The sequence below is a fragment of the Salmo salar genome, chromosome 02, assembly GCF_965601325.2.
Source record: "Salmo salar chromosome 02, fSalSal1, whole genome shotgun sequence".
In the NCBI taxonomy this organism is placed as follows: domain Eukaryota; kingdom Metazoa; phylum Chordata; class Actinopteri; order Salmoniformes; family Salmonidae; genus Salmo; species Salmo salar.
The window spans coordinates 22,319,569-22,607,208 of NC_138292.1; the positions used below are offsets into that span (position 1 = coordinate 22,319,569).

The 287,640-nt window shown below is 43.3% G+C and overlaps 14 protein-coding genes, 1 long non-coding RNA gene and 2 pseudogenes across 30 annotated transcripts; 7 read left to right on the forward strand and 10 right to left on the reverse strand.

Moving 5' to 3' along the window:
- Positions 1-4,033: 4,033 nt before the first annotated feature.
- On the reverse strand, positions 4,034-10,896 carry LOC106576853 (uncharacterized). Its single transcript, XR_001322018.3, has 3 exons — positions 9,728-10,896; positions 8,652-8,755; positions 4,034-4,269 (listed from the first exon to the last, which is right to left on the reverse strand). It is a non-coding gene; the product is annotated as an uncharacterized LOC106576853 (long non-coding RNA).
- Positions 10,829-32,893, forward strand: gtr3 (Solute carrier family 2, facilitated glucose transporter member 3). 3 transcript variants are annotated; one of them, NM_001173883.1, is given in 11 exon segments: positions 10,829-11,213; positions 11,737-11,911; positions 26,519-26,623; positions 27,149-27,309; positions 27,730-27,970; positions 28,231-28,393; positions 29,591-29,778; positions 31,339-31,443; positions 31,585-31,686; positions 31,834-32,037; positions 32,228-32,893. In NM_001173883.1, coding segments are annotated over 10 exon segments (1,527 nt in total). In that variant the 5' UTR covers positions 10,829-11,213; positions 11,737-11,887; the 3' UTR covers positions 32,462-32,893.
- A 6,907-nt stretch (positions 32,894-39,800) lies between these two features.
- On the forward strand, positions 39,801-113,052 carry ephb6 (eph receptor B6). Of its 3 annotated transcripts, none has more exons than XM_014154314.3 (19): positions 39,801-39,932; positions 54,100-54,164; positions 70,659-70,931; positions 74,670-74,839; positions 75,144-75,439; positions 100,008-100,163; positions 102,466-102,737; positions 103,253-103,334; positions 107,920-108,044; positions 108,144-108,306; positions 108,411-108,525; positions 108,694-108,749; positions 109,257-109,373; positions 109,530-109,777; positions 110,127-110,345; positions 110,533-110,682; positions 111,014-111,198; positions 111,377-111,532; positions 111,653-113,052. In XM_014154314.3, exons 1-19 carry the CDS (start codon positions 39,875-39,877, stop codon positions 111,756-111,758), a joined length of 3,012 nt encoding a protein of 1,003 aa, XP_014009789.2. In that variant the 5' UTR covers positions 39,801-39,874; the 3' UTR covers positions 111,759-113,052. The 3 variants fall into 3 exon arrangements, with proteins under 3 accessions (XP_014009789.2, XP_014009798.2, XP_045555973.1); XM_014154323.3 differs by having other exon boundaries at positions 111,023-111,198; XM_045700017.2 differs by lacking the exons at positions 39,801-39,932; positions 54,100-54,164 and adding an exon at positions 68,214-68,360.
- Positions 113,053-130,647: 17,595 nt separating this feature from the next.
- LOC106592665 (transient receptor potential cation channel subfamily V member 6) lies at positions 130,648-135,791 on the forward strand. The gene is made up of 15 exons (XM_045700046.2): positions 130,648-130,804; positions 131,058-131,278; positions 131,388-131,528; positions 131,614-131,712; positions 131,804-131,979; positions 132,204-132,356; positions 132,442-132,521; positions 132,621-132,756; positions 132,867-132,953; positions 133,061-133,137; positions 133,253-133,418; positions 133,537-133,603; positions 133,770-134,038; positions 135,072-135,178; positions 135,316-135,791. Exons 1-15 carry the CDS (start codon positions 130,674-130,676, stop codon positions 135,587-135,589), a joined length of 2,184 nt encoding a protein of 727 aa, XP_045556002.1. The 5' UTR covers positions 130,648-130,673; the 3' UTR covers positions 135,590-135,791.
- Positions 135,792-147,221: 11,430 nt separating this feature from the next.
- On the forward strand, positions 147,222-153,508 carry LOC106576839 (transient receptor potential cation channel subfamily V member 6). The gene is made up of 16 exons (XM_045700038.2): positions 147,222-147,353; positions 148,835-148,995; positions 149,419-149,639; positions 149,749-149,889; positions 149,975-150,073; positions 150,166-150,341; positions 150,433-150,585; positions 150,668-150,747; positions 150,847-150,982; positions 151,093-151,179; positions 151,287-151,363; positions 151,465-151,630; positions 151,749-151,815; positions 152,042-152,307; positions 152,513-152,619; positions 152,757-153,508. The coding sequence occupies exons 2-16, from the start codon at positions 148,865-148,867 to the stop codon at positions 152,974-152,976; spliced, it is 2,127 nt and encodes a 708-aa protein (XP_045555994.2). The 5' UTR covers positions 147,222-147,353; positions 148,835-148,864; the 3' UTR covers positions 152,977-153,508.
- A 1,967-nt stretch (positions 153,509-155,475) lies between these two features.
- On the reverse strand, positions 155,476-160,501 carry c209e (CD209 antigen-like protein E). The gene is made up of 6 exons (NM_001141449.1): positions 160,337-160,501; positions 157,582-157,686; positions 157,006-157,212; positions 156,635-156,786; positions 156,368-156,465; positions 155,476-156,253 (listed from the first exon to the last, which is right to left on the reverse strand). The coding sequence occupies exons 1-6, from the start codon at positions 160,440-160,442 to the stop codon at positions 156,127-156,129; spliced, it is 795 nt and encodes a 264-aa protein (NP_001134921.1). The 5' UTR covers positions 160,443-160,501; the 3' UTR covers positions 155,476-156,126.
- A 2,039-nt stretch (positions 160,502-162,540) lies between these two features.
- Positions 162,541-165,439, reverse strand: LOC106576832 (gamma-aminobutyric acid receptor-associated protein-like 1). Its single transcript, XM_014154285.3, has 5 exons — positions 165,165-165,439; positions 164,048-164,137; positions 163,632-163,710; positions 163,290-163,408; positions 162,541-163,017 (listed from the first exon to the last, which is right to left on the reverse strand). The coding sequence occupies exons 2-5, from the start codon at positions 164,135-164,137 to the stop codon at positions 162,952-162,954; spliced, it is 354 nt and encodes a 117-aa protein (XP_014009760.1). The 5' UTR covers positions 165,165-165,439; the 3' UTR covers positions 162,541-162,951.
- A 1,401-nt stretch (positions 165,440-166,840) lies between these two features.
- Positions 166,841-188,953, reverse strand: LOC106576827 (rho guanine nucleotide exchange factor 5). Of its 3 annotated transcripts, none has more exons than XM_045700065.2 (15): positions 188,593-188,953; positions 184,339-187,736; positions 173,627-173,675; positions 173,274-173,323; positions 171,072-171,472; positions 170,741-170,901; positions 170,443-170,595; positions 170,193-170,322; positions 169,973-170,047; positions 169,785-169,874; positions 169,498-169,640; positions 169,194-169,337; positions 168,993-169,063; positions 168,784-168,888; positions 166,841-168,594 (listed from the first exon to the last, which is right to left on the reverse strand). In XM_045700065.2, the coding sequence occupies exons 2-15, from the start codon at positions 187,712-187,714 to the stop codon at positions 168,452-168,454; spliced, it is 5,091 nt and encodes a 1,696-aa protein (XP_045556021.2). In that variant the 5' UTR covers positions 187,715-187,736; positions 188,593-188,953; the 3' UTR covers positions 166,841-168,451. The 3 variants fall into 3 exon arrangements, with proteins under 3 accessions (XP_045556021.2, XP_045556010.2, XP_014009746.2); XM_045700054.2 differs by having other exon boundaries at positions 183,550-187,736; XM_014154271.3 differs by lacking the exon at positions 184,339-187,736.
- Positions 188,954-196,539: 7,586 nt separating this feature from the next.
- Positions 196,540-198,910, reverse strand: LOC106577040 (general transcription factor II-I repeat domain-containing protein 2 pseudogene; annotated as a pseudogene).
- A 10,342-nt stretch (positions 198,911-209,252) lies between these two features.
- On the forward strand, positions 209,253-221,411 carry LOC106576801 (cation-dependent mannose-6-phosphate receptor). 4 transcript variants are annotated; one of them, XR_014380321.1, is made up of 9 exons: positions 209,278-209,621; positions 210,385-210,507; positions 215,302-215,480; positions 215,851-216,008; positions 216,205-216,314; positions 216,506-216,636; positions 217,030-217,156; positions 217,997-218,090; positions 218,910-221,411. XR_014380321.1 is itself a non-coding variant. In XM_082960852.1 (8 exons), exons 2-8 carry the CDS (start codon positions 210,496-210,498, stop codon positions 219,030-219,032), a joined length of 840 nt encoding a protein of 279 aa, XP_082816978.1. In that variant the 5' UTR covers positions 209,278-209,621; positions 210,385-210,495; the 3' UTR covers positions 219,033-221,411. The 4 variants fall into 4 exon arrangements, 3 of the variants coding, with proteins under 3 accessions (XP_082816979.1, XP_014009704.1, XP_082816978.1); XM_082960852.1 differs by lacking the exon at positions 217,997-218,090; XM_082960853.1 differs by lacking the exons at positions 209,278-209,621; positions 210,385-210,507; positions 217,997-218,090 and adding an exon at positions 209,253-209,271.
- LOC123728263 (uncharacterized) lies at positions 221,073-225,958 on the reverse strand. Its single transcript, XM_082960848.1, has 2 exons — positions 225,804-225,958; positions 221,073-225,182 (listed from the first exon to the last, which is right to left on the reverse strand). The coding sequence occupies exon 2, from the start codon at positions 225,101-225,103 to the stop codon at positions 223,334-223,336; it is 1,770 nt and encodes a 589-aa protein (XP_082816974.1). The 5' UTR covers positions 225,104-225,182; positions 225,804-225,958; the 3' UTR covers positions 221,073-223,333.
- A 4,745-nt stretch (positions 225,959-230,703) lies between these two features.
- LOC106576792 (polyhomeotic-like protein 1) lies at positions 230,704-240,050 on the forward strand. Of its 2 annotated transcripts, none has more exons than XM_014154205.3 (15): positions 230,704-230,883; positions 231,497-231,618; positions 232,034-232,147; positions 233,595-233,660; positions 233,785-233,928; positions 234,017-234,181; positions 234,319-234,400; positions 234,526-235,241; positions 235,326-235,467; positions 235,731-235,903; positions 236,045-236,111; positions 236,958-237,045; positions 237,133-237,304; positions 238,438-238,684; positions 239,091-240,050. In XM_014154205.3, the coding sequence occupies exons 2-15, from the start codon at positions 231,502-231,504 to the stop codon at positions 239,240-239,242; spliced, it is 2,445 nt and encodes an 814-aa protein (XP_014009680.1). In that variant the 5' UTR covers positions 230,704-230,883; positions 231,497-231,501; the 3' UTR covers positions 239,243-240,050. The 2 variants fall into 2 exon arrangements, with proteins under 2 accessions (XP_014009680.1, XP_014009690.1); XM_014154215.3 differs by having other exon boundaries at positions 230,705-230,855.
- Positions 240,051-241,238: 1,188 nt separating this feature from the next.
- LOC106576787 (tyrosine-protein kinase STYK1) lies at positions 241,239-253,121 on the reverse strand. Its single transcript, XM_014154192.3, has 10 exons — positions 252,360-253,121; positions 249,062-249,117; positions 248,717-248,902; positions 248,053-248,424; positions 247,346-247,527; positions 247,151-247,231; positions 245,830-246,038; positions 245,698-245,738; positions 245,428-245,524; positions 241,239-244,269 (listed from the first exon to the last, which is right to left on the reverse strand). Exons 1-10 carry the CDS (start codon positions 252,458-252,460, stop codon positions 244,077-244,079), a joined length of 1,518 nt encoding a protein of 505 aa, XP_014009667.3. The 5' UTR covers positions 252,461-253,121; the 3' UTR covers positions 241,239-244,076.
- Positions 253,122-253,216: 95 nt separating this feature from the next.
- On the reverse strand, positions 253,217-257,034 carry LOC106576751 (glutathione S-transferase kappa 1). 6 transcript variants are annotated; one of them, XM_014154137.1, is made up of 9 exons: positions 256,905-256,978; positions 256,495-256,512; positions 255,988-256,080; positions 255,822-255,903; positions 255,527-255,655; positions 254,884-255,029; positions 254,471-254,587; positions 254,226-254,319; positions 253,217-253,332 (listed from the first exon to the last, which is right to left on the reverse strand). In XM_014154137.1, exons 3-9 carry the CDS (start codon positions 256,057-256,059, stop codon positions 253,298-253,300), a joined length of 675 nt encoding a protein of 224 aa, XP_014009612.1. In that variant the 5' UTR covers positions 256,060-256,080; positions 256,495-256,512; positions 256,905-256,978; the 3' UTR covers positions 253,217-253,297. The 6 variants fall into 6 exon arrangements, with proteins under 6 accessions (XP_014009612.1, XP_014009599.1, XP_014009604.1 ...); XM_014154124.2 differs by lacking the exon at positions 256,495-256,512 and having other exon boundaries at positions 256,905-256,996; XM_014154129.3 differs by lacking the exons at positions 256,495-256,512; positions 256,905-256,978 and adding an exon at positions 256,703-256,723.
- An 8,234-nt stretch (positions 257,035-265,268) lies between these two features.
- On the reverse strand, positions 265,269-270,262 carry LOC106576972 (rap1 GTPase-activating protein 1). Its single transcript, XM_082960871.1, has 13 exons — positions 270,070-270,262; positions 269,674-269,947; positions 269,505-269,558; positions 269,220-269,303; positions 269,022-269,122; positions 268,713-268,842; positions 268,440-268,610; positions 268,256-268,327; positions 268,084-268,170; positions 267,674-267,829; positions 267,498-267,584; positions 267,354-267,379; positions 265,269-267,110 (listed from the first exon to the last, which is right to left on the reverse strand). Exons 2-13 carry the CDS (start codon positions 269,809-269,811, stop codon positions 267,011-267,013), a joined length of 1,206 nt encoding a protein of 401 aa, XP_082816997.1. The 5' UTR covers positions 269,812-269,947; positions 270,070-270,262; the 3' UTR covers positions 265,269-267,010.
- Positions 270,263-270,307: 45 nt separating this feature from the next.
- On the reverse strand, positions 270,308-272,196 carry LOC145860337 (rap1 GTPase-activating protein 2). The gene is made up of 5 exons (XM_082960863.1): positions 271,991-272,196; positions 271,807-271,839; positions 271,550-271,643; positions 270,704-270,739; positions 270,308-270,590 (listed from the first exon to the last, which is right to left on the reverse strand). Exons 1-5 carry the CDS (start codon positions 272,056-272,058, stop codon positions 270,519-270,521), a joined length of 303 nt encoding a protein of 100 aa, XP_082816989.1. The 5' UTR covers positions 272,059-272,196; the 3' UTR covers positions 270,308-270,518.
- Positions 272,197-274,952: 2,756 nt separating this feature from the next.
- LOC106576318 (uncharacterized) lies at positions 274,953-278,876 on the forward strand (annotated as a pseudogene).
- Positions 278,877-287,640: the final 8,764 nt, after the last annotated feature.

Here is a 287,640-nt window from a genome sequence, read left to right on the forward strand (position 1 = left end):
AACTGTAAGGAAAGGTGTCCAAATTAGGTGTTGGCTTTGGGGATGATCAGTGAGATATACCTGCTACGGGTGGGTGTTGTTATCGTGACCAGTGAACTGAGATAAGATGGAGCTTCACCTAGCATAGACTTATAGATGACCTGGAGCCAGTGGGTCTGGCGATGAATATGTAGCGAGGGTCAGCCGACTAGAGCATACAGGTTGCAGTGGTGGGTGGTATAAGGTGATTTGGTAACAAAATGGATGGCACTGTGATAGACTGCATCCAGTTTGCTGAGTAGAGTATTGGGAGCTATTTTGTAGATGACATCGCCGAAGTTGAGGATCGGTAGGATAGTCAGTTTTACTAGGGTAAGTGAGAGAAGGAGGCTTTGTTGCGAAATAGAAAGCCGATTCTAGATTTGATTTTGGATTGGAGATGTTTAATGTGAGTCTGGAAGGAGAGTTTACAGTCTAGCCAGACACCTAGGTATTTATAGTTATCCACATATTCTAGGTCAGAACCGTCCAGGGTGGTGATGCAAGTCGAGCGGGCGGGTGCGGGCAGCGAACAGTTGAAAAGCATGCATTGAGTTTTACTAGCGTTTAAGAGCAGTTGGAGGCCACGGAAGGAGTGTTGTATGGCATTGAAGCTCGTTTGGAGGTTAGTTGCACAGTGTCCAAGGAAGGGCCAGAAGTATACAGAATGGTGTCGTCTGCGTAGAGGTAGATCAGGGAATCACCTGCAGCAAGAGCGACATCATTGATATATACAGAGAAAAGAGTCGGCCGGAGAATTGAACCCTGTGGTACCTTCATAGAGACTGCCAGAGGTCCGGACAACAGGCCCTCCGATTTGACACACTGAACTCTGTCTGCAAAGCAGTTGGTGAACCAGGCGAGGCAGTCATTAGAGAAACCAAGGCTGTTGAGTCTGCCGATTAGAATACAGTGATTGACAGAGTTGAAAGCCTTGGCCAGGTCGATGAAGACGGCTGCACAGTACTGTCTTTTATCGATGGCGGTTATGATATCGTTTAGTACCTTGAGCGTGGCTGAGGTGCACCCGTGACTGGCTCGGAAACCGGATTGCACAGCGGAGAAGGTACGGTGGGATTCGAAATGGACAGCGATCTGTTTATTAACTTGGCTTTCGAAGACTTTAGAGAGTCAGAGCAGGATGGATATAGGTCTATAGCAGTTTGGGACTAGAGTGTCACCCCTTTTGAAGAGGGGGATGACCGCGGCAGCTTTCCAATCTTTGGGGATCTCGGACAATACTAAAGAGAGGTTGAACAGGTTGGTAATAGGGGTTGCAACAATGGCAGCGGATAGTTTTAGAAGGAGAGGGTCCAGATTGTCTAGCCCAGCTGATTTGTACGGGTCCAGGTTTTGCAGCTCTTTCAGAACATCTACTATCTGGATTTGGGTGAAGGAGAAGCTGGGGAGGCTCGGGTGAGTAGCTGCAGGGGGGGCGGAGCTGTTGGCCGGGGTTGGAGTAGCCAGGAGGAAGGCATGACCAGCCGTAGAGAAATGCTTATTGAAATTTTCGATTATCATGGATTTATCTGTCTGTAGCGTGGGCAATTTCTTTACGGATAGTCCTGAATGAATTCTGAATAATGATGAGTGAGAAAGTTACATAGGCATAATTATTATACCACCCAAAAAATGTAGGGTTAGCATGTCTTGGGGGTATGATATGTGTGCGTCTGTAACGCTCACTCATCATTATTCACGATTCATTCACGACTATCCATAGTCATAGTAGCATCCACATTAATGTAGAAGGGTTTAGAAACATATTCTATTCTTCTTTACAATAAAAGTGACTCCAAAATGTCACAATACGTTATTTAGCATTCATTTCTATTGGGCACAAAATAATCTGAAACACACCCAAACAAACAGCAAATGCATCCAACAAGTTTGTAGAGTCACAAGCTTGATATAATCATTGCGTGCTAGGAATATGGGACCAAACACTAAACCTTTGACTGCTTTAATACACATGCTCATACAGTACATTCGCACCCATTGACTTTTCCTCATTTTGTTACGTTACAGTCTTATTCTAAAATTGATTAAATCGTTTTTTCCCCCTCATCAATCGACACACAATACCCCATAATGACAAAGCAAAAACAAGTTTTTAGAAAATTTTGCAAACTTATTAAAAACACAAAACTGAAATGTCACATTTAAATGAGTATTCAGACCCTTTATTCAGTACTACGTTGAAGCACCATTGGCAGCGATTACAGCCTTGAGTCCTCTTGGGTATGACGCTACAAGCTTGGCACACCTGTATTTGGTAAGTTTCTCCCATTATTCTCTGCAGATCCTCTCAAACTCTGTCAGGTTGGATGGGGAGCGTCGCTGCACAGCTACAGTACATTCTGGTCTTTCCAGAGATGTTCGATCTGGTTCAAGTCCGGGATCTGGCTGGGCCACTCAAGGACATTCAAACACTTGTCCCGAAGACACTCCTGCGTTGTCTTGGCTGTGTGCTTAGGGTCGTTGTCCTGTTGAAAGGTGAACCTTTGTCCCCAGTTTGTGGTCCTGGGCGCTATGGAACAGGTTTTGATCAAGGATCTCTCTGTACTTTGCTCCGTTCATCTTTCCCTCAATCCTGACTAGTCTCCCAGTCCCTGCCACTGAAAAACATCCCCACAGCATGATTCTGCCGCCACCATTCTTCACCGTAGGGATGGTGCCAGGTTTCCTCCAGACGTGACATGGTCTTTCTTCTCAAGGTCTGAGAGTCCTTTAGGTGCCTTTTGGCAAACTCCAAGTGGGTTGTCATGTGTGTTTTACTGAGGAGTGGCTTCTGTCTGGCCACTCTACCATAAAGGCCTGATTGGTGGAGTGCTTCAGATATGGTTGTCCTTCTGGAAGGTTCTCCCATCTCCACAGAGGAACTCTGGAGCTCTGTCAGAGTGACCATCGGGTTCTTGGTCATCTCCCTGACCAAGGCTCTTCTCCCCCGATTGCTCAGTTTGGCCAGGAGGCCAGATCTAGGAAGATTCTTGGTGGTTACAAACTTCTTCCATTTAAGAATGATGGAGGCCACTGTGTTCTTGGGAACTTTCAATGCTGCAGAAAGTTTTTGGTACCCTTCCCCAGATCTGTGCCTCGACACAATCCTGTCTCGGAGCTCTACAAAAAATTCCTTCTACCTCATGGCTTAGGACCTTATATAGACAGGTGTGTGCCTTTCCAAATCATGTCCAATCAATTGAATTTACCACAGATGGACTCCAATATAGTTGTAGAAACATCTCAAGGGTGATCAAAGGAAACAGGAGGTACCTGAGCTCAATTTTGAGTCTCATAGCAAAGGGTCTGAATACTTATGTAAATAAGATATTTCTGTTTTATAATTGACATTTTTTAACATTTTTCGCTTTGTCATTATGGGGATTGTGTGTAAACTGATGAGGGGAAAAAAATATTTAATCCATTATAGAATAAGGCTGTAACGTAACAAAATGTGGAAAAAGTCAAGGGGTCTGAGTACTTTCCGAATGCATTTGTCCCAATACTTTTGGTCCCCTAAAATGGGGTGAATATGTGCAAAAGTTCTGTAATTTCTAAATGGTTCACCTAATATGAATGAAAATACCCTCAAATGAAAGCTGTATAATTTGAAATCCAAAAGTGCTGCAGTACGGAGTCAAAACAATAACAATTCTGTCACTGTCCCAATACTTTTGGAGCTCGATGTACTGCATATGAAGTCACTACTGAAGGACGTAATGTGGAACACCCCTAACTGTAACTGGTAAGACTCAAGTGTGTAAATGACAAAACAGACCAACACTAACGTCAGCCGTGCGCACTAGATCACCTGCTGGGTGTCGACGAACGGTGGCCATTCAACATTTAGAAACATTGGGATTTTTTTTTTTTATCACAATATTCTATGGTCTGAGGCTGTGTAACCGCTGTGCAAGGTCGACGTTAGTGTTGGTCTGTCGTGTCCTTAATAAGGAAGAAAGTAAGACGAGACAAGCCATCATCTTCAACAGTGCATTTATTGTCACTGGTCTAATTGAACATTGACTCCACAGTGCTTCTATCAGAACACACGCCGGGAGGAGAACCTGTGTGTTGGAATATAATAGCAAAACAACAAACAGCAGTGCTTAAATAAGAGTTAACGTGTAACTCATTTCACCAGGAGGCAAATGTAAACAGGGGGAATCCTTTGTTGTCTTGGTAAGAGAACTCAAGTCCCCACAGCTAAGGCAGGAAGTCCGCAGGATGGTCTGGGTTTGGGACATAATCCTGGAGAGAAGCACAACAGACATACAGTAAGTGGTGTTAGGGGATAGGAGGGCACCTTGCTGTGACTCAGCCCCTGGGCCTTCCACAGGACCTTCCACTCATACAGAGACAACCTACACCCCCCCCCCCCCCCCACACACACACACACACACACACACACACACACACACACACACACACACACACACACACACACACACACACACACACACACACACACACACACACACACACACACACATCTACACTGATTGAAGTGGATTTAACAAGTGACATCAATAAGGGATCATAGCTTTTACCTGTGTTCACCTGGTCTGTATATGTCATGGAAAGAGCAGGTGTTCTTAATGTTTCGTATACTTTAAAGTAGAGGTCGACAGATTACGAGTTTTCAACGCAGATACCGATACCGATTATTGGAGGACCAAAAAAAGTCGAAACCGATTAATCGGACAATTTTTATATATATATATATATATATATATATATATATATATATATATATATATATATATATATATTTGTAATAATGACATTTACAAAAATACTGAATGAACAATGAACACTTATTTTAAATTAATATAATACATCAATAAAATCTATTTAGTCTCAAATAAATAATGAAACATGTTCAATTTGGTTTAAATAATGCAAAAACAAAGTGTTGGAGAAGAAAGTAAAAGTGCAATATGTGCCATGTAAAAAAGCTAACATTTAAGTGCCTTGCTCAGAACATGAGAACATATGAAAGCTGGTGGTTCCTTTTAACATGAGTCTTCAATATTCCCAGGTAATAAGTTTTAGGTTGTAGTTATTATAGGACTATTTCTCTCTATACCATTTGTATTTCATATACCTTTGACTATTGGATGTTCTAATAGGTACTTTAGTATTGCCAGCCTAATCTTGGGAGTTGATAGGCTTGAAGTCATAAACAGCTTGAAACATTGCGAAGAGCTGCTGGCAAATGCAGTAAAGTGCTGTTTGAATGAATGCTTATGAGCCTGCTGCTGCCTACCACAGCTCAGTCAGACTGCTCTATCAAATCATAGACTTAATTATAATATAATAACACACAGAAATACGAGCCTTAGGTCATTAATATGGTCAAATAATTTTGAAAACAAAACGTTTCTTCTTTTAGTGAAATACGGAACCGTTCCATATTTTATCTAACGGGTGGCATCCATAAGTCTAAATATTGCTGTTACATTGCACAACCTTCAATGTTATGTCATAATTACGTGAAATTCTGCCAAATTAGTTCGCAACGAGCCAGGGGCCCAAACTGCTGCATATACTCTGACTCTGCGTGCAATGAACGCAAGAGAAGTGACACAATTTCCCCAGTTTAAAATTGCCTGCAAACCTGAATTTCTTTTAACTAAATATGCAGGTTTTAAAAAATATACTTCTGTGTATTGATGTTAAGAAAGGCATTGATGTTTATGGTTAGGTAACGATTGTGCTTTTTTCCGCAAATGCGCTTTTGTTAAATCATCCCCCGTTTGGCGAAGTTGACTGTCTTTGTTAGGAAGAAATAGTCTTCACACAGTTCGCAACGAGCCAGGCGGCCCAAACTGCTGCATATACCCTGACTCTGTTGCACAGAACACAAGAGAAGTGACACAATTTCCCTAGTTAAAAGAAATTCATGTTAGCCGGCAATATTAACTAAATATTCAGGTTTAAAAAAGATATACTTGTGTATTGATTTTAAGAAAGGCATTGATGTTTATGGTTAGGTACACATTGGTGCAACGACAGTGTTTTTTTGCGAATGCGGTTGTTAAATCACCTGTTTGGCAAAGTAGGCTATGATTCAATGATAAATTAACCTGCACCGCATCGATTATATGCAACGCATGACAAGCTAGATAAACTAGTAATATCATCAACTATGTGTAGTTAACTAGTGATTATGTTAAGATTGATTGTTTTTTATAAGATACGTTTAATGCTAGCAAGCACCTTACCTTGGCTCCTTGCTGCACTCGCATAACAGGTAGTCAGCCTGCCACTGTCTCCTCCTTTTAGTGAAATGTAATCGGCCATGATCGGTGTCCAAAAATGCCGATTACCGATTGTTATGAAAACTTGAAATTGCCCCTAATTAAATCGGCCGACCTCTACTTTAAAGTCCTACTTAAGGCATTTTTGGGGGGTATATGTACGTTACTAGTTATATTTTGGAAAAATAAATGTTTACGTTTACTTCACTACATTCGTAAATAAAACAATGGACTTTTTACTCCATACATTTTCCCTGACACCCAAAAGTACTCGTTACATTTTGAATGGTTAGCAGAACAGGAAAATGGTCCAATTCACACACTTATCAATTGAACAACCCTGGTCATCCCTACTGCCTCTGATCTCAACTTACTGTTGCGAGTTAGAGTAGTAGAATACACAACGTGCAATTTCGACATTTGTTTGTTCATCAGCCGTTTTCTCATTATGTCAGTCACTGATATTCAGTTAATAGCCCATGTCAGCTAACATTTTTTAGATCGTTAAGTTACAGTTGGGGCCAAAAGTTTTGAGAATTACACAAATATTAATTTTCACAAAGTTTGCTGCTTCAGTGTCTAGATATTTTTGTCAGATGTTACTATGGAATACTGAAGTATAATTACAAGCATTTCATACGTGTCAAAGGCTTTTATTGACAATTACATGAAGTTGATGCAAAGAGTCAATATTTGCAGTGTCGACCCTTCTTTTTCCAAGACCTCTGCAATCTGCCCTGGCATGCTGTCAATTAACTTCTGGGACACATCTTGACTGATGGCAGCCCATTCTTGCATAATCAATGCTTGGAGTTTGTCAGAATTTATGGGTTTTGTTTGTCCACCCGCCTCTTGAGGATTGACCACAAGTTCTCAATGGGATTAAGGTCTGGGGAGTTTCCTGGCCATGGACCCAAAATATCGATGTTTTGTTCCCCGAGCCACTTATTTATCACTGTTGCCTTATGGCAAGGTGCTCCATCATGCTGGAAAAGGAATTGTTCGTCACCAAACTGTTCCTGGATGGTTGGGAGAAGTTGCTCTCGGAGGATGTGTTGGTGCCATTCTTTATTCATGGCTGTGTTCTTAGGCAAAATTTTGAGTGAGCCCACTCCCTTAGCTGAGAAGCAACCCCACACATGAATGGTCTCAGGATGCTTTACTGTTGGCATGACACAGGACTGATGGTAGCGCTCACCTTGTCTTCTACGGACAAAGTTTTTTCCAGATGCCCCAAACAATTGGAAAGGGGTTCATCAGAGAAAATGACTTTACCCCAGTCCTCACCAGTCCAATCCCTGTACCTTTTGCAGAATATCAGTCTGTCCCTGATCTTTTTCCTGGAGAGAAGTGGCTTCTTTGCAAAGCAATGATGATGGCACGTGTTTCGCAGGTAATCATGGTTGACAGAGGAAGAACAATGATTCCAAGCACCACCCTCCTTTTGAAGCTTCCAGTCTGTTATTCGAACTCAATCAGCATGACAGAGTGATCTCCAGCCTTGTCCTCATCAACACTCACACCTGTGTTAACGAGAGAATCACTGACATGATGTCAGCTGGTCCTTTTGTGGCAGGGCTGAAATGCAGTGGAAATGTTTTTGGGGGATTCCGTTCATTTGCATGGCAAAGAGGGACTTTGCAATTAATTGAAATTCATCTGATCACTCTTCATAACATTCTGGAGTATATGCAAATTGCCATCATAGAAACTGAGGCAGCAGACTTTGTGAAAATTCATATTTGTGTCATTCTCCAAACTTTTGGCCCCGACTGTAGTTTAGCGGCCAGCTATCTAAACTTGTTAACAAGGTTGAATTACCACCCGGGGGGCCTCCATTGATTTTGTTAGTCTCACTCTGATATTAAATAAAAAAACTGCATGACATTTCTCTTCATCCTATGCAATTTTGTCTAGAATTTAGGTAATTAGCTGTAAAACCGCAAATGTTCCTCCCATAGCAAAATGAGTAGAATTGCAGGAAATGAGTTATAAAATTGCAAAACCTTTCTCTTTGCCCCATGGCAAAATCTGTAGATGTGCAGCAAACTTGCTTTAAAACCGAAATATGGGGGGGGGGGGGGGGGGGGGGGGGGAGACTATAGCATCGTGAGACCATCCTGAAATCTCCAGAGCTTCCACTTTTCTGCCTACAGTTTGAATCCACAAGTGAACCAGAATGGAAGCTCGTGAGTTCAGCATGGTCATGAGAGGGTACAATGACTATGAATTTGAGAGAGTAAACATTTCTCCTACGTCACTCTTCAGCATTATGTGGCAGGGCTACCTTTTATGTTTCCATTAGGACTAAGGAGTGCACCATTAAGTTGAAACAATATTATGTTACACAATATCAGATGCGTAACTTACTGTACTGCAATGCTTCAGAGACACCATTCCTCTTATCACAGCATTCCTTGTTGATGAATCACTAGATTTCCTCCATCTTGTCTTATTAGCCAATGATGTACTGCCTGAGAAAGAAAATTACTTTTCTGTTATTTTAGACCCTTCTTACTTTTTCTTGTTATTCCTACCTTTCTTTGGACTAAATGACCATTCCAATTGCTTCCAACTTGCAATCCCCGTAGTCCTATGTAAACCAATCAGCCTGGCAAGCATGTTCATATGTAGATATGTCAATTAATCATTGAGGCACTGAATTTTGAAAGGAGGCTGTCAGATACTTTCATTAGCACATGGAACCAGAAAAGTAACACTGCAGACTGTGGGACAACTGATTTGTCTTTATTCCTTTCATGTCACTGTCAAACATCACACATCTATAAGACAAAAAATGTTGTGAAACAAAGTAGTGCACCCAATCATTGATTGAAGAATGACTACAATTAAGGTCAGGTAGCATTCTTGACCTGATTCATATTGATACTGTAGACAAAAAAATGTGCTCATGAAACCAATTTAAAGGCAGCATCCTGACTGAGTCTCTGAGGTTGCTATTGAATCTGATCAGCCTGGTAGGAGTAGAGCTCACCCACTGGATCATATGCATCAGCCTATAAGGCACCTTGACCACTAATATGCCTGCAAGGAGAATTGCTCATGAAACAGCCTACAAGACAGCTTCCTGACTTATCAGCCTCTGAGGCTGCTATTGAATCTGATCAAGCTCTGAGGCAGAAAGCTAATCTGATCAGCCTGTCAGGAATGGCGCACTGTACATTTTTATATTATCCACAAAACACAATGTGTCCCTTATAATTATACACATATCAGTTATACAAGCTAACAACCAGCATAGATAACTATCTAGCTTGCTAGCTAGCTAACAAGACTACCTAGCTAAGTGAGCTTGCTAAGCAGCCCTACTAGCAAGCTAGCTAATAAACACAAAAAGATTGCTAATCTACAACAAACCAGTCTGATATATCAGTGATATATCAGTATAAAGTTGCCTTCATTTTGAAAGATGCTAGCTATATTACCTTTTTTCCTCTAGGCTTCAGCTTTCTGGCTCTGTTTGAATGTGGCTTTGATGACTCATTGTTCCCTGCATGCGATTGGTTCTGGTCTTGGGGGCGGCATGCAGCCTGTGAGACAGTGCTGCATGTCTTCTTCTTCGTCTTCTTCGGTGGGGTTTAACGGCGGTAGGCATCTAACATGTTGCATTAATGCCCCCAACTTGAGTATAGTATAAATCCATTATACTTTGTGATACCCCAAAGATATATACCAACATTTTTATAATAATACACCCTTCTGACTACCCAATCCCAATTCCACTACTTTGACCCTATCTGCTCCTGCACCATGCCAACGGTCTGGGAGGACAGGACACCACCTCTCAACACACTCTCTAACTCTTCAGAAGTCAAATCTCGTACACACAAGTACTGCAGCTGCCAACACAACATGTATTTTCTGTGACTGACATTCCATTTCTGAGGTACAGTTGATAACCATTGCTATGAACGCTAAGAAGCCCACCTTACGGAAGCATATATCACTCCTTGGCCTATTCCTCTGTGCTGGCACAGATCTACTACTCACAGGCATGTAACTTTTTTTTGGTCCACAAAATTTGTGCACTGGGCCTTTAATAGTCCTGTATTGGAGGATATATCCATCTGCAGCACCAGCGTGAGAAAAACTGGGCAAAACTCATCTATATCATAACCATGTCCATCAATGCAAGGCTCAGGTTCCGAGATCCTCACCATACCTCCCACCTCACTTAAATCTCCCTCATTCACTTCCATTTCAAATCAAATCAAATGTATTTATAAAGCCCTTCTTACATCAGCTAATGTCACAAAGTGCTGTACAGAAACCCAGCCTAAAACCCCAAACAGCAAGCAATGCAGGTGTAGAAGCACGGTGGCTAGGAAAAACTCCCTAGAAAGGCCAGAACCTAGGAAGAAACCATCTTTATCAAATTCCAATTCAGCCTCTGCTTTCCTCATTCTCTTCGACTTCTTCTTCCTCATTTTCCTCCTCCATTCCTCATTCGAAATCCCACCTTTCCGTGTCCCTGTCCTAGTGGCATCCCGATGTAACTCCATCTCATAATCATCCTGCTCAACTCGAAAACGTGTCTTCTACAGGCGCCGACATTTTGAGAGAATGAGCAGTGTTACAACTCCCAACCAGCCTACACTCTCCTCGAATGTTCTCTCAGACAGGATCAGACTGCCTGCTAGGTGCTGTTCAGGGCTTAAATGCCCCACGTGCGCAATAATTTGAAAAAACTACATGCGCTTTTACTTGTAGGAGCAAGCATGACCAGAGATGACCAGGCGCGTAGGATGTCGGCAAAGCTAGGGAACGTGCGGACAGACTTGTGCCACTATCGTATATAAATCGGCGACGAGAGAGGGAGGGGAGCAAGTGCTGAACATTCTTCTTAGCATACAGTTCAGTTCGGACTAAAGGGGGATACGATAACCTATTTGGCACCAAACAGGAATTACGGTAAAATAGCCTGTATCATTTTACAATTGTGAAGTTAGCCAACATTTGTATTTGTTCATTTAGAATGAGAAGGGATGTGTTTATAGACATAGATTTATTTATAGACTTTAGTAAATAGTAGTTAACAGGAGGATGCTCTGTCAGAATTAGCGGGGTATAGAATAGAATAGGATGAAACGTAATGTATGCATGAAAATAAAACCTGTATCATCACCACTTTCTAAAATACATCATAATGTCAATATCAATCTAGGGAAACGTTGATTTCTTTCTCATTTGAAAATTAGAGTTGAAACTGATGGTGAGATGAGGGAGGAAGGAAGAAGAAGAGGGAGGGTTTTTATCATCATGTCTTTTGCTGCTCAAACCAGATAGTCTACTGTACAGTAGAGGTTGAATTTGTGCATCCACAGGTAAAATATACTCTGCTGTCTATGCAGCTGCTAGGCTTGATGTGTTTCAGCTGTTTTAGTTCGTCACTTCTAATGTATTAAAATGCTTCTGTTTTTATTTTTCTCTACAGGTGGTTCCTCTGCAAACTGCTGTTTGGACTGCCTACATTGTTTACCTTGCAAATGAGAGCCTAGTTTTGGAAGGAGAAACTCAAACAAAGTATTTAACTTGGAGTTATTTGATCTTTCCTGAGGAAGTCAGACAGTGAAACATAATTCAAGATGGAGAATATGGAAGATGGGAAGGTAAGCAACACATTAGGTCTGTCATCTTCTCTTTTCTCACATCTTCTCACATCTACTATTCTCCAGTGCTTGACTTGAACTGAAATAGGTGCTGATACTATTTATATTTAGGTGCAGGAACTCCACAATACTTTTGAGCTAATATTCTATAAAAGGTGCAGGAACTCAAGCAGTATTAATTTTGAGGTGCTGGTACTCAGCTCTGGTGAGCTACTGCCCAAGTCGAGTACTGGTCTTCTCACAGAGTTACTGACCACATCATATGACTTTATTCATTTATTCATGTTGCTTCTTTTTGTTGTTGTTGCAATTAAAGTTTTTAATGTTTCCTTCCACAACATAACAATGCAATTGAATTACATCACCATTTGAACCACATTAGTTACTCCAACCATCACACCAGTTGTGCAACAGTATTTCTACTACTACTCTTCTCCTCCACCTCTTTGTACATTATACATGAATTTATCTCTGGTGACTATTTCATAAACAATCCTCATCCACCAGCACTGTTTCCTGAGGAAGAGTAGAGCATTGTGCTTTTCCCTCCCTGTCTTTGTCTCCCTACCTTTAATGAGTCAGTCAGAGAATGGTATTTATGAGAAGGAGATGGGTGAACACTACTTTTCCTCTCTGGCATGTAGAAGAACAGGGGCTGGGGTGGAAGGGAAGTGTGAGAGGAGAGAGGAAAGAGAGGAAGAGAGAGAGATGGGGATAGAGAAGGAGAAAGGGGATTGGCGGATGCTACAGATACAGGTGGCGTGTCTGAACTTGAGCGGGTCTGTTTTATTCTCTGGCTTGTACCTGCATGTAGGACTAGGAGAGACAGACAGAATGAGGGAAGAGAGAGTGATATGTAATAAGGGAGGTGGGTAAAGCAAATGATGTGTGAGGTGAGAGAAAGGAGTAGAAAGAGCCATATGATAGAGGGAGCAATAGCAATAGTGTAACCGATGTGAAATGGCTAGTTAGTTAGCGGTGGTGCGCGCTAATAGCGTTTCAATCGGTGACGTCACCCGCTCTGAGACTTGAAGTAGGGTTGCCCCTTGCGTTGCAAGAGCCGTGGCTTTTGTGGCGCGATGGGTAACGATGCTTCGTGGGTGTCAGTTGTTGATGTGTGCAAGGGTCCCTGGTTCGAGCCCAGGTTGGGGCGAAGAGAGGGACGGAACCTACACTGTTACATTGATGCTGTTGACCCGGATCGTTGGTTGCTGCGGAAAAGGAGGAGGTCAAAGGGGGGGTGAGTGTAACCGATGTGAAATGGCTAGTTAGTTAGCGGTGGTGCGCGCTAATAGCGTTTCAATCGGTGACGTCACCCGCTCTGAGACTTGAAGTAGGGTTGCCCCTTGCGTTGCAAGAGCCGCGGCTTTTGTGGCGCGATGGGTAACGATGCTTCGTGGGGTGTCAGTTGTTGATGTGTGCAAGGGTCCCTGGTTCGAGCCCAGGTTGGGGCGAAGAGAGGGACGGAACCTACACTGTTACAATAGCAATAGTAATAGTGTGACAGAGGGATAGAGTTATAAGCCCTTGTAAACAGTAGCTATGTGGAGATTATCCATTAGGCCTAGATTGGCCATCAGACCCCCCATGATGAACCCTGTGACCTCAGATCTCCATACATTGACTTAGCAACACGAGGCTTTCCTTATTCTCTATCACTTACAAAAAGTGCCCCTAACAACACTGCTAACCTAGTCATGATTACGCTCTTAAACCACTCTAAAATTACAGATGGATTGGATGCTTATTGTTACCAGATGCTTCTTCATATGGTTGTCTATCTACAACATGGCTTGTCTTTTGAAACAGGTTGCACACTGTTGATTGTCTTTCTCCTCTTTGTGGCTGTTAGGCAATGAGACTTTCCTACCAACCGTTGATGTGAAATGCTGAAACAGGAAAGGGCCTTCCCCAAACTGTTGCCACAAAGTTGGAAACACAGAATCATCTAGAAAGTCATTGTATGCTGTAGTATTAAGATTTCCCTTCTCTAGAACTAAGGGGCCTAGCTCGAACCATGAAAAACAGCCCCAGACCATTATTCCTCCTCCACCAAACTTTTACATTTGGCATTATGCATTCTGGCAGGTAGCATTCTCCTGGCATGCGCCAAACCCAGATTAATCCGTTGGACTGGCAGATGGTGAAGCATGATTCATCTCTCCAGAGAACGTGTTTCCACTGCTCCAGAGTCCAATGGCTGCGAGCTTTACACCACTCCAGCCGACACTTGGCATTGCGCATGGTGATCTTAAGCGTGTGCGGCTGCTCCGCCATGGAAACCCATTTCATGAAGCTCCCAACGATCAGTTATTGTGCTGACGTTGCTTCCAGAGGCAGTTTGGAACTTGGTAGTGAGTGTTGCAACCGAGGACAGACAATTTTTACACGCTAGGAGCTTCAGCACTCAGCGGTCCCGTTCTGTAAGCTTGTGTGGCCTACTACTTCACGGCTGAGCCCTTGTTGCTCCTAGACGTTTCCACTTCACAATAACAGCACTTACAGTTGATAGCTCTAGTAGGGCAGAAATTTGACAAACTGACTTTTGGAAAGGTGGCATCTTATGACGGTGCCACGTTGAATGTCACTGAGCTCTTCAAGGCCATTCTACTGCCAATGTTTGTCTATGGAGATTCCATGGCGGTGTGCTCGATTTTATACATCTGTCAGCAACGAGTGTGGCTAAAATAGCCAAATATACTAATTTGAAGGGGTGTCCACATACTTTGTATATGTAGTGTATATTGACTAACAGCACTGATGGGAATGAGAAATGTTACAAATAGGGAGGTTCAAGACCCTTTTAAGACATCACAGTAAAATGGAGGGATGTATTGCAAAAGGAAATAGCAAAACGGTATTATACTGGGAAAGAAGTGTTAGTCTGTGGACATTGGAGGGTTGGAGTTAAGATCAGAATGAATGGTGGATTGGCCACTGTGGGTGAAAATCCAGCACTTGCAGAAAGATGAAATGAGGAATAGAGAGACAGAGAATCAGATGGACAGATAATAGGATGAGAAACAGAAGGACTCCATTATACATCAGAAATCATATTTCCGGTCATGTGACAAACACACACGCATGCACACACACAGCAGGCAGGCACACATTGACATAAATGCACATGTTGATATATGATTTGTGTAAGACATGTTCTTGTCAACAAGCTTTACAGGCTTTTTAGTATAGTACAGTATCTATGGTATACAGACACTCAACCATGCTACTCACTGTTTATTATCGATGAGTCACTTTACCCCAACCTACATGTACAAATTACCTCGACTAACCTATATCCCCGCACATTGATTCGGTACCGGTACCCCCTGTATATAGCCTCCACATTGACTCGGTACCGGTACCCCCTGTATATAGCCTCCACATTTACTCGGTACCGGTACCCCATGTATATAGCCTCCACATTGACTCGGTACCGGTACCCCCTGTATATAGCCTTGTTATTGTTATTTTATTGTTGCGATTTTATTTTTTACTTTAGTTTATTTAGTAAATATTTTCTTAACTCTTTTTTTTCTTCTTAAAACTACATTGTTGGTTAAGGGCTTGTAAGTAAGCATTTCACCGTAAGGTCTACACCTGTTGTATTCAGCGCATGTGACAAATACATTTGATTAGACACACACATACTGTAGTATTCTGCACTGTCACACACTGTGCTCCTTACTCACTCAGCGACTCCCTTATTTAGTCATGTTATGAACTGTGACGGTATTCAGTACAGTAAATGATGTGCTCACACTTTCTTGCTATCTTACTCAACTATCATGACACAAGGCGAGACCCAGATGCAGACACAGGAGGCAGATGGTTGGAGTCTTACAATGTTTAATAATCCAAAGGGGTAGGCAAAATAATGGTCGTGGACAGGCAAAAAGGTCAAAACCAGATCAGAGTCCAGGAGGTACAGAGTGTCAAACAGGCTCATGGTCAAGGCAGGCAGAATGGTCAGGCAGGCAGGTACAAAGTCCAGAAACAGGCAAGGGTCAAAACCAGGAGGACTAGAAAAATGAGAATAGCAAAAAGCAGGAGAACAGGAAAACCTCTGGTTGACTTGTAAAAACATACAACACAAACTGGCACAGAGAGACAGGAAACACAGGGATAAATACACTGGGGAAAATCAGCGACACCTGGAGGGGGTGGAGACAATCACAAGGACAGGTGAAACAGATCAGGGTGTGACACTCAACATTAAAGCTGGAATCCTTAATGGTCAAACTGCCATGTCAGTTTGGGCTATTACAACAACAAAGAAATTACTGGAAACAACGAACACTGTATTTTTTTCCTCAGACATCATTGCAGCGATAGAACAGCAGATTAGGTACTTCAATTTTTTTACCACGTTGGGCCCTTTATATTTATTTTTATTTATTGAACCTTTATTTAACTAGAAAGTCAGTTAAGAACAAATTCTTATTTATGATGACGGCCTACCAAAAGGCATAAGGCCTCCTGCAGGGTACGGGGGCTGGGATTAAAAATAAAAATGTAGGACAAAACATACATCACGACAAGAGAGACACCACAACACTACATAAAGAGAGACCTAAGACAACAACACAGCATGGCAGCAACACATGACAACACAGCATGGTAGAAACACAACATGTCAACCACAAGGTAGCAACACAACATGGCAGCAGCACAACATGGTAGCAGCACAAGAGTCAAACACCCCCCAGCCTGTCCTCCAGCCCGTACCTCTATCAATAGTCAAAACACTCTCACCAGCCTGTCCTCCAGTCCGTACCTCTGGACACAGTCAAAACACACTCAACAGCCTGTCCTCCAGTCCGTACCTCAGGAGACAGTCAAAACACACTCACCAGCCTGTCCTCCAGTCCGTACCTCTGGAGACAGTCAAAACACACTCAACAGCCTGTCCTCCAGTCCGTACCTCAGGAGACAGTCAAAACACACTCACCAGCCTGTCCTCCAGCCCGTACCTCTGGAGACAGTCAAAACACATTCACCAGCCTGTCCTCCAACCTGTACCTCTGGCAACAGTCAAAACACTCACCAGCCTGTCCTCCGATCCGTTCCTCTGGCAATGTCAAAACACACTCACCAGCCTGTACTCCAGCCTGTAACTCTGGCAACATTCCAAACACACTCACCAGCCTGTCCTCCAGTCCGTACCTCTGGAGACAGTCCAAACACACTCACCAGCCTGTCCTCCAGCCCGTACCTCTGGAGACAGTCCAAACACACTCACCAGCCTGTCCTCCAGCCCGTACCTCTGGAGACAGTCAAAACTTGGTGACTTACACAACATCTGTTTTACACAAATCTATAAAGATTTACATAGTCTCATGGGGATTATTATTTTGAAGGGGACCCTGTTTTACCGTCTTTTCATATTTTACTTCACTTGTAGTAGGCCTATTCATTCAGTTTTCAGATTGTTTTAGATGACTGGGTATTGTAATGTCACAAGGCCAGAGTGTCCTTCCTAGAGAAATACAATATGCCTGATTAGTACTATCACAGAACATAACATAACACTTATATCAGTGTAACCTGGGTAATGAAGCCCTTGGAGAATTTTATTCTTATGGCACCGGCATCTGTGTTTTTAGTGTTAGCCCAGGTTACCTCCATATGTAGTCATTCTGTGTCAGTTGTTCTTTGATTTGAAATATGTTCCAGAACTAGGCCTCTTAATTATGCCTCCTACACATACAGTACCAGTCAAAAGTTTGGACACACCTACTCATTCAGTTTTTTTAATTTATTTGTATTATTTTGTACTATTTTATTTGTACTATTTGTACTATAATCATAATCAGTCACCTGGAATGAATTTAAATTAACAGCTGTGCCTTGGTAAAAGTTAATTTGTTGAATTTCTTTCCTTCTTAATGTGTTTGAGCCAATCAGTTGTGTTGTGACAAGGTAGGGGTGGTATACAGAGGATAGCCCTGTTTGGTAAAAGTCCATATTATGGTAAGAACAGCTCAAATAAGCAAAGAGAAACGACAGTCCATCATTACTTTAAGATATGAAGGTTAGTCAATCTGGAAAAAATGTCAACAACTTTTAAAGTTTCTTCAAGTGCAGTCACAAAAACCATCAAGCGCTATGATGAAACTGGCTCTCATGAGGACCGCCACAGGAAAGGAAGACCCAGAGTTACCTCTGCTGCAGTTCATTAGAGTTAACTGCACCTCAGATTGCAGCCCAAATAAATGCTTCACAGAGTTCAAGTAACAGACACATCTGAACATCAACTGTTCAAAATAGACTGCGTGAATCAGGCCTTCATGGTCGAATTGCTGCAAAGAAACCACTACTAAAGGACACCAATAAGAAGAAGAGACTTGTTTGGGCCAAGAAACATGAGCAATAGACATTAGACCGGTGGAAATCTGTCCTTGGGTCTGATGACTCCAAACTTTAGATTTTTGATTCCAACGGCTGTGTCTTTGTGAGACGCAGAGTAGGTGAACGAATGATCTCCGCATGTGTGGTTCCAACCGTGAAGTATGGAGGTGACACTGTCAGTGATCTATTTAGAATTCAAGGCAGACTTAACTAGCATGGCTACCACAGATTTCTGCAGCGATACGCATTCGCATCTGGTTTGCGCTTAGTGGGACAATGACCCAACACACCACCAGGCTGTGTAAGGGCTATTTGACCAAGAAGGAGAGTGATGGAGTGCTGCATCAGATGACCTGGCCTCCACAATCACCCGACCTCAACCCAGTTGAGATGGTTTGGGATGAGTAGGACCGTGCTCGGCAAACTCCTTTAAGACTGTTGGAAAAGCATTCCAGATGAAGCTGGTTGAGAAAATGTCAAGAGTGTGCAAAGCTGTCATCAAGGCAAAGGGTGGCTACTTTGAAGAATCTAAAATCTAAAATAGATTTTTTCATTTTTTTTTGGTTACTGCTTGATTCCATATGTGTTATTTCATAGTTTTGATGTCTTCACTATTATTCTACAATGTAGAAAATAGCAAAAATGCAAACTTTTATCCAAACTTTTGACTGGTACTGTATATTAGGACCGTTATGATTTTACATTCCTGTACACACGTAGCCTATATCTCATAACATTAAGACAAAGGAGATGATCGTAGACTACAGGAAAAGGAGGGCTGAGCATTCTCATCGACAGGGCTGTAGTTGAGCATGTTGAGAGCTTCAAGTTCCTTGGTGTCCACATCACCAACGAACTATCATGGGCCAAACACACCAAGACAGTCGTGAAGAGGGCACAATAACGCCTATTCTCCCTCAGGAGACTGAAAAGATTTGGCATGGGTCCTCAGATCCTCAAAAAGTTCTACAGCTGCACCATCAACAGCATTCTGACTGGTTGCATCACCGCCTGGTATGGCAACTTCTCGGCCTCAGACCGCAAGGCATTACAGTGGATAGTGCGTACGGCCCAGCACATCACTGGGGCTAAGCTTCCTTCCATCCAGAACCTCTATGCCAGGCGGTGTCAGAGGAAAGACCTAAAAATGGCCTAAGACTCCAGCCACCCTAGTCATAGACTGTTTTCTCTGCTACAGCAAGGCAAGTGGTACCAGAGCGCCAAGTCTAGGTCCAAAAGGCTTCTTAACAGCTTCTACCCCCAAGCCATAAGACTGCTGAACAGCTAATCAAATGGCTATCCGGACTATTTGTATTGACCTCTACCTACATGTACATACTACCTCAATTATTTCAACTAACCTGTGCCCTCACGTATTGACTCTGTACCGGTACCCTCTGTATAAAGCCGCTCTACTGTTATTTTATTGTTGCTCTTTAATTATTATTTCTTTTTTTATTTCTTTTTTTTATTTGTCTTTATTGTTTTATTTCTACATTTTTTACTTCAGTTTATTTGAGTAAATACTTTCTTAACACTTTATTGTTGGTTAAGGGCTTGTAAGTAAGCATTTCACTGTAAGGTTGTATTCGACACATGACAAATACAATTTGATTTGAATTGAGTTGATTACAAGACTGTTTTCCATCTTCAAAACAAATTGTTGTATTTGTACCCATTGTGTTAAACTATGACAATTCTAGTGCCTGACAGAAACAGTCTGGCCAGTCAAAGAACCAGAGTTACATATATCAGTACAAGAACAGACTGTTCAGTCCAGGAAAATACAACACAAAGCACTCTGTCTTGGTGACACTGCTTTCACACTGTGATATAAAGGGAACTGCCAAAATAAAGGAAACACCAACATAAAGTGTCTTAACAAGGCATTGGGTCACCTCAAGCCAGAACAGTTTCAATGAACCTTGGCATAGATTCTACAAGTGTCTGGAGGTGACACCATTCTTCCATGAAAAATTCCATAATTTGGTGTTTTGCTGATGGTGGAGATAAACTCAGGCACATCTCCAGAACCTCCCGTAAGTGTTCAAATGGAAGTGGGTTCTGTCATGCTGGAAGAGACCACTCCCATCAGGATAGAAATGATTCACCGTAGGTTGAAGGTGATCACTCAGAAAGGCTGGGTATTTATTGGTGTTTACCTTGCCCTCTATGGGATTGAGTGGACCTAAACCATGCCAGGAAAATGCACCTCCACAGCATAACAGAGCCACCAGCCCAGAACCCTCATTTACTCAAGTGTTTCCTTTATTTTGGCAGTTACCAGTATGCTCACTGTTCCCTCATATCAATCTATCAATGTCCTGTGCAGGTTCACTGAGCCTGTGTATGATAATGTTATTGATACTGCCATGCCGTGTTATTGTGTCATTTTGGTGAAATATGTAGATATTAAGTCTGGTGACGCGGTGGACAGAGACCATATGATGTAATACTGCTCTCCTGAGAGGACGCTCACTGTGTCTCCTGTAGCAGACATACAGACTTAACCAGGGGTTCTCAACTGATTTTGCCTCGGAACCCAAATTGAACCAGGTTGTCTCAATTGCGACCCATTATTTGCATCGCGAAAAAGAATCAGCAATATATAATCTAGAACTTTTTTTTATGCTATATTAAAGGTAAATGTAGCAATTATATGACAAGAGAACAATATTCCCACCTCTTTCATTGTCATTAATTACATTTTGCACAAATTCTTGATGAAGAATGTTAATAAACTCACCGGCTTGAGACCATAAAATCAACTAAAATAGTGCTGCTAGTCTATATATTGATAATACTGTGATTGAAGAAAAGTTAGGTTAGAAGATTAAATTATTTACAAATGTAAGTTCATTATAATTTCTACAGCCTTTCTATCTGGTTTAAGTTGTTTAAGTTCAGTCTGGAGAATTTCTTCATTTAAAAAAACCACCCGCAACCCACTCAGACACCCACAACCCAATCTCCCGTGACACAAATTTGGGTCAGTGTCACGTCCTGACCAGTAAAGGGGTTATTTGTTATTGTAGTTTGGTCAGGACGTGGCAGGGGGTGTTTGTTTAGAGTGTTTCGGGGTTTGTTGGGCTATGTTCTTATGTAAGAGGGGTGTTTGTTTTATGTGTTTCGGGGTTTGTGGTTAATGTTCTATGTTCTATGTTAGTATATTTCTATGTTCGTTCTAGTCTTTCTATTTCTATTTTTAGTTAATGGGGTTGACCTTCAATTGGAAGCAGCTGCTCCTCGTTGCTTCTAATTGAAGGTCCTTTTTAAGAGGGGTGTGTTTTCTATGGGTTTTTTGTGGGTAGTTGTTCCTTGTTTAGTGTTTATGCACCTGACAGGACTGTTTCGTTTTGTTCTTTTTTTGTATACGTATTTATTTTTCTCCTTCTTCAAAATAAAAAGAAGATAAGTATACATATTCCCACTGCATTTTGGTCAAACCCTTACGAAAATCGTGACAGTCAGGACCCACCAGTTGAGAATCACTGGACTAAACAACACCCATTGATTGGTTATAATGAAAGTCTGTTATGTGGAAGAGCTGGATATTTGACATCACTGCCTTATGCTGTGTTTATGTTGGAAATTGATATATTAGTATCTGGTTCAAAGACGTATAATGTTTTCAAAGTAGCAAAAAAATAAAACAGCAATTACACATTCCCTAAAAGGCTTTTTTATGTTCATTGGACAAATTCTAAAATCAAATTCTAAAATCTATGAAAATATCTTTACCTTTGAGATTAGTTTTTGTCTCTCTGAGTCAACAAAACAAAGTTATTATATTTTAATATGAAATACTGGTGTTATACGGTATGACAAGATTTTGTTAAAATACTGGATGAAAAACGTACCCAATTTAAACAGGTTACTACTCTGGCCCAGAAAATGGAATATGCATATAGATTTGAATAGAAAACACTCGGAAGTTTCTAAAACTGTTTGAATGGTGTCTGTGAGTATAACAGAACTCATATGGCAGGCAAAAAACCTGAGAAAAATTGAATCAGGAAGTGGGAGAATTTAGAAATGTAGTTTTTGTTTAGAATCCCTTGGAAAACTACAGTGACATAGGATTTACGTTACACCTCCTAACTCTTCCATTGGCTGTCAACAATCTTTAGGAACAGGTTTCAACCGTCATCTGTTACCGGGCAGATCATTTTGGCTCAGTCAATCATTGGCCAGTCTGAGGAGAGGTGTCTTATGATGCGCGTACACGTGAAGTCATCATTTTTATATTTTTCTTCTGGAATGAATAGCTATTGCCCGGTTGTAAAATTATCGCAATTTTACGTAAAAAAATACCCTAAAGGATTGATTGTAAACATCGTTTGACGTGTTTCTACAAACGGTAATGGAACTTTGAACATTTCGTCTATGGATATGCGTCCACGCCACATGGCATTGTAAAGTGTTCTGGATGGGTCAACAAAATGGATGTATTTGGACATAAATGATGGACTTTGCAGAACAAATGAAAATTTCTTGTGGAAGTGGGTGCCCATCCGAGTGCATTCCGCCGAAGATCAGCAAAGGTAAGTAAATATTTCGAACATATTGTTAGAGATTTGTCGACGCCGTGGTTGTAGGCTATCTGTATAGCTTAGCATTGAAGGCTAAGTTCTGTACTCAGAATATTGAACAATGTGCTTTTTCCGTAAAGTTATTTTGAAATCTGACAAAGTGGTTGCATAAAGGAGTAGATTATCTCTAATTCTTTAAATAATTGTTATAACATTTTTCAACGTTTATGAGTTCTTCGTTAAATTAAATGTGCCTATTCACCGGCAGTTATGGGGAGAAAACATTTTCTGAACGTCACGCGCCAATGTAAAAATGGGGTTTTTGGATATAAATATAAACTTGATCGAACCAAAAAATGCATGTATTGTCTAACATGATGTCCTAGGAGTGTCATCTGATGAAGATTGTCAAAGGTTAGTGCTTAATTTTAGCTGTATATCTGGTTTTGGGATGGCTATCGTGCTTGGAAAATGGCTTTTTTTTTTGTTGCTGAGATGCTATGCTAAAATAATCGAATGTTTTTCTTTCACCGTAAAGCCTTTTTGAAATAAGACAATGTGATTGGATTAATGAGTAGAGTATCTTTAAAATGCCATTAAATACTTGAATTTTAATTTTGAGATTATTTTGTTTTGAATATTGGTTTTGAATATCTCACTGGTTGTTGTCCAACCAATCCCGTTAGCAGGATTGTATCCTCTCCTCCATAGCCCTTCCATCCTTCTTCATCGTGCTCCTTACCCCGCTGCTTGGTCCTTTGTTGGTGGGTAGTTCTGTCAGGATTGTCGTAAGGATTTGACCAAAATGCAGCGGGAATATGTATACTCATCTTCTTTTTATTTTGAAGAAGGAGAAACAAATAAATACGTATACAAAAAAAAGAACAAAACGAAACAGTCCTGTCAGGTGCACAAACACTAAACAAGGAACAACTACCCACAAAAACCTATGAAAAAACACCCCTACTAAATAGGACCTTCAATTAGAGGCAACGAGGAACAGCTGCCTCTAATTGAAGGTCAACCCAATAAACTAAACATAGAAATAGAAAAACTAGAACAAACATAGAAATATTCTAACATAGAACATTAACCAAAAAAAACCGAAACACATAAAACAAACACCCCCTGCCACGTCCTGACCAAACTACAATAATAAATGACCCCTTTTACTGGTCAGGACATGACATTATCCTTACTTTTCATATTTAATATAGCTTTTTATAAAATAGTAACATTAAAAGTATTGTACTGATGGACATGCGTTTTTGGTACAAAGGTTACTAGAGGGTGAAAAGGTGAAATCATCAAATATTTCAGAGAGATTTACTCACCTCATCACATTGATAGAGGGTCTTCAATAGGTCTTCTTTGTGATGTCACACACTGTCACATGATTACCATCATGTGATATGCTTTAAAATGGCTTTTTACCTTTGTGATACTGAATGACATTGAATGATCGCAAAAGTCCAGACAAAAGTTATTCAAGTTTTTAAATATTTTTTACATACAGTATGTTGCCCATTATCCTATATATTGTTGCAACACTAACATAATTATGCCATGGGTGTTCATTTATATTTTTAGGATGAATTTCTAGATTTTAAAAACACTATTGTCATTCGAATTTTAACCCGGAAAGTTACACTGAAGGACATTTTGACGCAACTCCTTTAATTGAATAGTTTTCAACACAAATATTTATGGGTCAAAAGAAAGGTCAGAGTTGAGTGATTTAATATTATATTTATACATATTTATCTTTTTATGTTAAATAAATGGCATTGGGACACCAAATTTAAATGTCTCGTCTTTGGCCCATCTATGTGTAATAGTGTGTGTCATAAAGAGTAGCCTACCTTTGTGTAATAATAACTGATATACTGTCATGTCACTTTCCTACAGCCTACATTCTCTGTAAAGAGATGTGGTATTTCAGATGAGTAGGTTTTGGTCCTTTAAAAGAGACCACATCAAACAGGGTTCCTTTCCCTGGTCTGGCCCAGGGCTTTGCATAGCAGACGTTCATTATAACCAATCAGCTTTGTGCTGCTATGTTGCCCAGCTTTAAATTAAAAAAGTAAATAATAATATTTCACCTTTATTTAACCAGGTAGGCCAGTTGAGAACAAGTTCTCATTTACAACTGCGACCTGGCCAAGATAAAGCAAAGCAGTGTGACAAAAACAACAACACAGAGTTACACATAAACAAACGTACAGTCAATAACACAATAGAAAAATCTATGTACAGTGTGTGCAAATGTAGAAGAGTAGGGAGGTAAGGCAATAAATATGCCATAGAGTCGAAATAATTACAATTTAGCATTAACACTGGAGTGATAGATGTGCAGATGATGATGTGCATGTAGAGATACTGGGGTGCAAAAGAGCAAGAGGATAAATAACAATATGGGGATGAGGTAGTTGGGTGTGCTATTTACAGATTGGCTGTGTACAGGTACAGTGATTGGTAAGCTGCTCTGACAGCTGATGCTTAACGTTAGAGAGGGAGATATAAGTGATTTTTGCAATTCGTTCCAGTCATTGGGTGCAGAGAACTGGAAGGAAAGGCAGCCAAAGGAAGTATTGGCTTTGGGGATGACCAGTGAAATATACCTGCTGGAGTGCGTGCTATGGGTGGGTGTTGCTATGGTGACCAGTGAGCTGAGATAAGGCGGGGCTTTACCTAGCAAAAACGTATAGATGACCTGGAGCCAGTGGATTTGGCGACGATTATGTAGTGAGGGCCAGCCAATGAGAGCATACAGGTCGCAGTGGTGAGTAGTATATGGGGCTTTGGTGACAAAATAGATGGCACTGTGATAGACTACATCCAGTTTGTTGAGTAGAGTGTTGGAGGCTATTTTGTAAATGACATCGCAGAAGTCAAGAATCGGTAGGATAGTCAGTTTTACGAGGGTATGTTTGGCAGCATGAGTGAAGGAGGCTTTGTTGTGAAATAGGAAGCCGATTCTAGATGTCATTTTGGATTGGAGATGTCTGGAAGGACAACTGATTATCATTCACCAAAAAGCCACAGCTAAAAAGAAAAAATCTTCATCCCAGATGTATTCACTTGGTATTTATTTAAGTAGTAGTTAGTATTAGCATATTAACACATATTGGACTGGTATAACAGCCGAACCCAATACAATAGGCCTCAACAGTAGAATTAAGTAGCATAAATCCATAGTAGCATAGAGTCTCTATTCTTCTCACAGTTCATCCTCAAGACTCTGGGTCGATCAGGATTGCGAAAGATGCTTCCATTTCCACTGTTTTGTAACACCTAGGCTAGCGTGGCAGTGTAGACAGTGACAGCTTGTGAATGCTCAGAGAGAAAGCAGAAGAGAGGGAGAACAATCTCAAACAGAATGGTTCATTGTGTATTTTCTACTGTCACTGGGAACAACAAGAGCTTTGTAGGCCAAGACACTGGCTATGACACTGGCTATGATGACAATGACAGAATTATTGTACACTACATCTCCATCCATATGCATTAGACCAGTGGATATCTAATTTCCTGTTTCTCTCTCTCTCTCTCTCGCTCTCTCTCTCGCGCGTGCGCTATCCTTTTCTCTGTCACTTTCTTGTTCTTATCTGTTTCTCTCTCTCTTTCTATTATTTTTACACCCCTCTCCCTCCATCACCCGCTTTTCTCTCCCTGTTTTCCCTCTCCCTCTCTCTCTTCCTCCCTCTATCTCCTCCATCCCCAGAAGAAGAAGGGAGTGACCTGTTACCTCCTCTACTGCATCACTACAGCCGTCATCGGCTCCCTGCAGTTCGGATACAACACTGGAGTCATCAATGCCCCTGAGCAGGTGTGTGTGTGTGTGTGTGTGTGTGTGTGTGTGTGTGTGTGTGTGTGTGTGTGTGTGTGTGTGTGTGTGTGTGTGTGTGTGTGTGTGTGTGTGTGTGTGTGTGTGTGTGTGTGTGTGTGTGTGTGTGTGTGTGTGTGTGTGTGTGCGCGCGTGGTGCAATACGGGAGTGGTCATAATGGTCATCATTATTAATGTATTATTTATTCAAAAAGGATTGATACCTCCTTTTATAATCAACTTAGTGTTGTGTCACACACACGCACACACACACACACACACACACATACACACACTGAGTTGGATGGATGTGCTGTTGTTTTCAACTTTGTCTCCCCCTTGTGGGCAGTCAGTGGCAGTACTCATATGTATTGACTATAACAGTCAGGGCTGGAACAGGGCTGGAACAAATGCCTGCACCCTCTGTACATCTCCAGGACTAGGATTTTAGACCACTTGTCTAAATCCTCAGTGATATTCCCAACCTTTAACCTCTGAAGGTTCTAAGTCTGTCATCTCCACTCTCAGAAACTGCGACGGTTCTTCCAGAATGTGTCTATGGATCGTTATGGAGACCCCTTCTCCTCTGGGACTAACACCATGGTTTGGAGCTTCGCTGTGGCCATCTTCAGTGTGGGGGGTATGGTTGGGTCCTTGTCTGTGGGGGTCATGGTGGACAAGTTTGGGAGGTGAGTTAAGGACTAATGATACAAAGAAATGCAGATGTACAGTAAATGTGTGTGTGGAAGTGGTTTTGTATCTGTAATGACTTTGTAGTGTTTTATTTTATTTTATTCCCAGCACCACAATGAGAGGTGTGGGGCATGTAAATATTTGCTCTCAAAGATGAGCCAAGGGCCCTTAGTCGATTCGGTGCTGTAATGTTAATTGAGGCTGTAATTTTAATTGAGGTCTTACCTCCTAACCTGTCCTCATCTCACCTCACTTCATCACTGTTTATTTAGCAGGCTATTCATGGTCTCTGGCAGGGCACTGGACTAAATGGCTTCCTTCCATCTTTCTAACCACCACACATTTTTCCTCACACTTTCTTTCTTTTCTTTCCCCTTTTCCTATCCTCCTCTCTCTCTCTCTCTCCCTCTCCCCAGGCGTAAGTCCATGCTCCTGGCCAACGTGCTGGCCCTTCTGGGTGGAACTCTGATGGGTCTGTCCAGCCTGTGTAAGTCCTTTGAGATGGTCATCATTGGCAGGCTGGTCATTGGCGTGTTCTGTGGCCTGTGTACTGGACTGACGCCCATGTACGTGGGAGAGCTGGCCCCCACGCACCTCAGGGGGGCCTTCGGCACCCTCCACCAGCTGGGAGTGGTCATTGGCATCCTGGTGGCACAGGTACCACAGAGAGGACCAGGCACTGGTTCACTTTCATTTAGGTTATTTTAGTTCAAACTCTACTGAGTTTATTTTAATTAATTGAACTTAATGTTATTGAGGTCAACTGATTTAAATGCTGTTCATTTCACTGAATGTAATTGACCGATCTCCTTTTTCTGTACAATCAAGCCAGATAAATCTGTTTTAGTTTGAGCATTACTTTTCTACTACCTTAAGCTTTAACCCTGGCTATCCTGTTGTCCCTCTCTGCTCTGTAGGTCTTTGGTCTAGAGTTTCTGCTGGGGTCAGACTCCCTGTGGCCCCTCCTGCTGTCCCTGACGGCCATCCCTGCTGTGGTGCAGAGCATCATGTTGCCCTTCTGCCCAGAGAGCCCCCGCTACCTCCTCATCAGCCTCAACCAGGAGGAGGAGGCTCGCAAAGGTCAGGGAGAGGAGACATGTTACTAATCACATTACACACAGGAGATGCTACTGATCATGTTACACATAGGAGATGTTACTGATCATATTAGACATAGGCGATGTTACTGATCATATTAAACCTAGGAGATGTTACTGATCATATTAAATAAAGGAGATGCTACTGATCATATTACACATAGGAGATATTACTGATCATATTACACATAGAAGATGTTACTGATCATATTAAACCTAGGAGATGTTACTGATCATATTAAATAAAGGAGATGCTACTGATCATATTACACATAGGAGATATTACTGATCATATTACACATAGGCGATGTTACTGATCATATTAAACCTAGGAGATGTTACTGATCATATTAAATAAAGGAGATGCTACTGATCATATTAAATAAAGGAGATGTTACTGATCATATTAAATCAAGGAGATGCTACTGATCATATTAAATAAAGGAGATGCTACTGATCATATTACACATAGGAGATGTTACTGATCATATTACACACAGGAGATGCTACTGATCATATTAAATAAAGGAGATGCTACTGATCATATTAAATAAAGGAGATGCTACTGATCATATTACACATAGAAGATGTTACTGATCAAATTAAATAAAGGAGATGCTACTGATCATATTAAATAAAGGAGATGCTACTGATCATATTACACATAGGAGATGTTACTGATCATATTAAATAAAGGAGATGTTACTGATCATATTACACATAGGAGATGTTACTGATCATATTACACATAGGAGATGTTACTGATCATATTACACATAGGAGATGTTACTGATCATATTAAACCTAGGAGATGTTACTGATCATATTAAACCTAGGAGATGTTACTGATCATATTAAATAAAGGAGATGTTACTGATCATATTAAATAAAGGAGATGTTACTGATCATATTAAATAAAGGAGATGTTACTGATCATATTAAACCTAGGAGATGTTACTGATCATATTAAATAAAGGAGATGTTACTGATCATATTAAATAAAGGAGATATTACTGATCATATGGCACAGCACTCATTTTGGGGACTTTTTTATTTGACTGTTTACTTGGAAACTATGTGGTGTAAAAGTAATTACATGACAATTACTCTTTTGTTTATTTGGGATTCATTAGTATCAGAAAATACCTAGTATTTAAAAAATATCTCGCCCTCCCTCCAGCCCTGGTGCGTCTGCGTGGCTGTGAGGACGTAAGTGATGACATCCAGGAGATGAAGGAAGAAGGGATGAAGATGGCCATGGAGAAGAAGGTCACTATTCCAGAACTCTTCCGCTCGCCAGCCTACCGTCAGCCAATCATCATCGCCATCATCCTGCAGCTCTCCCAGCAGCTCTCTGGCATCAACGCGGTGAGTAGACTACAACTCCCACAATGCAACATAATTAGGGCTAGGAGTTCTTCCATACTACATAATCGAACTAAGTAAAACATCAGGGAAAAGCCTTTAAGTAGGACAGAGAGTTTTTCCTTCTCTTAATCCATGACCCCTGATCTAACAATACATGACAGGTGGAAGCAATATGGTGGAAACCTATCCAGCCCTTTTATAAATTAGTAATGAAGGAAATTAGATGAGGAAAGAGAAGCATAGCCACAGATTTCAAAAGAATAAGTTCACAATGAGCCTTTCCAGATAAAGTTATTGCGTATAGGCAAATGTAGTAGGACGTGTAATGTTGCAACTCTCACAGTTCAACGTTAGAATACTGAAACTAAATGATTCAGTGAAGAGATGCCAACATACAGAGACTGTCAAGGCACCACCTCCTCTTCAGCCCAGAGGCTGAGGAATGAAGCGTTTGATTAAGTGGAATGGCTGTAGCATAATAACATGATTGGCTAGCGAGATGATCACCCTAAGATCTAATGGAGATGGCGCAATGACCTTTAGACTGGGCCTAATTCAGATGGATGTTAGAGGGCCCTTTTACTGAACAATGTGTTTGTTTCATATGATTGTGTTTTAAATTTCGTGTTTTGTGTTTGCTTTTCATGTATTTTGTAATTGATGTGTATATAGATATGTATAGTGTAATGGTTGTTTATTGATGTGTATATAGATATGTATAGTGTAATGGTTGTTTATTGATGTGTATATAGATATGTATAGGTAAACTGTTGTTTATTGATGTGTATATAGATATGTATAGGTAAACTGTTGTTTATTAATGTGTGTATAGATATGTATAGTGAAACTGTTGTTTATTGATGTGTATATAGATATGTATAGGTAAACTGTTGTTTATTGATGTGTATATAGATATGTATAGGTAAACTGTTGTTTATTGATGTGTATATAGATATGTATAGGTAAACTGTTGTTTATTGATGTGTATATAGATATGTATAGGTAAACTGTTGTTTATTGATGTGTATATAGATATGTATAGGTAAACTGTTGTTTATTGATGTGTATATAGATATGTATAGTGAAACTGTTGTTTATTGATGTGTATATAGATATGTATAGGTAAACTGTTGTTTATTGATGTGTATATAGATATGTATAGGTAAACTGTTGTTTATTGATGTGTATATAGATATGTATAGGTAAACTGTTGTTTATTGATGTGTATATAGATATGTATAGTGAAACTGTTGTTTATTGATGTGTATATAGATATGTATAGGTAAACTGTTGTTTATTGATGTGTTCATGCAGGGCTCATCTGCTAAAGAGACAGTGGTCTCCGCATGACTCCCTTCTTAAATAAAAGTTACATAAAACAATTATAAATACAGCATCAATCAAACCCAGATGGCCACAGAACACACTGAAACAACAGCCCTCTCTCTGTCTGTAGGAGTAAACATGGGTCAACAACAACTAGATTTAACTAGATACATATCCTCATATTGGTTATGAATGTAATCAACAACCTCTTCCTCTCTCCTACTTCCTCCTCAGGTGTTCTACTATTCGACAGGTATATTTGACACTGCCGGGGTGACCCAGCCCATCTACGCCACTATAGGAGCTGGGGTGGTCAACACGCTATTCACAGTGGTGTCTGTAAGTATTTTAACACATATCTGGTCAAGTATAATAATACAGAAATAGTAAAGTTTGATAGTGCACTACCTTAGACCAGACTACAATATGAAATGTGATACCGTTGGACACATTCTAAGCACTTCCTTGTTTGATTCACAGCTCTTCCTGGTGGAGAGGGCGGGACGAAGGACCCTGCACCTCATCGGATTGGCTGGAATGGCTGTCAGTGCTCTGCTCATGACCATCTCTCTCTCATTGGTGGTGAGTTTCAATCTCGGCTGTCCATCATTTCAAATGTCAAGAACCCGACAATAACTATTCTTGTCACACCATAAAAATCCTTGACTGGATTTTATTCCACTGCTTAACATGTTTGATCCCTCCATTCCTTCCCTCCTCTCTGAGTAGAAGACCAACACGTCTCTGAGCTACCTGGCCATCGTGGCGGTGTTTGCCTTCGTGGCCAGTTTTGAGATGGGCCCAGGTCCTATCCCATGGTTCATAGTTGCTGAGTTGTTCTCCCAGGGGCCTCGGCCTGCAGCTATGGCCGTCGCAGGCTGCTCCAACTGGACCGCCAACTTCCTGGTCGGGCTGGGCTTCCCCAAACTGGAGGTTGGTTCTTCTTCCTCATCCTACCCCTCTCACTACAGACACCTATGTATATGTATCAAGATAAATCTGCAGGCCTCAAAGCTGAATGAATGCGATTGGCACCGTTATAAGACCAAAACGTCAGACAAACTTTACAGCTTAGATTGTGTTACTCTCTAACCTCCTCTCTCTCTCTCTCTCTCCTTTACAGGAGCTGTGTGGTCCTTACGTCTTCATCATCTTCATGATCTTCCTCATATTCTTCTTCGTCTTCACCTACTTCAAAGTCCCGGAGACCAAGGGGCGGACCTTTGACGACATTGCCAAAGGATTTGCCGGCACTGCAGGAGCCCAATCTCCTCCCCCAGAGGGTATGGTCACCCTGCCCGTTTCCCCGACGACGGAGAAAGTTCCAATGGTTGAGTTTCCGACGGAAGAGAAGTAAAAGAGGTGATCGTCAGCAAATCCGTAGATAGTGGAACAGGTAGAGATGCCCCTTGTGCATAGATACTGGTAATGTAGGGAGTTTAAGATCAAAACAAAACTTTTTGTCCATTTTAGGTTGAATTGGACTTTTAAAGTGCAGGACTAGGGATATGCACTGTATGGAGAGGAGCTTCCATATGAAATAGCAGCTTAGTGTCAGGGTGTGTGTATAGTGTGTGTTGGGAATAGGGTTGGGGATGATAATGCAGGCATCATGAGAGTTTGTGTCAAAGAGGATTTGTTTACTGTGTGTGAGGGTGCGCATGTGTGTGTGTGCCTTCAGTCATTTTCATTTAAACTGCCTAAAGTATTTATTACTGTAAGTTATTAATGATAATTTGTAATTAGCTTTTACCAATGTTCAGTAATAAACTTCCCATATTGTCCTTCACTTGGGTTAAAATGGGAATAGGATTTGGGTTGATGTGTACTGCGGTCAGTGGGTTTGGGAGGACAGTCCAGGAACATAAAAATCCTCTCTGCCTGGTGTATCCTAACCTAGCCTGTCTCTCTGCCTGGTGTATCCTAACCTAGCCTATCTGTCTCTCTGCCTGGTGTATCCTAACCTAGCCTATCTGTCTCTCTGCCTGGTGTATCCTAACTTAGCCTATCTGTCTCTCTGCCTGGTGTATCCTAACCTACCCTATCTGTCTCTCTGCCTGGTGTATCCTAACCTAGCCTATCTTCCTCTCTGCCTGGTGTATCCTAACCTAGCCTATCTGTCTCTCTGCCTGGTGTATCCTAACCTAGCCTATCTGTTTCTCTGCCTGGTGTATCCTAACCTAGACTATCTGTCTCTCTGCCTGGTGTATCCTAACCTAGCCTTTACGTCTCTGGAGCCTGACCTTGAACTGTCACAGAGACTCAACAGTACGGACGTGTCTCTCCCTGAACACTGAGTCAGCTAGAACACTGGCATGGCTCACACATATCTGTGGCTTCTGTCTGCCTCATCAGACGTCATACAGTATAGGCTTCTAATGCCTGGCTGGCCTATCATAGCTATGCTAATGAGGAGTTCAGAAGTAACATTTCTTCAAGTCTCCAAATAGTACATGAAACATAAATTCCGGGTTCAGCCAGTATGATAGTAGAATTCTTAGACAGCATGTTAACAGTTTCTTCAAGACAATTAGATTGAGAGAATGTGTGGAGGAACTTTGAAGAATCTCAGATGTACTCCAAATCATGTATCACATAGGGGTAGAGGCAATATATGGAGCAAAGCCATTCAACCACTGTGGAACAATGACATTCAGCCACTGTGGAACAATGACATTCTACCACTATGGAACAATGACATTCAACCACTGTGGAACAATGACATTCAGCCACTATGGAACAATGACATTCTACCACTATGGAACAATGACATTCAACCACTATGGAACAATGACATTCAACCACTGTGGAACAATGACATTCAACCACTATGGAACAATGACATTCAACCACTGTGGAACAATGACATTCAACCACTATGGAACAATGACATTCAACCACTATGGAACAATGACATTCAACCACTATGGAACAATGACATTCAACCACTATGGAACAATGACATTCAACCACTGTGGAACAATGACATTCTACCACTATGGAACAATGACATTCAACCACTATGGAACAATGAAATTCTACCACTATGGAACAATGACATTCTACCACGATGGAACAATGACATCCTACCACTATGGAACAATGACATTCAACCACTGTGGAACAATGACATTCTACCACTATGGAACAATGACATTCAACCACTATGGAACAATGACATTCAACCACTGTGGAACAATGACATTCAGCCACTGTGGAACAATGACATTCAGCCACTGTGGAACAATGACATTCAGCCACTATGGAACAATGACATTATACCACTATGGAACAATGACATTCTACCACTGTGGAACAATGACATTCAACCACTGTGGAACAATGACATTCAGCCACTGTGGAACAATGACATTCAGCCACTGTGGAACAATGACATTCAGCCACTATGGAACAATGACATTCAGCCACTATGGAACAATGACATTCTACCACTATGGAACAATGACATTCAACCACTGTGGAACAATAACATTCAACCACTGTGGAACAATGACATTCTACCACTATGGAACAATGACATTCAACCACTATGGAACAATGACATTCAACCACTATGGAACAATGACATTCAACCACTATGGAACAATGACATTCAACCACTGTGGAACAATGACATTCTACCACTATGGAACAATGACATTCTACCACTATGGAACAATGACATTCTACCACTATGGAACAATGACATTAAACCACTGTGGAACAATGACATTCAACCACTGTGGAACAATGACATTCAACCACTATGGAACAATGACATTCTACCACTATGGAACAATGACATTCTACCACTATGGAACAATGACATTCTACCACTATGGAACAATGACATTCAGCCACTATGGAACAATGACATTCAGCCACTATGGAACAATGACATTCAACCACTATGGAACAATGACATTCAACCACTGTGGAACAATGACATTCAGCCACTATGGAACAATGACATTCAACCACTATGGAACAATGACATTCTACCACTATGGAACAATGACATTCAACCACTATGGAACAATGACATTCAACCACTGTGGAACAATGACATTCAACCACTATGGAACAATGACATTCTACCACTATGGAACAATGACATTCAACCACTATGGAACAATGACATTCAACCACTATGGAACAATGACATTCAACCACTATGGAACAATGACATTCTACCACTATGGAACAATGACATTCAACCACTATGGAACAATGACATTCAACCACTGTGGAACAATGACATTAAACCACTGTGGAACAATGACATTCAACCACTATGGAACAATGACATTCAACCACTGTGGAACAATGACATTCAACCACTATGGAACAATGACATTCAACCACTATGGAACAATGACATTCTACCACTATGGAACAATGACATTCTACCACTATGGAACAATGACATTCAACCACTATGGAACAATGACATTCAACCACTATGGAACAATGACATTCAACCACTATGGAACAATGGCATTCAACCACTATGGAACAATGACATTCAACCACTATGGAACAATGACATTCTACCACTATGGAACAATGACATTCAACCACTGTGGAACAATGACATTCTACCACTATGGAACAATGACATTCTACCACTATGGAACAATGACATTCTACCACTATGGAACAATGACATTATACCACTATTGAGCAATGACATTCTACCACTATGGAACAATGACATTTTACCACTATGGAACAATGACATTCAACCACTACTAGTACTTGAAAGTCTACATTGACCTCAGTATGATGTATAGTGGCTACGCAGTTTTTGGAGTGAGATCTCACAATCTACTAAAGACAACCGCGCGTAACATGAGCTGTGATTGCTTTGTGTGTGAAGACTTCTATATATTCTATATATCATAGAATATAATTTATCATAGACTAGATCTAACCTTTATATTTTTAATCAGACCGTTTCTAAGACTGAATTTCTAGTCATTTTAACAACCTACCAAGTGTGAAGTATATGATCACAGTAGAAGACGATATATGATTTGTTAGGAACATAGATTTGTTAGGAACATCCTGAAAATAGTTGTTCCAACAAGATGTCTACCATTAAATGAGAGTATATACCAATACTAAAGTAATAGTATTTATTGTGACAACAACATGCTAAAAGTGTCTAAAAATCGTGAAACTTCAGTGGTGTAATACTGTATTGTGATTGTGGAGTCTTGTGTAGGTTTTGACCAGGTTAGTTGTTGTTATACATGGTTGAAAGTTATTTCTACTATATTGTAGCTAATATTCCATAATGGTGGCAAATATCTTCTCTGTGTCTCATACAGTATCTACTAATACATTTCTGTTGTATTATTACTCATGGGATGTTGTTACTCATTGATAACTGAGCACTTTTCTACCTTTTGGCCTAAAACAACATTTGACCTATCATCACTTTGGCAATCTGGCTTTTCTTGAATGTGGTGTGTACATATACAGTATGTTAATATGTGTCTGTGACAAAATACATTCCTGTTATGATAGCTTTCCTCATAGCTTTCATAACTAATTTCATAATGTTTCTGGCACTGCTGCTTGCACTCTGCACATACTACTGAATGTAGCTATCGTGATGTACTCTACCATTCGCTGCCATACATATTGTGCTAACATGATGTTAATGTGTATATTATGAATGCAGTGGTTCAATGGGCGCTCTTGTGTATTAATAAATTTTTTTAGTATGTAAGTGTTCCACTGTACAGGAGGATTTTATTTCTTTAAAAATGACCTTTATTGGCCCAATAATTAATCATTAAAACATTTTTTTCATTTTAACAACCTAGAAAGTTAAAGACAAGCCTCCTCGTCCACTGTACATAAAAAACCTGACGCCCCACACCCCTATAAAACCCCCAGTGCGACTGAGAGAGAGAGAGCTAAACAGATATAGATGAGTCAATGACTACTGTATAATTATTGTTCTATTATGTTCTAATAAAGAGCCCTATAAATATGTTTTTATTTTAAAGGGAATCTGTGAATTTTTGTGCCATTGAAAAATCAGAAGTCTGATATTCTCAGTAGGTTTTTTTCCGAGAACGTTTTGTGCTCTGTCTTTGTAATGTTCGTCATAAAACAACAACATTCGGCTTTGCTGTGTCTCCTCAAAGACATAAATGCACTTTCCTTGTATCTGTGTGTATATCAACCTCACTGTATGTATTCTGTGTGGTTTATTCTGTGGTTCTTCTGTGTTTATGTAACACTATATCTTGGTAACAAATGCTGCCTGGTGGAAACTACATTTCCCACGATACAACACAAAACCTCCTCTGCCTTGTAGAACTCACTGAACACTGTAACAACTTAATGATGTTTGACGTTTGATCTGGAAATAAAACCACTAGTGACCATACCAACTGGTTAGTGCTGATTCCTTGTACAGTCCAACACTCAACTCCCAGTTAGTGCAGCAAATGTGGTAAGTGCAGTGCACGTCACCAGTCCTCATTCAATTACTTGTCATTTTCTCCTGATACTCCTGATTCTCCTGATACAGTGTCTGCATGTTCTGGTTTAGTACACACATTTACAACAGTGCCAAGCCGTTGCATTATTTTTCAGTCTCCAGCTTTGATGCACCTATACTGACCTCGCCTTCTGGATGATAGCGGGGTGAACAGGCAGTGGCTCGGGTGGTTGATGTCCTTGATGATTTTCCAAGACACCTACAGCACCCGATGTCACAGGAAGGCCAAAAAAATCATCAAGGACATCAACCACCCGAGCCACTGCCTGTTCACCCCGCTATCATCCAGAAGGCGAGGTCAGTATAGGTGCATCAAAGCTGGAGACTGAAAAATAGCTTCTATCTCAAGGCCATCAGACTGTTAAACAGCCATCACTAGCACATTAGAGGCTGCTGCCTATAGGCATAAACTACAAATCACTGGCCACTTTAGGGAATGGAACACTAGTCACTTTAATAATGTTTACATATCTGGCATTACTCATCTCATATGTATATACTGTATTCTATACTATTCTACGGTATCTTAGTCACTTAATGTTTACATCTGGCATTTCTCATCTCATGTGTATATACTGTTTTCTATACTATTCTACGGTATCTCATTCACTTAATAATGCTTACATATCTTGCATTACTCATCTCATATGTATATACTGTATTCTATACTATTCTACGGTATCTCATTCACTTAATAATGCTTACATATCTTGCATTACTCATCTCATATGTATATACTGTATTCTATACTATTCTACGGTATCTCATTCACTTAATAATGCTTACATATCTTGCATTACTCATCTCATGTGTATATACTGTATTCTATACTATTCTACGGTATCTCATTCACTTAATAATGCTTACATATCTTGCATTACTCATCTCATATGTATAAACTGTATTCTATACTATTCTACGGTATCTTACTCCGTCCAGCTCTGACATCGCTCATCCATATGTATGCAGTCTTAATTCATTCCTACTTAGATTTGTGTGTATTGGGTATATGTTGTGTCATTTTTTAGATATTACTTGTTAGATATTACTACACTGTCGGAGCTAGAAGCACAAGCATTTTGCTACACCCGGAATAACATCTGCTAATCACGTTTGATTGATTTGATTTGAGCATCAACAGGCTGTAATAACCAGTCCTGACCAGCAGGCGTCAACAAGCTGTAGTAACCAGTCCTGACCAGCAGGCGTCAACAAGCTGCAGTAACCAGTCATGACCAGCAGGCGTCAACAAGCTGTAGTAACCAGTCATGACCAGCAGGAGTCAACAAGCTGCAGTAACCAGTCATGACCAGCAGGCGTCAACAAGCTGTAGTAACCAGTCATGACCAGCAGGCGTCAACAAGCTGTAGTAACCAGTCATGACCAGCAGGCATCACTAGTGGACAAAGGGCTTCTGCTGGCATGATCTCCACCTTGTCTTTGGGGAGATGCGTGTTTAGATACTGTCTGGGTAAGCAATCCTATGAGAGTGTGTGTGTGTGTGTGTGTGTGTGTGTGTGTGTGTGTGTGTGTGTGTGTGTGTGTGTGTGTGTGTGTGTGTGTGTGTGTGTGTGTGTGTGTGTGTGTGTGTGTGTGTGTGTGTGTGTGTGTGTGTGTGGTGTGTGTGGTGTGTCAGAGAGAGAGCCAGACAGAGAAAGACAGCGAGAGAGAAAGAGAGAGAGCATGTGTCTAAATTATGATGATTTTCATGAAAAGTATGACAAAAAAAACATTGGCACTCTCCCCCACCACAGCTCCAAGAAATGCATGTTGTTACAGAATTCAGATATGCTAGCCATGCCAGCCCCAGTGCCAGCCTGAATTAATGTGTGTTTACACAGAAGGATAACCTAGAGGAGAAGGATATCTGCAAACCAGCCAAACTCGTTTTTGGTTTTTTCCGCCACACTGTCGTTCTCGTTTCCACAGTTATGAACGTGGAGTGTTTACCTCATGCCTGGCACAATATTGGTGCTGCTGTCGTTTTTTCCTTCACTCTGAAAATGATTTGTTCTCCTTCCCCCATCCATCTCCCCATCGCTCTCTCTCTCTCTGAAATAGAGCAGACAGACTCCTCCTCTCAGTCCCCAGTTTGTTTAACAAACTCTCTCTGAAATAGAGCAGACAGACTCCTCCTCCCAGTCCCCCCCTCACTCTCGCTCTCCCTCTCTCTCACTCATTCTCTCTCTTTCTCTCTCTTTCATGCTCCCCCCTCCTCCCTCTCTGAGTTAGTGTCATTCTGTAGTGGAGATGTGGAGTGTCCTTCTTTCTCTCTCTCTGTTTCTCCAGCCTAATTCAGCTGAGGAAGGTAAGAAACTACTTTATCGCTCTATTCCTATATAAGACGCTGTGTGTGTTTGTATTAGTGTGATTGTGAGTGATGGGGAGTTTGCTTTTTGTGTGTTTTTCTGTGTTTGTACATTTGTGAGTGTGTGTGTTTGCGTGCAATGGATGTGGCTCTGTGTGTGAATGTATATGTGTATGTGTATGTGTGTTGTGCGCTTGTGTTTGTTCAAGAGTGATGGAGAGTTGGTTTGGCTCTGTATGTGTGTATGTATGTGTGTGTGAGAGTGTGTGCATGCGTGTGTGTGTCTCCATGTTATAGTGTGTCAGACAGGACTTAGTTGGCATGGGAAAGCCAGGTTCTCCATGGGGCCTGTCAAGCTCTCACAACAAAAGAATACAAATGTGGGGCATAATCAAAATGAATAATACGTTGCATAACCCTTCTCTCCCTCTGAACCCTGCCACCCCGCACTCATGATATCATGAATGTGACAGTTAAAGACCCCCTGTCTCCCTCCCTATTCAGCTCCACTACAGCCACAGTACTCCCTACCAGCACGCCTCCTCCTCCTCCACCACCTCTCCTCCCCTCCTCCTCTTCCTCCTCATCCTCCACCTCCATCTCTTCTCCCCTTGTCCTCGTCCACCCCTCCTCCCCTCCTTCTCCTTCACTCCTCTTCCCTCCACCACCTCTCCTCCTCATCCTCCTCCACCCCTCCTCCCCTCCTCATCCTCCTCCACCCCTCCTCCCCTCCTCCACCTCTCCTCCCCTCCTCCACCTCTCCTGTGTGTGTGTGTGTGTGTGTGTGTGTGTGTGTGTGTGTGTGTGTGTGTGTGTGTGTGTGTGTGTGTGTGTGTGTGTGTGTGTGTGTGTGTGTGTGTGTGTTTGTGTGTGTGTGTGTGCGTGCGTGTGCGTGCGTGCGTGTGTGTGTGTGCGTGTGTGTGTGTGTGGTGTGTACATGTGTGTGTGACTTAGTGTACACTCATTACACCTTTGTGCATTCTGTCTCCATCTCTTGGAGAGGCCTCTGCATATATTTCATCTGAAAAGCACTGGAAAGCTCCTGTTCTATTTGAAAGAAGAGCGATGATGGGTGATGTGCAGTGATTGATGTGTATGAGTGGTTATTCATGATGGCTCTGTCTATGTGTGTCAAAGCAGGGGAGGAAACTGCTCTATCTAGCTCCACAGATTTGAGCTGCAGCGTGTGTAACAGATGGTCTTTACTAAGATGAAATGTGGTGTGTGTGTGCCTGTGTGTGTGTGTGTGGGGGGGGGGGGGGGGGGGGGGGGGGGGTAGATTGTGTCACTGGCCTACAGATTCTGTTGATGTGCTGAATGATTGACAGAGCTCTTTCTCTAATGCTGTATTAAGGTGATAGCACAGAACCATCTAAAAACGACATAAAACCAGTTGGTTATGCCAAGAACTGATGGCAGTGGGAGGTTGTGATTGAATTGAAATTAATGTCTGACTGTCTGACAGACTGTCTCTATGTATGTGACCATGTGTTTAGTGTCTGTGGGATCTTGTATCTGCTTTTATATTTCTTGGCTGTGTGTGTTGTGAGTCAGTGTGCAAGTGTGAATACATGTTTTTTGTTCTGCATGCACCAATGAGTATATCTATGTCTGTATGTAAGGTTTTTCAGGGAGTTGTGGTTGTTGAATCTTGTGTTGTGTTTGTCCAGTGTATTCCCTGTCCAGAGGCTACTCTACACTGCTGTGGGTTGAACAACTCTGACGCTTTATGTCTCTGTGTGTGTTAGTGTGTGTTAGTGTGTGTGCGTGTGTGTCATGGCTTACTATGGTGGCTGAAAGGTGTTGGTGTGTACACTCCTATAGCCAGGTAGGAGCCAAAGATCACAACATCCCTAAGAGATTGACAAGGTGCCAATTGATGCGTATTAAACATGAAGAAAATAGATAAATCTCTCTTATACTCCTTTTTTTGAAGCGTACACCTCTGTGGCAACATGTTCGTCGTTTGAGGAAGAACGTCTAATAACTGGGTTATTACTCTAAGGAATCCTGTCTGTGTTTTTCCATCTATCACTCTCCTTTCAGTTTAGCTGTTCAACAGGTCTACGCGGGTCTCCTCTGAGTTAGGGAAGACTGCTTTCAGTTACTATGCCCCTCCGTCCTGGGATGACCTACAGTTCATTCTAAAATGTCATTATCTGGTCCCAAAAGGTGAATTTAGGGCTCTGATCAAAAATGTGACCAATGAAAACTGCCCTTGTTTTGATTGATTGTATGTATTTGTTTCTACTGCCCCGTTGATTGGAACGTGATTTATTTTAAATGTTGTAACTCATTTTGTAGTGATCATTCTTAGATGTGTTGCTCATGTTGCTTGAACTGTGGTTCTCAGAGCACCATTGGAAACGAGACCCTGGTCTCAATGGGTTTCCGCTGGGTTTCCGCTGGTTAAATGAAGGTTAATAAATCAAATAAAAAGCTGTTGACTTGTGTTGGGTTCAACACTAACCGGGATGCACCAACAGGAGACAGACCTGATCACCTCTGGCACTAGAAGACATGTCTGAATGGACTGACAGTGATAACCAATTTGTTTATTTTCAAAAATATCCCCTCTTAGGTAGGCTGTAACTTGCTAAACTTTTACGTCAGTGGGCTAAATCAGGGTTACACAGAGTTTTTCTTAGTAGTCTTAAACAAATCTACTTTGAAACAAAAGTTTGCACCTCACACATATGGTTATGGGCTTACAAAAAGAAGACACCTGTAACATGTCAGATATATATAGAGAGAGTTGAAATGTATAACATTTTGAGTTTGCATCCCAATATTACACTTTATATACATCACAGTAGACTGGACAAAAGCATTTGACATAGAAACATTGGGTTTTCAGCAGTTTCTTTTAAGTAAAGTTGATGAATTATGAAATTATGAAAAATATTAATAAACTTCCACCCATGAGGCCACTAGAGGGCGATTTGGTCATCTGACTGCAGGAAAGGGCTATAACATGATTAGCACTGATAACGTTGGCCAGTATCTATAGGATATGATAAATATTTTCAGTTCAGCCTGACTTTGAAAAGACCAGACTTTAGTGTTAAATACCTAACAGCAGACTAGGCATAATATGCATTTGTTTGTTGTTTATAACAGGCTATCAGGCTAAGGTGGGCCTCTCATCTAGCTGTGTGGGCTAGAGATAATAATTATGTCAGTCTCACCAGAAACTGCCCCTGTTTAATGTTGATCTAGCCATCATGGTTCTCTTTTATAAATCATTCATTGAGAGCATTCTGTCCTACTAATTGACTTGCTGGTTTGGGAATATCAAAGGTTCACAGAAAAATAGATTGGACAAAATAGTCAGGACTTGCAGAAAAATCATGGGGCAGCAACAGCAAGAACTGTCATCTCTCTACCTTGGCAGAGCCCTCCAGTACGCAAATAAAACAGCAGTTGACTCATCCCACCCAGTCCACCTCCTTCCCTCTGGCCACAGGTACAGATAACATTTTTACATCTTAGTCATTTAGCAGACACTATTATCCAGAGCAACTAGGGTTACGTGCCTTGCTTTTCTTCACCTAGTCGGCTCAGGGATTTGAACCAGCAACATTTCAGTTACCGGCCCAACACATTTAACCACTAGGCTACCTGCCACCAAGGGAAAAAAATTAAATAGGGCCAAGTACTCTTTCATTCTGAATGCAATTATGCAACTTATCAAAATGTTGGAGTAATTACACTTAGCACTTGCACTTTGACTAGGAAGTTGCACTTACCCTGCCTACTGGCTTGGAAATATCCTTTGCTATTTGTGGTTGTTTTTTCCTTTTAATTTAAACATTTTATATGTGATATGTTCTATGACTGCTGCAAAATGAATTGCCTCTCTGAGGACATTCAAGTTTTCTGAATCCGAATCTGAGGTCATTTGGGCCAGTGCTGGTAAAAGGTTCTGGCATTAATTGAGCAGATAATTGGCCTTATCTCTGGTGTGATAAGCTGTTCTTTCAGGGCATAAGAAATAAAAGAAAGTGTGATAAAACGGAGCGCGTGTCTCTCAGCGGGAGTCTTGGGAACGTGGAACCGCTTTAAAACAGCAACTCTCCCGCTAAAGTTCGCTATGTCCTTGCACATATGGAGGTTGAAATGGCTTCATGTGAGGCGAGAGGAGGACCCTACAATGACACAACAACACCCCTAGGTGAGCCAGGGCTTTGTTTTTGTTGGGGATTTTGGTGGGGGGGGCTTACATTGTATATTTTTCTCACATTTATTAGGCTTATTTCCCCTGTCTCCCCTTGCGTGATGTGAGGATTATCTCCGTGGTTGTGTCTGGTTTATCCATTGGCTGAGTCATGCGTCACTTCTGTGATTCAAGAGCCATGAACCCCGAGGCAACAGAGACCAAAGACCACTCACTGTCTGGCAGAGAAGAGTTAACTTATCTGTCGAGGGGAACAAAACGTTTTTAACTGAATAATAATTATTATTTGGGGGGGGGGGGGGGGGGGGGGGGTGCTTACATATGTCCTTTTACACAAGTGTGTAATGGAAATGTGTTTCTTCATATCCCAACTGCCCCTGAAACACCCGTGGGGAGTGGGGTCACGGCCAAGGTCACCATTGAACAGCGATCCTGGAGCAATTAGGGTTACAGTGACATACTTTTTTTTTCAACTTGTCAGCTCCGGTATTCAAAGCAGCAACCTTTCGGTTACCAGGCCCAACGCTCAACCTCGAGGCTACCTGGCGCCCAAATTAGCCCTCTACCAAGATAGCCTCATAATGAGCCAAACACGATGGTGGCAGAAAAGGGAGAGAAAGGGTGAGAGAGGGAGAGTAACAGTTTTTTCATGGAATGGTTAGGCCTAGGCCTGATTTTTGAGTAAGAGGAGGAACAAATGGTGAATGAAGTTAGCCCTGAAATCAAGCTAGCTGGATAACGTGCCAAATAGCCTAATAACATTAGTCTGAAACTGGAAAGAGAGACAGGGCCACAGAACGGCAAAATAACAGTTTATTCATTACTGAGTGGTTTAGGGATAGGCCTACTGCTACATTTCTGCCAAAAAGGAAAACATGGTTAATGGAGTTGCCCAATAGTGTGCCAAATGAGAGATAGCTTTTAGAGCATCATAGGAAGGTAATGCACAAAATGTCAGAGAAGAGATATAAAGAGGCAGTAAAAAAAGACAGAGTATTAGCAGGGGAAATAACTTGCTCATAGCTTCACCAAAATTCAAATGTTATTCTTACTTTCCAGGCCTATGTTTGTCTAGGGATGGCTTTCACCAAATTTCAACTGTCTTTCTTCCTGTATCTTGTGCCTGTTCAGTGACTTACTTCTTGCTTCATTGCTAGGTGAAGCTATGCAGACTGTGACAGAGCGTGGGGGTTGTGGGGTCACTTGTCCTCTTCGTAACCAACAGTGAAGTTTTGATAACTCCCTTTGACGTGCCTGAGCTTATTTCTGGAATTGTGTTAATCCCCCCTTTTCCTCATTCCTCCTCTCTCTCCCTCCCTCCATCCTTCCCTCCACTCTTTCCCTGTCTATCTCTCTGTCTGTGGTTGTATGTAATGATGTAGGGTAGTAGAATATGTCCTTGACTGACTGTCTGTGGATGGATGCAGCATCTGGAGTGTATTAAGAGATAGGGTGGAGATGGGTGGATGAATGGATGCAAAACAAAACACAACCACAGAGCTGCTTACTGGCTACTATACCACGGAATGTGTGTGTGTGTGTGTGTGTGTGTGTGTGTGTGTGTGTGTGTGTGTGTGTGTGTGTGTGTGTGTGTGTGTGTGTGTGTGTGTGTGTGTGTGTGTGTGTGTGTGTGTGTGTGTGTGTGTGTGTGTGTGTGTGTGTGTGTGTGTGTGTGTGTGTGTGTGTGTGAGAGAGAGAGAGAGTTTTTGGCCGTCTGTGTCAATGTGCATATTTCCCAGTGTGTAGGCCTATCTGGTTGTGTTTCTGTGAGTGTTTCTGTGTTTGTCTATGAATGTGTATGTTGGAGTGTCTGTGCCACGATGTTTGTGTGCCTTACCTTCAGTGTGTGTGACTGTGTGTGTTTTGTAGGTGTGTTTGGGCCCATCGCAGAGAGGTGCTAAAGCATGACACACACACCTTTGGTCTCCATCAATATTAACAGGGAAGAAGTTGGTAGAGTGCTAACTGACTCTACTGCCTGGAAAGTGTCAAGGCAGCCTACGTCTCCTTTTAGATATGACTAATATGTACAGTACTAGACACTACTCACAGTGGGTGGCAGTGTATGCATTAACAACTGTAGCTACATAGAAAGGAAGGGGGATGGAGGGATGGAAAAAGAGAGAAAGAGAGAGAGAGAAAGAGAGCAAGCAAGGACACTTAAGTGAAGTGAACACACCAGTGACAGTGGGACAGAAACTAATGCGAGTCACCTTTACACTCCAGCAGAGAGTGGAGTGCATATTAACACCACAAGAGAGAGAGACGTAAGGATTAGAGAGGGGGAGAACAACACTTTAGTTCTCTCTCTCTCTCTACCTGTGTCTGTCTTCCCCATAGACAGGAGATAAACACATACTGTACTGTGTCTGTCTGTCTTCCCCATAGACAGGAGATAAACACATTCTGTACTGTGTCTGTCTGTCTTCCCCATAGACAGGAGATAAACACATTCTGTACTGTGTCTGTCTGTCTTCTCCACAGACAGGAGATAAACACATACTGTACTGTGTCTGTCTGTCTTCCCCAAAGACAGGAGATAAACACATACTATACTGTGTCTGTCTGTCTTCCCTATAGACAGGAGATAAACACATACTGTACTGTGTCTGTCTGTCTTCCCCACAGACAGGAGATAAACACATACTGTACTGTGTCTGTCTGTCTTCTCCACAGACAGGAGATAAACACATACTGTACTGTGTCTGTCTGTCTTCCCCACAGACAGGAGATAAACACATACTGTACTGTGTCTGTCTGTCTTCTCCACAGACAGGAGATAAACACATACTGTACTGTGTCTGTCTGTCTGTCTTCCCCAAAGACAGGAGATAAACACATACTGTACTGTGTCTGTCTGTCTTCCCCAAAGACAGGAGATAAACACATACTGTACTGTGTGATTTCTGTCTTCTTTAGTCTTTCTTTCATTCTGTCTCCTGTGTCACAACTCTTCCCCTCTCGTTTTCTCCCTCTCTCTCTGTCCCTCTTCTGTCCGTCCACCAGCCTTCCTTTCTTCCATTCTCTCTCTCTGCGGTGTCACAGCCCGTACCAAACAAACAGTGGCTCTGGCATCAATAATGAAACAGCATGTATCTCCTTATTTAAGGTACGGAGAAGCCTGCCCACTGTCACTTTACAGATGAATAATAGACTCACGTAGAGGAGGAGAGGATGAGATGGACACGGGGACAGATGGAAGGAAAGGGGGAGAAAAGACAGAGGTATAGAGGAGAGGATGAGATGGACACGGGGACAGATGGAAGGAAAGGGGGAGAAAAGACAGAGGTATAGAGGAGAGGATGAGATGGACATGGGGACAGATGGAAGGAAAGGGGGAGAAAAGACAGAGGTATAGAGGAGAGGATGAGATGGACATGGGGACAGATGGAAGGAAAGGGGGAGAAAAGACAGAGGTATAGAGGAGAGGATGAGATGGACATGGGGACAGATGGAAGGAAAGGGGGAGAAAAGACAGAGGTATAGAGGAGAGGATGAGATGGACACGGGGACAGATGGAAGGAAAGGGGGAGAAAAGACAGAGGTATAGAGGAGAGGATGAGATGGACACGGGGACAGATGGAAGGAAAGGGGGAGAAAAGACAGAGGTATAGAGGAGAGGATGAGATGGACACGGGGACAGATGGAAGGAAAGGGGGAGAAAAGACAGGTATAGAGGAAAGAGAGAATAATGAATGTGTGATAGATAGATCCATTGGTACACAGAGCAAGAGAGCGAGTGAATGAGTGACCAGACAAACCAGTGCATTAACACACCACTCAGGCCCAGATTGCAGACTCAGCAGATTTCTCATCTGTCAGGGACAAAATTTGAGTGTCTTCCCTCTAGAATGGGGACTGGAGGAAGCAGTGATAGTGTAAAGGAGGCCTACTGCTGTTCACAGTGCAGTTGTTGGTGTTTGTTTGCGGGCCTGACTTTTCGCAATCAGAAACTGGGGAGAACTAGAGTGACAATAAATGTTAGAATTTGTTCAATTTATGGTTTAGGGGTAATGTTAGGGTTAACGTTAAAGATGAGGGTTTGTGGTTGAAGTCCCATTTGTGATCAGAAAGTGCTGTAACGTAGTCGTAATCTTTCCTGTCTACCAGGGCCAGATAGTGACTACAGACACATATCACCTCAACCACCGACACTGTCAGGGAAAGACAGCAGGCTGATCATGTAAGACAAGCCAGAGGGCTCAGTCACCACACAGCAGATAATGATATTACCTCCATAAGGTGATTCATTCATTAGTGTGTGTTATTGACACTGAGCTCAGCGCTACGCCGTAAAGACAGTTATCCCTTGGGGCTGTGTGATATTGAAAAACAAAGGCGATTGAAAGGAGAGTAGTCAATGTTTCAGTGGCAAACCTTTTATTGTCACGCAACACGCTAGAATAGTTGAATTCTGGCACTAGTTCCAATATCATTTCCAATAAACACATATTCCATTGTAAATATAATGCCAATTTGAATGCCAAGCTGAAGTTAGGCCTAGTCCCGTAGAGAGGAGATGTACGATATGGACAGTCAGATTCCCGGCTCTTCACGTCTCTGACAAGAAGCTAAATAGTAGAGACATCAGTATTACATTTCTATGATTTATGCATGAATCTGGCCCAAAGTAGAGGTTTAATTAAATGTGAAATGAGACATGAATCTGGCCCAAAGTAGAGGGTTAATTAAATGTGAAATGAGACATGAATCTGGCCCAAAGTAGAGGTTTAATTAAATGTGAAATGAGACATGAATCTGGCCCAAAGTAGAGGGTTAATTAAATGTGAAATGAGACATGAATCTGGCCCAAAGTAGAGGGTTAATTAAATGTGAAATGAGACATGAATCTGGCCCAAAGTAGAGGGTTAATTAAATGTGAAATGAGACATGAATCTGGCCCAAAGTAGAGGGTTAATTAAATGTGAAATGAGACATGAATCTGGCCCAAAGTAGAGGGTTAATTAAATGTGAAATGAGACATGAATCTGGCCCAAAGTAGAGGGTTAATTAAATGTGAAGTGAGACATGAATCTGGCCCAAAGTAGAGGGAAATGAAATGAGACATCCGTTAGTGTTGTGTTCTACCAGGAAAAAGAAAGTCCCCGTATTCCTGAGATCATAATGCATGTGTGTGTGTGTGTGTGTGTGTGTGTGTGTGTGTGTGTGTGTGTGTGTGTGTGTGTGTGTGTGTGTGTGTGTGTGTGTGTGTGTGTGTGTGTGTGTGTGTGTGTGTGTGTGTGCGTGTGTGCGGGTGTGTGTGCGTATGCGTGCGTGTAGATTCTTCTTGCGCTTGCGTGTAGAGTACCAGTCAAAGGTTTGGACAAAACTACTCATTTAAGGGTTTTTCTTTATTTTTTTACTATTTTCTCAAATGTATAACAATAGTGAAGACATCAACACTATGAAATAACACATATGGAATCATGTAGTAAACAAAAAATGTTAAATATATTTTATATTTGAGATTCTTCGAAGTAGCCACCCTTTGCCTTAATGACAGGTATACACACTCTTGGCATTCTCCCAACCAGCTTCATGAGATAGTCACCTGGAATACATTTCTTTCCTTCTTAATGCGTTTGAACCAATCAATTGTGTTGTGACAAGGTAGGGGTGGTATACAGAACATAGCCCTATTTGGTAAAAGACCAAGTCCATATTGTGGCAAGAACATCTCAAATAAGCAAAGAGAAACGACAGTCCATCATTACTTTAACACATGAAAGTCAGGAACACTGAAAGTCTTCAGGTGTAGTCGCAAAAACCATCAAGCGCTATGATGAAACTGGCTCTCATGAGGACCGCCACAGGAAAGGAAGAGCCATAGTTACCTCTGCTGCAGAGGATAAGTTCATTAGAGATAACAGCCTCAGAAATTGCAGCCCAAATAAATGCTTCACAGAGTTCAAGTAACAGACACATCTCAACAGCAACTGTTCAGAGAAGACTGCATGAATCAGGCCTTCGTGGTCGAATTGCTGCAAAGAAACCACTGTTAAAGGATACCAATAAGAAGAAAAGACTTGCTTGGGCCAGGAAACACGAGCAATGGACACTAGACTGGTGGAAATCTGTCCTTTGGTCTGATGAGTCCAAATTTGAGATTTTTGGATCCCACCACCGTGTCTTTGTGAGACGCAGAGTAGGTGAACGGATGATCTCCGCATGTGTGGTTCCCACCGTGAAGCATGGAGGAGGAGGCGTGATGGTGTGGGGGTGCTTTGCTGGTGAGAGAGAGAAAGAGAAAGAGAAGGAGAGAGCGAGAAAGAAAGACAAAATGAGAAAGAGAGAGAAAGAGAGAGAAAGAGAGAGAGAATGACAGAAAGAGAAAGACAGAGGGAGAGAGATCCTGGTTTACTTTAGTGTAACATGAGATCATGAGGGAGGGAGGGAGGGAGGGAGGGAGGGAGGGAGGGAGGGAGGGAGGGAGGGAGGGAGGGAGGGAGGGAGGGAGGTGGGCATGTGGGGGGGGAATTGAAGGACAGATTTGTGGAGGTCTCCATCTGCGAGCATAATCCAAAATAAATCTCTTTACGAGAGAAAGAGGGAGAGAGAGAGGGAGACACAGAGCGAGGGGGGTGGGGTCGATGTAGTGGATTTGCTGCTGGTGTCGTGTCTGTGACTATCATTAAATGTGAAGACTGTTATTTATATCAAATCAGTTCCCTAGGTTTAATTATTACGAGATTGAACTAATCATGTAAACATTAATTAACTAGGAAGTCGGAGCACCATGGAAAATGTTGAGATTAAAGTTATAATTTTCTGAATATAACTCTTCAGATATTTTAATATCTGATCAGTTAGTCTTCTATTAATGAATGATTAATTGTTACCGCATTAGTCTCATTCCAAACGTCGTAAAATTCTTGGTTATCTGCACGATCCCTAGTTTCCATAATGAATCAGCAATATACAAATTGGCTTAATTATTTATTTACTAACTAACTAAATAATCATAGAAATACATCACAAACAAACAGTAGATATTGGTTACTAACAGTGATAGAAAAGTCCCTAGTTGGCTAAGCCGATATGACGGCTTGGTCAACAAAGGAAAGGGGTGGGGACTGAGAAAGAGCGGGAAAGACAAAATGGATTCACTATTCACAGTCTATAATTATATTCCTTGAAATGCTAATCCTTTGCACATGAATGGCAGCTCATTCGAGAATAATTGCAATTTACATATTTCCACCCGTATGTTGTTGTTGTCTTCTCTGTTGGAATCCTCAATAGTCCTGTAGAGTTCATCAGAGTCTCTGGTTAACTTTCCCAGAAGTCACAATGTCTTTCGTGGTTGTAGGTGGTTAGGATGGATACTTCAGAGTACCATTCGGAAATATTCTCATATATTAGATGCTTCGGCGGTTGTCGGTATTGTCGTTCTAGACTTACGTAATTTATAGCTGCAGACTAGTAATTATGTGTCTAAGATTTGCTCTTATTTTGTAGTGATCGATAGTCTCAGAGTTTAACCATTTCCAGCCATGTAGCCAAACTACAGCTGTATGGTCTCCGTGGCCTATAGAATTGTAGAATTGTCTGACTTGTCCTGTGGTATAGTTGTAGTTTAAACCATTTCACATGAAGCGTCAGCTGCATGTTTTCTAGTCTAATGTGAATTTCATCAGGAGCGGGTTTTATAAAAGGGCGGTTCCATGACGCCAACGTAATGTCTATGCTCACGTGGGCGTTGCCATTGATTTGGTTAACGTTATATGAAAACCCATACTTTCATTTAGAAGGTTAACATCACATTACATCTTTCACAAATAGTTTCATGTTTAATCACATACGTTTCACAATATTTAGATATAAACCTGACAGCTGGGAAATGTACACTTTGAGCGATGTGTGTTTCCTGTCCTTCATGAGATCACCAAATGAAACACACTCGTCATGACTGTCCCTTAAATGTCCACGGACCATTCCCACATTCTCAAAAATAGAAATGCTGTTTTGGGGATTAGGAGTTTTGAACAAAATAAGTCCTTTGTTCTGGTAGACTCTCTCAATATTGCATGGCAGTTTCTACCAGGTATTTATGACCTGTCGTAAAGTCATACAACTGTGAAGAGAGCGAGAGAACACAAACAGACCCCACAGAGCCTCAGGACAGCAACACAATTAGAACCAACCAAATCATAAGAAAACAAAAAGATAATTGCTTGACACATTGGAAAGAATTTACAAAAAAACAGAATGCTATTTGGCACTAAACAGAGAGTACACAGTGGCAGAATACCTGACCACTGTTACTGACCCAAAATTAAGGAAATCTTTGACTATGTACAGACTCAGTGAGCATAACCTTGCTGTTGAGAAAGGCCGCCGTAGGCAGACCTGGCTCTGAAGAGAAGACAAGCTATGTGCACACTGCCCACAAAATGAGGTGGAAACTGAGCTGCACTTCCTAACCTTCTGCTAAATGTATGACCATAATAGAGACACAGATTTCCCTCAGATTACACAGACCCACAAAGAATTCGAAAACAAATCCAATTTTGATAAACTCCCGTATCTATTGGGTGAAATACCACAGTGTGCTCCAGGGCACGTCATGACACTGGCTAAGAATTATATACGTTTCTTGTGTTTTAAGGATGAGTACTGATCGACAGAGAGAGAGGGAGAGGGGAGAGAGAGGGAGAGGGGAGAGAGAGAAAGCATCTCCTTAGTGTGGGTCACTGTGTAATCTGTAACCTTTTCAGATCACATTCCATCTCCCTGATCGTCATTTAGGTGACAGTCTCCCACTTTATCTCTATCTCTGTTTCTGTTTGAGAAAAAGACAACGATCTTCCCCTCTCATGCAGAAAACTCTGTAACATTAATTAGAAATGATAATACATTCAAATGTTATGGCTGAAATGCAGAAATGATTCATTTGTAAACAGAGGATGGTTTCTGTATCTGTGTGATGTAGCCTTCAGCTCTCTGTCTCTCTCTGTGTCAGTCTCTCATCTCTCTGTCTGTGTCAGTCTCTGTCATCTCTCTCTCTGTGTCAGTCTCTCTCATCTCTCTCTATCAGTCTCTCTCATCTCTGTCTGTGTCAGTCTCTCATCTCTCTGTCTGTGTCAGTCTCTCTCATCTCTCTCTCTGTGTCAGTCTCTCATCTCTCTCTATCAGTCTCTCTCATCTCTGTCTGTGTCTGTCTCTCTCATCTCTCTCTCTGTGTCATTCTCTCATCTCTCTCTCTGTCACTCTCTGTTGCTCTCTGCCTCTGTGTCAGTCTCTCTCATCTCTCTCTGTCACTCAGTCTCTCTCTCTTTCTGTGTGTTTTGTGTGAGTGTGTACACGCATGTGTGCGTGTGTGTCTGCACATGCATAGGTGTATGTCTGCATGCTAATTAGGTTAGCTGATTAGTGCAGTGTGTGATAAAGGCAGACAGTGTGTTTGCTCTGTGTTAACCCTGTCTGTGCTGGTGTCAGCATCAATCACGTGTCATGTGTTCTGAACACAGGTCTGTTTAGTCGTCTGTTCAATCACTCACTCTTCAAGAACTTTACAAGCACTGATTGAAGCAGACTGAGGGTCTCTCTCTTTCTCTCTCTCTCTCTCTCTCTCTCTCTCTCTCTCTCTCTCTCTCTCTCTCTCTCTCTCTCTCTCTCTCTCTCTCTCTCTCTCTCTCTCTCTCTCTCTCTCTCTCCCTCTCTCTCTCATGTCAAATAATGACTGCGTTATGGACTATGTTTGCTTCCCTAATCCTAAAGTAGCTGACATCCAAGGGCTTATAGAATGCTGTTGCAGGCACTCAAAGTTACTGCATGAAACGTGGGAATAATTGGTAGTTAGGCTTCTTGTCCGGATGCTGTTGGTGTTATGGACTAGTGGTTCACCAACCGTTTCCTCACGTGGAAAATCAATGCTCTGGTTGTCACTTTTATAACTTCTATTCCCCCATCTCTCTCTCTCTCTCTCTCTCTCTCTCTTTCTCTCTCTCTCCCCCCCTCTCTCTCTTTCCCCCCCTCTCTCTCTGTCAGTGATGCTGCTGGACACAACAGAGTCTACCTCGGAGCTTGGCTGGACCACATATCCTGACACTGGGGTGAGCAGAGGACAAATCACTGGGAAAATATCAAAACACGCACGCACGCACACGCACGCACACGTACACGCATGCACACGCACACACACACACACATACACACACACACACACACACACACACACACACACACACACACACACACACACACACACACACACACACACACACACACACACACACACACACACACACACACACACACACACACTCAGGGCTCTGGTCAACAGTAGTGCACTTCATTGGGTATATAGGGTGTCATTTGAAACATAGCTACTGATCGATATGGTAATAGATTGCATGATGAGGCTCCAGTTCATAAGATGGGTTTGGGGTCCCATCAGAGGAAGTCAAAGCCTGTGGTGTGTGTGTGTGTGTGTGTGTGTGTGTGTGTGTGTGTGTGTGTGTGTGTGTGTGTGTGTGTGTGGGTGTGTGTGTGCTCGTGCTCAATGCTCATTGCTGAGCATACATCATCATCCACATCATCATCATCATCATCATTACCATACTCACTGAAGCAGTATCCAAAACAAATGATTATGGTAATGGCGTGACTGTAAATGTCTCATTATATGATTGACCGTTACATTTCAATCTACTGTATACAGCTGCATCATGTACTCATGTATACATCAGTCTTCCTGGTGTTATGAAATATGTTCCAAACTCATACTGTGTTCCCCATAGCTACACTTTGAGCTTGTATGAATACCGTACAGTACAGGCCTGGTGTATATTAGAGCCAGCTGAGTATGATCACGCTGATTGCTGTGAGGAAGCTTTGCGTTTGCATGGGTGTGTTTTTTATAGAGCCACAGAGATGAGAAGTGGTTCTGAGATGGAGATATGGTTATTGGACCTGGGGCACTAAGCTAAGAGAAGCAGACAAAGAGGGAGAGAGTTTTCCGTTAACCCTTTCCTCCCCCTTCTCTTTTCATAATTCCTTCTCTTTGTCTTGAGGGCCGGTTGATACTCTTTATATATTTTTCCTCCCTTCGTCTTGTTCCTCCTCCTCCCCTCTTTGGCTCTCTCCCTCTTTCTCTCCAGCCCCTCTACCCTGCTGTCACGACCCTTCACTGCCTCTCTCCCTCTCTGTCTTCCTCTGCCCTCCAGTGTGTCCCTGCTCCTCCCTGTCCTCTCTCTCCATCCCTCCTCCACTCCTCTCTCTCCTCTCCATCCCTCCATCTCTCCATCCTCCTCCACTTCTCTCTCTCTTCTCCATCCCTCCATCCCCCATCCCTCCTCCACTCCTCCACTCCTCTCTCTCCTCTCCATCCCCCATCCCTCCTCCACTCCTCTCTCTCCTCTCCATCCCCCATCCCTCCTCCACTCCTCCACTCCTCTCTCTCTCCTCTCCATCCCCATCCCTCCTCCACTCCTCTCTCTCCTCTCCTCTCCTCTCCATCCCCCATCCCTCCTCCACTTCTCTCTCTCCTCTCCATCCCTCCATCCCTCCTCCACTTCTCTCTCTCCTCTCCATCCATTTCTCCCGTTCTCTTCCTTCCTTCTTCCATCCCTCCTCTCTTCCTCTGCTTTCTATTCCTCTCTTCATCCACATCATCTCCCATCCATTCTTCCTCTCTCTTATCCCTCTCTCCTCCCACCCTCATTTCTCTCTCTCTCTGTGCCATTCAGTGTGTCTGAGGCCTTGCTCCTCCCTGTCCTCTGTCACTGTGGAGATTTGTTGTTTTTCTGGGATTTCGGTTCAGATTAAATCAAAAATGACTTGTCTCTCTCCTCCACCCCCCTCTCCCCAATCTGTCTACTTTTTTCCACTCATGAGATGGAGAGAGAAAGAGGGGGAAGGGGATAAGAGGAAGGGGGAAAAAACACAGGAAAAAAATGCAAGCAGGGGGGTTTCAGTATTTATTCATGGATGTATGGTGGCACAGCACACACGCGATGTCACACATTTAGACCTGTGCTCACTCACTCACACTCATCCTGTATGCCTGGCTAAGAGTCTCCACTCTATCCCCTATGACTTTTACCTACAGTACCTCTCTCTCTCTCCTTCCCTCTCTTACACAAACACAATCTGTCACACGTATGCACACAACCCCCTGCTCCCTCTTACTCCCTCTTACTCCCTCCCTCTCTCTCTCCCTTCATTTCTCTCTACTTTTCTGTCTCTCTCTCTCTCTCTCTCCTGACATAACCCGGATCACTGCCTGGAGGGGACAGTCCCCCCCTCTCTCTCTCTCTCTCTCGCACGCACGCACGCACGCACACACACACACACACACACACACACACACACACACACACACACACACACACACACACACACACACACACACACACACACACACACACACACACACACACACACACACACACACACACACACACATACACACACACACACACACACACACACACACAATCTGTGTCACATACATATTCTGTCACACACTCTCATTCTCTGTTTCCCTCTCTCTCTCCTAACATAACCTGTATCAGTGCCTAGGAGGGACTGTTCTCTCCTCTCATTAGTCTGCCAGCCTCTCAGCCTCTTTTCACGTGTTCTCTGATGTTATCATTACTTCAATTGCACCAAATGGGAATGCACTCTCTCTGTCAGTGTGATGGTGGAGGGCTTTGGTTCTCTGCTCTTTTTCTGTGGACAAGGAGACAAACACACACACACACGTACACACACACGTACACACACACGTACACACACACACACACACACACACACACACACACACACACACACACACACACACACACACACACACACACACACACACACACACACACACACACACACACACGTACACACACACACGAGAGATACAGTATACTCTGCTAGGGTGTACAGATCAGGACCCTGGCAGATTGGAATGATGATGAGGACTAGTACACAGCAGTAGAGTAGCTACTGTATTACAACAGAAAATGCTCTGCTTGTCACTCAGGGCCACAATGGCCTAAAGCAAAGCCTTTTCATACAGAGGAGCGTCCTAGTGTATAATCGCTGAAACTAAGCCCTGCATCACATTTACATTTGACTCATTCAGCAGACCTTCTCATCCTGAGCGACTGTTTTGAGCAGCTTCAGGTCTCACTTCAGCTGTCCTGAATTTCCACACCGTAAACTTGTGTTCTTATCCTCCATTACCAAAAATAGAGAGAGAGCAAAAGAGAGTGAGAGAGAGAGAGAAAGCGAGAGAGAAAGAGAGAGAGAAAGAGAGAGAGAGAGAGAGAGAGAGAGAGAGAGAGAGAGAGGGAGAGGGAGAGAGAGAGAGAGAGAGAGAGAGAGAGAGAGAGAGAGACAGAGACAGGGGGAGACAGAGAGAGAGAGAGAGAGAGAGAGAGAGAGAGAGAGAGAGAGAGAGAGAGAGAGAGAGAGAGACAGAGAGATGCATGGCAATAATGCACAGTCCCATAAAACATGCAATTAATATCACACACACAAATGACATGTAAATGACGACTTTACACATACCAAGTTAAGATTTTAACATTTTAAAAGCAGTTGTGTGTACTTCATGAATTATTGCCAAGCATATTTTCATGAAAAAAATCTGTGAAGTTAGATAACACTGCATTTAGCCTGAGATACCCTCTCTCAGTGTTAAATTAACAAAGTGCAGGATTATCAAACACACTTGTGTTGCCTTCTCAGTGGTCTAGCTTGCATGAGATACAGTAAAGTGTTTATTCCACAGATTGGGATCAAACATAATATCTCTCTGTACTGAGCGAAGCTCAACATTTACACTGGAAGAACAATAGGTAAACAATAGGTAAGGCTGTAGACACACACTGTGTAGGTAAGGCTAGGTAAGGCTGCACACACACACTGTGATTATAACCTGTGCCTTCCTCTATTATACTTAGGCAAATATATATATATATGCATTCTAATGAGCCATTAACTTTATGTTTGTATTCTTTTCTTATTTCTTATTGGTGTTGCATTGCCCAGAAGGAACCTGTCAGTAAGCATTTAGTTGGACGGTGTATGCCTTGTGTATCCCATACATATGACTAATAACAATTCAACCTTGAGTAGGACCATGTGTGTTCACGAAGACCATGTTATGATTAGCAGTGATGTTTAATGCACTGTGGGCTGTTTATATAGACAATCTATGTATATACTGTACGTTTTTGATTGATAATTGATAATTGATAATGCATAAATGTCTGTGTAATATCATGTTGCACTCAGAAAGTATGTATATATATTTCAAAAGACCTATGTTTATATACAGTTACAGCATGTATAGACACATGTATGCACACAACCCCCGTTATACACAAGATAGAAACTGTATAATAGTACAATGGGTGTATTTATTTTGCCCTTTCTGTTGAAAAACTTTCTTAAATGTAAGCAAACGGAATGAAATGGGGAGGGACCTACCTGAAGGGACATACACCCGTGAATGGGAGAGCCAAGCTGTTAAATATTGACTCTATTCCTTTAACCTCTAGAGGATACAATCCCGCTAAAGGGATTGGTTGGACAACAATCAGTGAGATAGCACGGCGCGAAATTCAAAACAAAATAATCTCAAAATTAAAATCAAGTATTATATGGCATTTTAAAGATACTCTACTTGTTAATCCAATCACATTGTCCGATTTCAAAAAGGCTTTACGGTGAAAGCAAAACATTAGATTATTTTAGCATAGCACCTTAGCAAAAAAAAAAAAAAAAAGCAATTTTCCAAGCACGGATAGCCATCACAAAACCAGATATACAGCTAAAATTAAGCACTAACCTTTGACAATCTTCATCAGATGACACTCCTAGGACATCATGTTAGACAATACATGCATTTCTTGTTCGATCAAGTTTATATTTATATCCAAAAACCCAATTTTTACATTGGCGCGTGACGTTCAGAAAATGTTTTCTCCCCATAACTGCCGGTGAATAGACACATTTAATTTACAGAAGAACTCATAAACGTTGACAAAATGTATAACAATTATTTAAAGAATTAGAGATAATCTACTCCTTTATGCAACCACTTTGTCAGATTTCAAATTAACTTTACGGAAAAAGCACATTGTTCAATATTCTGAGTACAGAACTTAGCCTTCAATGCTAAGCTATACAGTTAGCCTACAATCACGACGTCGACAAATCTCTAAAAATATGTTCGAAATATTTACTTACCTTTGCTGATCTTCGGGGGAATGCACTCGGATGGGCACCCACTTCCACAATAAATTTTTATTTGTTTTGCAAAGTCCATCATTTATGTCCAAATACGTCCGTTTTGTTGACCCATCCAGAACACTTTACAATGCCATGTGGCGTGGATGCATATCCATAGACGAAATGTTCAAAGTTCCATTACCGTTTGTAGAAACACGTCAAACGATGTTTACAATCAATCCTTTAGGGTATTTTTTTACGTAAAATTGCGATAATTTTACAACCGGGCAATAGGTATTCATCCCAGAAGAAAAATAAAAAACAACAAAGTCACGTGCACACGCGTCATAAGACACCTCTCCTCAGACTGGCCAATGATTGACTGAGCCACAATTTTCTGCCCGGTAACAGGTGACGGATGAAACCAGTTCCTAAAGATTGTTGACAGCCAATGGAAGAGTTAGGAGGTGTAACATAAATCCTATGTCACTGTAGTTTTTCAAGGGATTCAAAAGAAAAACTACATTTCTAATTTCTCCCACATCCTGATTCATTTTTTCTCTGTTTTTTTGCCTGCCATATGAGTTCTGTTATACTCACAGGCACCATTCAAACAGTTTTAGAAACGTCAGAGTGTTTTCTATCCAGATCTACTAATAATATGCATATTCTATTTTCTGGGCCAGAGTAGTAACCTGTTTAAATTGGGTACGTTTTTCATCCGGCCATGAAAATACTGCCCCCAAGCCCCAACAGAGCAGAGTATCAGCCCTGCAGTCAGTAAACAGTAGGTAGGGAGGGGTTTAGGAACATCACATTGCTGAAGTGAAACCTGAATGTTATGAACAGGATCAAACTTTTACACTTTAAAGAATCTATCTATACAGCTGTACTGTTACCTACTGTCGTCTCGTCACTGGAGCCTTTTCCTGATCAGAAGAAGAGAAAGAACATAGTTAACAGACGCTGAGGTGAGTAGAGAGAAAGTAAAGAGATTGTCTGATATGGTGTGATCATAAAACAGTGTATTGCTATATTGTTCACACTGAGAAATGAAACAATATAATTATTTATTTATTCAAAGATAGAATGACTGATTTCAGAGAGACTATAATAGATTGTTATTTGGTCTGTTTCCAGCTATGGATTCCTCCTGTATTCTCCTGTCTGAAGAGCAGTTACAGTGTTCTATCTGTCTGGATGTGTTCACTGAGCCAGTCTCCATCCCCTGTGGACACAACTACTGCCTGTATCAGAGGATACTGGGACACCATTGACTTGTGCCAGTGTCCAATGTGTAAAAAGACATTTGATAAGAGACCTGATCTCTTTGTCAATACTTTCATTTCTGAAATGGCTGCTCAGCTCAAAAAGTTGGCTCCAGTTGAAGCCACATCCTTCACCCCAGGACAAGCCCAGACAACCCTCGCCAAACCTGGAGAAGTGTCATGTGATGTCTGTACTGAGACAAAGCTCATGGCCCTGAAGTCCTGCCTGGTGTGTCTGGCCTCTAACTGTGAGACTCACCTGGAGCCTCATCAGAGAGTTGTTTCCTTCAAGAAACACAAGCTGATCAACCCTGTGGAGAACCTGTAAGACAGGGTGTGTAAGAAGCATGAGAGACCCCTGGAGCTGTTCTGTAGGAGAGACCAGACGTGTGTGTGTCAGTTCTGCACTGAGACAGACCACAAGACTCACAAGACTGTCCCCATAGAGGAAGAGTATGGTGAGGGGAAGACTCAGATAGGGAAGACTAAGGAGATCAAACATGCAGTAGAGCTCAGCAAGAGAGATGCAAAGAGAGAGATAGCAGACAATGCGGAGGTCTTCACTGCTATGGTGCGCTGTACTGAGAGAAGCCAGGCTGAGCTCATTGAGGAGAAGCAGAAAGCAGCAGAGAAGCGGGCTGAAGGGCTTATTGAAGAGCTGGAGCAGGAAATCACTGAGCAAAAGAGAGGAAGCACTGAGCTGGAGCAGCTCTCAGATATTGACGACCAGTTAATCTTTCTCCAAAGGTCCCCATCCGTCTGTATCATCCTTTCACCTACGAAGAACTGGTCTGAGATCAGTGTTCACAGCAGTCTAGGTGTAGAGACATTGAGGAGAACTGTGTCTCAACTGGAGAAGACACTGAATAAAAAGATGGAGAAGTTTCCTGAAGTCAAGTTGAAGATGATGCAGCAGTGTGCAGTGGATGTCACCCTGGATTCTGATACAGCAAATCCAATTCTCATCCTGTCTAAGGACCGGAAACAGGTCAAGTGTGTTGATATAAAGCAGAATCACCCGGCTAACCCAGAGAGGTTTGAAATTCATCCCTGTGTTTTAGGAAAGGAGGGGTTCTCCTCAGGGAGTTTCTACTAGGAGGTGCAGGTGAAAGGGAAGACGTTTTAGGGCTTTAGGAATGGCTAGATAGTCCATAAAGAGGAACGGGTGGAATCTACTGAGTCCTGTAAATGGATCCTGGACTGTGGAGCTGAGGGGTGGGGAGTACATTGCTGATGATGAACCTCATGTCCCCTTCACCCTGAGAGTGAAGCCCGGGAAGGTGGGGGTGTTTGTGGATTATGAGGGGGGTGAGGTCTCCTTTTATGATGTGGAGGCCAGGTCCCATATGTACTCTTTCACTGGCTGCACTTTCACGGAGAGACTCCACCCATTCTTCTCTACAGGCTATAATCCTTCCAACACAACTCATCTTATCATCTCTCCCATCAAGTCTGACTGAGTTTAGCGAACAGGGAAATCAGTCACACAGAATGAAAGCATATTATGCCCAATATGACTGTGTTTATATTTGTACATTCATTAGAGAATACATGAGTGTATGTTATCAGTTTATTAAATGTTATTATGATGAATTCTTCTCTGATATCATAACACTGTATAATACAATGAACATTTAAAAGTTGTATCTTTGAGTCCATGTGCCATTGTGTCTGTGCCAAATCCTGTTGGATTTACAAACTAGGAATACATTACCCTTATTTCTCCTCTCACTTTCTGAAGAGTACATGATGTCCTGTAGTCAGTGTGCAGTGGAGGTGACTCTGAGCCCTGATGCAGCATATCCTGTTCTTATCCTGTCTGAGGACCGGAAAGAAGTGAGAGTTGGAGTCATAGAGCAGAAACTCCCTAATAACACAGAGAGATTGTACACAAATCCCTGTGTTTAAAAATGCAGGGGTTCTCCTCGGGGAGATTCCACTATGAGATGCAGATGAAAGGGAAGACCGGTTGGGCTTTAGGAGTGGCTAGAGAGTCCATCAACAGGAGGGGCTTTAATCCACTCAGCCCTGTACATGGATATTGGACTGTGGGACTGAAGAACGGGAATGACTATGGAGCTCGCACAGAGTCTGGAGTCTTGCTCTCCCTCAGAGAGAAGCTCCAGAAGGTGGGTGTTTGTGGATTATGAGGAGGGTGAGTTCTCCATTTATGATATGGAAGATGGATCCTACATATACTCTTTCACTGTCTGCACCTTCACTGAGAGACTCCACCCACTTCTCTCCCCCAGCACTAATTATTTAGGTGATAACTCAGCTCCACGTATCATCTCTCACGTCAAGCTTGACTGAGTGTAGTGAACATGGAATTCAGTCATCAAAATGAATGTGTAAAAATGTTACCATACATTTAGTAGTATAGGATAACTTATAGGTTGATGAGATAGCACAATGAACAGTGTTTCTCTGATGCTAATACTTTATATTGCAATAATAAAATAATATTTGTATATTTAGTCCATGTGTCATTTTTCCTCCTGTAGGATTTGCAAAATGCGCATACACGCCACCCTTGTTCATCCTCTCACTTTTTGAAGATCACATCCAATTTTAAACACACAGATCACAGAGGCAGAGAGCTAGTTAAAGGTGATACTCATAAGGCCTTATCACCAGCTAAACCAGATAACACTTCTTGGACTTTGGATAACATTCCACTCAAGGTCCCATAAAGTCCTGCAGTTATTATGAACTAACATAACGAACAGACCGTGCTAAAAGTGTTCGGAGTATATTTTCAAGATTAATTAATAAAACGGTGTTTTATACGGTCCCATAGGACTTATAATAACATACTGCCACACACTCTCTCTACCCCCCTCGTCTCTCTCTCTTTCTTTCTCTCATTTTCTCTCTGTCTCTCTCGCTCTCTTTTTCTCTCAGTAAACAGTACAGGGCAGGGAGGGGCTTAAGAACGCCACGTTTCTGAAGTGAAACTGGAAACCTGAATGTTATGAACAGGATCGAACTTTAACACTTTAAAGAATCTATCTATCTACCTAGTCATAGACTGTTCTCTCTGCTACCGCATGGCAAGCAGTACCGGAGCGCCAAGTCTAGGTCCAAAAGGCCTCTTAACAGCTTCTACCCCCAAGCCATAAGACTCCTGAACAGGTAATCAAATGGCTACTCAGACTAAGGGGTTGAATCTACTGAGTCCTGTAAAAGGATCCTGGACTGTGGAGCTGAGGGGTGGGGAGTACATTGCTGATGATGAACCTAAAGTTCTCCTCTCCCTGAGAGTGAAGCCCGGGAAGGTGGGGGTGTTTGTGGATTATGAGGGGGGTGAGGTCTCCTTTTATGATGTGGAGGCCAGGTCCCATATGTACTCTTTCACTGGCTGCACTTTCACGGAGACTCCACCCATTCTTCTCTACAGGCTATAATCCTTCCAACACAGCTCATCTTATCATCTCTCCCATAAAGTATGACTGTGTTTATATTTGTACATTCATTAGAGAATATGTTTGTATATGTTTATCAGCTTATTTATTTGTATTATGCTGATATCTTCTCTGATATCATAACACTGTATATTACAATGAAAATATTAATGTTTTACCTTTGAGTCCATGGGCCATTTCTCCCTTGGATTTACCAACTATGCATACTGTAAGTGCCGAGGGGCCTGACCTCCCTGGGGCCCTAAGCAAAATTCTGCTAAGGGGCCCTCCTACCTGACCCGTGAGACATGTAAACCATTTGCCATTGCCACACAGTCACACCTGACACCCCAGTGCTCCCACTACAATCCTCCCTTCCAGTGGCGGTTCTTAAATGTTACTAAGTGTGTAAACATTTGAATGTTTGAATTAATATCTTACCATCAAAATATTCCTCTTCTGCACTTTTTTGAGGCAAAATCATCAATGATGTCATCATAGGACATGTGTTTCCCCACGTCATGATTTCTGCTCATGATGGTCAGACCACTCAAACGTTCCTGTGACATGGAAGACCTCAGGTAGCTTTTGATGAGCTTTCATTTGAAAGATTCTCTCTGCCGATGCTACTGTTACTGGTAGGGTGACTGCAATTCTTAGGGATGTCCAAAGGTTAGGATAGAATTCCTCCAGGTTTTTCTCACAGAGAAAGGAAAGCAGCTCAAAGGCTGATCAGATCAGGTAAATTCTGAGTCTCGTGTGCCAGATCCATTCCACTGATGTCCCGGTCATCTCTGAAGGTTAGAGTGTTTTCAACTTCCAACATAAGGCGACTCCGGGATGCTGGCCTTCTAGGCAGAGTTCCTCTGTCTAGTGTCTGTGTTCTTTTGCCCATCTTAAAATGTTATTTTTATTGACCAGTCTGAGATATGGCTTTTTCTTGCAACTCTGCTTAGAAGTCCAGCATCCCAGAGTTGCCTCTTCACTGTTGACGTTGAGACTGGTGTTTTGCGGATACTATTTAATGAAGCTGCCAGTTGAGGACTTGTGAGGCGTCTGTTTCTCAAACTAGTCACTCTTATGTACTTATCCTCTTGCTCAGTTGTGCACCGGGACCTCCCACTCCTCTTTCTATTCTGGTTAGAGCCAGTTTGCTCTGTTCTGTGAAGGGAGTAGTTTTACATTTTTTTTATTTATTTCACCTTTATTTAACCAGCTAGGCCAGTTGAGAACAAGTTCTCATTTACAACTGCGACCTGGCCAAGATGGAGCAAAGCAGTGTGACACAAACAGCACAGAGTTACACATGGGATAAACAAATGTATAGTCAATAACACAATAGAAAAGTCTATATACAGTGTGTGCAAATGTAGTAAGATTAAGGAGGTAAGGCAATAAATAGGCCATAGTGGCGAAATAATTACAATTTAGCAATTAAACACGAGTGATGGATATGCAGAAGATGAATGTGCAAGTAGAGATACTGGGGTGCAAAGGAGCAAAAAAATAAATAACAATATTGGGATGAGGTAGTTGGGTGGGCTATTTACAGATGGGCTATGTACAGGTGCAATGATCGGTAAGCTGCTCTGACAGCTGATGCTAAAAGTTAGTGAGGGAGTTATAATCCTTCAGCTTCGTTCCAGTCATTGGCAGCAGAGAACTGGAAGGAAAAGCGGCAAAAGGAGGAGTTGGCTCTGGGGGTGACCAGTGAAAGATACCTGCTAGAGCACGTGCTACAGGTGGGTGCTGCTATGGTGACCAGTGAGATGAGATAAGGCGGGGCTTTACCTAGCAAAGACTTATAGATGACCTGGAGCCAGTGGGTTTTGCGATGAATATGAAGTGAGGGCCAGCCAACAAGAGCATACAGGTCGCAGTGGTGGGTAGTATATTGGGCTTTGGTGACAAAACGGATGGCACTGTGATAGACTGCATCCAATTTGCTGAGTAGAGTGTTGGAGGCTATTTTGTAAATGACATTGCCGAAGTCGAGGATCGGTAGGATAGTCAGTTTTACGAGGGTATGTTTGGTAGCATGAGTGAAGGATGCTTTGTTGCGAAATAGGAAGCCAATTCTAGATTTAATTTTGGATTGAGATGCTTAATGTGAATCTGGAAGGAGAGTTTACAGTCTAACCAGACACCTAGGTATTTGTAGTTGTCCACATATTCTAAGTCAGAACCGTCCAGAGTAATGATGCTGGACGGGCGAGCGGGTGTGGGAATCAATCGGTTGAAGAGCATGCATTTAGTTTTACTTGCATTTAAGAGCAGTTGGAGGCCACGGAAGGAGTGTTGTATGGCATTGAAGCTCGTCTGGAGGTTTGTTAACACAGTGTCCAAAGAAGGGCCAGAAGAATACAGAATGGTGTCGTCTGCGCTGAGGTGGATCAGAGAATCACCAGCAGCAAGAGCGACATCATTGATGTATACAGAGAAAACAGTCGGCCTGAGAGTTGAACCCTGTGGCACCCCCATAGAGACTGCCAGAGGTCCGGACAACAGGCCCTCCAATTTGACACACTGAACTCTATCGAGAAGTAGTTGGTGAACCAGGCAAGGCAGTCATTTGAGAATCCAAGGCTGTTGAGTTTGCCGATAAGAATGCAAGTACACAGCGTTGTACAAGATCTTCATTTTCTTAGCAATTTCTCGCATGGAATAGCCTTCATTTCTCAGAACAAGAATAGACTGATGAGTTTCAGATGAAAAGTCTTTGTTTCTGGCCATTTTGAGCCTGTAATTGAACCCACAAATGCTGATTCTCCAGATACTCAGCTAGTCTAAAGAAGGCCCGTTTTATTGCTTATTTAATCAGAACAACAGTTTTCAGCTGTGCTAACATAATTGCAAAAGGGTTTTCTAATGATCAATTAGCCTTTTAAAATTATAAACTTGGATTAGCTAACACAATGTGCCATTGGAACACAGAAGTGATGGTTGCTGATAATGGGCCTATGTAGATATTCCATAGTTGATCAGCTGTTTCCAGCTACAATAGTCATTTAGAACATGAACAATGTCTACACTGTATTTCTGATCAATTTTATGTTATTTTAATGGACAAAAAAATTGCTTTTCTTTCAAAAACAAGAACATTTCTAAGTGAACCCAAACTTTTGAGCGGTAGTATACATTTGGCAGGATGTTAGGAAGTGCAGCTCAGTTTCCACCTCATTTTGTGGGCAGTGTGCACATAGCCTATCTTCTCTTGAGAGCCAAGTCTGCCTACGGCGGCCTTTCTCAATAGAAAGGCTATACTCACTGAGTCTGTAAATAGTCCAAGCTTTCCTTCATTTTGGGTCAGTCACAGTGGTCAGGTTTTCTGCCACGGAGTACTCTCTGTATAGGGCTAAATAACATTCTAGTTTGTTCAGTTCTTTTGTTAATTCTTTCCAATGTGTCAAGTAATTATCTTTTTGTTTTCTCACTATTTGGTTAGGTCTAATTGTGTTGCTGTCCTGGGGCTCTGTGGGGTTTGTTTGTGTTTGTAAACCGAGCCCCAGGACCAGCTTGCATAGGGTACTCTTCTCCAGGTACATCTCTCTGTAGGTGATGGCTTTGTTATGGAAGATTGGGGCGGCAGGTAGCCTAGTGGTTAGAGCGGTGCGCTAGTAACCAAAAGCTTGCTAGATCAAATCCCTGAGCTGACAAGATAAAAATCTGTTGTTCTGCCCTTGAACAAGGTAGTTAACCCGCTGTTCCTAGGCTGTCATTGTAAATAAGAATTTGTTCTTAACTGACTTGCCTAGTTAAATATGGAAGGTTTGCAAATCGCTTCCTTTTAGGATGATGTAGAATTTAAGATCACTTTTCTGGATCTTGATAATTAGTGAGTATCGGCCTAGTTCTGCTCTGCATGCATTATTTGGTGTTTTACGTTGTACACGGAGGACATTTTTGCAGAATTCTGCATGCAGAGTCTCACTTTGGTGTTTATCCCATTTTGTGAATTCTTGGTTGGTGAGCGGAACCCAGACCTCACAACCATAAAGGGCAACGGGTTCTATAACTGATTCAAGTATTTTTAGACAGATCCTAATTGGTATGTCAAGTTTTATGTTCCTTTTGATGGCATAGAAGGCCCTTTTTGCCTTCTCTCTCTCTCTCTCTCTCTCTCTCTCTCTCTCTCTCTCTCTCTCTCTCTCTCTCTCTCTCTCTCTCTCTCTCTCTCTCTCTTTCTCTCTCTGTAAACAATACTGAGCAGGGAGGGGCTTAGTGACATGACTGCTAAAGTGAAACTAATGGAAACCTCAATGTTATGAACAGGATCGATCTTTTACACTCAGAATCTATCCACACAGTTGCGCCTCCTGTAGCCTCCAGTCACTGTTGACCCTTTTTCTAATCAGAAGAAGAGAAAGAACAGTCAACACACGCGGAGATGAGTAGAGAGAAGGTGAACAAATAGAATGTGTGATACTTGTTTTCTATGTTGTTACATGATTTAACAGTGTATAAAACAGTGTGTTGCTATATTGTTGACACCTAGAAATGAAACAGAATGATTAAAAAGAAGAAAATGAGATAGAATTAAGGATTTCAGAGGGCCCATGATATTTTTCCAGCTATGGATTCCTCCTGTATTCTCCTGTCTGAAGAGCAGTTCCAGTGTTCTATCTGTCTGGATGTGTTCACTGAGACAGTCTCCATCCCATGTGGACACAACTACTACCTGTATCAGAGGATACTGGGACACCATTGACTTGTGCCAGTGTCCAATGTGTAGAGATATTTGGCAGAAGACCTGAGCTTTGTGTCAACACTTTCATTTCTGAAATGGCTGCTCAGCTCAAGAAGTTGGCTCCAGTTGAAGCCACATCCATCAGCCCAGGACAAGCCCAGACAACCACCGCCAAACCTGGAGAAGTACCATGTGACGTCTGCACTGAGGGGGAGCACAAGGCCCTGAAGTCTTACTGTGAGACTCACCTGGAGCCTCATCAGAGAGTTGTTTCCTTCAAGAAACACAAGCTGATCAACCCTGTGGAGAACCTGTAAGACAGGGTGTGTAAGAAGCATGAGAGACCCCTGGAGCTGTTCTGTAGGAGAGACCAGACGTGTGTGTGTCAGTTCTGCACTGAGACAGACCACAAGACTCACAAGACTGTCCCCATAGAGGAAGAGTATGGTGAGGGGAAGACTCAGATAGGGAAGACTAAGAGTAAAGTTCAGAAGATGATCCAGGAGAGACTGCTGAAGGTTAAGGAGATCAAACAGACAGTAGAGCTCAGCAAGATAGATACAAAGAGAGAGATAGCAGACAATGTGGAGGTCTTCACTGCTTTAGTGTGCTCCATTGAGAGAAGCCAGGCTGAGGTCATTATGGAGATAGAGAAGAAACGTAAAGCAGCAGAGAAGCAGGCTGAAATAATCATTGAAGAGCTGGAGCAGGAAATCACTGAGTTACAGATGAGAAGCACTGAGCTGGAGCAGCTCTCAGATATTTAAGATCACCTCCTCCTCCTCCTCCTCCAGAGCTCTCCATCCATCTGCACCACCCTTCCAACTACCAAGTACTGGTCTGAGATCAGTGTCCACAGTGGTCTGTGTGTGGGGACTATGAGGAGTACTGTCTCAGCTGGAAAATACTGAATAAAGAGATGGGGAAGTTGTGTGATGCTGATCTGAAGAGGACACAGCAGTGTGCAGTGGATGTGACTTTGGACCCTCATACAGTGAATACCAAACTCATCCTGTCTGAGGACCGGAAAAAAGTGAGATATGGAAGCATAAAACAGAATCTCCCTGCCAACCCAGAGAGGTTTGATAATAATGCCTGTGTTTTAGGGAATAAGAGGTTCTCCTCAGGGAGATTCTATTATAAGGTGCAGGTGAAGGGGAAGTCTATGTGGGTTTTATGAGTGGCTGGAGAGTCCATCAACAGGAATGATTGTGATGAATCAGCAAGTCCTGTAGATGGATACTGGACTGTAGGGCAGTGGAATATGAATGAATACAAGGCTTGTGCTGGGCCTTGGGTCAACCTCTCCCTGAGACAGAAGCCCCAGAAGGTGGTTTTTTTTGTGGATTATGAGGAGGGTGAGGTTTTCTTTTATGTGGAGGCCAGGTCTCATATCTACTCTTTCACTGGCTGCACCTTACTGAGAGACTCTACCCATTCTTCTCAACAGGCACGAATATTCCTGGTGATAACTCAGCTCCACGTATCATCTCTGCCATCAAGTCAGACTGAGTTTAGTGAACAAGGAACTCAGTCAAAGGGAAACACAGCAATATGCCTTATTCAATGTGTTGATATTTCTTCTTGGGATAGAGATTTCTTAGTGCTAGTATTTATCAGTTGATCAGATTTCATGATGAAGAATACTTCTCTCATGTCCTAATACTGTTTTACAATGTATATTAAAAAGGTATTGCCTGTGAGTCTTTGTACTGTTGTTTTTATAACTACTCCTACTTATTCCTCCTCTCAATTTAAGTGAGATCACATTTCAAACACACACAGCATACACAGATGAAGAGGGAGTTTCAAATGGTGCAGTGATACTGATAATGACTCATCACCAAGCTAAAAGTACAATGCTTCTTGGACTTAACCTATCCAACCTCAAGGATAACCTAGAAAGTCCCATACAGTGATCCATAAAGTAATAACTCTCTCTCTGTCTTCTCCTCTTCCCCCCTCTCTCTCTCGCTCTCTCTCTCTCTCTCTCTCTCTCTCTCACTCTCTCAGTGGGATGAGGTCAGTGTCCTAGATGACCGGGGGAAACTCATCCGAACCTTTGAGGTCTGCAACGTCAACCAGAACCCCCGTCTCCAGGACAACTGGCTGGCCACGCCCTTCCTCTTCCGCTTCTCGGCACCACGAGTCTTTGTGACGCTGCGTTTCTCCGTGCGGGACTGTGCCAGCCTGCGCTCGCCCTCGCCCTCCTGCCGAGAGACACTCACCCTCTACTACAAACAGGCCGACTCACAGAGAGAGCTGGAGAGGACATGGAATGCAGAGGTAGGGCAGAAAGACTACACTTCCCATAATGCCACTAATATCCCACCTTCTTATTGTAGGTGTAATGCCACATACACATGTTCCTAGTTGTGATGTCAGAAATAAGACTTTGTTTCATTGATGTGCTTTTTGGTTGGAACAATGCTTCAACCAGATAAGATTTTAGCTAGCTTGTTAAGTGGACGTTGCTGTTAATAAAGATAGCTAGCTTGATAAGCTGACGTTGCTATTAATAAATATAGTTGGCTTGATGAGCTGACGTTGCCATTAATAAAGATAGCTAGCTGGATAAGCTGACGTTGCTATTAATAAAGATAGCTAGCTTGATAAGCTGACGCTGCCATTAATAAAGATAGTTAGCATTGATAAGCTGATGTTGCTATTAATAAAGATAGTTGGCTTGATAAGCTGACGTTGCTATTAATAAAGATAGTTGGCTTGATGAGCTGACGTTTCTATTAATAAAGATAGCTAGCTTGATAAGCTGACGTTGCTATTAATAAAGATAGCTAGCTTGATAAGCTGACGTTGCTATTAATAAAGATAGTTGGCTTGATGAGCTGACGTTGCTATTAATAAAGATAGCTAGCATTGATAAGCTGACGTTGCTATTAATAAAGATAGTTGGCTTAATGAGCTGACGTTGCTATTAATAAAGATAGCTAGCATTGATAAGCTGACGTTGCTATTAATAAAGATAGATAGCATTGATAAGCTGACATTGCCATTAATAAAGATAGTTGGCTTGATGAGCTGACGTTGCCATTAATAAAGATAGATAGCATTGATAAGCTGACGTTGCCATTAATAAAGATAGATAGCATTGATAAGCTGACGTTGCCATTAATAAAGATAGATAGCATTGATAAGCTGACGTTGCCATTAATAAAGATAGATAGCATTGATAAGCTGACGTTGCCATTAATAAAGATAGATAGCATTGATAAGCTGACGTTGCCATTAATAAAGATAGATAGCATTGATAAGCTGACGTTGCCATTAATAAAGATAGATAGCATTGATAAGCTGACGTTGCCATTAATAAAGATAGATAGCATTGATAAGCTGACGTTGCCATTAATAAAGATAGATAGCATTGATAAGCTGACGTTGCCATTAATAAAGATAGATAGCATTGATAAGCTGACGTTGCCATTAATAAAGATAGCTAGCATTGATAAGCTGACGTTGCTATTAATAAAGATAGTTGGCTTAATGAGCTGACGTTGCTATTAATAAAGATAGCTAGCATTGATAAGCTGACGTTGCTATTAATAAAGATAGATAGCATTGATAAGCTGACATTGCCATTAATAAAGATAGTTGGCTTGATGAGCTGACGTTGCCATTAATAAAGATAGATAGCATTGATAAGCTGACGTTGCCATTAATAAAGATAGATAGCATTGATAAGCTGACGTTGCCATTAATAAAGATAGATAGCATTGATAAGCTGACGTTGCCATTAATAAAGATAGATAGCATTGATAAGCTGACGTTGCCATTAATAAAGATAGATAGCATTGATAAGCTGACATTGCCATTAATAAAGATAGTTGGCTTGATGAGCTGACGTTGTGTCACATCCTGACCAGTATAAAGGTTATTTGTTATTGTAGTTTGGTCAGGACGTGGCAGAGGGTATTTTGTTTATGTGGTTCGGGGTGGGGATTTATGTAGTAGGGTGTTTGATTTATTATTTCCGGGTTTTGGTCTATGTTCTATGTTTTGTATTTCTATGTTCTTTCTGGTTTGTTGTATTTCTATGTTTAGGTTGATGGGGGTTGGACTCTCAATTGGAGGCAGGTGCTTTCTCGTTGTCTCTGATTGAGAGTCCTATATATGGGTATGTGTTTGGTTAAGTGTTTGTGGGAGATTGTTTCTTGTTTTGCCTGTGTGAGCATGACAAGACTGTTTTGTTGTTCGTGCGTTCTTCGTTTTTGTTATTTTGGTGTTCTCTTTATGTTAAAATAAATAACAAGATGAGCATCCACATTCCTGCTGCGTTTTGGTCCTCTATCCCCGACGACAACCGTTACACGTTGCTATTAATAAAGATAGATAGCATTGATAAGTTGACATTGCCATTAATAAAGATAGATAGCATTGATAAGCTGACGTTGCCATTAATAAAGATAGATAGCATTGATAAGCTGACGTTGCCATTAATAAAGATAGATAGCATTGATAAGCTGACGTTGCCATTAATAAAGATAGATAGCATTGATAAGCTGACGTTGCCATTAATAAAGATAGATAGCATTGATAAGCTGACATTGCCATTAATAAAGATAGATAGCATTGATAAGCTGACGTTGCCATTAATAAAGATAGATAGCATTGATAAGCTGACGTTGCCATTAATAAAGATAGATAGCATTGATAAGCTGACGTTGCTATTAATAAAGATAGATAGCATTGATAAGCTGACGTTGCCATTAATAAAGATAGATAGCATTGATAAGCTGACGTTGCCATTAATAAAGATAAATAGCATTGATAAGCTGACATTGCCATTAATAAAGATAGTTGGCTTGATAAACTGATGTTGCCATTAATAAAGATAAATAGCTTGCTTAGCACTGACAATATGGTCACACTAGCTACATTATCCATATCGATAAGGTTGTAGTTGTAGTTATGACAGAACAACCATTCCTGGACCTGACTCAGAAGCGAACCACTGATGTACGGTACCAGAAAATATGTTCTATAGATTGTGTTTCCTCGTGTCTACACAAGGCTGACTGTCCAATGCCCATATATTGAGCATTCTTTTTGTAGCAAGTATTTTATATAATAGTTTACAATGAAATGAACAAATTGATGTGTCAATTGTTGTTTTATATGTCAGTTCATGAACCTGATGCCAAGGCATTGGGACATCCAAAACTGACCTGAATTGTATATGGCAATGCTGTCAAACCTTTTTATTTGAAGTGAAACTGATACATTTTTGATTAATACTAAACAGTTTAAGCCATTTTAAGCCAAGACAAATTGTCTCTTCCCATGGTATTTATAGTTTCTAAAAACATCTGTCAAGACGTAGAGCTTAAAGACTACATTTCCCATTATCCCATTTTGGTAATATGTAGTTCTGCATGTTCCAAAGCGTGTTCCAAAAGCAAGGAAACAATTATGCTTTGGTTTGCCATAACATTCCTCTCATTCTCATCCCCCTCAATCTCATTAAATAAACTACATTTCTCATCTCACATCAGTGCTTTGTAGGAGACCAGTTACAGAGCTGTTTTGCCGAGTCGATAGGGTGCTGAGCTCTTGTTGTGTCCGCGTGTCGTGTGCTGCTCTCACAGAGGGAAGGATGCAGTATTTGTGGATGAATACATTTCTCTTTGGGGAAAGTTAGATACTGTTTAAAATTCAAATAAGAGGCTGATGAGTGAAGTGGAGAGGAATGTAGAGTGGAGAGCAGCAGGAAGGCCAGGAGTCTAAGTCGCTGGGGAAAGTTAGCACGGTTATCTTGAAACTGGGAAGAATTAGATTATATTAAAACACAGACTGTCACAGGTCCGTGACTGTTTGTTTTTGACTCAATGAGTACCCTCAGAGCTAACTGTTGCATACTCTTAAATACTTGAATCAACTGTTACATGCTCTTTATCTTATCCTTCTCCCTAATCCCTCACATTTTAATTTCCACAATGAAATGTATTACATGATCCCCCTCTCTCCTCCCTCTCTTCCTCCCCATCCCCCTTTCCCATCTCTGTCCAGCCGTCCAGTGGAGAGAAGGACACGAGGGAGGGCTGGGTGAAGATTGACACCATAGCAGCAGATAAGAGTTTCACCAAGGTGGAGCCCAGCCTGCCTCACCAGTACCAACCAGACCGCTACCGTCGGGTCAACATCAAGACCCGCAGCTTCGCTCCGCTCACACGCAATGGGTACTGTACGAGAACGTTTGAAACAAATTCAGGAACATTTCCATATTCAAACCATGCTCATCACTTGTGACAAATAGTCCTTTGCCACTTTGTAGGCAACAGTGTATGGTAACTAACTCACCTAAACTATTGCTGTCACCTATCTAGTGGTCCTTCAAATAAAATTAAACTTTATTTGTCACATGCGCCGAATACAACAGGTGTAGACCTTACCGTGAAATGCTTACTTACAAGCCCTGAACCAACAGTGCAGTTCAAGCCTGATAATAAGTTAACATGTTATGACCCTTGAACCCTGTTTTAGATTCGTCCTGGCCATCGTCGACAGCGGCGCATGCGTCTCTCTCATGGGTGTGTCCATCTTCTACCGCCGCTGCCCAGCAACCAATCGCTATCTTGCTTCCTATCCGGCCACACCCTCAGGGGCGGAGCCTACCGCCTTGGTCCCTGTGACTGGGACTTGTGTTCCCCACAGCCAAGCACAGGGAGGCTCCGCCCCTCGCATGCACTGCAACGCAGAAGGTGACTGGATGGTGCCGGTGGGTGGGTGCATCTGTGAAGAGGGATATGAGCCCAATCAAAACGGATCTGCCTGCTTAGGTGAGTCCCAATGCAAACCTTATTATCAACAAGTCTGGTATACTTTTTGAAACTTAAAACACACACACACTAAAATGTCAAAGGACCAACAATATTTAACAATATCTAAAGTTTTAGCCTCCTGTCGCCCTTCCTGTCAGTTCTCCTGTCCCCCTTCCTGTCAGTTCTCCTGTCCCCCTTCCTGTCAGTTGTCCTGTTCACTCTCCTGTCAGTTGTCCTGACCCCTGTCATGTCAGTTCTCCTGTCCCCCCTCCTGTCAGTTCTCCTGTCTCCTGTCCTGTCAGTTCTCCTGTCCCCCTTCCTGTCAGTTCTCCTGTCCCCTGTCCTGTCTGTCCTGTCTGTTCTCCTGTCCCCTGTCCTGTCAGTTCTCCTGTCTCCTGTCCTGTCAGTTCTCCTGTCCCCCTCCTGTCAGTTATCCTGTCCCCCTCCTGTCAGTTCTCCTGTCCCCTGTCCTTTCAGTTCTCCTGCCTCCTGTCCTGTCAGTTCTCCTGTCCCCCTCATGTCAGTTCTCCTGTCCCCCTTCCTGTCAGTTTTCCTGTCCACTCTCCTGTCAGTTGTCCTGACCCCTGTCCTGTCAGTTCTCCTGTCCCCCTCCTGTCAGTTCTCCTGTCTCCTGTCCTGTCAGTTCTCCTGTCCCCCTTCCTGTCAGTTCTCCTGTCCCCTGTCCTGTCAGTTCTCCTGTGTCCTGTCCTGTCAGTTCTCCTGTCTCCTGTCCTGTCATTTCTCCTGTCCCCCTCCTGTCAGTTCTCCTGTCCCCCTCCTGTCAGTTCTCCTGTCTCCTGTCCTGTCAGTTCTCCTGTCCCCCCTCCTGTCAGTTCTCCTGTCTCCTGTCCTGTCAGTTCTCCTGTCCCCCTTCCTGTCAGTTCTCCTGTCCCCTGTCCTGTCAGTTCTCCTGTAAGGGACGGACAATGGCCATGTGCCTTTGTGTGTGTGTGCGTGTGTGTGTGTTGCGGGGGGGTTGATGATGGGCATAAGGTTTTATGAGACTGTGTCAGCAATAGCCTACATAAATGAAAAGGTGTTTATGTCTGGGAGCATAAGTAGGAGATGAGGGCTTTGTGTTGTGGTCTCTGTGTTGGGGGGTGTTTTAACTGAAGAAGCAGGAAGGGAGCAGAACTCAGGGGAATAAGAGACAGCTTGTCAGACCAAGAGCTCAACTACTGCTTCAACAAGCCCCACTTGACCCAGTGTGTTAGCGCAGAGGAGTAGAGGAACTCTCTCTCTCTCTCTCTCTCTCTCTCTCTCTCTCTCTCTCTCTCTCACACACACACTACAGGGACATGGACACTACACCACAGTCTGGGTCAGTGTGCACCCTGAAAAAGTAACGTTTTCTACCTTCACTGGACGGGGGTCAACGAGAAAGATATGTTTTGGAGAAATCTCAAGAAAGACACCATGGAATATTGAGAGAAGGAGGAGAGAAAGAGAGGTAGAGAGAGAGGGGAGGGGGAAAGAGAGGGGGGAGGTGAAGAGAGAGAGGGAGGGAGAGATGTGACACATTTAGGTCATAGTGATGTAATGGCCATTCGTCTGTGAACAAGTGACAGAAACCACAGCGGGAGAGAGGGAAAGAGAGAGGGGGAGATGGAGGGAGAGAGGGGATAAGTGGACACAAGTTAACGACTTAAGGAATTGAGCAAGCAGAAAGTCTGAGGAAAGTAAGGAGACAGAGAGAGGGGGAAGGGGTATTGACTGAGATGTGGACAGCGGGAGGCTGTGTGTGTGTGTGTGTGTGTGTGTGTGTGTGTGTGTGTGTGCGCGTGTGTGTGTGTGTGTGCGTGTTATCCCTGGACTGTTGACAGTTGAAAGTAAAGGTCCAGTAGTTCTCTGTGGGGCTATCAGTTACCCTCTCCTCCACAGGCCAGGGCTGGTCAGGGGCCTCCCAGTCCCAAGCTAGCTAACAGCTTCATTAATACTGCTGCTCTGAACCAAGTCAACTGTGAAATGTCTTCATGCTCTAATGGCTTACATCTGGGCTCTCCCCGCCACTCACACGGTTTGTCCCACTTTGATTGATATTTACTGAGAAATAACCACTCCAAGTCCACTCTGTGGGTCTGTGGCTTGGCCTCCCAGATGGGGCTAAACAGATCATAAGGAGTGGGAGCCCCAACAAACACAGGGTTTTTTGTGTTCTAATTATTCTGTGATTATGTTTAGTTGATCAGGTCATTGACTAATGATGTGGATGTGACGTCATGCCATTGTTGTCCCTGTTTGGTCGTTTGGATGAAAAAACTGATAGCTGAGACGGTTGCTGGGCTGTGGTCGCCGTGGTCGCTGAGGGTCTTTATTCTACATTGTCTCTGTGGCTCAGGTATAAATATCTGTGTAGACACCAACAACTCAGTTGTACAGCTCTAAGGGGGTTCCTGGCACATTCAAGATCGGAACTGATGAATGATATGTTCATTCAGCAAATGCTGTAATCCAAATGGACTTAATGTTAAGCTATTCATTAGTAGTGACCTGTGCTGGAATTAAACCCACAACCGCTTGGTGTTACAAGCACCATCCACGCTCTAACCAGCTCAGCCATCAGAACCACTAACTCCTCTCAGATCCTCTAGTGATGACAGGGAACAGAGCAGGAGACAAGCAGCACACTGTTCTCTCCTCAGCAGAAGACCTACACTAGATGTTTTCTCCATTGACATTCGCGTCGAGAGAGAGAGAGAGAGAGAGAGAGAAAGAGAGAGAGAGAGAGAGAGAGAGAGAGAGAGAGAGAGAGAGAGAGAGAGAGAGAGAGAGAGAGAGAGAGAGAGAGTGTGTGTGTGTATGTGTAGGCTCAGCAGAAGCACGACTGAGCATTAGACACAATTACACCCGTACACCCAGACATGAAACAGACATCATGGGGCTTTCTAAGGAGGTCCACATCAGTTTCATGTCACACAGTTCCTTTAACACTGATGATGTACAGTTGAAGTCGGAAGTTTACATACACTTAGGTTGGAGTCATTACAACTCATTTTTCAACCACTCCACAAATTTCTTGTTAACAAACTATAGTTTTGGCAAGTCGGTTAGGACATCTACTTTGTGCATGACACAAGTAATTTTTCCAACAATTGTTTACAGACAGATTATTTCACTTATAATTCACTGCATCACAATTCTAGTGGGTCAGAAGTTGACTGTGCCTTTAAACAGCTTGGAAAATTCCCGAAAATTATGTAATGGCTTTAAAAGCTTCTGATAGGCTAATTGACATCATTTGAGTCAATTTGTGACGATTGTCGTAATGAGGAGACCAAGGTGCAGCGTGGTGAGTGCTCATGTTCAAAATTTATTTTAACTCAGAACACTAAATCAAAACAATAAACAACAGAAAACGAACGTCACGTTCTGCAGGCTAACTAAGCTGTACAAAAACAAGATCCCACACTGAAGGAGGAAAAAAGGGCTGCCTAAGTATGATTCCCAATCAGAGACAACGATAAACAGCTGCCTATGATTAGGAACCATACTCGGCCAATCAAAGAAAAAGACAACATAGAAATATAACACATAGACTGCCCACCCCACACCCTGACCTAACAAAATAGAGAAATAAACCGTCTCTCTCAGGTCAGGGCGTGACAGTACCCCTATTCCCCCCCCCCCCCCCCAAGGTGCGGACTCCCGGCCGCAAACCTGAACCTATAGGGGAGGGTCTGGGTGGGCATCTACCCATGGTGGCGGTTCCGCTCCGACCGCTGATCCCTCTTCTTTTGTGCCACCGGACCGTGGATCGTCGGAGGAGGAACCGGACCATAGATCATCACCGGAGGCTCTGTGCTGCATGCCGCCGCTGGAGGCTCTGGGCTGCAGGCCGCCGCTGGAGGCTCTGGGCTGCAGGCCGCCGCTGGAGACTCTGGGCTGCAGACCGCCGCTGGAGGCTCTGGGCTGCAGACCGCCGCTGGAGGCTCTGGGCTGCAGACCGCCGCTGGAGGCTCTGGACTGCAGACCGCCACTGGAGGCTCTGGACTGCAGACCGCCGCTGAAGACTCTGGACTGCAGACCGCCGCTGAAGACTCTGGACTGCAGACCATCACTGAAGACTCTGGACTGGGGAACATCGCTGGAGGTTCCGGACTGTGAGCCGTCTCAGGAGGTTCCGGACTGTAGGCCGTCTAAGGAGGTTCTGGACTGGGGACCGTCGCTGCAAGCTCCATGCCATGGATCATCACTGCAGGCTCCGCGCCATGGATCACCAAAACCCGGTGCCTGACCAGTCCTACTCTCCCAACAGTAAGCATGGGGAGTTGGCTCAGGTCTCCACCCTGACTCTGCCAATCTCCCCTTGTGCCCCCCCCGCCCCCAAAAAAATAATTGGGGGGCGGCCTGTCATGCTTGCCTTGTCGTTGGCATAGTGCCTCGTAATATCGCCGCTCCTCTCTCGCTGCCTCAATCTCCTCCCTCGGACGGCGATACTCCCCAGCCTGACTCCAGGGTCCTTTGCCGTCCAGAATCTCCTCCCATGTCCACTGGTCCATGCCACGCTGCTTGGTCTTATTGTGGTGGGATCTTCTGTGAGTGTTTTGTGTTCGCCACAGTTGCGTCACGTTTCTTTCTGTTTACCTGTTTATTGTTTTGTTCAGTTTTTTCCAATAAAGAATGTGGAATTACCGGCACGCTGCGCCTTGGCTGATATTTGACAGGGAGTTTGAAGACAACGAACGTGACACAATTGGAGGTGTACCTGTGGATGTATTTCAAGGCCTACCTTCAAACTCGGTGCCTCTTTGCTTGACATCATGGGAAAATCAAAATAAATCAGCCAAGACCTCAGAAACAAAATTGTAGACCTCCACAAGTCTGGTTCATCCTTGGGAGCAATTTCCAAACGCCTGAAGGTACCATGTTCATCTGTACAAACAATAGTACGCAAGTATAAACACCATGGGACCACGCAGCCATCGTACCGTTCAGGAAGGAGACGTTCTGTCTCCTAGAGATGGAGGTACTTTGGTGCGAAAAGTAAAAATCAATGCCAGAACAATAGCAAAGGACCTTGTGAAAATGCTGGAGGAAATAGGTACAAAAGTATCTCTTTTGTACCTATTGGCACAGTAAAACGAGTCCTATATCCACAGTAAAACGAGTCCTATATCGACATAACCTGATAGGCCGCACAGCAAGGAAGAAGCCACTGCCCCAAAACTGCCATAAAAAAGCAAGACTACGGTTTGCAACTGCACATGGGGACAAAGATTGTACTTTTTGGAGAAATGTCCTCTGGTCTGGTGAAACCAAAATAGAACTGTTTGGCCATAATGACCATTGTTATGTTTGGAGGAAAAGGGGGAGGCTTGCAAGCCAAAGAACACCATCCCAACCGCGAAGAACGGGGGTTGCAGCATCATGTTGTGGGGGTACTTTGCTGCAGGAGGGACTGGTGCACTTCACAAAATGGATGACATAATGAGGATGGAAAATTATGTGGATATATTGAAGCAACATCTCAAGACATCAGTCAGGAAATTAAAGCTTGGTTGCAAATGGGTCTTCCAAATGGACAATGACCCCAAGCAAACTTCCAGAATTGTGGCAAAATGGCTTAAGGACAACAAAGTCAAGGTATTGGAGTGGCCATCACAAAACCCTGACCTCAATCCTATAGAAAATATGTGGCCAAAACTGAAAAAGCGTGTACGAGAAAGGAGGCCTACAAACCTGACTCAGTTACACCAGCTCTGTCAGGAGGAATGGGCCAAAATTCACCCAACTTATTGTGGGAAGCTTGTGGAAGGCTACCCGAAACATTTGACTCAATTTAACAATTTAAAGGCAATGCTACCAAATACTAATTGAGTGTATATAAACTTCTGACCCACTGGGAATGTGATGAAATAAATCAAAATTGAAATAAATAATTCTCTCTACTATTATTCTGACATTTCACATTCTTAAAATAAATTGGTGATCCTAACTGAGAGAGGGAATTTTTACTAGGATTAAATACCAGGATTTGTGAAAAACGGAGTTTAAATGTATTTGGCTAAGGTGTATGTAAACTTCCGACTTCAACTGTATATACACTGCTCAAAAAAATAAAGGGAACACTTAAACAACACAATGTAACTCCAAGTCAATCACACTTCTGTGAAATCAAACTGTCCACTTAGGAAGCAACACTGATTGACAATACATTTCACATGCTGTTGTGCAAATGGAATAGACAACAGGTGGAAATTATAGGCAATTAGCAAGACACCCCCAATAAAGGAGTGGTTCTGCAGATGGTAACCACAGACCACTTCTCAGTTCCTATGCTTCCTGGCTGATATTTTGGTCACTTTTGAATGCTGGCGGTGCTTTCACTCTAGAGTAGCATGAGACGGAGTCTACAACCCACACAAGTGGCTCAGGTAGTGCAGCTCATCCAGGATGGCACATCAATGCGAGCTGTGGCAAGAAGGTTTGCTGTGTCTGTCAGCGTAGTGTCCAGAGCATGGAGGCGCTACCAGGAGACAGGCCAGTACATCAGGAGATGTGGAGGAGGCCGTAGGAGGGCAACAACCCAGCAGCAGGACCGCTACCTCCGCCTTTGTGCAAGGAGGAGCACTGCCAGAGCCCTGCAAAATGACCTCCAGCAGGCCACAAATGTGCATGTGTCTGCTCAAACGGTCAGAAACAGACTCCATGAGGGTGGTATGAGGGCCCGACGTCCACAGGTGGGGGTTGTGCTTACAGCCCAACACCATGCAGGACGTTTGGCATTTGCCAGAGAACACCAAGATTGGCAAATTCGCCACTGGCGCCCTGTGCTCTTCGCAGATGAAAGCAGGTTCACACTGAGCACATGCGACAGACGTGACAGAGTCTGGAGACGCTGTGGAGAACGTTCTGCTGCCTGCAACATCCTCCAGCATGACCGGTTTGGCGGTGGGTCAGTCATGGTGTGGGGTGGCATTTCTTTGGGGGGCCGCACAGTCCTCCATCTGCTCGCCAGAGGTAGCCTGACTGCCATTAGGTACCGAGATGAGATCCTCAGACCCCTTGTGAGACCATATGCTGGTGCGGTTGGCCCTGGGTTCCTCCTAATGCAAGACAATGCTAGACCCCATGTGGCTGGAGTGTGTCAGCAGTTCCTGCAAGAGGAAGGCATTGATGCTATGGACTGGCCCGCCCGTTCCCCAGACCTGAATCCAATTGAGCACATCTGGGACATCATGTCTCGCTCCATCCACCAACGCCACGTTGCACCACAGACTGTCCAGGAGTTGGCAGATGCTTTAGTCCAGGTCTGGGAGGAGATCCCTCAGGAGACCATCCGCCACCTCATCAGGAGCATGCCCAGGCGTTGTAGGGAGGTCATACAGGCACGTGGAGGCCACACACACTACTGAGCCTCATTTTGACTTGTTTTAAGGACATTACATCAAAGTTGGATCAGCCTGTAATGTGGTTTTCCACTTTCATTTTGAGTGTGACTCCAAATCCAGACCTCCATGGGTTGATAAATTGGATTTCCATTGATTATTTTTGTCTGATTTTGTTGTCAACACATTCAACTATGTAAAGAAAAAAGTATTTAATAAGATTATTTCTTTCATTCAGATCTAGGATGTGTTGTTTAAGTGTTCCCTTTATTTTTTTGAGCAGTATATATTCCTTAAGACAGTTCCCTTAACAATGATGATCTATATTCCTTAAGACAGTTCCCTTAACACTGATGAAATATGTTCCTCAACACTAAACTTTCTTAGGAACATGTATTTATCTTTAGTACCTCTCCAGGACTGTGGTTGTTCTGGTGAATGTAATTTGCCCAGGACTACGGATGAATTTATGTCAGTGTTTTTTGAGATGTAAATTATTGTGCAATGTCCCTGTTAACTAAAATATGTAAATATTAATTCACATGTGTCTAATATTTAGAGCTCGCAAAGGGGTACCATTGAATATATTTGAATGTGTATGGGGCTGTCCTGATCTAATTCAAACCCTGGGGCAAGATATTGTGGGAATTTTAAACACGGTGAGAGAGTGCCCTAGTGCGGACTATTGGATAGGAGTGTACTATGGATAGTAGAATATTGGATTTGCTTGACACTTTATGCAAGGAGAATGTCCATAGATTTATGTAATGATCTGGGATGTATTCACCATGGGACCATGTGACTCTCCAGGGATTCTGGATCAGCTGCTAGTACTATTAGGAGTGACTCATCATATGGCTTTTGTACCATTGGTTTGTGTCATATACGTACACTTATATGTTGGTATACTGTCTGATTGGTGTGTTACATTGCTTGCTCAACTGGTTTAAAACCAATTGCTATTGAGTGTCATGTGAGTGCTAAGAACCGGATGTTTCATTTCATTTGGCTTAGGACCTTTTTTCTAAGAGTGTATACTATCAAGAACCTAAAAGGGTTCTGTCACGTCCTGACCATTGTAAGAGGTAATTTGCCATAGTGGAGTGGTCAGGGCGTGACAGGTGGTTGTTTTGGGTGGTTTTGGGGTTTTCTGTTTCTAGGTGGGATCGTGCTAGAATTCTATTTCTATGTTTCGTTTTCCATGTTTTCCGGGTATGGTTTCCAATCAGAGGCAGGTGTCTTTCGTTGTCTCTGATTGGAAGCCATACTTAGGCAGCCTGTTTTCCTTTGGGGTTTGTGGGTAGTTGTTTCCGTTTAGTCTAGTGTACCTGACGGGACTGTTGTTGGTTGTTTGTTGTTTTGTTGTTAAAGTGTATTCATTAAAGACAAAGAATGAGCACTATGCACGCTGCGCCTTGGTCTTCATTCAACGACAGCTATGACAGAACTACCCACCGTAAAAGGACAAAGTAGCGTGAGAGAAGGTACCTGGAGTCGTGGACGTGGGAAGAAATCCTCGATGGGAAGGGACCCTGGAACCAGGCTGGGGAGTATCGTCGCCCGAAGGAGGAATTAGAGGAAGCCAAGAGGGAGCGACGATATTATGAGGCGCTGTATCCTCCAGGAGGCAAGGCGGAGAGGCAGCCCCCCCCCCCCCAAAAAAAATGTTTGGGGTTTGTCAAGGTCAAGAGGGAGCCCTGACCTAACTTCCCGGGCGTATCGGAGAGAGCCATGGAGTAAACCGGAGCCAGTCAGGGAGTCAAGTGCGGAGCTCGACGCTAGATTCCGGAGAGAGGTACTGGCGGAAATGGCACTGCGGAGCGGGCGTGCAGAGGGGCGAGCAATGCAGTATGGTGTGATGTGCACTATGTCGCCCATACGCACTCACAGTCCGGTGCGGTCGGTACAAGCTCCTCAACGTTGCCGTGCGAGAGTTGGCCGGCAGCCAGGAAGAAGTGCGCCGGCTCAACGTATCTGGTCTCCAGTGCGGCTCTTCGGCCCAGGATATCCTACGCCTGCTCCACGCACGGTACCCCGCATTCCCCAGCACAGCCCAGTTCGTCCTGTGCCAGCGCTCCGCCCTTGCCGGGCTAGACCCAGCATCGAGCCAAGACGGGTTGTGAGCCGCCATAGACGTTGGCCACCCTCCCTTCCCTCCCTTTGTGTTTGGGGTTGTTTTTGTTGGTTTGGTTAGGTTAGGGGTGCAGTCAGAGTCTGCACCTTTGGGGGGGTACTGTCACGTTCTGACCATTGTAAGAGGTCATTTGCCATAGTGGAGTTGTCAGGGCGTGACAGGTGGTTGTTTTGGGTGGTTTTTGGGTTTTCTGTTTCTAGCTGGGATCGTGCTAGAATTCTATTTCTATGTTTCGTGTTCCATGTTTTGGCCGGGTATGGTTTCCAATCAGAGGCAGGTGTCTTTCGTTGTCTCTGATTGGAAGCCATACTTAGGCAGCCTGTTTTCCTTTGGGGTTTGTGGGTAGTTGTTTCCGTTTATTCTAGTGTACCTGACGGGACTGTTGTTGGTTGTTTGTTGTTTTGTTGTTAAAGTGTATTCATTAAAGACAAAGAATGAGCACTATGCACGCTGCGCCTTGGTCTCCATTCAACGACCCCTATGACAGGTTCTTTCGCTCTCCCTTTGAACAATCATTTTTGGTTCCAGATAGAACCCTTTTGTTTCCAGGTAGAACTCTTTCTGGTTCCATGTAAAACCTTTTCCACGGAGGGTTCTACCTGGAACCAAAAAGGGTTCTCCTATGGGTACTGTCACGGGTGTCGTAGGGTTGAGACCAAAACACAGCGGGTATATGTACACTCATCTTCTTTTATTAGGACAAAGAAGGGAAACCAAAACAAAACACGTATACAAAAAACACAACGACGATAGACAGTCCTGTAAGGCATAACGCTAAACACGGAAATAACCTCCCACAAAGTGACAGGTGAAAACAGGCTCCCTAAGTATGACTCTCAATCAGCAACAACGATGTACAGCTGTTCCTGATTGAGAGTCATACCAGGCCAACACAGAAATACAAAACTAGAACAGCCCCTTAGAAATACAAACACAAGAACATACCCAACACCCCGGAACACATAAATCAAATACCCCTCTACAATACACACACACCCCGAACCACCTAAATCAACTACCCCCTCTACATCGACACTTACACCAATAAACCCCAGAAACACTCTACACAAAATATCCCTCTATCTAAACACATACACAAAACCATGAAAACAAATACCCTCTGCCACGTCCTGACCAAACTACAATAACAAATAGACCCCTTTACTGGTCAAGACGTGTCAGGGTACAGCCGAAGAACCCTTTTGGAACCTTTTTTCTAAGAGAGTACCTTAGCTGTTTGATCTGTATTATGTTATATATATATATATATATATATATATATATATATATATATATATATATATATATATATATATTTGAATTGAACCTTTATTTAACTAGTCAAGTCAGTTAAAAATACCTTCTTATTTACAATGACGACCTACCCCGGCCAAACCCGGACGACGCTGGGCCAATTGTGTGCCGCCCTACAGGACTCCCAATCACAGCCAGTTGAGAATCAGCCTGGAATCGAACCAGTGTCTGTAAATGACGCCTCTAGCACTGAGATGCAGTGCCTTGGACCGCTACTCGGGAGCCCAATATGTCTAGGAAATATCTTTCTCCAGGTCATGTAACCCCATGTTGATATTATGACAGCTATCTGATATGAACTAGATAGTGTTAAATGTTCAGACCTGTTTTTCTGAGAGGAACAATCCATTAAGGCATGAGTGTAACCAGGGCAGGGCTTAAAGGGATATGGAGCAGATTAGAACATGTTATTACCATTCAATATGCATTTACTGGACAAATGTCACTAACTATAGAATGCCACAGACATACAGTGGAGAGATGGAGAGAGAGACGGAGGAGAGGATAGAGATAGACAGACGGGAGAGATGGAGGAGAGGATAGAGAGACAGAAGGGAGAGAGGGAGGAGAGGATAGAGACAGACAGACGAGAGAGCGGGAGGAGAGGATAGAGAGAGACAGACGTGAGAGAGGGAGGAGAGGCTAGAGAGACAGAAGGGAGAGAGGGAGGAGAGGATAGACAGAGACAGAAGGGAGAGAGGGAGGAGAGGATAGAGAGAGACAGATGGGAGAGAGGGAGGATAGGATAGAGAGAGACAGAAGGGAGAGAGGGAGGAGAGGATAGAGTGACAGAAGGGAGAGAGGGAGGAGAGGATAGAGAGAGACAGAAGGGAGAGAGGGAGGAGAGGATAGAGAGAGAGAGGGAGGAGAGGATAGAGAGAGACAGAAGGGAGAGAGGGAGGAGAGGATAGAGAGAGACAGAAGGGAGAGAGGGAGGAGAGGAAAGAGAGAGACAGACAGGAGAGAGGGAGGAGAGGATAGAGAGAGACAGACAGGAGAGAGGGAGGAGAGGATAGAGAGAGACAGAAGGGAGAGAGGGAGGAGAGGATAGAGTGACAGAATGGAGAGAGTGAGGAGAGGATAGAGAGAGACAGAAGGGAGAGAGGGAGGAGAGGATAGAGTGACAGAATGGAGAGAGGGAGGAGAGGATAGAGAGAGACAGATGGGAGAGAGGGAGGAGAGGATAGAGAGAGACAGACGGGAGAGAGGGAGGAGAGGAAAGAAAGACACAGAAGGGGGAGAGGGAGGAGAGGATATAGAGACAGAAGGGAGAGAGGGAGAGGATAGAGAGAGACAGATGGGAGAGAGGGAGGAGAGGATAGAGAGAGACAGGCAGGAGAGAGGGAGGAGAGGATAGAGAGAGACAGACAGACGAGAGAGGGAGGAAGGGATAGAGAGAGACAGGCTGGAGAGAGGGAGGAGAGGATAGAGAGAGACAGACGGGAAAGAGGGAGAAGAGGATAGAGAGAGACAGACGGGAGAGAGGGAGGAGAGGATGGAGAGAGACAGAAGAGAGAAAGGGAGGAGAGGATAGAGAGAGATAGAAGGGAGAAGGGAGGAGAGGAAGGATAGGATAGAGAGACAGAAGGGAGAGAGGGAGGAGAGGATGGAGAGAGAGGGAGGGAGAGAGGGAGAAGAGGATAGAGAGAGACAGACGGGAGAGAGGGAGGAGAGGATGGAGAGAGAGGGAGGGAGAGGATAGAGAGAGACAGACAGGAGAGAGGGAGGAGAGGATAGAGAGAGACAGGCGGGAGAGAGGGAGGAGAGGCTAGAGAGACAGACGGGAGAGAGGGAGGAGAGGATGGATAGAGAAGGGAGAGAGGGAGGAGAGGATAGAGACAGAAGGGAGAGAGGGAGGAGAGGATAGAGATAGACAGACGAGAGAGAGAGAGAGAGAGAGAGAGAGAGAGAGGAGAGGATAGAGAGACAGAAGGGAACAAGGTATTTGCTCATGGAACCATGTGTATTCATGTCTCCTGTGTGTGGTTGCATCTGCGCTAGGACAAGTCTGTGTGTGCGTGTGTGTGTCAGATTAGAATGCTGGGAGCAAAAGAGAGAATGAGGACATAAGAGAGAGATAGTGGGAGAGAGGGCAGAGAGAGAGAGATGGAGAAATTGGGTCAGTGATCTAAATACCAAGTACCATGTCAACGGCATTTCATTGCCATCCATCCATCCATCCATCCTTCTCTCTCTCTCTCTCTCTCTCTCTCTCTCTCTCTCCCTTTGTTTATGCCTATTATTCTCTTTTGGTTCTTTTCGTCTTTCTCTCTCTTCCATTGTGTCCCTCTCTTTTTCTCTGCTACCATTTCAGTCCCATCCCCCTTTCCTTTCTACATCCCTCTAGTCTCTCTCTCTCTCTCTCTCTCTCTCTCTCTTTCTCCCTCTCTCTTTCTCTCTCTCTCTCTCTCTCTCTTCTCTCTCTCTCTCTCTTTCTCTCTCTCTCTCTCTCTCTCTCTCTCTCTCTCTCTTTCTCCCTCTCTCTTTCTCTCTCTCTCTCTCTCTCTCTCTCTCTCTCTCTCTCTCTCTCTCTCTCTCTCTCCCTCTCCCACCCCCACTCCCACCCTCTCTCCCTCCCTGTTCCTCACCCTCCCTCTCTCTCCCTCCCTGTTTTTCACCCTTCCTCTCCCACCCCCACTCCCACCCTCCCTCTCTCTCTTTCCCTGTTCCTCACCCTCCCTCTTCCACCCCCACTCCCACCCTCCCTCTCTCTCCCTCTCTGTTCCTCACCCTCCCTCTCCCTCCCTGTTCCTCACCCTCTCTCTCCCTCCCTGTTCTTTACCCTCCCTCTCCCTCTCCCACCCCCACTCCCACCCTCCCTCTCTCTCCCTCCCTGTTCCTCACCCTCCCTCTCTCTCCCTGCCTGTTCCTCACCCGCCCTCTCCCACCCCCACTCCCACCCTCCCTCTCTCTCCCTCCCTGTTCCTCACCCTCCCTCTCTCTCCCCCCTGTTCCTCACCTTCCCTCTCCCACCCCCACTCCCACCCTCCCTCTCTCTCCCTCCCTGTTCCTCACCCTCCCTCTCTCTCCCCCCTGTTCCTCACCCTCTCTCTCCACCCCCACTCCCACCCTCCCTCTCTCTCCTCCCTGTTCCTACCTTCCCTCTCCCACCCCCACTCCCACCCTCCCTCTCTCTCCCTCCCTGTTCCTCACCCTCTCTCTCCCACCCCCACTCCCACCCTCCCTCTCTCTCCCTCCCTGTTCCTCACCCTCTCTCTCCCACCCCCACACCCACACTCCCTCTCTCTCCCTCCCTGTTCCTCACCCTCTCTCTCCCACCCCACTCCCACCCTCCCTCTCTCTCCCTCCCTGTTCCTCACCCTCCCTCTCCCACCCCCACTCCCACCCTCCCTCTCTCTCTCTCCCTGTTTCTCACCCACCCTCTCTCTCCCTCCCTGTTCCTCACCCTCCCTCTCCCACCCCCACTCTCACCCTCCCTCCCTCTCCCTCTCCCTCCCTGTTCCTCAACCTCCCTCTCCCACCCGCACTCCCACCCTCCCTCCCTCCCTTTCCCTTCCTTCCTTCCTCCCTCCCTCCTTCCCTCGGTATAGTGAGTGGTAATGTAAAGACATGCAGGCCTCCTCCTTCCCTCAGTATAGTGAGTGGTAATGTAAAGACATGCAGGCCTCCTCCTTCCCTCAGTATAGTGAGTGGTAATGTAAAGACATGCAGGCCTCCTCCTTCTCTCAGTATAGTGAGTGGTAATGTAAAGACATGCGGGCCTCCTCCTTCTCTCAGTATAGTGAGTGGTAATGTAAAGACATGCAGGCCTCCTCCTTCTCTCAGTATAGTGAGTGGTAATGTAAAGACATGCAGGTCTCCTTCCCTCAGTATAGTGAGTGGTAATGTAAAGACATGCGGGCCTCCTCCTTCCCTCAGTATAGTGAGTGGTAATGTAAAGACATGCAGGCCTCCTCCTTCCCTCAGTATAGTGAGTGGTAATGTAAAGACATGCGGGCCTCCTCCTTCCCTCAGTATAGTGAGTGGTAATGTAAAGACATGCGGGCCTCCAGTTCGTAATATACATAAGCTGTATTAACCGTCCATTGTGTGGAAACAGAGGGAGGGTGGATGGAGGAAGGGAGGGAGAGGGGGATGCAGACAGAGGAAGGGGCAGAGGGCAGAAGAGGGAGCAGTAAGAAGCTGTGTGATTGGCTGAGAGGGGTGGAGGGGAGGGCAAATAGAAAGTGCGGGTTATTGTTGGCAATAGAAACAGCGTGGAAGTTTTGTAGTGAAGTCGTGTTCCGTGTCACAGCCCTATAGAACACGTCTGGTAATGTGTGCCAGAGGCATGAAAGATGGATGGAACAATTCCCTTTTCTCTCCACTCCTCTACCAGTACTTCTTCTCTCTCTTTCTAACCCCTCTCCTCCTCTCTCCTCTACTCTCCTCCTTTCTTTTCCTCTCCTCATCTTCCCTCTCTTTCCTCCTTTCTCCTCCTCTCTGCTCCTCTCTCCTCCTCTCTCATCCTCTCTCCTCCTCCCTGCTCCTCTTTCCTCCTCTCTCCTCTCTGCTCCTCTCTCCTCCTCTCTCGTCCTCTCTTCCTCCCTGCTCCTCTTGTCTCCTCTCTCCTCCTCTCTGCTCCTCTCTCCTCCTCTCTCATCCTCTCTCCCCTCTCCTCTACTCTCCTCCTCTCTTTTCCTCTCCTCATCTTTCCTCCTCTCCTCCTTTCTCCTCCTCTCTGCTCCTCTCTCCTCCAATCTCCTCCTCTCTCCTTCACTCTCCTATCTCCTCCTCTCTGCTCCTCTCTCCTCCTCTCTCATCCTCTCTCCTCCTCCCTGCTCCTCTTTCCTCCTCTGCTCCTCTCTCCTCCTCTCTCGTCCTCTCTTCCTCCCTGCTCCTCTTGTCTCCTCTCTCCTCCTCTTTGCTCCTCTCTCCTCCTCTCTCGTCCTCTCTCCTCCTCCCTGCTCCTCTTGTCTCCTCTCTCCTCCTCTCTCCTCCTCTCGCCTCCTCTCTCATCCTCTCTCCCCCTCCCTGCCCCTCTTTCCTCCTCTCTCCTCCTCTCTGCTCCTCTTTGCTCCTCTCTCCTCCTCTCAATTAAATTCAATTCAATTCAATTCAAGGGGCTTTATTGGCATGGGAAACATGTGTTAACATTGTCAAAGCAAGTGAGGTAGATAATATACAAAAGTGAAATAGACAATAAAAATTAACAGTAAACATTACACATACAGAAGTTTCAAAAGAATAAAGACATTACAGATGTCATATTATGTATATATACAGTGTTGTAACAATGTACAAATGGTTAAAGTACAAAATGGAAAATAAATAAGCATAAATATGGGTTGTATTTACAATGGTGTTTGTTCTTCACTGGTTGCCTTTTTCTTGTGGCAACAGGTCACAAATCTTGCTTCTGTGATGGCACACTATGGTATTTCACCCAGTAGATATGGGAGTTTATCAAAATTGGGTTTGTTTTCGAATTCTTTGTGGATCTGTGTAATCTGAGGGAAATATGTGTCTCTAATATGGTCATACATTGGTTAGGAAGGAGGTTAGGAAGTACAGCTCAGTTTCCACCTCATTTTGTGGGCAGTGTGCACATTGCCTGTCTTCTCTTCAGAGCCAGGTCTGCCTACGGCGGCCTTTCTCAACAGCAAGGTTATGCTCACTGAGTCTGTACATAGTCAAAGCTTTCCTTAAGTTTGGGTCAGTCACAGTGGTCAGGTATTCTGCCACTGTGTACTTTCTGTTTAGTGCCAAATAGCATTCTAGTTTGCTCTGTTTGTTTTGTTAAATCTTTCCAATGTGTCAAGTAATTATCTTTTTGTTTTTTCATGATTTGGTTGGGTCCTCTCTCCTCCACCCTCTGTCTGTCCCTTTTCTTATTTCCTATTTTCCACTACCAAGTTCTCTCTCTCTCTCCCTCTCCCTCTCTTTCTCTCCCTTTCTCTCTGTCCTTCTCCCTCTATCTTTCCACCCCTCTCCGACTTCACGCCTGTGTCTGAGAGTAAATCTGTGCTCTTCCAGACAAGTGAGAACACAGGAAGCCTTTTATCTGTTTAAACATCTCCCCTGTCTCTCCACGTCTCCTCTATTCCCTCTCTCTCTTTTACTGTCTCCCTGTACACATGCATTCTCTCAAACACACCCACAGATGCACACACACACACACACACACACACACACACACACACACACACACACACACACACACACACACACACACACACCACACACACACACACACACACACACACACACACAATGACAGATACACACACACACACACACACACACACACACACAATGACAGACTTTTAAACTTTTGGAGGTGGTACATGCTGGTGAAAAGGTTATCTAAATAAGGTCAGAGGACGTGAGAGGTGTTCACCACAGCAGAGCACTCAGACCACCATGTCCAAGGACCGTCTCACACACACACACACACACACACACACACACACACACACACACACACACACACACACACACACACACACACACACACACACACACACACACACACACACACACACAATGACAGATACACACACACCTTTTTCTTTTTCTCTCTTTATCTCGCTCTGTGTCTGATGAGTTTTTTATACGGTCTCATATGTCTGATAACACCATGTCTCTCTCTCTCTACTCTCTCTCTCTCTCTCTCTCTCTCTCTCTAACTCTCTCTCTCGCTCGCTCTCTCGATCTATCTCTCTCTCTCTAACTCACTCCATCTCTCTCACTCACTCACTCACTCACTCACTCACTCACTCACTCACTCACTCACTCACTCACTCACTCACTCACTCACTCACTCACTCACTCACTCACTCACTCACTCACTCACTCACTCACTCACTCACTATCTCTCTCTCTCTCTCTCTCTATCTATCTCTCTATCTCTCTTCCTCTCTCTCTCTATCTCTCTTCCTCTCTCTCTATCGCTCTCTCTCTCTCAATTCAATTCAATTCAATTCAATTTGCTTTATTGGCATGATGTAACAATGTACACATTGCCAAAGCTTACTTTGGATATTTACAATATGAAAAATAAAAATGAGAATCAAAATTGTCAACGGGACAACAGTAACAACAATAACCAAGGGTCAAAACTATACATTGAACAATAACAATAAGCATACAGTAGAGGACATGTGCAGGTTGATTGGTTTGTCAGACACGGTCCCTCAACTTATGGCAGGCAGCAACATAGTGTGCTGCCAACCCACAGCTCTCTACATCCTCCCCCAACAGGATGGGTAGCCTATCCTCACCAGAGAGGTCTTTGAAACCTTGAATAAGGGTTTCAAATTTGGGGAAATGACACTTTCTAATTGTTTTATATTTTTTACATTTTGTCAGGAAATGCAGCTCTGTCTCAGGTTCTGCTGTGGTGCAGTGTTTGCACAGCCTTTCCTCTACGGGGAGCCAGGTTTTCCTGTGTCTACCCTTCTCAATGGCAAGGCTGTGCTCACTGAGCCTGTACTTGGTCAAGGTTTTTCTAAGGTTTTGATCAGTAACCATGGTCAAATATTTAGCCACGGTGTAATGTCGATTTAGGGCCAGATAGCACTGCATTTTGCTTTGTGTTTGTGCTTGTGTTTCCAAATAAGCAATGTAGTTTTGTTTTGACTGTGTTGTAATTTAGTTTATTCTGATTGATTGGATGTTCTGGTCCTGAGGCTCCAGTGTATTAGTAGAACAGGTTTGTGAACTCAGCCCCAGGACCAGCTGGATGAGGGGACTCTTTTCTTTGCTCAGCTCTTGGCATTGCAGGGCTTGGTAATGATATGAGAGGGGGTCACTGTATTTTAGATATTTCCAAAACTTAATTGCTCTTTTTTGAGTTTTTATTATTAGTGGATATTGGCCTAATTCTGCCCAGCATGCATTGTTTGTAGTTTTCCTCTAGACATGTAGGAGAAACTTACAGAACTCTGCATGCAGGGTTTCAATGGGGTGTTTGTCCCATTTAATGAAATCTTGTTTTGCAAGTGGACCGCACACCTCGCTGCCCTAAAGTGTGATTGGTTCAATGTCACATTCAATTAGTTTTAGCCAAATTTTAATATGTATTTCAATTTGAATTTGCTTTTTAATGGCGTAGAATGCCCTGCGTGCTTTGTCTCTCAGTTCATTCACTGCCTCATTAAGGTGTCAGGTTGAGCTTATTTTTAAACCTAAGTAATTGTAGTGTGTGCAGTACTCTATATATTTTCTACCAATTGAGAACTTTGGTCTAATTCCCTGAGATCTGGATCTTCTCTGGAAAATCATTATTTTTGTCTTTTTGGGGTTTACTGCCAGGGCCCAGGTCTGGCAGTACTGCTCTGGCAGTACTGCTCTAGCAGGTCCAGGCTCTGCTGTAGGCCATGTGCTGTGGGTGACAGCAGGCATAGGTCATCTGCGAAGAGTAGGCATTTAACTTCTGAATTGTGGAGACTAACACCAGGGGCTGTTGATTTTTCTAGAATAGTGGCCAATTCGTTGATGTAAATATTGAAGAGTGCAGGGCTCAGATTGCAACCCTGGCGAAGGCCCCGCCCCTGGTGAAATAATTCTGTTCTTTTCTTGCCAATTTTAATGCTGCACCTATTGCCAGTATACGTTTATTTAATTATGTCATATGTTTTACCCCCTACACCACTTTCAATAACTTTGTAGAACAGTCCTGTATGTCAAATAGAATCAAATGCTTTTTGGAAGTCGATAAAGCATGCGTATATTTTGGTATTATTTTGGTGGACATGTTTATCTATCAGGGTGTGTAGGGTGTAAATATGATCAGTTGTGCGATGTTTTGGTATAAATCCAATTTGGCTTTTACTCAAGACATTGTGCTTATTAAGGAAGTTTAGAACTCTTACATTTATAATACTACAGAAAACCTTCCCCAGGTTACTGTTCACACAAATGCCTCTGTAATTGTTAGGGTCAAATTTGTCTCTGCTCTTAAAGATTGGGGTTATGAGTCCTTTATTCCAGATGTCAGGGAAATAACCTACACTCAGGATCAAATTAAACAGTTTTAATATAGCCAATTGAAATTTTGCACTAGTAAGTTTGAGCATCTCATTTAGGATGCCATCAGGTCCGCATGCTTTTTTACATTTGAGAGCCTGAAGTTTCTTATAGAGCTCCTGGTCAGTAATTGGGGAGTCCAATGGATTTTGATTGTCCTTTATAGCTTTTTCTAATTCATTCAACTTCTCATGAATTTGTCATTGTTCTGCGTTTGTGTCAATTTGAACAGTGTTGTAGAGTGTTTTAAAATGGTTGTCCATATGTCACCATTTTGTATCGCTAATTCCTCTTGTTTCGATTTTTTTAGTTTTTTCCAATATTGCCAGAAGTTGTTTGTGTTTATGGACTCCTCAATTAGTGTCAGCTGCTTGCTGTTGTACTGTGCTTTTTGGTTCTGAGTGTACGTTTATAGAGTTTTAAAGTCTCACAGTAATGAGACGTAATTCACCATTATTTGTGTCTCTGTGCTTTTGGTTGGATAGTGTTCTAAGTTTTTTCCTTATAATTTTGCAATCTGCATCAAACCAGGTGTCATCTGTGATCTTTTTTGTTTAGTTTTTTTGTCAATTTCAATTATGCTTCTTTTGCCATTTGCCTGAATATATAGTTGATGTTTTTTACTGCTAGATTAATGCCTTCTTTACTGTGAGTGAATGTGGTATCCAGAAAGTTTTCTAAGAGTGTTTGGATATTTTGGTTACTGGTTGCTTTCTGGTATTCTTCTGTGCTGTTTTGGGCCCATCTGTATGAATTTCTGATGTTGCACAGCTTACTGGGCTGTGAATGTGTGGTTGTTTCCATGTCTGTTCTTTTGAGGAACAACGTAATTTGGCTGTGATCAGACAGAGGTGTTAGTGGCTTGACAGTGAATGAGCTGAGAGAGAAAGGGTCAATGTCTGTAATCATATAGTCTACTGTACTGTGGCCAAGAGGTGAGCAGTAGGTAAATCTCCCCAAAGAGTCCCCCCCGTAACCTACCATTGACAAAGTACAGACCCAGGCTTCTACAGAGCTGCAACAGATCCCTTCCGTTTCTGTTGATGGTGCTGTCACTGTTGTTTCTATGAGGGAGATGAAGACAGTTAGAAACAGTATGGCCTGTAGTAAAGCTGTCACCTCATGTGCTCGTTAGATCAGGTAGTGTTCCTGTGTGCGCATTTGTGTCCCCACAGATGAGCACATTTCCCTGGGTCTGGAAATGGCACATCTCTTCCTCAAGGGTGGGGAAGATCTCCTCTGAGTAATATGGGGATTCTGAGGGGGGGATATATATTGCACTAAGGAACACATATTTTTCTGTCAGTACAAGTTTTTTTCCAGTTTTAACCAAATGTGATATTTGCCCATTTTGAGGGGATCAATTAGATTTTGTAGTTCGGATTTGTACCAAATGATCAGTCCTCCAGAGTCTCTGCCTCTATTGGAAGAGCTGTGTTTCTGTGATGGCACAATGACCTCTCTGTAGCCTGTGGGACAGTGAGTGACAATGTCAGCCTTACACCATGTCTCCTGCAGAATGATGACGTCAACATCTTTCAGATGTTTGTTGAACTCCAGTGTTAAACTCTTCAGACCAAAGGTTGATGAGTTTAGGCCTTGAATGTTCCACATGCTAACTGATAGCGATTTCATGTTGCAAAAAGAAAGAATAGCAGTCAGAAATACAGTAACTACTAACTAATAAGTTGTTAAGAGTGAGATAAACAGGATAACAGCAGATAGACACTTATTAGACAGAGACATGCACTCTTCAAGTCTGGAACAGCAGATAGACATGCTTACTGTAGGTGTTGTGTTACTCTCTGACTCGTACAGACTGTCTCTACACACAGACTGAATCAGAACCGTAGAGACACCCAGGGCCTGACTCTGCTTGAGAAGACATGTCGTTCACTGTGCAGTGTGCACACTCCTAGGCAGAATCAGACTCTGTCCTAGGCAATCTCAAACACTCAGGGCCCAGTCCTATACTTAAACACTGCCTTACAGTAAGTGCATTCTAGGAAACGAGGGCCCTAGGCAGAATCTCTCAGTTCAGAGAGAGCTACAGTATAGGCAGAATCTCTCACTGCATTACAGTACGTTCAGAGAGAGCTACAGTATAGGCAGAATATCTCACTGCATTACAGTAAGTTCAGAGAGAGCTACAGTATAGGCAGAATATCTCACTGCATTACAGTACGTTCAGAGAGAGCTACAGTATAGGCAGAATATTTCACTGCATTACAGTACGTTCAGAGAGAGCTACAGTATAGGCAGAATATCTCACTGCATTACAGTAAGTTCAGAGAGAGCTACAGTATAGGCAAAATATCTCACTGCATTACAGTAAGTTCAGAGAGAGCTACAGTATAGGCAGAATATCTCACTGCATTACAGTAAGTTCAGAGAGAGCTACAGTATAGGCAGAATATTTCACTGCATTACAGTAAGTTCAGAGAGAGCTACAGTATAGGCAGAATATTTCACTGCATTACAGTAAGTTCAGAGAGAGCTACAGTATAGGCAGAATATCTCACTGTCTTACAGTAAGTTCAGAGAGGAGCTACAGTATAGGCAGAATATCTCACTGCATTACAGTAAGTTCAGAGAGAGCTACAGTATAGGCAGAATATCTCACTGCATTACAGTAAGTTCAGAGAGAGCTACAGTATAGGCAGAATATCTCACTGCATTACAGTAAGTTCAGAGAGAGCTACAGTATAGGCAGAATATCTCACTGCATTACAGTAAGTTCAGAGAGAGCTACAGTATAGGCAGAATATCTCACTGCATTACAGTAAGTTCAGAGAGAGCTACAGTATAGGCAGAATATCTCACAGCATTACAGTAAGTTCAGAGAGAGCTACAGTATAGGCAGAATATCTCACTGCATTACAGTACGTTCAGAGAGAGCTACAGTATAGGCAGAATATCTCACTGCATTACAGTAAGTTCAGAGAGAGCTACAGTATAGGCAGAATATCTCACTGCATTACAGTAAGTTCAGAGAGAGCTACAGTATAGGCAGAATATCTCACTGCATTACAGTAAGTTCAGAGAGAGCTACAGTATAGGCAGAATATCTCACTGCATTACAGTAAGTTCAGAGAGAGCTACAGTATAGGCAGAATATCTCACTGCATTACAGTAAGTTCAGAGAGAGCTACAGTATAGGCAGAATATCTCACTGCATTACAGTAAGTTCAGAGAGAGCTACAGTATAGGCAGAATATCTCACTGCATTACAGTAAGTTCAGAGAGAGCTACAGTATAGGCAGAATATCTCACTGCATTACAGTAAGTTCAGAGAGAGCTACAGTATAGGCAGAATATCTCACTGCATTACAGTAAGTTCAGAGAGAGCTACAGTATAGGCAGAATATCTCACTGCATTACAGTAAGTTCAGAGAGAGCTACAGTATAGGCAGAATATCTCACTGCATTACAGTAAGTTCAGAGAGAGCTACAGTATAGGTGTAAGGTTCTGTATTTATTTTCTTAGTCAACCTTGTGTTCTGTTTCTTTGTGTTCTTGAACGTAGCCCTGTCTTTCATTTTTGTTCATTGATTTCACCTGTGTTAGTTAGTTACTCACCTGGTCGCATCAGCTCCTTATTTAGTTCAGTTCATTCTGTTTGTGCCTTTGTGAGGTACTGTTAATTTTGACTCTACTAAGCCTTTTCCTAGCTAGTTTGTGAGAACCAGTTATAGCCTGCAGTCCTTGTTTTGATTCACCTGCCTGTTTGCCTACCTGTGTATGACCATTGCCTGCCTGTGACAACGATTCCTGCCTTCTGCGAAGGCGAAATAAACACCTTCCGCGCACTGCGTGTGAATCTACACCTTTTCCTCCCTGAGAATTCATTACAGTAGGCAGAATCTCTCACTGCATGAAAGTAAGTTCAGAGAGAGCTACATTATAGGCAGTAAGTACATTCTTCCCTCATGAGGCCATAGCTTCCCTCAGGACTACATTAACGTCTGGCATATTAACACACGTTCACACTTTACTGTAATCTCAAGTGCACTGGGTTACATACATGCTATTACTCTTTAAGTGCGTGTCTGTGTCTATGTCTGCACTTGTGTGTGGTGTCTGTGCGTGTGTGTAAAATAACAGAACAGCCCATGCTATTGCAGCAGCAAACGAGGATCTCTAATGAATACAAATACAATTACAAATTGTTACAGCACCTCTCCATCACTGCTGAGGCTATGTGATGAAACTACTGGATTGTTATTTCTTAGTCTGCTATGCTTGGTTCCCTCAGAGAATGGCCAGGGTAGTTCATTACAGGAGCAGCCCATTCCTATCTGTTTGGTTTGGTTAGCTGGCTTGGTTCTGCTTTGGAAGGCAACCATATTATAAACAGGTAATTTAATGATTTCATCTGTCTATTATTCAATATTAAGGGCAGACAGTGGAATGTTGAGGTCACAAGTGACTGGTATATTCATAAAACAACACTCACATTGATATGACTAAAACTAGGCCACAAAATGACTATTGTGATTTATTAAGTCTGGGGTTTTTCTTTCGATGCAGTCGTTTAGTCAGCTGAATCTTATTCAGAGTGCCGACAACTAATAATGTTATATTTGGAATAGACAATTAGAGTCTGATCTGTACAGCATAAATACATTACATTTAAATGATTAGATGATTAGATTATTAGATTATTAGCCCCATTTGTCTCCCCAGTCCCCATCCCTCTCTGTCTCTCTGACATCACTCATTCTCTCTATCTGTCCCTGAGATATGATCATGTGTCAACTGGAGTTGATGAGTGCTGTTTTAATGTGCTGATCCTGGGACTAGTACTGACCCAAAGAGGTATCTCTCTCTCTCTCTGCAGACTGTCCAGTGGGGTACTTTAAGTCGGTGTTGGGTTCGGTTCCGTGTTCAGCGTGTCCGTCTAACAGCAGAACCAGTCAGGAGGGATCGCGTGTGTGTGAGTGTCGTAGCGGCTTCTACAGAGCACCCGCCGACGTCAACTCCTCCGCCTGCACAAGTGAGCGGGGGGGGGGGGGGGGGGGGGGTGGGTGTGGGTGTGTGTGTGTGTGTGTGTGTGTGTGTGTGTGTGTGTGTGTGTGTGTGTGGTGTGGGTGTGGGTGTGGTGTGGGTGTGGGTGTGGGTGTGGGTGTGGGTGTGTGTGTGTGTGTGTGTGCGAATCAGATTAGCTACATGCACTAGCAGCATTATGTAACAAATAGATCTGTCTGATTAAAAAGCTTTCACCTTTCTTGAGATGTAACATATATATTTAGTCATTTAGCCGATGCTTTTACCCAGAGATAAGTATCTACTTCAGCACATATAATATGTACAGTGCTTTCAGAAAGTATTCACTTTCACTTTTTTTTCAGAAAGAATTCACTGACTTATTCCACATTTTGTTGTGTTACAGCCTGAATTCAACATGGATTACATAGCTTTTTTCTCTCACCCATCTATACACAGTACCCCATAATGACAAAGTTAATTTTTGTAAATGTATTGAAAATGAAATACAGAAATATCTAATTTACATAAGTATTCAAACCCCTGAGTCAATGCATGTTAGAATCACATTTGGCAGCGATTACAGCTGTGAGTCTTTGCACAATATTTCAGGCTTACAATATTTGCACATTATTATTTTTTAAATTCTTCAAGCTCTGTCAAGTTTGTTGTTGATCATTGCTAGACAGACATTTTCAAGTCTTGCCATAGATTTTCAAGCCGATTTAAGGCAAAACTGTAACTACGCCACTCAGGAACATTCACTGTGTTCTTGGTAAGCAACTCCAGTGTTAGGAACACCTTCCTAATATTGAGTTGCACCCCCTTTTGCCCTCAGAACAGCCTCAATTAGTCGGGGCATGCTCTCTACAAGGTGTTGAAAGTGTTCCACAGGGATGCTGGCCCATGTTGACTCCAATGCTTACCACATTTGTCATGTTGGCTGGATGTTCTTGGGTGGTGTACCATTCTTGACCACACACAGGAAACTGTTAAGTGTGGAAAAATGCAGCAGCGTTGCAGTTCTTGAAACAATAAAACCGGTGCGCTCGGCACCTACTACTATACCCCATTCAAAGACACTTAAATATTTTGTCTTGCTCCATTCACTCTCTGAATGGCACACATACACAATCCATGCATCAATTATATCAAGGCTTAAAAATCCTTCTTTACACTGATTGAAGTGGATTTAACAAGTGACATCAGGGATGTGTTGTGTTTGCCCCAAAGATAACACTTTGTATTCAGGACATGAAGTAATTATTTTGCAGTATTACTGTTGTGCCTTGTTGCAAACAGGATGCATGTTTTGGAATATTTGTATTCTGTACAGGCTTCCTTCTTTAAACTCTGTCATTTAGGTTAGTATTGTGGAGTAACTACAATGTTGTTGATCCATCCCCAGTTTCTTTTCCTGTCATTAAACTCTGCAACTGTTGTAAAGTCACCATTGGCCTCATGGTAAAAATCCCTGAGTGGTTTCCTTCTTCTCTGGCATCTGACTTATGAAGGATGCCTGTATCTTTGTAGTGACTGGGTGTATTGAGACACCACCCAAAGTGTAATTAATAACTTCACCATGCTCAAAGGGTCATTCAATGTCTGCTTTTTTACCCATCTACCAAAAGCTGCATTTCTTTACGAGGCATTGGAAAACCTCCCTGGTCTTTGTGGTTGAAATTCACTGCTCGACTGAGGGACCTTACAGATAATTGTATGTACAGGGTACAGTGATGAGGTCATTTTAGAAATCATGATAAACACTACTATTGCTCACAGTCCATGCAACTTATTATGTGACTTGTTAAGCAACATTTTTACTCCTGAAGTTTATTTAGGATTGCCATATAGGCCAGTGACTCAATTGTATCCATTTTAAATTCAGGTTGAAACACAAGAACATGTGGAAAAGGTCAAGGGGTGGGGATACTTTCTGAAGGCACTCATCCCTCTAATTTGCCCTTTTCTTCTTTCCTTCCATCTTTCTCCCTCCCTTACTCTCTCCTCCTTCCTTCCCTTCTTATCCATCTCTCTTCCTCTCTTCCTACATGACATTTAAAGATTATTATTAGATTATTGTTCACTAACATATATTGTGCCTTACTTTCTAAGCCCCATTTGTCTCCCCAGTCCCCATCCCTCTCTGTCTCTCTGACATCACTCATTCTCTCTCTGTCCCTGAGATATGATCATGTGTGAACTGGAGTTGATGAGTGCGGTTTTAATGTGTTGATCCTGGCACTAGTACTGACCCAAAATGTTTAATCTCTCACTCCCCCCCTCTATATCTCTCTCTGTCCCCCCTCCAGGCTCTCCCTCTGCTCCGACCTCTGTCTCCTGGGAGTATGAGAGTGGTGATGGTGGGGTGTCTCTGCGCTGGCGCCCTCCAGTGGACATGGGGGGTCGTAGCGAGGTGTGGTACGGGGTGGTGTGTAGGATCTGTCCCTCGGCCACCTTCGCCGCCCCGGGGGCGTGCTCCTGGTGTGGAGAGGCGGTCACCTTCACCCCATCCCAGACTGGCATCAAGCAGACCAAGGTCACCCTCAACAACCTGCTCACCAGAGTCACCTACCTTATACAGGTATGACTACAACTCCCATGAGCACTAGATTTACCTACCTCTTACAGGTAGTTCTATAACTCCCATGAGTACTAGAGTTAACTATCTCATACAGGTAGAACTACAACTTCCCTAATCATCTACCCCCTATAGACACTACATTTCCCATCCCCTACCTCATACAGGTATAAAACTTGTGCATTAGAGTCACCTACCTCATATAGATACTGGATTAAATGTACATCCACTTAGTTTACATTTACATTTTTACATTTTAGTCATTTAGCAGACGCTCTTATCCAGAGCGACTTACAGTAGTGAATGCATACATTTCATTTCATACATTTTGTTTTTTCTGTGCTGGCCCCCCGTGGGAATCGAACCCACAACCCTGGCGTTGCAAACACCATGCTCTACCAAGTGAGCTACAGGGAAGGCTAACTACTCACAACAGCAATACCATTGCCTTTAACAAATCTTAGTTCAGTTTATGTTAACCTAACCTTGTCTTACTTTATCCTGCTGTTGATTGACAGGTGCAAGCGGTCAATGATGTCTCAGCTCTGAGTCCTTTCCCGCCTCAATTCATCAGCATCAATTTCACTACTAGCCAATCAGGTGAGAGCATGAGTCAGGCTTAAAGGGCCCTTCTGCCACTTTTCATCTCCAGCACCAAACCAGTGTCTACATACGTGAAAACAGCGTTTCTATGATCTGTGGTTTTAAAGCTTCTCTGTAACATCACACTGTAGGATTAAAAGTCATTTTCAAATCCTACAAGAAGTTTCTAGTCTTGCTCCCCACGTCACCGTGAATCTCATAGTGTTTGAAAATCACTTTTTTTGTTGTAACCTTCGATGATGTCATCAGGTAGAACTTTTTAGCTTCATATTTTTTCAACAAAACGTAGAAATGCGCCGTTTTCACGTAAACTCAGCAAAAAAAGAAACTGCCCTTTTTCAGGACCCTGTCTTTCAAAGATAATTTGTAAACATCCAAATAACTTCACAAATCTCAATTGTAAAGGGTTTAAACACTGTTTCCCATGCTTGTTCAATGAACCATAAACAATTAATGAACATGCACCTGTGGAACGGTTGTTAAGACACTAACAGCTTACAGACGGTAGGCAATTAAGGTCACAGTTATGAAAACTTAGGGCACTAAAAAGGCCTTTCTACTGACTCTGAAAAACACCAAAAGAAAGATGCCCAGGGTCCCTGCTCATCTGCATGAACGTGCCTTAGGCATGCTGCAGGTAGGCATGAGGACTGCAGATGTGGCCAGGGCAATAAATTGCAATGTCCGTACTGTGAGATGCCTAAGACAGAGCTACAGGGAGACAGGATGGAAAGCTGATCGTCCTCGCAGTGGCAGACCATGTGTAACAACACCTGCACAGGATCGGTACATCCAAACATCACACCTGCGGGAAAGGTACAGGATGGCAACGACAACTGCCCGAGTTACACCAGGAACACACAATCCCTCCATCAGTGCTCAGACTGTCCGCAATAGGCTGAGAGAGGCTAGACTGAAGGCTTTTAGGCCTGTTTTAAGGCAGGTCCTCACCAGACATCACCGGCAACAAAATCACCTATGGTCACAAACCCATCATCGCTGGACCAGACAGGACTGGCAAGAAGTGCTCTTCACTGACGAGTTGCGGTTTTGTCTAACATGAGGTGATGGTCGGAGTCGCGTTTATCGTCGAAGGAATGAGCGTTACACCGAGCCCTGTACTCTGGAGCGGGATCGATTTGGAGGTGGAGGGTCCATCATGGTCTGGGGCGGTGTGTCACAGCATCATCGGACTGAACTTGTTGTCATTGCAGGTAATCTCAACGCTGTGCGTTACAGGGAAGACATCCTCCTTCCTCATGTGGTACCCTTCCTGCAGGCTCATCCTGACATGACCCTCCAGCATAACAATGCCACCAGCCATACTGATCGTTCTGTGCATGATTTCCTGCAAGACAGGAATGTCAGTGTTCTGCCATGGCCAGTGAAGAGCCCGGATCTCAATCCCATTTAGCACGTCTGGGACCTTTTGGATCGGAGGGTGAGGGCTAGGGCCGTTCCCACCAGAAATGTCCGGGAACTTGCAGATGCCTTGGTGGAAGTGTGGGGTAACATCTCACAGCAAGAACTGGCAAATCTGGTGCAGTCCATGAGGAGGAGATGCACTGCAGTACATAATGCAGCTGGTGGCCACAACGGATACTAACTGTTACTTTTGATTTTGACTCCCCCTTTGTTCAGGGACACATTATTCAATTTCTGTTAGTCACATGTCTGTGGAACTTGTTCAGTTTATGTCTCAGTTGTTTAATCTTCTTATGTTCATACAAATATTTACACATGTTAAGTTTGCTGAAAATAAACGCAGTTGACAGTGAGAGGACATTCTTTTTTGCTGAGTTTATGTTGACACTGGTATTGTACTGGAGATAATGAAAATGTGATTGAAAAGTGGTGAAGTTTCCCTTTTAAGGAGAGTGACAAGAGCATTAAAGAATAAACGTTCAGTTTTCCGTGTGTGTGTACTAGTCTGTGTGTGTGTACTAGTCTGTTTGTCTACATCAGTTTCTTTGAGTATGGGTGTCAATCTCTCCCTCTTTTCTGCTCTCCATCTTTTCCGGTCCTGCTCTCTGAACTCGATATCCTGTCAGCTCACATTATGCTCAGAAGAGAGAGATAGAGAGGGAAGGAGAGAGAGGGAGAGAGTTTATAGACAGACAGTTTAGACAGACAGTTTATAGACAGACAGAGAGAAACTTGTAACTTTTATTTAGCTATTTTCCTCCTTTTAAAAGTAAATCATTTCTTATAGCCAATTATTTTTAATCCCCCATACGGGCAGAGATCTGCTAATAAAGGTACTATTATAACCTCTGTTTGTGTTGCCTTCTGTGAGTTAGAGAAAGCATTTGGGGTTGTGAAATGACAGGAATTCTAATAGATATGACCATTGTAAGCACAGAGTCATACTGGGCCTGTTCCCAGCCGTGGTGGCACAGCTAAGTCTGGCAGGCAAGTCCATAGCACAGATAGAACAATGAGACAGATGTTTCAATGGATGTATACATGTGAAGCATCTGGTTGGCGTTTCAACTCACTACCAAATATGGTGATGAGAGTAAGCCCAGTGTCTGAGATTCTCCTAATGTTGTCTTCGATTTAACATTTGATCTCCATACAGTTTTATTTTTCTAAAACAATAATATGTAACAAACAGTGGAGTGCGTTTTGTAGACTTTACCCTTTGCCAACGTTTCAAAAAATGGTGTTGTTTAGGAGTGCAAGGGCTAATTGAGATATTACAGACAGCCACTTCAGAGTAGGTGTTCCCTAACGTAAATATGCAAATAAACGCTAGAACGCTCCAATAGGATTTCACTAGCTTGTGCTTAGCTCTGCCTACAATGACCAATGTGCTCCCATTGGAAACGACAGGCTCTGGTCAGGGGCGAAAATCTGATATCAACTTTGGGGGGGACAATTACATGAAATTTTCTCAAGAGCAATTCCTGAGGGGGACACCAAAAGTAGTGCTGTAACACATAGCCTACATTGTAATATGGTAAATGTTTATTGAGGAACCAAAGAAATAAGGTGTTTGCCGTACTCCTAACTACCGGTACCCAAAACTACACAACTACTCACAACAGCAATACCATTGCCTTTAACAAATCTTAGTTCAGTCACCAGTTTAAGTTGAGAGTGGGGGTATCCATGGCATTTTCCAATTATGTTCCTATTTTACAAGTCAAAAAAATGGAGAACCTTTCATAATGTTGCCAAACAAAGACTCAACAAACTTACCTGAGACTCCCTGTCTCTGCCAGTCTGTCCCTGCATATCTGTCCCCAACTCTGCTGTCTGTGTGCCATCTGTTGCCTGCTCTGCCTAATGACATCATTGTGAAACATTTCCATTAGAATTTCATTTCTTTCTTATGAACATTTTATCAACTAGTCTTTGAGATATTAGGCTACTAGGGTTCTTACTTTGCGTTTTGGTGTACTGAAAAATACTCTGATGTCCGTCTTTTATTTTTCTGCCATTTTTCTACCTGGCTGGCTGGCTACCACACACACACAGTGTGTAGGTTATTTACAGTAGGAGATGGGCTTCTATCATCTTATCTTTTATCATTCTATTTGGGCTTCGATCTAAAAGGTAGCTAGCAAATGTGAAACGGATTAAAATGACAAGAGTTGACAGCTGTATGAGTTCACCATTTACACAACATATGCTGCAACCTTTTGTAATTTTAATAGTTTGTTTCATATTGGCTGGCTTCCAACAATAGCTGAATTTGCAAAGCTAGCGAGCACCAATTCAGTTTCAGTGGTGTTTGCTATAATCTTTGCTACCCGGGTTAAATAAAATAAATAAATAAAAGTTCCCTTGCGACAATTTAGCTTTTGCAACGAGACCATTAAATATATTTAAGACAATGGTAGAAGAGAGTGTAGTTCTGTTCAGTTTGGACTTCAGTTTATCGCTAACCTTATCACAGGGACTTTGAAGCACTAACTTACATCATCTGCATGCTGATCTCGGAATAAATTGACGATAGCAAAGATTCCATCTTTGACGAGGCCACATAAATGGAATAGGTAATAGCTAGCTTAATAGTTAATATTTGCGCGCTAGCTCTGCATATTCAGCTAGTGTGTGTGCGCAATTGACTGGATTAACCTCACGTCAGTTACGTTCATTGAGTGCCTTTCAGACAGTGGCTACAACCCCTCTGTTACCTTGCCAGTGGATCAAACCATTGTGAGGAAAAGGGTGGGGGGGTCGCAATCTTTTGAAACTTAAAAACGCGCAATTAAGTGTCTATAATCAGCACAATTGCTTTCATTGCGTATTATTAATATTATTTAAATTACATAGTTATGTTTCAGTGATATATTTTTCCCAGGATGGGGGGGTTGTGTCCCCCCCGTCCCCCCCGGGATTTCCGCCGCTGGCTCTGGTCTATCTTGGGTTAGTTATACAAGTCTTTGGCCATGCAGCGCTCTACAGAGCTGGCTCATTCACTAGTCTGTGTCATGCTGCCCCCATCTGGTCAATACAGAAATTACATGATCTGGCAAGGCCAGCTTGTGTTCTCCCTCCTGTTCCTCTTTCTTCCTCCCTCTTTCTTTACAAAACTCATACATCTCTCTCACCGTCTCTCTCTCTCTCCCAGTGCCCTCTCCGGTCCCTAGCCTGCACCAGTTAAGTCGAGCCCCGGACTCCATCACCCTGTCCTGGCCACAGCCTGACAGACCCAATGGAGACATACTGGAGTACCAGCTCAGATACTACGACAAGGTATAGGCTACACACACATGCACGCACATATGCTTGTAGACACAAGTACATACACCCAGAGACTGAACCATTCTCTCTCTCTCCCTCCCTCACTCCCAGGGTTCAGATGAGGACAGTGCAGTGAGTGTGTTCAGTGAGACCAACACAGTGACCGTCAACTCTCTGGCTCCTGGCTCCATCTATGCCTTCCAGATCAGGGCCCGCAACGAGAGGGGCTATGGCCCCTACAGTCATACTATCTACTTCACTACATTGGCCCTGGGTAACTCACACACACGAATGCACACACCACACACACGCTCACATACACACACAGTCAAACACACCCTCTAAATCGCTCTCTGCTTCTCAATTTTTCTTTCTCAGAGGAGAGTTCTAAGCAGATCCAGAATCGGCTCCCTCTATTGGTCGGTTCTGTGATGGGCGGGGCAGCCTTCCTCCTGGTCGTTGTGGCGATAGTGGTTGTTTTTGTGTTCCGCAGGTGAGTGGGTCCTTAACTCCTATCCACACATACATGATCACGTCACACACACACACACACACACACACACACACCACACACACACACACACACACACACACACACACACACATACACATACACACACGCACACAGTTCAATGTTCTGGTTTGTTGTGTCTCTACTCAGTAAGAGGAGGGAGAGCCCCTACAGTGACAGACTCCAGAGGTACATCAGCCACAAAGGTGAGTCAGCGTGTAGGATGACTACTATTATCATTCTGTCTGTAATATTCCCAGCTGCACATACAGTATATGCTACTTCTATTGTGTTGTTGACATGTTGGTGCAGAGGATGCCTCTGCACTGTGTTATAGAGGACAATGGAAGTAGTGACCGTGTCTAATTACCATCATAACCCCAAGGGCTTGTGGGAGAAAGAGGGGGGAGGGAAAGAAAGAAAAGAAGAGAGGGACCGCATGAGAAATGTGTAGAGAGATAGAGGGAAAAAGACATGGACAATGAGAAAGATGAGGAGAGGAAGAAATACATTTTATTTTTATTTATTGAGGGTGCCATTATCCCTCTGGGCTCAGTGTTCTGCCATCATGCAGCATGTCACGCAGCATGGCTTGACCCAGACATGTCAAAGTCTAGGGCCAAATACTGCACATCAACACACTGTACAGGCCCTATTTTGTTATTGTACTGGTTCACTACAGCCAACCCTGCTCTGTGTGTTCCCTCTGGCAGGGGGGGTGAAGTACTACGTGGACCCTTCCACCTATGAGGACCCCAGTGAGGCGGTCAAGGAGTTTGCCCGTGAGATCGACCCCTCTCACCTCAAGATAGAAGAGGTGATTGGTGCAGGTAGGGGTCCGGGTTTGATTCATGTTTATAGGGATAGTTCTGTAAAAAAAAAAAAGTGTTTTCGTAGCTCATATGTTGGGCCAGGAGTCAAGCTGGGTCCAAACTCAACTCATAATAACTCTCTCTCTCTCCCACCCTTTCCCCCACCCCCTCCAGCCCAGTTTGGGGAGGTGTCTCGGGGGCGCTACCGGCCCCTGGGTCGTAGGGAGGTGCTGGTGGCGGTGAAGACGCTACGCTGGGGCGTGACAGACAGAGAGAAGGCAGTGTTTATGACCGAGGCGGGGGTGCTGGGACAGTTTGACCACCCCAACGTGCTGAAGCTGGAAGGGGTGGTCACCCACAGCCCACCAGAGAGGATCATCACTGAGTTCATGGAGAATGGACCACTGGATGCCTTCCTCAGGGTGAGAGCTACAACACCTACACCATGTTAGACTAAAAACTACAACTCCCATCTACACCATGATCGACTAGGAATTACAACTCCCAGCCACACCATGTTAGACCAAGAACTACAACTCCCACCTACACCATATTAGACTAAGAACTACACCTCCCATCTACATCATGTTAGACTAGGAACTACAACTCCCAGCCACACCATGTAAGACTAAGAACTACAACTCTCATCTACACCCTGTTAGACTAAGAACTACAACTCCCATCTACACAGTAACTCAGAAAACAGTAGATTATGGTCAGTTTATGTAATATAATGTATCTCTCTCTCTCTCCATCTCTCTCACCCCCCAGGAGAATGAGGACCAGTTCAGTGTTCTCCAGCTTGTAGGGATGGTGAGGGGTGTTGGGGCTGGGATGAGGTACCTCTCTGAGAGGAACTTTGTCCACCGGGACCTGGCTGCCAGGAATGTGCTGGTCAACTCTAACCTGGTGTGTAAGGTGTCTGACTTTGGCCTGTCGCGCCTCATGAGGGGTCTGGACCATAACATGCCCACCTACACTGCCTCACTGGTACATGCTGCTGGGAAATTGAGTTTTACTGTTGATATGCTTCTGTGTTTGTTTAATGATGATTAGTCTTGCATTTCCACTCTAAAAGACTACTTATGTTAATAGAAGATCACAACATTCACAGTGCTCAACCCCTCATCCCCATCGCTCTCCTCTCTCAACCACTCATCCCTCTCTCTCCTCTCAGGGCAGTAAGATTCCTGTCAGGTGGACAGCCCCAGAGGCCTTCCAGCATCGCAAGTTCAGCTCAGCTAGTGATGTCTGGAGCTTCGGAGTGCTCATGTGGGAAGTGATGTCATATGGCGAGCGGCCATACTGGGACATGAGCAATCAGGAAGTGAGTTGTGGGAGGGTTAAGCGAGAGCCAAACAGAGACTAAACACACTGACAGCTGAACAGAATGGTTAATCATCTCTAAGTCCCTCTGTACTGATGGGACCTCTCTATATAGGGCAGCTTGTTAACATCCAGATGTTTACTAATACCCTTCCTCCTTCTTTCTCTCTCTCCCTCGCTCTCTCTTTCTTCTTCCTCTTCCTCCCTTTGCCTCTGTCTCTCTCTCCCTTTGCCTCTCTCTCGCTCCCTTTGCCTCTCTCCCTCTCCCTCTCCCTGCTCCTGTCCCTCTTCTTTCTCCCCTACCTCCTCTCTCTTCCCTCTCTATAATACAGGTAATGAAGGCGGTAGCAGACCAGTACCGTCTCCCAGCCCCAAATAACTGTCCTCCAGCGCTCCACTCCCTGATGCTGCAGTGTTGGCAGGCTGAGAGGGGCGACCGGCTAGGCTTCGACTCCCTCCTCTCCTCCCTGGACAGGCTCATACGACACCCTGCCTCCCTCAAGGCAGAGCATCCCCGGTGAGACTACACCTCCCATCTGCCTTTTCTTCCATATTTTACACAGCAGACGTAACGGATCACATTCACGAACAGTGATCTTAGGAGAGCATGTATTACGTTATCATGTAAATGTATTGAATCATTGCTATGTTAGGCCAATCATTTTCGATCTCGATCTTTCCCTCTCCAACTCAAGCTCCACCCAGCCACTGCTGAGCCCCACCCCCACAGACCTATCATCGGTGGCGACGGTCAGTGAGTGGCTGACAGCGTTAAGGATGGACAGGTATAAGGACCAGTTTGAGAGGGCACATCTGGACACACTGGACCGAGTCAGCAGGCTAACCATGGAGTAAGTCCTGGGCTTCCATTTCAATATCAATAAAGTTAATTTCATAAAATGCAAATCATGCTTTTAGAAGCAATGGATACTTTTCTGAACTCTCTCTCTCTCTTTCTCTTCTTCCCTCAGGGATGTGCAGAACCTGGGGGTGAACCTGTTGGGACACCAGAGGAAAATCACCAATGCGGCCCAGCAGCTCAGAACCCACCTCACCCAGGGCCAGGTGGAGGTCTAGAACCCACCAATCACCTGAGAGCTTCACAGGAAGTAACAGAGGTGCACTATTGGAGTTGTAGTCCAAGGCAAAGCAAGATCTGGGAGGAGAGTTGCTCAGAAGGAACAGGGAGATTTGAGGGAGAAAAGTCTGTTTTATTTCACTTGTTTGCTGTTTACATTCTCTTTCTCTTTGCCGGTCTCTACCTCTCTTCCTCCTCTCTTTTCTCTCACTCCTCCCACGTTGTCTCACTACTGTCCCTCTTTCACTCGTAAGTTTCACTACCCTCAGTAAATTAAAACAGTGAAAATGTATTTTTTCCCGAACACAGGGATCTCCCGTCACAAGCAATTGCATAGACAATCAAATACTGTTTTTGCTGATTAATGTTGATATCATGAACACTGTTCATTATTATTTGTTAAGCTACATCACCTCTTTACTGAAATCAGAAAATGCCAACCCCTGTTGACTAAACATTAGCCAATGGTTTCTCCCATCGGTCACTAGCCTGGTCACATTTGGGAATTATTCCATTAGACTCAAGAAATGGGGGTGTAGTTCATGTTGTGACAGAATGGAGTCACCCACCGTTGAGCAGCACCCCCCTCTGTGTATATTTCAGTTCACACTCCTTTCTTTGAATAGATAAAGTCACTGGGTCATTTGAGCATTGTGAATGTGAAATGGTTTAACTATGTGATCTGATTGCCCATCGAAGTAAGGAAGGCGATGTTATGCTTCGTGAGTATTCTGGGTCCGTTTGTGTTAATGTTCGTGTGTGTGTGTGTGTGTGTGTGTGTGTGCGTGTGTGTGTGTGTGTGTGTGTGTGTGTGTGTGTGTGTGTGTGTGTGTGTGTGTGTGTGTGTGTGTGTGTGTGTGTGTGAAAAAATCAGTTTCCTTGTAACAATAAATCCATAGCACTTAGAGTACAATAAAACATATCAACATTTGTAACATGACAGTTTAATTCACACAGTAACATTAATTTCATCCGTCTTCACACCTCCAATGGTGTCCACGCTCCCAGGGTTCTGTTGGAACGTCCCTCCCCGGAGAAAGCCTCAGATGAGGTGTGTTCGACCCCTTTGGTAGCCCACAGATGGTCAGCCATCCAAACAGTGTCATAAATTGGAATTTTGTCATCACTCTGGACCTCGGCGCCTACAAGTCTCCAGTAATGAGTTTTACCTCCTCTCATTCTTGTGTGTGTGTATGAGTGTATGTACATGAGTAAGTATGCTTATTTGTATGTGTTCACCACTATTCCACTATTGTGCAAATTTGTAAAATAAAGAATATGATTTTATTTAAATCACTGCATTAAGCCTGCTATGTGTCTGACACATAAAAACAGTTTAATCACCAGGGGCACTGGCGATTTTAGCATGTAAATCTTGGTGGGGCAAACTCAGCTTTTTTTTTTATGCATGCCAGCAAAGCCACTACACAACACTAAGCAATACATGAATTGCACTATAACAGTGAAAAACGGTGCCCACAAACTGTTGTGGCACCATTTCTTTTTACCACCATGCAGGGAATCCTTACGACCGTTACACCTGGCTATCAGCGGAGCCTTGTCTGGCAGCGAAACCGTTCATTCAGCCTCATTTACTGCCTTTTTAAAAAACATAGCTGTTATGGGTGACTTGCTTAAACAAATGTGGTTTCTAATGACAATTGAGATGTAGAAACTGTGGCATAAGGGAACGGTGAGCGGATCAGGGGCTATCCGTCATTTCGATTAAGACATTAATGAGCGAGCTAAGACGGACGTAGTCAATATAACTATTTGTTCGGCACTTTTAAAACGTACAGTGACAGAATTCAGAACATGGGCCGTTCTTACAGTATTCTCCCTGTACACCTAGTCAGAACTGTAGGATAAATAAATAGGGCATATAAGCAGATGATAAACTCTTACAATATTTGAAGACATTTCTCTAAAACATGCTATAGGCTACATGTGCACCACCAAGTCAGAACAGTAGGCTACGTTTTGAGGGGGAAAGGGACCAAATTATTAGGGCAAGGCACATAGGCTGCTAACAGCTCACTACACAACATTCATTTAGTATTACTATCTTATCTACAGTATACATATCTCCCTGGCATATTGCAAAATTTATGCAGCAGCATACAAGACATTTTTGGACTCACTGTTGTGCTGTGCTCACTTGAACAGGAAGGTGGCATGGCGGTCCTTCTTGTGGGCAAATTTTGTCATGAAGCTTTGTCATCAAAGTCTGGCATTCTTTGGATTTATGGTGCTTTCAAGACAACTGGGAACTTGGAAAAAACAAGGTTGAATTATGACATCAGTGATCTTCAGGTCGGAGCTCTAGAAAGAGGCCAGAATTCCCAGTTAGATGACCACTCAAAATGTATTTTTTTGCAGAGTTCCCAGTTGTTGAACTCACTGAAGTCTGAGATTTCCAAGTTTCCAGTTGTTTTGAACGTGGCAGAAGTCATGCTGGATTGACAGCATGACCAATGTATTCAATCTTTTCTGGCCCATGGTGTTACGTGTGAATGTTTATCCTTTTAAGCTTGGAAAAGAAACGCTTAAACCCAGACTTGGACCACACACCCTCTCCACCGAATAGCAGGTAGGGGAGCAAAATAGTGATTGCTTTGCAACGCTTGCAGTTAGCCACTGATTCCTTTCAAACCAGTCATTGTTGAATTTGCGATTTCCAACTTGCTGTGTAATGTTTGTCCAATGGCCGATGACCACTGATACATTTTATCTATAATTTCTCTTCATATGACAAGGATTGAAAAGGATTTGCCAGTAGACTGTCGACGTGATTCATGATGATGACTGCTTGCTAGCTAAGATTTTCAATGTATGATGTTGACATGAATCAGTCTAATCAAAGCTACGGTAGATACAACGTGATTTGACGTCATTTTATCTGTGGCCAATGACCTTGAGCCTTCTTGGATGGGCACTTCTAATGTAAATCTATGGCAGCACCCAAGGGGGCTTGAAATTTCTAGCTCTCCCTGTAGATTTCGCAGTGACGTTGGCTGCCACCACAGAAAGCACTGAGCTGGGCTGAAACACCTGTGTTTTGGAGCTGCCTTACTCAAGAAACCTAAAAAGAGACCATGTTAATATGCAGCTTTATTAACTCAATAAATGTTTTACATTGTTTGCAAACTGATATGTCCCACCTGCCCTGAATGACGGGTTGCCACTGACCAGGGCTATAAACATTGCATGTGCACAAAATATGCCCAAAACGTGTATGCCAGTTTTTACACAAAAGTTAGCATTTATAAAAACTGAAATTGAGGTGAGAATGTGCTTATCCCCCCGCAAACTTTAGATCATGCGTATGCACAGTATTGCATTGCAAGAAGGCTAAAATAGCCTAGTAGCCTTGTGCAAATGGTATCATGACTCATGATAAGACCCAGATGCAGACACAGGAGGACACAAAGGTCTGTGACATGAAGGTTTAATCCTAGACACATTAAAAGTAGGATGTATACGGAGGGTACGGGGCAACAGAAGACGAACAGCAGAGGGGCTAAGGACTTTAGAGATGGGGAATGGACCAATAAAATGGGGGGGAAGCTTAAGAGACTCCACACAGAGGGGCAGAACCCACGTAGACAGCCATACCCTCTGCCCGAGACGATTGCGGGGAGCTGGGGTCCGGTGGAGGTCCGCTTGTCGACGATACCTGGCGGTGGTCTTGAGAAGAGCAGACCGAGCTCTCCTCCAGGTACACCAACAGCGGCGGACGAACAACTGGGCCGAGGGTATTTTGACCTCTTCCTCTGGGAAGAGCGGGGGCTGATATCCCACGGAGCACTCGAAGGGTGAGAGCCCAGTGGCCGGGCAGGGAAGGTTGTTCCGAGCATACTCCACCCACACGAGTTGCTGGCTCCAGGTGGTGGGTTTGGCCGAGATGAGACACCGAAGAGTCGTCTCCAGGTCCTGATTGGCATGCTCCGACTGGCCGTTGGATTGAGGATGAAACCTGGCTGGCCGACGACCCAATGAGGGTGAAGAACGCCTTCTAGAATCGGGACGATAACTGAGGACCACGATCAGAGACTATGTCGGTAACTTGGGGAGGGGGATGAAATGGGCGGCTTTAGAAAATGAGTCCACCACTGTAAGGATGGTGGTGTTGCCATCAGATGGAGGGAGACTAGTGACAAAGTCCAGGGATATATGGGACCAGGGGCAATGAGGACCAGGGAGTGGTTGAAGGAGACCGGAGCTTGCCGCAGAGTCTTATTCTGACCACACACTGTGCATGCGGCGACGAATGTGGAGACCATAGTGGTCCACCGAAAGCATTGTCGGAAGAAGGCCAGGATTTGGCGGGAGCCGGGATGGCAGGTTAGCTTAGAGGAATGAGCCCTCTCCAGGACCGGGGACCGAGCCGAATCTGAGATGAACATCCGGTTAGCCGGGCCCCCCCAGACCTGGCCCTAAATACCCCAGACTAGTGTAGCTGCTAGACAGGTGGTTGGGAGCATGGTCTCAGAGTCAGATGGTGTGGCAGCGGGAACTGTACAGGTGAGAGAGAGCGTCAGGCTTCACATTCTTGGACCCTGGGCGGTAGGAGATGGTAAAATAAAATTGTGTGTATAACAGAGCCAAACGGGCCTGCCTGGAGTTGAGGCGCTTGGTGGCGGTGTGGAGGTATTTTAAATTCTTATGTGTCCACACCAAGAATGGATGTTCCGCCCCTTCAAGTCAGTGCCCCCACTCCTCCAACACCATTTTGACCGCCAGAAGTTCCCAATTTCCTGCGTCATAGTTCCTCTCAGCGAGATTGCGACAATGGGACAGCAAGGCACAGGGATGCAGCTTTTGATCCCGGGCAGACCGCTGGGACAGGACGGCCCCCACTCCAACATCAGAAGCGTCGACCTCTCCACGAACTGACGAGATGGGTCCGGATGAATGATGGTGAACCAATGCTTCAGATCTGAAAACACCCGGTCAGCAGCTCGACTCCCTCATAACCCTGACCATAAGGGTTGATTCGCGGCTACGGGAACGCAGGAGGGAGAGGAAGTCCGTTCCCGACTAATTGTAGGGTGAGTCACCCTAATTAATGTTGCCGAAACGGTCTATGACTGTCATACAGTACACGCTTTTTTTTCTTTTGTCCTAGGCTACCTGGCTAAAATGCTTGCTCGCTAGCCTAACTTCCTTTCATAGACAATGATGAGCCGGCTAGTTAACATTAGCCTACTACATCTAGCTACATATTGAACTTCCATCCTCTCAGGCCAGAGGCACAATGTATGAATTTATGGTTGGATCAGAATTGCTGTTATAATCATTCGCCAGTACGGAGAATTACATAAAACCACAAGTCCAAATCCCTATCCCTATCCATGGCTAATTTAGGAAAGGGACAATTTTAGCTAGCTAGCTAGCTAACCAGCCACCGGAGGACAACGAAATGCAACAATTCAATTTTTTTCTGTCAATGACGTTTAGCTTCAGATGTGATGTAATTGGTGTGAAGCAATATTCAAACTGGCTTCCCTTGACACATTATTTTTGGTGTGCCAGGACCATTCACAGTTGAGCTCACTCAGTTTATCTCAACGCTGATTGGCTATTATTTTATTTAAAATAGGGATGCCAAATGCTAGCTGTCTACACTTGCATTCAATGCTATGGGTGGCAAAAATATCATACTCTCTTTGACCAAACAGCATCAGATAGATGGGCTACACATACCGAGAGATGGGGGTGCTGTTTCGCTCGCTAAGATGTTTTCTCCGGTGAGATACAGTTTGCATACACTTAGGTTGGAGTCATTAGAACTCATTTTCAAACCACTCCAGAAATGTCTTGTTAACAAATTATAGTTTTGGCAGGTCGGTTAGGACATCTACTTTGTACATGACACAAGTAATTTTTCCAACAATTGTTTACAGATTATTTCACTTATAATTCACTGTATCACAATCCCAGTGGGTCAGAGTGTACATACACTAAGTTGACTGTGCCTTTAAACAGCTTGGAAAATTCCATAAAATGATATCATGGCTTTAGAAGCTTCTGATAGGCTAATTGACATAATTTGAGTCAATTGGAGCTGTACCTGTGGATGAATTTCAAGGCCTGCCTTCAAACTCAGTGCCTCTTTGCTTGACATCATGGGAAAATCTAAAGAAATCAGCCAAGATCTCAGAAAAAAAATTGTAGACCTCCACAAGTCTGGCTCATCCTTGGGAGCAATTTCCAAACGCCTGAAGTACCAAGTTCATCTGTACAAACAATAGTATGCAAGTATAAACACCATGGGACCACGCAGCCGTCATACTGCTCAGAAAGGAGACGCGTTATGTCTTCTATAGATGAACGTACTTTGGTGCGAAAAGTACAAATCAATCCCAGAACAACAGTAAAGGACCTTGTGAAAATGCTGGAGGAAACAGGTACAAAAGTATCTAAACCCACAATAAAACAAGTCCTATATCGACATAACCTGAAAGGCCGCTCAGCAAGGAAGAAGCCTTGCTCCAAAACCGCCATAAAAAAGCTAGACTATGGTTTGCAACTGCACATGGGGACAAAGATTGTACTTTTTGTCCTCTGGTCTGATGAAACAAAAATAGAACTGTTTGGCCATAATGACCATCGTTATGTTTGGAGGAAAAAGGGGGAGGCTTGCAAACCGAAGAACACCATTCCAACTGTGAAGCACGGGGGTGGCAGCATCATGTTGTGGGGGTGCTCTGCTGCAGGAGGGACTGGTGCACTTCACAAAATAGATGGCATCATGAGGATGGAAAATTATGTGGATATATTGAAGCAACATCTCAAGACATCAGTCAGGAAGTTAAAGCTTGGTCGCAAATGGGTCTTCCAAATGGACAATGACCCCAAGCATACTTCCAAAATTGTGGCAAAATGGCTTAAGAACAACAAAGTCAAGGTATTGGAGTGGCCATCACAAAGCCCTGACCTCCTTCCTATAGAAAATTTGTGGGCAGAACTGAAAAAGTGTGTGCGAGCAAGGAGGCCTAGTAGCCTGACTCAGTTACACCAGCTCTGTCAGGAGGAATGGGCCAAAATTCACCCAACTTATTGTGGGAAGCTTATTGTGGGAAGCTTGTACCTGAAACGTTTGACCCAAGTTAAACAATTTAAAGACAATGCTACCAAATACTAATTGAGCGTATGTAAACTTCTGACCCACTGGGAATGTGATGAAATAAATAAAAGCTGAAATAAATAATTCTCTCTACTATTATTCTGACATTTCACATTCTAAAAATGAAGTGGTGATCCTAACTAACCTAAGACAGGGAATTTTTACTAGGATTAAATGTCAGGAATTGTGAAAAACTGAGTTTAAATGTATTTGGTTAAGGAGTATGTAAACTTTCGACTTCAACTGTACATTTAGCCTCTTGCAAATTGAAGGAAAATTCAGAAACACAGAGAGACAAAAGATAAATTGTTTCGTATGTTTTTATTATTTTTTTAATACATTTTTGGGGGAAGCCTGGCTTTCCTTGGCATCCATGAATACACGCCACTGAGCCTAGGCCTACAACAAGTTAAGATATGCTACAATTCATCCCATCTCTCATTTAATTGGACCCAGTTCACAGTAAATAGATAAGCTATTTCAAGTATTTTGCTCTATGCAATATGCGACCCAGTCTGCAACTGCACACTGAGCGCAGTTTAACGGTAGAACAGAGGCTTCACCTTTTCTGTTGATGTACATAGGCTACGTCTGAATACTGAAATGTCACACTTCTCCAGTAGACTATTTCATTTATAAACATAATACATTATACATATAGCATTACCATTGCAGAATAAAGTCCTCATCTTTTCTGGCCATGATGAGTTCATATTCCCAAAGCAATACAACAAATTCCCATGCGCATCATTAATTGGGCCTATTAGATAGGCTATTATATCTGAAAGGGAGCAAGGTGAATAACATACTGGAGAACAGACAGTTGATCTTTTTAATTTACTGTAAGTAGGCCTACTATAGTTGAGATTTATTTTTAATGAGTTGGTCATTTTTCAGAATTCGCGGGCAGTGCAGCATATTTAGGTCGGGTAAATGTAAAACAATATTGAATTCTATATACGATATGTTTACAGATCCACAACAATTTCTAATTGTTTTTGTCTTTCAGAAATGGTCAGATAGGCCAACAGCAAATGTCACTGCAAAAGAAAACATTCTGCATACACTTCCAGTTGGTCAAGTTTGCCCTTGCTATTTCCTTTATAAAGTGCCTTGGCCTAATTCCAATACTTTCAAAGTGTACAGCAAATAAGGACGTTTTAAATGCTCGTTCATGCGCACACAGTTTTTTAGGATGAGTCTGATTAATACCTGGAATCATGCTATGTATGTGTGCGCCAAGTTTATAAATCTCTATCTGTAAATATTTTAAATGACGTGTGGTTTAATGTAGTGAGCTTTGAAATTATGGATGTGCAGTACCAGTAAAAAGTTTGGACACACCTACTCATTCAAAGGTTTTTCTTTATTTTGACAATTTTTACATTGTAGAATAATAGTGAAGACATCAAAACTATGAAATAACTCATATGCAATCATGTAGTAACAAAAAAAGCGTTAAACAAATCAAACATATTTTATATTTGAGATTCTTCAAAGCAGCCACCCTTTGCCTTGATGACAGCTTTGTACACTCTTGGCATTCTCTCAACCAGCTGAGGTTGTCACCTGGAATGCATTTGAATTAACAGGTGTGCCTTCTTAAAATCTCTTAAGGATCGGCCCCTTTTTTTCTATTTTTGCCTAAAATGACATACCCAAATCTAACTGCCTGTAGCTCAGGCCCTGAAGCAAGGATATGCATATTCTTGGTACCATTTCAAAGGAAACACTTTGAAGTTTGTCGAAGTGTTAAAGGAATATAGGAGAATATAACACATTAGATCTGGTAAAAGATAATACAAAGAAAAAACAACAGGTTTTTTGTACCATCATCTTTGAAATGCAAGAGAAAGGCCATAATGTATTATTCCAGCCCAGGTGCAATTTAGATTTTGGCCACTAGATGGCAGCAGTGTATGTGCAACGTTTTAGACTGATCCAATGAACCATTGCATATCTATTCAAAAGTATGTATCAAGACTGCCCAAATGCCCCTAATTTGTTTATTAATAACTTTTCATGTTCAAAACTGTGCACTGTCCTCAAACAATAGCATTGTATTATTTCACTGTAATAACTACTGTAAATTGGACAGTGCAGTTAGATTAACAATAATTTAAGCATTCTGCCAATATCAGATATGTCTACGTTCTGGGAAATGTTCTTGTTACTTACAACCTCATGCTAAACACATTAGCCTACGTTAGCTCAACCGTCCCGCAGGGGATCCACCAATCCTGAAGAAGTTCAAAGTTAATTTGTGGAATTTATTTTCTTCTTAATGCGTTTGAGCCAATCAGTTGTGTTGTGACAAGGTAGGGGTGGTATAGCCCTGTTTGGTAAAAGACCAAGTCCATATTATGGCAAGAACAGCTCAAATAAGCAAAGAGAAATGACAGTCCATCATTACTTTAAGACAGGAAAGGAAGACCCAGAGTTACCACTGCTGCAGAGGATACGTTCATTGAAGTTACCAGCCTCAGAATTGCAGCCCAAATAAATGCTTCACAGAGTTCAAGTAACAGACACATCTCAACATCAACTGATCAGAGGAGACTGTGTGAATCAGGCCTTCATGATCGAATTGCTGCAACAACAAAAAACACTACAAAAGGACACCAATAAGAAGAAGAGACTTGCTTGGGCAAAGAAACACGAGCAATGGACATTAGACCAGTGGAAATCTGTCCTTTGGTCTGATGAGTCCAAATTTGAGATTTTTGGTTCCAACCGCCGTGTCTTTGTGAGACACAAAGTAGGTGAACGGATGATCTCCACATGTATTGTTCTCACCGTGAAGCATGGAGGAGGAGGTGTGATGGTGTAAGGGTGCTTTGCTGGTGACACTGTCTGTGATTTATTTAGAATTCAAGGCACACTTAACCAGCATGGTCACCACAGCATTCTGCAGCAATATGCCATCCCATCTGGTTTGCGCTTAGTGGGACTATCATTTGTTTTTCAACAGGACAATGACCCAACACACCTCCAGGCTGTGTAAGGGCTATTTGACCAAGGAGGAAAGTGATGGAGTGCTGCATCAGATGACCTTGCCTCCACAATCACCCGACCTCAACCCAATTTAAATGGTTTGGGATGAGTTGGACCGCAGAGTGAAGGAAAAGCTGCCAACAAGTGCTCAGCATATGTGGGAACTTCTTCAAGACTGTTGGAAAAGCATTCCAGGTGAAGCTGGTTGAGAGAATGCCAAGAGTGTGCAAAGCTGTCATCAAAGCAAAGGGTGGCTACTTTAAAGAATCTAAAATCTAAAATATATTTTGATTTCTTTTAGACTTTTTTGGTTACTACATGACTCCACATGTGTTATTTCATAGTTTTTATGTCTTCACTATTATGTAGAAAATAGTAAAAAAAAAAAAAAAAGAAGAAGAACCCTTGAATAAGTAGGTGTGTCCAAACTTTTTATTGGTACTGTAAGTCCATTTAAAAGTGGTTACAATTCATGAAATGTTGATGACGGTAGCATGATAAACTAAAGCAAATATACATTTTCATTAACTTTTTTACCTTTTTTTATACAAATTTTAACCAAAATACACCAATATCTCATAATTGATAAGTAGATGCAAAAATGTCATTTTAGCCTGTGGTGCCTGGCTTTAAAAGGATACTTCGGGATTTTGGCAAAAAAGTCCTTTATCTACTTCCCCAAAGTCTGACTAACTAACATTAGCGCAATTGCTAATTAGCATCAGCGCTATGACTGGAAGTCTACGGTAACAGCTAGCATGCTCGTAGCGCTAACACTAGTTAGCATCGGGCTCACGAAGCTCCCTCTAACTCCTTCATACTGGATGCAGAGACCTAAAAATTGTATCAATGAGCTCATCTGACTCTTTCTTGGGAAGTAGATAAAGGAATACTTCGGAATGCTGGCAATGAAGTCCTTTAAGTGCAATGTATTACCAATCTAGGGTTAGGGTTAGGGTTAAGGTAACCCTATTTGACATAAAACAGAAAAGTGTCCACACTATAACCTTTCCATCAAACAGAATGAACTTCATGTTCTCCCATGTCTGATAGGATTTGACAGATCAGCAAATTTCACCTGAATCTGTTGGAGATCTGTTGACTTCAGCATTTGAGAGAGGACAAGACACCTGTCTCCCAGATCTCATGGTGGCATCAGATAGGATCTGACCTGAGGGCCTCTTACACAACCACCAACACATGTCCATTTCACCTGATCATCAAATTAAGATCCAATATCTGTATGTAAATGATGACAAAACTAGAGACTTAAAGTAAAAAAGAAAAACTCCTCTCAGTCTCAACCCCTTGTTCGCGCAGTTCCGGCTGTGTGGGCCGAGGGGCACCTTTTTACTCTCATGTCTATTTCTCAGCATCAGTATATCTTACAAGACCTTTTCAATATTAGGATAAAGACTAAGATCTTGGGTTAAAATGAGGACTATTTTTACCCTTTTTAACTCCAACATGAAGTTATAAATCATCAAACACACTGTCCACTTGTGACAACCAGCTCCATTGTGGGGTTGGTTGTCACAATGTTTGCTAGTAATTTATTCCTTTTGTATCAGGAAATGAAGAAAAATAACAGTAAGAAATAGCTAAGCCTTTCTTTGATTCAACAAAATACAGCATTTTATGCCTTGAGAATAACATATGACATTTTTTGTAAATTTGTGTGTATGTGTGCATGTGTGTGTATGCGGGTATGTGCATGTGTGATTGCATGACAGGTAAAATATGTGTGTCAGAGAGGGGCAACACTAATGCTAGTTAATATATTACTTACCACATGGCTTGACCTAGGAACTCAGAAATCGGTTTGAAACATAGCTCTCCCTTTTCTCTGTTCAACAAACATTATTATTTATATACTCCCATAGTTCAAACATTTACAAAGAAAATACCAATATACACTGCTCAAAAAAATAAAGGGAACACTAAAATAACACATCCTAGATCTGAATGAATGAAATAATCTTATTAAATACTTTTTTCTTTACATAGTTGAATGTGCTGACAACAAAATCACACAAAAATAATCAATGGAAATCCAATTTATCAACCCATGGAGGTCTGGATTTGGAGTCACACTCAAAATTAAAGTGGAAAACCACACTACAGGCTGATCCAACTTTGATGTAATGTCCTTAAAACAAGTCAAAATGAGGCTCAGTAGTGTGTGTGGCCTCCACGTGCCTGTATGACCTCCCTACAACGCCTGGGCATGCTCCTGATGAGGTGGCGGATGGTCTCCTGAGGGATCTCCTCCCAGGCCTGGACTAAAGCATCCGCCAACTCCTGGACAGTCTGTGGTGCAACGTGGCGTTGGTGGATGGAGCGAGACATGATGTCCCAGATGTGCTCAATTGGATTCAGGTCTGGGGAACGGGCGGGCCAGTCCATAGCATCAATGCCTTCCTCTTGCAGGAACTGCTGACACACTCCAGCCACATGAGGTCTAGCATTGTCTTGCATTAGGAGGAACCCAGGGCCAACCGCACCAGCATATGGTCTCACAAGGGGTCTGAGGATCTCATCTCGGTACCTAATGGCAGTCAGGCTACCTCTGGCGAGCACATGGAGGGCTGTGCGGCCCCCCAAAGAAATGCCACCCCACACCATGACTGACCCACCGCCAAACCGGTCATGCTGGAGGATGTTGCAGGCAGCAGAACGTTCTCCACGGCGTCTCCAGACTCTGTCACGTCTGTCACATGTGCTCAGTGTGAACCTGCTTTCATCTGTGAAGAGCACAGGGCGCCAGTGGCGAATTTGCCAATCTTGGTGTTCTCTGGCAAATGCCAAACGTCCTGCACGGTGTTGGGCTATAAGCACAACCCCCACCTGTGGACGTCGGGCCTTCATACCAACCTCATGGAGTCTGTTTCTGACCGTTTGAGCAGACACATGCACATTTGTGGCCTGCTGGAGGTCATTTTGCAGGGCTCTGGCAGTGCTCCTCCTGCTCCTCCTTGCACAAAGGCGGAGGTAGCGGTCCTGCTGCTGGGTTGTTGCCCTCCTACGGCCTCCTCCACGTCTCCTGATGTACTGGCCTGCCTCCTGGTAGCACCTCCATGCTCTGGACACTACGCTGACAGACACAGCAAACCTTCTTGCCACAGCTCGCATTGATGTGCCATCCTGGATGAGCTGCACTACCTGAGCCACTTGTGTGGGTTGTAGACTCCGTCTCGTGCTACCACTAGAGTGAAAGCACCGCCAGCATTCAAAAGTGACCAAAACATCAGCCAGGAAGCATAGGAACTGAGAAGTGGTCTGTGGTCACCACCTGCAGAACCACTCCTTTATTGGGGGTGTCTTGCTAATTGCCTATAATTTCCACCTATTGTCTATTCCATTTGCACAACAGCATGTGAAATTTATTGTCAATCAGTGTTGCTTCCTAAGTGGACAGTTTGATTTCACAGAAGTGTGATTGACTTGGAGTTACATGGTGTTGTTTAAGTGTTCCCTTTATTTTTTTCAGCAGTGTATATCATTTTTTTTACTTTCACCTATGAAAATCACAGAAATTCCCCTCACCTCAATGTTTTATCATGCTGACATGAATTGACCAGTTGAGACAACCAACCCAGGTCCCTACTGAGCTTATAAGGAAAGCCAGTCCAAAACCAAACACACACACACACACACACACACACACACACACACACACACACACACACACACACACACACACACACACACACACACACACACACACACACACACCACACACACACACACACACACACACACACACACACACACACACTGCAATGGAACCTTGTTATTGTGCCTAAATAAAGACATTGTGACAATTGAAACCACTGGTCTATATGGCAGCACTCCAGTGTCACACTGAAAGGCGCTGTAAATAGCTATTACCAAGACAACACAAGATGACTGGCTCAGTCAGAACCATTACCCAGGCCTGTCTGATATAAACCTTAATTGAAACCCTTTAACACGCTGTGGGTAACCAACATGTTACTCATGACCTATACATGGTACACACAAACACCTGAATACACACACCAAAACATGGCATTTGGAAAGTGTTTTGCGTGTCTGGGTTGTTATGGATAATAGATGGTCATCAAATATGTGGAAATTAAAATACTGTATATCAATTTAGACTATTTGCTTTACTGCAGAAGAGGTTTGGTTCGTAAGAAACCAAATGTACCATCAAGTCTTTTTGTTAAAAGGAAAAACATCATGCTCATAGGATTACACTAAGTACTCAACTATTATGGTCTTTGTATAGTAACAATTATCATGTTCGTGAGCAATGCTGTTGACAGTTCAGTCAAACACACATTGTGAAAACATGATTTACCCCAACTAATTGGTTGAACAAGAACCCTTAGATTAGCATGTTCTGTAGGTGTTGACTGGTGTCGGACTAGGATGTACTTCTAGATCACAGCCAGTCAAAACTAGTTTCTATAGACCTGACAGGTAAGGTGTCTATAGGATCATATAGGTGAAACAGCAGATATATGTCCAGGTAGACAAGCTCACCTCAATATGTGGTTTTTGATTACATGCCAGCATTGAGACAATTGAAAGGTAGACGACTTTCGAACCAGTTATCTGAACGGTTCACTGAGAATAAAGACCAAAAAGTGTGGACTGTCATGATGTTGACATTTTGGTTTTTGCCTTTTGAAAACAGATTTTTTTTGTTTTGCAATTTCTCTCATGGGTTTAAATTTAAATACACAGGTTCTGGATCCTTTTGACTTAACCCCACCAAACGCTTCTTCCAGACCACTTCAATGAAAGGAATTCTAGAGAAGAGAACTAGAGAAGAAACAAAACGTCCGAAAAGTTGATCCAACAGTCATCCCCCACCATCCAACAATGGCTGTTCAGGGGCTAAAAATGAGCCAAAGGGGGAGACCTATGGACCGTGGACCAGTCTCAGGACATCTGCCAGGTAAACTGAGTGTGGCAGTCAAGCGCAAGGCCAGAGCACTCTTTAGTGTTCGAGAAGTTTTAGCAAAATGTCAAACAACCTTGGTTTACTGCAGTAAATTATTCCAATAAAATGATGGATCTTTCCAAAAGATAATGCTCAATTTAACTACTACTCCTTTCCACCATTTGGCCCCTCCCTCTCTCCTCCCTCCTCTCTCATCCATCCTCTTCCTCTCGACCTCCTCTCCTTTATCTCCTCCCTCTCTCATCTCTGTCTTGTCTGCATATATATAGATCCCCACCAGTGAATCCTCCTTCTCTTTCTCAAATCAGCTTGGTGTTACATGTTGTCGTTGTACCTGACTGTCAATTAGGAGTAAAGGACTAATTGTTTTCTTCCGTAAAGGTAAGTGGGTCGTTCCACCAATTCAGTGCCTGTTGAAAAGTGTAACTTGGTCAAATTGTTTGGGGGGATTTCACCTAATATTAACATTCTGTCATAAAAAACACGTTTTCCCATATCAAGAGCTTAAATTAAAAAAGACATTTACATTTACATTTACGTCATTTAGCAGACACTCTTATCCAGAGCGACTTACAAATTGGTGCATTCACCTTATGATATCCAGTGGAACAACCACTTTACAATAGTACATCTATATCTTTTTTGGGGGGGAGGGTAGGGGGGAGGGTTAGAAGGATTACTTAATCCTATCCCAGGTATTCCTTAAAGAGGTGGGGTTTCAGGTGTCTCCGGAAGGTGGTGATTGACTCCGCTGTCCTGGCGTCGTGAGGGAGCTTGTTCCACCATTGGGGTGCCAGAGCAGCGAACAGTTTTGACTGGGCTGAGCGGGAACTGTGCTTCCGCAGAGGTAGGGAGGCGAGCAGGCCAGAGGTGGATGAACGCATTGCCCTTGTTTGGGTGAAGGGACTGATCAGAGCCTGAAAGTACGGAGGTGCCGTTCCCCTCACAGCTCCGTAAGGCAAGCACCATGGTCTTGTAGCAGATGCGAGCTTCAACTGGAATCCAGTGGAGTGTGCGGAGGAGCGGGGTGACGTGAGAGAACTTGGGAAGGTTGAACACCAGACGGGCTGCGGCGTTCTGGATGAGTTGTTGAGGTTAAATGGCACAGGCAGGGAGCCCCGCCAACAGTGAGTTGCAGTAATCCAGACGGGAGATGACAAGTGCCTGGATTAGGACCTGCGCCGCTTCCTGTGTGAGGCAGGGTCGTACTCTGCGAATGTTGTAGAGCATGAACCTACAGGATCGGGTCACCGCCTTGATGTTAGCGGAGAACGACAGGGTGTTGTCCAGGGTCACGCCAAGGCTCTTAGCACTCTGGGAGGAGGACACAATGGAGTTGTCAACCGTGATGGCGAGATCATGGAACGGGCAGTCCTTCCCCGGGAGGAAGAGCAGCTCCGTCTTGCCGAGGTTCAGCTTGAGGTGATGATCCGTCATCCATACTGATATGTCTGCCAGACATGCAGAGATGCGATTCGCCACCTGGTTATCAGAAGGGGGAAAGGAGAAGATTAATTGTGTGTCGTCTGCGTATCAATGATAGGAGAGACCATGTGAGGATATGACAGAGCAAAGTGACTTGGTGTATAGCGAGAATAGGAGAGGGCCTAGAACTGAGCCCTGGGGGACACCAGTGGTGAGAGCACGTGGTGCGGAGACGGATTCTCGCCACGCCACCTGGTTGGAGCGACCTGTCAGGTAGGACGCAATCCAAGAGTGAGCCGCGCCGGAAATGCCCAACTCGGAGAGGGTGGAGAGGAGGATCTGATGGTTCACAGTATCAAAGGCAGCAGATAGGTCTAGAAGGATGAGAGCAGAGGAGAGAGAGTTAGCTTTAGCAGTGCGGAGAGCCTCCGTGACACAGAGAAGAGCAGTCTCAGTTGAATGACCAGTCTTGAAACCTGACTGATTTGGATCAAGAAGGTCATTCTGAGAGAGATAGCAAGAGAGCTGGCCAAGAACGGCACGCTCAAGAGTTTTGGAGAGAAAAGAAAGAAGGGATACTGGTCTGTAGTTGTTGACATCGGAGGGATCGAGTGTAGGTATTTTGAGAAGGGGTGCAACTCTCGCTCTCTTGAAGACGGAAGGGACGTAGCCAGCGATCAAGGATGAGTTGATGAGTGAGGTGAGGTAAGGGAGAAGGTCTCTGGAAATGGTCTGGAGAAGATAGGGGGGGATAGGGTCAAGCGGGCAGGTTGTTGCGCGGCCAGCCGTCACAAGTCGCAAGATTTCATCTGGAGAGAGAGGGGAGAAAGAGGTCAAAGCATAGGGTAGGGCAATGTGAGCACTCTGCCTTGTGAGTAGGGGGGGACGGTGAGAGGGTGAGGTCAAAAGAGGAGAGGAGTGGAAAGAAGGGGGCAGAGAGAAATGAGTCAAAGGTAGACGTAGGGAGGTTAAAGTCACCCAGAATTGAGCCATCCTCAGGAAAGGAACTTATCAAGGCGTCAAGCTCATTGATGAACTCTCCATGGGAACCTGGAGGGTGATAAATTATAAGGATGTTAAGCTTGAATGGGCTCGTGACTGTGACAGCATGGAATTCAAAGGAGGAGATAGACAGATGGGTCAAGGGAGAAAGAGAGAATGTCCACTTGGGAGAGATGAGGATTCCAGTGCCACCACCCCGCCGACCAGATGCTCTCGGGGTATGCGAGAACACGTGGTCAGACGAGGAGAGAGCAGTAGGAGTAGCAGTGTTTTCTGTGGTAATCCATGTTTCCGTCAGCGCCAAGAAGACGAGGGACTGGAGGGTAGCATAGGCTGAGATGAACTCTGCCTTGTTGGCCGCAGACCGGCAGTTCCAGAGGCTGCCGGAGACCTGGAACGCCACGTGGGTCGTGCGCGCTGGGACCACCAGGTTAGAGTGGCAGCAGCCATGCAGTGTGAAGCGTTTGTGTGGCCTGTGCAGAGAGGAGAGAACAGGGATAGACAGACACATAGTTGACAGGCTACAGGAGAGGCTACGCTAATGCAAAGGAGATTGGAATGAAAATTAACTAAACAACTGGGGAAGCGAGAGAGCAGGGCCTCCCTCACTAACCATTCACTGAAACACTCAAATATAACTTTTCCAACTTCCACTTACAAATTATAATCGATGTAAACTACAGTGGTTCAATGTTTCCAGGAATAGGCTCAAACTTAGTTTATTCAGCTAGATAACTTGGTACAGTATTCTTCCATGAAACCCACCCAGTGCACCGTGTCCTATGACGCCGTAGCTAACTAGCATGCTAGCATCCAATAACACACGGTTAGCACCAATACTTGGTTACAACAAACTACCAATGGATCATTCGTGTCTGTGTCTAGTCCCTTACATAACGCAGAAGTAATTAAACGTTGGCTAGCTAACACAAAGTCAGTCCTGCTAGCTACACAAGTGGACTACACAACTCGAAAGTTCAGAAAGTTAAGCTTACGTTGCAAAAATCTTATTGACTAAAGATGATACAGTACTGCTAGCTGGTAGAGTTGGCTAGCCTATAGTAAGTGCCTATTAAGTGGCAAATAAAGTAACAGTTTTGCAAAACCATAACATAGAGTACGTTTGCAAATTCGTAATATATTGTGCGTTTTAGAAATTAGTAACTTAAAATACAAATTGTAATTACTAACATAGCATACAAAATGGGTGATAGAAATTAAAATACATACCATACGAAATATAACACGTCACACTAAATGGAGTGTCTCGGATTTACATACAGAATAAAACTAAATGCTCTGAGACAAGGTTGCTGGATAGCTCACTGTTTCTGACACTTAATTTGTCTCACACACATGCAAATTTCTTTCTAATCTCAGCCGTTTCAAATAGACTCACCCTATGAGAGGATGGCCCCGCCCCTGGCAAGATCTGCTCCAGGTGAGCTCAACCATTGGTGGAGCCAGCTCAGGTTCCGCCTCCAGAACAGGAAGGGGTGGAATGAGATGCTTGATGAAACTTTTTTGCTGCAGAACAAAAGGTGATACTCCAATTGGTTAAAAAAAAACAAAAAAAACAGCTACTGACAAGTATTGGTTGATATTATGCTGCGTTCATAACAAGTGAGAAACTCTGAAAATACTATTTGTAATCTGGGAGCATCAGTTGTGTGTGTTCACATGCTTTTAACTAATTGAGAATGCAGATTGGCTGATGACAAACAAGCTGCATCAACCATAAACTAAAAGTACAGCTATCATTTCTAACTTGAAAACATACTCTCTCTCCCATAGGACAAATGACATCCCTCTCTTCTTTGCGGCCAAAGAGAACAGTGCAGGTTGCATTAAGAAACTTCTGGACTGTGCATCCACTAACATCTTTGAGAGAGGTGCTCTGGGGGAGACCGCGCTGCATGTGGCAGTTCTGAATGATAACATGGATGCTGCTTTAGTTCTGATGGACGGAGCACCTGAACTCATCAATGAGCCCATGACCTCTGACCTCTTCCTTGGTACATATACTCTCACACACAATGAACAAACACATACTATAATATCATAAAACTCACACAGATATTAAATCACACAATAATATATTCTCTCTCTGTCACGCTCAATCAGGCATGACACCTCTCCACATTGCCGTGGTGAATCAGAACGTTAACCTGGTCCGCAGTCTGATTGGTCGTGGGGCAGATGTGGCCACGCCCAGAGTCACAGGCCTGTACTTCAGGAAGAGAAGAGGAGGGCTGCTCTACTATGGTAAGATGACTGTTTGTGGTCTGTAAGGAGTAGAAAAATGCATTTTGGGAAATGTGGTTATTTGATTCCGTTTGCTTTACTTTAGGTGAGCACATCCTGGCATTTGCGGCCTGTGTGGGGAATCAGGACATCATCTCCATGGTGATCAACGCAGGAGCCAGCACCAGGGCCCAGGACTCCACTGGTATGAAATGTTCCTCTTTCTTCTCCTCGTCCTCCCCCTCTTCTCTCTTCTCCCTTTTCAGCAGTTTAATATCTCCCTCTCTTCCCCCTAGGTAACACAGTGCTCCACATCCTGGTCCTGCAGCCCAATAAGACTTTAGCATGCCTGGCGTTGGATCTGCTGTTGGCACACGACGTTGAGCTGGACCAGGCTGTGCCACTGGACATGGTGACCAACTATCGTGGCTTAACGCCCTTCAAACTGGCTGCCAAGGAGGGCAACCTGGTGGTGAGGATGGATAGAGGGATAGAGAAAGAAACAGGAGACAATGTATGAGAGGAGAAGAGGGATAGTGTTTCCCCTATTATCTTTAACTTAACCTGTAGTCATAACCTTCTCCTCCATACTCTAATATTCTTTATACAGCATATGTTGTTATTAGAATGTAATTAACCTACAAATGAATTGTGCTGCATTTCTAGGTTTCTAAGGTTTTTCTATCTCTCTCCCAGGCATTCCAGCACCTGGTCAACCGGAGGCGAGTCGTCCAGTGGAACCTGGGACCCTTGACCTCTAACCTCTATGACCTCTCAGAGATCGACTCCTTGGTCGCCGACGACGACCTCTCTGTGCTGGAGCTCATCGTGGGCAGCCAGAGGAGAGAGGTACAGTACATTACAGAACACAAACATGATACGGTGTAATATGCACTACAGGGAAACTGATGATGAGGATGATCTCTTCCCTCAGGCAAGAAGGATACTGGAAGTGACTCCTGTTAGGCAATTGGTCAGTCTCAAGTGGAACCTCTATGGAAAACACTACTTTAGGTAACAACACATACAGTGGATCATGTTCTGATGTTGTGTTTGAGATGCTGTCATTTGTTTATGTCTAATGTTGTAATGTAATTATTGTATTGTGTACAGGTTGTTGCTGCTGCTGTACCTCCTGTACATTGGGACCTTCACACTGTGTTGTGTGTATCGCCCCCTAAAGGACGCTCCAGAGAATTACACTGTATCTGACATGGACAAAACCATCCGCGTGCAGAAAACTCTGAAGGTGGGGGAGACATGAAGGCATCTTCATATGACAGCCTGTGTGCAAACCTCAATCAGAGGTGTTCATATGAACCCTTTTTGATCCACGTGCCCTGTTCTCTGTCCCTGTAGGAGAGTTATGTGACCTATGGGGACAACTTGCGTCTGGCAGGAGAGATGATCAGTGTCCTGGGTGCCCTGGTTATTCTGCTACTGGAGGTAAAACATACATCACCCAATAGTTTTACATGTCACTTATATTTACACTGTAGATTAGATCACATTACTGGCTGTCAATATAATCTGTGCTATTCCCAATCCCTAAGATCCCAGATATGCTGAGAGTGGGGGCCAAGCAGTACTTTGGACAGACGGCCCTGGGGGGACCCTTCCATGTCATTCTGTAAGTAAACCTTGGTGCCTATGTAGCCTTTATTACCTGCCGAGTGATGTTGTTGTGTTATGTCATGTCTATGTAGCATTTTTAACCTGTGTAATAATCTCTGTTTCCTCCCCAGTATTGCCTATGCGTTCCTGGTGGTGCTGCTGTGTGTGTTCAGGGTCAGTGGGGTACAGGGGGAGGCAGTTGTCATGGCTGTGTGTCTGGTGCTGGGCTGGAGTAACGTCATGTTTTTCGCCCGAGGCTTTCAGATGCTGGGGCCTTACGTCATCATGATACAGAAGGTATGTAAGGGAAGCAGACACACACAAGCATTAGCATGACGTTACTGTAGAACATATGGTTTTGCTGTTTTGATTCCCATATTAAACTGTTGTGGTGTTTTGTCTCATTTCTTCCTAGATTATATTTGGAGACCTGACCAAGTTCATGTGGCTGAGCTTCATCGTGCTCATAGGGTTTTCCACCTGTAAGTACATTCTGTTTAAGAGAAACTGTATTAGCAAATCTTAACGTTTCAAATAAGCATATTGCCGACAATTGTATAAAACAAAAAAAAAATCTTATTTTTATACCCTGGTTGTTGTTATCTCTCCCTCCCTCCCTCCCTCCCTCCCTCCCTCCCTCCCTCCCAGCCCTGTGGATGGTGTACATGACTCAGGACCCAGACTCTCTACCTGCGTACCGCTCCTTCCCCATCACTCTGTTTTCACAGTTTGAGCTGAGTGTGGGTCTGATAGACCTGCCAGTGGACCACACCATCACAACGCCCCCTATTGTCCATGTGCTGCACTGCACCTTCTCTGTGGTCTCCTACATACTGCTGCTCAACCTGCTCATAGCCATGATGAGTGATACACACTGGAGAGTAGCCCAGGAGAGGGACGAGCTCTGGAGGACACAGGTGTGCATCAGTGTGACACACACAAGCACACATTTTCTATTACAGTCCACAATACTAACCTAATTGAAGGAAGCCTGTACAGAATACAAATATTCCAAAACATGCATCCTGTTTGCAACAAGGCACTAAAGTAATACTGCAAAAAATGTAGCAAAGCAATTCACTTTTTGTCCAAAATACAAAGCGTTATGTTTGGGGCAAATCCAATACAACACATTACTGACTACCACTCTCCATATTTTCAATCATGGTGCTGGCTGCATCATGTTATGGGTATGCTTGCAAGCATTAAGGACTGGGGAGTTTTTCAGAATAAAAATAAACGGAATGGAGCTAAGCACAGGTAAAATCCTAGCAGAAAACTTGGTTCAGTCTGCTTTCCACCAAATACTGGGAGATTAATTCACCTTTCAGCAGGACAATAACATAATTCACACGGCCAAATCTACACTAGCGTTGCTTACCAAGAAGATAGTGAATTTTCCTGAGTGGCCGAGTTACAGTTTTGACTTAAATCGACTTGAAAATGTATGGCAATACCTGAAAATGTTTATCTGTCAATGATCAACATCCAATTTGACAGAACTTGAAGAATTTTGAAAAGAATAATGGGCAAATGTTTCACAATCCAGGAGTAGGAAGCTCTTAGAGACTTACCCAGAAAGACTCACAGCTGTAATCTCTGCCAAAGGTGCTTGTAGAAAGTATTGACTCAGGGGTGTGAATACTTATGTAAACTAGATATTTCTGTATTTAATTTTCAATAAATATGCATTTCTAAAAACATGTTTTCACTTTGTCATTATGGGGTATTGTGTGTAGTGGGGTAAGAAATTAAATATATTTAATCAATTTTGAATTTAGGCTGTAACACAACACAATGTGGATTAAGTTAAGGGGTGTGACTACTTTCTGAAGGCACTGTGCATACTCCATAAACATAGCTTAAAACCATGATGAAAATGTATACAGCATCCCAATCAGTGCCATTCTAATGATCCTTATGTCCTTTGTCCCTGCTCACTGTGTGTAGGTGGTGGCCACTACCCTGATGTTGGAGAGGAGGTTGCCCCGCTGCCTGTGGCCCCGGCTGGGAGTGTGTGGCCTGCTCTATGGCCTGGGGGAGCGGTGGTACCTCCGGTAAGACAACAACACTTCATCTAACTGGCCTATTACTGTACTCTCTGTCTTAGGTGTGGTGGTGTTAACAGTGTTTCCCCATCCCCGTCATATACAGGCTTTGTATTATAATGACTCTCTTAATGTCTCCATTGCAGGGTTGAGGATCGCAACAACCCACTGGTGCAAAAGATGCGTCGCTACGTGCAAGCCTTCTCTAAGGATGAGGACCAGAGCAAGGAGCGGGAGGAGACGGAGAACACTGACATGTCAAAAGGACCTGGAAGCCCTCTGATCAGACCCAAACACAGGGGTGGGATAGATGGAAACAGGAAGTCCCTGGCATGCTGGCAGATGATTCGCCACAGTGCTCTGGGTTTAGATGTGGAACAGGAAGAGCCTGAGGATGACCAGGAAGTAAGATACGTCTGAGGGTTAAGACAGCAAAGCAGATCATTATATTGTTATTATATAGTACATGTGTGATGCAATTATGTATGTATGCAGTATTATTTGTCGAAAACAAATGATTGTATTGTAGTAGCTAGTGTATATGGGTAAGACTGGGTTGAAATGTAGACTAGATTCATTTTCAATCTTTTTGGACCATGTATGCCACGTTATCATTCCAAGTAAAGCATGTGAATATTTTTTTATTAAAGATTTTACAAGACAGTATATTAAACCTTTTTTTTACTGGAACCTTTTTTTTCAGGATTGTAAATCAGAACAGAAAACCTAATGATTGGTTAACGCACATAATAATGTAGATCATTATTACATTCAAAGTCATTCAAAAAACATATAGAAAACATCTCACCAAAACAAGAAAATAAGTGCAAGATATTATTAATCTTTTACATTAGTGTAAATTCTAACTGAAATTGGCAGGCTGACTTGATTGTTCTTCACAAGGCATAACTAACTGTAATGTGATTATATTTACCATCATTGGTTATACCTGGATGTCTAATGAATGAATTATAACATAGACTTAGGTCATACAGTGTATAATAATGGTTTAAAAGGCTATTGATAGAGATGTGTAATCGTGGTTTAAAAAGGCTATTGATAGAGATGTGTAATCGTTGTTTAAAAAGGCTATTGATAGAGATGTGTAATCGTGGTTTAAAAGGCTATTGATAGAGATGTGTAATTGTGGTTTAAAAAGGCTATTGCTAGAGATGCGTAATCATGGTTTAATAAGGCTATTGATAGAGATATGTAATTGTGGTTTAAAAGGCTATTGATAGAGATGTAATCATGGTTTAAAAAGGATATTGATAGAGATATGTAATCATGGTTTAAAAGGCTATTGATAGAGATGTGTAATAATGGTATTAATTGTAAGCTACTGTGTTAGTTGGTTAAAAGAGTTGCCAATTAATGACCTACTCAACAGTTTCGATATGCAGATGAAAACTGCACACAACATTAATAGCAGGCTAGACCAAGGAAATGTGTCTGTAATTAAAATTCGGAACTGGGAAAATTGGACTTTCACTGTCTTTCTCTCTCATACTCACACTCAGGGTGTTTCTCAATATGCATTCTACCGTGCTTCACACCAACATGCTCCGAGTGCATTTCCAACCACATTCTCTTCAATACGTTTTTGTGAGGACGAGAGTGTAGAGAATGCATAAAACAATACATTTGAGAGGCACCCATCTCCCCCTACTGTATTACCTCACGCTTCACCTCCCCATTCACTTAAACTTCTTCCAGCCAGGACAATGGCAACAATAGAGACTAAACAAGATATACACAAAGCAAATATTTTACTTAATAATTATCCGCTAGATATGTGAATTGTAACAATTTAAACAGGCAAAAATGAACTAGAACTAATGTTATGCAGGTTAGATGTAAATTTTTTGTGGGAAGCTAGCGTTCTTTGTGGCTAGCTAGCTAGCCAGTTAGCCTTATTGACTTGGACTTGGACTTGCAGTACCCATTCACTGAACCGTCTTCCAGCCAGGACAACAACGGCAATAGAGACAAAACAAGATATGCACAAAACAACCGTTATACTTCATAACTATCTGCTAGTTATATGTGAATCATAATAATGTAGCTAACCAAATAGTTTAACAGGAAAAAATGACCTAAAACTAATATTATGCAAGATAGATTCTTCAATTCTTCATGGATAGCTAGCTAACAATTCTTTGTGGCTATCTGGCTAGCTAACGGTACTAGTAGCTAGCCAGTTAGCCCTATTGACTTAATATGGGCGTGCTATCTACAGTACTTAGGCAGTTAAACATGCTAAAATTAACACAGCATGTATTTATTAACGTATCAAGATCAAATTTTGTAGTCAGGCAACATGTGAGATGTGAATTGGCAATATTTCATTCTGAAGTCAGAGTGTAATTTCTTTCGCTTCAGCCCAAATAGTGGCCGCCATTGATTTCAAGAAATGTTTTTATGTGGTTGAGTCATACTTCTTTGCTTACTTTCCGTTGAAGCTTGCATCGATGCATGCTTCAAAATATGTACAAACGGAATACACATTAGAGAAGTGCCCTCCCTCCGTGCTCTGTTTCGCATACTTTGATTTGGACTCATACTCAGACCTTCCCGTGCTCTAATTTGCGTGCTCGGAGCACAGTAGTATGCATATTGAGAAACACCCTCAGTCTCTCTCTATTCCTCTTTTTCCTCTATTCTTCCTGTCTTGCATATTAAAAGTATAAATAATGTTTTTTACTTTAATAGGACATTTTAGACCATTTTAGACCCCAGAGAGGTTAACATGAAGCAGTGGTCTGGCTGATTTCCTGGTTCATTCTTGGCCAGTACATTACTTTATTGGGATTAGTTCAATAATCTTATAATAATCTTTGGGGTTTAGGCCGGGTGTCTGTAAAGCACTTTGTGACAACTGCTTATTTAAAAAGGGCTTTATAAAATACAATTCAAATCAAATCAAATGTCATTACTCACATGCGCAGAATACAACAGGCCTTAGTAGACCTTAGTGAAATGCTTACTTACGAGCCCCTAACCAACAGTGCAGTTAAAATAAATAAATAAGAAAGAATAAGAAATAAAAGTAACAAGTAATTAAAGAGCAGCGGTAAAATAACAATAGCGAGACTATGTACAGGGGGGTATGTACAAAATAAGTTAAAAAAATAAACAAACAAAAAACACAATTGGATAGAAAGACGTAAAATGTCAACCTTCTTCTCCTGCGCCATCTTGTTTGAATTTGATTCATAATATGATAGCAGTGCTGTAGCCACCTGTACCTGGTCTGTCTCTGAAAAGCTTCAGCATAAATGTCCTCTGATGGACTCTTCAGTTTGGAGTAGTAGACTGTAGATTCAGCTTCCTTGACTGACAGACATGTAAACAGGTGGATGGTTTGGACCAAATGTATCTTCTCAAAACACAACAAAAAATAGCATATAGCCTAAGACAACGTTTTTTGGATTGAACCTACAGTAATACAGTAAGATACATGAAAATATATGTATTTTGAAGTAAGTGGTGCAAATTTCTTTCTTTTCCTGGTCGCTTACCTGAGGCATTCTCTGACTCTCGTCCACTTTCACCACTCTTTCCTCCTCTCAGGTGATTTCTTGCATCTACATGGTTCTCTCTCTCTCTGGGTCTAGAACTTTCTATTTCCCTGGAAAGCCTATAAGCCCATCTGTTATGTTTGTTCCTTATATAATGACAAACCGGGGCGTAGGTTTAACTACTTTTAATGAACATATACTTCAGCTAGAAAACTCCATGTTTAGCCATGCAAGGCATTCTTCAACCACCTGCCCCCCCGCATAGCCTGCTGGGTAACGTAGTCTAAATGTTATTAACACATAACAACACACCATCCAGTATCATAAACTCCTGAATGTTATTTGTGTAGCAATTTCCTTACTCACAAATCCGAAGTGTTTACGATACTATATCAAATCAAATTGAATTTGTCACATGCGCCGAATACAACAGGTGTGGACCTTACAGTGAAATGCTTACTTACAAGCCCTTAACCAACGATGCAGTTTTAAGAAAAATTTGTGTTAAGAAAGACTTTACGAAAATAAACTGATGTAATAAATTAATAAAGAAATAAAGAAATGGAAAAATAACAGTAGCGAGGCTATATACAATGGGGTACCGGTACAGAGTCAATGTGCAGGGGCACAGGTTAGTCAAGGTAATTGAGTTAATATGTACATGTAAATAGAGGTAAAGTGACTATGCAAAGATAATAAACAGAGACAGTAGTAGCAGTGTAAAAATGGGGGCCGGGGGGGGACAAATCAAATAGTCTGGGTAGCCATTTGATTAGCTGTTCAGGAGTCGTATAGCTTGGGCGTAGAAGCTGTTAAGAAGCCTTTTGGACCTAGACTTGGCTCTCCGGTACCGCATGGTAAAAGAGAGAACAGTCTATGTCTAGGGTGGCTGGAGTATTTGGCATTTTTTAGGGCCTTCCTCTGACACCGCCTGGTATAGAGGTCCTGGATGGCAGTAGTTTAAGGCATGTAGTTGGTTTGGATAAATACACTTAGGGTATCAAAGAAGCCAATACATTTTAAAATGTAAAATCTCCCTTAGTCTCTGTAGCTAGTGCCACTCAAATACTAAATAATGCACCTAAACAATGTATAAAGTGATGCCTTCTGTCATTTACAAGTTGCACTTCCTAATTGATTTATCTTTTCCTCGCTCACTCTTTTATAAGAGACATTTCATCATTCCCACTCGCCCTTGCCGAGTGTCAGAAATGAATTTGAGTTATTTGTGATGTGACAATATACACACTGCAAAGGAACCTTGTTATTGTGCCTAAATAAAGATTATCACAAATGATTGACCTATATATGGTACATATATGGTACACCTATATACCTGAAAACACACACCAAACCATGGCATTTGGAAAGTGTTTTGGCTGTCTGGGTTATGGATAATAGATGGTCCTCAAATATGTGGAAATACAAATACTGTATGACATTCACATTCAGTTTAGAATATGTGCTTTACTGTAGGTTTGGTTCGTAAGAAACCAAATGTACCATCTTTTTGTTAAAAGGAAAAACATACTCTGTCATAGATGGGTTATGAGACAATGTCACAAAAACGATGTGTACACTTCAATGGGGCAGAAGTCCGTGTTTTGTTGTGATTCTGGATGGCCAGATAGCAACAATGACAAATTTAAATGTTATATCATACCACTAGATATTTAAACATCAAAGTTAAGAAACTGCTTGTCTCAACCTTGATTCAGTGTCATTTTGATTATGCTGTCGTATTATACTTAGATCACTGTTTGTTTACCCATAGCTTTTTCGCTGGTTAGCTGACATTAGCTGACTTTAGCTGTCTGGCTAGCGAGAGAAGGTCATCTCGATCTAATTCGCTAATCTTAGATATTCTAAATGGATTCTTGTTGGTTCGCCTATGTCCTTTCAACTTGCCGCAGACCAGCTGGGGAGACAACCCTACCAAACGGTCCAAAGTAGCCTATGCTATGGCAATATCTACACCTACTTGGTGTAATCTCCAGATTTGCATAAATATTCAAATGCAGAAGAATATTATAGCTGTTATATGGTCGGATACAGCTCACGAGTCCTTAGTACAGTGGCGACCCGTCATTCATGTTTTGAGCCCCACATTTGTAGCAAAAAATAAATACAAATAAATGTTTTCTTTTTTTTTGGCTTGCCTGTTTTGCATGTTATTTTGGCATTAATACGTGTCACAGATCAGTTTGCAAATAATGTAAAACATAATATATATCATTGAGTTAATGAAGCTACATACAAACATGGTCTCTTTTTTGTTTTCTTGTGTAAGGCAGCTCCAAAATGCAGGTTTTTCAGCCTAGCTCAGTGCTTTCTGTGGTATTTGGGCAAGCCAGCAGAAAATACAGAGCGTTGCACCGTGATTGGCTCAGTGTTCTGTCACTCATGGGGACACAAACATCACCGTGAAGTCTAAGGGTAGACTTAGAAAATTCTAGCCCCTTGAGCGCTGCCGTAGAGTTACATTAGAAGTGCCCATCCAAGAAGGCTCAAGGTCATTGGCCACAGATAAAATGACGTCAAATCACGTTATAGCTACCGTAGCTTTGATTGGACTGATTCATGTCAACATCATCCTTTGAAAAACTTAGCTAGCAAGCAGTCATCATCATGAATCATGTCGACAGTCTACTGGCAAATCCTTTTCAACCCTTGTCATATGAAGAGAAATAATGAAGAGAAATTATAGATAAAACGTATCGGTGCTCATCGGCCATTGGACATAAACATTACACAACAAGTTGGAAATCTCAAATTCAACATTGAGTGGTTTTGAAGGAATAAGTGATAATGGCTGTGTGGTCCCAAATCTGGGATTAAGGGGCTATTTTCAAGTTTAAAATGATAAACATTCAACATTGGCCATGCTGTCAATGAAGCATGATTTCAATTGATTAACAACTGTTAACTCGGAGTCAGGAATAAACGAGCTCTGACTGGGAAAATATGTTTTGAACGGTCATCCAACTCAGAATTGTAAATTCGCCCTCTTTCTAGAGCTACGACCTGAAGATCAATGACGTCATCATGATTCAACCTTGTTTTTTTCCAAGTTCCCAGTTGTTTTGAAAGCACCATAAATCCAGAGAATGGCAGACTTTGATGACAAAATTTGCCCACAAAGGACCGCCGCGCCACCTTCCTGTTTAAGTGAGCACAGCACACCAAGTTGAGTCCAAAAATGTATTGCATGCTGCTGCATAAATGATGTAATATGCCATGGAGATATGTATACTGTAGCTAAGAAAGTAATACTAAGTGTATGTTGTGTAGTAAGATGTTATTAGTCCATGTGCCTCACCCTAATAATTTGGTATATTTACCTCTCTTAATTTCACCTGCTGTTCTGACTTGGTGGTGCACATGTAGCCTATAACCTGTTTTATAGAAATGGAATCATCAAATATTGTAAGAGATTTCATTGTCTGCTTATATGCTCCCTGTATTTATCCTACGGTTCTGACTTGGTGTACAGGGAGAACACTATAAGAACGGCCCATGTTCTGAATTCTGTCACTGTACATTTCAAAAGTGCTAAACAAATAGTTATATTGACTACGTACTTTCTAGCTCGCTCATTAATGTCTTAATAGAATTTACGTATTGCCTCTTATCCACTCGTCATCCTCTTATGCCATAGTTTGTACATCTCAATTGTCATTAGAAACCACATTTGTTTAAGCAAGTCAGCCATATCAGCTCTGAAAAGTACCCAATCGTCATACAGGAGTAAAAGTCAAGATACAATAATAGAAAATTACTCAAGTAAAAGTGAAAGTCACCCAGTAAAATACTACTTGAGAAAAAGTCTACAAGTATTTTGTTTTAAATATACTTAAGTATCGAAAGTAAAAGTATAAATAATTTCAAATCCCTTATATTTGTCACGTCCTGGCCAGTATAAGGGTTAATTGTTATTGTAGTTTGGTCAGGACGTGGCAGAGGGTATTTGTTTTATGTGGTTAGGGGTGGTGTTTTAGTAGAAGGGCGTTTGATTTATTATTTCCGGGGTTTTGGTTTATGGTCTATGTTTATGTATTTCTAGGTGTAGTCTGGTTTGTGTATTTCTATGTTAGGTTGATTGGGGTTTGGGACTCTCAATTGGAGGCAGGTGCTTCCTCGTTGCCTCTGATTGAGAGTCCTATATATGGGTAATTGTTTGGTGTAGGTTTTGTGGGAGATTGTTCCTTGTCTAGCGTGTATGAGCATGAGAAGACTGTTTGGTGATTGTGAGTTTGTTTTGTTGTTTTTTGTGTTCATTTTGAGTTAATAAATGTTCAAAATGAACAAACACAGTCCTGCTGCATTTTGGTCCCCCTTTACCGACGATAACCGTGACAATATTAAGCAAACCAGACGGCATCATTTAAAAAAAAAAACATTTTTACGGATAGCCAAGGGCACACTCCAACACTCAGACATAATTTACAAACAAAGCATGCCAGATCAGAGGAAGGGATGTTCTCTTGATAAGTGAGTGAATTGGATCATTTTCCTGTCCTGCTAAGCATTCAAAATGTAACGAGTACTTTTGGGTGTCAGGGAAAATGTATGGAGTAAAAAGTACATTATTTTCTTCAGGAATGTAAAAGTAAAAGTTGTCAAAAATAAAAATTGTTAAGTAAAGTACAGACACCCCCAAAAATGACTTAAGTAGTACTTTAAAGTATTTTTATTTAACACCACTGATTGTAACAGTGTATTCTCGATTATTCACTACTTGTTCTAATTCCTATTTTACATCAAATGCTCTCAGCCCTCATAAGTTTGTTTCATTCTACAGTATATATATATATATATATATATACATTTTAATAGTAAAAAATTGTATTGTATTTTTTACTATTAAAATGTTTCTTTATTATTCAAAGTATTTTAGAATAAAAAATAGATTTTGGGGGGCATGTAGGCATGTTTTATTTTATTTCTTAATTTTTTATTTAACCTTTCTTTAACTAGGCAAGTCAGTTAAGAACAAATTATTATTTTCAATGACAGCCTACCAAAAGCCAAAAGGCCTCCTGTGGGGACGGGGGCTGGGATTAAAAATACAAATAAATTAAATTAAAATATAGGATGTGGCGGATGAATCAGAATTAGTTGGGTAACATAGATAATTAAGATGTTTTATTTGCATAATATGCTTATTTGAGATACTTGTCATTAGAATGTATCCCTTTGGACTTTGGTGTTGGCAGTTGTACTTTTCCCTTAGCTGGGGCTCAGTTACTTGGGGCCCAGAGAGGGGAGAGGTCAGAATGGAACATTGTCTTCTTATGTGAATGTGTCTTTACCTATTCTTAAACCATGTGAAGGGATAGCGTGATTAATGGGGAACCAATTACTTGTCTCCACAATGTCTGTGCGCAAGTCACTCCCTCCTTTTCCATTTTGTGGGGAGGTGTGTGGCAGTGTCTGGAACCATGTATGTGTGTGTCCTCTTTTAGATCTTGCACTTATCCTGGGATAGTGTATGACCTAGAGGCTCACTCCCCTCAGTGAGCTTGTCCAGGAGTGGGGTCAAGAGGGGGTTTGCTTGAGATGGGAGTATCTAGAGTTGACTATTGATATATGCCATTGGATGAGTTGGTGTTTTTGTACAATGAAGTACCAGGAACGACATTAGAACCTCGTCAAGGGGACCAAACTGAATGATAATTTATAGCGAATGCTATCTGGCTGTGGATACTCCTCTCTCAAGTAAAAGTCTTTCTTTGTGAACAGTCCCTAAATACCTGTGGTTTGTCGTGTCAAAGGGGGGTGGATCTTTGCTATTAAAGATCTCAGTTGCCATTGTGTTGACACTCTCAACGGTTCATTAGTAATGGTGAATCGTTGAAAGTCAAGTGCTAATGCAAAGCTCTTATAATTAAAGATGTAGTTTAAGTATAACTCTGACTGGTGTGTGAAGTTTGTCTCTCCTCATTTGGTAATACAGAAATTAGCAACCACAAGGACAATACACACATTACGACAAGAGAGACAACACTACATAAAGAGGGACCTAAGACCTAACAGACCTAAGACAACAAATGTTAAACCATTGACAGCCATTACAAATAACTATCACACAATAGGGAAGTGGGAGCGAAAGGTTCATGTTGAATGACAACAAAGAGTTTATTGAAGAATCCTTACTGTTGACCAATCACAAATGAAAGGGCGTAAACTTTGGCTCCGGACTTCAGCTTGCCTTCAGAAATGTTTGGTGTGCCCGAACAGCTAAAAATAAACTCACCGAAGTCCAAAACTCACTGTTCAAATAAACCTACCATTAAAATTATAGACTGATAATTTCTTTGTCAGCTGGCAAATGTACAAAATCAGCAGGGGATCAAATACTTTTTTCCCCCACTGTATGGAATCATGTAGTAACCAATATACTGTTAAACATATCAAAATATATTTTATATTTGAGATTCTTCAAAGTAGCCACCCTTTGCCTTGATGACAGCTTTGCACACTCTTGGCATTCTCTTCAAAGTAACCACCCTAGCGGTAAGCCCTTGGCATTAGTAGCCTGTAGTCAGTTGGAATACCAGGTCTGCATCTTACATCATGGTTCCCTGTTTTCAAAAACTGAATCTAAGGCTTTATTTAGAATGATTAAGACAGAAGCTTATACTATATTAATAAAACAAGTGATTTGAACAACAGTGCAGAAAGTGTGGTTTCACATAAATAAAACTATTTTCTAAGTAGTGTGCCTACAACAGGATTCAACCTCATACCCTCCCACCATGAATAGTTAGTTAGTTAGTTCCCTACTCTACTTGCTAAGCTACCGATCAGGTGAACATTTTGGTACAAAATCCTAACTATATTTGTAAGTACGGTGTCCAGAAGAGGTCAGTGTTTGAAAGCAGCTTAGAATCGAAGAAAGCGTCCAAACCACTGAGAAATCAGTGTGATCACGCATTTTGCAACACAAGGTTTGAAAAAGCAAGTGACCAAACAAAGCTTTGGGCGTCATTGATGAAGTATTTCTGATAAAGTGATACAAGCATAAGCACACCGCTTTGAAGGTAGCTGCTTAGCGATTTTGATGCATCCCTCAGAGCTCCAGTTTTAAACGTAACATCACTACTTACCAGTACCACCCATGACTGCGTTTGCAAGTGACCGAGACGTGGTTGTTGCATTCATTCATGTTCAGTTCTGTGGCCTTCACTAAGTGAATATGTTGTCATTGTTTAAGAAAATACATTACATATTTCATAAGGCCTGAAGCTCACATTATGCTGGCTTGCAAAGGGATGTGTAATTCCTATTGAAACCCAGCCAGATGGGGATATACAACAACTGGAATATTTTAGTCACCCACAACCTGCATTCAGAATGACTGACAGTGCTAGGGTTGGGAAGACTAAGATTTGAGACTACCTTAAACATCTAAACTGGAACAACCATTTCAGTAATGGGTGCAATAAGTCCAAGTAACAGATTAGAATAGTTTAGAAAAATGTATGTTATTTATATTTGAGTAGCATAAGATTAATTAATCAATCAATGTACATGAAAAACATACATTTTGAAAAAACTATTAAAATAAAATCCACCTTCAATAGAGCATGCTGGAAAATATGATAATGATGGGCGTGGTTATGGTTCAACTCTGGTTATTAACACCAACACTGGGGCTCTTTTACACCACTGAGTGTTAATTTAACTCTCTACAGTGTTCATTTAACTTTAGAATCAACACTACAAATGTTACACTGAACAATCAACACTAGTTAACACTGGCCAATTTGCTGTGTGCTATGAAAGGGACACATCTGCAAGTTTCCATACATTTCAAGAACCTTTTAGAATTCTGAAGAACTGTAGATGCCATGTCAAGAACGCCACACTTAACTCAAAGGTTCTTTATCAGGCAAAAGTTATCTAAGGAACCTTCAGAGCTAAAGAAGAACCATTTAAGAACCTTTATTTTTTTTCAGTGTAGATTGAACTAGATCACAGCCAGTCTAAACTAGTTTCTATAGACCTGACAGGTAAGGTGTCCATAGGATCATACAGCTGAAACAGCAGATATATGTTCAGGTAGACAAGCTCACCTCAATATGTGGTTTTTGATTACATACCAGCATTGAGACAATTGAAAGGTAGACGACTTTCGAACCAGTTATCTGAACGGTTCACTGAGAATAAAGACCAAAAAGTGTTGACTGTCATGATGTTGACATTTTTGACATGGGGGTGATGCAGGGGCTAAAAATGAGCCAAGGGGAGACCTATGGACCGTGGACCAGTCTCAGGACATCTGCCAGGTAAACTGAGTGTGGTGGTCAAGTGCAAGGCCAGAGCACTCTTTAGTGTTCGAGACGTTTTAGCAAAATGTCAAACAACCTTGGTTTACTGCTGTAAATTATTCCAATAAAATGATGGATCTTTCCAAAAGATAATGCTCAATTTAACTACTACTCCTTTCCACCATTTGGCCCCTCCCTCTCTCCTCCCTCCTCTCTCTGACATCTATCCTCCTCTTGACCTCCTCCCCTCCTCTTGACCTTCTCTCCATATATATAGATCCCCACCTGTGAATCCTCCTTCTCTTTCTCAAATCAGCTTGGTGTTACATGTTGTTGTTGTACCTGACTGTCAATTAGGAGTAAAGGACTAACTGTTTTCTACTGTAAAAGGTAAGTGGGTCGTTCCACCAATTCGGTGCCTTTTGAGAAGTGTAACTTGATAAAAAAATATATATTTCACAAAATGTTAACATTCTGTCATAATATTTTTTTCCCCATCTCAGGTGGTAAAATTAAATAAAAAATAATATACTAAGTGCCAAATAAAGTAACAGGGTTGACGATTTTATCTTAAATCAGCCATGAATCCCCTTGTGACAGGCAGAATTGAAGCTTGTTGTTTGCAACAGGGAGTGGCAATTGAATACAATAAAAGTGTAATTGTTAAAACATTTCTAGCCTGTCTACCTATGGGTAATAGTGTTGGCGTGTTGAGCTTGACCCGCTTAGTTTTCCACCACAAAACAACATAAAATGGCCAAAAAGAGTAGAACCAGCTCACCTGCTTTTACACTATGATTTGACTATTAGATGTTAAATGTTTCTTCAGAAAAAAAATATTTTAAAAGGAACAGTTACCAATTTTGAATTGAGAGTTCAGTTCACACAACAGGGTTGACCTTAAAATGAGGGACAGACATGAAATAAATAATAATTTTCAGAAATTACTTTGTCATGACTACAGTCAAGGCGAAAACTTAGAGAAATGTTTGGGTTAAGTGGGTGCACAGAGGGACATGTCAAAACACTGAATTTGGGCACTTTAGCAAGTCTTTATTCAAATAAAAAAATCTGATTTATTGACTTCTCCATGTGGTATGTATTAAAGCAATAAGAGAAGGAGAGAATGGCCTTTCTAAGGCTGTGTCCCAGATGGCACCCTATTCCCTGTTAAAGAGCACCATTTTAGACCAGGGGCTGTAGGGCTCTGGTCAGGAGTCATGTATTAAACAATCTATGGGGTGACATTTGGGACACAATCTTGGATATGTGAGCGGTTGTTTTCTGGAAGTGTATCAGTTCATTTTGTGTGTTGCTCAGTTGGTAGTACATGGTAGCCTTCCAACGTCAGGGTTGCTGTGGGTTTGATTCCCATGGGGGAATTCAGTACAAAATGTATGCACTGACTACTTTAATTTGCTCTGGTTAAGAGTGTCTGCTAAAACAAATAAAATGTTACAAATATTTTTTAAATGTCAAAGGCACTTCATTTACTATAACAGCCTCTTAAAATTCAATATTGGTGCACAATTTCTACTTGAAATATTGAAGGGATGCAAAAGGCACTCTTTTTGTGTAACGATAAGTATTTACCTTTTACATTTTACAGAACTGTTTAAAATAGGATAGAATAGAGAAAAACAACATTATTGTGGACATGACTGGAATGAGAAGGTCTGTATCTGGTTCAGCTCTGGTCTGTGGGATGGTGCTGACCTGAACGATCTGTCAGTTAGTTTGCTGACAGCTCTCACATTCTAGATTTGATTTGAGTCCCTAGTACATGAGGATAAAAATGTATTTCTTTATGAGTTAAGTCTGATGGTAGAACATCTCTCTGTTTCTGACAATCAATTTCTCTCTCCTCCCAGCCGTTTCAAATAGACTCACCATATGAAAGGATGGCCCCACCCTTGGCAAGATCTGCTCCAGGTGAGCTCAACCATTGGTGGAGCCAGCTTAGGTTCCGCCTCCAGAACAGGAAGGGGTGGAAAGAGACGCTGGATGAAACTTTTTTGCTGCAGAACAAAAGGTGAGTTTCCTATTGGTGAGTTTCCTATTGGTTCCACTTCATTTCAACCCAATAAATCTATGTGATGACATTGAATCCACATGGAAAACTTATTGGATTTGGAAAATGTCATCAACATAAGGGCATTTCGTCTTTTAACCTAAATCCAATGACATGGCGACATTTTTTGTTGATTTCCTGTTGAACTCAACCAAATGTAAATCAAAATTAGACGTTGAACTGATGTCTGTGCCCACTGGAATGTGACATCAGAGCTCAGCATGTGGGAGAAGTCTGAGCTCAGAGATGATAGACAGTTTCCCACTAGTAATTACCAGCTGAAGGGGCGTTCAATTGGATTTTTCCCAGTCGTATGCTGATAATTACGACGTTATGAATGCAGTGTTTGAATTCTAACTGGCAAACACACTCTCTCTCCCATAGGACAAATGACATCCCTCTCTTCTTTGCGGCCAAAGAGAACAGTGCAGGTTGCATTAAGAAACTTCTGGACTGTGCATCCACTAACATCTTTGAGAGAGGTGCTCTGGGGGAGACCGCGCTGCATGTGGCAGTTCTGAATGATAACATGGATGCTGCTTTAGTTCTGATGGACGGAGCACCTGAACTCATCAATGAGCCCATGACCTCTGACCTCTTCCTTGGTACATATACTCTCACACACAATGAACAAACACATACTATAATATCATAAAACTCACACAGATATTAAATCACACAATAATATATTCTCTCTCTGTCGCGCTCAATCAGGCATGACACCTCTCCACATTGCCGTGGTGAATCAGAACGTTAACCTGGTCCGCAGTCTGATTGGTCGTGGGGCAGATGTGGCCACGTCCAGAGTCACAGGCCTGTACTTCAGGAAGAGAAGAGGAGGGCTGCTCTACTATGGTAAGATGACTGTTTGTGGTCTGTAAGGAGAAGAACAATGCATTTTGGGAAATGTGGTTATTTGATTCCGTTTGCTTTACTTTAGGTGAGCACATCCTGGCATTTGCGGCCTGTGTGGGGAATCAGGACATCATCTCCATGGTGATCAACGCAGGAGCCAGCACCAGGGCCCAGGACTCCACTGGTATGAAACGTTCCTCTTTCTTCTCCTCGTCCTCCCCCTCTTCTCTCTTCTCCCTTTTTCAGCAGTTTAATATCTACCTCTCTTCCCCCTAGGTAACACAGTGCTCCACATCCTGGTCCTGCAGCCCAATAAGACTTTAGCATGCCTGGCGTTGGATCTGCTGTTGGTACGTGACGTTGAGCAGGACCAGGCTGTGCCACTGGACATGGTGACCAACTATCGTGGCTTAACGCCCTTCAAACTGGCTGCCAAGGAGGGCAACCTGGTGGTGAGGACAAATAGAGGGATAGAAAGAAGGGGACAGTGGGAGACATGGGAACAGTAAAAAAATAAAAAAAATAATACTTTCTCTCTCCCAGGCTTTCCAGCACCTGGTCAATCGGAGGCGAGTCGTCCAGTGGAACCTGGGACCACTGACCTCTAACCTCTATGACCTCACAGAGATCGACTCCTTGGTCGCCGACGACAACTGCTCTGTGCTGGAGCTCATCGTGGGCAGCCAGAGGAGAGAGGTACAGTACATTACAGTACATTACAGAACACAGTAATATACACTACAGGGAAACTGATGATGAGGATGATCTCTTCCCTCAGGCAAGAAGGATACTGGAAGTGACTCCTGTTAGGCAATTGGTCAGTCTCAAGTGGAACCTCTATGGAAAACACTACTTTAGGTAACAACACATACAGTGGATCATGTTCTGATGTTGTGTTTGAGATGCTGTCATTTGTTTATGTCTAATGTTGTAATGTAATTATTGTATTGTGTACAGGTTGTTGCTGCTGCTGTACCTCCTGTACATTGGGACCTTCACACTGTGTTGTGTGTATCGCCCCCTAAAGGACGCTCCAGAGAATTACACTGTATCTGACATGGACAAAACCATCCGCGTGCAGAAAACTCTGAAGGTGGGGGAGACATGAAGGCGTCTTCATATGACAGCCTGTGCGCAAACCTCAATCAGAGGTGTTCATATGAACCCTTTTTGATCCACGTGCCCTGTTCTCTGTCCCTGTAGGAGAGTTATGTGACCTATGGGGACAACTTGCGTCTGGCAGGAGAGATGATCAGTGTCCTGGGTGCCCTGGTTATTCTGCTACTGGAGGTAAAACATACATCACCCAATAGTTTTACATGTCACTTATATTTACACTGTAGATTAGATCACATTATTGGCTGTCAATATAATCTGTGTTATTCCCAATCCCTAAGATCCCAGATATGCTGAGAGTGGGGGCCAAGCAGTATTTTGGACAGACGGCCCTGGGGGGACCATTCCATGTCATTCTGTAAGTAAACCTTGGTGCCTATGTAGCCTTTATTACCTACCTAGTGATGTTGTTGTGTTTTGTCATGACTATGTAGTATTTATAACCTGTTTCCTCCCCAGTATTGCCTATGCGATCCTGGTGGTGCTGCTGTGTGTGTTCAGGGTCAGTGGGGTACAGGGGGAGACAGTTGTCATGGCTGTGTGTCTGGTGCTGGGCTGGTGCAACGTCATGTTCTTCGCCCGAGGCTTTCAGATGCTGGGGCCTTACGTCATCATGATACAGAAGGTATGTAAGGGAAGCAGACACACACAAGCATTAGCATGACGTTACTGTAGAACATATGGTTTTGCTGTTTTAATTCCCATATTAGACTGTTGTGGTGTTTTGTCTCATTTCGTCCTAGATTATATTTGGAGACCTGACCAAGTTCATGTGGCTGAGCTTCATCGTGCTCATAGGGTTTTCCACCTGTAAGTACATTCTGTTTAAGAGAAACTGTATTAGCAAATCTTGACATTTCAAATAAGCAAATTGCCAACAATTGTATAACATTTTTTAATAAAAATATTTTTATACCCTGGTTATTGTTATCCCTCCCTCCCTCCCTCCCTCCCTCCCTCCCTCCCTCCCTCCCTCCCTCCCTCCCTCCCTCCCTCCCTCCCTCCCTCCCTCCCTCCCTCCCTCCCTCCCTCCCAGCCCTGTGGATGGTGTACATGACTCAGGACCCAGACTCTCTACCTGCGTACCGCTCCTTCCCCATCACTCTGTTCTCCCAGTTTGAGCTGAGTGTGGGTCTGATAGACATGCCAGTGGACCACACCATCACAACGCCCCCCATTGTCCGTGTGCTGCAGTGCACCTTTTCTGTGGCCTACCTACTGCTGCTCAGCCTGCTCACAGCCATGATGAGTGATACACAACGGAGAGTTGCCCAGGAGAGGGACGAGCTCTGGAGGACACAGGTGTGCCACACACACACACACATTTTGACACACACACATGCACACACACGCTCAGGCACACACACTCATAGTCTCTCCTACATCAAATCAAATGTTTACATACTCCATCAAAAAAGCTAATAACCATGATGAAAGTATATTCAGCATCCCAATCAGTGCCATTCTAATGATCCTTATGTCCTTTGTCCCTGCTCACTGTGTGTAGGTGGTGGCCACTACCCTGATGTTGGAGAGGAGGTTGCCCCGCTGCCTGTGGCCCCGCCTGGGGGTGTGTGGCCTGCACTATGGCCTGGGGGAGCGGTGGTACCTCCGGTAAGACAACAACACTTCATCTAACTGGCCTATTACTGTACTCTCTGTCTTAGGTATGGTGGTGTTAACAGTGTTTCCCGATCCCCATCATATACAGGCTTTATATTATAATGACTCTCTTAATGTCTCCATTGCAGGGTTGAGAATCGCAACGACCCACTGGTGCAAAAGGTGCGTCGCTACGTGCAAGACTTCTCTAAGGATGAGGACCAGAGCAAGGAGCGGGAGGAGACGGAGAACACTGACATGTCAAAAGGACCTGGAAACAGGAAGTCCCTGGCATTCTGGCAGATGATTCGCCACAGCGCTCTGGGTTTAGACATGGAACAGGAAGAGGATGACCAGGAAGTAAGATAGATCTGAGGTTTAAGACAGCAAAACAGATCATTATATTGTTATTATATAATATATGTGTTATGCAAGCATGAATGCAAAGGCGTCATACCCATACGGAGCACACACACATTTTGACACACACACATGCAAACACACACTCAGGCACACACATATAGTCTCTCCTACATACTCCATAAAAATACCTGAAAACCATGATGAAAGTGTATACAGCATCCTAATCAGTGCCCCCTCCCCCCATATTCTTCTAGTAAGTGGTTCCTTCCTAGGTGAACCACTGAGCAAAGACATGTGTGAAGACAGTATCATGAGTGGAGGAGGAGAGAGAGTGTCTAGTGACACAGAGTTTCATCTGATTTTAGCTGCCGGTGATGGGCAGGACTGTTGTAAATTAACATTGTTGATTCCTTCTTGACGAATAAATAAAACAAGCATTAAAGAAGTGCACCTTCAGAGGGGATGCTGATGACACTGACGAAGGCTGAAACGTTTGTCTATCTACCCACCCTTGAATGAAATAAATACTGAAAATAAACCTTGAATCTCTTTTTTTAGTGCGGACCAGCTAAACAATTTAGGAATTATATTACATTTTCCTACCGGAACCTGTTCTGAGTGCAGTGGTCTCAATAAGTTTCTCTGTCATACTAGCCACCTAGCAATTTTATAAAGTTTGTTTTAGCTAGCCAGCTAGATGGGTTCCCAATCTCACAACCTCGTAACCTGCTACCCTGTCATTTCAGGCTATCAATTAAGTTAGAATTGCTTTTCTAACTAGCTTAGCTGGCATGCCAGCTGGCAAGGTTGCTAGACTTTAGAAAATAAAAAATTGCTTTAATTCTTGTCTTATGATACAATACACACCACATGGCCAAAAGTATATGGACACCCCTTCAAATTAGTGGATTCGACTATTCCAGCCACACCCGTTGCTGACAGGTTTATAAAATCGAGCACACAGACATACAATCTCCATAGACACAAATTGGCAGTAGAATGGCACATACTGAAGAGCTCAGTGACATTCAATGTGGCACCATCAGAGGATGCCACCTTTTCCAACAAGTCAGTTCATCAAATGTCTGCCCTGCTAGAGCTGCCCTGGTCAAGGAGAACACTACCTGCCAGAATGCATAGTGCCCACTGTAAAGTTTGGTGGAAGAGGAATAATGGTCTGGGGCTTGTTTTTCATGGTTCAGGCTAGGCCCCTTAGTTCCAGTGAAGGGAAATCTTAACGCTACAGCATACAATGACATTCTAGATGATTCTGTGCTTCCAACTTTGTGGCAACAGTTTGGGGAAGTCCCTTTCCTGTTTCCGCAAGACAATGCCCTGTGCACAAATCGAGGTTCACACAGAAATGGTTTGTTGAGATGGTGTGGAAGAACTTGACTGGCCTGCACAGAGCCCTGACCTCAACCCCATCGAACACCTTTGGGATGAATTGGAACACCGACTACGAGCCAGACCTAATCGCCCAACATCAGTGCACTAAAGCTCTTGTGGCTGAATGGAAGCAAGTCCCTGCAGCAATGTTCCAACATCTACTGGAAAACCTTCCCAGCAGCAAAGGAGGGACCAACTCTAAATGAATGCCCCTGATTTTGGAATGAGATGTTCGACGAGCAGGTGTCCACATATTTTAGGTCATGTAGTGTACCAGTGTAGCAGTTGTACTAAACTCCTTAAGCATAAAAGTTCTTAAATAATCAATGTGCATCATTAATTAAAATGACAATTTAACAGGTAAAGAGGCATAATAATTATGGCTCTAGATTGCAGGAAAGAGCTGTTTCTGGTGTTAAAAAAAACGTCATTCTCCGACTTCCGGAGGGGGTTGACCCCCCACCCCTGCATCCTCACGTACTTCTTGCCCCTTCTAAAATAATGGGTGCATGGCGTCACTACATTTACAGTACCAGTCAAAAGTTTGGACACACCTACTCATTCAAGGGTTTTTATATATTTTTGCTATTTTCTACATTGTATAATTATAGTGAAGACATTAAAAATATGAAATAACACATATGTAAACATGCAGTAAGCAAAAAAGTGTTGGTGACTATCTCATGAAGCTGGATGAGGACTATCTCATGAAGCTGGATGAGAGAATGACAAGAGTGTGCAAAGCTGTCATCAAGGCAAAGGGTGAATACTTTAAATAATCTCAAATAAACAGATATTTTGATTTGTTTAACGCTTTTTAGGTTACTACATGATTCCATATGTGTTATTTCATAGTTTTGACGTCTTCTCTACTATTCTACAATGTAGAAAATAGTCAAAATAAAGAAAAACCCTTGGATGAGTAGGTGTGTCCAAACTTTTGACAGGTACTGTATATATGCAGTTACATGTCAAAAACAAAATATTTGTACATGGGTAAGACTGGGTTGAAATGTAGACTAGATTCATTTTAAATTTTCTTGGACCATGTATGTTACTTTATCATTCCAAGTAAAGCACATGAACAATTTTTAAGAGAAGATTTGACGAGACAGTATAATAACTGATTCTTTATTACAGGGACAAATTATATTAAACTTTTGTTTCTTTCAGGATTGTGAATCAGTACTTAAAACTTAATGATTGGTTAATGCACATAATCATTATCACATTCAAAGGCATTAAGAAAACATATAGAAAACATCTCAGCAGAACAAGCAAATGAGTGCAATATACAGTGTTAATCTTTTACATTAGTGCAAATTCTAACTGAAACTGGCAGGCCAACTTGATTGTTCTTCACAAGGCATAACTAACTGTAATGTGATTATATTTACCATCATTGGTTATACCTGGATGTCTAATGAATTATAACAGACTTAGGTCATACAGTGTATAATAATGGTTTAAAAAGGCTATTGATAGAGATGCGTAATCGTGGAATAAAAGGCTATGGAATAGGAGTGAAAGATAGATGGAAGTCTAAAGAGAATCCGTATTGACAGATTTCTTAGTTGGAATATGGCAGTGGCCACCAACCCTGCTGACCTACATGGTGTACAACACTTAAATGATTCAGCTAATCAAGGTGATTCATTGACTAGCTAAATCATGTGTCTTACTGCTGGGCTGTAACAAAAGCATGTACATCGTATAGATCTCCAGGACCAGGGTTGGTGACTACTGGCAGATGGTGAAGTCTGTCCTTTAGTGCCCCCTCTGGCAGATGTAGAAGCTGTACTGGTCACATGATGAGGAGCTCCAGCTTCTCTCAGGAGGATCTCTTCCTGTCAGTAAACCACAATCCCCTTGTCTGTGGGATCCTGACCAGTAACTACCAATGAGAGGAAAGGGAACAGCTCAGTACTGTCCATACTAAAACATTACAATTGTTTTCATTTCTGCCGTCTTGAAGGCCAATAATCATCATCATCATCGGTTGTCTCACCTCTGTCCCAGTGCAGTGTTGTTGACCCAAACCCAGTTCCTGGTTCTCTGTCTCAGGCCGATCCAGTACATCAGGTTTCCCTTCTTCGTTAGAAAGGTCTGGGAGAATACACCGTTTTTATTGGACTATTAGTAACCTTCGTCAATCCAACTGTTGTGCATGATTGTCATACAATTACTGTTGCTTTGCTATCATCATTACATGGTCACTGTTATACAAAGAAGAGAAACAAGAGGTAGAGAGGAGTAACAATTGTAGTAGAACCACCTGCACTGTTTTGTTTGTTATGACGGCCAGATCTGCCCCTCTCTTCTTACACTCGTCCCTGCTCTCGTCCCAGTTCATTCTGTCTCTGGAGAGGAAGTAGCAGGAGCTCTCAAAGTGCAGCCAGCCTTCATCACACATGTGGCAGGCAGGGACTGAAGGAAAGGAAGGAAATTACTCTTCAAGTACAACATGTAGTTCAGTTAATACATGATGTAGGTTCAATTCTTATTATTAGCGTGGTATAAAGTCAAAGAGAAAACACTGTAGTGGTACAATACATCTCAAAGCATTAGATCGATACATTGACAATATGTAGAGCGATATAGTTGAATAGGTTACATTAGACTAACACACTAAGGTAGTGGACTCACCCTGGCTCTGTTGTTGGAAGTATTGTGCTTGGCATGTCTGCAGGCTGCACACCTCAGTGGACTGGAACCTCTCCTCTTTAGCCTCAATCCCTTTTTCAGTCACACTCCCCTTCTCTTTAGCCTCAATCCCTTTTTCAGTCACACTCCCCTTCTCTTTAGCCTCAAACCCTTTTTCAGTCCCATGACAGACTTGAGGCTGGAATGGAACTAGAGAATAATGAAGAAAGAAAGAATAAGAGAATGGAATCATATTACACATTTGTTTTGTTCTTTCTTGCATAGAAGGCTATCTAAACCAACATGCTGGATATTCTATCAAAATAAAATAATTTCATTTTACCAGGCAAGTCAGTTAAGAACAAATTCTTATTTACAATGACGGCCTAGGAACAATGGGTTAACTGCCTTGTTCAAGGGCAGAACGACAGATTTTTACCTTGCCAACTCAGGGATTTGATCTAGCAAGCTTTCGGTTACTGGCCCAACGCTCTAACCACTAGGCTACCTGCCGCCCCTAAAAGGAGTATTGCCTGTTTCTAAATCACTATTCTAGAATAGAATGTCTATGATACTCACATTTGACACAGAGGATGATGATGACGAGCAGTAGAACCAGACAGATGACAGACAGTAGTAAACACACTGTGCGGTACAGACCAACGTTCCCCAGGACCTGCAGGTCTAGACAAGGAAAGAATAGTCTTAAGGGCCATCCACACCAAAGACGAAAACAATAACATTATACACTGAGTGTACAAAGCATTAGGAACACCTTCCTAATATTGAGTTGGACCCCCTTTTGCCCTCAGAACAGCCTGAATTCGTCGGGACATGGACTCTACAAGGCGTTGAAAACATTCTACTGGGATGCTGGCCCATGTTGACTCCAACGCTTCCTACAGTTGTGTCAAGTTGGCTGGATGTCCTTTGGGTGCTGGACCATTCTTGACACACACAGGAAACTGTTGAGCGTGAAAAACCCAGCAGCGTTACAGTTCCAGACACACTCAAACTGGGACGCCTGGCACCTACTACCTACCATACCCCGATCAAAGACACTTAAATGTTTTGACTTCCCCATTCACCCTCTGAATGGCACACATACACAATCAATGTCTCAATTGTCTCAAAGCTTAAAAAACGTTCATAGCTGACAGCCGTTTTGCACGGTTTCCCTGTGGTTTTAGTCATCAATCTAGCAAGAGGTCAATATTTTATTAATGTAATAGTGTTTCCCCCCTAGAAAGCTATGACCTTTGGCAATTCAACCATGAAGGCCTGATTCATGCAGTGTCCTCTGAACAGTTGATGTTGAGATGTGTCTGTTGAACTCTGTGAAGCATTTATTTGGGCTGCAATCTAGGTGCAGTTAACGCTAATGAACGTATCCTCTGCAGCAGAGGTAACTCTGGGTCTTCCTTTCCTGTGGCGGTCCTCATGAGAGCCAGCTCCATCATGGTTTTTGCAACTGCACTTAAAGAAACTTTCAAAGCTCTTGAAATGTTCAGTATTGACTAACCTCCATGTCTTAAAGTAATGATGGACTGTCGTTTCTCTTTGCTTATTTGAGCTGTTTTTGCAATAATTTGGACTTGGTCTTTTACCAAATAGGGCTATCTGCTGTATACCACCCCTACCTTGTCACAACACAATTGATTGGTTCAAACGCATTAAGAAGGAAAGAAATGTATTCCAGGTGACTATCTCATGTCTCCTTGTTCGGGCGGCGTTCGGCGGTCGATGTCACCGGCTTTCTAACCATCGCCGCTCCATTTTTCATTGTTCCATTTGTTTTGTCTTGTTCCCTGCACACCTGGTTTTCATTCCCCAATCACACTACATGTATTTATTCCTCTGTTCCCCCTCATGTCTTTGTGTGAAATTGTTTTGTGTTACGTGTCAGTTTTGACACGCTAGACTGGTGTTCGTTTATTCCGTGTTTTATTCACGAGGTATGTTTATTTGTTTGAACATAATTATTGTGACTGTTTACACGTTTTGCACTTTTGCCATTTGGCTGGAGGTTGACGCAGTGGCGTCCGTCTGTTGGTTTCTCCTGCCTTAATAAAGTGTGCGCCTGTTCACAACTCTCTGCTCTCCTGCACCTGACTCCGCTCCCAGTACGCACACCATTGACAAACACAGCTGATTGGCTCAAAAGCATTCAAAAGGAAAGAAATTCCAAAAATGTACTTTTAACAAGGCACACCTGTTAATTGAAATGCATTCCAGGTGACTACCTCATGAAGCTGGCTGAGAGAATGCCAAGAGTGTGCAAAGCTGTCATCAAGGCAAAGGGTGGCTACTTTGAAGAATCTCAAATATAAAATATATTTTGATTTTTTTTAAACCTTTTTTGGTTACTACATGATTCCATATGTGTTATTTCATAGCTGATGTCTTCACTATTATTCTACAATGTAGAAAATAGTCAAACATAAAGAAAAACCCTTGAATGAGTAGGTGTGTCCAAACTTTTGACTGGTACTGTACTATAGGAAAATATGACCTTATACTGATATGCGCTGTTTGTCATTGATCATCATTCTCCCAAGTCGTCCTATATCAGCAGTGGTGAAAAAAGTACTCAAATATCATACTTGAGTAAAAGTAAAGATACCTTAATAGAAAATGACTATATTAAAAGTGAAAGTTAATCCAGTAAAATACTACCTGAGTAAAAGTCGAAGAGTATTTGGTTATTATTATACTTAAGTATCAAAAGTAAAATAATTAATAATGTCTATTTCCTTATATTATGCAAACCAGACGGCACAATTTGTATTACATTTTTTATTTATGGGTAGCCAGCGGCACACTCCAACATGAATTTACAAATGATGCATTTGTGTTTAGGTAGTCCGCCAGATCAGAGGCAGTAGGGATGACCAGGGATGTTCTCTTGATAAGTGCTTGACTTGGACCATTTTCCTGTCAAAATGTAACAAGTACTTTTGGGTGTCTGAAGTAAAAAGTACATTATTTTCTTTAGGCAAGTTTACTGTGCCCTCCTCTATGAGCAGCCTCTCGCAGCTAGAACCAAGAACGCCTTTTTGATTGTTTGTTGATGTTTTATCGTCGGAGGGACAGGGGAAAAATCGCTCTGAAAGTGACCGCAAACGATAGATAAATCTCGTTATCCACTGTTTTTGTAGTTATCGTTGTAGTGTGAACGCTCCTGATCACTTGAATTAGAATGATTTCAATTGTTTGATGTAATAGTTCGTTATAGGTATCGTTCTTGGACGGCCCTGGCTTTGTTATGTGGCATATGGCACAATCAGACATTTTATAAGCAATCACTACGAGCAACACTTGAAATCCTGCTTACCTTTCCCTTGCTGCTCCTTCACTTCAACCGATAACTTTGCGTTTGCCTCATCTGGTAATTTGGCATTCCCTCCACTTCCTACAATACGGCAAAACTTGATATACATTGCTGCTGTTCCTGACCCACCGACTGCGACTGTAAAGTACTGTGAAGGCTAAATGCACTGTGGTTTTAAAAAACCTCCCTCTCCGTCTCTATAGCAACGTGCCCCTTTTAGATTTATAATTAATTCCTGTAACACAATACTCAGTCTGTCCCAAAATCCTTTTGCTGCAGCTGCTACTCTCTATCTCTGCTGTGTGTGTGATAGAGACAGAGTTCTGAACAACAGTCTGGAGAGATATCTAGTCCTTGGAGAGATATCTAGTCCTTGGAGAGATGTCTAGTCCTTGGAGAGATGTCCATTCAGCCTTGCTGTGTTTCTCAACAATCGATTGGGCTTCCGCTTGGAGGTCTGCTATTGTCATGTCTCAGCCTTGATTGTGAGACAGACAAACAGGTCCTGCCCTGCCAGATGGCTTTCATTATGTTACAAGCTAGATAATATTCTCCCCTAAAATTTGACATTTTGGATCATTGACATTCTGTTTTTGTTATAACAATCTCACCTGTAACATGCAAACTGCAAGCTGCACACCACACACAAGATTAATAGTAGGCTAGACCAAGGAAATGTGTCGTAATCAAAATTCGGAAATGGGAAAACTGTACATTCACTGTAGTACTGACCACTATTTTTCTCACTCACACACGCTCTTTTAGTCTCTCTATATTCCTCTTTTTCCGCTATTCTTCCTCTCTTGCCTATTACATTTAGAAATAATGTTTTTTCCTGTGGCTCAGTTGGTAGATCATGGTGTTTGCAACGCCAGCATGGTGTGTGCAACGCCAGGGTTGTGGGTTCGATTCCCACGGGGGGCCAGTACAAAAACAAAATGCATGAAATGAAATGTATTTATTCACTACTGTAAGTCGCTCTGGATAAGAGCGTCTGCTAAATGACTAAAATGTAAAAATGTAAAATGTTTACATTAATAGGTCATTTTAGACCTCCATTTATTTAGGATTAGTTAGACATATGTAATAATCATGTAATAATATTATAATTATAATCATATTTGGGGTTTAGGCCAGGTATCTGTAAAGCACTTTGTGACATTTGCTTATGTAAAAAGGGATTTATAAAATATATTTAATTGATCAAATTTGATGAATATTATAATAACTGTGCTGTAGCCACCTGTACCTGATGTACCTGGTCTGTCTCTGGCACAGGGCTGGCCAGGAGAAGCTTCAGCATAAATGTCCTCTGATGAACTCTTCAGTTTGGAGTAGACTGTAGATTCAGCTTCCTCGACTGACAGACATGCAGACACAAATAGGTTATGTGGAAGCTTAGGACCAAATTAATCATCTCAGAACACAACAAAAAATAGCATATAGCCTAAGACATTTTTTTTTTTAAGGGATTGAACCTACAGTAAGAGAAATGTAAATATGCTAATGTATTCCGAGGAAAGCGGTGCAAATTTACCCCAGTAGCTCAAGTTTGGTGATGAAGATGTTCCCTTTCTTTACCTGAGGTCTCCAGCATTCTCTGACTCTCATCCACTTCCACCACTTTCCTCCTCTCTGGGGATTTCTTGCATCTCCATGATTCTCTCGTTTTCTGTCTGGGTCTCGAACTTTCTATTTCCCTGGAAAGCCTATAAGCCTGTTCAGCAAAAACTCCAGAAAGTTACTTGTGTAGCAAGTCTCCCATGCACAAACCAAAGATGTCTATTTAAATGATCTCCCTTACGTCTCTGTAGCTAGTGTCACTTGAATGCAAAATAAACAATGTGCAAAGTGATCCCTCCTGTCATTTACAAGTTACAACAAATTTACAACTTCCTCACTGATTTAACTTTGGCTCAATCACTCTTTTTTTTTTTATATAAAAGACGATTCGTCATTCCCACTCGCCATTACTGAGTGTCAGCAATTTATTTGAATTGGGATATTTATGGGAAATGAGACTGACAAAATGAATTGCACAGCATATCCAAATGGAACATCTTAGAACTTCTGCAAAAGACAAATACATGTCTTACATTCACAACTTGAGATGGGATGAGGACAGTTTGTGATGTGACAACACACATGCACACACAAATTTGCTCAAATACAACTTTTTTTTTAAATGACAAACTGCAGAACTAGCAAACCATGCATTTTGAATTTTATTTTCCACAAAAATTAATGATATTAATTTACAAAAAAAATACAATTTGCATTAAATACAAATGACTGGCTGAGAAACAAAATATGGAAATCAAGAGCTTTCCCCTTAACACTCTTCTTTTACTGAAATCTCTTTTTCATTCCCCCTATTTCCAACTACCCCATTATTTTTCCAATTCAGAATGGTTGAGAGTATACTGACACAGAATATGATCACCCCCAAAATACTGAGAAAACTTATACAAATCTTACCAACTAACTCTCCACCCCACCCTCTCTCCTCCCCACAGCCATCTCCTAAATACTTAATAAAGAATAATAGTGGTGAAATATTACAAAGAGCTCTCTCCCATCTCCTGTCTTTCTCTCTCTTTCCTCCTTTTTGTCCCGTCTCAGGCACCGTAGACGCTCTCATTACTGTAGGTCATGTATAGGAACAGGTCCTCTTCATGATGCTCCTGTGAGGGACCAGGGAGGACAGGGACAGGGAGGGAAATAAGGATTTAAAATGGCAAAAGCAGAACTGTTGATAATAACTGAAGTATGTACACTGAATAAAACATGATATTTTAATTGTAATTATTTATAACATAGGCAAAACCCACACAACACAATCTCAATGTAATGGAGTTGTGTCACTGATAGTGAGAGAATTCCTGGCATCTGGATCTGGCGTTAGGGGGTCATGGGGGTAGGATAAAAGGTTGTGTCAGTGTGCGTGTGTGTTTACCTCATAGACAGCAGAGAGAGGAGAACTGGATGGGGGAAGGGAGTTGTTGACGAAAAAGAAGAGAGCCTCCTCAGGTCTCATAGACACACGCTGTCGGATCAGGAAGCACAGTTGACCCACTGAGAGAGAAAAATAGAGAAATGCTCAGGCAGAGACTTACAGAACAAAACTAACACATTATCTAGACTTTCATTTCAAAAGAAGAGGAAGAGTGGCAGAATAGTGGAGAAAATAGGGAAGGTAGAGAGAAGGAAGAGAGGGAAGGGAAGAGGGTGAGAACAAGGTCATGAGTTGGGAGAGAGTTAATAATTGTGAGAAAGACAGACATCTCATCAGTTTTACCTGTGAGGTCAGAGGGCACGAGGTACTTCTTCTTGTCCAGGTCAGGAGCTCTCGACCTGGCAGCCCTCTCCACAATGATCTGGTTTAGGAGGTAACACAGTACTTGGTCAGTAATTACACACTGCACCATCATGTCCCATGCAACTGGAGCCAAGAAACTTGGCATGCAAGGCTAACATCCATGTATTGAACCCTATCTGATCTTAATAACACCTTACTAGCTTCCTTTCCCTTCATCCCTTGCCAGGATCACTTATCAGCTGATAAAAGCGATGGATAGGGTTTTTAGGCCCTGAAAATTCATTCACAATCATATGAGTGTGATGTCCTTTCAGATCAGTGGCCAATGGTCCTTGGAGAAAGGGGTTAAGGAGAGGAAGCTATCCAACACTGGCATTTATTCTGTTCACACTCACCGGTATCTTGTCGGGATGCTTGGCTCGCACCCTCTCACCCTCTGCCCTCCTCACCTCCAGTGGTACAGAGCGCTGGTACTGACTGTCCATCTACAGAGACACACAGGGACGGGCCAACAGTGGTTAACATTTGATAATACATCATATATGGATGCACCGTTGTCATTGCAACACCACTGTATCTGTATATTGTTGTTATTTGCAGTTGTGCATATAATAATGCAAGATAAAATATGTTATTTGATGTTCTTCAAACAACACCTATTCTTATGTGTATAGTCAATTTAAAAATCAAATATACCCTAGCCAGCTCTGACTGTATGTGTGAAGACTGGAGCCACTTATCAGCTGTAAACACCACCCTGTCTTGATATCAAGGTACACATGACCATGATGACATAATGGATCAGGTACACAAAAGCAAACTCGTCAGGGAAAGTCAGGTAGGCTATTTTATGAGGTCTTGACAACTCAATCATTTAAATCATGTAATGTATGTAGACGGGCCTACAATGTTTATAACGTTTCTCTATATTCTTTCAACTTTATAAACGTGATATCCATATATAGTCTTATATTTGCACTTGTTGGTAAACTAAATATTGAGATTGGATATAAAAATGTACAACATAGCCTACATTGCGTGAACACACTGGCTTGCTTTCTAGTGGATACATTAATTAGCTACACAGCTTATTTACAAACATCGTGAGATAGCCACGGTAACGTTAGCTAAAATGTATGATCATAATAGCTACAGGTTGAATTCTGCATAGCCCTGTTTAAATCACAGCCAACTACTGTAGCCTATTGTTGTTGTTTTTCAGACAATGGCAAAGTGGCCACGTCATTATTTGCAGTTTTGGGCTTGGTCAGCTGAGTAGGCGAAGGTTAACGTTAGCTACCTCCAGTAGCTAGTTTACGTTGCAAGCGGATGTTATGGCGAATCCTTATCGCTGGATGAAAAACGTATTCACATGGCATCCAAATGAGAGCAAATACCTGCCAACAAATCTTTCAAAGCCAATGAGCTATTACTGATATTTTTGCGAGATTGAGGAATATGCTGCACGATGTCGAAGCGAAGACAATGAATATTAAACTGTCAGACACTCACCTTCTTTGGAAACACGTAATAAAAACAAATACAAGTGAAAATTCCACGCCAATCGTTCCCACCGACTCTTCACGTAACCAACGCTATCATATAATGAGCACGACGAACAGTAATTTTGTATTAAATTATTTAAACGAAATTTATTCTTAAATAGCCGACTGTTCTAACTAGCTAGCTACTTCTTGCCCCAGAAACAACAACAAATACAGTCACGCCCAATTTGAGTGATTTAGACCAACGAACGTCCTTCGCGCTGATGGACAATATTTTTAACCACTCGGGCAGAGTTGGGAGACGGAGTTTCAGGTTATTTACAATGCTCCCATTGGAGTAATAGTGCTGTTTCCCGCCCCCCTGACTCGGTTTTTGCTTGAATGACGTTTTAGTCAACCAATTCAATTGGTGAAAAACTGGGCCAGGAGCTGTTTCCTCTACGTGCCAGACGTTGCATACAATTTGTCCTGTAAAAAGTACACCTTAAGTCAGGGCTGTAAACGGATCGAAGCGAAAGCAACGCGAACTCTTTCAGTGGAAATTGAGTCCCTAGAGAAAGCAAGAACAAGATGGTTGTCAGGAGTAGTGCAGTATTATCATAAGGAGACGTATACTTGGAAAACAGCGGAGGAATGGAGGGAAAAGAGAGGGAGAGGAGGGTGAGCTTGAGTCGGATAAAAATGGTGGAAAAAAGGGAGATGGTTTGTTAAAGAATGGTAGAAAGTGTAAGCAGAGGGAGCTGAAGACAGCAGGAGAAATGGAAGTGAATGAGGGTGAAGTTATCAGAGACCGAGGTATGCACCAAGGATCAGGAGAAAGAGGAGTTTGTGACAGGAGTGAAGTTTATGGAAAAAGTGGACTCTTGCCTTTTGGCTAATCCATTTGTGGTTTAACAGTGGTTGAAAAAATAATTGGGTAATGTTGAATCGGTGATGGTAACCAGAAGTGGTCTAGTGATAATTGTTTGTGTTTCTGTTGTTCAGAGGGAAAATGCTCTCCGAATAAAACGAATGGGAGCAAGAAAAGTGAATTGTTTCACTCTCAAGAAAAGGTCCCCAATGAAAGGAGTGATTCCTGGGGTAGCAGTAAATATAAAAGTTGACCAGCTGAGGGGAAAGGTTTCCGGTGTATGTGATGCACGTCATTTGATGCGTCGCAGACAGGGTGGCAAGAGTGGGGAAACCGAGTCATTGTCTGTTCTTTAGAGTTTTGAAGATGAGTCTGCTCGACAAAGTGAAGTTAGTTATCCTGTGCGAGCGTATGTACCTAATACATTACGATGTTATAGGTGTCAAGCTTATGGGCATGTGGCAGCAGTGTGTAGGACGGAGGGTCCAAGGTGGGAAAAATGAGCCGAAGGGCATGAGACAAAGGAATGTGTAGCATTGGGGAAAGTAGTGGTATGTGTTAATTGTAGGGGTGCCCATGGGGCTGGGGATCAGAAATGTCCCGTGCGAGAGAGGCAGGTTGTGCTTTCCAGGGTTAGAGTAGTGCAGAAGGTGTCATATGCTGAGGCAGTGAAGAAAGTAGAGGAAGATTGATTTTAGGCCTAAAGTCCGTGGCGTAGGCCAAGTTCTCCTGCTGTTCCAATTTCACTATTTGCTATCAAAAACAAAAGTCAGAAAAGGAAAAAAGCATTTCACATAGGCCTACATTGATTTACAGGTGGAGGACAAGTAATATTCATGAGTATCGTCATTTATTTCCAAAGCATACTTTCTCAGTCTCCTCAACACAGACAGAACAGCTTATTTTGATCATTGCACCTCTTTTGCCATAAAATCTAATTGTGTAGGCTACATGCACAGTCCTGGAAATATATTGCACTTACAGCCCTTTCAACTTTCTTAACAATGTGCATGCAACCCCTCTCTTTATCTCATAGTCTTCTGTATCTCAAAAGGGATTAAGTATCCTTGCCTGGCTACTCAAACTCCTTGCTCCAGCCAAATGCTACGCCATGCCCACAGACATTAGTTTCTTCTCCGGATCTGAATCTGAGTACCTCCCTGGCGATTTCTAGAAAGCAAACCCATTCTAACCGTTCTGATTGGTCCCAGAAACCGATGGGTTGGGCCAGATCCAGAGCACACGTTGGTAAAGGGGCGAATAAAACGTTTGTCATTGGCTTTGATACTCTGATTGGTTAAAGATGATCAAATCGCTGATTACTTTGTTTTGTACAACACCCCTCATTTAGACGTCCCCACAAACGACTTCAACGATGGCAGTCTCAGACTGAAGTATGTAGTGAACATAGAGCAGCAGAAGTATTCAATTTGAGCCATCAGCCAATAACTACCCACCATAAAAGTAATTTATGAAAATCTTTGTAATATACACAAATAACACATTGCCCTGAATATATAGAAACATTTTGTTCAAAGACAATAACCTCTATTGCGAAACACTGCCATGGTGTATCATACCATGTCATTTTTTAATATATTTTTTTACCTTTTTACCCCTTTTTCGTGATATCCAATTGGTAGTTACAGTGTTGTCTCATTGCTTCAACTCCAGTACGGTCTCGGGAGAGGCGAAGGTCGAGAGCCAGGCGTCTTCCGAAACTGCTTGCTTAACCCAGAAGCCAGCCAATGTGGAGGAAACACCGTACAATTGGCAAACGAAGGCAGCGTGCAGGAGTCACTAGAGCATGATGGGACAAGGACATCCCGGCCGGCCAAACCCTCCCCTAACCCGGACGACGCTGGGCCAATTGTATGCTGTCTCTTGGGTCTCCCGGGTCGCGGCCGGCTGCAACAGAGCCTGGGATCGAACCCGGGTCTGTAGTGAAGCCTCGAAGCCTTAGACCGCTGCGCCAATAGGGAGGCCCCATACCATGTCTTTAAAGTCCCCAAGTTAAGTAGTTATAGATAAACTGCTTTCCTTCTCCGGGGCCACAGGACCTCAATCCACTGATGTTCTTAGATGGCTGATTTCCAATACATCCTGTAACAGTCCATCGACATTCATTGCCAGGGTTTGATTTACAAGGCTACCCTAGACACTCCCAGGCACCTCCAAAACCCTTCCAATAATTTACGTTGACACTCCTGTAAGTGTTAAAGGTATTCATGTCAGTCCAGTGCCTCTCTCTAAGGCACCCCCTCTAAAGCCATTCATCCCCTTGCCGTTCATCCCCAATAAGCAGGCTGAGGCCGGGAGTGACAACTCCAGTCTGAAACACTATGTTTCATCCACTGTCCAAATCCACAGGTCCACAGTAACTCCACCACATTGATACACAGTGACTAGGATTCCCCCAGCACAGTCAGGCAGTGGATGGTTTGTCATACTGCAGCCGTGGCTGTGGTAATTTTTAGAGCGTCCAGCAGGTTGCGCTGCCGGACCCTGAGGCTGGCTATGGTTTCCAAATGGGACTCAGGAGTCCATCCTCTGTGTCTGTCTGACAGCCTGGTCCCCTCCACCCAACCTGAGGAATGACAGATAGAGGGAGAGAGAAGCAGGGAGGGGAGAGGAAAGAGGAGGGACAGAAGGGAAAGAGTTTTAACAAAAAGCAACTAGAAAAGCAACACATTTTAAGCACTCAATAACACTGAGGTATGGAGATGTTGTGTCTTCCCACAACCAATCAGGAAGTGGGTGGTTCTGTCCTCATTACCGTCGCTGCTCTGCTGGTGGACGAGAATCACCTCAGCCTTCTCCAGGGACAGCTCATCTGGTTGGTGGGCAACGAAGGCTCGGATGCACTGCATCTGTGTGAAGTCTGTGAGTGGGAGAGAACGTCAGAGGTCAAATATAGCAGGGTCAAGATGTCCTCATTGTCTGACCATGCTATGCTGAATGGCAATATAGCAATTTTCAACCCACCTTGTGCTGTAGAGTAGTCAATAACAGGATGGGGCCTGGAGACAGCTGAGATCCATCGCAGTTTATCACCTCTGAAAGATCACAAGAAAACACACTTTTTACACACAATCACACACACCTGTGGATTACTCTACTCTTTGTAACACTGTCATTCTTTGTAACACACACACAGTCACACACACACAACCCTCTCTGTCTTACTGTGTGTTGGTGCAAAGTAGCAGGGCTTTCTTGTTAAGGTGGAGGCGGAAAAGGTTCTTCTCTAGAGAGTGCAGTTTGACCCGACAGTTCTCAGCTCGCAGTTCTGACACTGGAGCATGGTCTATCACCGTGAACCTGCCCCCTCTAGAACGAGGGAGGAGAAGAGGAGAGGAGTAGAGCGTTAATAAAGCCCAATGATGAGAACATTGAAAAACTTGTCAATAAAAAATAATATCAGTCTGGATTTCCTAATGCTTGGTTTGCTTTGGTTGTTGTGTGAGTGTGTTTGTCTGAAGGGACTCACTCTTTGTTCAGCGACAGCAGCAGGTAGTCATTGAAGAGGTGAAGGTAGACACTCCTCTCTGTCTCCTTCAGAGAGAAATCCATAATCTCAGTCACCGGTCCCTCTCTCACCAGCCTACGAGACTGACTGACCAGGGGGAGAGTCTACAACACACACACATAGGTTAAACTCAGTTAAAGTTTGCTGCTGTACTTGTATTGTAACTTGTAATTGTGATCAGTTCAACACATATGTTCAAGGGACAGCATGTAATGCAGGGATCATGGGAGAGGTAGTTTATTACACACCCTGCATTCAAAGTCCACTCTGGCACTGAGAGAGACCAGCGACTCAATGCTCTTCATCTGAGTAATACTGTCATTGCTCTCCTGGATCAACTGAAAGACAGAGGGAGAGAAGAGAGATGGTTAACAGTTATCTCTTGGCTACATCATGTAACAGTGCACCACCGGGAGGGAATGGGGGTGTAACATACTCTCTCCAGTAGCTTCATAGCTTTGATGGCCTGGACCTCCTCCTCTGTGCCTTGGGCTGTTCTCTTCACGATGTTCTGAGGCAAAAATACAGAGACAAATGGGGAGAATGAGAGAGATTGAGAAGGGGAGAGTGAGACCGAGACGAAGAGAGGATTATAAGGAATCGCATACTTAGATTGTGCACTTAAAACATACACACACACAGCCACATAAACAGACCTGCACAAGGAGTTTAATTCGTGTGATCCTCTGGAAGGGAAGGATGAGGAAGGAGCGAAGAGGAAGGCGCTGACACACTGGACTGCGTTCCAATTTCTCCACTACCCGCCTGAACCCATGGTTCTCATCCCTGCAAGGCAGACAGAAAGAGAGAGAAAGAAGGTGCTGTTTGTAAGTCAAGGTAAACACATATAAACGTGCAGTAATACAAAGAGTCTGTCCAATCAGTGAACCCTGGGGGAGGACTCACATGAGTCTCTGGTAAGTGGCATCCTGATATGATTGGTTGGTGAGGTAGGGCACGTAGACCTTCTTGAAGCGTTGACAGTGGCGAGCAATGATGTCACACACGGTGAAGTGCATCATATCAGATTCCACCCTCTCTTCCAGCTTCGACAGAAAACTACGAGAACAACAAATACAGAGAAAGACTATGAGGTAAACGTTGACAGAAAAAAAGATAAAGAGGGGCACAGAGACTCCCCGTGACAATCAGCCTGTGGGTTTGCTTGATTGAGGAACGAACAAATAAGTCCCAGTCCTCTCACCTGTGGCTGATGGCTCGGACATCAGCCAGCCTGGAGAACAGCCAGCTCCTGTCCTGAGTAGTCAACAGCTCCCCGAGCTGCTTAGACTTGACAAAGTGATCCACCACAATGTCCAGACTACGACAGTACGACGCTTCCGAAGTTACAACCTCAAACTGCACCTGACAGGAAGAAGAAAGGAAGAGGAGAGGGGGAGATTACAGGCACTGTTCCAACTACCCCAAGGACCCATAAATCCAGGCTCCAGAAAATCAACATTAGCTACTAGATCACTGGCAAATGTCATCATCGACATCGCTGGTTGAAGGGTCAACTGTTTGTTTTTGTTTACCTCCTGCAGGCGTCTCTGGTCGTCAGTCAGCTCCCCAAACTCAGCACTGTTCCTGACCTCAGGGATCTCCTGCCACAGGCTGGGGGACTGGGTGAGGGAGATGGAGAGGCGGGGAGAGGAAGGCCTGGCTGGGGGGGCCTGGGGCGGCTGTGGTATGGGTAGGAACTTGGCACTGGTGCCACTGGAGGTAGAGCCAGAGTGGGACAGAGAGTGGGGGTGGATGACTGGGGGGAGACGGGGTAAGGGTCTGCGGGCAGGAGGGAGCGAGGGGGCCAGGGAGGAGGGTACGGGGGACAGGGGGACAGGGAGCTCCTCGTAGATGGAGAGGGCGTCAGAGCAAGACTGACTGAGGATCTCCCTGTTCTGAGCTGTCTCACTGTACTCCTGGTAGAGCTGGGAATCTGAGAGGGGGTGAGGGAGAGGGAAGAGAGAGAACGGAGGAGAGGTGGAGGGAAGGCAAAGAGAGGTAATGAGAGAGTTGAGTAGAGAAAGAGAAAAGTTAGACAGGGACAGAATGGGTATAGATGAAGAGGACAAGTGAGAGAGAGGCAGAGAAAGAGAGCAAAGGAGAAAGTGGAAGACAGTAAGAGTACAGTGAGAAGAAAAACGGAGTTAGGGGGAGAAATATCAAGAGAGGGAAAAGTAGAGAGAGACAGAGAAGTGGGTTAGCCAGAGTGTATGGTTTGCATTTTACACTTCTTGGAATGCTATGCTGTAGCAGCAACAGTTGGTTTTAATTGGCGTTAAGAGATATGAATACCTGCACAAACCTGCCTGTGGCCCTGGAGTGCACGCACACACACACACACACACACACACACACACACACACACACACACACACACACACACACACACACACGACTTTCCCATTTCATAGAATTTCACCATGACTCATAGACCTGCAAACCTGCTGCCATTTTGGTATGTTTAAACGATTGGGTTGGAAAGTAGAACTGAAAATGGAAGAAACCTACAACATGTTTGAGCTGGAAAACAATCTAGGAAGATACAAAAAGGGATCAAGCACACACTGTATACATGAGTAAGCCATTCACAGGAAGAAGTCTGTCTTGGGACTCACAGTACACTGCTATACAGTCATATCTAGTCCCAGTTTCAATCTGTCTGTGGACATGTTTGTTTAACAGTACCTTTACTGGCAGATGATATCTGTCTGTGGAAGTATCTTGTTTGATTTTACTGACTTTTTCATTTCAAATTACAAGGAGCATAGTTAACCTAGAAATACATGTGCCTTCACAGATTCCATACCTACATAGCCATAAACACAGACTAGCTCTCTCTGCTCATTGAAGCATAAAAGGTGCTATTGAACTAACATTATTATCATATTATTACATATAAAATACATTTCAGAGAAGTGGATGTGTGAAAGTGGAGTGCCTCAGGGATGAAGGAGAGAAATGAGAGGCAGAGCAGTAGAGGTAGAGCAGTAGAGGTAGAGCAGTAGAAGTAGTGCAGTAGAGCAGTAGAGGTAGAGCAGTAGAGGCAGAGCATTAGAAGTAGAGCAGTAGAAGTAGTGCCATAGAGGTAGAGCAGTAGAGGTAGAGCAGTAGAGGCAGAGCAGTAGAAGTAGAGCAGTAGAGGTAGAGCAGTAGAGGTAGTGCAGTAGAGGTAGAGCAGTAGAGGTAGAGCAGTAGAGGCAGAGCAGTAGAGGTAGAGCAGTAGAGGTAGAGCAGTAGAGGTAGAGCAGTAGAAGTTGAGCAGTAGAAGTAGTGCAGTAGGGGTAGAGCAGTAGAGGTATAGCAATAGAGGTTGAGCAGTAGAAGTAGTGCAGTAGAGGTAGAGCAGTAGAGGTATAGCAGTAGAAGTTGAGCAGTAGAAGTAGTGCAGTAGGGGTAGAGCAGTAGAGGTATAGCAGTAGAGGTTGAGCAGTAGAAGTAGTGCAGTAGGGGTAGAGCAGTAGAGGTAGAGCAGTAGAAGTTGAGCAGTAGAAGTAGTGCAGTAGGGGTAGAGCAGTAGGGGTAGAGCAGTAGAGGTATAGCAGTAGAGGTTGAGCAGTAGAAGTAGTGCAGTAGGGGTAGAGCAGTAGGGGTAGAGCAGTAGAGGTATAGCAGTAGTGGTTGAGCAGTAGAAGTAGTGCAGTAGGGGTAGAGCAGTAGCGGTATAGCAGTAGAGGTTGAGCAGTAAAAGTAGTGCAGTAGGGGTAGAGCAGTAGAGGTAAAGCAGAGATACTCACTGTAAAATTTGGAGTTCCTCCTAGCCATTCTGATGGTATCCGTGACATTCCTGGACAGAGGGAGAGGCAGGAGTCAGGTCAGGGAATCGTCCACACTTCATCTACAGAAGTAGTGTGGTACATTTTATCTCTACTATTTTAACTCAGGCACTAACACAGCCTAGTGTTAGGGTTAAATTGCAGGCAACAGATCTAACTGTACTTATTGCATGCATGACATCAAAAGACTGACTCTATACATGGCAAGTGGCCATAAAATATGACAATGTAATAAAAACACACAGTCACTGTGGTAGCCCAGTGCACTAACATTACATATGCCCCCTCCCTCCCCACTGCTATCTTCTACTCACCTCAGGTCCACGTCTCCCCAGTTGAAGCACACCTCCTCCTCCTCATCATCTGGAAGCAGAACATATTGGTTCCAGTGTAGTCCAGAGAGATGGAGCAACATAACCCAATAATGTAATATACTGTGGCTGAGAACAGCTCAGCCCAATATGGCCTACAGAACAGAACAGTCAGAGCTGTTTTGGTTACAGAAACAAGGATTGGTTTGTTTGCAAAACTCCCCTGGCTGTGTTCCTCTCTAGGTGGTGTGCTCTAAACAGAACTACTGAACTGAAAACAGAGCTGGGATAGAATGGATAGAAGAGTAATGGAGAAGGAATGAGTTCTGGTTCCAGACAGTTTAACCCTGCCTATTTATTGTGAGATTCTGGGATTGCCACACTGTCCCCACCTCCACTGTCGTCCTCCCTTTCCCCCGCCTCCTTCCCCATTTCAGTGACTCAGCTGATGGCAGTTTCTTGTAAGTCTCCGCATAAAATCACTTCAATGAACTAATGATGAAATTCATACCTCAAGATAAGGAAATTTAAACAGCAAAACAGAATTCCACAGTTGTGGTAAGGTTGGGTTAGTTAGCATCAGAGGTTGGATCTCATTAAAAGTTTTGTGAGATCCCACATGAAAAAATACTACAGTTCACTATAGAATACTACAATACTTACTATAGAATGTTGTAACATACTGTAGAATACTATAGTAAATACTACAGTATTATCCAGAAGAAAAACACTGTAGTAAATACTACAGTAATGTCCACAAAAACACTACAGTCAGCAAAAACACTCCAGTAAATACTACAGTATATTACAATTTGCAAAAACACTACATTAATTTTGTACATACTACAGTTATTTTACTACAGTATTTATACTATAGTTAACTGTAAATAATACAGTATACTACAGTAAATACTACAGTATTCCAGTATTCTGCAAAAACACTACAGTGAATACTATAGTAAAGTCTGCACAAACCCTACAGAGAATACTTAAGCAAACAGGCCAGATGGGTAGTGGTATTGTCACGTCCTGACCCTTGTAAGAGGTCATTTTCTATAGTAGATGGGTCAGGGCATGACAGGGGATGGTTGCTTGGTTTTCTTGTTTTCTATTTCTAGGTTTTGTGTTCTAGGTTTTCTATTTCTATGTTGTTGTTTTTTTGGGTTGATCTCCAATTGGAGGCAGCTGGTCCTCGTTGCCTCTGATTGGAGATCATATTTAAGTAGGGGGTTTTGCCTTTTGGGTTTGTGGGTTGTTAATTTTGAGTAGTGTGTTTTCCTCACTTCGTCACGTTTTGTTGTTTTTTTGTATTTCTAGTATTTGGTGTATTGCAACGTTTCACTATAAATAAAAAAATGTGGAACTACAACCATGCTGCGCGTTGGTCCGATCATTCTGACAGTCGCGACAGAACAACCCACCACAAAAGGACCAAGCAGCATGGTAAGGAGTATCTGGATGAATGGACTTGGGAGGAAAGTTTGGATGGAAAAGGACCTTGGAGGCAGGCTGGGGAGTATCGACGCCCGAAGGAGGAAATTGAAGAAGCAAAGGGAGCGACGATACTACGAGGCGCTATATCCAACAATAGGCAAGGCGGAGAGGCACATTTTATTTGGGGGGGGGGGGGGGGGGCCATACGGGGAGTTTGGCAACATCAGGGGGGAGACCTGATCTAACTTCCCGTATCGGAGAGAGCCGTGGAGCAGACAGGAGCCAGTCAGGGAGTCAAGCGCGGAGCTCGACGCAAGATTACGAAGAGAGGTACTGGCAGAAAGAGCAATACGGAGCGGGCGTGCTGAGGAGCGAGTGGATGAAAGAGCAATGGGTTATGGTGTGATGCGCAATATATCTCCCATACGCATTCACAGCCCGGTGCGCTCGGTGCCAGCTCCTCACCGGTGTAGGGCAAGGATGATCATTCAGCCAGAAAGGAGTAGGCCTGCTCAGCATGCCCGGTCTCCAGTTTGCCTCCATAGCCCGGTACGTCCTGTTCCTGCTCCCTGCACTTATCCTGAGGTGCGTGTTACCAGTCTGGCGCCACCTAGGCCAGTTCCACGCATCAGACCTCCAGTGCGCATGCCCAGTTCAGAGTGTCCTGCTCCTGCTCCCTGCATTCGTCCTGAGGTGCGTGTTACCAGTCTGGCGCCACCTAAGCCCAGCCATGCCAGTACCACACATCAGGATTCCAGTTCACATTCCCAGTCCAGAGCTTCCGGCGACAGTTCCCCATCCAGAGCTTCCGGCGACAGTTGCCCGTCCAGAGCTTCCGGCGACAGTTGCCCGTCCAGAGCTTCCGGCGACAGTTGCCCGTCCAGAGCTTCCGGCAACAGTTCCCCGTCCGGAGCTTCCGGCACCAGTTCCCCGTCCGGAGCTCCCGGCGCCAGTTCCCCGTCCGGAGCTTCCGGCAACAGTTCCCAGTCCGGAGCTTCCAGCAACGTTTTTCAGTCCGGAACCTACTGAGACGGCCTACAGTCTGGAACCTACTGAGACGGTCTTCAGTCCGGAACCTACTGAGACGGCCTACAGTCCGGAACCTACTGAGACGGCCTACAGTCCGGAACCTACTGAGATGGCCTAAAGTCCGGAACCTACTGAGACGGCCTACAGTCCGGAACCTACTGAGACGGCCTACAGTCCGGAATCTACTGAGACGGCCTACAGTCCGGAACCTACTGAGACGGCCTACAGTCCGGAACCTACTGAGACGGCCTACAGTCCGGAACCTACTGAGACGGCCTACAGTCCGGAACCTACTGACATGGCCTACAGTCCGGAACCTACTGACACGGCCTACAGTCCGGAACCTACTGAGACGGCCCTCAGCCCGGATCCTACTGAGACGGACCTCAGCCCGGAGAATCCAGTGACGCTCCTCAGCTCGGAGCCTCCAGCGACGCTCCTCAGCCCGAAGCCTCCAGCGACACCTCCCAGTCCGGAGCCTCCAGCGATGCTCCCAAGTCCGGAGCCTCCAGCGGCGGTCTGCAACCCAGAGCCTTCAGCGGCGGCCAGCAGCCCAGAGCCTTCAGCGGCGGCCAGCAGCCCAGAGCCTTCAGCGGCGGCCAGCAGCCCAGAACCTTCAGCGGCGGCCAGCAGCCCAGAGCTTCTGGTAATGAACCTCCAGCGGCGGTCTGCAGCACAGAGCTTCTGGTAATGATCTACAGTCCGATTCTTCTAATAATGATCCACAGGTCGGTGTTACAGAAGGGGAGGGATCTGCGGGCAGAACGGGGGTTACGCCCGGAGCTGGAGCCACCTCCGTTGCTGGAGGATCGGAGGGATAGGAAGGTTCTGGGTTTAGCACCAGAGCCGCCATAGACTTTTGTCCCCCTCCCTACCCTCCCCTTGTGTTTTTGGTTGTTTTGTTGTTTTTTTGTGTGCAGTCGGGGTCTGCACCTTTGGGGGGGGGGGGGGGGGGGGTCACGTCCTGACCAGTCTAAGAGGTAATTTTCTATAGTAGATGGGTCAGGGCGTGACAGGGGGTGTTTGGTTGGTTTTCTTGTATTCTATTTCTATGTTTTGTGTTCTAGGTTTTCTATTTCTATGTTGTTGTTTTTTGGGGTTGATCTCCAATTGGAGGCAGCTGGTCCTCGTTGCCTCTGATTGGAGATCATATTTAAGTAGGGGGTTTTTCCTTTTCGGTTTGTGGGTTGTTAATTTTGAGTAGTGTGTGTTTCCTCTCTTCGTCACGGTTTGTTGTTTTTTTGTATTTCTAGTATTTGGTGTATTGCAACGTTTCACTATAAATAAAAAGATGTGGAACTACAACCATGCTGCACGTTGGTCCGATCATTCTGACAGTCGTAACAGGTATATGGCTAATATAGCATAGCTAAGGGTTGTTCTTATACACGACGTATCGAGGAGTGCCTGGATTTTTTGTATTTTTTTTTTTGTATTGACCCTATGGGCAAATCATATCCAGCCATCTCCTCTCTGGATGAACTGTAGCCCTGTATCTGTGGTGGTCTATTAGTCTTGTGTCACTTCCTGTTTCCGGTCACAACTTGCAGACTTGTTTACGTGCTGCTGTGCGTTTTGTTGCCGATCTTACTTTGCTACCTGACTACTTCACGGTTTTTACTTTTTCATTACCGTATATTTTTAGTTTTTCCCTCACTCAACTTTTTTCATTCAACTTTTTCACCCCGGAGGTTTTATCTGGACATGGTTCGTCAGGACTTCAAACAGCCGAAGCTAAGTAACATTAACATGATGCCTTCTAATTGCAGTCGTTGTACTTATAATATACAGGAGAACGATCGCCTTACGGCGAGGATAGCTGTGCTGCAACCCCAGCTTCAGACGCAATCGTTAGGCAAGGGTAATTTCAGTGTAGGAAAAGATGAAACAGCGTCTGTGCCACCAGTAAGAACAGATAGTAACGTTAGTATAAACCCCTTCGCACGGTCCTCGCAGCCGGACAACTATCTCATGGCTTCTGGAGGGAAACGCTGTAGGAATGCTCAACCGGTGTCGCTTCTTCAGCCGACAGAAACTTTCAACCGGTTCTCCCCATTAAGCGAGTCGGAGTCGGAGGCCGAAACTTCTCTGGTCTCTACTCCTCCCGTTACGGGGTCTGAGCCGCCAAAGCCTTCCACCATTAGCTCTGACAAATTGAAAACCCTAGTCATTGGCGACTCCATTACCCGCAGTATTAGACTAAAAACTAATCATCCAGCGATCATACACTGTTTACCAGGGGGCAGGGCTACCGACGTTAAGGCTAATCTAAAGACGGTGCTGGCTAAAGCTAAAACTGGCGAGTGTAGAGAGTATAGAGATATTGTTATCCACGTCGGCACCAACGATGTTAGGATGAAACAGTCAGAGGTCACCAAGCGCAACATAGCTTCAGCGTGTAAATCAGCTAGAAAGATGTGTCGGCATCGAGTAATTGTCTCTGGCCCCCTCCCAGTTAGGGGAGTGATGAGCTCTACAGCAGAGTCTCACAACTCAATCGCTGGTTGAAAACTGTTTTCTGCCCCTCCCAAAAGATAGAATTTGTAGATAATTGGCCCTCTTTCTGGGACTCACCCACAAACAGGACCAAGCCTGGCCTGTTGAGGAGTGACGGACTCCATCCTAGCTGGAGGGCTGCTCTCATCTTATCTACGAACATAGACAGGGCTCTAACTCCCCTAGCTCCACAATGAAATAGGGTGCAGGCCAGGCAGCAGGCTGTTAGCCAGCCTGCCAGCTTAGTGGAGTCTGCCACTAGCACAGTCAGTGTAGTCAGCTCAGCTATCCCCATTGAGACCGTGTCTGTGCCTCGATCTAGGTTGGGCAAAGTTAAAGATGGCGGTGTTCGCTTTAGCAATCTCACTAGTATAAAGACCTCCTCCATTCCTGCCATTATTGAAAGAGATTGTGATACCTCACATCTCAAAATAGGACTACTTAATGTTAGATCCCTCACTTCAAAGGCAGTTATAGTCAATGAACTAATCACTGATCATAATCTTGATGTGATTGGCCTGACTGAAACATGGCTTAAGCCTGATGAATTTACTGTGTTAAATGAGGCCTCACCCCCTGGTTACACTAGTGACCATATCCCCCGCGCATCCCGCAAAGGCGGAGGTGTTGCTAACATTTATGATAGCAAATTTAAATTTACCCCAAAAAAAACAACAACGACGTTTTCGTCTTTTGAGCTTCTAGTCATGAAATCTATGCAGCCTACTCAATCACTTTTTATAGCTACTGTTTACAGGCCTCCTGGGCCATATGCAGCGTTCCTCACTGAGTTCCCTGAATTCCTATCAGACCTTGTAGTCATCGCAGATAATATTCTAATTTTTGGTGACTTTAATATTCACATGGAAAAGTCCACAGACCCACACCAAAAGGCTTTTGGAGCCATCATCGACTCAGTGGGTTTTGTCCAACATGTCTCTGGACCTACTCACTGCCACAGTCATACTCTGGACCTAGTTTTGTCCCATGGAATAAATGTTGTGGATCTTAATGTTTTTCCTCATAATCCTGGACTATCGGACCACCATTGTATTATGTTCGCAATCGCAACAAATAATCTGCTCAGACCCCAACCAAGAAGCATTAAAAGTCGTGCTATAAATTCTCAGAAAACCCAAAGATTCCTTGATGCCCTTCCAGACTCCCTCTGCCTACCCAAAGATGTCAGAGGACAAAAATCAGTTAACCACCTAACCGAGGAACTCAATTCAACCTTGCGCAATACCCTAGATGCAGTTTCACACCTAAAAACTAAAAACATTTGTCATAAGAAACTAGCTCCCTGGTATACAGAAATTACACGAGCTCTGAGGCAAGCTTCCAGAAAATTGGAACGGAAATGACGCCACACCAAACTGGAAGTCTTCCGACTAGCTTGGAAAGACAGTACCGTGCAGTATCGAAGAGCCCTCACTGCTGCTCGATCATCCTATTTTTCCAACTTAATTGAGGAAAATAAGAACAATCCGAAATTTATTTTTGAAACTGTCGCAAAGTTAACTAAAAAGCAGCATTCCCCAGGAGAGGATGGCTCTCACTTCAGCAGTGATGAATTCATTAACTTCTTTGAGGAAAAGATCATGATCATTAGAAAGCAAATTACGGACTCCTCTTTAAATCTGCGTATTCCTCCAAAGCTCCGTTGTCCTGAGTCTGCACAACCCTTGCCAGGACCTAGGATCAAGGGAGACACTAAAGTGTTTTAGTACTATATCTCTTGACACAATGATGAAAATAATCATGGCCTCTAAACCTTCAAGCTGCATACTGGACCCTATTCCAACTAAACTACTGAAAGAGCTGCTTTCTGTGCTTGGCCCTCCTATGTTGAACATAATAAACGGCTCTCTATCCACCGGATGTGTACCAAACTCACTAAAAGTGGCAGTAATAAAGCCTCTCTTGAAAAAGCCAAATCTTGACCAAGAAATTATAAAAAACTATCGGCCTATATCGAATCTTCCATTCCTCTCAAAAATTTTTGAAAAAGCTGTTGCGCAGCACCTCACTGCCTTCCTGAAGACAAACAATGTATAGGAAACGCTTCACTCTGGTTTTAGACCCCATCATAGCACTGAGACTGCACTTGTGAAGGTGGTAAATGACCTTTTAATGACGTCAGACCGAGGTTCTGTGTCTGTCCTCGTGCTCCTAGATCTTAGTGCTGCTTTTGATACCATCGATCACCACATTGTTTTGGAGAGATTGGAAACCCAAATTGGTCTACATGGACAAGTTCTGGCCTGGTTTAGGTCTTATCTGTCGGAAAGATATCAGTTAGTCTCTGTGAATGGTTTGTCCTCTGACAAATCAACTGTAAATTTCGGTGTTCCTCAAGGTTCCGTTTTAGGCCACGCACTATATATTTTACCTCTTGGGGATGTCATTCGAAAACATAATGTTAAATTTCACTGCTATGCGGATGACACACAGCTGTACATTTCAATGAAACATGGTGAAGCCCCAAAATTGCCCTCGCTAGAAGCCTGTGTCTCAGACATAAGGAAGTGGATGGTGGTTAACTTTCTACTCTTAAACTCGGACAAAACAGAGATGCTTGTTCTAGGTCCCAAGAAACAAAGAGATCTTCTGTTGAATCTGACAATTAATCTGGATGGTTGTACAGTCGTCTCAAATAAAACTGTGAAGGACCTCGGCGTTACTCTGGACCCTGATCTCTCTTTTGAATAACATATCAAGACTGTTTCAAGGACAGCTTTTTTCCATCTACGTAACATTGCAAAAATCAGAAACTTTCTGTCCAAAAATGACGCAGAGAAATTAATCCATGCCTTTGTTACTTCTAGGTTGGACTACTGCAATGCTCTACTTTCCGGCTACCCGGATAAAGCACTAAATAAACTTCAGTTAGTGCTAAATACGGCTGCTAGAATCCTGACTAGAACCAAAAAATTTGATCTTAATACTCCAGTGCTAGCCTCCCTACACTGGCTTCCTGTTAAGGCAAGGGCTGATTTCAAGGTTTTACTGCTAACCTACAAAGCATTACATGGGCTTGCTCCTACCTATCTTTCCGATTTGGTCCTGCCGTACATACCTACACGTACGCTACGGTCACAAGACGCGGGCCTCCTAATTGTTCCCAGAATTTCTAAGCAAACAGCTGGAGGCAGGGCTTTCTCCTATAGAGCTCCATTTTTATGGAATAGTCTGCCTACCCATGTGAGAGACACAGACTCAGTCTCAACCTTTAAGTCTTTACTGAAGACATATCTCTTCAGTAGGTCCTATGATTACGTGTAGTCTGGCCCAGGGGTGTGAAGGTGAACGGAAAGGCTGGAGCAACGAACCACCCTTGCTGTCTCTGCCTGGCTGGTTTCCCCTCTTTCCACTGGGATTCTCTGCCTCTACCCCTATTACGGGGGCTGAGTCACTGGCTTACTGGTGTTCTTCCATGCCGTCCCTGGGAGGGGTGCGTCACTTGAGTGGGTTGAGTCACTGACGTGGTCTTCCTGTCTGGGTTGGCGCCCCCCCTTGGGCTGTGCCGTGGCGGAGATCTTTGTGGGCTATACTCGGCTTTGTCCCGGGATGGTATGTTGGTGGTTGGAGATATCCCTCCAGTGGTGTGGAGGCTGTGCTTTGGCAAAGTGGGTGGGGTTATATCCTACCTGTTTGGCCCTGTCCGGGGGTTTCATCGGATGGGGCCACAGTGTCTCCTGACCCCTCCTGTCTCAGCCTCCAGTATTTATGCCGCAGTAGTTTATGTGTCGGGGGGCTAGGGTCAGTCTGTCACATCTGGAGTATTTCTCTTGTCTTTTCCGGTGTCCTGTGTGAATTTAAATATGCTCTCTCTAATTCTCTCTTTCTCTTTCTTTCTCTCGGAGGACCTGAGCCCTAGGACCATGCCTCAGGACTACCTGGCTTGATGACTCCTTGCTGTCCCCAGTTCACCTGGCCATGCTGCTGCTCCAGTTCCAACTGTTCTGCCTGCAGCTATGGAACCCTGACCTGTTCGCCGGACGTGCTACCTGTCCCAGACCTGTTGTCCCAGACCTGCGGGAACCCTGACCTATTCACCGGACGTGCTACCTGTCCCAGACCTGCTGTTTTCAACTCTCTAGAGACAGCAGGAGCGGTAGAGATACTATCAAAGATCGGCTATGAAAAAGCCAACTGACACTTACTCTTGTGTTACTGACTTGTTGCAACTTCGACAACTACTATGATTATTATTATTTGACAATGCTGGTCATTTATGAACATTTGAACATCTAGGCCATGTGCTGTTATAATCTCCACCCGGCACAGCCAGAAGAGGACTGGCCACCCCTCATAGCCTGGTTCCTCTCTAGGTTTCTTCCTAGGTTTTGGCCTTTCTAGGGAGTTTTTCCTAGCCACCGTGCTTCTACACCTGCATTGCTTGCTGTTTGGGGTTTTAGGCTGGGTTTCTGTACAGCACTTTGTGATATCAGCTGATGTAAGAAGGGCTATATAAATACATTTGATTTGATTTGATTTGATACAGCCCTTAGCTAAGGTATATTGGCCATATACCACAAACCCTGAGGTACCTTATTGCTATTATAAACTGGTTACCAATGTAATTAGAACAGTAAAAAGTAATTTTGTCATACCAGTGTGAGACAGTCTGGTACCACGTCTTTCAGACAATCAGCATTCAGGGCTCGAACCACCTGGTTTATAATATAGTATTTATACCATAGTATACTATAGAATTTTTTCAAGTGGGTATCAATAACTAAGAATTAACGTTTGTTTATATAACTGTCTTCAAATTAAAAAGTTTGAACTCTTCTGTCTGGCGTTCTTAAAGCTTTGGTTAGGTTGACAAAATGAGATGATTTGAGATGATCATGAAATTAGTTGAGCAATAAGATCATAATTAGGATATTCTAATGTTAATCTGTGTTAGGTGTTGAGCTGCTTTTCTCTTGATTTATTCCTCCTCTTTCTGTCTTTCTCACCTGACGCCTGGAATATTCTTGTTCTGCGATCCCTCGCATCTCCTCTTCCTTCTTCTTCTTCCTCGTTTCTTCTTTCTGTTGTCTTGCGGAACCCCCGCCTCCTATACCGAACATCGGTGCCAGAATCTTGGAAACTACAAGTGCTCTTCACCCCCCCTCCTCCCGTTTTTTTACTCTCTTCCTTGCCCTCCCTCATCCTCTCCTCTTCCCCTCCTACCCTCTTCTCCTCCTCCCTTTCCACTTTCCTCTCCTCAGTTGCCTCTCCCACTTTCCCCCTGTCGTCGGTCCAATCTTCTATCCTCCTTTCCTGCTTCCCCTCTACCACACTATTCTCTTCCCCCTCTCCCACAGTCCTCTCTTTCTCCCCTTCTTCCACCGTCTTTTCCTCTATGGGGATGATAGGTTGTTCTGAATCAGGGTTGTATATAAGGCTTGGGCAGCTGGTTGGTTTGTACAGGGTGTTGCTCACAGAGAGAAACAGATCTTCCTCTTTCTGGGCATTCGCTTCTTTCTCTGCATCCAGTATATGAACCTTGTCCACAACTTCGACCCCTTTCTCCATCTCACCCTCATCCTCTGTCACCATCTCTACCTGGATATGTATATGACTGTCTGTTTGTTTGTCCGCACACACATTGTTATCCTCCACCTCCTCTCCCTGTCTGTCTGTAGGTGTGTCACCATGAGTATTGTGTAGGGTCAGGGCAGCATGCATGTCTATGGGTTTGCCATCACCAAGCATAGCTGTGAGAGCCTCAGCATGCATGTCTGTTAGTTTCTCCCCTGTACCTCTCTCATCCTCCACCTTCCCTGGCTCTGCCTCCCGTTCAGCCAGCCTCGCCTCCACCGACTTCCTCCCATGCTTCGTCCTCTTCTGAACCGTGGCGTAGACGGTTGAGGCTCCTCCCCGCTCTGGCGTCTCATCCTTTTCTTCCTCTAGCTCCTCTTCTACCCTCTCGGTCCCTCTCGCAGTCTGGCTGACCTTTTGACTTCCCTGTGACTCTGGCTGGGGGTTGCCGAGGGCGTGTTCCTCCGAGCTGCCAAGGATCTCGCTCAATACGTTCTTGGCCCACTTCATTTGTGAGGCCTGGGAGTGGCGCTTGGCCTCCGCTTCTGTGCTCCAGGCTCCACTTATACGGATTTGGATGGCCACAGCTTCCTCTGGGCTCATCACTCCAGGGTTATTCTGGTCAGTGGTGGCTTGGTCAACTACAGGGACCCCATGGTGGTGGTACTCTCCACTGGGATGTGAAGATGGACCTATCTCTGGTTCTGTCCTCCTCCTGTCTGTTGGGTCCCTCTCTCTTATTTCTGTGTACTCTTTATGTCTTTCTCTCCACTCTTTGAGGAGTTTTTCGGTCTCAGAGTTTCTCCTTCGCTCTCTCTCAGCGTATGGGTTCTCCTCCATGACCTTCAGTCGTTCTCCACTGTCTCGTTCTAGGGTGGTGTGACTGACATCCACTATGGAGCTCTCTTCTGTGTCTGTTCTCTCCTCCTTTGGCACATGGATCTCATCTCTCACTATTTTTCTCTCATCCTCTGCCCCTTGGTCTCCATCTCTGGAAGGGTGTGTTATGTCACCACTGTCCCTATCACCATATCCAGGATTTTGATTTGTCTCCTCTGATTCCAAGTCACCCAAGACTGCTGTCTGATTGGGTTTTGACCTGGGCAATGTTTGTCCAATCACACAGAACACATAGGTGGGTTGCTTCTTCCCCTTTCCGTCATTCACCTCTCCCTTCACTGCATCATCATTTTGCTCTGTCCGCTCTTCTGTTCTTTCTCTCTCTCTTTCATGTCTTCTCCCCTGAAAGCCAACAGGTTGCCTTGTAACATGATTAGCAACCCCAACTTCCACGAATTCCTTGCAGTCCTCAAACTCCTCTTCTCCACCGCTGGACACAGTGATAAAGCCATCCTCAGAGGAAGGGATTCTATCTCTCCCTCCTTCCCACTCTCTCTCACTTCCTCCATCGCTCTCGAACCGTGCATATCTATCACTTCCTCCTTCTTCCTCTCTGTCACCCTCTGTGTTATCTGTCACATTCTCGCTCTCCGTCTCCCTGTCCCTTTGCCAGCGTTCCTCTCTCTCTCCATCGCTGTAAGTCTGGTGTTCCTCTCCTCTGCTATAACTCCTCCAGGCTTCTGTCTCATCATCTTCATCTACATTTAACCCTCTCTCCGAATACCTCTCCCTCCCTCCCTCCGTCTCAGTTTCTCTCTCTTCGTCTATGGACTTTCTTTGTTCCACCGACCTATCCTCTTGTCCTTCTCCCTCTGTCTTCCTCTCTTTTTCTCTGCCTGTCCTTTGTTCCACGGATCTGTCCTCTTCTTCACTTGTATCTCTTTCTCGCTCTATAACCTCATCCTCTAAAGAGGAGTCTTTGTTATATCTGACCCTCTGTGGTAATAACCACATCCTCCGTTGCTCAGCGCGCTTTGGTATCGTCTCCTCCTCTCCTTCTTCTCTCCCCCTCACTCTATCTGGTCTCTCTTTTTCACTAAACTCTCTCTGCCCCCTATCCACATCCTTCTCTCCCTCTGACTTCTTCTCTTCATTACTTTCTCTTCCTCTTCTCCATTTTCTTTCCCTCTCTATGTCACTGCTCCATTCTCCGCTGCTCTGGACTCGTGGTGGCACCCTTGGGGCTGTCTCACTCAGCGATCGACTAGCTCCGTCTGCTTCTCCCTCCCTTTTGGGATCTGTCTCTCTGTCCCTCTTCTCCCTGCGCCTCCTCTCTTCATCCTCCCCCTTGGAATATCTCTCCCTCTCTCTGAATCTTTCTCCATCCATCCGCTTCACTCTCTCTCCAGTTACATTGGACTGTGTTCCCTCCCTCACTTTCTCCGGGTCCCTCCTTTCCCTTAGTCCGTCCTCTCGTCTGCCCCCTTCTCTCACCTCATTCCTCTCTCTCTTCACTTCCCTCACTTTTCTCCTGTCCCTCTCTCTGTATCTTTCCATGTCGCTCTTTCCATCCCTGTCCCCTTCCCTCACTCTCTGTCTATAAGCATCTCTCCTTCCATCCCTCTCTCTGTATATCTCCCCCCCTCTCCATTTCTGTCTCTCCTTCTCTTTCTCCCTCACTCTATCCCATGCTGCGTTCCCCTCATTGTCCCCCTCACTTTTACTATGAGGATGTTTCAGTTCTCTTCTGTTGTCATCCCTCACTCTCTCTTTCCACTTCCCTCCATCACTGTCTCCCTCACTCCTGGTGTCCCTCTGTCCCTCTGTATTTCCTTCCCTCCTTCCATCCCTGCCCTCTCTATCCGAATAGTTCTGTGAATCTCCCTCTCTTCTTCTAACCTCCCTTTCTCCCTGCCGGAGTTTTGACCTCTCTCTCTCTCCATCCATATACCTCTCTCTTTTGCTCCATAGGTCATTGCCCTTTGAATCCCTCTCTCTTCTCCTCTCTCTGAAATCTGGCTCCGCTTCCCTCGCTCTCTCCCTCCGTCTCACTGTCTTATCCTCCATGGGCTTCCCTCCATTTCTCTCTCCGTCCTCCTGTGCCCTGATTCTCTCCTTCTCCCTCTCCCTCTCTCTGTACCTTTGGAAGTCCCTCTCTGCATCTCGATACCGCTGTATCTTTGCTGCTGTCTCTCGTTCTCTCTCCCAGTCATCCATCTCTGTTCCCTTCTGTCTCTCAAATTGTCTCGTTCCTTCTTTCCCCACATCTTCCTCCACAAATGCACTCATTCTTCTGTCTCTCTCTTTGCTATTTTTTATCATTCTAGGAAATGTGTCTCCTTTCTTTCTCTCCTTTTCTCTGTCTCTGTCGTTCCTAATCTCCAGATTTGAAGTAGGTCTTCCATTGGTACGTCTCTCTCCCGCTCTCCCCCTTTCTCTCTCTCTCCATTCCCTTTCCTCCTCCCTCCCTCTGGATATGGGGGAACACTCCTTCTCTCTGTTCCTCTCTCTTGGTCTGGGTTCCATCTCTTTTCTTCTATTTCTTGTTTTGTCCTTCAATCTCTCCATTTCTCTTTCTCTCCTCCATTCCTCCTCTCGGATCCTCTCCCTCTCTCTGTCTGTCCGGGCCACAGTTCCAGGTCTGGGACTTGTTTCGCGGCAGATCTGGCTGATTGGCTGAGGGTTCCGGTAGGAAGCGCTTTGATTGGATGGATCAAATGTGTCAAAGGGAGTCAGACTGGGGCGTTTCGTTCCCATGGTAACATACTTTTTTTAGAACCTGAAAGATGGTAATATTCTCTCATTAATGTATAATTCATCATAATCTGGACATTCTGCAAGGATACTGCTACAACCAATAGAATCACTTGAAGTAGCAACACTTTCAATCACTAAATGGAGATAAAGGAATGTTGGAAGGTGGAAGGTTAACAACAACATTAGGCCTATTGTGGCCCTCAAACACTGAAGCTGAATAGTGGCCTAGTGTCTTTACCAGCCCTGACCAATGCTTCACTATTAATTTATTCAAATTGGAAGTAAAAAAAAAAGTAAATTACAAAAAGGGGAAAATACTGTAACTATAATACAACACAAGTCCAATGTGTTATAACTGTGGGTGTTATGATGATAAGAATCACAGGCAACAATGTGTTTATGCGACCAATTTGAGACCACAGCATCACAACCTTTAGTCAGACAACAGTTAATAGCCAACCCACAATAGCCAACCCTGTATTTTAATACACTTTAACTCAATGGATTCTACTGCTAACTGCTTGAGGTGGATTTTCCCTTTAAATGATCTTTTCCCTTTAAGCTTGGAGCACCAAGTATCTATACAACAACACAGCCAACAGCAAAGTGTTGTAGAAAATTACAGAAACAGCCCAGCAGATTATGTGACACCTGGGAACACTGATTTATTGAACGCAGCACAGCACACGTCTGCATAGCACAGTCCACATAACATCGCTCAGCACACCAACTAACCCTAAAACAGGACTCCCTTACACACAATGAAAACACATCTAACACATAAACCACTAGACAAATTAGCCATGAATCAATGTTAGAACTGTAGAATGACTGGTAGATCAGTAGAGAAACACAGTAAAGAGATCTGAGGGACTCACCTGAGTTTAGTACGCTAGGGAGCTCTAGTCTCCCTTCTCTCTGCAGCTCAAGGATTGCACAACACAAGCAATCCTCCTTCCTCTCCAGATCTTGCTGTTTCACCCCTCCTCCCTCCTTCCCTGCTCAAATTCCCAAACAAGTCTGAACAGATTTACACTTATCTTCCCCCTCTTTTTCTCTCTGTCTTGTCTTCACAGCCACTGTTAATGAACAGAGGAATCTGGACAAAGCAAACGAAAGGCCACGGACTGTATCCCACAAATCAATCTGTTCTCCTTCCTCCCACACTGACGTGATCAGTTACTGTTGACCCCGAGATAAAGCTCGCTGACTCTCGCTGACTCTCTCTCACTAAATACAGGAAGTACACCTCCTGGGTGTCTCTCCCTTGTCTGTGATTGGTTGATGCAGGATTGCCGGGTGTGTCTGCATAGCACACTTAAGGCAGGTAAGGGTTGTAGATTCTAGAATCAAGGAAGGGGGAGGGGAGGCAAAGAGGAGTGAGAACACACTCACACAGTGATTCAGCAAACAAACCACCAACACAGCCTACAGCAGGCTTATAGAAACTTCCCTAACATTCCCTGGAGAAGTAGTAAATTGGGAAAGAACTCCAAGTTCCACAGAAAAGGAAAGCTAGTTCTTCAGATCGCAGTAACAGGATTGGGCAATGACAGAAAAGGAAGAGTGACTTATATTCATGTCAGCTGTACTGTCAGCGCTGCTAGGGCCAGGAGTTTACCCAGACCACGTGACCTAATTAAGAAACCTTGGTGCCCGAGTCATTACAAATACCAATGATTTAAGTATGTAAACAGAGTATTTTTATTAACCATGTGTCACGTCCTGACCAGCAGATGGAGCGGTTGTTTTAGTTTTGGGGTCAGGACGTGGCAGTTTTGTGTATGGGGAATGTTTGTATTGTTGATTGGGACTTCCAATTGAAGGCAGGTGTGTTGAGTTGCCTTTGATTGGAAGTCCTATATAGGTGTGTGTGTTTTTCTTTGGGGTTGTGGGTGGTTGTTTTGCACTGCGTTTTTAAGCCTGCAAACTGTTGCTGCTGTCGTGTTTATTGTTGCCTGTGGATGCTTTACTCCTTTTGTTGGGTAATTAAAGATGAGTATTCACATACCTGCTGCGCCTTGGTTCATTTCTGAAGACAGCCGTTACACCATGAGGAATTACTGGAATCTATAAGATCACGAAATAATGTACATTCATAAGATAACGTGTCAGATGTATTGTAATGCTCCTTTCTGCTGCTATTTTCTGGGCTTGGGTTCGATGAGGGTGGGGTGTCAGAGTGGAGGGAAGCTACACCCCCTCAGGATGGGACACAGCAATCAATGGCAATTGAATGAGGAAAATCGTTTTTGGGCGAAAGAAACTAATCATCAAGTCTGTTGAAAAATATTTGTGGAGAAGCAACTATATTTTCACATCTGTCTGTTCCACCTCTAGATAATCCTATTCTACCCTCATCCCAAGATCAAACATACCTGGAGTGCAAGCACTCTGTTTAAACCAATAAATGAAGTGGTGGGCTACCTCTAATCCTTTCATGTAAATGCATGAAGGAGGATGCTAATTAGGTTACAGTGACAATCAGACAGAGAACAGGTTTGGGTTATATCACCATCACACAGTGATCAGTGAAGAAACATTGTTGATTCTGGAGCATACTTTTGTCTATTCCATTGTGAGCTTGATGTAGTTATTTCACTGTCAGCTGAGTTTCCTCTGAAGAGTGGAAAGAATGGTCATCATCTTGAATTTAGTGACACATTCAGCCATGGTAGACATCCATGTGACTTCCCCCTACATCAAACATCTCTCCTGTTTTAAACTGTGTGTATGCTATCAGACCTCTGATCTGTGTGATGATGAACATGACTGGTCCATTCAGGCCTTAAACATATTATTTATAAATAAAGACAGACAGTCTTATTGTATTTTAGATCCTATGTCAACTATATCATCCTGAACCTATATCATATTTTAAGATTCTGCTACTCTGTTTATCTATGCATAGTCACTTTAACTCTACCTACATGTAAATATTACCTCGACTAACCGGTGCCCCCCACATTGACTCTGTGCAGGTACCCCCTGTATATAGCCTCGCTATTGTTATTTTACTGTTACTCTTTAATTATTTGCTACTTTTATTTTTTACTTAACACTTATGATTCTTAAAACTGCATTGTTGGTTAAGGGCTTGTAAGTAAGCATTTCACTGTAAGATCTACAGTTGCATTCGGCGCATTTGACAAATACAATGTGATTTGATTTGAAGCTGTGCATTGCTGAAGCCATAAATGTCACGTCCTGACCAGTAAAAGGGGTTGTTTGTTATTGTAGTTCGGTCAGGGCGTGGCAGGGGGTGTTTGTTTAGTGTGTTTCGGGGTTTTTGGTTTATGTTCTATGTTTTCTGTTTCTATGTGGTTTTCTAGTTTTTCTATGTCTATGTTAGTTTTGTCAATGACCTCCAATCAGAGGCAGCTGTTTGTTGTTATCTCTGATTGGAGGCCATATTTAAATGTGTTTGTTTTCACTTGTGTTTGTGGGTGGTTGATTCCTGTTTAGTCTATGCACCTTACGGGACTGTTTCGTCGTTTGTTTTGTGTAAGTGTTTTGGTTTCCTTCAATAAAAGAAGATGTTCACTATACCCGCTGCAGTTTGGTCCACTACCTATAACGACGCTTGTGACAGAACCACCCACCAACTAAGGACCAAGCAGCGGAGGAGGGAGCAGCAGGAGAGCTACTTTGAGTCGTGGACATGGGAGGAAATAATGGATGGAAAGGGACCCTGGAGGCAGGCAGGGTAGTACCGGCGCCCGAAGGAGGAGTTGGAGGCAGCAAAGGCTGAGCGACAGAGGTATGAGGCACTATATCCTCCATTTCAGGAGGTGAGGAGGCAGCCCCAAAAAATGTCTTGGGGGGCGGCACACGGGGAGTTGGATTAAGTCAGGCAATAGGCCTGAACCAACTCCTCGTGCTTATTATGGGGAGCGTTTGACGTTGAGAGCACCGTGCTATGCGGAAGTGCGCACGGTCTCGCCCATCCGCACGCACAGTCCGGTACGGTTGATACCAGCCCCGCGCAAGTGCTGTGCTAGAGTGGGCATCCAGCCAGGGAGAAGTGCGCCGGCACAGCACATCTGGCCACCAGTGCGTCTCCTAGGCTCAGGCTACCCTGCGCCTGCTCTACGCACGGCAGCCATCATGCCTCAGCACAGCCCAGTTCGCCCTGTGCCAGCACTCCGCCCGTGCAGGGCTACAGTGACAATCCAGCCAGGACGGGTTGTGCAGGCTGTGCGCTCCAGACCTCCAGTACGTATTCAAGACCCAGTGTATCCTGTTCCTGCTCCTCGCACTAGCCCTATGGTGCGTGTTACTGTTCTGGCACCTTCAAAGCCAGCCCCACGCATCAGGCCTCTAGTGGGCCTGCCCAGTCCAGTACGTCCTGTTCCTGCTCCTCGCACTAGCCCTGAGGTGCGTGTCATTAGTCTGGCGCCTCCAAAGCCAGCCCCACGCATCAGGCCTTCAGTGCGCCTGCCCTGCCCAGCCCAGTACGTCCTGTTCCTGCTCCCCGCACTAGCCCTGTGGTGCGTGTCACTACTCTGGCGTCTCCAAAGCCAGCCCCACGGATCAGGCCTTCAGTGCGCAGTCCCCGTCCAGAGCTTCCGGCGACAGTTCCCCGTCCAGAGCTTCCAGCGACAGTGCCCCGTCCAGAGCTTCTGGCGACAGTGCCCCGTCTAGAGCTTCCGGCGACAGTTCCCCGTCCAGTGCTTCCGGCGACGTCCTACAGTCCAGAACCGACAGAGACGGCCCACAGTCCGGAGCCTGCAAGAGACGGCCCACAGTCCGGAGCCTGCAGAGACGGCCCACAGTCCGGAGCCTGCAGAGACGGCCCACAGTCCGGAGCCTGCAGAGACGGCCCACAGTCCGGAGCCTGCAGGGACGGCCCACAGTCCGGAGCCTGCAGGGACGGCCCACAGTCCGGAGCCTGCAGAGACGGCCCACAGTCCGGAGCCTGCAGAGACGGCCCACAGTCCGGAGCCTGCAGAGACGGCCCACAGTCCGGAGCCTGCAGAGACGGCCCACAATCCGGAGCCTGCAGCGACGCACCTCAGCCCGAGATCTCCAGCGACGCACCTCAGCCCGAGGTCTCCAGCGACGCACCTCAGTCCGAGGTCTCCAGCGACGCACCTCAGCCCGAGGTCTCCAGCAACGCACCTTAGCCCAGTGCCTTCAGCAGTGGTCTACAGCCATGAGCCTTCAAGGGGGGTGGGCAGGTTAGAATGGGGACTAAAGCCAGAGCCTGAGCCACCTCGGTAGTTGGAGGATTGGGGGGGTGTAGCACGAGAACCGTCGGTGGCGGCAGCCACCCTCCCTTCCCTCCCTTTAAGTTTGGGGTTATTTTTGTGTTTTTTTTGTGTTTCGGTGCATCCGGGGTCTGCACCTTTGGGGTGGCGGGGGTACTGCCACATCCTGACCAGTAAAAGGGGTTGTTTGTTATTGATGTTTGGTCAGGGTGTGGCAGTACGTTTAGTGTGTTTCTGGGTTTTTGGTTTATGTTCTATGTTTTCTATTTCTATGTGGTTTTTCTAGTTTTTCTATGTCTATGTTAGTTTGGTCAATGACCTCCAATCAGAGGCAGCAGTTTGTTGTTATCTATGATTGGAGGCCTTATTTAGTTGTGTGTGTGTTTCACTGATTTATCGTTTCACTGATTTACACTGGCTAAAGTAATGGGAAAACACGAGCGAATGGCGAGGGTTTAAATTCAGAACATCTATTACTGTGTGATGTTTGTTCGTTCTTGCCACCCTTACCAAGAACTTCCCAACTACAAATTCCCAAATCAGCTTGTCACGATCGTGATAATGGACGGACCAAGGTGCAGCGTGTGTTGAGTTCTACATCTTTATTTGCAGTGAAAACTTAAACAAAAAAACAATAAACATACAACGACCGTAAACTCCGTGGTGCTGAATGCACTCACACAAAACAATATCCCACAAACACAGGTGGGAAAAAGGGCTACCTAAATATGATCCCCAATTAGAGGCAACGATTACCAGCTGCCTCTAATTGGGAACCATACAAACCACCAACATAGAAATAAAAACACTAGAAACCCCCCCTAGTCACGCTCTGACCTATACACCATAGAGAACCCAGAGGGCTCTCTATGGTTAGGGCGTGACGCAGCTGACAGGGTTGTGAAGCCGTCAAGGGAGGAATATGACCACTACTGTGCTGCTTCACAGCAAGCGAAATGAGGAATCAGGAGAAAGAGTGCGCTTGATTGAAATGGAAAAGCGTCACGGTAGCTATTGATAAAGAAGAACATCAAGACAAAACAGCTGCTTTACAAGTGGGATGCATTGTTGAGCGCTACATTCAGAGGGGTTTGTGCTGAATGTACAGAGATTGTGACAGATGGTTAAATGGCGTGCCTTGACACGGCAAGAACAAGATGTATGTCAGAAGTGTAGTATTATAAAATCAAATGTTATTTGTCACATGCGCAGAATACAACAGGTGTTACCTTACCGCGAAATGCTTACTTAAAAGCCCTTAACCAACAATGCAGTTCAAGAAATAGAGCTAAGAAAATATTTACTAAATAAACAAAAGTAAAAAGTAGAACAATAAAATTACACAACAATAACGAGGCTATATACAGGGGGTACCTGTACCGAGTCAGTGTGCAGGGGTACAGGTTAGTCGAGGTAGTTTCCACATGTAGGTTGGGGTAAAGTGACAATGCATAGATAATAGACAGCTAGTAGCAGCAGTGTAAAAACAAAGGGGGGTCAATGTAAATAGTCCGGGTGGCCATTTGATTAATTGTTCAGCAGTCTTATGGCTTGGGGGTAGAAGCTGTTTAGAAGCCTTTTGGTCCTAGACTTGGCGCTCCGCTACTGCTTGCTGTGCGGTAGCAGAGAAAACAGTCTGACTTGGGTGACTGGAGTCTTTGACAATTTGTTTCTGCCTTCCTCTGACACCGCCTAGTATATAGGTCCTGGATGGATCTGGGTCCATGCCAAATCTTTTCAGTCTCCTGAGGGGGAAAAGGTGTTGTCGTGCCCTGTTCCTGACTGTCTTGGTGTGTTTGGACCATGATAGTTTGTTGGTGATGTGGAGTTATGGGAATTTTTTATCCCAATAATGCATTTAATCTTTAACCAATTCAACGAGGTTTGTAAGACCCTTGATTCACTAATAATTGGGCAAAGTCTCAGATTTTATAAAGAAAAGTTCAACGATCTTTATTCATGAGAGCTCTAAAGTCAAAAATGAGGACTCAGTCCTTTTATAATACACACATACATTCCTATCTTTAGACCACTCCCTTCTCAAACAACCAGTACTTTTCCACTAACCACAAAGAACCATAAAAGTTGCCTCATTTTTCAAGGCTTTCACCTCCCCTCCCCTATTGGGATCCTCTTGGTTTGAAACCCTCTAATGATTTTCTATTATCTACTCTACAACTTCACTCTGTTTACATCCCTACTAAAGAATATAACATCATAGTATTACACTACTAACAGATCTACCCCCATCCTGGTTTTATCTTCTCATAATTATCAAACTTTTCCCCCTATCCTACAATTTCAGAGTGGAACACTTAAGTCATTATCCTAACACATACAAATGATTCTAACATGTGGACACCAAGGAACTTGAAACTCTCAACACGCTCCACTACAGCCCCGTCGATGTTTCCTGTAATCCATGATCATCTCCTTTGTTTTGCTCACATTGAGGAAGAGGTTATTGTCCAGGCATCACACTGCCAGTCCTCTGACCTCCTCCCTATAGGCTGTCTCATCATTGTCAGTGATCAGGTTGTGTCGTCAGCAAACTTAATGATGGTGTTGGAGTCGTGCTTGGCCACGCAGTCGTGGGTGAACAGGGGGTACAGGAGGGGCCTAAGCACGCACCCCTGAGGGGCCCCGGTGTTGAGGATCAGTGTGGCAGATATGTTGTTGCCTACCCTTACCACCTGGGGGTGGCCTGTCAGGAACTCCAGGATCCAGTTGCAGAGGGAGGTGTTTAGTCCCAGGGTCCTTAGCTTAGTGATGAGCTTTGCAGGCCCTATGGTGTTGAACGCTGAGATGTAGTCAATGAACAGTATTCTCACATAGGTGTTCCTTTTGTCTAGGTGGGAAAGGGCAGTGTGGAGTGCGATTGAGATTACGCCATCGTAAAGAGACTTATACTTGGAATACGGAGGAGGAATGGAGAGGAAAAAGAGAGGCAGAGGAGGTCTAAGAGAGGGAGGGAGGAAGATGGTGAGCTTGAGTTGGTTAAAAATGGTGGAAAATGGAGATGGTTTGTTAAAGAAGAATGGTAGAAAGTGTAAGCAGAGTGAGCTGAAGACCGGAGGATAAATTGAAGTGAATGAGGGCAACGTATTGGAGGTGGTAGGTGTGGTGAAGTTCTCTGAGCCTGAGGATTGCACCGAGGATCAGGATAAAGATGTCTGTGACAGAAGAGTCATTGTCTTTCTTTTGAGTTATGATGTTAGGTCTTTGCCCGACAAAGTGACGTTAGGATATATAAGCTATCCTGTACGAGCTTTTGTGTAGAATACATTAAGTTGTTACAGGTGTCAAGCTTATGGGCATGTGGCAGCAGTGTGTAGGAGGAAGGTTCCTAGGTGTGAGAAGTGTGCAGAAGGGCATGAGACAAAGGAATGTGTAGCATTGGGGAAAGTAGTGGAATGTGTTAATTGTATGTGTGCCCATGGGGCTGGGGATCAGAAATGTCCCGTGCGAGAGAGGCAGGTTGAGGTTTCCAGGGTTAGAGTAGTGCAGAAGGTGTCATATCCTGAGGCAGTGAAGAAAGTACTGTAGAGCAGGGGTGTCAAACTCAAATACCCAGTGGGCCAAAATGTAAAACCTGAACAAAGTCGTGGGCCAACATTGAACAAATGAACCTTTTAATATGGACCCAAACAAGTTTTGCTTTAACATTGAATATGGAACAAGCATCGCTTATTACCATACAATATATAATTTAATAGTGGAGACATGCAAAATCTAATTTCAAATGAAAAAACACATCAATGGCATTCATTTATTAAATAAATAAAATTTAAATAAAAATCGTATGCCTCTTTTCTATTTGCAGCCTTCTGATTTAAATACCAAAATAAACTTTTTCCACTGGCTAATAATTTTACAAATAAAATGATTATAAATCAATCAACCATTCAAGCCCATGCCTTGTAGCAAGAAAAAGTGCACAAAGAAAACGTTAATTATTGCACACTGATCTAATCTGATGTGCCAAAGCCAGATACCTGGCATCTCCTCTTGGATGCTAGTTCATCAATGTCTGGGCTCAGGCTCTGAGCTGAAGAAATCCTCAATATCGAGCGAAGGTGTTCATCAGTCAGACGTCTCCTGTGAGTTGTTTTGGTCATCTTCATCGAGGAGAAAAGTTGCTCGCATAGATAAGTGCTGCCGAACATGGAGAGCATCTGAGCAGCTTGGGTGCGGAGCTGAGGCATTGTGTCAGGGATGAACCGTGGAAACTGTGCGGCGCCCACAGCATCATACTTTGACTTCAGTGTGTCGTTGCACTGGAGTTCAATCAGCTCCATTTGGATGTTGGTTGGTGCATTTTCCACATCAACTGCGAAGGGATTACTAAGCAGTTCAAACCTACATTTCTGGACATCGAAGTCGGCAAATTGCCGGCTAAACTCAGCGGCGAGAACACTGAGTTTTTCAGCAAACTGTGCGCATGGGAACACGGCGGTAGAGATCTGCGCTTTTATGGTTTGGCAGCAGGGAAAATGGCAAGGGTTTCCTTGCAGCATCTGATTCTCCCACAGGCACAGTTTAGTTTTAAAGGCCCTCACTGCAGCGTACATGTCTGTGATGATGCGCCCCCGCCCCTGAAGCTGCAGGTTCAGCGCATCGAGATGGCTCGAGATGTCACAGAGAAAGGCCAGCTCACACAGAAACTTTTGCTCCGGGAGCTCTGCTGTATCCTTCCCTTTGGTTTCCAGGAATTGACATATTTCCTCACGCAGCTCGAAACATCTGTTCAGTACTTTTCCTCTGCTTAGCCATCTCACCTCTGTGTGATACGGCACGTCTGCGTATTCCGAACCACACTCCTCTAGAAAAAATTTCATCTGGCGGTGATTCAGACCTTTGGCTCTTATAAAGTTAACTACCTGTGTTACTGTGGTCATAACATGTTCCATCTTTAGGGCTTTGGCACACAGTGATTCCTGATGTATGATGCAGTGGTAAACAGTTAGCTCACCTGCACAGTTCTCTTCCCGCATCTTCTCCCGAACCATGCCCACCAGTCCACTCTTTTTACCGCACATTGCTGGCGCACCATCTGTCGTTAATCCAACGAGTTTATCCCACGGCAGCTTTATTTCAGTTACACATTTGGAAACCTCCTCAAAGATTTCCTTTCCTGTGGTTGTGCCATGCATTGATTTGAATCCCAATAGCTCCTCCGTAACACACAGATTTGAGTCCACTCCACGGATGAAGACTGACAGCTGAGCAGTATCAGATGCGTCGCAGCTCTCATCCACAGCGAGGGAGAACGCAATGAAATCTTTTCCCTTTTCCATCAGCTGGTCATACAGATTGGTGGCAAGATCACATGTGCGATCAGCTACTGTGTTCCTGCTCAGGTTCACGTTTGAAAATGCTTGCTTTTTCTCTGGGCATACGAGGTCACAAACTTTCATCATGCACTTTTTCACGAACTCTCCCTCATTAAAGGGCCGGGCTGATTTTGCGATCTCTGCTGCCACTATATAACTAGCCTTTACAGCAGCCTCACTTTGTGATGTGGCTTTTTTGAACATATTCTGTTGTGAAACCAAACTTATTTTCATCTCCTCTACTTTCTGGCTCCTTTGAGTCATGTCCAGGTCCTTGTATTTGTCATGGTGTTTCGTTTCATAGTGTCGTCTAATGTTGTACTCCTTACTTACAGCCACGTTGACTCCACAAACAAGACAAACAGGTTTGTCTTTTACATATGTAAACAGATATTCTGCCTCCCACTTGTCCAGAAAGCTCCTGTTTTCTGCCTTTCTTTTCGCCATTTTTGGGAAGGGATAGCGCGCTGACAGTTGTAGCGTCTATGTTGCTATGACTACTGTCACAGAGGAGAGGGCGTTTCTGGGTCCTGTCCTGATTGGCGCGCGAAAACAACAGCAGAGCATTATGGGATTCGTAGTATTAGCGGTGAATGCGCTGTATAATACCGGCGGGCCAGCTCTAGTAGTAATTTGGTATTGTCTCGCGGGCCAAATATAAGAGTTTGACACCCATGCTGTAGAGGAAGATGGGTCAAGTGGGAGGGATCCTAAGAGGAGTGGTTCTGAGTAGAATATCTGTACCAGTACAGAGGGATAAACCAACAAGTGATATGTTTCAGTAAGACTGGATTTTGGGGATTTATAGCAATGGTTATCAACTGTACTGCAGGGATGGAACGTAAATCGCAGAAAATTGAGGTTGTGGTGGCAGCTGCAGAGAGCTATTTGGGTGTGCAAGATTTGATGTCAGAATAGTTACAGGGTGTGTTAAGTGTTGGTGTCCCATCCTTTCAGGCTATTGGCTTGAAGTAGGACTAAATATATTGAAATAGTGGAGAATGGTATTTTTAGAAAAAGTTGAATGTTAGATGGTAGGGTATTTGTTCGTTTTTTCCCCAAGCAAAGTATAAAGGAGTTATACTCCAGTCTAGTAGATGGCGGTAATGCAACATTTATTGGATGCCAACCGCTGTTAAACTTAATCGAAGAAGAACGCTTTTTTACCGAGCTCCGCACCAAACTTCAGAAAGATTGTGAAAAAAAAACAAGTTTACAGTCATTACTATTTTTATTTGTTCAAGATATAAGAACTTTCCTGTGACTGGAATAAGAATTGGATAATTTATTTTGGTATGTCCACGTGAAGTCGTGACAAAAAAAGAAAGGAAGAAGTTAGCCGTTCTATTGCTAATCAACAAGAGAGGAACGTGCTTATAGACAACTGCCATAACTACGCTTGCCCTATGGATAATATCATGCTTTCGAACGCTGTTGAAGATGACGAATTCCCCTCTTTACCGGTTACTCTGTGCAAACCTCCACCCTCCAAAAAACCCAATATGAACTCTGACATCATGGCTACCCTCTCCTTACTCATCAACTCCAAGTCTGACGCCATTGAGAAAATGGTAGGCGCAAACACCATGGTTATCGAAGCCTTGAAAAAGACTGGAGTTTGCATGTGGTGAAATCGAGGATGTGAAAACAAGAGTGGCAAAAGTTGAAAAAAAGTGTGGAAAAGAATAGCAATGTCTACCATAGACGTCTCACTGATCTGGAACAATATACAAGAAGATGGAACCTGAGACTCTACGGCGTGCCAGAGGTGGAGAATGAGGATGTGCGAGGAGAGGCTATCCGCATCTGCCAAGAAGTTATGCCTGCAGAGAACAACAAAGTTGGTGATACCATCGACGTTGTGCATCGCCTCGGCAAGAAGCAACAGCAAAACGATTCAAGACCAAGGGGTATCATCATCCTCTTCACTGCCAGATTCTACAGGGATGCTGTCTGGAAAGCTGCTAGGAAGAACGCCTTCCTTCAGAGCCATGGTATGCGTTTCGCCGAGCATCTCAGCCCGGAGGACATAGTGTCATGACGTTGGCCTGTGGGTAAGGTTTATGACCCCCCCCATAAATACCTTTCTCCCTTCCCTCTCTCTCTGACTCTACTGAAGGACTCTTGAATAGCCTTTGTTAAACATAGAGAGTCTGGGATCATCAAACAAGTGGGGGGAAAGGAACCATATTTCAGTAATAGAACCAGTTGAAAATATGCGTTGGTACTTAATGAATATGATGTCAGTTCGGTTGTCATCTGAGTTATTATGACCGATGACAAACTGTATCTGCAAAAGTACACATTCTAGTTATCAGATTCACATGGAATTGTTGTGCAATTTAAATATGAAACTATTTGTGTAAAGATTAAATGTACTTTTAGCTTCCAAATTAGAGAATTGGGTTTTCATAAGGTTAGAGCCCTGCTCAATCAATGGCCCGCCCCTGTGAAGAGACATGGGTTATAAACTATGAAACACACACTTCTCTCCCTCCACTATATAAGCCCTTGACGAAAATGTAACCTTCTGTTCCGAGGACGATAGGACGACGGTACATACGTTAAAAAGGACTAACATGTCAACTACAGAACTAAGCCAACCTCAGCGTGAGCTTTGGCTGTGAATGGTATGAACTTTGAAATATTATTCACTAAAGACTTGAGATATACTAGCCGTTGAGTTAGCAACAGCAGCTGTAAACGTGGGCTAGGAAAGGACGGACGACATATCCAGTCTAACACACAATGAAGATACTACAACGTATCCAATTTACCACCAGAGACATTCTTCTGAGGACAGCAAGATCTCTGTTGGGCAACACGACCAGCATCTATGACCAACCTACCGAAGCGCAGCTCAGAGTAAATAGTTATTGCATTTCCCTTTTCCAAATGGGTGGTAATTTAGAATGCATAAGATACTGTATTTACGAAAGCTTAGCTTCTCCCTTTGTTCCTGTTACTTTCTCCCCTCGGGTGTAGTTCGTCTGAGGAGGAGACGTAAATGTCTGTACCTACGCACACAAGGTAAACTAGATGGATGGGGAAGAAATGTGGGGTGTAATGAGCGGAAATAACCAGACAACAACCAGAACTCAATGTTAGCCCTCGGGGGATGTTTAGTAAAGTAATTAAGCAAACAATATAAAACACCCATAAAGAACCAGTAATAAAACAAAAAAAACAAAAAAAACAGGGAAGGTAAGAAAAGGGAATGTTTGGGATCGGGGTCCAAGTAATGAAAATAAACAAAAGGTCCCTCCTCTTCTACATACCTAATCCTTCCTAACAAACTCTAAACCCTAACCCACTTTCCTACCTGGTTCCAAAATAAAATACAAGGGTGACACCCGCCCGGCTAACCTAGTGTGTAAAACAATGGGTTATCTACGTGGGAATGTACACCCATGGGCAGATCTACCTTTTCCCTTCTCCAGGACCTAGGTATGTGGAGTACATCAGGAGGACAGGCTGAAACACAAACAAAGATAAATGTAAACAACAAATCATCAAATCCTCAACTAGCAAAAAACAAAACAAGTGTTCTCTCTCTCTCTCTCTCTCTCTCTCTCTCTCTCTCTCTCTCTCTCTCTCTCTCTCTCTCTCTCTCTCTCTCTCTCCTCTCTCTCTCTCTCTCTCTCTCTCTCTCTCTCTCTCCCTCTCAGAGCTCACACGGCAAACAGTTATCCTCTCGTCAATCAGCTACAGCTGCCAGGACTCCGGACTGAAGCCACACCCACCATCGTCAGCCGCAACTCAGTACACCTGTAATGCCCAGAAACACAAACACACTACAAAGGAAAATGGGGAGCAAGAAAAACGCGTCACACGTAACAGTTCCTCAGTCTTCCCGCTCTTTCATTCAAGCCCAACCCCCTCTCTTTGTGTAACCAGCCGTCATACAGGTTCCGTCCACCAGGGACGTTTTCTGTATGACATAATTTGCATTCTGTGTATATGTAATTCTGTGTGATTAGTTAGGTATTTAGTAAATAAATAATTAAACCCAATTTTGTATTGCTGATTCAACTTGTTAGCCAGGGTTCGTGAAGATAACCAAGAATTTACAACTTTCAGATGAGACTGAAATAAGATGATGATTAATATTGACTGCTATTGATGTAAAATATTACTAGGTCTTTAAGAGTTTATTCGGAAGATAACAGCTCTATAAACATTATTTTGTGGTGCCCCGACTTTCTAGTTAATTACATTTCCATGATTAGGTTAATCAGGTAATATTAATTACAGAGAAAGGATTTTATAGAATAGCATGTCATATCACTTAATCCGGCATAGCCAAAGACACGACAATAGAAAGAAGGAACAAGTTGTGGACAACGATCAAGAAAGCCCAAAATGAGGGAAAGGCTGCTTACTTCGGCGGAGGACGAGGCTTCATCAACGGTTCAGAAATCCATATTCCTCCCTAGAATCTCACCAGAAGGAACAGATTGATGGTTTCGGCCATGGTATTCTCATTTTCCTTGTATTGATTAACGTTACCTAACAAGCATCAGGTGAATATTTTTATTAGTTTGTTCTTGTATGACCAGAAGGCCTATTTTGTTTACAAACTTACGAAGAAGACTGAAAGTTGTATTTATTTTTTATGTAAATAGTAACTAAGATAATGTTTTAAAGGGAATACAGGTCTGCTCTGACTTTACACGGTTATTGTTCTATTTAGTTATTAATACTTATTTCCAAGTGAAAAAGGTCTTAGGAACATGTACAGTGAGGGAAAAAAGTATTTGATCCCCTGCCCCCTGACAAAGAAATGATCAGTCTATAATTTTAATGGTAGGTTTATTTGAACAGTGAGAGAGAATAACAACAAAAAATTCCAGAAAAACGCATGTCAAAAATTGTATAAATTGATTTGCATTTTAATGAGGGAAATAAGTATTTGGCCCCCTCTCAATCAGAAAGATTTCTGGCTCCCAGGTGTCTTTTATACAGGTAATGAGCTGAGATTAGGAGCACACTCTTAAAGGGAGTGCTCCTAATTTCAGTTTGTTACCTGTATAAAAGACACCTGTCCACAGAAGCAATCAATCAATCAGATTCCAAACTCTCCACCATGGCCAAGACCAAAGAGCTCTCCAAGGATGTCAGGGACAAGATTGTAGACCTACACAAGGTTGGAATGGGCTACAAGACCATCGCCAAGCAGCTTGGTGAGAAGGTGAGAACAGTTGGTGCGATTATTCGCAAATGGATGAAACACAAAAGAACTGTCAATCTCCCTCGGCCTGGGGGTCCATGCAAGATCTCACCTCGTGGAGTTGCAATGATCATGAGGACGGTGAGGAATCAGCCCAGAACTACACGGGAGGATCTTGTCAATGATCTCAAGGCAGCTGGGACCATAGTCACCAAGAAAACAATTGGTAACACACTACGCCGTGAAGGACTGAAATCCTGCAGCGCCCGCAAGATCCCCCTGCTCAAGAAAGCACATATACATGCCCGTCTGAAGTTTGCCAATGAACATCTGAATGATTCAGAGGACAACTGGGTGAAAGTGTTGTGGTCAGATGTGACCAAAATGGAGCTCTTTGGCATCAACTCAACTCGCCGTGTTTGGAGGAGGAGGAATGCTGCCTATGGCCCCAAGAACACCATCCCCACCGTCAAACATGGAGGTGGAAGCATTATGCTTTGGGGGTGTTTTTCTGCTAAGGGGACAGGACAACTTTACTGCATCAAAGGGACGATGGACGGGGCCATGTACCGTCAAATCTTGGGTGAGAACATCCTTCCCTCAGCCAGGGCATTGAAAATGGGTCATGGATGGGTATTCCAGCATGACAATGACCCAAAACACACGGCCAAGGCAACAAAGGAGTGGCTCAAGAAGAAGCACATTAAGGTCCTGGAGTGGCCTAGCCAGTCTCCAGACCTTAATCCCATAGAAAATCTGTGGAGGGAGCTGAAGGTTCGAGTTGCTAAATGTCAGCCTCGAAACCTTAATGACTTGGAGAAGAAGATCTGCTAAGAGGAGTGGGACAAAATCCCTCCTGAGATGTGTACAAACCTGGTGGCCAACTACAAGAAACGTCTGACCTCTGTGATTGCCAACAAGGGTTTTGCCACCAAGTACTAAGTCATGTTTTGCAGAGGGATCAAATACTTATTTCCCTCATTAAAATGCAAATCAATTTATAACATTTTTGATATGCATTTTTCTGGATTTTTTTGTTGTTATTCTGTCTCTCACTGTTCAAATAAACCTACCATTAAAATTATAGACTGATCATTTCTTTGTCAGTGGGCAAACATACAAAATCAGCAGGGGATCAAATACTTTTTTCCCTCACTGTGTATGTAAAAAAAAAATATTCAATTTTTTTATGATCAGTTTTCACATACGCTAAAATAGTAGGTACCCTTTTATTTAAATGATTATTTTGTATTTTATTTCTCAGAATAGTTCCTGATTACACTAAAGAGAGTTTTTAGTCTCTCTTACTACAAAGAACCCTTGGTTTGGTCTTGAACATAATTTTCTGTTGAGTTGAATTTCAAAAGCTGGATAACATCAAGCTCAGAGTTTATGGAATAAGCTATTTTCACTTTAAGTTGACTTAAATTGTGAGATCTCGGTTCCTTATCGCTTACATTCACAGCTCCTACGTTTGACTCATCCTACAACATAATACTTTTATATAATCTTTGTTGTTTTGTCTTTGTCTATAGTTTCTCTTAATGCTGGGGGTTACAAAACAATGTGAAGCGCAAGGACTTATTTTTATTTGCTAAACAGTTTCGAACAGATTTCAGCTTTTTTCAAGAGTCTCACTCGATTTTGGCTGATGCCAACTTCTGGAGGTCACAGTGGGGCAACGATATTTGTCTTTCCCATGGATCTGAACACTCTGCTGGTGTCACTACAATGAAAAATACCTTTTGGTGGTAATATTCTACACTCGGAATGTGACCCCTTTGGTCACTTTATTTGTCTTGTGATCAGTTACAATGACATTACACTCATTACTGTAAACTTATACGGGTACAACACCAAACATGAGAATGATGAGTTGCTTGAATCTATAGAGAAACATATACTTCATTGGTTATCTAAATTTCCGAATTCGTTATTATTGATAGGAGGGGACTTTAACATTACTATAGATAATTCAACTGATAGATGGCCCCCAGGTAGGCCAACCAATCAGAATTTGGGTTTAATTATTTTTATGGAAAAGTTTGATCTTACTGATATATGGAGAGCGAGGTTTCCGGCTGACAGATCATTCATTTGGAGTAACAAAACAGGTTCCAGACAATCCAGAATAGATTTTTGGCTTATATCCAAATGTATTGATGATGAGTGTGTTACTACAAATATTTGTACTACTCCCCTCACAGACCACAGGGCCATTTACATTGATATCAAAATATTTACCCCTGATACTAACCTTGGTAGAGCATCCTACTGGAAGCTAAATAGCTTGTTATTAAATAATGATGTAGTTAAGTTTGAGGTGAAAGATCTGCTTTCACACTTTTGGGAAAGGGCTTGTGAAGAAAAATCTTATTTCAAGGACTGGGAGCTCTTAAAATTTGAGCTGTCCAAATACCTTAGAAAATGTGGTAGTAATATTGCTAAGACCAGAAGAGCTGAGGAGGAAAAGGTGATCATTAAGACACCTTCCCTTTCTCAGTGGTCCCCAGCCGGCCTCTCGGTGGGAGGAGAAGATGGAACTGATTGAGTTATAAAATAAACTGGATAATATATATAGATTAAAAGCAGAAGGAGCCTTTATTAGATCTAGGAAAAAAATTGATTCAGGAGGGAGAACATAATTCATCCTATTTCTTTAGACTTGAGAAATTTCACTCTACAAATAACACTATCCATAAGTTAAACATTGATGGTGTTATTACAGATGACCAAAAATGTATCGCTAAATACTGTAGCAATTTTTACTGAAAATTGTATAGCTCTACGTACTGTCAGGAATCCACAGATATGTTTTTTGACTCACTGAATAATGTTCACTCTATCGGTGATATAGAATCTAAACAGTGTGATGGACCCATCAAAGTTGAAGAGATTATAGAGTCAATCAAACATCTAAAGAACAATAAATCACCAGGTGTTGATGGAATTACATCAGAATTTTACAAATGATTTTCTGAACAAGTAGCTCCCTTCCTATTTGAAGTATTTTTAGAGAGTATTAAAAGCAATGTTCTCCCTCCTACAATGAGTCAGGTGTTAATAACACTGATACCTATGCCTAAAAAAGAAGTGCTGCTCATCGATAACTGGCGTCCAATTTGTCTTCTTAATAATGACTATAAGATATTAGCCTTACTACTTGCAAAAATAATTAAAGAAGTCCTGGATGCAATCTTTGATTAACCACAGTCTGGCTTTATGAGGAACAGACATATTTCTAACAATATCAGACTAGTATTAGACATACTTGACTACTCAAACCTAATAACCGAGGATAGCTTCATATTATTTTAGGATTTTTATAAAGCATTTGACACAGAGCATCAGTTCCTCTTCCACTCCCTTGAGAGACTTGGCTTTGGGGATTTTTTCTGTAAGACTCTCTATACAAATGGTAACAGCTCTATCAAATTGAAATAAAGAGAGGAATTAGGCAAGGTTGTCCTATCTCTCCATACCTGTTTTTATTAATCACCCAACTTCTTACAAATTCTTTAAAAAATAGTCCTGTACAAGGTATTTCCATAGCTGGTAAAGAAATTATTATAAGCCAGCTGGCTGACGATACTACACTTTTCCTGAAAGACACCAACCAAATTCCCGTATCAATCAATGTGATACAATCCTTTTCCAAAGTGTCTGGTCTATATCTTAACATTAATAAATGTGAACTCATGCCTGTCAAAGATTGTGTGACACCTTCATATTATGGCACTCCAGTGAAAGAAGAACTTACATATTTAGGCATAACCATTACAAAGGATCAGAAGTCTAGAGGCTTATTAAATTTTAACCCTCTTATTAAAAACACCCCAGAAGAAGCTAGATCAACGGCTACAGAAGGACTTATCTTTAAAAGGAAGAGTCCTAATATCCAAGGCTGAAGGTATCTCTAGACTAACATATGGTGCTCTATCTTTATATCTTGATGGTAAAATAAGCAAGGAGATAGACCAGATGCTTTTCAACTTTCTGTGGAGAAACCGTACCCATTACATTAGGAAAACTGTTGTAATGAACACTTATGAGAATGGTGGGCTGAATTTTCTGGACTTAACTACCTTAAATAATACTTTTAAGATCAATTGGATAAAACAATTCCTAAGAAGACCCACTTCTATGTGGAATTTTATTCCTCATCATGTCTTCTCTACTTTTGGTGGCCTTAACTTCATGTTGGTTTGCAATTATAATAGTAACAAAGTTCCAGTGAAACTTTCTGTTTTTCATTGGCAGGTTTTCTTGTCATGGTCCTTAATTTATAAGCATATTTTTTTCTCCACACAGATATTATATATGGAATAATCGGGATATATTGTATAAAAATACTTCTTTGTTTTTAGAATATTGGTTTCCGAAATAATATCCTATTGGTGAGCCAACTGGTAAATGCAGAGGGTCTTTTACTTAGTTATAAGGAATTCTTATCACTTTACAAGGTCCCTGTAACACCTAAAGATTTTGCAATTGTTTTAGATGCCATTCCCTCAGGTGTTGCTTTATTATTCAGGAAAGTGTCAAGACCTGACCCTCAGAGCCTACCTTCCATTGACCCTGTTGACTCATCAGTAGGAGAGATTTGTTTCTCTTTTGGTCCATTCAACAACAGAACGATACAAACCTTATTTCAGCAGGATGTTGTATCTATACCTTATGTCATGCCTTATTGGAATGGTTTTATTGATAATATCTGTTGGAAAAAAATGTGGATGTTGCAACACATACCTACTTGTTAACAAAATTAAGGAAGTTTCCTTTAAAATTATTCAGAAATATTATCCTGCCAACAACTATATGAAGAAGTTAAAGGAAAACATCAACTCAAATTGTTCCTTTTGTATTGACCACCCAGAAACAGTGTTGCATCTTTTTTGGCATTGTATTCATGTAAGAAAACTTTGGCAAGACATCAGTAGATTTATAATTGAACACATTTATGAAGATCTTACACTATTGTGGAGAGATGTACTTCTTTGATTCTTTACCTACGATAGAAATAAGCTGAAACATTTTTATGTAATTAATTTCATTATTCTTTTGGCCAAATTTCATATTCACAAATGTAAATTTACAAACAAAACACCACATTTTCTTACCTCACAAAAAGAAATTGAAATGTATTTTAAGACAATTAAATACTCTACTTACAAAAAAGCTGTTAGAATTCTAAGTGTATGTATGTCCCTGAAGGTCCTTGTGTAACGTGATATTGTACCCCCTAGCCTAATTGTCCTTTGTATATTATTTATATATACTTGTGTTCCCACATGTACTTTCTGTATTGACTTGTTGTTAATAAAAAATAAAAAATAAATAAAAAAAATGTTTCCCATGCCAATAATGCCCCATGAATTGAATGGTTAGATCAATGAGACAGTTAAAAAAAAAAAAAAAAAAACTATGAGACAGTTATTTCACTGGCTGTATAAATGTGAAAAATTCGCTTCCTCAGTGAGAGGTATCCCACTAGCGGATAGTGGGAGAAGATGGAACGATATGGATTTTGGCCGAGATCCTGCAAATATTATCATCAATTAAACATTTGATCTCAATACAGTTTTCTGTTCCCAAAACTAGCATCTGTTATGAACAGAATAGACAAAATTTTGTAGACTTCACCCTATTTCATAAGTTTTAAAAAATCGCGCTGTTTAGGAGTGCAAATGCGAATTGAGTTATTGCACACGCACACTTTACAGTAGGCGTTCCGTAACGGAAATAGGCAGATGTATACTAGAACGCGCCAATAGGATATCGCTAGCGCGTGCTTGGTTCTGCCCACTACGACTCATTTGATCCCATTGGAAACGACAAGCTGTGGTCTGTCTTGGTTTAGTTAAATCTTTGCTACAGTCAAATGCGTTTCCTTGTTTAGTTCCACTTCCGCATCTGACATAAAGTAACGCTAGACGCTGTATAATGATTTTATAGCATAAATAGTTTGTATTAAAGTACATTTTATAGCGGACTGTTAAAGGACATGGTTTTGTAATTGTGCGTGATCGAAATTGATTACCAGGTCTGTTTCATTTGCATGACAAAACAGGGGACACGGTGTGCCATTTAACTAGCTTAGCTTGCTTTTGCTAGCTACTTGATCAGAACAGCTAGATTGTAGCCACTTCAACCTACGCTAACGGAATAGCTGGCTACATCTTTTCAGAATGAAGGTATGTCTAAAAGTTGTTTGTATTACAATATCAGCCGAGGCTAGGGGTGTATTCAGGATGCGTAACGTTCTACAACGTTTCAAAAGTTGCATGACAGCTGCTTTGTTAATTACGGCTTTATCTATTTCGCAATGATATCCGACATCTACCACAGTGTTCATGTCAAGCTCGTTTCTGTAATTGAACGTTCAATTCAACACAGTTTACGTTCGACAGTTTTGCCTTGCGCGCTCACGGAACGTTGCAGCAACCATCCTGAATGCACCTTAGGTCAGGGGTGTGCAAGTCAAGATGGCGGGATAGTTTCATTTCCTGCAAACAGAGATGTTATGCCGCGTTCAAAACAACGGTGAACTCAGAAATCGCTAACTTCCGAACGTTCAAGACAACTGGAAACTCGAAGAAACGAGTTCCGATCATTAAACAAAACTATTTTTTCCAACTCCTAGTTCCAACTCGGGAACTATAAATAGGGCCTCTCTAGAGCTCCGACTTTCCGACCTATAGATCAGTGACGTCATGATTTGACCTCGTATTTTTCCGAGTTCTCTTGAACGCACCATTCGTGTAAGCCGCTTTGCCTCGTTATTTTACTTGTCAGAGTTCATATGGTCAGACTCGCTGTTGTAGCAGAGTTTTGTCTTGGTAGGCCTACTTGCACATGCTATGTATCTCATGTCTTGGGAATCACAGAAATGGTGACAGTGTACAAAACATTAGGAACACCTTCCTAATATTGATTTGCACCCTGCTTTCCCCTCAGAACAGCCTCAATTCTTCGGGGCATGGACTCTACAAGATGTCGAAAGCGTTCCACAGGGATGCTGGCCCATGTTGACTTCAATGCTTCCCGCAGTTGTGTCAAGTTGGCTGGATGTCCTTTTGGGTGATTGACCATTCATGATACACACAGGAAACTGTTGAGCGTGGAAAAACCCAGCAGTGTTACAGTTGTTGACACTCAAACCGGTGCGCCTGGGCACCTACTACCATAACTCCTTCATCTTTTGTCTTGCCCATTCACTCTCTGAATGGCGCACACATACAATCCATGTGCTTAAAAATCCTTCTTTAACCTGTCTTATCCCCTTCATCTATATTGATTTGAAGTGGATTTAACAGGTGACATCAATAAGGGATCATAGCTTTCACCTGGTCAGTATGTAATGGAAAGAGCACGTGTTCCTAATGTTTTGTACAATCATTGTAAATATCACAAGCAAGGTTTTTTTTCTCAGTGGTCCCACTACAGCATTAAAAGTGCAGCACTCGTTTACTGCTTTTATCAGTGTCATTGTGTCCAAATGAATTGGTTAGGCAATTACATTTACATTTACGTCATTTAGCAGACGCTCTTATCCAGAGCGACTTACAAATTGGTGCATTCACCTTATGATATCCAGTGGAACAACCACTTTACAATAGTACATCTATATCTTTTTTGGGGGGGGAGGGTAGGGGGGAGGGTTAGAAGGATTACTTAATCCCATCCCAGGTATTCCTTAAAGAGGTGGGGCTTCAGGTGTCTCCGGAAGGTGGTGATTGACTCCGCTGTCCTGGCGTCATGAGGGAGCTTGTTCCACCATTGGGGTGCCAGAGCAGCGAACAGTTTTGACTGGGCTGAGCGGGAACTGTGCTTCCGCAGAGGTAGGGAGGCGAGCAGGCCAGAGGTGGATGAACGCAGTGCCCTTCTTTGGGTGTAGGGACTGATCAGAGCCTGAAGGTATGGAGGTGCCGTTCCCCTCACAGCTCCGTAGGCAAGCACCATGGTCTTGTAGCAGATGCGAGCTTCAACTGGAACCAGTGGAGTGTGCGGAGGTGCGGGGTGATGTGGGAAGTTTGAACACCAGACGGGCTGCGGCGTTCTGGATGAGTTGTAGGGGTTTAATGGCACAGGCAGGGAGCCCCGCCAACAGCGAGTTGCAGTAATCCAGACGGGAGATGACAAGTGCGTGGATTAGGACCTGAGCCACTTCCTGTGTGAGGCAGGGTCGTACTCTGCGAATGTTGTAGAGCATGAACCTACAGGATCAGGTCACCGCCTTGATGTTAGCGGAGAACGACAGGGTGTTGTCCAGGGTCACGTCAAGGCGGACACAATGGAGTTGTCAACCGTGATGGCGAGATCATGGAACGGGCAGTCCTTCCCCGGGAGGAAGAGCAGCTCCGTCTTGCCGAGGTTCAGCTTGAGGTGGTGATCCGTCATCCACACTATGTCTGCCAGACATGCAGAGATGCGATTCGCCACCTGGTTATCAGAAGGGGGAAAGGAGAAGATTAATTGTGTGCCGTCTGTGTAGCAATGATAGGAGAGACCATGTGAGGATATGACAGAGCAAAGTGACTTGGTGTATAGTTAGAATAGGAGAGGGCCTAGAACTGAGCCCTGGGGGACACCAGTGGTGAGAGCACGTGGTGCGGAGACGGATTCTCGCCACGCCACCTGGTAGGAGCGACCTGTCAGGTAGGACGCAATCCAAGAGTGAGCCGCGCCGGAGATGCCCAACTCGGAGAGGGTGGAGAGGAGGATCTGATGGTCCACAGTATCAAAGGCAGCAGATAGGTCTTGAAGGATGAGAGCAGAGGAGAGAGAGTTAGCTTTAGCAGTGCGGAGAGCCTCCGTGACACAGAGAAGAGCAGTCTCAGTTGAATGACCAGTCTTGAAACCTGACTGATTTGGATCAAGAAGGTAATTCTGAGAGAGATAGCAAGAGAGCTGGCCAAGGACGGCACGCTCAAGGGTTTTGGTGAGAAAAGAAAGAAGGGTTACTGGTCTGTAGTTGTTGACATCGGAGGGATCGAGTGTAGGTTTTTTGAGAAGGGCTGCAGCTCTCGCTCTCTTGAAGACGGAAGGGACGTAGCCAGCGGTCAAGGATGAGTTGATGAGCGAGGTGAGGTAAGGGAGAAGGTCTCCGGAAATGGTCTGGAGAAGAGAGGAGGGGATAGGGTCAAGCAGGCAGGTTGTTGGGCGGCCGGCCGTCACAAGTCGCAAGATTTCATCTGGAGAGAGAGGAGAGAAAGAGGTCAAAGCATAGGGTAGGGCAATGTGAGCAGGACCAGCGGTGTCGTTTGACTTAACAAACGAGGATCGGATGTCGTCAACCTTCTTTTCAAAATGGTTGACAAAGTCATCCGCAGAGAGGGAGGAGGGGGCGGGGGGGAGGAGGATTCAGGAGGGAGGAGAAGGTGGCAAAGAGCTTCCTAGGGTTAGAGGCAGATGCTTGGAATTTAGAGTGGTAGAAAGTGGCTTTAGCAGCAGAAACACAGGAAGAAAATGTGGAGAGGAGGGAGTGAAAAGATGCCAGGTCCGCAAGGAGGCTAGTTTTCCTCCATATCCGCTCGGCTGCCCGGAGCCCTGTTCTGTGAGCTCGCAATGAGTCGTCAAGCCACGGAGCAGGAGTGGAGGCCCGAGCCGGCCGGGAGGATAGGGGACATAGAGAGTCAAAGGATGCAGAAAGGGAGGAGAGGAGGGTTGAGGAGGCAGAATCAGGAGATTGGTTGGAGAAGGATTGAGCAGAGGGAAGAGATGATAGGATGGAAGAGGAGAGAGTAGCAGGAGAGAGAGAGCGAAGGTTGCAACGGCGCAGTACCATCTGAGTAGGGGCAGAGTGAGTAGTGTTGGAGGAGAGCGAGAGGGAAAAGGATACATGGTAGTGGTCGGAGACTTGGAGGGGAGTTGCAGTGAGATTAGTAGAACAGCATCTAGTAAAGATGAGGTCAAGCATATTGCCTGCCTTGTGAGTAGGGGGGGACGGTGAGAGGGTGAGGTCAAAAGAGGAGAGGAGTGGAAAGGAGGCAGAGAGAAATGAGTCAAAGGTAGACGTAGGGAGGTTAAAGTCACCCAGAATTGTGAGGGGTGAGCCATCCTCAGGAAAGGAACTTATCAAGGCGTCAAGCTCATTGATGAACTCTCCAAGGGAACCTGGAGGGCGATAAATGATAAGGATGTTAAGCTTGAATGGGCTAGTGACTGTGACAGCATGGAATTCAAAGGAGGAGATAGACAGATGAGTAAGGGGAGGAAGGGAGAATGTCCACTTGGGAGAGATGAGGATTCCAGTGCCACCACCCCGCTGACCAGATGCTCTCGGGTATGCGAGAACACGTGGTCGGACGAGGAGAGAGCAGTAGGAGTAGCAGTGTTTTCTGTGGTAATCCATGTTTCCGTCAGCGCCAAGAAGTCGAGGGACTGGAGGGTAGCATAGGCTGAGATGAACTCTGCCTTGTTGGCCGCAGACCGGCAGTTCCAGAGGCTGCCGGAGACCTGGAATTCCACATGGGTCGTGCGCGCTGGGACCACCAGGTTAGAGTGGCAGCGGCCATGCGGTGTGAAGCGTTTGTGTGGCTTGTGCAGAGAGGAGATAACAGGGATAGACAGACACATAGTTGACAGGCTACAGGAGAGGCTACGCTAATGCAAAGGAGATTGGAATGAAAATTAACTAAACAACTGGGGAAGCGAGAGAGCAGGGCCTCCCTCACTAACCATTCACTGAAACACTCAAATATAACTTTTCCAACTTCCACTTTAGAAATTATAATTGATGTAAACTACAGTGTTTCAATGTTTCCAGGAATAGGCTCAAACTTAGTTTATTCAGCTAGATAACTTGGTACAGTATTCTTCCGTGAAAACCCACCTAGTGCACCGTGTCCTATGACGCCGTAGCTAACTAGCATGCTAGCATCCAATAACACACGGTTAGCACCAATACTTGGTTACAACAAACTAACAATGGATCATTCGTGTCCGTGTCTAGTTCCTTTCATAACGCAGAAGTAATTAAACATTGGCTAGCTAACACAAAGTCAGTCCTGCTAGCTATACAAGTGGACTACACAACTCAGAAAGTTAAGCTTACGTTGCAAAAATCTTATTGACTAAAAATGATACAGTACTGCTAGCTGGTAGAGTTGGCTAGCTAGCAGTGGCTGCGTTAACCTTTACCTTTTATCTTTGATACAGAGACAACTATGTAGCTATGTTGCTAGCTAACATTACACTAATCAAAACGTTCCGTTGTAATGTATTTAGTTTCTACAGTACTGCTAGTTGGTAAAGTTGGCTAGCTAGCAGTGGCTGTGGTGTTGTGGTGTTGACGCCGTTTGGAAAACGGCGCGAACGAACGAATACAGCTGGCTAGCTAACCTTGTTAGTTTCTCAAAGTTAGTTTCTCAAAGCTACACCTACACCTTTAGCTACACCTTTATCCTTGATGCAAAGACAACTATGTAGCTAGCTAGCTAACATTACACTAATCAAAACGTTCCGTTGTAATGTATTTCGTTTCTACAGTACTGCTAGTTGGTAAAGTTGGCTAGCTAGCAGTGGCTGTGGTGATGTGGTGTTGACGCCATTTGGAAAACGGCGCGAACGAACTAACGAATACAGCTGGCTAGCTAACCTTGTTAGTTTCTCAAAGTTAGTTTCTCAAAGCTACACCTTTAGCTACACCTTTATCCTTGATGCAACGACAACTATGTAGCTAGCTAACATTACACTGATCAAATCGTTCCGTTGTAATGTAATGTAATGTAATGAAATGTAATATTACCCACGGAGCGAAGTACAGCACGACTACTCACTCCAGCATCCGGAAGCAGTCATGCAGTGAAACAGACCAAATAAGCCTTACAAAGTATAGTATTTTAATCGTGTACCATTATATATTTTCCCCAGGTGTCCATGTCCCCCCCACACACAGCGACGTCTGTGTGGCTGTTAGTTCTGGCTGTTCAGCTGGTCTTGTTGGTGTGTGGAGGCCAGGCCAGTGACGATACCAAGAGATGTAAGCTGTTCTCTGAGTCCCCAGCAGAACGGAAGGTCCTCAGTCTTCTAGAACCGCTCACTAACAAGACGTAAGGAATGACCGTTTTAGAAATGGAAGAAAACATAGAAATATCTGTGGTATATCCTATTGCTTTACCAGGTGATTGGTATCAAATCAAGGGTTATCAGCAAAAAAGTAAGACCACGCACACTGACCTCCATTGCTTGGGGAGATGAAATTATACTTTGTCAGCTGTCACAGGAATTAGCTTTGCATGATGTTATAAAAAGGTTATTGTTCAGCAGTCAGGAGGCCACATTAAGCTTGGAAACTCCCTTAGTTTTCATTTTCCAGAGATTGTTCATTTTAGTCTACATCACTCATGTAACATCACACGTAACACTTATACATGGTAACGTTACCACAGTTTTTTCCCCCCACGGTTCCCTTGGTTACAGTTTCTCTGTGGGGACGACAAGCGGCAAGGACAACTACACGTACCAGTTCCAGGTGTGTGGGGATGCTGGGAAAACAGTAGGAGCGGGACTCGTTCAGACGGGAAAAAAAAGTGAGACAGTGCTTGGCCTGTACACTGCAACACAGGCTATCGGAGGAAGTAAGAATGTCCGGGTTCTTTATCTTTTCTTTGAAAAAGTCATGTGACGGTCGTATCAGTGTGTTACGGTATATTATAGTATCTCTGTAAGTCAGCTCTAGCATGACCAGATATAGTGATGCCCTTTCTCTCTCCCCTTCCATCTCTCTCGCTCGCTCTTTCTCTCTCGCTCTCTGCTACCCATCACCCTCTACAGGTGACTGGGTGATGTTGATCTACAGCAACGGCACCAAGTATGACACCCACTGTTCCAAGGAGATGAGGAAAGCCATCGTCATGATCTCTTGCAACAGAGGAGTGGAAATGGTGAGAGAGGGAAGGGAGGGTTTGGTCCATATTCTTCAATGTCTATAGATCACTGTGGTGTGATGATTTGACATGCCTCTCTCCCTGTCACACATTGACGCACACCTCTCTACATCCCCTCCTATCGTCCTCCCTCTTGCTCAAACCTCTGTCTTCCTCTCTTTCTCTCACTCTCCCCATTTATCTGTTAGGGGAAGCTGGAAGTGGTGTTGGAGGAGAGGGAGAGGGAGAGGGACTGTTTCTATCTGTTTGAACTGGACTCCAGTGCGGTCTGTCCCGCTCTGCCATCCCAGCTCAGTGCAGGCTCCATAATACTCATAATGTTAGTACTAAGATTATGCATCCTTCCTTATTACACACATTCCGGTGACTACAAAAATACTCCAACTTATCCCCAACCCGCTGGCTGGCACGCAGGGCAGCAACCAAGGCTCTCCATTTGTCTCTCCAACAAATACTCAATACCCTATGAAATGGACTTGTCATTTGCTCACAACAAACAAAGCTACAAGACCAAGCAAAATGGATCATATTTACATATTTATTGGTATTCATTATGATAATGGTCTCTTATTTCCTCAACGCTTAACACAGCAGAACACCAGAATAATTATCACTGTGAATCATTGTGATGTTTCTTCATGTGTCAATTAATGGGATGGGTTTCCAACTGGGGATTTGACACCATTTTCTTTTTTTCATTCCTCTGTCCCAGTGGGTTCGTCCTCTTGTCAGTGTACCTCATTTGTGGATTCCTTTACCAGCGGTTGATTGTTGGGGCCAAAGGGTTGCAGCAGTTCCCCAACTATGTCTTCTGGACGCAGGTTGGCAACCTGGCAGCGGTGAGTGTTTGTAGAAGTCACATCACTGTCTCACGTCAGGTGGCGTCACTACTACGTGAAGCTCGTCCCTCAACCGTTCTGTCTTGTAGGATGAGGACCTAATCGAAAAAAATCTAGATTTTGCTCATCCGCCTAACACTAATTCCGAAAATCGCTCCTCTCTTAGTAGCTATGACGTACGGGCTACTACGGCAAATTATGCTCGCTCAGTTGAGCAAACTTGCTCCAGCTAGCACCCCATTGCAAGCTGTTTGAATGGCCATACAGTAGCTAGTTTGCCAGCTTGTTGATGAAGTACGGCAGCAAAGTTCTGGGACTGTTCTCAGAAATCAGCATGTATCTGACTCAGACAGGTGGCACTGTTCCTTCGCTTCTTTGGAACATTTGGCCATCGCGATAATGTCCCAGAGAGCAGTCATCTGTGCCTTAGAACTCTGCGCGCTAATCACGGCAGAACAGATATCATAAACTAATTTATCCATTAGCTGGAACTTCACTACACTAGCTAGCTAGAGGGAGTATTCAGCATGGAGTGTGTGAACTGGCATTATTAACATCCCTGCCTTTCATTTCATATGGATTGATTTGAGACTGGTTCGGTAAGCAGACACGAGCTAGATAGCAAATTTCTGTGCACATTTCGAATTTCATAAATACTGATTCTACCACCACAAAATACCTTAGCTAGAGAATTAGCTAGTGAAGACTTGCTCATGAAAAAACATCAATATTAGCTACAGGATTATTGTTTTTGGTAAGATTAACTCTTGACTCTTTTGAAGATGAAAGGGGGTTTAGTGGACGATGTCACCGTGTTAACATTTTTGAGCTTCTTTCTAGCTATGCCATGAGTGTTTGCGAGTTGTCAGATAGTGCAACGGCCGTCTGCACTGAACTATCTGACGTGAGACGATGGACGTCACATATCTCTCTGGTACAAATTCAAACCCTATCCCCTACGAGTGTTTTAGGTTGGAAGAGGTTATATGGGTTGATTTGGGATTATGTCTGTTGGAGGTTATATGGGTTGATTTGGGATTATGTCTGTTGGAGGGTATATGGGTTGATTTGGGATTATGTCTGTTGGAGGGTATATGGGTTGATTTGGGATTATGTCTGTTGGAGGGTATATGGGTTGATTTGGGATTCAGGGTCTGTTGAAGGAGGGTATATGGGTTGATTTGGGATTATGTCTGTTGAAGGAGGGTATATGGGTTGATTTGGGATTCAGGGTCTGTTGAAGGAGGGTATATGGGTTGATTTGGGATTCAGGGTCTGTTGAAGGAGGGTATATGGGTTGATTTGGTATTTTAGTGTCTATGTTTGGGGCGGCAGGTAGCCTAGTGGTTAGAGCATTGGGCCAGTAACCAAAAGGTTGCTGGATCGAATCCCCGAGCTGACAAGGTAAAAAATCTGTCGTTCTGCTCTTGAACAAGGCAGTTCCTAGGCCATCATTGTAAATAAGAATTTGTTCTTAACTGACTTGCCTAGTTAAATAAATGTTAAATAAAATATGTTGGATGGGTTTGGGATTCAGGGTCTGTTGAAGGAGGATATATGGGTTGATTTGGGATTCCGATTTGGATTTGGGATTCAGGGTCTATGTTGAAGGAGGGTATATGGGTTGATTTGGGATTCAGGGTCTGTTGAAGGCCACATTTATGCATTACTTGAGGGCACTTAGCTGTTCTTTTGAGGGCTAGGATTGGCTAGTCAGTCATAACTCTTCTCACTCTCTCTCCCTCACCCTCAGGATGGATGTAATTTTGTGTGTAGGACACAGGGCCCCGAAGAGGAACCTCCCACATACAGGGGTGTGTCCACAGAGCCAGAGGAGCAGCCAGAAGAGAGGGATGACCACTTGCTTCCCATGTGATGTCAGTAGTGGGAGGGATCTATCCCGTGTGAAGCTTTTGACGCTTTCGGATAGATATTGCCCTTAGGCACAGATCTAGGATCATCACTTACTCTCTCCATAAAACTGACCTCAGTTCAGTGTCTAGGCGCAACTTCATCCTAGTTCATTTTGACAGTTTCAGGGATGAGTTTAGAGGTGGGCACACCAGTTTATGGAAGGCTGGAGGATCTGTGACATCTTTGACTCCTCAATACTTAGTTTGTTATATTAGATGGTAAGTCACCTGCCCTGGTTTGCATGGCCCAGGCGTCATTATTTGGAGGTGGCAACAAAAACCTGGATACACTTTTTTTTCCCTTTCATGAACTGGAGTGGCCACCTCTGGATGCAGAGTGATGTCTCAAAAACGGACTCTGTTACATCTGGTTCATCTGGCACAATAGGTGTTGTTACTAGTTAACACTGCCACAAAGTCATGAACCCCACCTATTTCTACAATTTATCTTCTTAAAATCTGATTTTTAAACCTAACTAACCTTAACAACACTGATAACCTGATGCCTAACCCTGACTTTTAAATTGAGACCAAAATAAAAAGGTTGTTTTCATAAATTTTCACGATAGAGCCAATTTTGACTTTGTGGCTGTCTTATCTAGTGGAAACCGTAAGGCCTTTCTACATGACTGACGTGTTAGTGCTGACACAATGCAACCATAGGAACAGTTTCTAACACGTGACTCCCATCCAGTGTTTCAGTAGCTAATGGCTGTGTACTGACTCGTAGGTCACACTTTATTTGGCCTTCCCTGTAGCTCAGTTGGTAAAGCATGGTGTTTGCAACGCCAGGGTTGTGGGTTCGATTCCCACGGGGGGCCAAGTACGAAGAAAAAAAAAATGTATGGAATGAAAAAAATGAAATGTATGCATTAACTACTGTAAGTCGCTCTGGATAAGAGTGTCTGCTAAATGACTAAAATGTAAATTTGAAGGTCTGCTTATACACTGCTTAGAATCATTTTCACATGGTAATATTACAGTAAGTGAATACGCAGGCTTTTGTTCATGATTTATATGCTTACAGGTCATTGTAATAAATGGTTTATACATTTAAAATGGTTAGATATATTTACTATTGTTAAGAAATAAATAAACACACTTAGCCTAAAGTTTTCAAATGGGTAAAATATTTTATAATGACCTTCAAATTAAGTTGGACCACAATACACTGCAGTACAGAGCCATTTCAACCAATGCACTGCTAGAGACACACATTTAGTCCGTGTTACTATGTTAGAGTAGGATGCTGACTGGGCCTTGACCAAAATGTACTTCTGACCCATTATACCTTTTCCTTAGCTATTTGAAGAGTAGGGTTGGAACCTATTCCATTGTAATTCTGTTCCCATCAGTTCACTTCCTATGTTGACAAAATTGAAATGGCATTGACCCCAACCATGGTACTGAGTAGTAGTCTACTATTATGCTGTGTTCATAACCAAGTGGGAAGGTGGTAATTACCAGTTGTGAAGTTGTAAATACCAGTTGGATGCATTTTACGTTCTTTGAATTTGTTGAGAAATGCTGATTGGCTAATGGCCAACAAGCGGCATCATCTGTAAATTAAAAGTACAGCTTTCACGCTTGTAAACAAATTATAGTGTTAAAAATCCATATTAATTGTTTTTTATCAATAATGTTTTGTTGCATTTAACAGCCAAAAATGCTGTTATCGAGGTAATTTTCTTATAGGTGATGTCAGAGGTCACCATGAGGGAGAAGTCGGAGCTCAGAGATCATAGACAAGTTTCCCACTAGTTATTACCAGTTGAAAGGGTGTTCAAGTGGTTATTTCCCAGTCGTATGTGGTAAATACCACCTTCCCACTTGGTTATGAATGCAGCATTAATGATACTGAGGACATTGATGATGATTTTGTAATATAATGCTGTGATTGAACAAGTCCTTCATAAGGCAACAGAAGGCACTTTGTGTTCAACAGTAAAATGGAGGAACTTAAGTAATTTATATAATCAAGAAAAATACACATGTACTGTCTGTGACATGTGGGTGAATGTTTTTTTTATTTTGTTTTTGCTTCTTTGTGATGTTTTTAAAACAAACAAAAAACTTGGCCCATGGCACTCGCTTAGTTCAATGAAGACCTGAAAGATGGCATTAGTTAGACCCGACCCAGGACAACAGGTCCCAATGAGATGTGACGAAATGGATCAGAACTAAACCAGGTCTGGGTTCAATGGATTTGGTCAGTTCTGACTTTGGCTTTAGTTTGTGATGCTATTTGTACTTGCAGATGAGGGGAAGAGTAAAAGAGAATTTGTTTAGTTTGTTTTGCGCTTTTGCATCAACATTAAATATGAATAAAGTGTTTGATTACAGTTCTGAATCTGTCATGTATGACACGTTTTAGTGTGCTGGCGTGTTAGCAGGGGCAGTTAACTCTAAGCAACACAATGTAAAACATAATAAAAATATTTTTAAAACAACTGCTCTCTGTATGTACTGATAAAATATGATTCATATTTAATCAATATTTAACCAATATACAACTGGTGAGGGCTGTTCTAATCCGTGACGCGGAGTGTCTGAATACAGCCCGTAGCCATGGTATATTGGCCATATACTGTACCACAAACACCCAAGGTACCTAATTGCTATTATAAACTAGTTACCAATGTAATTAGAACAGTAAAAAGTCATTTTTTGTCAAACCAGTGGTATACGGTCTGATATACCACAGCTTTCAGCCAATAAGCATTCAGGGCTCGAACATGATACAGATAAATAAACTCAGCAAAAAAAGAAACGTCCATTTTTCAGGACCCTGTCTTTCAAAGATAATTCGTAAAAATCCAAATACCTTCACAGATCTTCATTGTAAAGGGTTTTAACACTGTTTCCCATGCTTGTCCAATGAACCATAAACAATTAATGAATATGCACCTGTGGAACAGTCGTTAAGACACTAAGAGCTTACAGATGGTAAGCAATTAAGGTCACAGTTATGAAAACTTAGGGCACTAAAGAGGCCTTTCTACTGATTCTGAAAAATACCAAAAGAAAGATGCCCAGGGTCCGTGCTCATCTGCGTGAACGGCATGAGGACTGCAGATGTGGCCAGGGCAATAAATTGCAATGTCCATACTGTGAGATGCCTAAGACAGCGCTACAGGGAGACAGGACGGACAGCTGATCGTCCTCGCAGTGGCAGACCACGTGTAACAACACCTGCACAGGATCGGTACATCCGAACATCACACCTGCAGGACAGGTACAGGATGGCAACAACAACTGCCCGATGGAGGGAACACACAATCCCTCCATCAGTGCTCAGACTGTCCGCAATAGGCTGAGAGGCTGGACTGAGGGCTTGTAGGCCTGTTGTAAGGCAGGTCCTCACCAGACATCACAGACAACAACGTCGCCTATGGACACAAACCCACCGTCGCTGGACCAGACAGGACTGGCAAAAAGTGCTCTTCACTGATGAGTCGCAGTTTTGTCTCACCAGGGGTGATGGTTGGATTCGCGTTTATCGTCGAAGGAATGAGCGTTACACCAAGGCCTGTACTCTGGAGTGGGATCGATTTGGGGGTGGAGGGTCCGTCATTGTCTGGGGCGGTGTGTCACTGCATCATCGGACTGAGCTTGTTGTCGTTGGCGGCAATCTCAACGCTGTGCGTTACAGGGAAGACATCCTCCTCCCTCATGTGGTACCCTTCCTGCAGGCTCATCCTGACATGACCCTCCAGCATGACAATGCCACCAGCCATACTGCTCGTTCTGTGCGTGATTTCCTGCAAGACAGGAATGTCAGTGTTCTGCCATGGCCAGTGAAGAGCCCGGATCTCAATCCCACTGAGCACGTCTGGGACCTGTTGGATCGGAGGGTGAGGGCTAGATTCCCCCCAGAAATGTCCGGGAACTTGCAGGCGCCTTGGTGGAAGAGTGGGGTAACATCTCACAGTAATAACTAGCTAAGCTGGTGCAGTCCACGAGGAGGAGATGCACTGCAGTACTTAATGCAGCTGTTGGCCACACCAGATACTGACTGTTACTTTTGATTTTGACCCATCTATGTTCAGTGACACATTATTCCATTTCTGTTAGTCACATGGCTGTGGAACTTGTTCAGTTTATGTCTCAGTTGTTGAATCGTATGTTCATACAAATATTTACACATGTTAAGTTTGCTGAAAATAAGTGCAGTTGACAGTGAGAGGACATTTCTTTTTTTGCTGAGTTTAGATAAAAATAAAGTAAGATTTTTTTCCAGTTTAATAAGTCATAGACTAGACTATCATCCTACCACAGTTTCCCTCTGGAAGATGAGGTTGAGGAGGGCTAAGTAGCAAGCCAACACCTCCACCTGGAGTAGGGTCCTCAGCTTGTCTATCTCAGCCTGGACAGAGGGCTCTATCTGCAGGTAACTCCAGTGGAAGTCCCTGGGAGGGTCCCCTCCCTGGTGGTAGTGTCTCACAATCATCACTGCTCTCTTCATCTGAGAACACTTTTCTACCTCCCCCTCCCTATTCAGAATGTACATGTAGGTCTGGACCTGGTAGCTGTACTTGTTACTGTTGGGAATTTTAGTGACCAGTTTCCCAACCATGCTGCCGGTAGTGCTTTTGCATTCGATCACGAGCCGCTCACGTTTCTTCTTTTCAGCCGCCTTTCTGTTTTTTCCCGAATTGTCCGTCTGGATTTGGGCCAGGAAGTCCAACCTTCCGCTGAGGAATCCATACTCCACCTTGTTGCCTTTGGTGTATGATGCTGTCCTGGTTCCACCTGACCCGCCCTCTCCCAGCTCATGAAAGAACTTGAGCATTTCCAACTCATCTGCTTCATTCTGGAAGAACATACCGAACCTCCGAGGCCCGGGTGACACTCCGTTCCTCCAAAACACTGACTCGTCACAATACTCTTTGCTCTCAATGTCTTTCACATTCACTCTGGTCCCTTTAGTCACTATCGAAGACACCTCCCCCACCTCCAACCTAGCCCAACTCCTGGTTGCACTGGTGTACATAGCCGGTGTTGAGACAGCCGTATCACCCATGTACCTATTCCTCAGCCTGAACCCTCGGCCTGTGTTGGTCTTGTTCTCCCTCCAGTGTTTCCTACGCTGCTCTTTATCATCCTCTTGGTCAAAGAAGAGGAATTTGGTGATTTGAAGGACCTGGCCGTCCCTTTTCATGGCCAGAAAGTTTTGAACCTCCCGGCAGCCCAGTCGAGGAACAGCTTTGAACCGGATGTTAAAGTGTTCCAGGTCTGAGATGATGGCCTGGGCATCCTGGATTCTGCTCTCCATGTTAGCCAGCTCAATCACCTGTGGGGTTAGGACACCTTCAGGGAGCCTGACGCTCAATGATTTCATCAGCTGGAGGTAGTCCTGCTGGGTTAGATGTGAGTCTTCTCCTGGTCTTCCACCAACCACAGCGCTATATCCTGCTTCAACATCTTCTCTCTGTCCTACCTCATCCTCACCCCCTCCTCCCAATCCAGCTCCCCCTCCCCCTCCACCTCTTACACCCAAACTTCCATTACCTCTCCCACCCACCCCTCTGTTCACTCTTCCTCTCTTCTCTATCTTCAGTTCTACTGGTTCTACATCTCCCTGGCCTAGACCGTCTCTATTTGCAGTCCCTCCCCTTCCTCTCCCTCCTCCTCTTCCTCTTCCTCGTCTTCCTGGACTTCCGTCCCTTACTTTGAGTTCTTCTCCATTTTCTATCCCTTCAACCTTTCCATTCTCTCTAGCATTCCCCTTTCCATTTGTTCCTTTGACATTTGTGACACTTATAACGGATTTGATTACTAGCTCTGTACTTCCGCCTGCAACTTCCCCCTCTCTGTATTTACTCCATGCTGCTCCTACTTTGCCTCCCCCCTTTCCAACACCGGTCTTTGCACCCTTTCCTCCAATATTTTCCTGACCTAGAGCACATTTTTCTGCCCTATTCCCCCTCCCTTTGCTTCTCTTTCCCTTAACTGGAGGTCTTAATTCCTCACCTCCTTCGGCACTACCTCCTTTTCCCCTTGTCTGTCGTTCCTTCACTCCTCTGTTTCCCATTCTTCCTCCTCTGCCAAAGCTACGATCTCATATGGAAGCCTGTCATGTTGGCCAGAGTTGCGGTCAGAGACTCTAGCCTCTGTAGTGGATGGAAATGGAAAATGAAAAGATAGACCAGTTGGGTGGTTTGGTGATTTGTTGAAGTGACTCACAATCAGTTCAAACCTCAAAGTAGAGAAGACTGGGACAGTCAGCCCACTATTTCACAATATCCTCTCTCACTTTTGTCAGTTTCTTTTCTCCATGATAGTGGTGTAATCATTGGCATATGCCTAAAAGAGGCAACTCCCAATGTAAGGGGTGTGGACTTATTGATACAAAAAGGAAATTACATCAAATTTCATCCTTTCTGATAAAAATGCCTCTAATATCAACAACAATGACTACAAATAAAAGAAACACAAAACATACATCAACCTTTTTCCAGTGCAGTTAAAGCTATTGAACAGGCCCCAAAGCAGTTACAAATTAGCAACATATTGTAGAAATTGGTATTTGTAACATCACACGAATTGCAGGAAAAAATATTTTTGCAGGACGTAAAATATCATACGAAATGGATGACGTTATACACAATTGTGCACAATTTTCGGGGACCCGTTTTGGCTCGTGAGCTCTACTTTCAAAACTACTGGCTGAAATTATACAAAATCTTTATTACGCATCTGTTATTCTACAACAAATAATTAGATGGGCTTACTGTCGTTTTCAAGTGGCTTCATTGAAGTCTTCCAGGCCTTTTATTTGGACCCTTGCTGAGAACAGTAGACTTTCTGAAATGTACTACTGTTGATAGGTCGAGTGATATGTTGTACTGTACAATTTAGCCTTTGTCAATGGCAGATACTGTTGTTGCTTGAGTCTCCACCTTAGTTTCCACTGCTGTGTGTCATCCTGAACTGGAATGTCCTGTTTGGTGTGAGAGCACGTCACACACTCTCTCTCTCTCTCTGTCATGTCAGCTTTGTATTTGGAGTTGTGTCTTCAGGTGTGCATGAACTTTATAGCATATGAGTCCTCTTACTCTCCCTCTGTTTCTTTAAATTATAAAGATTACACATTTTTCCCTTCTATTTTGTATAAAATAGCAATAGCAAACAAAATAGCAAACAAATAGTAGACATTCTTCTAAATCCCTGAAATAGGTAGGCAAAGCAAACTTTAATGACACACGAGTATAAAAAAAGAGTGAGTTTCAAAAGTATTGGGACAGTGATCATTTTTTGGGGGGCTCTTCACTCCAGCACTTTGGATTTGAAATGATACAATAAAGTGCCGACTGTCCGGTTTAATTTGAGGGTATTTTCATCCATATCGGGTGAACCGTTTAGAAATTACCGCACCTTTTGTACATAGTCCCCCCATTTTAGGAGACCTAAAGTATTGGGACAAATTCACTTATATGTGTATTAAAGTAGTCAAAAGTGTAGTTAGTATTTGGTCGCATATTCCTAGCACGCAATGATTACATCAAGCTTGTGACTCTTGAAACTTTTTGGATGCATTTGCTGTTTGTTTTGGTTGTGTTTATGATTATTTTGTGCTCAATTGAAATGAATGCGTTTAATTACTTCTGCGTTATGAACTAGACACGGACACGAATGATCCATTGGTAGCTTGTTGTTACCAAGTATTGGTGCTAACCGTGTGTTTATAGGATGCTAGCATGCTAGTTAGCTAGTTAGCTACGGCGTCATAGGACACGGTGCACTAGGTGGGTTTTCACGGAAGAATACTGTACCAAGTTATCTAGCGGAATAAACTAAGTTTGAGCCTATTCCTGGAAACATTGAACCACTGTAGTTTACATCAATTATAATTTCTAGTGGTAGCTAGAAAAGTTATATTTTAGCGTTTTAGTGTTTCAGTGAATTGTTAGTGAGGGAGGCCCTGCTCTCTCGCTTCCCCAGTTGTTTAGTTCATTTTCATGCCAATCTCCTTTGCATTAGCGTAGCCTCTCCTGTAGCCTATCAACTTTGTGTCGGTCTATCCCTGTCCTCTCCTCTATGCACAGGCCATACAAACGCTTCACATCGCGTGGCCGCTGCCACTCTAACCTGGTGGTCCCAGCGCGCACGACCCACGTGGAGTTCCAGGTCTCCGGCAGCCTCTGGAACTGCCGGTCTGCGGCCAACAAGGCAGAGTTCATCTCAGCCTATGCTACCCTCCAGTCCCTCGACTTCTTGGCGCTGACGGAAACATGGATTACCACAGAAAACACTGCTACTCCTACTGCTCTCTCCTCGTCCGACCACGTGTTCTCGCACACCCCGAGAGCATCTGGTCAGCGGGGTGGTGGCACTGGAATCCTCATCTCTCCCAAGTGGACATTCTCCCTTTCTCCCCTGACCCATCTGTCTATCTCCTCCTTTGAATTCCATGCTGTCACAATCACTAGCCCATTCAAGCTTAACATCCTTACCATTTATCAACCTCCAGGTTCCCTTGGAGAGTTCATCAATGAGCTTGACGCCTTGATAAGTTCCTTTCCTGAGGATGGCTCACCCCTCACAGTTCTGGGTGACTTTAACCTCCCTACGTCTACCTTTGACTCATTTCTCTCTGCCTTCTTCTTTCCACTCCTCTCCTCTTTTGACCTCACCCTCTCACCGTCCCCCCCTACTCACAAGGCAGGCAATAAACTTGACCTCATCTTCACTAGATGCTGTTCTTCTACTAATCTCACTGCAACTCCCCTCCAAGTCTCCGATCACTACCTTGTATCCTTTTCCCTCTCGCTCTCCTCCAACACTACTCACTCTGCCCCTACTCAGATGGTATTGCACCGTCGCAACCTTCGCTCTCTCTCTCCTGCTACTCTCTCCTCTTCCATCCTATCATCTCTTCCCTCTGCTCAATCCTTCTCCAACAAATCTCCTGATTCTGCCTCCTCAACCCTCCTCCCTTTCTGCATCCTTTGACTCTCTATGTCCCCTATCCTCCCGACCGGCTCGGTCCTCCCCTCCTGCTCCGTGGCTTGACGACTCATTGCGAGCTCACAGAACAGGGCTCCGGGCAGCCGAGCGGAAATGGAGGAAAACTAGCCTCCCTGCGGACCTGGCATCTTTTCACTCCCTCCTCTCCACATTTTCCTCCTCTGTTTCTGCTGCTAAAGCCACTTTCTACCCCTCTAAATTCCAAGCATCTGCCTCTAACCCAAAGAAGCTCTTTGCCACCTTCTCCTCCCTCCTGAATCCTCCTCCCCCTCCCCCCCTCCTCCCTCTCTGCGGATGACTTCGTCAACCATTTTGAAAAGAAGGTCGCCGACATCCGATCCTCATTTGTTAAGTCAAACAACACCGCTGGTCCTGCTCACATTGCCCTACCCTATGCTTTGACCTCTTTCTCCCCTCTCTCTCCAGATGAAATCTTCCGTCTTGTGACGGCCGGCCGCCCAACAACCTGCCCGCTTGACCCTATCCCCTCCTCTCTTCTCCAGACCATTTCCGGAGACCTTCTCCCTTACCTCACCTCGCTCATCAACTCATCCTTGACCGCTGGCTACGTCCCTTCCGTCTTCAAGAGAGCGAGAGTTGCACCCCTTCTCAAAAAACCTACACTCGATCCCTCCGATGTCAACAACTACAGACCAGTATCCCTTCTTTCTTTTCTCTCCAAAACTCTTGAACGTACCGTCCTTGGCCAGCTCTCTTGCTATCTCTCTCAGAATGACCTTCTCGATCTAAATCAGTCAGGTTTCAAGGCTGGTCATTCAACTGAGACTGCTCTTCTCTGTGTCACGGAGGCTCTCCGCACTGCTAAAGCTAACTCTCTCTCCTCTGCTCTCATCCTTCTAGACCTATCTGCTGCCTTTGATTCTGTGAACCATCAGATCCTCCTCTCCACCCTCTCCGAGTTGGGTATCTCCGGCGCGGCTCACTCTTGGATTGCGTCCTACCTGACAGGTCGCTCCTACCAGGTGGCGTGGCGTGAATCCGTCTCCGCACCACGTGCTCTCATCACTGGTGTCCCCCAGGGCTCAGTTCTAGGCCCTCTCCTATTCTCGCTATACACCAAGTCACTTGGCTCTGTCATATCCTCACATGGTCTCTCCTATCATTGCTACGCAGACGACACACAATTAATCTTCTCCTTTCCCCCTTCTGATAACCAGGTGGCGAATCGCATCTCTGCATGTCTGGCAGACATATCAGTGTGGATGACGGATCACCACCTCAAGCTGAACCTCGGCAAGACGGAGCTGCTCTTCCTCCCGGGGAAGGACTGCCCGTTCCATGATCTCGCCATCACGGTTGACAACTCCATTGTGTCCTCCTCCCAGAGTGCTAAGAGCCTTGGCGTGACCCTGGACAACACCCTGTCATTCTCCGCTAACATCAAGGCGGTGACCCGATCCTGTAGGTTCATGCTATACAACATTCGCAGAGTACGACCCTGCCTTACACAGGAAGCAGCGCAGGTCCTAATCCAGGCACTTGTCATCTCCCGTCTGGATTACTGCAACTCCCTGTTGGCGGGGCTCCCTGCCTGTGCCATTAAACCCCTACAACTCATCCAGAACGCCGCAGCCCGTCTGGTGTTCAACCTTCCCAAGTTCTCTCACGTCAACCCGCTCCTCCGCACACTCCACTGGCTTCCAGTTGAAGCTCGCATCTGCTACAAGACCATGGTGCTTGCCTACGGAGCTGTGAGGGGAACGGCACCTCCGTACCTTCAGGCTCTGATCAGGCCCTACACCCAAACAAGGGCACTGCGTTCATCCACCTCTGGCCTGCTGGCCCCCCTACCTCTGCGGAAGCACAGTTCCCACTCAGCCCAGTCAAAACTGTTCGCTGCCCTGGCACCCCAATGGTGGAACAAGCTCCCTCACGACGCCAGGACAGCGGAGTCAATCACCACCTTCCGTAGACACCTGAAACCCCACCTCTTTAAGAAATACCTGGGATAGGATATAGTAATCCTTCTAACCCCCCCCCCCCCCAAAAAAAAGATATAGATGTACTATTGTAAAGTGGTTGTTCCACTGGATATCATAAGGTGAATGCACCAATTTGTAAGTCGCTCTGGATAAGAGCGTCTGCTAAATGACGTAAATGTAAATGTAAATGAATGCTAAATAATGTATTGTGTCATTTTGGGGTCACTTTTATTGTAAATAATAATATATGTCTCTAAACACTTCTACATTAATGTGGATACTACCATGATTACGGATAGTCCTGAATGAATCGTGAGTAAGGATGATTTAGAAAGTTACAGACGCACAAATATCATACCCCCCAAAAAATGCTAACCTCCCCTCTTATTGTCATGATGTGAGAAGTTAGCATGTCTTGGGGGTATGCTATTTGTGCGTCTGTAACTTCTTACTCATCATTATTCACGATTCATTCATGACTATCCTGGTAGCATCCACAATAATGTATAAGAGAGGATCTGACAGTTGTAAGCAATATGGAGAAACTTCTACCTCGACTATCAGAAGGCAATGTAGAGCTATTGCCATATTACTAACACCTTTCAAATTGTCGTAAATCTCCACAAGTGCATGGAGTGTAGGGTCTTGGGGTCGATTTTAGATTGGGCTACTGTTCTGTCTCTGATGCACCTCAATGACGTACTTTTTGGCGCCGGAAAAGGAATGGTAAAGAAAGAGAGGGGGCGGGATTTCTTTCATCTGCCTGACCGTTGTTTGCTTCACACAATAATCAGAAAAACAACACCAAAGATTCCTTCCAAAAGCAAATGCGTAAAACGTTTACGGATAAAAGTTGGATTTTATATTAAAAAGGTAAAAAATAAAGGTCCAGGAGATTGAGGTAAGAGAAAGATTTCACAAAGCCTTGCAATTAACTTATTATCTAGCTCTAGCTTAATAGCTAGCTAGCTAAGCTAACGTTAGCCAGGTGCACTATTGCTGCAATGATCTCGCCTAGGTTTTGTTCTAATTCAGCATTGCCAGTCATTGAAAGTAAATTATATAGCTATCTAATATCAAACGCAATTGTCTGTCCTTAATTTTGAATGTCTAATTTAACGTTTTAAACGTTTGGAAGAGCACACTTGTCAGTCCATGTTCCCTCCTGTCTGCATCCCTTTCGGTCATCGAACATGTTGTTGAAAGGACAGCCGGCCTCCTACCGCTAATGACAATTTCACACATTGCATTCGCTAGCTAAGAATAGATAAGAACTGCAACCAAATACAGCAAGATATAGCTTTAGCAGTTATGGCCAGTTAATTTATAGATTAGATTAGAACGTGATAACTGGGTAGGGGTCTATTGAGGTCAAATGTCTGCTACCGAGAATAGAGATTTCTAGGTAATAAAATTGCTTTGCAATTGTTATGGTATATATTTTCATATAAGAAAGAAAAAAGTATTATTTGACAGTACTGTAAGATATTGATTGACATCTGTGTTTTGTGCAGAGGGCATGGATGCAGGTGATGACCAGAACACGGGCTCTACCAATGGGAATGCTCCGTCTGTTGGGAACTCCCGCCCTCCCCAGATCGCCCACATGTCTCTGTATGAGAGGCAAGCTGTGCAGGTGATAAAAAAAAAAAAAATGTTTGAGGCCTTCTGCATGAATCATTATCTTTGACAATAGGGCGACTGTCTGCACTGAATGTTGAACTACTAGCCTTGTCTAGGAATGACCAGTCAAGAAGAGCATGTGCATACTGGAGGTTTGCTGGTATCAAATCCTAGATGCCATTGCCTGCAGTTGTGCCGTGGAGCAAGGCACATAACCCCCCCCCCCCCCCACAACAACAGCTCCCCGGGCGCCCAGTGTCGCAGCCCCCCACACCTCTCCAAAAAATACCTGTATGTGTGTCTTTAGTGGTTGGGTTAAAAGCGGAAGTCAGATTTCGCTTGGACCTTGTGTGTATTTGAACAATAAAGTGATGTTAATCTTAATGAATATGATGTTGAGGATGATGGTGGTGATTTGTACACTCTAGGCCCTTCAGGCGCTGCAGAGACAGCCGAACGCAGCCCAGTACTTCCAGCAGCTCATGCTGCAGCAGCAAATCAACAGTGCCCAGCAGCTTCACAACCTGGCTGCTGTGCAACAGGTAATAATAACACAATAATAACGGGTAGCACAACAGCTAATAACATAATGAAAGGTAACAGAACAGGTAATAAAACAATAACAGATACCGTAATTTCCGGACTATTGAGCGCACCCACTGAATTTAAAAAATATATTATTTTGAACATAAATAAGCCGCAACACCTCAGCCGTCTGCTCTCTATGTGTTGACCCAGTCTTCGAGCTCATTTTCAAGTTCGGGCCATCTGCTTTTCTTCCCTCTGAAAGCTTTAGTTGTCTTTTTGCACTGAGTCAATTCCTCACGCTGCTGTTTCCAACGTCTTATCATCGACTCATTAAGACCAAGCTCCCGTGCAGCAGCTCTATTTCCTTTTCCAACAGCCAGATCAATCGCCTTCAACTTGAAAGCTGCATCATATGCATTTCTCCGTGTCTTTGCCATGATGAGGGTGACAAAATAACTACTGTAATCAGAATGATGGGAAGTTTGAGAGCGCTCGATTTAATCTAAACAGTAAACAAAAAAGTTGTTTGACCTTAACCCGTTCGGCAATTTCATTGGTCTAATGAAAGCTTCATGCCACCAAAAAACTGAGCACGTCACAGAATGTGTTTTTTTGGAGAGAAAAAATTTGAAAGCGGGAAAAATCCATATATTAGCCGCGTCATTGTTTAAGCCGCGAGGTTCAAAGCGTGGGAAAAAAGTTGTGGCTTATAGTCCGGAAATTACGGTAATAACACTAATGGGTAACACAACAGCTAATAACGCAATAATAACAGGTAATAACACAATTGCAGGTAACACAACAAGTAATAACACTATTATACCATGGCATTGTTGAATAGTTGTTTCTGATGGGCTTGAATGGCATTCTAGAGCATGCATTATTGCCCTATAACACACGGTAGAATTCAATGGCTATAGTTCATTCTTGCATGTTCTGTTTGAGCTTCTTTTGAAAGCAAAAGTTAAACTGAAAACATTGGTATTGTTGAATTTGATGTTCATAGCAGCAAGCTAGGTATGACATTTTGGTTAGCTAAACTAGCAAGTCTGTTTGTTTACTAAGACAACTGTAGCTATCAAGTAAACTTGCTAGCTACTTCAGTAGATGTTAAGCACATTTCTACCAGCAAATTAACAAATTTCTACCGGCAAATGTGTTCAATTATAGCCATGGTATAAAAGGGATAATCAACTCGGCACTTTGCGTTCTCTGGAAAATAATGCAACCCCGTGGAACGTCACTTCCACTTCGCTAGCGCGTCGTGGAACACACCTTGCACGTCATTCATTATTTTCCATAGAACACATAGCCCCTTGTTGATTATCCCTTACATAACAGGTAATAACACAATAACAGGTAATAACACAATAACACTAAGCAGAGGAATGCACTGCACTGTCACAATGTTCAAAGTTTTTACTTTCTCTTGACCTCTTTCATTTTGTGTTTTTCTCTAAGGCCACCCTTGCTGCTAGTCGCCAGTCCAACTCTCCCAACCACAGTGTGTCCCAAGCAACCACCACTGTAAGTTTCACAGTCAATAATTCAAATAAAACGTGGCAAGCATTGTTATCCTTAATTGCAGTTTCTTAGCTTTCTTTGAGATTCCTGACATATGGCAGCATCAACATTTTCCCTCTTGTCACAGGTCAATCTGAGCACCACCTCTGGGGGAGGGACCATGTCCAATCCCCGCCCCCTCGGCCCTGCCACATCAGTGACATCATCAGCGCTCAGCCAATCAGTGCTGCTGGGTGGGAACTCAGCCGGACAGGGCCAGATGTACCTGAGAGTGAGTTGAACGAGGAGAAGACTGATGTTTTTGTCAATTGAGAAGGAGCCTCTTTATATTCAATAACCTCTGACCTATGAGCCCACAGGTCAACCGCTCCCTCAGGGCACCCCTCGCAGCCTCCCAGCTCATCTTCATGCCTGGTGGCACAGCAACGGCTGCCGTAGCGACAGTTGCACAGCAACAGCCTCAGCAACAACAGCAGCAACAGGAAGTCCCTCCCATCTCCAATGCCCAATCCGACAATGACCAGGTAGTGACCACTTCCTGTTGTGAGAAGCATTTTCTTTTTTTCAGTCAACAGTTGTCTCTGCAGTTAAGATTTTGCACAGATAATATTGTTTCTAATTGTTTGCCTTATTTTCTCTCTCCCTCTACTTACTCTCTCAGGTGCAAAACCTGGCTCTCCACTGTATCTCCACTCCCAGAGTGGCCGCAGTGAAGACGGAGTTTCCAGACAGGAGAGACGCAGGTGAAAGGACTGATCTTTGCCTCCAATATGCAGACACAATTCTCTATCAGTTTGTGTGCCACTAAGATACAAAGAACTGTTTCTCTCATTCTAACTTTAAACATGCTTTAAACTCCCTTTATCAGCCAACTTTTCTCTTAGTCAACAACAACAACAGCATCCTCAGCAGCAGCAGTTCTCTCAGAACACCCAGCAGCAGATACAACCCCAGCAGCAACAAATGGCCACCAAACTGACTAGCTACACTCATCCCACTGCCACTGCTTTCCCCAGTATGAATGTCAAGACTGGAAACCAGCTGAATATGACCCCAACCTCTGCCACCTCAGTTCCCACCTCCCCCTCTCCCACGCTCCCTCTCTCCCAGCTCCTCCTCTCCCCCTCAGGCCTTTGTCAGGCCCAGGCGGTAACCACGGTTACCCCTGCTGCCACGGTGACGCACATCCTAGTCCCCACCTCTAACGTTCCTACCTCCTCTCAGGGCTACCCCATAGGTTCAGTCGCCCCCAAAACTAACGTCAACACCCAGACCTTGGTGGTGCAGCCACTGCAGCAGTCCAACACTAACATGGACAAGGTGAGCCACAGCTCTGGCCCTGTGCACATACAGCCCAAAACTTCACAGGGTCACCGCCTACCTGTCCAGCTGCCCCCACGCCACCCTCCACCTATCCTCCCGGCTCCGCCCAACACGGGGGGCCACCACCCGCCCCATGTCCCAGTCCAGCTGGTGGGAGCTAGGCAGGGCTCAGTAGGAAACTCCCAGGCTTTGGCACAGGCCCGAAGCTGCTGCCCCCAGGACAACGGCATCGCTATAGCCTCTACTGGAGGGAACACCACGGTAACCCTCTTAGAAACTAAAAGAGTTGGGATGTGTGTGTCTGTGTGTGTGTTAATCAAAACTTGACTCTTCCTGTTGCATTAGGCAAAGCCTGCAATTGGCTCATTGAAGAGGAAGTCGGAAACTGATGCAACCAATGAGATGGCAGTCGAACCTTCCCAACATTGCTGTCCACCAATGAGAGATTCTGCCCCTCCTCTATCTCCCGCCCCCACGTTGGACTCAGGTAAGATGTCTGAAGATATACTGTATGTTCTTGTTTAGTTGAATCCTATCTAAGGTTGGGGATTGCTTGATACAAGGATTTAGGGTTAAGATGTAAAACACAGCATGATTCATATTTGGTAAATTCAGGTTTGTTTTTTTAATCAATAGTGTAAATTCGTGTTTGTTTTTTGAATGAATAGTGTAAATTCCCAAACTCTTGACATTTCACCCACACTCTTTTCTACCCTGGTTCCCTCACTTCCTCTCGCTCTCTTTCTCCAGCTCCTAAAGCGGTGCCAGCCTTCTCCTCTCCCCCCACCCTGTCTCTGCCCCTGTCTTGGGGGGTGGGGGGTCAGGGAGACAGAGCCCCTCTGCCCCAGGCGGTGGTCAAACCTCAGGTCCTCACCCACCTCATAGAGGGTTTTGTCATCCAGGAGGGAGCTGAGCCTTTCCCTGTGAGTTCACATACCTGGCTAGCACCTAGCTACCTGCTTACCACGGATCAGGAGAGGAGCTGTGGTTTTGTTTGCACAGAACTTTGCTTTAGGGCCAGAAATTATCCTTCTCTAACACCCAAACTTGACATTAATTGACAGGTGACTGGGCCAGTGAAGGAGCCTCTAGCCATGGGTGTTCAACAGGCTGACAATGGAGGCCCTGCAGGTTAGTGGGTGGTATATTTTCTACCTTCCTTAAAGAATACACTCCATAACAGCTGACTGATGCACTAGCCTTTTAAAAAATGTGATTCTGCCTCTGGATCAGAGATCCAGTTGTCTGTGAGAGGTTGCAGTACTATAGCTTGATTCTGCCTCTGATCCAGTTGTCTGTGAGAGGTTGCAGTACTATAGCTTGATTCTGCCTCTGATCCAGTTGTCTGTGAGATGTTGCAGTACTATAGCTTGATTCTGCCTCTGATCCAGTTGTCTGTGAGAGGTTGCAGTACTATAGCTTGATTCTGCCTCTGATCCAGTTGTCTGTGAGATGTTGCAGTACTATAGCTTGATTCTGCCTCTGATCCAGTTGTCTGTGAGATGTTGCAGTACTATAGTTTGATTCTGCCTCTGATCCAGTTGTCTGTGAGATGTTGCAGTACTATAGCTTGATTCTGCCTCTGATCCAGTTGTCTGTGAGAGGTTGCAGTACTATAGCTTGATTCTGCCTCTGATCCAGTTGTCTGTGAGATGTTGCAGTACTATAGCTTGATTCTGCCTCTGATCCAGTTGTCTGTGAGATGTTGCAGTACTATAGCTTGATTCTGCCTCTGATCCAGTTGTCTGTGAGATGTTGCAGTACTATAGCTTGATGCTGTACAGTAGTTGTCATCCCTAGCATAGGAGGCTGGTGGGAGGAGCTATAAGAGGACGGGCTCATTGTAATGTGTTTGACAACGTTCCATTTATTCCATTCCAGCCATTATAATGAGCCCGTCCTCCTATAGCTCCTCCCACCAGCCTCCTCTGACCCCTAGTCATCTCTGTACTAACAGTCTGACTCTCTCCTCACCAGTGTTGAAGTGTGAGTACTGTGAGAGCTTGGCTCCAGCCAGCCAGTTCAGGGGCTCCAAGAGGTTCTGCTCCAAGACCTGCGCTAAGAGGTACCCTAGCCATCTCACCTGTCTTCTCACTATGCAGCCAACAGTATTGACTCCTTGTTATTACCTGCTTTGTCCACTCTCCTCCAGATACAATGTGAGCTGCAGTCACCACTTCCAGGTCAGTAGGGGGCGAGCTTCTGCACGGCCGCCTGGTCCTCCCGTTCCCCCAGACAGCATCGTCAGACGCAGGGGTCCTCGCAGGAGTAGCTCGGAGGTCGCCTGCGCTAAAATAGCCGGCAGACATTTGCCTGTCAAGGAGGTAAAGTGGATGTTTCTGATCCATGAAAGAGTCAATGCAATAGAAATGTTGTTGTTTACTCTCCTCCTGTTTCAAGATTGAATGTCACATACACATGTACAGTGAAATGAGTTTCTAACCAGCTCTAACCCCAACACTGCAGTAATCAATAACAATGTAATACTAAAAATAACAAGGTACAACTGAAACACACCAGATAGAAAAATAAGAAGAACAATATAAAGTAAGTAAGCATACTATACTGAACAAAAATATAAACGCAACATGTAAAGTGTTGGTCCCATGTTTCATGAGCTGAAATAAAAGATCCCAGAAAATGTCCATACGCTCAAAAAGCTTATTTCTCTCAAATGTTGTGCACAAATTTGTTTACATAATTGTTAGTGAGCATTTCTCCTTTGCCAAGATAATCCATACACCTGACAGGTGTGGCATATCAAGATGCTGATTAAACAGCATGATCACCTTGTGCTTGGGACAATATAAAGCCAATCTAAAATGTGCAGTGTTGTCACACAACACAATAGATGTCACATGTTTTGAGGGAGCGTGCAATTGGCATGCTGATTGTAGAAATGTCCACCAGAACTGTGGCCAGAGAATTTAATATTAATCTTTCTACCATAAACCGCCTCCAACGTTGTTTTAGAGAATTTGGCAGTACGTCCAACCGGCCTCACAACCGCAGTCCACATGGTGTCAAGTGGGCGAGTGGTTAGCTGATGCCAATGTTGTGAACAGAGTGCCCCATGGTGGCGGTGGGGTTATGGTATGGGAAGGTATAAGCTACGGACAATAAACACAATTGCATTTTATTGATGGCAATTTGAATTCACAAAAATACAGTGACGAGACCCTTTTTTTTCTTTCATCTGTGACCAAAAGATGCGTATCTGTACTCCCAGTAGGGAAATCCATAGATTAGGCCCTAATGAAGTTATTTCAATTGACTGATTTCCTCATATGAACTGTAACTCAGTAAAATCAATGAAATTGTTGCATGTTGTGTTTATATTTTTGTTCAATATGTATGTGTAATACATGCATGCATACATACAGGGTCAGTTCCAGTACCATATTTAAACTGTGCAGGCCTACATGTATGACGCTCTTCTCTCTATGATTGGCTGTAGTGTCGTTCTGAGTCCAGTCGCTCTGAGGATGTGTCCAGCTGTGACGGGGAGGAGGAGGAGGAGGAAGAAGATTCCCCATCACTCTCCCCTAGCTCCTCCCTCTCCTGCCCTAGGCCCGCCCACTGCGATCCCCATTTGGACGACTCGGCTCAAGGCAGCCTCCCATTGGACGAGGCCAACTTTCTGTCTGGGAGCCCCGCCCATTGGGGTGTGGAGGAGGTCTGCAGGTTCATCTCTTCACTACAAGGTCAGTACTCATTCATTAACAGTCAGTGAAGTAAACAATGAATAAAGAGTCTTCATAGTAGGGGAATCTGTAATAATGGAACCCATGGCCAACTGGTCAATTAGATCAGGGTTTCCCAAACTGGGTCCTGGGTCTGCGTTTTGGGTTTTTCCCTAGCACTACACAGCTGATTCAAAGCTTGATGATGAGTTGCTTATTTGAATCAGCTTTGTAGTGCTAGGGCAAAAAACAAAATGTGCACCCGGGGGGTGCTCAAGGACTCAGTTTGGGTAACCCTGAATTAGATCAGAGAAACCCAACAATTCTGGTTTGTTCCATAACCCACGCCAATGTGTATTTTAGGTTGATGTTCATTGCTAGTGAGCAGTCCCTTTTCATAGCGTATTCACTCTCTCTCCCCTCCCAGGTTGTGAGGACCTGGCAGCCCAGTTCCTGTCCCAGGAGATTGACGGACAGGCTCTGCTGCTACTCAGAGAAGAACACCTAATCTCCACCATGAACATCAAACTAGGACCCGCCCTCAAGATCTGTGCCTTCATCAACAGCCTACGAGACTGACGGGGGAGGGAGGGAGGAGGAAGAAGAGGGGTTCCATTGAACTTCAAACTGGGACCCACACTAGACTTGCATTAGTGACGTTTAAGCCTGAGACCAAGACTGAAAGGGAGGGGAAAATGGGGGTTGATTTTAACCATAAACATCAATCATTTTAGAAATGAGATAAAGGGGGTTGAATATAGGTAAGAAGGGAAATAATTAGGATATGCTTTGACTTTCCTGGACATTGAATGTGAAAAGAAATCTGTTAGTTATGAGTGAGAGGTGAGCATGGGCATCTGATAGTCAGTCTTTAGTGTTCCTGTTTGTGAGGTAAACTGACAAAGTGTGTGTGTGTGTCTGTGTCTGTCAGGAGAAACATATACTCATGTGACACTGCAAATGTGCTCACCTACAGTAACCGTGGCTAGCTAGCTAGGACAGTTCAAGTTGCCTTTTTCTACATTTCAGCGGTGCTATAACCATAGTGTTATTATTGAAAATGGTCCATTTCACTTTACTTTTCTTTTTACAAAGTGGATTTGTAATGTTAATGTAGATGTCAGTCCAGCCAGGCTCTAATCAAGTGTATGAAAGGACATTAAAGAGCTTTAATTAACATTTTTTTTTTTTTATTTCACCAGATACGACTCTGTTTTATAGCTTTGATCTTTTGTACTACAATCAAAGTTATTATTTTGGTGTGGAAGTTTTTCATGGAGAGGATGTAGTGAGTATTAGTAACTGACTGAACTACCTGAATATGGGTATTTGTCCTGAGAGGAGAGATACTGTGTGCAGTACTACCATTAAACACCTGTTACTGGAACTATGCTCTTTAGCTCTGAGTGTTGTTTGTATATGGCTGCTACAGATTCAGGGCTATTCAATGCCGGTCCTGGAGGGCTGAAACACTTCTGTTTTTTTGTTTCTACTTGGTAGTTAATTGCACTCACCTGGTGTCCCAGGTCTGAACCAGTCCCTTATTAGGAGAGGATGAAAACTAGAAATGTTTCAGCCCTCCGGGACCGGAATTACACTGGACAAAAATATAAACACAACGTAAAGTCTAGGTCCCATGTTTCATGAGCTGAAATAGAAGATCCCAGAAATGTTCCGTAGGCACAAAAAGCTTATTTCTCAAATTTTGTGGACAAATGTGTTTATTTCCCTGTTAGTGAGCATTTCTCCTTTGCCAAGATAATCCATCCACCTGACAGGTGAGGCATATTAATAAACTGATTAAAGAGCATGATCGTTACACAGGTTTGCCTTGTGCTGGGGACAATAAAAAGCCACTAAAATGTGCAGTTTTGTAGCACAACACAATGCCACAGACGTCTCAAGTTTTGAGGGAGCGTGCCATTGGCATGCTGACTGCAGGAATGTCCACCAGAGCTGTTAGCAAAACATGTTATGTTAATTTCTATACCATAAACCGCCTCCAATGTCATTTTAGAGAATTTGGCAGTACGTCCATCCGGACTCACAACCGCAGACCATGTGTATGGTATTGTGTGGGTGAGCGGTTTGCTAATGTCAACATTGTGGCGGTGGGGTTATGGTATGAGCAGGCATAAACTATGGGCAACAAACACAATTGCATTTTATCGATTGGCAATTTGAATGCACAAAAATACAGCGATGAGATCCTGAGGCCCATTGTGAGGCCCATTTTTAAAAAAGTTATCTGTAACCAGTAAATCCATATCTGTATTCCCCGTCAATTGAAATCCATAAATTAGGGCCTAATGAATTTATTTAAATGGACTGATTTCCTCATATGAACTGTTTTTGTTCAGTATAATTAGCCCTGACTCTATAGCGGCATTTCAATGACTTGTAGGGTTCTCACTGCGCAATGATACAATCATTCAAGGCCAAACTCCTATAACACCTGGCTTGTAGAAAAGCATTAAGTAGAAGTTGAAAAAAATGACTAAAGAATTCAAAAGACAAAAATGTTTGGGAGCCACTGGAACAGAGTACTGCTGACCAATTCAGATGAGAAAAAGCATCAGTGTGAATGGTTTTAATTGACATTGGTAAACTTCTACATTGATTCACATTGTGGAGAGTGTGCAAATAATGTGAGTTCAGTTTGTGCTTATTTACAGTAGAACATCAACCACTGAACTCTGACCTTCCATATAGCTTGTACCAAATGTCCCACTCAGGTCATTTACCAAAGAACAAAAATTGTCACAGTTCCGGTCTCCATGGATTTAGCAGCTGGGTCTGGTCTGCTAAATTTCATTAACTGTTTATGAACCAGAAAAAAGGAGTGACAGATTTCGCTTCCTCTTCCGGGAGGTTTCATGATCACATGACCTGACCAGAACAAACTTGAGGCGCAACCAGGGTCCCGAGTTTTTCCGCAGGAGAATTAAACTCCGGCCTTACTTATGAGACAGACGTATTTAAAGCTAGAATCATTAATTAGTTGCTACATATATTTTTGGACTTAAAATGATAAATGAAGTGTAACAAAACAACTTATAAACACCTTATACATCTCTTATGAAGCCTGGTGTCTCCACCCATGTGTTCTTTCAGTCCCTCAAATCACAACAAAAATAATGATTATTAGTCATATATTATTACTCCTATTACACAATAATTTTGAAGACAAGATCTGTAAACCTTCATAAACAGCAGGGATGGGCAACTCCAGTCCTCGGGAGCCGGAGTGGTGTCACACTTTTCCCCATCCCTAGCAAACACAGGTGATTAAATGAAATGCATTCTAAACTGAAAATCATGATTAGTTGATTATTGGAGTCAGGTGTGTTAGCTGGGGCTAGGACACAAGTGCGGCACCAATCAGGCCCCTGAGGACTGGAGTTGCCCATCCCTGATATACAATATATACACTACCGTTCAAAAGTTTGGGGTCACATAGAAATGTCCATGTTTTTTGTCCATTAAAATAACATCAAATTGATCATAAATACAGTGTAGACATTGTTAATGTTGTAAATGACTATTGTAGCTGGAAACGGCAGATTTTTTATGGAATATCTACATAGGCGTACAGAGGCCCATTATCAACCATCACTCCTGTGTTTCAATGGTGTTAGCTAATCCAAGTTTATAATTTTAAAAGGCTAATTGATTATTAGAAAACCCTTTTGCAATTATGTTAGCACAGCTGAAAACTGTTGTACTAATTAAAGAAGCAATAAAACTGGCCTTCTTTAGACTAGTTGAGTATCTGGAGCATCAGCATTTGTGGGTTCGATTACAGGCTCAAAATGGCCAGAAACAAAGAACTTTCTTCTGAAACTCATCAGTCTATTCTTGTTCTGAGAAATTAAGGCTATTCCATGTGAGAAATTGCCAAGAAACTGAAGATCTCGTACAACGCTGTGTACTACTCCCTTCACAGAACAGCGCAAACTGGCTCTAACCAGAATAGAAAGAGGAGTGGGAGGCCCCGGTGCACAACTGAGCAAGGGGACAAGTACATTAGAGTGTCTAGTTTGAGAAACAGACGCCTCACAAGTCCTCAACTGGCAGCTTCATTAAATAGTACCCGCAAAACACCAGTCTCAACGTGTTTCATTAAATAGTACCCGCAAAACACCAGTCTCAAAGTGAAGAGGCGACTCCAGGATGCTGGCCTTCTAGGCAGAGTTGCAAAGAAAATGCCATATCTCAGACTGGCCAATAAAAATAAAAGATTAAGATAGGAAAAGAACACTGGACAGAGGAAGATTGGAAAAAAGTGACAGACGAATCTAAGTTTGAGGTGTTTGGATCACAAAGAAGAACATTCGTGAGACGCAGAAAAAATGTAAAGATGCTGGAGGAGTGCTTGACGCCATCTGTCAAGCATGGTGGAGGCAATGTGATGGTCTGGGGGTTCTTTGGTGGTGGTAAAGTGGGAGATTTGTACAGGGTAAAAGGGATCTTGAAGAAGAAAGGCTATCACTCCATTTTGCAACGCCATGTCATACGCTGTGGATGGCGCTTAAATGGAGCCAATTCCCACCTACAACAGGACAATGACCCAAAGCACAGCTCCAAACTATGCTATAACTATTTAGGGAAGACGCAGTCATCTGGTATTCTGTCTATAATGGAGTGGCCAGCACAGTCACCAACCCTATTGAGCTGTTGTAGGAGCAGCTTGACCGCATGGTACGTAAGAAGTCCCCATCAAGCCAAACCAAATTGTGGGAGGTGCTTCAGGAAGCATGGGGTGAAATCTCTTCAGATTACCTCAACAAATTGACAACTAGAATGCCAAAGGTCTGCAAGGCTGTAATTGCTGCAAATTGAGGATTCTTTGACGAAAGCAAAGTTTGATGGACACAATTATTATTTCAATGAAAAATCATTATTTATAACCTTGTCAACGTCTTGACTATATTTCCTATTCATTTTGCAACTCATCTCATTTATGTTTTCATAGAAAACAAGGAAATGTTTAAGTGACCCCAAACTTTTGAACGGTAGTGTACATCAGTGGAGCCTGCTGAGGGGAGGACGTCTCATAATAATGACTGGAATGGAGTGGAACAGCTGGAATTGAGTGAATGGAATGGTATCAAACACATGAAATTGATAGCATTCCATTCACTCCATTCTGGCAATTATTATGAGCCGTCCTCCCCTCAGCAGGCTCTACTGGTATACACAATCAACTACAAACTGAAGTTGACTCAACGATTGTATCTGTTCAAGTATACCTATCTTAAGTCTATGGTACAAATGAAGGGGACTGAAAAAGGGGACTGAAAAAGGGCAGAAGGAAGTGAATATCTTTCAGTAATGAATGGAGGCATACATATATAAACATCCACCGTCATCCCTCAGCATAGTGCATTTCGTTGGCCGGCACAGCCGCCACTCAGAAAACAGTGTAGCTGTTGGACTCCCCATATCCAGCCTCTTGCAGGTACTGCTCGATGTTGATTGGCTCAGGCACCTTGAGGACTTTGTCGTTGGCACTCTTCTCTCCTGATTGGAGCTTACGGTCGACCTCGGCCAATGTGGCGCGATCTTGCTCCTTCCATTGGCAGCAGGCCTTGATGATGGAGTACCTGTGAGAAGGGTGGACATGGTTACGGGGGAATAGAGGCATATTTCCATCATAAAGATAGAGGGCAGAGAACATTGTATCTGTCTGTCCCATTATGGCATCTGTGAGACCATTGGCAGCGTCATTGAGGCATCTCCATTTTGAACTAGTCAATTTTCTTCTTCTACTACTTCTATGAGTTGGTAAACAAACTGAAAGGGTGCATACTGCCACCTAGAGTGTGTTGTTTGAACAGGTATAAAGCCAAGGTTTGTGATTTACTGCCACCTGCAATTATGGAATGTTTGCTCACAAGCACGGGTGAAAGTAAAATTAATTTCTTCCTGGTACGGGACCTTCTATAAGCGTGTGCATAAATAATTGTATGTATGAGCTTAATCATTAATTACATATAGAATCCCTATTCATTTAATAGGATCTCTGTGGGCCTAGTACTAAAGATTTGTCAATTAACTTTTACAATGTATTACCTTTTATTGTGGCATTAACACAACCAGTCATGATGTTTTCATCTGATTGTCAAACAATCACTTCAAAGGGCTCCTTTACTAGGCTACCCAGGCACGTGAATCTGTTACACCACACCCCACTAAGTGTAATGACATTAGGCAATAAATTACGCGTCCACTGCTGTCCGCGCTCGTCCCGGTGTCGGACACTCATCGCTGCCTTGCCAAATTTCAGTGTTCTCGTCGAACAACATTGCATTTTGGAGCGTAGGCTATACCACCCGTGTTCAAGTCAGTTCACAAATTTTTCATAACTCTGACTTTCGGTAATGATTTAAAGTGGTGGAATAGCCTACAGTTTTGTCATTTTGCTTGAATTGTTGCGATAGGCTCATTCGTGTTTTACGGTGTACCTCAACTATTTATTTTGCCGGGACGCTGTACCGCCTTACTTTCACTCCTGCTCACAGGTATATTTTATTTGCCGATCTCTCCTGAAGACCTGGATGGAATTATGTGACCCTTCCTTAACCCATAGGAAGCCCCATCCATTTGACTACTTCAAAATGGTGAAATTCCTCAATGGTGCTGCCCATACTAAAACAGGCTTTTAGGCACTAGATTCCTCTATCTATCTCTTTGATCTCGGTCTAAAGCCCCCTCTCCTGGCAATAACGCAGTAATAATAGTGATGTATAATGGATAGTTACAGTGAGTTGGAGCAGTTGGCTGGCTTTCTCAGCGTTTTCCCTCTCTGGTGAAACTGTAGAAGCTCGTTGACGGAGATATCTGAAAACGGAGCATCACCTGAGAGAGGGAGAAAGAGCGAAAGAGGGGAGAGAAGGAAAGGTTAATGACACAAATTAGAGGTTGTAGCTCAGAGAAAGAGATTATGTCAGAATGAATAAGAGTGGTTGTTATGTGTATCATTGGCCAAAAGGGGCACTCAAAGTGAGAAGAAAAGATTTCATGTAACTCACCCAAGGTCGCCATTTCAAACAACAAGATGCCAAACGACCAGCTAGTGTGAGAAAGACAAACATGTATCAGTGTATTTTGCATATCTTGAGAATTGATTGAAATGTCAGCAAAGACTAAGTAGGGTAACTCACACGTCACTGCTATGATTGGCAGGCCTCCTAGCCAATAGCTCAGGGGCCTGCCATTTCTTCAAGCCGGGAACTTCAGTCTGAGTAGCTCCCTGGGTATTCCTGGTGTAGACCCCGCCCAGTCCCCACAGCTTGGCCGTCAGCTCCCGGCTGACCAATACACTGTGAGCACGGACGTTGCCATGAAGAAGGTCTCGGTTGTGGAGGAACTCCTGATTGGATGACAGGGGATAACGTGAGGTCAAAGGTCAGAGGTTAAAGCTGTGGGACAATGTCATATCTCAACATTAGTAAATTATTGCCTTTCATTAAATTAGTCTCTAAAGTCCACAGTGACTTCGTCCTCTTGTTTCCTTTCCCTCTTCTGTACATAATACACAGGACAGGTGCAGTACACTAACATACAGGAAACCTACCATGGTACATAATACACAGGACAGGTGCAGTACACTAACATACAGGAAACCTACCATGGTACATAATACACAGGACAGGTGCAGTACACTAACATACAGGAAACCGACCATGGTACATAATACACAGGACAGGTGCAGTACACTAACATACAGGAAACCTACCATGGTACCTAATACACAGGACAGGTGTAGTACACTGACATACAGGAAACCTACCATGGTACATAATACACAGGACAGGTGCAGTACACTAACATACAGGAAACCTACCATGGTACATAATACACAGGACAGGTGCAGTACACTAACATACAGGAAACCTACCATGGTACATAATACACAGGACAGGTGCAGTACACTAACATAGAGGAAACCTACCATGGAATTCAGCTGACCAAATCAATGCAGAGAAGGAAAATACATAAGCACAGGAAGCCACTGTGGAAAATACATAAGCACGGGAAGCCACTGTGGAAAATACATAAGCACAGGAAGCCACTGTGGAAAATGCATAAGCACAGGAAGCCACTGTTGAAAATACATAGGCACAGGAAGCCACTGTGGAAAATACTTAAGCACAGGAAGCCACTGTGGAAAATACTTAAGCACAGGAAGCCACTGTGGAAAATACATAAGCACAGGAAGCCACTGTGGACTTTTGAGACACAGCACACACATCTTTCAAGATCCTTTCAGATCCTAATTATGGAAAAGCAAACAAGGTAAAGAGATAATGTTAGTAGTAGACAATGAGGAGGTCAGGATGGGGCATGTTCATGTTTTGATGGTTTGACCACAGGGCAGGTTCATGGTTTGATGGTTTGAACATGGGGCATGTTCATGGTTTAAACATGTTGATTTCTGTGGCAGAAACACATTAAGCCAACATATTACCATAGTTTACTCACCAGAGCAGAGGCTACCTGTTTGGCCATGGTAAATATACGTCTTTCTGTGATCTCACATGGAGGGTCCACGCCCACACCATCCTGACATAACACACAAAGAGAATCAATTTATAACCAAAATCACAAACAGCTCCTAATTTGACTATAAATAATGGGCTTGTAGAGACAATGCCTCATGGGTAATGTGGTTCCTACCTGTCTGCACCGCCACAGGAAGCTGAGCAGATCTCTGTTCTCTAGCTCTTCAACAACGGTAACTAGGGGCACACGCAGAGAGACCACACCCAGGAGCTCCGGCAGGAAGGGGTGTGGCCCCAACTGAGACAAGAAGGAAGCAAAGCCCAGGAAGTTGTGCCTCTCTGTGGCGCTCGCAGAGTCTGAGGGATAGGAGGAGAGGAAGATGAAATTGCCTGCCAACATGCTGTGCGAAAATGGCCTTTCAAAGCCTTTGATAAACAACTGCTATGGCTGAACATATTTTGTCTGTATCTCAAAGCCTTGAAGCAGACTTGCTGTAACAGTTGGTAATTACATTTCTGAAAGGGAGGTCAGAGAAACAGGTTGTAGAGAGCAATTGCTGTAATTATGGTGGTGATTGTCTAACAATCCACAAGCATCAGTCACTAGGGAAGAAACTGCCTAATGACGCTGTGCCCCCATTCAATGGCAGGGGAAAGGTTCTTTACAGTGGCTGTTTCCTCACTTTTTGACCATGCTGGAAAAGATTAAAGTACCATGCTTTGACAACAAATTCTACTTTACACTAATGTCAACCCTAACTTTAACCCTTATACTAACCCTAAGTAGTTCTGACTATATCACCACTTTGGAATGCTAATACACTGCTTATAAGCCATTATTAAATAGCTTGTTTCAGTAGTAGCTGTTTTTCATCCTCTCACCTTTGAGCACTCGGAGCACAGCGTTCCTGTTGTCCATGCGGGCCCTGTAGAGGGAGACAGCCTTGTCAGAGCGCAGGGAGAAGGCTGTGGGCAGCGAGGCCACTAGGTTGAAGGACTCTGGCAGCCTCTGGCGAGGCAGCTCCCTGGGCTGGACCATAGGGGTGAAGGAAGGTGTCAACGCCTGGGGCAGGGGGCTGGACAGGGAGGATGGGATGAAGGTCTTGTTTGGGGGGATAGGGGGGAGAGAAGGAGTCCTCATGGAGAAGGAGAGATGGTTGGAGGAGGGGTGGGAGTGAGTTGGGGAGAAGGTAGAGTAGGAGGGGGCATCGAGAGCAATAGTCTCATGTTCCAGCGGGTTGATACCCAGGGGAGCTGCGGAGTGGGAGGGGAGGACGAATAGAGAGAGGAGGGGGAGAGGACAGAGAGGGAAGAGAGAGAAGAAGAGGTTATTGCCTGAAGTTTAGAAGTAGATAGCTACAGTATAATAACAGGTTTGATTATGTTCATTACTAGCCTGTGCAAATAGAATAAGAGCCTATGTTGTTGACTTACACAGAAACATACACACTCATTACCTCAAATTACCTACAGTATTTCACTATGAAAACAGTCTTTCAAAGTTACATCCTTGAGCACAAATATAAACACATACACACACACTCACCATCAATGCCGTGCAGTTGTCTTCTGGAGCGCTGTGATCTGGACGTGGCCACAGTGTTCTGTGGTCGGATACGATCCACCTTCTCAGGATAGTACCGTAGCAGGATGATGAAGACCAGCATGACCAGGAAGCTAGCCAATAGGAGGATGGGCACAATGATCACTTCTTGCTCGTACACACGGATATCTGAGGAACAGACGTGAGCATTAAGACAACGAAGAGAGATAACTGTGTGTGTGTGTGTGTGTGTGTGTGTGTGTGTGTGTGTGTGTGTGTGTGTGTGTGTGTGTGTGTGTGTGTGTGTGTGTGTGTGTGTGTGTGTGTGTGTGTGTGTGTAACACTTACTACAGATGGTGTCTTCCGGTTTACAGCGGGAGTCTGCTTCTGACAATGAAGACATTCTAACAACAAAGCAAGGCAAAGTGGGTAAAACATGAGGCCTTGTAGGTTACAACATTGTACAGTACAGGTCAAAAGTTTGGACACCTACTCATTCAATGGTTTTTCTTTATTTTACTATTTTCAACATTGTAGAATAATAGTGAAGACTTCAAAACTATGAAATAACACATATGGAATCATGTAGTAACCAAAAAAGTGTTAAACAAATCAAAATATATTTTATATTTGAGATTCTTCAAAGTAGCCACCCTTTGCCTTGATGACAGCTTTTCACACCCTTGGCATTCTTTCAACCGGCTTCAAGAACAACAGTCCATCATTACTTTAAGACATGAAGGTCAGTCAATCCTGAAAATGTCAAGAACTTTGAAAGTTTCTTCAAGTGCAGTCGCAAAAACCATCTAGCGCTATGATGAAACTGGCTCTCATGAGGACCACCACAGGAAAGGAAGACCCAGAGTTACCTCTGCTGCAGAGGATAAGTTCATTAGAGTTACCAGCCTCAGAAATTGCAGCCCAAATAAATGCTTCAGAGTTCAAGTAACAGACACATCTCAACATCAACTATTCAGAGGAGACAGTGTGAATCAGGCCTTCATAGTTGAATTGCTACTAAACCACTACTAAAGGACACCAATAAGAAGAAGAGACTTGCTTGGCCTAAGAAACACGAGCAATGGACATTAGACCGGTGGAAATCTGTCCTGTGGTCTGATGAGTCCAAATTTGAGATTTTTGGTTCTAACCGCCGTGTCTTTGTGAGATGCAGAGTAGGTGAACGGATGATCTCCGCATGTGTGGTTCCCACCATGAAGCATGGAGGAGGAGGTGTGATAGTGCTTTGCTGGTGACACTGTCAGTGATTTATTTAGAATTCAAGGCACACTTAACCAGCATGGCTACCACAGCATTCGGCAGTGATACACCATCCCATCTGGTTTGCGCTTAGTGGGACTATCATTTGTTTTTGAACAGGACAATGACCCAAAACACACCACCAGGCTGCGTAAGGGCTATTTGACCAAGAAAGAGAGTGATGGAGTGCTAAATCCGAAAACCTGGCCTCCACAATCACCCGACCTAACCCAATTGAAATGGTTTGGGATGAGTTGGACCGCAGAGTGAAGAAAAAGCAGCCAACAAGTGCTCAGCAACTCCTTCAAGACTGTTGGAAAACCATTCCTCATGAAGCCCGTTGAGAGAATGCCAAGAGTGTGCAAAGCTGTCATCAAGGCAAAGGGTGGCTACTTTGAAGAATCTCAAATATAAAATATATTTTGATTTGTTTAACAGTTTTTTGGTTACTACATGATTCCATGTGTGATTTCAACGTTTTTTTGTCTTTACTATTATTCTACAATGTAGAAAATAGTCAAAATAAAGAAAAACCCTTGAATGAGTAGGTGTGTCCAAACATGTACTGTATGTCAAGATGTGACATTACATTTCTTGATCACAGTGCATAACCAATGTAATTGATGAAATGGTTGACATTGAGTCCTTTTTTTAGACCTTCCCAGAGGAAATGTGGTGAGATTTCCCACATTTCCTTTGTCTTGAACTTTCACATTTCAACCGAGTCATGTTGCTTCTGATATGCTGTACGAATCGCTGGTTCAATCAGGTTTAAAACAAGGTTTCAGTGGCAGACAGCTCAGTGCCTAGGGGAAGAATATTCACGTAACACATCCTCTGTTTCTTTTTTTCCCATGATGAAAGGTCACACTTACACACATAACCTGCTTAAACATTAAAACACAACAACGGATGAATCACATGAATGATGAACAACATCATCCTCACATGATGACCAGCAATAGTGAGTTTCAGATCCTCTGTTTATAGTGGACTAACTAGATCAGATCCTGTGATGTGAATTAAGACTGAAATTGGACTTCTGTTTTAACCCAACGCCTCCTCCAAAAGACAAACGAGACAGATGTTTCACCTTGTTGGCTCCAGGATTTGAATAAGCGACCTTTCGGTTACTGTCCTGAATACTGGAGCCAACAAGGCAAAAAATCTGTCACTGTGCCCTTGAGCAAGGCACTTAACCCTAATTGCTCCAGGATCGCTGTTCAATGGTGACCTTGGCCGTGACCCCACTCCCCACGGGTGTTTCAGGGGGAGTTGGGATATGAAGAAACACATTTCCATTACACACTTGTGTAAAAGGACAAATATAAGCACCCCCCAAATTATTATTATTATTATTACATACATATACAGGCTGGAGAGGTTGAAGCCGTGGGCTGCCACACTGGTCGCCCGTGGTGCAGTTGTTGTGGGAGAATGAATTGTATAATGACCATGGTAGATATATCATATCATTACTCTCATCTCTTTGAGCCCATCAAGATTCACCTCAGCGCAGACCTTATCCAATCATATCCTAATCAGTATAAGCAGATGTCTGGGTTTAGAGTGAACTGAGACAAGGCTAGCAGGAACCTCAGAGATTCTCACAATCTGAGTCGTGCTTAGACACTAATACAACTTGTGATTATCATACACACACACACACACACACACACACACACACACACACACACACACACACACACACACACACACACACACACACACACACACACACACACACACACACACACACACACACACACACACACACACACACACACACACACACACACACTCACCTCCAATTTATTCAGAAATTGTACTATAACTTTAAGGAAACCAATTCTCTCTCTTTGTCCTGTCAAGTCTTTCTATTCTGCTCTCTCAACTTCCCCTCCTCGTTTCACTCTCAAATACACAGCTCATTGTAGCTGTGAATGCAAACGATATGCCCAAGCTTCACAACAAAAGGGCACAACCTGGTATGAAGCATCACATTGCAGCACCAATGCACATCTGTACACCTACGTGGCACAGCATTTGGGGCTTCTGCCTGGTTTGCCATTAACACATCACTACTGTTTTACTATAGGCCAACTACGAAAATGGGTCTCCCAGTTACACAAGGAAACTAAATCTCCCTAATCACCTGTTTGTGTCAGTGCAGTGATTACTTAACTTGTCCAGCTGCATTTTTTTATACCAGGTAAAGCACAATGACACACACCCATAGACAAACCGGTAAAACACACTCAGCAGAGGAACACAAACAAGCTATCGCGTATATACAGTATACAGTAATGGAAACAACATCTAGTTCAGAGAAATCATTATAAAACAATCACATAGACAAAGTAAATACACAGTGTAGTCATCTCACCTCTCTCCCTGTGTGTGTGCCTCAGACCTTGAGAAAGAAACCTTAATAATCCAGTGATATAATCCTTTGCCCTTTCCGTCACAGAAACCAACACATATCATACATTTTCCCTGTTGTGTGTCAGTGTGTGTAGTCCAGGGTTAGTGTCGTGGTTTCTCCAGGGATTACTGTTGTGTGTCAGTGTGTGTAGTCCAGGGTTAGTGTCGTGGTTTCTCCAGAGATTACTGTTGTGTGTCAGTGTGTGTAGTCCAGGGTTAGTGTCGTGGTTTCTCCAGAGATTACTGTTGTGTGGCTCTGTGTTTGTCTAAGTCACACGTTCAGTGTTGTCTCAACCCCGCCCTCTTCACCTGCACTACATCCATCTTTCTCTCCCACCGTTTCTCACTCCGTTTCCTCCCCCTCTCCCCTTTTTCCTCATCCAGGGAGTCTATCGTAATGTTGTTACACCAGTTTAGTGGATTTATTTCTCTCCCTCTGTAGAAATTATTTCCCTCCTTATTCTGTCTTGACCTGTCAAACTCTCGTTGTGTTTGCTAGCCCTTATTTCCCTCCTTATTCTGTCTTGACCTGTCAAACTCTCGTTGTGTTTGCTAACCCTTTGCCATCTCTCTTTTGACCTGGGGAAACAGGTTCTTCCACTTCTTTCCAGTCTATTTTCTGTCCTCTTCCTTTTGTTTCACATATCTGGCATTTTCTCTCACCCTAGCTGGCAACTAATGTTCCTGAAGCCTTGCTTGTCCTTAAATATGAATGTCAGGTTTCTTTCTGTGGCAGTAAAAATTATTAGTGAAAAGACAGTCATCTATCTATTTCAAATAATCATTTTCAGTCCGATTTAGAAAATAGACAACTTCAAATCATATCTATAGTATTTATTCATCTTAATGAATTCCATATATGACAGGTTTCAAGTCCCAGTCACGTCCCAGTTTCATGTTTCAAGTCACAGGCTGGGGTCCCATCCACTTCTCTCCTAGAAGACAGAAGGATATGATTGGATAAGGTCTATGCTGAGGTGAATGTTGATGGGCTCAAAGAGATGATAGTAATGATATAGGAACCAAAATTCAAAACAATAGAATCTACCATATCTAGCAACCAGGAAGCAATAATGATAACTGTCTTGAGTTGTGTGATTACATACCTTTTGATAGATAAATCTATCAAAAGGCTGTGAGGTGCATGACATAAAACGTGTAAAATGATATGTGATGTATTACAATAAGATGTACAGTATTGATTGCAGTCCCATGTAGATCAGTTGATAGAAAATGGCGCCAGGATTGTGGGTTCGATTCCCATGGGGACCAGTACAAAAAAAGTATTAAAATGTATGCACTCACTACTGTAAGTTGTTCTGGATAAGAGCGTCTGCTAAATGACGTAAAATGCCAAATTGCTGTAAGTATATAGCCTACAGTAATTGTTATCATCTTAAAGGTTGACTTTGGACACAAAAAACGTTCGAACCTCGCCCCTTTCTCAATTTGGGGTGTGACTTTGGTGGTTTGTCGATGTGTCATTCTGGTCATGCGCGCCCCGCGACCGACTTGGCTAGTTCGTTAGCTAAGCTAGCCACTGTAGCAAGCCAGTAACTCCTCCAGTATGTGTTGACGTAATATCACAGGATTCATTTTGGACAGAAGCTATAGAGATCGGTAAGAAATGGCACTTCTGTAGCTAAATATTGTATTCATCCAATTTGTTTTTAAGCATTACATGCCCTGGTATGATGGTGGATTGATCAGTCATACTGGTTAAAGTCAATTCTATAATATGCTTATTTGTGAATATTCTGATGCATCCAAAGTGGGAGTTTATGCAGGAACATGACACCTTATGATGCCAGAGGAAGTGTGGGCTCACCAATGCAGTGGGCAATGAGCTCAAACCGGTCAGAGCCAAAGAACACCTCTGCCTTTCCATTCACATGACACACAGCCAGAGGAAAACCAAAGGCCTGAGAGAGAGTACAAAGACAAGGTGAGATAGCGAAAGAAGTGAATGCACTGATGCTGATGTCCACTCCCACACTGATGGCTGCTATTGTCATTAGTATGGGGCTAGGGGTTGGTTGGGAGGGAACAGGGAGACGAGGGGGAGAAACTGACCCTATGGTCCAGTGCTTCCTGGGTGGATCTCTTCAGCTTGTCTTTGATTTCCTTAGAGGTGGACAGTTTCAGCAGCTCTTCCACCTCACTGGCTGAGAGCCCCGCCTTCATGGCTGCCTGGAAAAAACCATGAATCACATTAAAAACAAACAACCTGCAATGTTCAAATCCATGACGCCACTATCTACCCAGACCCAATCTCAAAATGCTCTAGGAGGATTATACCCTCCAGCACTCAGGGATTGTGATCTTGAGAGCAATTGCATTAGTGTTGGGAGATAACACTTGTTTAACACTTTAGTAAAATGCACATTTTTCAGATATTATGTGAAAGGCACATGGGAAAAACACTAGACAGATGAATGGAGAGAAGCTTTGAATTCAAGCTACAGTGACTGAGTACATCCTGGTACCTCAGAGAGTGATGCAGGCTGGGTAATGTCTTTGTCTTGGCTCCAGATCCTCATCCACAGCTCCCGGGACACCTGCTCTACCTGCTTATCTCCTCCCACCTCCCTCTCCTGTACCGCCGCCACAAAGCGCATGGCAGACAGCGAGCCTGGGGCAGACAAATACATGGTTGCAAGAGAAAAATGTGGTGACCGTGAGGTCAGCAAGGAGTTTATTTTGCTTGAAGGCGAGGCACAAAAAGGCCAAGAGAGACCATACAGAGCAGTGTATTAGGTTCATAGGGATAAAGCTCATTGATAATATAGAACAGACATGTTGAAAGCACAGATGTTTTTCTCCTTGAGTGTCCCCAACAGACAGCAGTACTCAATGGAATGTTACAGGGAGAGACTTCCTGTCAGCACCAGCTACCAAATCTTGCCCTACTGTACTAAGGCCAAGACCTGTTAAAGATGCTGTTTGATCTATATTAGGAAACCTTCATTGATCTTTAAGATATGTTAAGATATGGTCTATATAAGAAACAGTACTGGCATATTAGTGCTGTTCCCACCCTATCTGAACATATATCCAATAGCGTTGTTATAAGCTTGGCAAAATAGGCTACTGGCATATTTACATAAAGGAGATGCAGGGGGGGTGCACCTTTTTCAAACATGGCCTCAAAGGGGTCAGCAGGGGGACTGATGGGGACCTGGAAGTACTGGGCTAGACGGTGCAGGTCTGTGGTCATATACAGGAACTTGTTTGGGACCAGACCTGGGGGCTTATTACCTGGAATACAGGATAAAAGTACAATCAGACTTTACATCACAATACAGATGACTCATCATAATGACTTTTTAATGGCTGACTGACAACATGTGCAATGTAAACATAACATTCCATCCATAGCCTATTGTGAAGCCTGGTTTGTGTAATGTTGATCTTAGCTACTTACCTGACCCTTGCATGATGCCACCCAAGAACGCAGGACGTAGTTTAAGGTCAATGTTCCACACATTTCTGTAACGGCACATGACCTAAAGATCGGATACATGCATGCACAATGATTAGTCAATGCATAGAACTCTGAAATGTAAAATGTACACTCTAAAGACACTAACCTCAAAGCCAAGCCATGAGTAGGGAGAGACCACGTCATAAAACAGTTCAATCACTTTCCTGGAACTTGCCATCTTAAGGATTTTTTTTTTTTACTTATAAAAAAGAAGATTATTATTATGATAATTATTTATTATTGAAACAATAATAACAATATTACACATCAATACAGGGACATTCCTGTGAATACAATGAATATTTTTTAATAATAGAACACCAGGACAAACCCCCCCCCCCCCCCTCACAATTTAAAAAATAATAATTCAGGACATCATTAATGTGTGGATACAGTTAGCTAGTTGTAACATCCGTGTAACATTGTCATTGCACTGCAAGTAAAAACATTCCTGTAGCCAAAACAATTTATCTAGTTGTAACATCCGCGTAACATTGTCATTGCACTGCAAGTAAAAACGTTCCTGTAGCCACAAACACTTCGTTATAACGTTATTTTGTGGGGTAAATTAAAACGTTCTATCTTATGTCATTGTTAATTATGTGCACGTTACCTTTGGCTAGATGTCCGTCTGTTAAAGAAAAAACTGTGTCAAAGTTCAACCATTGAAAACAATCAAATGCACTTTGCACTCTGATTGTTTTCAAGTTTAGAAATGTGCACATGTGCACCAACAGTCCATTCAAATGACCCGTGCAAAAGTCAAACCAGTTGTTAACTTTGTTATTTCGTTGATTAATTCAAGCGTACATGGAACCTACAAATAAAGACACTAAACTGGAGCCACTTTAAATAACCCGGATAGAATTACCTGCAGTCTAGCGCCCAGTGCTTCTGGGTCATGGCTAGATGCGATACACTGTGTTAAATTACATTTAAAGTAGTGTTTTTTCCATAGCTAATCCTAATCCTTTTCCTAACCTTAACCTAATTCTCCCAACCTGTCGCGTAAGACCTTCTTACCTGCTACGAAAAGTAAATTCTAGTCAATTGTGACAAACTGTATTCCATCTAGTCAAAACCGTGTTTGCTTACTTTCTATATTCTTCTTCTTAAAATTGTATTGATAGGTGCATACATCGCCACCTACTGTAATGGAGTGTGAGGCCGGTCACGACCTACCATACCTATACTACTAGACATTCTTCAAAAAAACACTGACCTAATAATAGTTTACAGCCATCCACGAAAAAATATAAACGCTGCATGTAAAGTGCTGGTCCCATGTTTCATGAGCTGAAATAAAACATCCCAGAAGTGTTTCATACAAAAAAATGATTATTTCTCTAAACTGCACAAATTTGTTTACATCTGTGTTAGTGAGCATTTGATCCTTTGTCAAGATAATCCATCCCCTTATCGCAGTTGCTAGCTGTGCCACTAGAGACCGTGGTTCGAAACCAGGCTCTGTCGCAGACGGCCGCGACGGAGACGGCCGCGACAATTGGCGCAGCTTCGCCCAGGTTAGGGGAGGGTTTGCACGCTGACGGGCGCATGCACGCTGACATGGTCACCAGGAGTACGGTGTTTCCTCCAACATATTGAGCTTCAACTAGTAGTCATAAACCACCTGAATATTGATAATCTAGTAGTCATAAACCCCCTGAATATTGATCTTCATCTAGTAGTCATAAACCACCTGAATATTGATCTTCATCTAGTAGTCATAAACCCCCTGAATATTGATCATCTAGTAGTCATAAACCACCTGAATATTGATCTTCATCTAGTAGTCATAAACCACCTGAATATTGATCTTCATCTAGTAGTCATAAACCCCCTGAATATTGATCATCTAGTAGTCATAAACCACCTGAATATTGATCTTCAACTAGTAGTCATAAACCCCCTGAATATTGATCATCTAGTAGTCATAAACCCCCTGAATATTGATCTTCATCTAGTAGTCATAAACCACCTGAATATTGATCTTCATCTAGTAGTCATAAACCACCTGAATGTTGATCATCTAGTAGTCATAAACCACCTGAATATTGATCATCTAGTAGTCATAAACCACCTGAATATTGATCATCTAGTAGTCATAAACCACCTGAATATTGATCTTCATCTAGTAGTCATAAACCACCTGAATATTGATCTTCATCTAGTAGTCATAAACCACCTGAGTATTGATCATCTAGTAGTCATAAAGCACCTGAATATTGATCTTCATCTAGTAGTCATAAACCACCTGAATATTGATTTTCACCTAGTAGTCATAAACCACCTGAATATTGATCTTCATCTAGTAGTCATAAACCACCTGAGTATTGATCATCTAGTAGTCATAAACCACCTGAATATTGATCTTCATCTAGTAGTCATAAACCACCTGAATATTGATCTTCATCTAGTAGTCATAAACCACCTGAATATTGATCATCTAGTAGTCATAAACCCCCTGAATATTGATCATCTAGTAGTCATTAACCACCTGAATATTGATCATCTAGTAGTCATAAACCACCTGAATATTGATCTTCAACTAGTAGTCATAAACCACCTGAATATTGATCTTCAACTAGTAGTCATAAACCACCTGAATATTGATCTTCAACTAGTAGTCATAAACCACCTGAATATTGATCTTCATCTAGTAGCCATAAACCCCTGAATATTGATAATCTAGTAGTCATAAACCACCTGAATATTGATCTTCATCTAGTAGTCATAAACCACCTGAATATTGATCATCTAGTAGTCATAAACCCCTGAATATTGATCTTCATCTAGTAGTCATAAACCACCTGAATATTGATCTTCATCTAGTAGTCATAAACCCCCTGAATATTGATCATCTAGTAGTCATAAACCCCCTGAATATTGATCTTCATCTAGTAGTCATAAACCCCTGAATATTGATCATCTAGTAGTCATAAACCACCTGAATATTGATCTTCATCTAGTAGTCATAAACCACCTGAATATTGATCATCTAGTAGTCATAAACCACCTGAATATTGATCTTCATCTAGTAGTCATAAACCCCCTGAATATTGATCATCTAGTAGTCATAAACCACCTGAATATTGATCTTCAACTAGTAGTCATAAACCCCCTGAATATTGATCATCTAGTAGTCATAAACCCCCTGAATATTGATCTTCATCTAGTAGTCATAAACCACCTGAATATTGATCTTCATCTAGTAGTCATAAACCACCTGAATGTTGATCATCTAGTAGTCATAAACCACCTGAATATTGATCATCTAGTAGTCATAAACCACCTGAATATTGATCATCTAGTAGTCATAAACCACCTGAATATTGATCTTCATCTAGTAGTCATAAACCACCTGAATATTGATCTTCATCTAGTAGTCATAAACCCCTGAATATTGATCATCTAGTAGTCATAAACCACCTGAATATTGATCTTCATCTAGTAGTCATAAACCACCTGAGTATTGATCATCTAGTAGTCATAAAGCACCTGAATATTGATCTTCATCTAGTAGTCATAAACCACCTGAATATTGATTTTCACCTAGTAGTCATAAACCACCTGAATATTGATCTTCATCTAGTAGTCATAAACCACCTGAGTATTGATCATCTAGTAGTCATAAACCACCTGAATATTGATCTTCATCTAGTAGTCATAAACCACCTGAATATTGATAATCTAGTAGTCATAAACCACCTGAATATTGATCTTCATCTAGTAGTCATAAACCACCTGAATATTGATCATCTAGTAGTCATAAACCCCTGAATATTGATCTTCATCTAGTAGTCATAAACCACCTGAATATTGATCTTCATCTAGTAGTCATAAACCCCCTGAATATTGATCATCTAGTAGTCATAAACCCCCTGAATATTGATCTTCATCTAGTAGTCATAAACCCCTGAATATTGATCATCTAGTAGTCATAAACCACCTGAATATTGATCTTCATCTAGTAGTCATAAACCACCTGAATATTGATCATCTAGTAGTCATAAACCACCTGAATATTGATCTTCATCTAGTAGTCATAAACCCCCTGAATATTGATCATCTAGTAGTCATAAACCACCTGAATATTGATCTTCAACTAGTAGTCATAAACCCCCTGAATATTGATCATCTAGTAGTCATAAACCCCCTGAATATTGATCTTCATCTAGTAGTCATAAACCACCTGAATATTGATCTTCATCTAGTAGTCATAAACCCCCTGAATATTGATCATCTAGTAGTCATAAACCACCTGAATATTGATCTTCAACTAGTAGTCATAAACCCCCTGAATATTGATCATCTAGTAGTCATAAACCCCCTGAATATTGATCTTCATCTAGTAGTCATAAACCACCTGAATATTGATCTTCATCTAGTAGTCATAAACCACCTGAATGTTGATCATCTAGTAGTCATAAACCACCTGAATATTGATCATCTAGTAGTCATAAACCACCTGAATATTGATCATCTAGTAGTCATAAACCACCTGAATATTGATCTTCATCTAGTAGTCATAAACCACCTGAATATTGATCTTCATCTAGTAGTCATAAACCCCTGAATATTGATCATCTAGTAGTCATAAACCACCTGAATATTGATCTTCATCTAGTAGTCATAAACCACCTGAGTATTGATCATCTAGTAGTCATAAAGCACCTGAATATTGATCTTCATCTAGTAGTCATAAACCACCTGAATATTGATTTTCACCTAGTAGTCATAAACCACCTGAATATTGATCTTCATCTAGTAGTCATAAACCACCTGAGTATTGATCATCTAGTAGTCATAAACCACCTGAATATTGATCTTCATCTAGTAGTCATAAACCACCTGAATATTGATAATCTAGTAGTCATAAACCACCTGAATATTGATCTTCATCTAGTAGTCATAAACCACCTGAATATTGATCATCTAGTAGTCATAAACCCCTGAATATTGATCTTCATCTAGTAGTCATAAACCACCTGAATATTGATCTTCATCTAGTAGTCATAAACCCCCTGAATATTGATCATCTAGTAGTCATAAACCCCCTGAATATTGATCTTCATCTAGTAGTCATAAACCCCTGAATATTGATCATCTAGTAGTCATAAACCACCTGAATATTGATCTTCATCTAGTAGTCATAAACCACCTGAATATTGATCATCTAGTAGTCATAAACCACCTGAATATTGATCTTCATCTAGTAGTCATAAACCCCCTGAATATTGATCATCTAGTAGTCATAAACCACCTGAATATTGATCTTCAACTAGTAGTCATAAACCCCCTGAATATTGATCATCTAGTAGTCATAAACCCCCTGAATATTGATCTTCATCTAGTAGTCATAAACCACCTGAATATTGATCTTCATCTAGTAGTCATAAACCACCTGAATGTTGATCATCTAGTAGTCATAAACCACCTGAATATTGATCATCTAGTAGTCATAAACCACCTGAATATTGATCATCTAGTAGTCATAAACCACCTGAATATTGATCTTCATCTAGTAGTCATAAACCACCTGAATATTGATCTTCATCTAGTAGTCATAAACCCCTGAATATTGATCATCTAGTAGTCATAAACCACCTGAATATTGATCTTCATCTAGTAGTCATAAACCACCTGAGTATTGATCATCTAGTAGTCATAAAGCACCTGAATATTGATCTTCATCTAGTAGTCATAAACCACCTGAATATTGATTTTCACCTAGTAGTCATAAACCACCTGAATATTGATCTTCATCTAGTAGTCATAAACCACCTGAGTATTGATCATCTAGTAGTCATAAACCACCTGAATATTGATCTTCATCTAGTAGTCATAAACCACCTGAATATTGATCTTCATCTAGTAGTCATAAACCACCTGAATATTGATCATCTAGTAGTCATAAACCCCCTGAATATTGATCATCTAGTAGTCATTAACCACCTGAATATTGATCATCTAGTAGTCATAAACCACCTGAATATTGATCTTCAACTAGTAGTCATAAACCACCTGAATATTGATCTTCAACTAGTAGTCATAAACCACCTGAATATTGATCTTCAACTAGTAGTCATAAACCACCTGAATATTGATCTTCATCTAGTAGCCATAAACCCCTGAATATTGATAATCTAGTAGTCATAAACCACCTGAATATTGATCTTCATCTAGTAGTCATAAACCACCTGAATATTGATCATCTAGTAGTCATAAACCCCTGAATATTGATCTTCATCTAGTAGTCATAAACCACCTGAATATTGATCTTCATCTAGTAGTCATAAACCCCCTGAATATTGATCATCTAGTAGTCATAAACCCCCTGAATATTGATCTTCATCTAGTAGTCATAAACCCCTGAATATTGATCATCTAGTAGTCATAAACCACCTGAATATTGATCTTCATCTAGTAGTCATAAACCACCTGAATATTGATCATCTAGTAGTCATAAACCACCTGAATATTGATCTTCATCTAGTAGTCATAAACCCCCTGAATATTGATCATCTAGTAGTCATAAACCACCTGAATATTGATCTTCAACTAGTAGTCATAAACCCCCTGAATATTGATCATCTAGTAGTCATAAACCCCCTGAATATTGATCTTCATCTAGTAGTCATAAACCACCTGAATATTGATCTTCATCTAGTAGTCATAAACCACCTGAATGTTGATCATCTAGTAGTCATAAACCACCTGAATATTGATCATCTAGTAGTCATAAACCACCTGAATATTGATCATCTAGTAGTCATAAACCACCTGAATATTGATCTTCATCTAGTAGTCATAAACCACCTGAATATTGATCTTCATCTAGTAGTCATAAACCCCTGAATATTGATCATCTAGTAGTCATAAACCACCTGAATATTGATCTTCATCTAGTAGTCATAAACCACCTGAGTATTGATCATCTAGTAGTCATAAACCACCTGAATATTGATCTTCATCTAGTAGTCATAAACCACCTGAATATTGATTTTCACCTAGTAGTCATAAACCACCTGAATATTGATCTTCATCTAGTAGTCATAAACCACCTGAGTATTGATCATCTAGTAGTCATAAACCACCTGAATATTGATCTTCATCTAGTAGTCATAAACCACCTGAATATTGATCTTCATCTAGTAGTCATAAACCACCTGAATATTGATCATCTAGTAGTCATAAACCCCCTGAATATTGATCATCTAGTAGTCATTAACCACCTGAATATTGATCATCTAGTAGTCATAAACCACCTGAATATTGATCTTCAACTAGTAGTCATAAACCACCTGAATATTGATCTTCAACTAGTAGTCATAAACCACCTGAATATTGATCTTCAACTAGTAGTCATAAACCACCTGAATATTGATCTTCATCTAGTAGCCATAAACCCCTGAATATTGATAATCTAGTAGTCATAAACCACCTGAATATTGATCTTCATCTAGTAGTCATAAACCACCTGAATATTGATCATCTAGTAGTCATAAACCCCTGAATATTGATCTTCATCTAGTAGTCATAAACCACCTGAATATTGATCTTCATCTAGTAGTCATAAACCCCCTGAATATTGATCATCTAGTAGTCATAAACCCCCTGAATATTGATCTTCATCTAGTAGTCATAAACCCCTGAATATTGATCATCTAGTAGTCATAAACCACCTGAATATTGATCTTCATCTAGTAGTCATAAACCACCTGAGTATTGATCTTCAACTAGCAGTCATAAACCACCTGAATATTGATCTTCATCTAGTAGTCATAAACCACCTGAATATTGATCTTCATCTAGTAGTCATAAACCCCCTGAATATTGATCATCTAGTAGTCATAAACCCCCTGAATATTGATCTTCATCTAGTAGTCATAAACCCCCTGAATATTGATCATCTAGTAGTCATAAACCACCTGAATAGTGATCTTCAACTAGTAGTCATAAACCCCCTGAATATTGATCATCTAGTAGTCATAAACCCCTGAATATTGATCTTCAACTAGTAGTCATAAACCACCTGAATATTGATCATCTAGTAGTCATAAACCCCCTGAATATTGATCATCTAGTAGTCATAAACCACCTGAATATTGATCTTCATCTAGTAGTCATAAACCACCTGAATATTGATCATCTAGTAGTCATAAACCCCCTGAATATTGATCTTCAACTAGTAGTCATAAACCCCCTGAATATTGATCTTCATCTAGTAGTCATAAACCCCCTGAATATTGATCATCTAGTAGTCATTAACCCCCTGAATATTGATCTTCAACTAGTAGTCATAAACCCCCTGAATATTGATCTTCATCTAGTAGTCATAAACCCCCTGAATATTGATCATCTAGTAGTCATAAACCACCTGAATATTGATCTTCATCTAGTAGTCATAAACCACCTGAATATTGATCTTCATCTAGTAGTCATAAACCACCTGAATATTGATCATCTAGTAGTCATAAACCACCTGAATATTGATCTTCAACTAGCAGTCATAAACCACCTGAATATTGATCATCTAGTAGTCATAAACCACCTGAATATTGATCTTCAACTAGCAGTCATAAACCACCTGAATATTGATAATCTAGTAGTCATAAACCACCTGAATATTGATCTTCATCTAGTAGTCATAAACCCCCTGAATATTGATCATCTAGTAGTCATAAACCACCTGAATATTGATCTTCATCTAGTAGTCATAAACCCCCTGAATATTGATCATCTAGTAGTCATAAACCACCTGAATATTGATCTTCAACTAGTAGTCATAAACCACCTGAATATTGATCATCTAATAGTCATAAACCACCTGAATATTGATCTTCAACTAGCAGTCATAAACCACCTGAATATTGATCTTCATTTGATTGTTCTTGAAGGTTTGGTCATCTTGAAACATTTATTTTTATAGCAAGAACATTTTCAAACACCCAGCACTTGTTGAACATAGATCTGGGTGGCCAAATCTCCTGGAGAGCAAGCAGAATTTTCTTTCCATCCCTATTTTAAAGAGATAGATCCTAAATGACAAAATATTAAACATTTGTGTCCTTACCTTCAAAGCAGTCTATGGACAAGCAGACGCCAACCTATGATTTGGTTACCCACTGCCATCAACCATTAATAGTAACATTTCCTGTGCAGGGCCTTGTTGTAGTGTTAACATGTTAGCATGTAATCTCATACAACTTTCCACCTGATAACATGGATCAATCCCAGCTTCCAACCTTCCCACTGTTTTTAGCATTTGCCTGTCTCCCTACATCATTTAATTACTGTCTGAATAAAGTGTCAAACCACTTAAAAAATGTGAAAAAACATATTAGCATACTTCACATATCATACCCCAAAAAAGTAACAAAGTAGTCAAATTTGGAGTGTTCATTTAATGTTCAAAGCATCCTGAATAAACTTAATTTTCCACCCTGGTAATAGGCCTAAGCCATGTCAAAATACATAGAATTTCAGGCAGCCCTGAATTGTTACAATGCTCTAAAATAGTAAAATGGTAATAAATATTGCATGACTTCTTTATCATCCATTTACTACAATGATGTACACATATTAACATTGAAAATATTCTAAAATAATATATCTGTATTACTTGCTATGAAAGTATCAATTTTAACATCTTATTTTACAGCTTGTACAGTGCATTCGGAAAGTATTCAGACCCCTTTTTTTTAACGTTTTCCTCATCAATCAAAACTCAATACCCCATGATTATAAAGTGAAAACAGGTTTTTAGAAATACCTTATTTATATAAGTATTCAGACCCTTTGCTATGAGACGCGAAATTGAGCTCAAATGCGTCCTGTTTCCATTGATCATCCTTAAGATGTTTTTTATAACTTGATTGGAGTCCACCTGTGGTAAATTCAATTGATTGGACATGATTTGGAAAGACACCTGTCTACGTAAGGTCCCACAGTTGACAGTACATGTCAGAGCAAAAATCAAGTCGCGAGGTCAAAGGAATTGTCCGTAGTGCTCCGAGACAGGATTGTGTCGAGGGACAGATCTGGGGAAGGGTACCAAAACATTTCTGCAACATTGAAGGTCTCCCAAGAACACAGTGACCTCCATCTTTCTCAAATGGAAGAAGTTTGGAACCAATAAGACTCTTCCAAGAGCTGGCTGCCTGACCAAAATGAGTGATCAGGGGAGAAGGGCCTTGGTCATGGAAGTGACCCTGAACCCGATGGTCACTCTGTGACAGAGCTCCAGAGTTCCTCTGTGGAGATGGGAGAACCTTGCAGAAGGACAACCGTCTCTGCAATACTCCACCTAGCAGGCCTTTGTGGTAGAGTGGCCAAACGGAAGCAACTCAGTAAAAAGCACATGACAGCCCGCTTGGAGTTTGCCAAAAGGCACCTAGAGGACTCTCAGACCATGAAAAAACAAGATTCTCTGGTCTGCTGAAACCAAGATTGAACTATTTGGCCTGAATGCCAAGCGTCACATCTGGAGGAAACCTGGCACCCTCCCTACGGTGAAGCATGGTGGTGCCAGCATCATACTGTAGGGATGTTTTTCAGCGGCAGGGACTGGGAGACTAGTCAGGATCGAGGGAAAGATGAACAGAATAAAGTACAGAGAGATCCTTGATGAAAACCTGCTCCAGAGAACTCAGGACCTCAGACTGGGTCGAAGGTTCACCTAACAGGATAACGAGCCTTAGCACACAGCCACGACAATGCAGGAGTGGCTTCAGGACAAGTCTCTGAATGTCCTTGAGTTGCCCAGCCAGAGACGGACTTGAACCTGATAGAACATCTCTGGAGAGACCTGAAAATAACAGCTGTAATGGCTGTCAAAGGTGCTTCAACAAAGTACTGAGTGAAGGGTCTGATATTTCAGTGTTTTATATGTTATACATTTGCATAAATATCTAAAAACCTGTTTTTACTTTGTCATTATGGGGTACTATGTGTAGATTGATGAGGGGGAAAAACTATTTCACCCATTTTAGAATAATCCATTTTAGAATAAGGTTGTAACGTAACAAAACGTGGAAAAAGTCAAGGGGTCTGAATACTTTCCAAATGCACTGTACATAAAAGTATCCACTCGGTTATTACTAAAATATGCACACAATTCTGTCTGTCTACGTATTCTCCTGGGGACTAGAGTGGTCTTTGACCTCTGTGGAGCCCAGGTTGTCTGTGGGCGGAAAGCTGGGTTCAGGGGGCTTGTAGGCCAACTCACTGAAAGACAAAAAACAACATCTGTCTGTCTGTCTGTCTGTCTGTCTGTCTGTCTGTCTGTCTGTCTGTCTGTCTGTCTGTCTGTCTGTCTGTCTGTCTGTCTGTCTGTCTGTCTGTCTGTCTGTCTGTCTGTCTGTCTGTCTGGCTGTCTGGCTGTCTGTCTGTCTGTCTGTCTGTCTGTCTGTCTGTCTGTCTGTCTGTCCGTCCATCTGCCTGATTTGTCCGTTCTCTGTAGTGTCTTACCTCTCTCCATCTCTCTCTGTAGCAGCCTGGAGAGGGAGACACAAACCAACAGGGGGGGGGGGGGGGGTCAGTATTTCCCACAAACATATCAATAACATATTCAGTGAAAAAAGAGAAAGTGCTTCCATCTTCAGTATGGGTTACCTTGGGCTTCTGTGGGAGCGGCACCCCGCCCATCTTTCTAGGCCCCCCAAGAGTGTCAAAAGAATTACTGCGCACCCTAATGGCTCTCTGCAACAAAGACAGGAAATATGGATGCCAAGTCCAAAACCCACCCTTTCCCCATACCGGAGTGAAAAGTCAAGGATTTCTGACCTCACCTTAAAGTTTTCGATGAACCCTCCACTCCCCTCAGTTACACCCCTCATCCCCTCAGAAGTCGAGAGGGCGGACACAGGCGAATCTCCAATCATGCACTGGGAGCGGGTGGACAGTTCCGCCTGCAGACCCTCCAGGAGGGACGAACGAGTGCGCAGCTTGAAAAGATAGGATGAGAGGAGAAAGGGAGGCAGAGACGGAGGAGAGAAGGAGGCAGCATATAGGAGTTAAGTAAGAAATGGGGAGCAGAAGAGAGGAATTAGAAAAAAGGAAATACTTGTTTCTTAGGTTTCTGTTCCACGTAAAAAGATACCAGATTTGCATCTAGAAAGTCTTTGGCTGTGTGCATGTACTGCCTCAAGCATTACTGTATACATTTATGATGGTGTTAGTGTTGTTCTTCTGTGGTTACCTCCAGTCTACTGAACCTCTCAGCCTTATAACAGGAGATCTCTGCATTGATAAGCTTGGTCAGGAGGAACTCTCTCAACAGGGAGCTCTGGAAGATAGTCCAACAGAGACACACTGAGAATGCATCATGGTCTTTTACCATGTCACCAAGTTCAGATGTGAATTCTACTCACCTCTGTGAATATGGGAGGATCAGGGAGGGAGGGACCAAAGGGAGGTACATCCTCTCTGGCTGTGACTGACACCTGCAAACAGACCACTTCCAGGTTTGAAAAAGGCTTTCCATTCCAATAACAATACCTACAGTGATAAGATCAATGTGTCTCTCATTTTGTTTTTTCTTCCTACCTGGAACACCCCTCCTCCTCCTGCCTCCTCCCCCTCGTCCCCCACTCCCTTCCTCAGCCTCCTGACCACTAGGAAACAGTGCAGGAAGTGTGAGCCGATGACATCAGACAGAAAAGGGGTGTGGCCCTCCTGGTAAACAACAGCAACGATGTCGTTGCCTATGTGTCTCTTCCTCTGTAGCTGTAAGGAGTAATGAGCAGAGGGTAAGAGGGAGCCACTGGAGCTGGGTTGAAGTGATTGACTGTGGGTGAGGATGATTTGGTGTCGTTATTCAGGCTATACCTGTTGTGTATCACCCTCTGTGAAGGGCAGTTTGGTGGACACATGGAACATGATCTCTCTGCCGTGGAAAGAAGTGAAGACCGTATCATTTCCTGTCTGGCCGTGACACACGTCCAAACCTCCTCGGAACCTGGAAGAGAGGGAGGGAGAGAGAGAGAGAATGGGGGAGAGAAAGAGGGAAGAGGCAGTCGGGGAGAGGGAGTGACAGTAAGCTGCTGGTATCTTCTTATTCATCTCTTCCTGTTACAATGTCATATTTCTGTAATTTCTCCATAAGGCCATGTCACCATGTAGGTTACTGTACATTACCCAGTGAACCCTTGAAGTGCAACTGTAGCTCCCAAAATAGAGAGGAATTCTTGAAACTCTTCACTTTCCTCATTGTTACAGAGTATGTCCTCCTCTGTCAACTGTAAAAGATAGAGAGAAAATATGAGCGGTAATGTACAGTAGACTAGTGCTACTATTTAATGCTTCCAAGCGTCTGCCTGCATTCCAGTTATTTACTTGTCCCTCTCTCTGATACAAGACACCAAACTTGAAATTTGGAGACACTCTGTGTTCATCAAATGCTGTTATAAGATCTGGTGCCTGAAAGACAGAGGGGAAGAGAGAAAGGAAGAAAGAAGCAAAGAAAGGGAGAGAGGGAGGGATAGAGAGAGATAAAGGGTAAGGAGAGAGCACACATTTGTATCAAAATTGTCTCAGGGTTTAGAGGTCATTTGAAGAGTACATTCTGTGTAACATGAAGGCCTAAAGCATTTGGGAATGTGTACAGTGAAAAAGAAGTACCTTGAGGTAACTGACCACATCAAATCTGGGCACAGTCACACTGTCGCATAGCATCTGAAAAGGACATGGTCAGTTTAGCTTTTTTCAATGATGGTAAATGCTTTCAGTAAAAGTATAATAAAGGTTCATCTAAAATACACACGTCTGTTGGAGAGACTAGTAATGGTACCTTGGCCAGCTCCACAGCAGATGGGATGTTTGGGAACAGAGACACAGAGAAGACCCCATGCATAGAGCATTCCCTCATTCTGGAAAGGAAAGACAGACATAATAACTGTTGCTCATGGAATTCACCAGGGTGTTTCATTACATTAACTGAATCGTTTCCATTCTTTCTGATACAACCTCAGTATTACTCTCAGCCTCTTCTCTTCTTCCTCCAAACAGACAGAGAGAAGGAGGGGTCCCAGGGAGGGGTCCACTGCTGTGAACGAGTGATGATACTGACATAGGAGAGAAAGTCACACGGCTACTATGTATGTATTTCATCATCTTGGATCATAGTCCATCTCTACCATCAAATGGAACAGAAAAAGAGTAGTCCTATGGGCGGTACTCTACTAACTCGTGAGCGGAAGAACTCCTGGTAGTATGTGGCCTCGCTGTCTCTCTCCATGATGTCATAGGTCTCTGGGTCTAGTCCGTAATGAGAGGATGTTGGACTGGTTTCAGCAAACTTCTGTAGCGGGGGGTCTATCCAGTAACCACCCAGCTTTGGAGGCAGGATCAGAGGAAGGTCACAACCTATCTTCAAAAGCTGAGACTTTCAAAAGGGTGAGATGATAATTAAAAAGTCTGGTGTATCCAATTAAATGTAGATCTAGCAGTATCCGTAGGATGATGTTTGAACTGACATGCTTGCATCAGCATACCTAATAATGAGTTTTATGTATGCTGGTATGAGTGTTATAACTATTGTGAAGCCAGTGTTTTAGGGAACAAAAATGTCTGTATCGTTGATAATATTGAAAGGTCAAATGTCAACACACACACGCGTGCACACAAATCTTGACATTATATTTTAGGAGAAAGACTCACCCTCAAAGGCAGAGGGAATTCACAGCGCTGTTCATCTAGCCTGCTGCTCTGATGAAGGAGAGTGAAGGTAACAGTGACTGACTGATTGACTAACTGGAGAGAGAACTGTTGTACACACGGAGACTACACACAACAGAGAGGGAATGGTGCTGTTCACTCACCTGCAACTTCTCAATGATCTCAAACAGCTCTGTCACCTTACATGGAAAACACAGTCAGACAGACAGACAGACAGACAGACAGACAGACAGACAGACAGACAGACAGACAGACAGACAGACAGACAGACAGACAGACAGACAGACAGACAGACAGACAGAGTCAGACAGACAGACAGACAGACAGACAGACAGACAGACAGACAGACAGACAGACAGACAGACAGACAGACAGACAGACAGACAGACAGACAGACAGACAGACAGACAGACAGACAGACAGACAGAGTCAAACAGACAGACAGACAGAGTCAAACAAACAGACAGACAGACCAACATACAAAGTCAGACAGACAGACCAACATACATACATACATACATACAGACAGACAGACAGACAGACAGACAGACAGACAGACAGACAGACAGACAGACAGACAGACAGACAGACAGACAGACAGAGTCAAACAAACAAATAGACAGACAGACAGAGTCAGACAGACAGAGACAGACAGACAGACCAACATACAGAGTCAGACAGACAGACAGACAGACAGACAGACAGAGTCAGACAGACAGAGTCAGACAGACAGACAGACAGACAGACAGACAGACAGACAGACAGACAGACAGACAGACAGACAGACAGACAGACAGACAGACAGACAGACAGACAGACAGACAGACAGACAGACAGACAGACAGAAAGGAGGTTCAGGGAGAAACAGGAAGAGAAAGAGAAACAGTTAGACAAACACAGATGCAGGGAGACTAAATTAGTGATGATGTGATCAACAAATGCAAAAATGATATGATGAAAGACACATTATCACAATTAAGTCCTTTTACCTTCTGGTTGCTGCCAGCTGAAAGGAACGGTTTGGTCTCGCTGGTAGGGGAGTCCAAAATATCCAGAATGCTGTGTTCTAAAGGTTCTGGTCTACTGCAACAGGTGGAATGACAGAGCAAAGCAATGCAACCCATCACTTTCCTATTCATCAACTGCAAGTGTATCAAGCTCTAAATCCAGTGTAAAATGACCAGCGAGAAATAAACTACATCTAATGTGGATAAAGGTAAATAAAGGTATTTTAAGTTTTACTCACCTAGTCTCATTTTCACATATGAACCTGTCCACACTGTGAATAGGGAAAGTGGTAACTCCTTAGACAATGTGTCGCATGACATTAAGGACTACTTCTATGAACAACTATTTCAAGATTTTATTCAGGTTCTGACACTAGAACCAAAGCATTTTAATTTGTTCTCAATACTGTGACTGTTACTCACCCTCCATATGCCCCAAAAGTGAAACTTCTCTTTCTGGAGAACTTCTCATTTCTGCTGTCTCTCTCCATCGTTCTGTGGGGGTGTTAGTGCTTGTGAGTGCCAGTGTGCTAGCTATAGTCAATCAGTACTGCTTAGGGATGAACTAAATCACTCCCCTCCCTCTCTCTCTCTCTCTCTCCTCTCTGCCCCCTGCCTCTCACTCATTTAATCTCTCTACTTCCTTCCCTCTATCCTGCTGTTAGCCAGACTAGCAATATTAACCCTATCTTGGCCGCAGGGACAGGCACTGATGGATAACAAACCCCCATGACCCTGCCCTGACATACAGTACATGTATGGACACAGAGACAGAGGAGTCGCTGGGAATCCATCACCATGCTCTCAGAAACACTGGTAGTGGTCTCACTGACTGGGTGTGTGTAAAGATAGGAATGGTAAATAAATAAATAAATGCATGAGAGATTGCCTCTTTAGACCTGTTACCCTTTGAGTCTGTAGAACCATCAATTATTGACAGCACATACTGAGAGAGGTGCAAGGCAACAGGAGAGGAGAGGAGAGAAATGGGTGGTAGTGGAGGGGTATTGAGGCACACTGCTAAAGGGGGAATAAAAAAAAAGGAAAGGAGGTTAGAAATACTGTATCTATGAATACAACATTAGGCTTCATTTGTGCAATAAGGTCAATTATGTTGTGCCATTGGTAGTATTTAAAAAAATCTTTGTTATCAAGGAAGATTTTTCATATCAAAATACCCTTTTCTGTGTTTGAAACATTTATGCAGGTGGGTGATGCGCACCATATTGGAAGTTGTCACGACTTCCGCCAAAGTTGGTCCCTCTCCTTGTTCCGGCGGCGTTCGGTGGTCGTTGTCACCGGTTTTCTAGTTGCCACCGATCCACGTTTTCTTTTTCCATTTGTTTTGTCTTCATTGTACACACCTGATTTCCATTTCTTAATTATTGTTCCCTATTTAACCCTCTGGTTTCCCCATTGGTTTTGTGCGTGATTGTTGCGTGTTAAGCTGTCGCGTATGTTTGTGAGCTGAGTTTGTTTCCCTACGTGGAATATTTGGTTGTTTTGTTGAGTAAAGACCTTTATTACTGTAACGGTTGTCTGTAAGAGGGAACCAAGGTGCAGCAGAGGATGTGTTCATCATTAGAATTTTAATTCAAATAAACAAGAGAACACTACAAAATGAACAAAAACGACAGCAAACAGTCCTGTTAGGAAAATACTCTAAACAGAAACAATTACCCACAAAACCCAAAGGAAAAACATGCTCCTTATGTGTGACTCCCAATCAGCAGCAACGAGCTTCAGCTGTGCCTGATTGGGAGCCACACACATGGCCCAAAACAAAGAAATACCAAAACATAGAAAAAGGAACATAGAACGCCCACCCAATGTAACACCCTGGCCTAACCAAAATAAAGAACAAAAAACCCCTCTCTATGGCCAGGGCGTTACAATTACTCATTCTCGGTGTCCTGCGCCTGACTCCGTCCCACCTGCTGCACATTGACTCTTGACAGAAGTTCTCATAGACGGTCAGCTAAAAAAGCCTCCATTTACATGTTGCTTATGAGTAGATTTATAATAATAATAATAATAATAATAATAATAACAATTAGGTGGGTGCTTACATTTGTCCTATTTCACATATGTACAAGTGTGTATTATACACATTTGTGAATTGGACATTTGTTAGGTTACTGGCCCAATGTTCTTAACCACTCAACTACCTGCTGCCCAATTTCACATTACTTAGGGATTATAATTGAATTTTCGCATTCTAGCTAACAACTGCTACATCCAAAATATATGTTTATTAAAGATCACAAACAAATATAATCTTTGCGACTATTCAAGCAATAATCAAAACATTTTAAGTGTATGAGAAACCAAAAAAGTGTTCGCCAGCAAAACGTCAATCAAGATTCCCTGAACTGTCATTGGCTATAATCCAAAACTTATTCTGCAGAGGTGCGGAAGTTGGTTGTTAGTAGGGTACGTTGTTATCCTCTGATGTAAAGTCCCTTATTTAGGGGACTAGTAGCGGTTCTGGACTGGTTCTGAGTGACCAAAATGTTTGTGTACAGAACATTCTATGAACGGTGCAACGTCAATTGCTTTAAACTCAGCAAAACAGCTGAGTCTCCCCATTCAGATGGCACCGTTCGCAAGGAGCTGAGATGTAGGCTTTGAAATCTTGCACCTCATTTGCATATGAGTGACTTGTCACATTTTTTGTCCTATCCAGACAAAGGATCTATTCTTCTGGCTGTGAGCATAGGAGCCCCACTTGCTATAGAGATGGGCTCTCCAATCAATGAAACTCAAGATTCTCAAATGGAGATAACGTTCGCGGTATTTAGTTTTAGCTATGTTGGATGAACAGACTACTATACTTCTATATGAAAACCCTTCAGTTGGCATGCTGAATGGCAGTCAATAAACATGATATTTCCCCAGTTTGACAGATAAATAAAATGTATCAGGAACATATTATACATGTAATTGTATTCAGGAACATTGAAGGGAAGAAGTCTGAATTTGCTCAATCTAGTTCTGTTTATCCACCACAAATATTTATTTGGATGGAGACCAAAGTTCATAACTGGTTCCATAGTGGCAACATTCTTATTGATTTCAAGCAGCTGCTTCCTAGAGATCAAACACAATCATCAGTATCAGTGAGCTGTTGTGAAGCTCCTTTTAAGAATCGCCCTTACAAAAAAAGTGACATTTGCTGAAATTTTCACGTGAAACCATATGTTCACATGTATTACATTTTAAGATCACATGTAACACCACCTTTTAACATGTGAGGAGAATAAAATGTTTTTAACTGACATGTGAATTGCAGTTCTACGTGTGAATAATAAAAGTAATGAGTAATGATAACTTTTCTTACCAGTACCGAGTCGATGTGAAGAGGTACAAGTTATTTGACGTAGATATGTACAGGAATAAAGTGACGGATAGTAAACCGTAAGCCAACGTCAATTAGTGAGAGCTGAGAGCTGTCAAAAGGAGAATATTCCTTCTTGAAGCCTCACAGGTCATAAACAGCTTGGTTAACCAACTGGGCATAGAGCGGCGAAGATCCACCAGATAAGGCAGGAGTTACAAACAGTTCAAGGAGGTGAGTGAAGAAGAAAGGACAGCATTGTCAGAGCTACGGAACATCCTCAGGGCCTTGTAGAGAGCTGAGTGTCATAGAAGGCATAGGAAAAAGAGGGCAAGGAAGCGGGCTGCCTTTTTAGAAAATCTCTTTGGATTCACTGAACAGCTGCTAGGTCAGAAGCACAGTGGTCACCTTACCTGCTCCAAAGATGAGATCAACAACCATCTACGCAGCACGTACAGCAGCGCAATCAGAGAGCAAGATGGAGCACTGCAAGGCCTTGATAGATCTACCAGTACCAACCACAGAGTTAAACAAGAAGGAGCCCTGCTGGAAGGAGGTACAGGAGGTTGTCAAGAGGGCAAGAGCATCCTGAAGGTGATCTGGAGGAGGGGCAAAGTCTCTCAACAGTGGAGATATGCAGAAGGATTCTGAAGGAGAAGAACTCGAAGAACATTGACCATTTCAGAACCATCTCGCTGCTCAATGTTGAAGGAAAGATATTCTTCAGCATTGTGCCCAGCCATCTGACAGACTACCTCCTGAAGAACTCCTACATCAGTCCAGAAAGAAGGGATCCCGGAGGTGCCAGGATGACTGGAGCACACAGGCGTGGTCAAGCAGATAATTAGGTAAGCCCGGGAGAACAAAAGATACCTTGTTGTACTGTGGCTGGACCTCACGAATGCCAATGGCTTCATGCCATATATCCCAGGCAAGATCAGGGATCTCATACTGAACTACTACAACAGTTTCAGTTTGAGAGTCACCTCTAGGTCCACAACATTGGAATGGCACAGGCCTGGGAATGGAATCATCACGGGCTGCACCATTTCAGTGATCCTGTTCGCCCTTGCCATGTCAGCGGAGGTGGAATGTAGAGGCCTGCTAACCAAGTCTGGCATGCGAGAACCTCCTTTCAGAGTCTTCATGGATGACCTGACTGTGACAACAACATCTATCCTAGGGAGTAGATGGATTCTGAAGGGGTTGGGGAAGCTTGACACTTGAACTTCAAGCCAGCAAAGTCTAGATACCTGGTGCTGAAAAGGGGGAAGACTGTGGACAAGTTCGTGTTCACCATTCAAGACACAGAGAAACCGGTAAAGAGTCTGGGCAAGATGTTTGACAGCAGCCTGAGGGACACAGCATCCATCAAGACATCCAACCAGGAGCTGGAAGTGTGGTTGGCTGCAGTGGACAAGTCAGGTTTACCTGGCAAGTTCAAGGCCTGGATATACCAACATGGTGTCCTCCCACGGAACCTCTGGCCCCTCCTGGTATTCAAGGTCCCGATTTCTACAGTCGAGCAAATGGCTGGGATTACCTCGAAGCCTGAGCAGCACTGCCCTGTACAGTCAGAAGAACAAACTGAAGCTACCCATCAGCAGCCTGAATGAGGAATTAATGGTGACTCGTACAAAGGAGGTGCTGCAATACAGGGAGTCAAGCAACCCGAAAGTCTCCTAGGCAGGTATAAAGGTGAGGACAGGAAGGAAGTGGAGAGCTCAGGATGCAGTAGAGCAGGCTGAGTCACGGCTACGGCACAGCGTGCTGGTGGGTAATGTGACTCCGGGAAGAGCTGACCTTGGTAGCATTACATCACCACGCTACGACCAGGCCCAAGGGAAAGACAGGTGGAAGCTGGTGCAGGAGGAAGTGTGAGCAACAGTTGAGGAGGAGGGAGCCAGCAGGATGGTAGGAATGCAGCAACAAGATGGGAGAAAATGGTGGAAAGGACATGGTCCGAGCTAGGGCTGTGCGATATGGCCAAAATCTCATATCCCGATAAAGGTAATTTCATATCCCGATAACGATACATATAACGATATAGCACATTTTCTGTAAATTCAATGAATACATAGTTTATATAAAATGACCACAAGTAAAGGCCTATTTCTTATTACATTTTGAATTATACTCAACAAATAAAGGTACTTACTCATATTTGATTATTTCTCCTTTTATTTAGAACCTTTGTGCAAATTTTCAATTAAGCATTTAACAAAATATGAAATATTAATGTATAAAATCTAGATAGGTAAATAGAAAACACTTCAACTATAGTTGCAAACAAAATAAATATAATCCTAATATATATTTTTTTGGGGGGGGGGCTTGCCTGTTTTGCATGTTATTTTGGTATTAATACGTGTCACATACCAATTTGCATTTGGTTCCTTGGGTCGAGTGTTAGCACCAACGCACGAAACCCCCGTTTCTCGACCGTGCAAATTGGGGCCTTGTCTTTGCAGATGTAAGTTGTAACGGCAGCTGTTATCTCCTTCCACCTTCGTGATCTTTGTCATATGGTGTGGCGCGGGAAAACGCCTCTTGCAACGTCTGAGTCGGAGGTTTGTTTTGAGCACTCGACTGTACTTTTTTGGGTCTCATTCGTAGATTCTCTTCGTACTGTTTCACATGATTCTTGCGTAGGTAGTAAAAGAGGCTAGTGGTGTTCGAGCCTGTTGTCGGGACCGGCCTGCGGCATATTTTGCAGAGGACGGTTTTCAGGTCCGTGTCAGACTTTTCATACCCAAACCACGTACAGTCTCTGTGCTCTGTGTCACGTTCACTCTCCTCCATGTTTGTTTGTGTTGCAAATTTCCTTCCACACGACACGTGTGGAAAGCAACGTCCAATTGACCAAAAATATTGCCGTAAAGAGTGTGATTTGCGACATAACAAAATAAATATATCGTCATATCGCCCAGCCCTTTTCCGAGCTGTGGAAGACCGAGCCCCATCGCATCAAGTTCTTGATCCAGGTAGTCGACGATGTCCTGAAAAAGAAAAGGAGAGCCGCACACTCTAGGAGCTCAGATGCAATAATTCAATAAACAGCCAAGCTGTCTTCATCAGGGTATAGTCTACAATGTCCTACCAAGCCCATCTAACCTGTTCTGCTGTGGCAAGGTCGATTCACAATCATGGTCTCTGCCTAAAGAGATGAGTACATCCATTCTCAACTGCTGCTCAAAAGCCCAAGGCGAGGGTCACTACCACTGGTGCCACAACCTGGTGCCTAAAGCCATTGTGGAAACCATCTGTCAGAATGCAGGCACTATGGTTTAAGACAAAAAAAACCATCTTCAGTGGGATCAGCCACTACAAGCGCCTCAGACAAGCTAAGTAGGCCATTGCAATCGTCAGAGCCGGGGAAAAGCCAACACCAGCTACCAGATCCTCCACAGGTCTTTTCGCAACAGCTCAAGACTGGGAGCTGAAAGTTGACCTGGGAAAGCATTTCAAGTTCCCAGACATCATCACAGCGACAACATTGAGGCCAGACATTGTGCTGCTTTCCAAAACCTCCAAGCAGGTCATCTTAACGGAGCTCACTGTCCCTTGGGAGGACCGCATTGAGGAGGAGAATGAAAGAAAATAGGCCGAAGTACGAGGACCTGGTGGAGCAGTACTGAAGAGCAAGGTCTGAGTCTGTCGAAGTGGGATGCAGAAGGTTCGCAGATCAATCCTTCTACAGGGCATTAAGCCTACTAGGCACCAAAGGGAGGAAGGCCATCAAGACAGTGGAAGCAATGCTTTGGCTGTTAATTGTTAATTAACCATGTTAAATTTCAGAAATGTCAACTTCAATGGGGTAGGGACGTCCCAAGGATTTTGGATAGCACAGATCCAAGTGCACATTGAGCTGTGCTAGTGTGCAGGTGTTATCTGCTCTGTTAAACTGAATCTAAAAAGAGGGCAATAAACACAGGTTTTGCAAACAGGTTTTGCCTAGATGGTTAGTTTGTCAGAAATTACTTTTCGTAGCAGGTTAGGAGAACGTACACTGCAGGCTAGGATAATAAACATAGCAGGTTTGAAGAATTAGGTTAGATTTGGGAAAAAGGTTACAAAAAATAAAAAAATTCTAAACTTTTGACATCAATTTGATAAACTGTATCCCATCTAGCAACGACCATGCGAAAGTGAGTAGTTTATGTTGAAAACAATGGGCATCCATCTTGGACGTTGTCTCTAGTTCATTTATAAGCTAAGTGCATTCTGCTCCTAAAATGAATACCAACTTTACCCTCTTCATGTAAAAATGAAAAACTGCTGTTGGGTAAACTATACGTCTATACCTGAAAATATATCTACTATGTACAAAATGTATTAGCTAAAACGATTATAACTATTATCGTTTGTAGTTCATGATTAGCCATAATTGTATAATTTTTTGTCTTTAATTGTCGGTTATATGGCCAGCTATATGTTTATTGTGCCAGCCCTACTTCTGCAGCTGTTTATTAACAAATAGGCAATACCAGTTGCTTCTATGATTTCCTAAAAGTTACGTCACTGTTTTAGCAGTATATTACCGAAGTTATCTATTGTACAGTACACCGGGACTAAACCTTGCACTGGGTAGGTTATCTTTTGGAACCAGGATTGATCATCACGTGTTGTTAAAGGGATAGTTCACCCAAATAATAAAAGTACATATTGATTTACTTATCCTGTAAGCAGTCTATGGAAAAGGTATGAAAGCAATCCATGATTTGGTTTAGTTTTCCTAGCAGTTTGCACATGAAAACATTAGCATTTGTGGCACAAATCCAATACAAGTCATGAGCAATGTTCCCTCACATTTTTTGGGGCACTGAGCAAATTTCAGGTCTGCAGTGCGCAAATTTGAAAAGTCAGTGAAAAGTTAGTGCAACTTCCAGCGTGTGTTTTCTGTAAACACAGAGGCTGTACACACTTTAAGTTACAGTTTTAACAGTGGCCAAGTAGGCTTCTGTGGCTATTTGATCATAATGTAGGCCTACTAGAGTGGGCTACCATCAAAAACAATGGAGAAAATGCAACCCATAGCATTTTTACATAGAAATAGCTATTCTGTCATTAAGCCTACAGCAGCAGCTAATGAGTAGTGTTCAATGTAGGCCTAAATTCCATGAGACTTTTGAAAAAAACATGCAGGGCTTGACATTAACCTGTTTATCCACTTGTCCTTCAGACAAGGTGGTGACTGAAAATGTTGTTGTGTTGTTTGATGCAAGAAACCACTTTACAAAATAAAATACATTATTATTCCCATACCATTATTACAGAGAATCAGACAAATTATGCTACCCTCTGCCTATTGGCTACTTAGCTTATTCAACCCTGTCTCAAAACACAACAATGGCCCTTTAAGACAAAAAAAAGCTCTTTACCTGACTCGCTTTGCAAAGATGCCTAGGAATGTACACGTTTGTCCTCTTGTAGGAAACAATCACTCCCCTGTTGCTGACTACAAATGATCTAACAGGGCTAAAAACTCACTAACCAGAGAAGGATATGAACAAAATGTGCACAAGTGGCTACATGTAGCTCTCGCTTTGATCTCAAAACAAGCACATCTACTGAAGAGGGTTAAACCAAGGCCTTATACCTTTTAAAGAGTTAATAAATGATGTTATGATAAACTGTAAGGTCTCTTCAGGAGACCTCTATGTGTGTGCTAAAACCTGTTTTTGCGTGTTGTGACCTTCAGACACTATCAGAAGGCATCTACGTTCAGACTCCTCCTGTCTGGATCCCACTGTGGTTATGTTTTTCTGAGAACACAAGGCTGCCACAGACCTGATGAAACCAGCCACCTGTCAGAAGATGCTTACACTTGTTCACTTTGTTATGACTCTATACTTGTGATGAAAGGTCAAGTTTCGGTCAAACCCACTTCTGAGCTTTTCCTTGCTGATAAGATGGTTGCTGCTGACAGGGGGAGGTTAGATTTATTAAAATGTTGTTGCCAGGGAAACTCACGCAAGGAGGACTGGGAGAGGCTATATGAGTTACAGGATGTCTTAGACATTTTGCAGAACATGGGGAGAACTATCATATACTGTTATACTGTACTCTGTACCAACTTCTGCATACAATTGTATTACTAAAGGAGTATTTTAAAACTTAAAGAGTCTGTGTTTCCTTTCCGTTACTAATGTATGTTTTATAGTTATATAGACCTGATAATTTGTTGAAGAAATTGACCAACACTGCTCATGACCGCTCATGCTATAAACACAGTCCAGTTCAAAGTAAATGGCACAGATTCATATACAGTTGAAGTCGGAAGTTTAAATACACCTTAGCCAAATACATTTAAACTCAGTTTTTCACAATTCCTGACATTTAATCTTAGTAAAAATTCCCTGTCTTAGGTCAGTTAGGATCACCACTTTATTTTAAGAATGTGAAATGTCAGAATAATAGCAGAGAGAATGATTTATTTCAGCTTTATTTCTTTCATCACATTCCCAGTGGGTCAGAAGTTTACATACACTCAATTAGTATTTGGTAGCATTGCCTTTAAATTGTTGAACTTGGGTCAAACGTTTCAGGTAGCCTTCCACAAGCATCCCACAATAAGTTGGGTGAATTTTGGCCCATTCCTCCTGACAGAGCTGGTGCAACTGAGTCAGGTTTGTAGGTCTCCTTACTGGCACACGCTTTTTCAGTTCTGCCCACAAACTTTCTATAGGATTGAGGACAGGGCTTTGTGATGGCCACTCCAATACCTTGACTTTGTTGTCCTTAAGCCATTTTGCCACAACTTTGGAAGTATGCTTGTGGTCATTGTCTATTTGGAAGACCCATTTGTGACCAATCTTTAACTTCCTGACTGATGTCTTGAGATGTTGCTTCAATATATCCACATCATTTTCCATCCTCATGATACCATCTATGTTGTGAAGTGCACCAGTTCCTCCTGCAGCAAAGCACCCCCACAACATGATGCTGCCACCCCCGTGCTTCACGGTTGGGATGGTATTTTTCGGGTTTTGCCAGCCTCCCCCTTTTTCCTCCAAACATACGATGGTCAATATGGCCTATTTCTGTTTCATCAGACAGAGGACATTTCTCCAAAATGTACAATCTCTGTCCCCATTACATTTACATTTACATTTAAGTCATTTAGCAGACGCTCTTATCCAGAGCGACTTACAAATTGGTGCATTCACCTTATAATATCCAGTGGAACAACCACTTTACAATAGTGCATCTAAATCAAAAAAAAAATTAAAATATTTAGATGCACTATTGTAAAGTGGTTGTTCCACTGGATATCATAAGGTGAATGCACCATTTTGTAAGTCGCTCTGGATAAGAGCGTCTGCTAAATGACTTAAATGTAAATGTAATGTAAATGTAAATCTTTTAAGGGGGGGGGGTTAGAAGGATTACTTTATCCTATCCCAGGTATTCCTTAAAGAGATGGGGTTTCAGGTGTCTCCGGAAGGTGGTGATTGACTCTGCTGTCCTGGCGTCGTGAGGGAGCTTGTTCCACCATTGGGGTGCCAGAGCAGCGAACAGTTTTGACTGGGCTGAGCGGGAACTGTGCTTCCTCAGAGGTAGGGAGGCGAGCAGGCCAGAGGTGGATGAACGGAGTGCCCTTGTTTGGGTGTAGGGCCTGATCAGAGCCTGAAGGTACGGAGGTGCCGTTCCCCTCACAGCTCCGTAGGCAAGCACCATGGTCTTGTAGCGGATGCGAGCTTCGACTGGAAGCCAGTGGAGAGAGCGGAGGAGCGGGGTGACGTGAGAGAACTTGGGAAGGTTGAACACCAGACGGGCTGCGGCGTTCTGGATGAGTTGTAGGGGTTTAATGGCACAGGCAGGGAGCCCAGCCAACAGCGAGTTGCAATAATCCAGACGGGAGATGACAAGTGCCTGGATTAGGACCTGCGCCGCTTCCTGTGTGAGGCAGGGTCGTACTCTGCGAATGTTGTAGAGCATGAACCTACAGGATCGGGTCACCGCCTTGATGTTGGTGGAGAACGACAGGGTGTTGTCCAGGGTCACGCCAAGGCTCTTAGCACTCTGGGAGGAGGACACAAGGGAGTTGTCAACCGTGAGGGCGAGATCATGGAACGGGCAGTCCTTCTCCGGGAGGAAGAGCAGCTCCGTCTTGCCGAGGTTCAGCTTGAGGTGGTGATCCGTCATCCACACTGATATGTCTGCCAGACATGCAGAGATGCGATTCGCCACCTGGTTGTCAGAAGGGGGAAAGGAGAAGATTAATTGTGTGTCATCTGCATAGCAATGATATGAGAGACCATGTGAGGATATGACAGAGCCAAGTGACTTGGTGTATAGCGAGAATAGGAGTGGGCCAAGAACAGAGCCCTGGGGGACACCAGTGGTGAGAGCACGTGGTGCGGAGACAGATTCTCGCCACGCCACCTGGTAGGAGCGACCTGTCAGGTAGGACGCAATCCAAGCGTGGGCGGCGCCGGAGATGCCCAGCTCGGAGAGGGTGGAGAGGAGGATCTGATGGTTCACGGTATCAAAGGCAGCAGATAGGTCTAGAAGGATGAGAGCAGAGGAGAGAGAGTTAGCTTTAGCAGTGCGGAGAGCCTCCGTGACACAGAGAAGAGCAGTCTCAGTTGAATGCCCAGTCTTGAAACCTGACTGATTAGGATCAAGAAGGTCATTCTGAGAGAGATAGCAAGAGAGCTGGCCAAGGACGGCGCGTTCAAGAGTTTGAGAGAAATGAAAGAAGGGATACTGGTCTGTAGTTGTTGACATCGGAGGGATCGAGTGTAGGTTTTTTCAGAAGGGGTGCAACTCTCGCTCTCTTGAAGACGGAAGGGACGTAGCCAGCGGTCAAGGATGAGTTGATGAGCGAGGTGAGGTAGGGGAGAAGGTCTCCGGAAATGGTCTGGAGAAGAGAGGAGGGGATAGGGTCAAGTGGGCAGGTTGTTGGGCGGCCGGCCGTCACAAGACGCAAGATTTCATCTGGAGAGAGAGGGGAGAAAGAGGTCAAAGCACAGGGTAGGGCAGTGTGAGCAGGACCAGCAGTGTCATTTGACTTAGCAAACGAGGATCGGATGTCGTCAACCTTCTTTTCAAAATGGTTGACGAAGTCATCCGCAGAGAGGGAGGAGGGGGGGGGAGGGGGAGGAGGATTCAGGAGGGAGGAGAAGGTAGCAAAGAGCTTCCTAGGGTTAGAGGCAGATGCTTGGAGTTTAGAGTGGTAGAAAGTGGCTTTAGCAGCAGAGACAGAAGAGGAAAATGTAGAGAGGAGGGAGTGAAAGGATGCCAGGTCCGCAGGGAGGCGAGTTTTCCTCCATTTCTGCTCGGCTGCCCGGAGCCCTGTTCTGTGAGCTCGCAGTGAGTCGTCGAGCCACGGAGCAGGAGGGGAGGACCGAGCCGGCCTGGAGGATAGGGGACAGAGGAAATCAAAGGATGCAGAGAGGGAGGAGAGGAGGGTTGAGGAGGCAGAATCAGGAGATAGGTTGGAGAAGGTTTGAGCAGAGGGAAGAGATGATAGGATGGAAGAGGAGAGAGTAGCGGGAGAGAGAGAGCGAAGGTTGGGACGGCGCAATACCATCCGAGTAGGGGCAGAGTGAGAAGTGTTGGATGAGAGCGAGAGGGAAAAGGATACAAGGTAGTGGTCGGAGACTTGGAGGGGAGTTGCAATGTGATTAGTGGAAGAACAGCATCTAGTAAAGATGAGGTCAAGCGTATTGCCTGCCTTGTGAGTAGGGGGGGAAGGTGAGAGGGTGAGGTCGAAAGAGGAGAGGAGTGGAAAGAAGGAGGCAGAGAGGAATGAGTCGAAGGTAGACGTGAGGAGGTTAAAGTCACCCAGAACTGTGAGAGGTGAGCCATCCTCAGGAAAGGAACTTATCAAGGCGTCAAGCTCATTGATGAACTCTCCAAGGGAACCTGGAGGGCGATAAATGATAAGGATGTTAAGCTTGAAAGGGCTGGTAACTGTGACAGCATGGAATTCAAATGAGGAGATAGACAGATGGGTCAGGGGAGAAAGAGAGAATGTCCACTTGGGAGAGATGAGGATTCCAGTGCCACCACCCCGCTGGCTCGATGCTCTAGGGGTATGCGAGAACACGTAGTCAGACGAGGAGAGAGCAGTAGGAGTAGCAGTGTTATCTGTGGTAATCCATGTTTCCGTCAGCGCCAGGAAGTCTAGGGACTGGAGGGTAGCATAGGCTGAGATGAACTCAGCCTTGTTGGCCGCAGACCGGCAGTTCCAGAGGCTGCCGGAGACCTGGAACTCCACGTGGGTCGTGCGCGCTGGGACCACCAGGTTAGAGTGGCAGCGGCCACGCGGTGTGGAGCGTTTGTATGGCCTGTGCAGAGGAGAGAGAACAGGGATAGACAGACACATAGTAGACAAGCTACAGAAGAGGCTACGCTAATGCAAAGGAGATTGGAATGACAAGTGGACTACACGTCTCGAATGTTCAGGAAGTTAAGCTTACGTTGCAAAAATCTTATTGACTAAAATGATACAGTACTGCTGGCTGGTGGAGTAGGCTAGCTAGCAGTGGCTGCGTTGTTGACTTTGAACGTGTAGCTGGCTAGGTAACCTCGGTAGTTTCAGTACTACACCTTGTCATGATACAAAGCAACTTTGTAGCTAGCTAGCTAACATAACACTAATCAAGACGTTCCTTTTAGTGTATTTAGTTTCAACAATGCTGCTCGTCGGTAATAGTTGGCTGGGTTAGGAAAAATGGCGTCGCGGGGGACGGAAATAGCTGGCTAGCTAACCTCGATGGCTGGCTAGCTAACAATTATCAAGCTATGACAAAGACAACTAAGTAGCTAGCTAGGTAACACTGCACTAGTGAAATCGTTCCGTTGTAAAGTATTAGTATCTACAGCGCTGCTAGTCGGTAACGGTTGGCTAGCTGGCAGTGGGTTAATGATGACTAGGTGTGTTGAGTAAGTCTGGCGCCGCGTCGCGGCTGGCTGGCTCACCTCGATAATACTCAAACTCAAACTACACAATTATCTTAGATACAGAGACAGCAAAGACAACTATGTAGCTGGCTAACTAACACTAACACCACACTAATCAGGTCGTTACGATGTAATAGTTTCTGCAGTGCTGCTAGTCGGTAGAAGTTGGCTAGCTAGCAGTGATGACTAGCTAGCTAGCAGCTAGTAGTGTTGACTACGTTAGGAGGACGAAGATAGCTAGCCTCGATAATTACTCAGTTACTCTAAACTACACAATTATCTTTGATACAAAGACGGCTATGTAGCTAGCTAAGAAGAATTGCTCAGATCAAACAAATCAAGCCGTTGTAATGTAGTGAAGTGTAATATTACCTGTGGAGCGAAGCGTGGTGCGGCTGCTCGCTCCATGTGCAGTTGCAAACCGTAGTCAGGCTTTTTTATGGCGGTTTTGGAGCAGTGGCTTCTTCCTTGCTGAGCGGCCTTTCAGGTTATGTCGATATAGGACTCGTTTTACTGTGGATATAGATACATTTGTACCTGTTTCCTCCAGCATCTTCAGAAGGTCCTTTGCTGTTGTTCTGGGATTGATTTGCACTTTTTGCACCAAAGTACATTCATCTCTAGGAGACAAAACGCATCTCCTTCCTGAGCGGTATGACGGCTGCGTGGCCCCATGGTGTTTATTATTGCGTACTATTGTTTGTACCTTCAGGCGTTTGGAAATTGCTCCCAAGGATGAACCAAACGTGTGGAGGTCAACAAGGTCTTGGCTGATTTCTTTCGATTTTCCCATGATGGCAAGCAAAGAGGCACTGAGTTTGAAGGTAGGCCTTGAAATACATCCACAGGTACACCTCCAATTGACTCAAATGATGTCAATTAGCCTATCAGAAGCTTCTAAAACCATGACATCATTTTCTGGAATTTCCAAGCTGTTTAAAGGCACAGTCAACTTAGTGTATGTAAACTTCTGACCCACTGGAATTGTGATACAGTGAATTATAAGTGAAATTACTTGTATCATGCACAAAGTAGATGTCCTAACCGACTTGCCAAAACTATAGTTTGTTAACAAGAAATTTGTGGAGTGGTTGAAAAACGAGTTTTAATGACTCCAACATAAGCGTATGTAAACTTCCGACTTCAACTGTACATTGCCTTCGGACAGTATTCAGACCCCATTACTTTTCCCACATTGTGTTATGTTACAGCCTTATTCTAAAATTGATTCCATTTTCCCTCATCGATATACACACAATACCCCATAATGACAAAGCAAAAACAGGTTTTTACACATTTTACATTTACATAAGTATTCAGACCCTTTACTCAGTACTTTGTTGAAGCACCTTTGGCAGTAATTACAGCCTCGTGTCTTATTGGGTATGACGCTACAAGCTTGGCACACTTGTATTTGTGGAGTTTCTCCCATTCTTCTCTGCAGATCCTCTCAAGCTATGTCAGGGTGGATAGGGAGCGTTGGTGCACAGCTATTTTCAGGTCTTTCCAGAGATGTTCGATCGGGTTCAAGTCCGTGCTCTGGCTGGGCCACTCAAGGACAGTCAGAAACTTGTCCCGAAACCACTCCTGGCTGTGTGCTTAGGGTCGTTGTCCTGTTGGAAGTACAGTACGGGCTCTGTTCTTTGTTCTGTTCATCTTTCCCTCGATCCTGACTAGTCTCCCAGTCCCTGCCACTGTAAAACTTCCCCATAGCATGATGCTGCCACCACCGTGCTTCATCGTAGGGATGGTGCCAGGTTTCCTCCAGATACGACGCTTGGCATTCAGGTCAAAGAGTTGAATCTTGATTTCATCAGACCAG

Coding starts and splice junctions, on each gene's coding strand:
- LOC145860337 (XM_082960863.1), bottom strand. CDS start 272,058: ATGGAGAGAGACAGCAGAAATGAGAAGTTCTCCAGAAAGAGAAGTTTC. Junction 271,840..271,990: donor ACTTTTGGGGCATATGGAGG/GTGAGTAACAGT, acceptor CCCTATTCACAG/TGTGGACAGGTTCATATGTG. Junction 271,644..271,806: donor ATATGTGAAAATGAGACTAG/GTGAGTAAAACT, acceptor CACCTGTTGCAG/TAGACCAGAACCTTTAGAAC.
- LOC106576787 (XM_014154192.3), bottom strand. CDS start 252,460: ATGATATGTGTTGGTTTCTGTGACGGAAAGGGCAAAGGATTATATCAC. Junction 249,118..252,359: donor GCACACACACAGGGAGAGAG/GTGAGATGACTA, acceptor CTTTGTTGTTAG/AATGTCTTCATTGTCAGAAG. Junction 248,425..248,716: donor ACAACTGCACGGCATTGATG/GTGAGTGTGTGT, acceptor CCCACTCCGCAG/CTCCCCTGGGTATCAACCCG.
- LOC106576972 (XM_082960871.1), bottom strand. CDS start 269,811: ATGAAACACCCTGGTGAATTCCATGAGCAACAGTTATTATGTCTGTCT. Junction 267,585..267,673: donor GGTTCATCGAAAACTTTAAG/GTGAGGTCAGAA, acceptor TCTTTGTTGCAG/AGAGCCATTAGGGTGCGCAG. Junction 267,111..267,353: donor ACAGAGAGAGATGGAGAGAG/GTAAGACACTAC, acceptor TTTGTCTTTCAG/TGAGTTGGCCTACAAGCCCC.
- c209e (NM_001141449.1), bottom strand. CDS start 160,442: ATGTATATCAAGTTTTGCCGTATTGTAGGAAGTGGAGGGAATGCCAAA. Junction 157,213..157,581: donor CATCATCCTCTGTGTCAAAT/GTGAGTATCATA, acceptor ATTATTCTCTAG/TTCCATTCCAGCCTCAAGTC. Junction 156,466..156,634: donor TAACAAACAAAACAGTGCAG/GTGGTTCTACTA, acceptor GTATTCTCCCAG/ACCTTTCTAACGAAGAAGGG.
- LOC106576751 (XM_014154124.2), bottom strand. CDS start 256,059: ATGGCAAGTTCCAGGAAAGTGATTGAACTGTTTTATGACGTGGTCTCT. Junction 255,656..255,821: donor TGGCATCATGCAAGGGTCAG/GTAAGTAGCTAA, acceptor CCTGTATTCCAG/GTAATAAGCCCCCAGGTCTG. Junction 254,588..254,883: donor AGCCTGCATCACTCTCTGAG/GTACCAGGATGT, acceptor GGTTTTTTCCAG/GCAGCCATGAAGGCGGGGCT.
- LOC106576832 (XM_014154285.3), bottom strand. CDS start 164,137: ATGGACAGTCAGTACCAGCGCTCTGTACCACTGGAGGTGAGGAGGGCA. Junction 163,409..163,631: donor CGTGCCCTCTGACCTCACAG/GTAAAACTGATG, acceptor TTTCTCTCTCAG/TGGGTCAACTGTGCTTCCTG. Junction 163,018..163,289: donor CTCTCTCTGCTGTCTATGAG/GTAAACACACAC, acceptor GGTCCCTCACAG/GAGCATCATGAAGAGGACCT.
- LOC106592665 (XM_045700046.2), top strand. CDS start 130,674: ATGGCCCCGCCCCTGGCAAGATCTGCTCCAGGTGAGCTCAACCATTGG. Junction 132,954..133,060: donor TGGTTATTCTGCTACTGGAG/GTAAAACATACA, acceptor CCAATCCCTAAG/ATCCCAGATATGCTGAGAGT. Junction 133,138..133,252: donor GGACCCTTCCATGTCATTCT/GTAAGTAAACCT, acceptor TTTCCTCCCCAG/TATTGCCTATGCGTTCCTGG.
- LOC106576801 (XM_082960852.1), top strand. Junction 215,481..215,850: donor GAACCGCTCACTAACAAGAC/GTAAGGAATGAC, acceptor CCTTGGTTACAG/TTTCTCTGTGGGGACGACAA. Junction 217,157..218,909: donor AGGTTGGCAACCTGGCAGCG/GTGAGTGTTTGT, acceptor CCTCACCCTCAG/GATGGATGTAATTTTGTGTG.
- LOC106576827 (XM_045700054.2), bottom strand. CDS start 187,714: ATGGGAACGAAACGCCCCAGTCTGACTCCCTTTGACACATTTGATCCA. Junction 169,064..169,193: donor CTACTTTGCACCAACACACA/GTAAGACAGAGA, acceptor GTGATCTTTCAG/AGGTGATAAACTGCGATGGA. Junction 168,889..168,992: donor TGACTACTCTACAGCACAAG/GTGGGTTGAAAA, acceptor TCCCACTCACAG/ACTTCACACAGATGCAGTGC.
- ephb6 (XM_014154314.3), top strand. CDS start 39,875: ATGTGGAGTGTCCTTCTTTCTCTCTCTCTGTTTCTCCAGCCTAATTCA. Junction 54,165..70,658: donor CCACATATCCTGACACTGGG/GTGAGCAGAGGA, acceptor TCACTCTCTCAG/TGGGATGAGGTCAGTGTCCT. Junction 109,778..110,126: donor CACTGGATGCCTTCCTCAGG/GTGAGAGCTACA, acceptor CTCACCCCCCAG/GAGAATGAGGACCAGTTCAG.
- LOC106576839 (XM_045700038.2), top strand. CDS start 148,865: ATGGCCCCACCCTTGGCAAGATCTGCTCCAGGTGAGCTCAACCATTGG. Junction 149,890..149,974: donor AGGAGGGCTGCTCTACTATG/GTAAGATGACTG, acceptor GCTTTACTTTAG/GTGAGCACATCCTGGCATTT. Junction 150,983..151,092: donor GCGTGCAGAAAACTCTGAAG/GTGGGGGAGACA, acceptor CTGTCCCTGTAG/GAGAGTTATGTGACCTATGG.
- LOC106576792 (XM_014154205.3), top strand. CDS start 231,502: ATGGATGCAGGTGATGACCAGAACACGGGCTCTACCAATGGGAATGCT. Junction 234,182..234,318: donor CCCAATCCGACAATGACCAG/GTAGTGACCACT, acceptor TTACTCTCTCAG/GTGCAAAACCTGGCTCTCCA. Junction 235,904..236,044: donor AGGGAGCTGAGCCTTTCCCT/GTGAGTTCACAT, acceptor ATTAATTGACAG/GTGACTGGGCCAGTGAAGGA.
- gtr3 (XM_014153326.3), top strand. CDS start 11,888: ATGGAGAATATGGAAGATGGGAAG. Junction 27,310..27,729: donor ATGGTGGACAAGTTTGGGAG/GTGAGTTAAGGA, acceptor CCCTCTCCCCAG/GCGTAAGTCCATGCTCCTGG. Junction 32,038..32,227: donor TGGGCTTCCCCAAACTGGAG/GTTGGTTCTTCT, acceptor TCTCCTTTACAG/GAGCTGTGTGGTCCTTACGT.
- LOC123728263 (XM_082960848.1), bottom strand. CDS start 225,103: ATGGGAAACAGAGGAGTGAAGGAACGACAGACAAGGGGAAAAGGAGGT.